Source organism: Lacerta agilis, chromosome 2 (assembly GCF_009819535.1).
Source record: "Lacerta agilis isolate rLacAgi1 chromosome 2, rLacAgi1.pri, whole genome shotgun sequence".
Classification (NCBI taxonomy): domain Eukaryota; kingdom Metazoa; phylum Chordata; class Lepidosauria; order Squamata; family Lacertidae; genus Lacerta; species Lacerta agilis.
This window is the reverse complement of record NC_046313.1, coordinates 102,481,443-102,762,769: the sequence shown is the minus strand read 5'-3', so window position 1 is coordinate 102,762,769 and position 281,327 is coordinate 102,481,443. Positions and strand designations below refer to the sequence as shown.

The following is a 281,327-nucleotide window of genomic DNA, read 5'->3' as shown; positions in this document are numbered from 1 at the left end:
TATATTGTTTAAGATATCCTATTCCAACTTGTGTTTACAAGTCCCAGAAATTAGCAGAGTTCTCATTCCCCTTTTAAACACACACGCAGCAGATAGCTTGCTCAGGTTTGTTAAAACCTCTGTAATAAATGTCCTGGTATTTCCCCCATTAATCCTTCTCAAAATGAGACATTACGCAGTCTTCTATAAAAGCATAAAAACGTTTACTCACGAGAAATCATCTGTTCACAATTGGATCCCAGACGGCAGACTTAAACTTAGTAAAAGTTACATTTACTCAGGAGACTGTTCCATAAGGGGAAACAGCTCCTTTGTCCTCTCTTGGCTGGAAGCCAAGAGAGCATCTTTGCAAAGCAGCTTCCTTGAGAGCATCATCCAAAAGGAGAAAGATGGAGCCTAGTCCCTGTAGTTTTGTGTTAACCTGCCCAGGTGAGACCATACCCATCTCCAGTTACATAGAGGAAGTCCATCCCAACCCAGGGGAAACAGCGAGTTCCAACTGGCTGGCCCAGAGTTCCCTTTCTATGTCCACTCTAGCAATGTTGTGTTTGACTGCTCCTGCGTTTTACATCCCACAAAAACTACCCCACAAGGAACACGATGTCCCCTGCCCCATCAGAGGTACTACCTGTGGCGTTTGCCCTTCCTAGGGAATACATATGAGCAGTTGTAAGTAAGGGGTTAAGTGGCTGACCCTAGGCAGACCAATAAACAGAGGGAGGAGGAGCTAGGGGCAGCTGAAGAGAGTCAGTTAGAGTTAGAGTGTGGGTTTGGGCAGTTGATTGAAGGAGTTGGGTGGTGGGTGGTTGTTGATTGTGAGGGTTGGTGGTGAGGTAGAGTGGTGAGCGTAGGATTAGGACAGGGTTGTAACCAATATCTTAAGTTGTTGAAGTTTTTAAATAAACACTTATTATTTTGTTTAAAATTGCACCCTGACTGTGACAGTGATTACCAGGGAGGGGATCCTGGTTGGTGGCAGCGAAGCGCCGTGGTGGCACAGGGATCAATAGTCCGTTAAACGACTGGGGACCCTGTGTGATCGCCACACTACCCCTCTCATGACACCCCATACACCCCACACCCCGCCGCCAGCCCCCCGCCAAAGTCTACTTTAGGGGGAGGTGGGGGTGGTGGAGAGGCTGTAGCGGAGAAGCTGCTGCTAGCCCGTCCCGCCCCTGTCCCGCCCAAGCCTGGCCAGCGCCCCCTCCATTTTGGCGCCCTAGGCAATTGCCTAGTTCGCCTTAATGGATGCGCCGGCCCTGGCTTTCAGTCCTATCTGAAGATGCTGGGGCGAGGCTTTTGGGGTGCCAGCATACAGGTATGCCCTGCCACTGAGCTATGGTGCTGAAAGGAAGAATGAAGAAGAACGCGTTTCTGTTCTGGCTTATTCAGATTCTCGCACGGTCTCTCGGTTCTGAGTTCGAAATGAGGGTCTCCATTAATCGGATTACATTTCCTTTCGGGAAACTCAGCGGCAGCTGCCCAACCGGAAGCCATATCTGTGTGGAGGCCCTGACCAAAAAAGGTGAGCTTGTAGGAAGCGGATGGGTGGAAGGGTTTTTTTTTTGTTTTTTTTTTGAGAGCTCAGTCATGAGGAAGGAACTGGCCACGCTCTCCGAAAACTGGGAAAGGGCAAGTACAGAGCCTGCATCTTTGCACACAGATATACACACACAGGAAGGCGGAGAGACCTGGGGAATTACGGCTCTCTTAGCTCAGCCTCTGCACCTTGGCCGTACATTAGCGGAAATGAAAACACAATTAAGGGGCAATCCACATCCAATTGGAGTCAATAGCAGAGTCCCCATTGATTTCGACCAACCTTAATGTATCAGCACTCAGAGAAAATGGAGAGATTACAAGCCAGCCAGCATGGCTTTATTAAGCACAAATCATTCATGCCAGAACCCCTACTTTCCTTCTTAAAGCTGGTTTAAAAAGACAAGGGGAACGCAGCTGGACTTTTCACTTAGACCCACGTGGGCATCCTGAAAAGGAAGGTGGAGCAACATGGGAAAGTGCCGTGGCTCAGAGGCAGAGAACCTCCTTTTGCAGGCAGGAGGGCCAAAGTCTAGTCCCTGGCATCTTCAGGAAAGAATCCCGCAGGCCCTCCAAGTGACCCTATCTTCCAGGGATAGTCTGGGATTTACAGAAGCCGTACCAGTTTCCGATTTGATCCTGGAATGTCCCACTTTTCCTTAGGACGTCCTTATATTCATTGAGACCAAGCAACGGGAGCTCACCCCGTTGCAGGGATTCGAACCACCGACCTTCTGATCGGCAAGCTCTAGGCTCTGTGGTTTAGACCACAGCGCCACCGGTCCCAGCTCCTGCCAACCTAGCAGTTCGAAAGCACAACAAAGTGCAAGTAGATAAATAGGTACCACTCCGGCGGGAAGGTAAACGGCGTTTCCGTGCGCTGTTCTGGTTTCGCCAGAAGCGGCTTAGTCATGCTGGCAGTATGCCGGCTCCCTCAGCCAATAAAGCGAGATGAGCGCCGCAACTCCAGAGTAGCCCACGACTGGACCTAATGGTCAGGGGTCCCTTTACCTTTATATTCATTGGAGAAAGGTTGGAGGGTATGGTAGGATGTCCCTATTTTCATTGGAGAAAGGTTGGAGAGTATGGAGGGTGTGCAACCCCCCCGAGCAAAGGAGATAAGTAACCATGCAACCTGTATAGGGAAGCTTTTTTATGTTAAATGATTTATTATGTTTTTATAAGTGTTGGAAGTCACCCAAAATGACTGGGGCAGCCCAGTCAGATGGGTGGGTTATTGCTGCTGCTGCTGCTGCTGTTATTATTGAATAGGAGACCCCTGTTTTCATCATAGAAATGTTGGAGGGTATGATCCTGCCTGAAACCCCAGAGAGCAGCTGCCGGTCCGTGGAGCCAATACTGAGCTAGATGGATCAGTACTATGACTCAGGATAAGGCAACTATCTAGGTTCCTGTGGACTAAACAGCAATGCAGTGGTGGCTATGAAACGGTTCAGCTTTCTGTGTGGGAAACGGGCACACTCACTCACTCACTCACTCACTCACTGTAGCCCATCGATTTAACTTAAATGAGTGTGCTGTTCTGCAGGGAGAAAGGCTGGTCCCAGAGCTGCTTAGTATCACCAGGAATGACTTGATTGATTGACACAGTGCAAGTATCAAAGCCTTTAAGCAGCGTCGAGTTGCACTGCAGACTCCAATGAAGCTGAATGTTGGAAGATTCGTGACAGATGAAAGAAAGAAAGAAAGAAAGAAAGAAAGAAAGAAAGAAAGAAAGAAAGGAAGGGCTGCTTCATGCAGCGCATAGTTAAACTATGGAACTCACCGCCACAGGAGGCAGGGACGGGCCACCAACTTAGATGGTTTTAAAAGAGGACAAAACCGCAGGAGAGGAGAGTGTCCTTGCAGGTTGCCCACAGCCATCAACTTTAGCCACTGTGAGAACAGGATGCGGGACTAGGTGGGCCTTTGGCCTGATCCGGCACCTCTCAGGTGGGTGCCTTTGCCATTCTAAGAGAACAATGGAGGTGTTCATGTTGAGTTCCAGACTCCAGCGCCTCTTTTTTGGAAAAATAGCATTGGGAGGGACTGTAAACATTTTAGAGAATACTGTATACTGGCTGACTGACTGAACCCAAAGGGTGCTCATCAATGGCTCCTCTTCATCCTGGAGAGAAGTGACTAGTGGGGTGCCACAGGGTTCTGTCTTGGGCCCAGTCTTATTCAACATCTTCATCAATGACTTGGATGATGGGCTTGAGGGCATCCTGATCAAGTTTGCAGATGACACCAAATTGGGAGGGGTGGCTAATACCCCAGAGGACAGGATCACACTTCAAAATGACCTTAACAGATTAGAGAACTGGGCCAAAGCAAACAAGATGAATTTTAACAGGGAGAAATGTAAAGTACTACACTTGGGCAAAAAAAATGAAAGGCACAAATACAGGATGGGTGACACCTGGCTTGAGAGCAATACATGTGAAAAGGATCTAGGAGTCTTGGTAGACCATAAACTTGACATGAGTCAACAGTGTGATGCAGCAGCTAAAAAAGCCAATGCAATTCTGGGCTGCATCAATAGGAGTATAGCATCTAGATCAAGGGAAGTAATAGTACCACTGTATTCCGCTCTGGTCAGACCTCACCTGGAATACTGTGTCCAGTTCTGGGCACCACAGTTCAAGAAGGATACTGACAAGCTGGAACGTGTCCAGAGGAGGGCAACCAATATGGTCAAAGGCCTGGAAACGATGCCTTATGAGGAACGGCTTAGGGAGCTGGGTATGTTTAGCCTGGAGAAGAGAAGGTTAAGGGGTGATATGATAGCCATGTTCAAATATATAAAAGGATGTCATATAGAGGAGGGTGAAAGGCTGTTTTCTGCTGCTCCTGAGAAGTGGACACGGGGCAATGGATTCAAACTACAAGAAAGAAGATTCCACCTAAACATTAGGAAGAACTTCCTGACAGTGAGAGCTGTTCGGCAGTGGAATTTGCTGCCAAGGAGTGTGGTGGAGTCTCCTTCTTTGGCGGTCTTTAAGCAGAGGCTTGACAGCCATCTGTCAGGGATGTTTTGATGGTGTTTCCTGCTTGGCAGGGGGTTGGACTGGATGGCCCTTGTGGTCTCTTCCAACTCTATGATTCTATGACTAAAGGAAAACTTGAGATGATTTCGGTCAACTGGTGATGTGGGTAGTGAACCAGCAAAAGGGAAATGTAAAAAGATTCATATTAATAGCAGCCCTTCTTTGAAAGATTTAAGATTTCCTGTTGTTTAAGAGACACAAAGTTCCCAGAAGAAGGAGGGGGGTGGGGAAGAATTAAAACGCTTAGGCACTTACATTAGTTTTACAGTTCTGTGTACTTTGTTGCGCATGCATTATTGACGGTGGTGGACTAAAATCATACGCTAATAAGACTGATGAGGCCTTATTGATTGATAAAGTGCACCACTTATGGCATTAAGCAAATCCCATAATACTAATCCAGAAGTCAATTAGCTCATAGAGAGTCTATAGGCAGGGACGCCGAAATGCTATTATGATGTTTGGGAGCTAGGATCTAGGGGGCATAACCCATAATAATGGGATCATAGGACTAAAGGAGTCTAGACATCCCCATGCTAAAGGGGGCCTGGTAAGTGGTCTGGATCCCACTTGGAACAGTCATAGCCTCCCCAAAAGAATTATGGGAGCCAGGGGTGCCAAATTGAATAATTTATTGGGGGGGGGGCCAATGGGACCTCTGCTCCTAGGAGTTGACTCCTATGATGGGAGCTGCAGTTTGCTGAGAGTGCTGAGGGTTCAGAGGAGGTCCCCATTCCCCACACACACACATGGCCCCCATTTCAGAGCCATTCTTCTTCACAGAGAACTCTGGGAAATGAAACTCTGTGAGGGGAATATTTGTCTCCTCACAACTCTCGGCACCCATAGCAAACTAAAGTTCTCAGGATCCTTTAAAGGGAAGCTGTGGCCATTTAAAGCGGCACAACAGTGTACAGCCGTACCTTGGAAGTCGAATGGATTCCGTTCTGGAAGCCCGTTTGACTTCCAAAACGTTTGAAAACCAAAGCGCGGCTTCTGATTGGCTGCAGGAAGCCCCAACGGACGTTCGGCTTCCAAAAATAGCTGGCAAACTGGAACAGTCACGTTTGCGACGGTCGGGAGCCAAAACGTTCGGGCACTAAGCTGTTCGACTTTCAAGGTACGTCTGTATTAACCGTATGGTGCGAACCCCACTTCCTCTCACACACAATTATTATTATTATTATTATTATTATTATTATTATTATTATTATTATTATTATTTGTACCCCGCCCATCTGGCTGGATTTCCCCAGCCACTCTGGGCGGCTTCCAACAAAAATCAGATACAAAATATCACACATTAAAACTTCCCTAAAAAGGGCTGCCTTCAGGTATTTTCTGAATGTCAGGTAGTTGTTTATCTCCTTGACCTGTGATGGGAGGGCGTTCCACAGGGCGGGCGCCACTACCGAGAAGGCCCTCTGCCTGGTTCCCTGTAGCTTTGCTTCTTGCAGTGAGGGAACCGCCAGAAGGCCCTCGGCGCTGGATCTCAGTGTCTGGGTAATTCATTTATGGTGGAGACGCTCCTTCAGGTATACAAGACTGAGGCCGTTTAGGGCTTTAAAGGTCAGCACCAACACTTTGAATTGTGCCCGGAAACGTACTGGAAAGAAAACTCCCTGCATTTAACTGAATGCAACCAACCACCCTCTGGGCTCTCCAACCTCTCGCACTGCCAACAAAAACAAACAAACAACCTATCCTTGCAACACTGACAACAAAAACTATGCACATGCACTAAGCGAAAGAATGAAAAATCACTACCCTCCTTCTTTGGTGTTTCACACCGAATGTAACTGACCTGTAGAAAGGACTCTATCTATCTATCTATCTATCTATCTATCTATAGCTGTATGGTGCGAATGTGGCCATAATGTTGGAGCCAATCAAAAATGGAGTACCAGATCTGTACCTGGATGAAGACCACAAGGAGCCGTCTATAAATTGCCCCAACAACTCTGAAGAGAGAACTGGCTATGAGAATATTTTATTTTATTTTGACATTTATTGACCACCCATTAACTGCGTTCTCAGAGGCCGTTCAATAAAACAAAGCAAAAAAGAACCAGTGAAATACGCAACGATAAAAAAAAGTTAGAACAATAACGCAAACACAAGTATCCATTAAAAAACAGACCAAAATCCAATGCAATCAGCAAGAAAATAACGATAATTCTAAAACAGCATTAAAAACCTAGCAAAAAGGGACTAAGATGCACTATAGCATGATTCAAGAACCTACAGCGTCTGGGCTAGATGCGGCCCTAGAAGACTCCCCATCTGGCCCTCGGTGCCTCCCCTCCCCGGTCTCTCCTGCTAATGCTGCTTGGCTTATATGTTATCTATGGAGAAAGGAGGAGAAACAGCACATTGCAGAAGCTGGTGCCCTATCCAGATTGGGACACTGGCGTGGGTGGTAGAGGAGATTTGATGCTTTGTGCCAGGGCCGTCTTAGGGAGATCGGCCGCCGTGGCGCGGTGATCCCTCCGGCGCCCCCGGCGTGCCGCCTCTCCGCCGCCTCCCGCACTTGCCGCCCCTTGGGAGCGGGAGTGGGCGAGCGGGGGGTGAGGGGCATGGCGCTGGAGCGGCGCGGGGCTTTGAGCGCCCTTCCAGTGCTCCCGGGATGGGAGGCGAGGGCAGCCAGCTCACAGCCCGCCCGGGAGCGGCATGGGTGGCAGCGGCTGTGCTGCCGGCGTGCAAGCGCCCGGCCGTCAGCCCGCCCGTGGGGGCAGGGGCAGGTTGGGGAGGGGGCCGCCCGGTATGCCGGCAGGCTTGCGGGGGCGCCCCTAGGGGGGCCGGCATCCTGGCACGCTGCGCCACTAGCCCCTATGGATGAGACGGCCCTGAGGGGGGCCTAGGTCAGCAATCTGCATTGCCCAAAATGGAAATGTATCTTTCCCCCTTTCTCTTCCTTCCTTCCCTCCTTCCTTCCTTCCTTCCTTTCTTCCTTCCTTCCTTCCTTCCTTCCTTCCTTCCTTCCTTCCTTCCTTTCTTTCTTTGTAACGGGTATTGCTAGGTTTTGTCGCCCCCATACCAACGTATTTGTAACCAGCTCCACTGAATATATTCAAACCCAGAGCAGGGGACAATAAAGTAAAGTATTAATAGGAATATGAGTATTCAGAAATTGTTACAAGAAAGCACTAGTTTAGTTACAAGTAGCTAAACTATGGGACTCGCTCCCACAGAGAGCAGTGACGGCCACCAACTTGAATGTCTTCTTTTTTAAAATAACTTTTTTATTGGGTCAGGGATCCTAAGAACAATAAACAATACAAATACACAGACCAGGTCTTCTCATGCGATTTGTGTAACACCAAAATATCATTAAATTCTGCAGTAATATCAGCGGCATATGGTTCGTTATTATTGGTCCATGTGCAACTTATTGGCTTGTGAATTGGTTTAAATAAAAACAGAAACAAAGGGGGAATGGAATAGAGCAGATTTAACAGATCCCATTCGATACTGTAGAGCCAAATCCTAATCGAGAGTCCTTGTGGTTGTTGTGTTTAGGTGAAGCATGACTAATAGTCGTTTTTCCTCTTATGTTACTATTGGAACAATATAAAGTGTTGGTATATTGATGGACGTGGGAGGGGAGTTCAAAGTGAAGATAATAAAATTACATGTTTAAATTTAAATTTAGATCAACCAGATTGAGCCAAATGCTGATGGGTGAGATTGTTTATTTTCTGGAATACTGGCATATGTTATTAAATCAAACCACACGGAGGTAAAGCCATCTTTCTTGATCTGTCCACATGTCAACTGTAGTTTATTTGTTAATCTGGGCTGTTTCCCAAACCGTTCTGTACCAATGGTCTACCATTGTGCCAGATAGGTCTGTCCAGTGTCTTGCATCCCATCGCTTGTAATAAATGGTTTCTTAATTTATTATATATGTCCAGATTGTTGTCTTGAAATAAAGCTAATTTTGGTTCAACTTCTAATTGTTGTTGTTGTTTGCTAGTTTCTTGGAATACCAAATTCCAGAAAGTCTGGATTACTGTACATTCCCACCACATATGGAGATACATACCCGGTGTGGGGGCAAGGCAGCCTCTCCAACAACATGGTGAGGTGCCAGGATGAATCAGTGCCAGCTTCTTAGAGGGTAGGTACCACCTGTATATGAGTTTTGGAGTTTAATTCTCTCTTGCTCACTGAACTAGACTTATATGGGGCTTTTGTCCTGGTTCAAGTTCATAGCCAAAATAACATTCCCACTAATCTAGTTACAGGTAGGTAGCCGTGTTGGTCTGAAGAGGTGTGCATGCACACACGAAAGCTCATACCAAAAACAAACTTAGTTGGTCTCTAAGGTGCTACTGGAAGGAATTTCTTTTATTTTATTCCCACTGATGTTTAATAGGGTCAGGTGAATCAACCAATGCCCCAAGTAGAATTTTATAGATTGTGGATGTTATACCTGGGTCTTGTCCTTCTGTGGATACTACAAGTCTTTCAAATGGGGCTAGCGGTAACTGGGTTAGCCAAAATAGTGCGGATTTAGTGGAGCAGCAGCCAAGGGGGTTGTAGGTTTCCTAGTTTAGCCCATATTCCTTGGCCTTGATAATGGGGTATTTCTGTTATAAAAGTCACGAAACCAGTATAAACCTTTTGCCTTCCATCCGGCCACACCAGATTGCCATGAACTGTTGTGAAATAGCGTATATCAGAGACCAGGGTGAGGATTGCTGCTCTGATGAGGAATGGTGGGAGCCTCCCCCTCCCCCTACTCCTGGCCAGGATCCTAAAACTCCCCAGTAGCAGTGGAGCAGTATAGATTTGGAACAGTGGTTTGCAGAGGGGCATAGTTCTGAAGACAAAAGTTGGGACAAACTGGGCGTGGGGTGAACAACAAAGTGAAGAAGAACTGGAAGAGAGAGAGAGCTAACAGACTCTCTCTCACTGGAAAGTGTCCAGCCTATCAGTCCAAGGTCGCGTATAGCAGATAAGGTGGCTACACAAAAGCCACAGTGGTTGCGAGATCAGGTTGCAAGATGAGGAAGTGACTAGAGGGGAAGTGTGTGGAACCTTAATTGGGAACACTGTCATTCCTAGAATGGAAGCTTTCTTATTTTGCTGTGATCATTAAAGGTAAAGGTACCCCTGACTGTTAAAACATACAATTGCTAGAGTGGACATGAAGGTGTCTCAGTCCTCCAGCTGTAACTTCCTGTTTACCTGGACTGAGGCAACTTCCTCTATGTAACTGGAGATGGGTGTGGTTTCACCTGGGCAGGTTTACACAAAACTCTTGGGACCAGATGCCATCTCTCTCTTTTGGATCGCCTTTTGAACAAGCTACATCTTAGGACAAGATGCTCTGGACAAAGAGGCTTTCCTCCCTTATGGAGTTAGCTTCTACATGTAAATACATTTATCCAAGCTAGCCTGCCTTTCTGAGCCTGTATTGTCACTCAGGATGACTGTAAGTGAACTCTTTTATATCTCATAAACAGTACTGTGTTGTGTCTATATTTTTAAGAGGGAAGAAGGAGAATATACCAGGAATATATATTTCTTATAGAGGCTTTAGCAAGCCTATACAACCATCTCTGCTGTGCTTTAGAAAGGGAATGGAACTCTGCTAAGTTTGGAGCTTGTTAACACAAGCTGGGATGAGATCTATAAAGTAATATATCATCATCCACATTCCTAAACATTCCCACAACTCTGGGGTTGTGGCACTCATCTTGCTTTACTGGCCGAGGGAGCCAGCGTTTGTCCACAGACAGCTTCTGGGTCATGTGGCCAGCATGACAAAGCCGCTTCTGGCGAACCAGAGCAGCGCACGGAAACGCCGTTTACCTTCCTGCTGGAGCTGTACCTATTTATCTACTTGCGCTTTGACGTGCTTCTGAAATGCTAGGTTGGCAGGAGAAGGGACCGAGCAACAGGAGCTCACAACGTCGCAGGGATTCGAACTGCCAACCTTCTGGTCGGCAAGCCCTAGGCTCAGTGGTTTAGGCCACAGCACCACCTGCGTTACAGACTCTTTAAATGGAAAGTGACTCTTTTCACTTTGTCCAGCTTATCTATGGCCAATGGTGGTGGGAGGAAGCCGAGCCCCCAAAGCCTGTCATAGTGAGTGGAAGGTGTCAGTGGGGACAACACTGGAGTTAGGATTCCTGCTTTCTCTTTCCAGGCATTAAACATGGTTTTCGTGAATCGGTTTTGAACTTTTAGGCCGATTCTAAACTTCTAAATTTCTAAGACGGGGTATGCTGAGGTTGGTATTCCCTTGATTAGTTCTGTTTCCAGTTGGACCCACTGGAAGTCATTTAAAATAAAAGGGGTCGTATGTCTTACTTGGTTAGAAATGAAATATAACTCCAGGTCAGGGAAACCCCTACCTCCTTCCATTGTGAGGAGCTTGGTGGCTGACTGTTGGTGGGGGAACAGAAAACCAGGGGCAATGATGAACTTGTAAAAGGGTAAAAGAATATTGGGGAAATGATCCATTAAAAGTCCTCTCCCAAAAACCCCAGAGTCCTTTCTGTTGGGTATAATTCAGACTGGAAATCCCAGGTGTCAAAAAAGGTTATATAGGTATGCAACAATTGCAGCCCGTGTTTGGTTAGCCCAAAAATGGAAAACGAGCGAGGTCCCAACCAAAGAAGAACGACAACATAAGTTGACAGAATATGTGCAGCTTGCAGACTTAACATATAGAAAAAGAGAGCAAGAAGAACATACATTTAGAGAAGATTGGAAAACGTTTATTGAGCATATGGGAAATAATGGTTTGCAGCTGAAAACGCTGACAGCATTAAGATAAATTCAACAGTGTAAACAAGTTTTGATGGATGCAGTAATGGAATACTGAATGGAACAGTTTTTGTAAAATATGCAGATTTTAAGACATGTCAAATATGCAGATTTTAAGATATGTAAAAAGAACCATGGAAAGAGAAGAAGGGAAGTCATTGGTATCGTAAGAGGAGAAATGAGTATTTTAAATGGTAAAACAGAAAATTTAATAAAAATGATATGCAGAGAAAACCAGGGAGAATGGAACGGAGAACCACTAGAATTTGTGGACATCTAATGAAGCTGCATGTTTGAGGACCCAGGGCAGATAAACTATGGAACTCACTCCTGCAGGAGGCAATGACGCCACCAACTTTAAAAGGCAGCTTTAAAAGAGAACTGGAAAAATTCCTGGCGGTAAAGGCTACCAGCGGCTACTAGCCACAACAGCTATGCTGTAACTCAGGGGTAGGCAACCTAAGGCCCATGGGCCACAAGCGGCCCACCAGGGTCATTTAACCGGCCCATGAGCCGCCCCCAACCAAGCCGCCCACATCGGTGAGTCCCCGTGCGCTGTGCTAAACCGGCACAGCATGGGGACCCGCTTCCATGTCGCCGGAAATTGCGTCTGTGCATGCTCAGACGTTGAAAATCGCGTCTGCGTCTACCAAAAGAGAAAGTAGATTTTTTTTAAATGCGACTACAGCAGCGAGAACCCTGATAGCCCAGCACTGGAAAGGTAGTATCATACCAACCAAGAAAGAATGGCAGAGCAAATTGGCTGAATATCTAGAGATGGCAAAATTGACTAACTGGATAAGGCAAAAATCAAAAAATGTGATTCAAAACCAATGGAAATGTTTTAATGAATATTTAAGTAAACAAGGATCAAATGAAAGGTTTTGGTTGTGTTTGGAGTAGAATAATTTAAAGCTGAATTACAGTAACATTAAAAAATACATGGTGTCAAAGGAAAGAATGCCAGAAAAATTCAGTTGGAAATAGGTAGTGTTACGCAGTGGTGGAAGTCAACCAATTGTAATGTAATTTTTCCTTTAAAAAAATGTATCTTTCCCCCCCACTTTTTTTTTCTTTTTCTTTTTTCTTCCACTCCGTTATTTTCTTTTCTTCTTCTTCTTTTTTCTCTCTTCTTTTCCTTTTAGTGGCTATTTCGTTTGTTTTTTATGTAAGTATGTACTCTTACGTAAATTTACAAACTTTTGTATACATTTTATGTAATAAAACTAAAAGGAAAAGGAAAAAGGGGGGAAGGAAAAAAATTGCGTCTGCGCAGACATGGATGCCAGAAATCACAGCTGCGTGAGCTGGAGTGAACCGGTCCAGGCGAGGTAAACCTTGCCGACCCCTGTTCCAACTCAACAATCGGAGGCGGCATTGCTTCTTCTGAATGCCACTAGTCGTCCTTGCTGGTTCTCCACAGGCATCTAGAGAACCGGATGCTTCACAAGATGGGTCATTGGCCTGATCCGGAAGGCTCTTCTCTTGCACTCTTTAAACCAAAGGAACGAAACATGCTGACTACAGCAGTATGGCCTTTGGTGTTTTCGTATCCGGGAACTACCAAACGTGCGTTTAGGAACCTATTTTTAATTCCGTTATACCATATGTTGTTAATGCTGCCGCCGCCGTGTCACCCGACTTACATCAGGCCACAACCTAGTAGTGGATCCTGACCCGCCAGCTGAAAACCAGCAGAGCCAGCAGACATATTCTCAAGATCATGAATTCTCCCTTAATATGCAGGTGCCACCTTTTAGCTAAACTGGGTTAATGAGGGTTAAAGGCTGGATTACCGCCGCATGCTTCCAATGCGCACATTTATGGGAGGGCATTGGGTTTTTTTTGGTTTTTTAAATATTATAATCCTCTCTTTAATGTTTTATCCAAAATTAATTAACCCTGGGCACTTTCATAATCATTATGGTGAATTAGAACGATCCCTCTGCCCTTTAGATGCTCTTTGGAAGGAAAGCAAAAGCCCACCCTTTTGCCACTCTTTAACAAGGGAGGGGTTAAAATACAGCAAGACTTTTGGGGTTCAAAGCAGGAGAGCAAGAGTCCTTTTGCAGAGCCCAGACGGAGAGGATGTGGAAGGGCCGGACATTGGCATTTTGCCCATGTCCTTTAGAGATGAGGATGGAAATGTACAAGCGGTTTTCTGCCTGGCCAGAGCAATAGATCTGTTGACCTGGTGGAAGAAGAATGGGGAGATTGTACGCTGCAGAATATCAAAAGCCAGTGATGTGGAAAGAGACATTTTCGCCAACTGCCCTGCCACACATGAAGCAGCAACTGTTAGTGGCTTCAGATGTCTTACAAAGATGTTTTGCTCAGGCTTCCTTTGACCCATAAGACCAGACTCTGCTGTATGTGTCTGAAAACCCTAATGCCTGTTTTGTATGCTTTCCTAAAGGTAAAGGTAAAGGGACCCCTGACCATTAGATCCAGTCGTGTCCGACTCTGGGGTTGCGGCACTCATCTCGCATTACTGGCCAAGGGAGCCGGTGTACAGCTTCCAGGTCATGTGGCCAGCATGACAAAGCCGTTTCTGGTTTACCTTCTCGCCAGAGCGGTACCTATTTATCTACTTGTACTTTGACGTGCTTTCAAACTGCTAGGTGGGCAGGAGCAGGGACCGAGCAATGGGAGCTCACCCCGTCGCAGGGATTCGAACCGCCTACCTTCTGATCGGAAGCCCTAGGCTCTGTGGTTTAACCCATAGCGCCACCCGCGTCCAGAAGCAGAGGAAGCCTCCTTGCCACCTAGGGCAGCAAACGGAGGCGCCCCCTGGGGGCGGAGCATTGCTGGAAACATGGTTTGTTAAATGCAGGTTTTCTGTGTCCTTTTGGATGCTCATTGTCTGAGATTTAGAGCTGTTGGAATATGGCCCTGGAGGTAATAATTACAGGCTACAGGTTCAAGAAGGAGCCTGCTATTATATTGCTGCATCCTGGCCAGTTTCTCAGTAGGTGGGGGGTTTTCCAGCTCCATTAAGGTTCGTTGTCTTTGGGGGGGGGGGAGCACTGGAGGAGCAGGAACATATTATAATAATGCTTGTTTAATTTACAAAGACACAAGCAGAGCCATGGACAGAGGCAAACAAGCCACTCCAACAATGCCAAAGATCTCCCAGAGATTGGACTTGGGCAAATACGCCATAATTCAGCTAACTCAGGCTTCCCCAAACTCGGCCCTCCAGATGTTTTGGGACTACAATTCCCATCATCCCTGACCACTGGTCCTGTTAGCTAGGGATGATGGGAGTTGTAGTCCCAAAACATCTGGAGGGCCAGGTTTGGGGATGCCTGAGCTAACTGCAAGGCAAGAAGCATCCACCCTCCCCCCCTGTCTCTGGTCAGAGTCACACCACACACTTAAAACGCATCCAACACACATGCAAATCACTTAACTTCACTCCCCAAAAGAATTCTGGTTTTCCCCTCACAGAGCTACAAATTCCCAGCACCTTTAGCCAACTACAGTTCCCACGATTCTTTGGGAGGAAGTCACCTGCTTTAAATGTATGGTGTGGATCTTCTTAGCTCAAAAATTGATCTCTCTCTCCAAACGTGTGCCAAAGTTTTGAAGTTGTTTTGCAACGTTTTGCAGCAAAAACCCAGCCTTTTGCAGCTCCCCACAAACCGAGTAATTGATACATCAAATATGGGGTTCGTACTTAACATTAACCATGAACACCAACATTTGGACTCCCCTCCAAAGCTGTTGTTTTGCAGCAAAAAAACCCCTTGTTTTGCAGCACCCCACAAACTGAGCTCCTCAAATCTAGGGCCATTGCTATCACTCTGAAACCCAAAGACGTCCTATTCACTCCAAAACAGTGCTGATGTGTGGCAACAGTTTTTCAGCATTTAGAAGCAAAAAAACTTGTTTTGATGAATTGAAAGAGCCACAAAAAGATTCCATTGAGCACATGGATTGATAATATGGACAGATTAGCTACATATGAATGAATTGCATGTCAACGCAAAATAATAATGGATAAATACGAAGAAATCTGGAACGAATATTTAAGCAATAAGGCGGATAGTGGTGGGAAGTAGGGGGAGGAGAGAGAGGTGGGAAAATATTGTTTAAAAAGGTGTATCAGTGTATTCAAATCTGAATTGTCAAATTGTGTTATTATTGTTGTATGGTTTTTGTTGTATGTGTCTTTTGCGGTTGATGTTTGTATCAAAAAAATGATTAAATAATGGGTTTAAAAAACAAAAAAACAAACAGTTTTTCAGCATTTTGCAGCATCCCTGCGCACCCACCTGCCCAATCTCCTCAGCTGGAGGAGAGTCACTCTTCTGAATATTTCAGAGTGGCTCCAGATTGTCAGTATTTTGCAGGGTGACTTTTAAATGCATACTTTAGGTTTGCACATTTAAAGTGGATTAAAGCGTTCTGCCACCACACAAACAAATCAGAAGGAATGCTGGAAGACGAAGACGAAGAAAAAGAAGAAATGCTCAACAAACATTTGGTATAATTTGACCTCCACATGAAATTTAGGAATCAGAATCGAATGCTCAGTTAATAGTAGTCGATCTGGAGAAAGTGATTGCAAAAACACAGAGATATTTTTCAGCAATCAAAAGAACATTTCCTAACCACAATCTCCCATTGATGAAGCATCAATCCAGCTATCCTGGACTTATCTGTTGTACAAAGGACTGATTGGTCAGTAGCCTAAACAATGTTACTCAGATTACTGGAAGTAGGAAGCTAAAGAATTTGTGATGAAATTACAAAGAAGAAGAAGAAGAAGAAGAAGAAGAAGAAGAAGAAGAAGAAGAAGAAGAAGAAGGATGTTTTTGTTGATACTTACCAAAAGATATACAAAAGTTGATACTGTACCTAATACAAAGTACCATTTTATAATATCCTGGAATAAAAGAAATTCTTTTAAAATCTATTTTTAAAAGGAACAAGAGCGAGGAGGAGGAGGAGGACGAGGAGGAGGAGGAGGAGAAGGAGAAGAAGAAGAAGAAGAAGAAGAAGAAGAAGAAGAAGAAGAAGAAGGGGCGCCAAGTTTGTGAGGGTTCCCAGGAAGAGGCGGAGGCTGGACGCAGTGCCTCCCAGCATCAGCTCACTGCCCTCGCCCACTGCGCCGAAGCAGCACCATGCCTGGTGCCTCTGCCTGCCTTGGCCACCGCAGCACGGGCGCCAGGGAAGAGGAGGAGGCTGGGCGCGGCGCCCTCGCCCGTTGCTCTGAAGCAGCGCTGCGCCTGGAGCCTTTGCCTCTTCCCCGCGATCAGCAACTCTGGGAAACGCCCCCCCCCCCGCCAGAGGGATCTTTGAACCACGGCGCCGGATAGGCTTAAGACGGCCCTGAGAAGAAGAAGAAGAATTGAAAAATATTTGACAGAGATCCAGTGTCGCGCAGTTATTAAGAGTGTCGGGCTCCGACCTGGCAGACCAGGGTTTAAATCCTTTCCTCTGCCATGAGGTTCTCTGGGTGCCCACACCACAGGGTTGCTGTGAGCATTAAATGAGGAGGGGCGGGGAGAACAATTTACGCCATCTTGAGCTACATGGAGAAGAAAAAAACGGGATAAAAATGCAAGAAATAACACCGATGGTATCCTTTAATTTTGTTGTTGTTGTTGTTGTTGTTGTTGTTGTTGTTGTTGTTGTTGTTGTTGTTGTTAAGGCCCTATTGATTCGTGCCATTGCTGCAGGGGTGGTCTTGATGCCTCGCAAGCCCCTCCCCCCCGGCAGCTCTTTGCAACCTGTGGTGCCCTCGGCACATCTTCATCTTCGTGCCACAAAGCCTGCGCAGCGACTCATAACTATGCAGCTTACGCCAGCATGGAGAGACTGGCCAGACACGGCACACTTGGCTGCCCAAGCAGAGGCAAGCACCCCTCTGGGGCCCTGGCCGCCCGCTGCCCTGAACATGTCTTTTAAAGCTTCCTCGGGGAATAGGAAGGCTTCGTGAAGCCAGGCCAGGCAGGTGGAGGCGGTGGAGGGATGAGGAGGCCGGCGAGGAACTGCTACGCGCTGAATGGCAGCTCAGGGAGGAAGCGGGTCCGGGAAGTCTAACCGCAGCCCACTGCACAGTGCGAAGCAGGAGAGCACTAAGTGGGAAGCCGTGTTCATTGCTGCAGGAGCGGCGTCCCCCCGCGGAGGCTTACCGGCAGCCAGACATCCCCTATTCATTATTCATACAATAGCAGGGACAGGCAGGAGTGAGGCAGAGGGGTGGGCAACCGACAAGCAGACAAAACAATCCCCGGGTTGGAGCCTCCTAATCGCGGGTTTCTGAAAGGCTAATCTGGAGCCGGAGAAACATACACAGTGTCAAGAGAAATGAGCACACAAGGCGAAGGCAGAAGAACATCCACTTGGCAAGCAGGAAGTCTCGGAGTTCAGTCGCCAGGCCTCCGGTGGCCACTGTGAGAACAGGATGCTGGGTGAGATGGGCCATTGGCCCCATCCAGCAGGCTCTCCTTACGTTCCTTTGCTCAGGTGGGACTGAAACCCTGGAGAAACTGCTGCCAGCCCGTGTAGACTACCTTGAATTACGGGGATTTGGGAAGGGCAATAGCTCAGTGGTAGAGCACCTCCCCAGCAAGTGGAAGGTCGCAGGTTCGAATCCCGGCACCTCCAGGTCAGGCTGGGAGAGACTCCTGCCTGAAATCTGGGAGAGGCGCTGCCATTCAGAGTAGACAATACTGAGCTAGAAGGAGCAATGATCCAACTCAGTACAAGGCAGCTTCCTGTGTACCTATATTGCTATGGTCACAGGCCAGTGTACACAATAGCTTCCTATATTCCTGTGTTCTTCTGACTACTATGGGGCCATGGCTGGATTCTGGCCCCCTTTCTCCCCAGGATAGCCAACCAGAGGAAACGGGGAGTGGCAAATTTGGTCTCAGGCATAGCTGTCAACTTTCCCTTTTTTGTGGGAAATTCCTTTATTCCCATTGCAAAAAATGGGAAAGTTGACAGCTATGGCCGTTTCCCAATGCAAAAAATAAAAATAAAAATAAAAAATAGGAAGGTTGACAGCTCTGGCAGGTCCTGTGTAAAGTAGGGTTGGAAATTGCATATCAATTTCAGATCAAAGTACACACAGAGACATGTGAATACGCCTTTCAGGAAGACAGCAAAATCGAGTAGCCCAGTAAACGGATGTGCATCAACTCTTTCCAAACAATGCTATATGAGATTCTTTCTTCACATCATTGTATGCGTTCTTCCCCCAGAGGCATTGGGTTGGCCACTGTGAGAACAGGATGGTGAATTATTTGGCCCATTGGCCTGATCCAGCTGCCTGTTTTTATTTTTTGATGCTCTCAGAAGTGCCACTGAGTTCAAGGGAGCTTACTCTTAGGGAAGCTTTTGATGTTTGATGGATTACTGTATTTTAGTATTTTGTTGGAAGCCGCCCAGAGTGGCTAGGGAAGCCCAGCCAGATGGGTGGGGTATAAACAAACAAACAAACAAACAAACAAACAAACAAACAAACAAATTATTATTATTATTATTATTATTATTATTATTATTATTATTAACGTATATCGCATTGCAGCCTCAGGCACACCAACCTAGGTGTATAGACACTTACCTGAGAGTGAGCCCTGTTGAACTCAGAGGCACTTACTTCTGAGTAAAAACAAGAGCCCTGTGGCATGTTGAGATCCAAAAAAAATAAAAATGTATTTATCATGGCACAAACTTGTGTGGTGTAAAATCCATCTTAAGGTGCCACGGAACTCTCCTTTCCCCCGCTGCAGAAGTCTTACACTGCTACACCTCTGGAAATAGTAACTTTTGGGTTACTATTGCATAGGACTGCACTGCAAATTCCACCTTGTTGTGTATTGAAATTCTCACCCTAGGCCACTACGGGTGTGTGTATATAGTTCATTCTGCTGCAGTTTTCACTCAGGTCCGCACATGCAAATGAGGGATTGAAAAGTGACGTTCAGGGATTGGGTAACTACAGAAAGTTGTTACTGTTGCTTTGTAGCTGAGTTCTATATAAGCAGGCTGCTGAGCCCTTCAGCTCACTTCTGTTCCAGCCTGAGAATAAACAAGAGCTGCTTGGAAATCACTGTGTCGTCTGCTGTGTCCACCCACTACCTAACACACCTCATAAAAGGAAGTTCATATATAACAATAACAAACAAACATACGGCATTCAGAGAAAATAGCATGCGGCCATTGTAATCAATATGCAGATTATCAACCAAAGAATCAACACCAGATTCTGAATGCTCATACGATGGAGGTAGAAGATCTCTCTGTCTATGCACACACACACATAATCTAGGAAATACCTTTTTTTGTCTCACTTCATAAAATCTGCATTCTTTGAAGCTGCTAATTATACATAAAGAGGACCATTTCTCTCTCTGTTTCAAGGAGAACTAGGTCTAGTAGTACTTGTCTCTTGCTGTGTGGCACTGACTGAAGGGGAATTCATTAAAAACAATTTGTATTTATAGCAACAACTGAAAAAACACAGATCGGCTTGAACACCATGTGGCCGTATGAGAGTGGGGAGGAATTGGGGTGGGTGGGAAGAGACTACAATTTTACAACATTTCCATATCATATGAGTTAAAGAGGTATTCATTTGAGAGCCACACAATGCAACCATCGACTAGCCTCCACTCCATTGGGGGTGTCATTGTCTCAAAGGGATGCAAAGCTCCCTCAACAAAATCAGTTGTGCAGCCTGATCTTATGCGCATCAATGGCTACTGGCCAGAATAGCTCTGTTCTACCATTGCTGTTTTGGAGGGACACAGGTGGCGCTGTGGGTTAAACCACAGAGCCTAGGGCTTGCTGATCAGAAGGTCGGCAGTTCGAATCTCTGTGACGGGGTGAGCTCCTGTTGCTCAGTCCCTGCTCCTGCCCACCTAGCAGTTCGAAAGCACATCAAAGTGCAAGTAGATAAATAGGTACCGCTCCGGCGGGAAGGTAAACGCCATTTCCGTGCACTGCTCTGGTTCGCCAGAAGCGGCTTAGTCATGCTGGCCACATGACCCAGAAGCTGTACGCCGGCTCCCTCAGCCAGTAACGCGAGATGAGCTCCGCAACCCCAGAGTCGGACACGACTGGACCTAATGGTCAGGGGTCCCTTTACCTTTTACCTTTACCATTGCTGTTAGAGGCAATGTGCCTCTGAATGCCAGTTTCTGGGAATCACAGGTGGGCAGAGTGCTACTATGCTCTGATCCTGCTTGCAGACTTCCCCCAGGCATCTGGTTGGCCATTGTGAGAACAGGATGCCATTGGCCTAATCCAACAGTGTTCTTCTTACCTCCTTCTGTTTATTTAGACTCCAGTGGGACTTATTCCAAAACAACGGTTGTGCTCAGCTTTGCAGTCCTGTGCAGAATTACTTTGCAGAAAGCCTGTTGAAAAGAATGGGACTTATTTCTGAGAAGAAGAAGAAGAAGAAATGTGGGACTTATTTCTGAGGAAAACAACAACCACCTGCATAGGAGCTTGCCAGCCTTCCCCAACCATGCTGGCTGTGGGGAAAATAGTCTGAAACTTCTGGAGGGCACCCGGTTGAGGAGTGCTGCATTGTGCTGTAGATCTATCTAACAGATCTCCAAAGCTTCCCTGCACCCCGGATTCATCTGTGTTGCGTCTCTTTCCCAGGTCCCTTTCAACACACCTGGAGACAGTTCTAAGGAATGTACCCAGAGAGCCAGTGTGGTGTAGTGGTTAAGAGCGGTAGACTCGTAATCTGGGGAACCGGGTTCGTGTCTCCGCTCCTCCACATGCAGCTGCTGGGTGACCTTGGGCTAGTCACATTTCTTTGAAGTCTCTCAGCCCCACTCACCTCACAGAGTGTTTGTTGTGGGGGAGGAAGGGAAAGGAGAATGTTAGCCGCTTTGAGACTCCTTCGGGTAGTGAAAAGCGGGATATCAAATCCAAACTCCTCCTCCTCCACCCACAACTTTGCATGTTGTTCTATATTATTGCAGGCTTCCTGTGACATCCCCGGCGCCCAAAGGCATTTCAGATTGCACAAGGCACTGTCTGCAAACATTAGTCAGTGCATTCTGCAATTACATGCGCAGCCATTGATGGCTTGACTCAGGCTGATGAGTCTGAGCCAATTGTGAACAGAGCGCGGGAAGATCTTCCTCATTCAAGACCTCCTCCGGATAATGTAATGCCTCGCGCTCTTCTTTCCCCACAAACCATTTTGTTCTCAATATATGGTGTTGGGTTACCCAATGCCATCCCTGCCTGCCAGTCAATAGGGCTAGGCGAAGGGGGGGGAATCTGGTCTGACACCCCCCTGCAGCTGCCTGCTGCAATATTCTAGCAAATTTGCTGCAAGTGATGTCTTTGAGCACAAGCTGTGTGGCTCAGTGGTAATTAGGGATGGACGGATCTACCGATTTCGCTGTCTCTCCTTTTCTCGTTCTTCCAATCTTACACTCTGTCCTCTACATTTCTGCAGCATTTTGAGATTTGTTCGCTTTTTGATCCTCATGAAAATCCATCAGTACATTACTCCTAACACCTGCGGTGAAATTTTTCGTGGGGGAACAGTTAGGGCAGGGGTCGGCAACCTAAGGCCCATGGGCCACAAGCGGCCCACGGGGGTCGTTTTGCCACCCCTGAGCTGCCCCCAAACCGAGCCGCCTGCTCGGTGAGTCCCTGTGCGCGGCACTAAACCAGTGCGGCACAGCACGGGGACTCGCTTCCGCAGTGCCAGAAATTGCGTCTGCGCAGACATCAGAAATCGCAGACAAGCACGCGAGCATGTGATCCAGCCCACGGAGGGATCTCTGCTGAAATGAACTGGCCCAGGCAAGGTAAAACTTGCCGACCCCTGAGTTAGGGTCAGAGGCACCAGCTTGCAAGGGGATATTGCAGGGTGGGGTGGGGGGACATAGCACACGTGAGGTCATGACGTCCTGACATTACATGCATGAGCATTGTGCCTCCCTCCCTAAGCTGGGCAGAAGCTTCCTGGGCTTTGGGAAGGAGGTGTCAGGAGAACATTCAGGGGACTAGCCTGTTCCCCCCCCACCCCAGTCCACTGACCACACGCCACTGCTTCCAATATTTAATTTCTTTTCTTGATTAATGTATATATTGTCCTTCTTGAAAGTAGCTCAAGGCAGTGTACCTGGGTGGGTACTAGACTCTCACAACCCTGTGAAGTAGGTTGTGCTGAGAGCTTGCAATTGGTCCAAAGTCAACTAATCGTCTTTGAGGCCAAATGGGAATCTGAATACAGTTCTCCTAAAAGGCAGAGACACCACCTTGCCGACAAAGGTCCATATATTTAAAGCTACGGTTTTCCCAGTCGTGATGTATGGAAGTGAGAGCTGGACCATCAAGAAGGCTGATCGCCGAAGAATTGATGCTTTTGAAATTATGGTGCTGGGGGAAAGACTCTTGAGAGTCCCATGGACTGCAAGAAGATCAAACCTATCCATTCTGAAGGAAATCAGCCCTGAGTGCTCAATGGAAGGACAGGTCCTGAAGCTGAGGCTCTAATACTTTGGCCACCTCATGAGAAGAGAAGGCTCCCTGGAAAAGACCCTGATGTTGGGAAAGATGGAGGGCACAAGGAGAAGGGGACGGCAGAGGACAAGATGGTTGGACAGTGTTCTCGAAGCGACTGGCATGAGTCTGACCAAACTGCGGGAGGCAGTGGAAGACAGGAGTGCCTGGTGTGCTCTGGTCCATGGGGTCACAAAGAGTCGGACACGACTAAACAACTAAACAACAACATATCCTGAAGATACATCAGGTATCTTCAGCATTTTCAGGCCAAGGATCCACTTTCAACCCAAGCATGCATTTGAGGACCCATGTCTTAATCTTTTACTGTTTATCTCCATGGCGGAAGTGCTCCGGTGCAACAACCCACTTGGATCAGGTCCACGACCCACTCATGGGTCCCAACCCAGCAGTTGAAGACTTGTGCACTGCACCATATTAGTGCTCTCTGTTGAAGTTCATCTGAAAGTGCCACCCCAGTAAAATTTCCTCCACCTTGGAGGAAATCTCTTGGCACTCGTGCAAGACTCATTCTGTTTCCCTTGCTACTGGTGAGCGAGATGACCAGTGGTGTGTTCTCGCGTATCAAAAAATAAATGACACCTCTGCTTACAACATTCTTACCTGACAATTACTGAGACAGAGCAGATGATATTGCTTTGTCCCCCTTGTGATTCTGGAGAGATTTAACCTCTGCGAGCTTATTTACGTTCGTTGCATTGTGTCGCTAATTTTCTAATTCCTGTTGGAACTTGTAAAGTGTTGCAAGCTGCCCTGAGTAACGTTTCTACAGTGAAAGGTTGGGGGGGTATAAATCCTTGGTTTAGGAAATGAATAACGAGAGGCAAGCGTTCCTTTTCATTGAAGCTAGCAGGGATTCATTTCTGAACACAAAACACATGTACACACACAAAGATGCTCGGTACGGATTGACGCCATTGATCCACCTAGTCTGGTCCTGTCTTTTCTGTGACAGACAGCTCTCAAGGCTTGTAGGGCAGAGGGTGGTCTTTTAAAGCTGCGCTGCCTGAGAATGTGGATATGTTTTTTGTTTTTTTTATAAAGCTGGAGATTCCAAGGATTGGTCCTGGGAACTTCAAAATATGAGGCAAGAGCCTCAGAAACACCTCCCACCCAGAAAATTCTGTTACTGTAAAAGTGCAAAAATGTTAAATATTATTTATTTCCGTATTATATTTACTTTATTTCTTAGGTGGTGGATGTGGCGGAATAATGCCTGCTGATGATTCAGGTTCATCATGGGCTAACCTATCACTCCCATTTTAGGTAGGTGTTCCCTGGGAGGCGGAGCTAGGGCATTCTAAAAGGAGGGGGAACAACCGTTGAAAGGCAGTTGGGGGTTTTGCAGTTGGGGGTGGAGGGTTAGAGAGAGAAAATGAGAGGTTAGGCTTTGGGGAATGGGAGGAAAGGTCATTACCATTGCTAAAGGGATGCAGGAAATATTATAACTAAGCTGAATTACATGAGAAGAAGATTTGTACCAGTAATAACCCGAGACATCCATGTTTTCAAGTTACCTAATAAAGTTAAATGTGCTTAAACGTTTGTTGACTGTGGCAGTGTATCAGTACCTTAAGACAGTGTTTTTCAACCACTGTTCTGCGGCACACTAGTGTGCCGCGAGATGTTGCCTGGTGTGCCGTGGGAAAAATTGAAAAATTCAAGAGAATTACTTTATATATAGTCAATATAGGCACAGAGTTATTTTTTTAACATTTTCTAATGGTGGTGTGCCTCGTGATTTTTTTCATGAAACAAGTGTGCCTTTGCCCAAAAAAGGTTGAAAAACACTGCCTTAAGAGGTGTGACTAAGAGGAGAGAACAAAGCTTTCCTGTGGAAGAGGAAACTGTTTGCTTATTCCCTTGTCATACAGAGGGCTAGACAGTGAAGCCAAATGTGCCACGTAGTTGCCTAAAGGGAAGGCAAACTGCAGTAGTTGGGGACCCTGGTAGGGAGATCCCATAGGTGGCAAGAGGTTTTCAAACGTAGAGCCCTGAGGTACCCCAGAGACAACTCCCATATGAACACTGAAGGATTCATCCTAGTTGTCAGTGAAACCTAGGGAGAGTCACTGTTGGGGAAGTATTGAAGGGGAGGGAACAGGATCCATCACAGTGGATATTCATACTAAAAAGTATGAATATGTGGCTTTAAATTAATTATTGTTATAATGCGATATTTGCCAAAAAATGAATATGGAAGATATGGATGTATTCATGTAAGTATACTGAATGTGTATTGTATGTGTATGTAAGTTTTTTTCTTTTTTTTCTTTTGTATTTGTATTGTAGGTCGGTATGTTTGTATGCATGTTGGTTTGTACGTGTATTTTCGTATAATAAAAAAAAATTAAAAAAAATTTTTTTAAAGGACCACCAGCATGACCTTAAAACCAGGATGCAGAGACCAGTGGGACTCTCTAGATGTTGGTGGGCTACAGTTCCCATCCTCCTCCATGCTGGCTGGTCAAGGGCCTTTGAAGGACTCCCCATCCCTGCCTTAAAAGAAACCCTGTTTCCCACGCTAGGAAACACGACTCTACACCTTTCTGGGTTCTTTTTTTCTTTTCTCTTTACTGAAGGAGCAAAGCGGCATCCGTCCTTTTATTATTCTGCTCACACCTTCGTTGGGTGTGCGAAAGCGTTACTGGAGCAAGTTTTAAAAGGTAACCCAACGATCTGACCCCCGTGAAGCTGCCTTCGAGTGAGTCAGGCAGGCCACTGATTCATGGAGCCGAGTGCGTCTCCTCTGAGCTGCAGCAACGGTTCCCCAAGGTCTCAGGCAGTTACGAAAGAGGGAGAGGAAAATCCCACCGTCCACGTTCCCCCATCGTATCACGCCCTCCTCCACCCCCAGCCATCTTTTATTGTCTAAACCGAAAAGCTCCAGACATTTGAAGGGAAGAGTCTGTAGCCCCTTGGACATTTCGATCGTGTTTTTCTGCGTCTTTCCCAGCTCAATATATGTTAACATTGTAATCCGTCCTGGGATTTTGGGGTGAAGGGCAGGTAAACAACAACAACAACAACAACAACAACGAATCGTTTTCTTTTCTTTTCTTGAGATAGGGGTGACCAGAATGGTACAGATCTTTCCAAATGCAAACTCATGTTTAGGGAAGTTTTTAAACTGTGATATTTTAAATGGAATATTTGATGGAAGCCACCCAGAGTGGCTGGGGAGACCCAGCCAGATGGGCGGGGTACAAATAAATTATTATTATTATTATTATTATTATTATTATTATTATTATTATTATTATTATTATTAATGTAAAACTGGTCCCATCACCTCCTGGCAAATAGAAGGGGAAGAAATGGAGGCAGTGAGAGATTTCACTTTCTTGGGTTCCATGACCACTGCAGATGGTGACAGCAGTCACAAAATTAGAAGACGCCTGCTTCTTGGGAGAAAAGCAATGACAAACCTAGACAGCATCTTAAAAAGCAAAGACATCACCTTGCCGACAAAGGTCCGTATAGTTAAAGCTATGGTTTTCCCAGTAGTAATGTACGGAAGTGAGAGCTGGACCATAAAGAAGGCCGATCGCCGAAGAATTGATGCTTTTGAATTATGGTGCTGGAGGAGACTCTTGAGAGTCCCATGGACTGCAATAAGATCAAACTTATCCATCCTTAAAGAAATCAGCCCGGAGTGCTCACTAGAAGGACAGATCCTGAAGTTGAGGCTCCAGTACTTTGGCCACCTCATGAGAAGAGAAGACTCCCTAGAAAAGACCCTGATGTTGTGAAAGATGGAGGGCACAAGGAGAAGGGGACGACAGAGGATGAGATGGTTGGACAGTGTTCTCGAAGCTACTAACATGAGTTTGGCCAAACTGCGAGAGGCAGTGAAGGATAGGCGTGCCTGGCGTGCTCTGGTCCATGGGGTCACGAAGAGTCGGACACGACTGAACGACTGAACAACAACAACAATGTAAAACGTGCCACAATATGGGTAGCTGCCTACTCAGTTATAGTATCATAGAATTGTAGAGTTGGAAGGAACAACTCAACTTCAATGCAGGAATATTTTGCCCAACTAGGGGCTTGAACCCACGACCCTGAGATTAAGAGTTTCAACTGAGCTATCCCAGGTTCTTTCCTAAGCCTGGAATTTGCCTTGTTCATGTTTACCGAGTAGGTGGTCATGGTCAGTCACTGCCAAGTCTCTCTCTCTCTCTCTCTCTCTCTCTCTCTCTCTCTCTCACACACACACACACACACAGAGAGAGAGAGAGAGAGAGAGATACATCTGCCTCAATATGCCTAACTTTACACTTACTTGCACTGATTTTTATTCAGTATTTTGTTGCCTCTAGAACCTTCCTACTGCTGTGACTGTATTCATTTTACTGCTGCTGTCAATTTTATCGCCTTGTTTTATTATGGTTCGTTGGCGGGTGCTCGTTCTAAATTACTTTCTAAGTCACTTTTGGCTCCCGAATGAAAAACAACAGCAGGATAACAAATAACAAGCATAGACAAATGGAGGGTCTGGCTCCCCGACCATTGAGTTCACTCACGAGCATTTGGGGAGGGACCTCATCACAAACAATTGTGAGGAAAACCAAAGGTACATATTGTCTCCCCGATCACTGCTGCCTACATCCATACTGACATTTGCAGCAAATGCTAAAAGGTTGGTGAGGCTGGCCTTCTTTTTCCAAAAGCCATGCTGATCCCTCATCAGCAAGGCTTGTTTATCTATAATTCTAGCTTAGGCAATGCCTTTCACCAGTTTACCCGGGGAAAGGCATTAAGTTGACAGGATTGTAATTTTCTAGCTTTGCCCTTGCCACGCTGTTAAAAATTGATGGTATGTAGGCTACCTTCCAATTGTCTGTTAAGGAGGCTGATTACAGCGGCAAGTTGCAGGCTGTTGTTGGAAGATCAATAATTTCACGTTTTAGCTCCTACAGAACTCTGGAGGGCTCTTCACTGCACATACACACCCGTACAACTCAGACGCTATATAATCAAGGCTACGTTAAAAATCGCCAGGGTGGACTTCGTGCTGAAACCTATTCCAAGGCCCTCTATGCCTCTGACTGATAAACAATTCGCCACGCTCTCACGTATGCAGCCTTGCTCCATTTCCGTTCTCTCCTGTCTTCCTTTATGTCTGAAATCTTCCGCAACACCAACCGGACGACTGTTCAAAACGATATTCAGAACTTTCCTGCAACCTGAAATGTAGCCACTGTTTCCCTTTCTTTGTGGCGAGGAAGCAACTTCTAGGGTACGATTGGCCACACACATGAAATAAGCCCCAGCAAGGGGCAGGGTGGCCAAATGCTCCTTAACATCGGGCAAACTCCTGCTGCGGTTATTTATTACAGCAAGGGCTGCGGTGTGGCAACAAAGATCAGCAGAACAAAAGGGAAAACGGCGCAGAATGAAGTACAAAGGGTCAGAAAGGTTTAGGCTGAAATTGTCTTCATCAGGAACAGAAAAGGTATCTGACTCACTGCCAAGGGAGACTGCCAGGGAAGCACCAGGGGTCAGTGCTGGTGGGCACCTACCCCGGGCAACACCCCAGAAGGCGCCTGACCTGGCTGTTCCTCCTTGCTGGTGTTACTACCTGTCCCACTGTCCTCCTAATTTTGTGGTGGAGAACCTCAAGGCCAGGGGCCACATGCAGCCCTCAGTGGTGGACCTTAGGCTCTCAAATTCCTTTGCAACACTTAAATTTGGTGCCCCCTGCCAGTGTGGTGTAGTGGTTAAGAGCGGTAGACTCGTAATCTGGTGAACCGGGTTCGCATCTCCGCTCCTCCACATGCAGCTGCTGGGTGACCTTGGGCTAGTCACACTTCTCTGAAGTCTCTCAGCCCCACTCACCTCACAGAGTGTTTGTTGTGGGGGAGGAAGGGAAAGGAGAATGTTAGCTGCTTCGAGACTCCTTCGGGTAGTGATAAAGCGGGATATCAAATCCAAGCTCCTCCTCCTCCTCCTCTTCTTCTTCTTCTTCTTCTCACACTCCATTCCACAGCATTGTTTCGGCACCCCTTGCAGCGCGGTGCCCGGCGCAACCGCACTGGTCACACTACCCTAAAACCACCTCTGTGGCCCTCCAGACTTCTCTTTCTGGCCCTTGACATCTTCACAGGCCATCCCCCTCTCCCTCGGCCATATTGCTCACTAACCCTGCCTCGCATCGTGAGTATTTTTGCCTGGCTGGTTGCGAACTTGAAGTCTGGTAGTGCCTCTTGCTTGTCTGGGTGAAGGACAGAAAGGGATGGTAGAAACTAGTCCAGTGTACAAAGGTAAAATGTGCAGCCACTGCTCCGCCCACTGTGGCCCCGCCCACCACTAGCATATGGCCCCTGGGAAGCTTGTGTGGGAGGGAATGTGGCCCCTGGGCTGAGAAAGGTCCCTATCCCTGGTTTACGCAAGTGGTAAAAGGAGGAGCAAAACCCGCTTCTAGCCTTGCCCTCTCCTTCTGGTCAGACAGGAGGAAATATGCCCACTCAGGTATAGTGTGGGGGTACTGAAAACTGTCAGAGAAGAGGCAGCACAACCGAGGCAACCCTATTCCCAGTCTCCACCAGCTTAACTTCTGAAACGTGGGGAAATCAGAGAATGGCCTCCAAGGACTTAATAATCAGGTAGATTCATGCAGGAGAAGTCAGCTCTTGAGAGATCTACCTGGGTCATCCCTACCTAAGGCCTAAGTGTGTTGAATATGCCCTGACTAATGGTCATTAGTTCATATTGTCAGGGTGACCACACACCAGTCCCCATTCATCATTCCAACCTGTTTTAGGAAGATGGGAATGTGAGGCAATGGTGGGCTGTAGCTCAGTGGTTGAGCACATACTTTGATCCCAGGTTCAATCCCTAGCGGTTCTAGGTAAAGCTGGGGAAACTTATCTTGTCAGAAACCCTTGAAAGCCACTGCCAATCAGTGTCAACAGTAGTTAGATGGACCAATAGTCTGAAATTGTTGTAAAGCCTACACATGGCTGTTGATTTTCTTCTAACCATGGTTCCCTTTGTCTGCTTTTATAAAGCAATCTCCCAAGTCTTTACAAACAGTTGTTGGTTTTTGTCTAACCATGGTTCCCTGTGCCTGCTTGCTTTTATAAAGCCATCTCCCATGTCCCTACACACAGCTGTTGGTTTCTTCTAACCATGGTTCCCTGTGTCTGTTTTTAGGAGGCAATGGAAGATGTCCTGTTCAATCCTTTTCTTAATGCCAGTGTTTCGTGAGATACCCACAAACTCTCACAGACACTCTCACAGACAGCAAGGGCTTTCACACAACTACCTGAGAATCTCCACATGTTGACTTGTGAAACAGATTTTTGGAATTGGGCAAAAAGATACATAAGGCAGACTTCCTCTTCAGAAGCAGGAATTCCAGGCTGGAACACGGCTCCAGCCCAAAACAGTCTATGCAGCAACATAGTCACATAAAACTTTAGAATTGAAATGTTGTCATGACTTATTTGCACAAATCTAAGCATTGCTATTATTGCGAGGTAACAATATTCACTTATTGTGCCTAAATGGAATCAATAAAAAGTCAAATGATATAAATGGAGAGTAAACTAAATATGTTTTGACAGTCTAGCTGTAGCTTTAAAATCCAGTAAATCACATTTCCATTCTTCATATTTTTCAGTGCAAGGTCAATATTTCTCCAGTGTGATTTACTCAAACTTCAGGTCTGCCATGAATTCACTGTATTATCTTATGACAACCAGCATCCCTCAGTTTCTGCCCAAACACCACCAAATACAGTTTAGTGATAGTACTGGCCTACCTTACAAGTTTGTTGTAACAAATACTGAAATACAGTCGTACCTTGGATTACGTACTTAATTGGTTCCGGGTCGATGTACGTAACCCGAAACGTACGTAACCCAAAAAACACGCTTTGTGCATGCGCAAAGCATGCAGAAGCCTTCTGCGCATGCGCAGACCCCGCAGATCGCTTCTGCGCATGCGCGGATCATGCACGCGGCGGGTTACACTTCCGGGTTACGGGAGTTCGTAACCCGAAAAGTACACAACCCGAAGCGTACGTAACCCGAGGTACGACTGTAATGTAAGTGAAGCATACTCTGCATACACGCCATACATTTGTAGCACATTTGAAGCACATGGCTTCCTCCAAAGACTTCTAAGAACTGTAGCTTATTAAGGGTGCTGGGAATTATAGTTCCGTGAGGGGTAAACTAAAGTTCCCAGAATTCTTGGGAGGGGAAGTATGTGCTTCAGATGTATGGTGTCTATGCAGCATACGTTTCACTTACATTATTTCACTATTCATTAGAACAAACCTGTAAGGTAGGGCCAGTTTTAAAACTCAAAAATGCTATAAGGTTTTACAAAAACAATGGTATTTTATAATATTATAACTGTCTAACAAGAAGAAGAAGAAGAAGAAAAGCAACTTTGTGCCACACATTTCAATTACAGAGCTGCGTTCAAAAGAGAACATTATATTGGGATCAAACCATGATATTGTCCATGACTACCAGTGGGAGTCCTAGACATGGAAGTGCCTGAATTCGTATCTTTTATGGGATGGAACTGCAATAGTACAGAACGAGAGGAGAGGAAAGCTGTGGAGCATAGGGAGAAACCACAGACGCTGAGGAAGAGGAGGACCCACCTTCCCCAAAAAAATCCTGTCACGTGTCTGTGTGTGGCACGTGGGATATAATAATGGGGTTATAAAACTCTGCCCTGTGAGGAGAAAGCGGGCAGAGAGAGAACTTTTTTTCTCCCTCCTTCTTATCATTAGAACTGGCAGTCAATTCAGGACAGACCCAAAACAACAACAACGACAACATTTATCCACACAACACAAAATGAACTGATGGAACTCACTGCCACAAGATGTGACTATGGCGTCTGGGCTCAAATTGCTCTGAAATTGGGCGGTACGTCTCTGGATACCAGGTAGCCGGCTGGAGCAACTGCAGGGGAGGACCGTGTCTCACACCGTAAACTCATGGGAACATTTGCCTGGCAACAAGCCACTGAGTGGATGGGCTCTTCTTCCATTGTTGGGCCTGAGGTAGGCCTGACTGAGATTAGAGAGCGGTTTCCATGTTGGAATTGTCAGAGTTGCGGAGAACTGCTATGTATGTGTTTGTTTGTTTGTTTGCTTGTTTGCTTGTGTGTGTGTGTGCGTGCGTGCAGGATGCACAAAGCTGTCAGAGGGGCCTTCTCTCCCACAGGTGCTCTGTCTCCTGACCCCAGCGGGGTAATTAACCCAGGCATTAATAAAAGCTGACAACAACCGCTAAGCCAGTTGCCTAGCTACGCACTCTGCCACAGGGCCTGGGCACACAGGCAGGCCTCACAACAGGCTCCTCCCAGCTGCACCTCTGCTGCTTCCCTTCCGGCACCTTCTTGGGTCCCGCAGCACTCCACGCGCAGGGCAACGCTCTGTGGGAAACGCATGGCGAAGTCACCGCAGCTCCTAAAGACAGGGCGCGAAACGCCACCAAAGGTTTCAGCCAGACGCTGCCGGAGGGAAGCTCTCGCAGCAAATCTCCAGGCAGCTGCCCGTTTTCCATTTGGGCGCTGCTGGAAGGAAGCTCAGAGAGCGGTGCCCTGGCCCTCCTCCTCTTTCCCCTTCTCTGCAGCGCCATCCTGGCCGTTGACAGTTCCTTACCCTTGAAGCCCCAAGAGACAGAAGTGATCAGGGCTGAGCCCTGGGAAACATCCGCTCCCGGAATCTATTTAGAGACCGGAGGAATCAGCACTTTGCCAGGAAACAAATAAATGCAATCAAAGAGCTTCTCCGTTACTTCTGCCACCTTGGTTAGCTCACCCATTAATATTAATCAGGCTGCTGTCCCACTTTTCTGCGTGCAAAGTGCTTTACAGTCCTCGGCGCATTTTATCCTCGTAAGAGCCGTCCTGGGAGGCAGGCAGGAATGACAATGCTTTGCATTTAACCTAGCACTTCAAATCTGGAGGGTTTTTTTTAAACAAACAATTTTTATTCCTGTCTTTTGTATGCGTTCTAACCCAAAATAGTCCATGCCACCACAACATAGACTTAGAATCAAGATATTGTCCCTACTTATATACACAAAGCTAGCAGTAATAAGTTACTAGGTGACACCTGGCCTGCATGCTATGCAAGGGGCTTGTGATTAATTGCATTTTACACTGAGAAGCTTTTTTGCTTTTTTTACCTTTAAAGGTGATTTAAAAAAATACTAATTTAAATTACTAACTAATAAGGGACAGGGGGATATATCCAACTCATCAAATGATTTTTTGAGGTTGCTTTCAAATAAAAATAGCAACAATGATGTTGTGTTGGATGGCCTTCTAACAACCATACATGGTGGGCAAACGCGATTAGTATTATCCCCATATTACAGACTCAGGGATTTAAGACTGAAAGACCAGTTTAGCGAGCTCCCGGCTGAGGTGACCTTTGAGTGAGGGGTCTCCTGGCTCAAGTCTCATGCGCTTTACCACTTTTCAGATGAAACCTCGACCCAGTGGGGAAACTAGTGAGTCATACCTGCATATCCAAACATCCCAAAGGAAATATGCATTTTGAAAGCGACCATGCTAGTCTTGTTACAAGCACAGGCAAGGAAGGGTTTTGTGGCACATTAAAAAAAAAAACAACCCTAGTTGTTGCAGCACGCACGTTCTTGCGTGAGAGTTCACCGCTTCAAATGCCTGGAGTGCTATCCTCAAATGATAGACGCACACAAATAAATCCACAAATACATTCCACAGTGATAATACGCTTCATGTATCTAGCAAAGTGGACTCTAGTCCACGAAAGTTTATGCCGTCCAAAATCTATTTCAGGCGCAACGAAACTCCTTTGAATTTAATCTCCATTCAATGTGCCTGGTCTGCTGCTATCGGTCATTACCCACCTATCCCAGGTTGGCATTGGCCCCTCGTTCGCCATCCACAGTCTCCATTGTGCTTGCGACCTGCCCTGAAGTGCTAGCCATTTGTCTCCGTGTGACACTTCGATGTGGGTTGCAGCCATCTCTGAGTGAATGCTTGCTGAGCTCTGCTCAGCAGCCTCCTAGTCAGTGCCTAGAAGCATGCTTGCAGCTGCCTGGAGGGCTAAGATGTACGATAGCCACGGTTTCCTAAACACAGGCAGGATCAAGGGGGGAACTCTTGGCCACAGTGACTCAAGGGAGGAGTGTGTGCGTGCCAAAGCGTACGTGCAGTTTTGAAGGGGTGTGTGGGAAAGCGGTTGGCACGAGGGAGAACGTGGTTGTGGACAGAAGAGGCACAGGAGTCAAGGGTGAGATGAAGACCATCTGGTTCAACTCCTGCCCTAAGATATCAGGGGTGGCACTCATCAGTGGCCTTGGGACTCCACCTCCCTTCAGCCCCAGTCAACATGGCCAATGGTCAGGGATGATGGGAGTCCAAATAACATTGGGACGGCTACCTCTGCTGACCCCCATGCAGACACAAACTCCCTCTTTTCCAGATTTGACGGCTCTGCTGCAAGGCAAAGGGCCCTGGCGCCAGACTTGTCTACACTACCTTCAGGGAATCATAGAATTGCAAAGTTAGAAGGGGCCGCGAGGGTCATCTAGTCCAACCCCCTGCAATGATGTGATGAATAATGGCAGCTACAGAGAGAGCCAGTGCGGTGTAATGGTTAGAGCGTCAGAACTAGGACCTGGCAGACCAGGGTTCAAATCCCCGCTCAGCCATGCATGGGACTCCCTGAGCGACCTTGGGCCAGTCACAGTCTCACCGACCCGACCTGCCTCGCAGGGTTGTTGCGAGGGGGGAAATGGGGAGGGAGCAAACCACGTACGCCAACATTGATCTCCTTGGAGGAAAGGCGGGATATGGACACAATAAATAAATAACTGATAGTAAAAGACCGCTGCAACAAATTGCTCGAGCCAAGGGCTTTTTTAAAAAGAAGAAGAAGAAGAAGAAGAAGAAGAAGAAGAAGAAGAAGAAGAAGAAGAAGAAGAAGAAGAAGAAAATATTTCTCTCTGGGGTCATGGGGAGTAATAACTCATTTGGCAAGCACCCTCCAAGTATGCAGGGAGGGAGGGAGAGAGAAGGTGAGGCACGTCCAGACATGATGGTAGGGTAGAGCAGGGTTGTGAGTGATGGAGGGAGCAGAAGAGCACATCAGAACCAACTAGGCCTTAATGTCGCCCCATTGCTGCCCTCCCTACAGATGCAGGCCTTCTTCTTACCCCTCTGCTCTCCCCTCTCCCTCTGCTCTGGAAATGCCAAGTGAAACAGGACTAGTGTGAGAGCCCCTGATTAAGCTGTCTCCCTGGCCTAGCTCTGGGGACAGGCGTAAATCAAGCGGGCTGGCACCAGGCATAAATCCAAGCCTTGCTACAAAGCACCCGCTCTGTAAATCGCTGCCCTGCCCACAGGGGATGGCCCTGGCGCTTGGCCACCTGGGCAGCAACGCCGCCTGGTGCCCTGAGCTTCCCAGAAGACCAGAAATCCTCCCCCCCCTCCATCAAGCAACACACAAACACACTTGCCCTCCCCTCCTGCTCTCTCCCTCTGCCCCCTGCCTAGAGTCCATTGCCCAACCTTCTCCATCAATTACCCCAGGACGACCTGTTCCCGATTGCCACAGCGCTGAGTGCCAGTAGAGGAAGGTGTTGGGGAGGGGAGGGGGGGGAACAATAGGCAAGAATCGGGGAAGAGCTTATGCCTCCATAACCACGCCACCACCAGTACTACTGCTGCCACCCCCGGCTCCCCCCCCCCACACGGTAGGCCAAAAAGCAACTGAATCCTTACCTGGGGCGCTGTCCGCGGTAGCCGATTTTCCAGGCGAGGGCGAAGGAGGAGCCCGAAGAGGCGGCTCTCTGGTAGAGAGGTGGGCAGAGTCCCCTTGGTGATGGAGAGCGAGCCAGCCGAGGAGAAGCTAGATCCCAGTCAGCGAGGGGTTCCCAGCGGCGGCTGAGCCATCCCAGAGGCTGAGAGAGCCGGCGGCAGCGGCGGAGAGACCGACGCACGGGCGGGCGGATGCGGGAGGTTGTGGAGAGAGGGACAGCCCTCTTGGTGATGGAGGGATCCCAGCTGGGAGGAAGCAATCTCGCCTGGCAGCGCGGGCGTGTTGGTGGTGTTGCGGGAGGGGGGGGGGTGAGTAGGCAGCAGGACGGCGGTCTTGGTAGATCCCAGCGCTGGATCCTAACAGATCCAAGACATGAGGAGGAAATGCTGGGAGGGGTGGTGGTGGTGATGGTAGTAGTGGCGGTAGTGGCTGGGATCTCCCCGAGCAGCAGCTGGAGAACGGGAGCAGCGACCGCGCAAAGCCGAGAGCGGGAGGGGGAGGGTGCCCGGTGCCGGGAAAGGAAAGCAAAGGAATGGGAGGGGAGGGGAGGGGCCGCTCTGTCCGTCTCAGCCCGCCTCCCCCGCCCGCTTGGGCGGCTGTCGCTGCTTTCTCCGGAGGAGGATGGATAAAAGGATGATGATGATGGAAGCTGGGAGGGGCCTGTGAGAGAGAATGAGTGTGTGTGTGTGTGTGTGTGTGTGTGTGTGTGTGTGTGTGTTCGCGCGCGCGCCTCTATCCCTAAATCAATGGGCAAAGGAAGTAGGGTTTTTATATCTCGGGGGAGAGGTGGAGGGGGCGGGGGAGGAACACAGGCAGCGGAGATCTGTCCGGCCAGGACTTTGGGGCAGATGTCCAGGACCACGCGCAGAGGAATGATCAGGAGGACGCTCCCCCACCCACTCCAAAAAAATGCACGAGTGGGGCTGCCTTACCCGCATTTGGGGGAAAGTGAAGTAGCGCGCGGCTACAGAGGGGGCGGTCCCGATCGAGTGCGGAGTCAACATCTCTCTCACACGCGCGACACCGTTAATTCCACAGCCTCGAATTGCACCCGTGGACGCTGCCCACGGACACGGCCCACGGGTGGCCAGGGAAGTGTCAAAGCGGCAGCGGCAGCGGAGCGCGCAGCCTGCAGGCGGCGGGAGCTGTCCAGGGTGCTGAACTACCAAAGGGCGGCCCAGGCGTGCGAGGGAGGGAGAGTCGGGAAGCGCGAAGGGTTGTGGCTGAAAGGGCCTCTTGCCTGCGTGGTGGGTCGGTTGGTTGGCTGGCTGGGTGGCTCATGGGTGGCGTGAAAGGCGACCGAAGAAGCGCGGAGCCGCGCCTCGCGCCTCACCGCGATACCAGGGGTCGTGTGAGCGCTTTCACGCGGGAGGCAAAGCACGGATCTGGCGTGGAGACTCGAGTTATCTCCGAAGGGCGATTTCAAGGGAGACACGTTTCCCATGTTGTGAGACTGCGCGCAGGAAGGCAAATGTAAACAGAAAGGAGTCTTTGTGGGGAGGGAGGTACGTTCACTCACACACACATACACACACACACACACCACTATGTGAAGCTGAGAACACCCTGGAAACTGGAACTCGAGTCTCGACACTTGTGAATGCGGATCAAGGAGGAACACCAGTAAATGCAGAAGAGCTCCTGCTTTAAAATGGAGCGCTCGTTCTATTTAGTGCAGGGCCTTTACTGTCAAATGGCAGAATAGCGGAGAGTTTGCGAGCGCTCTTCTTTCAGCACCACTTCTGCAAAGGTTATTTGCGCTTTTTCTGAAATGGTGCCCACTTTGGGGGATTCCTGCACTAGGAAAGACCATCCATTCTCTTCCTCCAACCTTTCTTTCTCTCGGGTTAATAATTTTTATTTTAAATGGGGCTGTACTGCTTCCAGGTGGTTGGGGTGTGTGTGTGTGTGTGTTTTAAATCTCTGGGGATGGTGGCTTTTTCTTTATTTCAGCAAACTCTGTATACTGCTGAATCACAGCCGCCTCTTAGCAGAGCACAGGAGAATGTGTTAAAAATTAAATTAAATTATAAAATTATAAAATCAGAGTTCAATTAAAAAGCCTGCCGGAATTTTAAAAACAAAGTCTTTGGCAAGTGCCAGAAGTTCAATAGGGAGAAGATATTTTTGACATCAGCTGGAGCAAATAAAATTGCATATGAGCCATGCATCTGAGTTGTGGGGGGCCACTAACACTGACTCCCCCAAAGTGATTGAGCATAGATAGAAGGGATAGGCAGTCCCTGAGATATTCTGAACCCTATTATTATTATTATTAATTTATTTATTAAATTTGTATACCACCTTTCACTCTAATATCACAACATAAAAATACAAAACAGAGTAAATAATAATAATAATAATAATAATAATAATAATAACAATAACTCCCCTCCCATAAGCACATTTAAAAGGCTATAGAATGCTTAATTAGCCAAAGGCCTGGTTAAAGAGAAAGGTATGGAATGAAGGTGCTAAAGATATGGAATGAAGGTGCCAGGCGAACCTCCCTGGGGAGAGCATTCCACAAATGGGGACCCACCACAGAAAAGGCTTGATCTTGTATTGCCACCACCTGGACCTCTGATGGAGGAGGTCCTCAGACGACGTTTGCAGGGTCCAGGTCGGTTCATATAGGGAGAGGCGGTCCTTGAGGTATTGCAGTCCTGAGCTTTTTAAGGCTTTATAGGTCCAAACCAGCACTTTGAATTGGGCCAGTGCAGTCGGGCCAGGATCAGTGCAATCTTCCCAAACCATCTTGCCCCAGCGAGCAACCTGGCCGCCGAATTCTGCACCAGCTGAAGTTTCCGAACCGCCTTCAGAGGCAGCCCCACAGATAACATGTTGCGGTAATCTAACCTTCGAAGTTAGAAACTTGAACCTGGCGCAGTAGCGTGTGAGCAGTCAGTGCAAGCTTTTGAGCACTGAAGTTATGTGCTGGCAGTAGTCTGTCCCCGTCAACAGTCGAACCGCAGCATATTGCACTAGCTGGAGCCTCTGAGCCAGGGACAAGGGGAACCCTGCATAGAGCACATTGCACTGAGGTTACCAGTGTATCCAGTCTATCCCTGTCCAAGAACAGCCACAGCTGGCATACCAAGCCATAGCTTGTAAAAGACAAAGGTACACCCTCAAACTCTGATGGTTTTACGCTGTTTTGGATTGCCACGTTCAATGGAGTCTGGTGTTATTTTGTCCTCATGTCCGTGTATGACAAAAAGAGGTGCTATGCAATGAATTTTTTAAAATGCACCACTACTGATGTACCTCTGCTCAAAATTGTGGGTGTAAATGGATGCCTGGGTCAAGCTGTGTGTGTGTGTTCAGGCAGACTTTGTGTGATGGTATGTGGAGGTGTTGTGTTGCGAGCACATCAATGTGTGTGACTGGATGTATGCCAGCACCAATTTCATTTTATCTATTTCTCTCTCTCTCTCTCTCTCTCTCTCTCACACACACACACACACACACACACACACACACACACACACACACAGTCACCACCCTTCAGAACAATGTCATATCGGTGTGTGCTTACAGAATTAAAAGGACAGTTGCACAAAGAAAATTGAATAGGTGAGAATTTTCACAGCCAAAGAGCAACAGCCACCGTCTACCATCCACCTGAATTTAACAGTGATGTATCTGCCTGTGGAAGTGTGTGCCAGTTATTCGCGGCTGCGCATGCCCTTCCATGCTCATGCCTTGGAGGAATGTCTCAGAGAATGCATAGCATCACCTTATTCTGTCAACATGGGTCTGGGGTGTTGGTGTCTCAAGGTTGCGTGACAATGCGACTCCGCACCTGCCTGTTGTGCAAGCTGCTGGCTTTGTTTCTTGCTGAGTTGTGACCTGTGGTTCTGCACGCGTTTGTGAAGTGCGGGTAAAGCTACCCTTAGCCTGTGTGAAACTCGCTGGCAAGTTCTCCTCCATGCACAATTAGCGGCACCCTATTTCGAGTGCAGACGCATTGACAAAAATCGGAGGTCCTGGGAAACAGTACGCAACAAACACACACGTGGATGTAAATAATCTTCCTTCCCCCCCCCAATCCCTTACTTCTCACACTTTGCCTTTCCCAAAGATGCCCTGGCAGAACCTGCATGACGCAACCTATAAGCTTTGGGGCCTGCTTTGGGGGCTGCTAGTCCGGGGGTCAGCAACCCGCGGCTCCGGAGCCGCATGTGGCTCTCTGACAGGTTTCCCGCAGCTCTGGCATGCCCCCTTGGACCGGCCCGCGCGCCAGTCGCTGCCAGCAACCCTGCGGGACGCTTTCCGGGCAGCTTTCCTGCACTTGAGGCGAGCCGCACTGACGGGAGAAAGGGGTCGCCGACCTTTTCATCTCTCTTCTCCCACCTCCGGCGCGGCGGCGAAGTTTGTTTTGGCCTGGCGGGATGAGCCTTCCTCCCTCCTTCGTGCCCTGAGGGCGGGGGCTCCCTTCGCCAACCTCCCTGGGCGCAGTCACCCGCTTTCACCCCATGGAGAACCCGGCGGGCGGCAGCACCATCCCAGCTGTAGCGCCCGCGGAGCAACAGCCCCAGCTGCCCCCTGCAGCGGGAGTGAATGGCAGGGATTCGTCGGAGCAGCCCAGCGGCGGCGCCGAGGCGCTTTCTGCGCCGCCGCCGGCAGGCTCCGAGGTGTTGCCAGAGAGCAACGGGCCGGTGCTTCGCCAGCGCTCGCTGCGGGCGGTGTACGTGCTCAACGGCGGCCCCAAGGCCGGTGCGCTGCAGTGCCTGGCGCGATTCCCCCCCTCCTCAAACCTGTTTTTTGCTTTTTGCCTTGCTCTCCCATCCCCCCTTTCTTTTTCTTCCTCCCCTCCTTTTTTAATCCAAGGGGGGAAATCCCATTTTTAAAACAAACAAACAAACACCCCCCACAGCTGCTGCAGCCACTCTATCTGAATTTTTATTATTACCCTTTTCTCCCTCTATCCCCCCTTTTTCTTTTCTCTTTCCCCATTTGTTCAAAAAAAGGAATAAGAAAAAGATTTCCCCCCTTTATTTTTATTTTTTAAACTACTGCATATTTTAATAGATATTCTCCCCACCCCACCCCACCCCCAATTTATATTTTTCCACCCCACTTTTCCATTCCCACCCCCATCTGTTTTCTACCCCGTCTCTTCCTTTCTCTCTTTCCCTTTGTGTCCCTCCCTCTCCCTTTCTAAACTAAATTCCCCCCCCTTTCTTTCTTTCTTAGTTCGCTTGCCAACCTATCTTAGAGGGGGAAGCCCTCTCTCCCACCCACCACACCCCCCAAAAACAACTTTGAGCTGAACCCCCAAAAACGAGGGTAGATCACTGCTGAAAGTAGATCACAGTTTCTTGGGAGTTGGCCACCCCTGGTATAAGACATGTAACTAGAATAAAAATTTTAAAAAAACCAAGCAAATAATTGTAATAACTACTGTAATAAAGCACTGCTATAATTATATATAATTTCCCTAAAATTTTGGTTTCATTCGCCTTTCCGTGCTGAAATGTCACAACCTGAACGACCATGGCTTGCCCCCCCCCTGGGTACGCCCCTAAGTCAATGCAAAAAAGTAAGAACTTATTCTTGTTGTTTTTACTAATTATACTTTGCATTGGCTCCTATACGTTATTTATTATTATTGCATTAAGGTAAGAAACAATATATGCAGCGTTATAATTGTTTTAAATGTCGCAATGGTTTTGCGGCTCCCAGGGTTTTTTTTCCCCTTTGGAAACGGGTCCAAGTGGCTCTTTTTGTCTTAAAGGTTGCAGACCCCTGTGCTAGTCCTTCCCTACTTCCCACAACAATGCAAAGAGTGCCATAACCCCATTCATCTTTCCCATCTGCCTGTCCTTCCTCTAGGATTCCCCTCCCTCCACCCTCAAAGGATTAGGCAGATTATGGGATTATCTGCTCTTGGCAGCCCTGGGCACTGCAGAACAGAGACCCAATATGACTCATTAGCCACCCCTCTGCCCCAATTTGCATGAGACCCGGAAGGATGATGTCACATCTCAAAAGAAGGCCTTGGGAACCTCAGGCTGAATGTGGCCCTCAGGCCCTTGCCTGGCCCTCGGAAGCCTCCCCAGGGCCACACCGCTCGCTGGCTCTGCTTCACACAAGGAGGACTTTCCCTGGTTGGAATGTGTCCTTGAACCCCGCTAATGCCTGTTGCCTTATCTAGAAGAGGGAAGTGTGTCAAAATATAAAGACAACATTTATTGCTCCGCCCACTTTTGCCTCTGACGCTGTTCACACCTGTCATGTGACCCTCAGAAGGTTCCCTTGAAGCAAATGTTGCCTTTGGGCTGAATAGGTGGCTGGTGTTAGTTTGCACTTCAGTTTTAAAACGAGTAGCTGAGTTTGGAGCTGATGTAGCACAGTGGTTGGGACGCTGGACTAGCGAGACCCAGATCCAAATTTCCACTTGGCTGCGAAGATCACCAGGTGACCTGGGGCCAATCACCAATTTTCAGCCTAAAGGCTGCAATCCTAAATATTACAAGAGGACTGTTCTTGGGGGCCTCAGGTGCTGTACTGGACTACAACTCCCAGCATTCCTAAGCATGGGTTAAGATGGGTGGGAATGATGGGAGTCAGAGTCCAACAGATAGGATTGTGGATGCAGGCAACTGACCCCATGAATCAGGAAGTTCAAATTCCATCTTCACTGCATAAACTGAGTGAGCCCGCTTATTGGAGAGCAAGTGGGACTGGCTTTTTCCAAGCAAACATATGCCTTATAGTGCCATGAGGCAAGTACCGGTACACATTCCCTCAACCTCAGCTCCTCATCTGCAGCTCGGAGGGAGTGATGCTGACACCTTCCTTGAAGGATGAAAGGGTTAAAGCAAGATAATGGGTGTGAAGTGCTTTGGACACTTTGATAACACTATATTATATAAACAAACAAACAAACAAACAAAAAATCCTTCCAGTAACACCTTAGAGACCAACTAAGTTTGTTCTCGGTATGAGCTTTCGTGTGCATGCACACTCATACCAAGAACAAACTTAGTTGGTCTCTAAGGCAAGTGTTTTTCAACCACTGTTCCGCGGCACACTAGTGTGCCACGAGATGTTGCCTGGTGTGCCGTGGGAAAAATTGAAAAGTAATTATAAAATACTTTCTTTGTGTTTATTTGATTCCTATTCCTATTATATATACGGTAGTCAATATAGGCACAGAGTTAATTTTTTTTAACATTTTCTAATGGTGGTGTGCCTCGTGATTTTTTTCATGAAACAAGTGTGCCTTTGCCCAAAAAAGGTTGAAAAACACTGCTCTAAGGTGCTACTGGAAGGATTTATTTATTTTTTATTTTGTTTTGACTATGGCAGACCAACACGGCTACCTACCTGTAACTGGAACTATATCATATATTTATTTAGTGCGTTGATTTGCCCCCTTTTCCTCTATGGAGCTCCAAGTGGTGAACCTGAGCCTCCCCCCCCCATTTCATCCTCACAACAACCCTGTGAGGTAGGTTAGGCTAAAAGACCGTGATTGGCCCAAGGTCACCCAGCTGCATGTTTGAGTGGGGATTCAAACCCTGCTCTCCCCTGTTATAGCCCGGCGCTCTAACCACTACACCCCACTGGCTCTGTCTGTGCAAGAGTAACAGCAGCCCCCCAGGCATGGGGTGGGTGGGAAGCACCATTTGGAATGGTTGTTGGATCTGCCCTCTACCCCTGGCAACCCCGGTGTCTGCAGCAGGAAGCAGATTTTGCTGTTGCTGCAAGCGGGTCTCCGATTTCAGTGCATTGGCAGAAATTAACGAGAGTCGACAAGATCCCTATCTGTCGCCTCTTGGATCTAAGGACTTTGAGGGGAGCAAAAGGTTTGCTGTTGCAGCCATTCCCTCCTAAGGTCCCCCATCTCCAGCGAGAAAGGTCAAAAGAGCAGCACCTGTTCGTTCCTCTCCAGAGCTGCCCTGGAGGTTGCAGGAGGCTTTGGGCAAGGCAGGGTTAAGGCGCCAGCCTCCCTCCCGCTCCCCACTGAGCCCTGATTCAGCATCTAGAGCTCATGGAGTGCTTTGATCAACAAACAGCCAGTGCTTCTGATCCCACACAGCAGGCAGGGACAAGGAAGCAGATGGAGGGACGCAGATGCGCAGCCCTTGGAACCGGCTGAGGCACAGGCCCTGCCGGAGCCGCAGGAGCATCCGCTGCTGCAGAACCTCCCCCTCCCCTGGCATCCTGGCCCTTGCCCTGCGATAGCTACGGGGCTTCATGCAAGTCTGCCCTGAACACGGCACACTCAGAAAGTTCCAGCCAAACAGCCAGAAACCTCACCGAATCCTGAAAAGTTTAAAAAACCATGCTGGATAGGAAACAGCGTCTCATCCAAGAGTGGGAGAATTTTTCGAACTGGAGGGCCACTTTCCTTTCTTGACAACCTTCCGAGGGCCACATGCCAGGGGTGGGCAAAAGTGGGAGGCGGGTATTCACCCTGAAGTTGGTGCAGTAAGTGCCACACTTTTTGACAACAATGAAAAAGAGGTGCCAGTACCGGGTACCCTTGAGTGGGTGGGACACGGGTGGCGCTGTGGTCTAAACCACTGAGCCTCTTGGCCTTGCTGATCAGAGGGTCGGAGGTTCGAATCCCTGCGATGGGGTGAGCTCCCGTTGCTCTGTCCCAGCTCCTGCCAACCTAGCAGTTTGAAAGCACGCCAGTGCAAGTAGATAAACAGGTATCGCTGCGGCAGGAAGGTAAACGGCGTTTCCGTGCGCTGCTCTGTTTTCTGTCACGGTGTCCCGTTGAGCCAGAAGCGGTTTAGTCATGCTGGCCACATGAACCTGGAAAGCTGTCTGTGGACAAATGCTGGCTCCCTAGGCCTAAAGTGAGATGAGCGCTGCAACCCCAGAGTCGAGTCTGACTGGACCTAACCATCCAGGGGTTCTTTACCTACCCTTGAAAAAAAGCACTACACCCACACACAGGATGGGACTCTCAATGGCGCCCCTCTGGAGGCTTCACCCAGGGCAAAAAACCTGGCTAGCCACCCCCCACCCTACATAGCTACGGCTCTGCTATGAGAAACAGGATGCTGGAGAAAACAGGCCTCTGGCCTGATCCAGCACAGCTCTTTTTCTATCCTCATTATGACACCACACAGGTGGCTGAACAGATGCTCAGAAGCTGAATCTGAGTACAACAGGGTCATAGCTCAGTGCTAGAGCGGCTGCAGATGGTCTCGGGTTCAATCCCCTGTGGCATCTCCAGTTAGCACTGAGAGAGACCACTACCTGAAACCCCAGAGAGCTGCTGCCAGTCAGTGTAGACCAGGGGTCAGCAACCTTTTTCAGCCGTGGGCCGGTCCACCATCCCTCAGACCATGTGGTGGGCCGGACTATATTTTGAAAAAAATAAATGAATGAATGAATTCCTATGCCCCACAAATAACCCATAGATGCATTTTTAATAAAAGCACACATTCTGCTCCTGTAAAAACACCAGGCAGGCAGGCCCCACAAATAACCCAGAGATGCATTTTAAATAAAAGGACACATTCTACTCATGTAAAAACATGCTGATTCCCGGACAGTCTGCGGGCCGGATTGAGAAGGCGATTGGGCCGCATCCAGCCCCCGGGCCTTAAATTGCCTATCCCTGGTGTAGACAATACTGAGCTAGATGGACCAACGGCCTCAGTATCAGGCTGCTTCTTGCATTCCTATGTAACAGGCGCTTGCCGATTCCCCTGTTGCTAATCCTTTAATGATGATTTTATCTTGCTCCTGGTTTCATTGTATTTGCAGTTGTTTTATTGGACTTTAATTGTTTTACTGCAGAGCTGCTTTGGGGTTTGCAAGTTGCTTTTCAGGGCTGAAGAGAAGCAGCATATAAATGCCTTCATAAATTTTAGAAACAAACAAAATTTCTCAGCTTCGCAGCCTGATAACTTGGGACGTATAGTTTCCGCTGCGGTCAATGGGGTTTAATTCTAGGCTGCATTCCTGCGCTAGAGTCCATCCCATGGAGTCCACCCCACTTGCTCAGAGTCCACCCCATTGCAAAGGGTAAGACTTTTGTCCTGAGTAAATGTGCCATAATTATTTGTAATTATTCATTAAATTGCCCTTGGTTAAACCCTAGTGCAGGGGGTGGGGTTGACAGCACGGGACACAAATATCAATACGTCACACAAGAGCTGTCCAACATAAACACAGTTATACAAATACAACAACAATAATGATAATGAGAGAGCCGTAATAAAATACAAGTTCCCATAACAGCAATAACCATAAAAAGAGGAGAAAATCAGCAGCAGAGTATCTCGAACACAAACACCGCACAAATATGGAGTCTTTTTACAGGTAATTTTTGGCCAGCTACAAAAAAGGACAGACACTTCCAGCTCTCACCTGAGAGTTTTCTCCTCCTCCTCCCACTCTCTCACCCTGAGAGATTTTCCCCTCAGGGTCCTTCCACTATCTACCTGCCACTTAACATGTGGGTACAGTCCTTGGACTCCCAATAGTACCCCAGAAAAGGGGATACCAGAGGGTTAATGTCTTCTTTTTTTGTCAAGCAGGGGTGTCCAAACTTTTTTCAAAGGGGGCCAGGTTTGATGATGTGCACATGCGTGAGCATGCCTGCCTTAAAGTGACTCCCAGATCTCTGTCACTGGGCAGCCTGCTTGTGCCAGTATTTGCTCCCTGCAAAGGATCAGGTGGTATACATGCATAGGGTTGCAGCCATGTAGCCCTAGCCCACATGTGTTTACCTGGAAGGGTCAATTTAGGGTAGAATTTCAATGACACGTAGAACTGCAGCCTTAACATTTGTTTATTTTATTTTCATAAAATGTATACACCGATTGGTTGTTAAATACCTCAAAGCGGTTTACAAAAAAAAAACATTGGTTTTGGTTGGCATCCGTCTTGTCTCAGGAGACAATGGAGGACTGCACCTTTGCAGGGTCAGGTCAAGCTTTTGGAAGCTTGCAGAGCCTTCTGTGACTGTAGAGACCGAAGTAGAAGGGACATGTTTTGTTGCAGCTGGGGCAGACGAAGGCGTTCAGTTGTGCTGCTGCAGATTCACCGTGGCATTATTTCTCCTCTGGTCACTGCTATGGAAACACAAGCTTGACTGCTTGATAAAACAATAAAACGATCATTAAGAACTTCCAGCAACAAAAAAGCATCAAAAATTAAACTAAAAACAGATTAAAAAGTGCATTAACCTTCTAAATAGATGGGTAGGCTCATCTAAATAAAAATGCTTTTAGCAGGTGCCGAGGAGAGTACAGTGGTCCCTTGGTTCTCAAACTTAATCTGTTCCAGAAGTCCGTTCCAAAACCAAAGCATTCCAAAACCAAGGCGTTCTTTCCCATAGAAAGTAATGCAAAACGAACTAATCTGTTCTAGACTTTTAAAAGCAACCCCTCAAACAGCAATTTAACATGAATTTTACTATCTAACGAGACCATTGGTCCATAAAATGAAAGCAATAATCAATGTGCTGTCCTATTAAATAAATAAGACAGTATTGTAGATGATAAAAAATTAATTTAATTTTTTTCTTCCCTGCACTGATGATAGTCATTGTTTGGATTGGGGGGGCTTTTATCCATTTCCGCAGTCACACAATCAATCAATCAATCAATCAGTAGCTGAACTGGGTTCCACACAGTCACAAAAACAAATTAACCGAAAAATCCTCAAGACCAAAAAAGGCAAAATAAATAGCAAAAACAAAAGCACTAAACTTAGATCCGTTCCAGAAGTCCATTTGACTTCCAAAATGTTCGAAAACCAAGGCACAGCTTCTGATTGGTGCAGGCACCCCAGAAACAATAGCCGACGGCGGCACTGGACGTTTGGCTTCCCAGGGGCAGAGCAAGGGAGTTGGGGGTGGGCCTGACAGTCAGGGCGGTGCCCCATCCTCCGCAATCGGTGCCGCTGGTGTGCGTGGGGTGTGGCAACATTTAAGGCTGCAGTGTGCGAATAGCAGCACAGCGTCTGTGCTGCTGTTCGCGCGCTGCAGCCTTAAAACTTGCCGTGCCACCGCACGGAAGGGGTGCCAGCCGCTCGCGCCCGCCATCTTGGCTGGACTGTGCATGTCCGCACATGTGCAGCCCCCTGGGATGCTGTGCACGTGCCATGACATCAGGGCGCGCGCGCGCTAGAGAGTGGCGCCCCGGCCCCAGGGGGGAGCCCCTGCGTTTGCCGCCCCGGGTGGCAAAGCGGCTCCCTATGCCCCTGTGGCTTCCACTTACTTACTTCCAGGTTTTCGGAGTTTGAGAACCAAGGCATTTGAGGACCAAGGTACCACTGCACAGTGAAGGAGCCTGCCTAACATGAATAGGCAGGGAGTTCCAAAGTGTAGGTTCAGCCACACTAACAGATTGAGTTCTTGCAAAAGCAGAGCCGTGCTGCAGTGCTAGTGCCACAGATTGAAGCAGGTAGGGCATCCGTCCTCACAGCCAGGGCCATCTTAACCATTGAGCCTACTGGCACAATGCGACAGGGCGCAATGTCCTGGAGGGCGCCTCTGCCCTCCAGCCCCACTGGCAGTGCCCGCCGGCAGCGCCCTCCGGAGCGTGGGAGCAGGAGCTGGCCGCGCCCTCCGGCTGGCCGGCAGAGCACGGGAGCGCGAGCCGGCTGGCCGCACCGCGCCCTCCGGCTGCCCGGCGGAGCGTGTGAGTGCGAGCCAGCCAGCCGCGCCACGCCCTCCAGCTGCCCGGCGGAGCGGGAGCTGGCCGGCCGCACCGCGCCCTCCGGCAGAGCACGGGAGTGCGAGCCGGCCAGCCGCACCACACCTTCCAGCTGCCCAGCGGAGAGCGAGCTGCCCGGCCACGCCACGCCATCCGGTTGCCCGGCGGAGGGCGGGGGCACGAGCTGGTCAGCCGTGCCGCACCCTCCGGCTGCCCGGCGGAGCGCAGGAGCGCGAGTTCGCTGGCCATGCCAGGGCGCCTGATATGCTTAAGACGGCCCTGCTCACAGCTAAACTAGTCCCAAGTTGTTAAGGGTTTTAAATACTGATAGTAACACCCTGAGCTTGGCTCCATAGCAATCAGCAACCAATGCAGATCTCTGAGCGCAGGTGCTATATGCTGACGGAGTCTCAGTTCTGTCAGCAATAACCTTCCACGCAGGGCTGTGATAGGAACAATATTATAACACAGGTTGCATGTTAAAAAATGAGATGTAAATTATGAAGAAAGGGCCTTTCCCCAGTCTCTCCTTGTTGGCAGATTCTCTGCATTCTGCTATTTCTACATAAGAATATAATCTATTTTCCTACAGAGGAGAGCAGATTTTTTTTTGCCCGGTGCACAGAAAGAATTCATTATTTCCTTCCAGCTGAAATGTTTGGTGACATTCCATTATAGGTGTGCATGCATAAACAAAATAATTTCCAGGTACTGTACTGTAAAATATTTTGATTTCCTGTGGAGGAGGGGGTGAGGGGGTGAGGAAAGACGTCAGCTCTTTCCTTCTGGCTTGTTTCATTTGTTTGTTCCACTAGGTCACCTCAGATCTGAAATAAGGAAACAATAAGCTTGACAACCCTCAGACCTGCATGATGAGATTTGGACCAGCAAAACCTGGTCCAAATTACCGGTAAATTCGGAACAAGGTAATCGAAATGGATATCGATGCTAAAGAGTGTTCTGCAAATCCAATCTCTGTTTCAGCCAGAGGAGGAATAAATCCGAAAAACCACCCGGAGGAGGCAGATCTATCACAAAGGAAGTTCGAAAGGAAAGTCGCCAGAGTAAGAAGCAGATTTGACACCGTCCCACACAAGATGCAAGCACCCTACCCGGTTCGCGGTCTCTCGGCCTCAGCCTTCCATCTGTTCGAGGGTAACCGTTGGGAACTAACACAGGGAGGCTTTCTGTGAACTAATGTGTGTATTAAAAGTCAGATTTCCCCAAAGAGTAGCTGCGTGTTAGGATGGAATTGTAGTTCAGCAACCGAGTGCAGGATTTGCACGCAAACTATCCCCCGGGGGGCGGGGGGTGGGCAGGGGGTGAACTTACAGTCTGTCGCTGTTTTCGGGTGGGGTTTGATCACATATCAGCAAATTCAGATTGGGCAATTGAAGGCCCCATCTGCACTACACATTTAAAGCATAATCGTGCCACTTTAAACAATCATGGCTCCAGGGCTGGATTTACATATAAACTGGGGGGGGGGGGATTAAAGGGGGGAAAACCTGGATGTACATTTCCAAGATATAAGATAAAAAACAAATAAAACAAAACCTACATACAGCAACAGTGTTTTGTGTTGTGTAGGCTCCTATTTGTTATGTGCAAATGGCTTTAGATACCTATTAGGTCCATAAATTACCCTATAGCATATATTCAACACGCACAAAAAAACAGCAATAATGTGTTGTTGACAAAGGACAGCTGGATGTATAAAGGGCCCCAATTACCTTCAGTAGTTTTAGGGCCTCATCAAACCTAAATCCTGCTCTGCATGGCTCCCTTCCCACCAAAGAATCCTGGTAATTGTGGTTTGTTATGGTTTGTTATGTTAGTGAGTGCTCACTACAAGGACAGATCCTGAAGTTGAGGCTCCAGTACTTTGGCCACCTCATGAGAAGAGAAAACTAAGATCATGGCCACTGGCCATCACCTCCTGGCAAATAGAAGGGGAAGAAATGGAGGCAGTGAGAGATTTTACTTTCTTGGGCTCCATGATCACTGCAGATGATGACAGCAGTCATGAAATTAAAAGACACCTGCTTCTTGGGAGGAAAGCAATGACAAACCGAGACAGCATCTTAAAAAGCAAAGACATCACCTTGCCGACAAAGGTCCGTATAGTTAAAGCTATGGTTTTCCCAGTAGTAATGTACGGAAGTGAGAGCTGGACCATAAAGAAGGCCGATCGCCGAAGAATTGATGCTTTTGAATTATGGTGCTGGAGGAGACTCTTGAGAGTCCCATGGACCGCAAGAAGATCAAACCTATCCATTCTCAAAGAAATCAGCCCTGAGTGCTCACTAGAAGGACAGATCCTGAAGCTGAGGCTCCAATACTTTGGCCACCTCATGAGAAGAGAAGACTCCCTGGAAAAGACCCTGATGTTGGGAAAGATGGAGGGCACAAGGAGAAGGGGACGACAGAGGATGAGATGGTTGGACAGTGTTCTCGAAGCTACTAACATGAGTTTGGCCAAACTGCGGTAGGCAGTGGAAGACAGGAGTGCCTGGCATGCTCTGGTCCATGGGGTCACGAAGAGTCGGACATGACTGAACGACTGAACAACAACAGCAAGTGCTTGAGAAAGGCATGCTCGGTGCACAACAAACGGCAAGTTTCAGCAGCATGCGCTTCAGAGCAACAAGCGGTGTGGAAACAAAATAGAAAAATCTTTCCAGTAGCACCTTAGAGACCAACTGAGTTTGTTCTTGGTATGAGCTTTCGTGTGCATGCACACTTCTTCAGACCAACACGGCTACCCACCTGTAAGTGGTGTGGGACAGCGAAAACGCACTGGGATGGCTTCACATGTGCAGCACGCCAAAAAGACCACTATGTCCAGCACCAAATGCACATTATCACGCATCATGCTGTGTGTGCAGACCTTTGTTCTCTGCGTGCAGATCCTTATATAGCACTCTCTCTCTCTCTCTCTCTATATATATATATATATGTATGTATGTATGTATGTATGTATGTATGTATTCTGGCACTATTCCCACTCCATGAGGAGGTACCAACAGGCTTGGGGGTGAAGAGCCCCAATTCATAGCTGCTGCTGGTGGTGGGAAATCAGGCTTCAACACCTTTGTGTTTCTGCTAGCAAATCGTCCAAGCCTGGAGAATGTGACCGTTTCTGCCGGGCTCAGCACGTTAGACCGCAGCAGCACGAAACCCCATCCGATGAGAAACTCTGCGAGTGGCGTCCCTGCTCCTGTCTCCCAGTCACAAGGGCACCAAGGAAGATGCTCCCCCAGGGCCTCCTTAAAGGAACAGAGGCATGGTGATTAGGCACGTGGATCTGCTGGGGACACATCTTTCCCACCCGCAAACACACATGTGCACGCATGCGAGGCAGGCCCGGGGCGCTCTTCAGAGAAAGGCTCCGGCCTGTCAAGTCGGGCTGTTTGGGTCGAGATGATGGGACACAATGCTACAGGGGGCAGAGAGATGGGCTCGGTGAAGCGGAAGCAGACAGGCGAGACATGCACACAAAGAGAGGGAAGGAGGGAGGGAGATCTGTAGAGATCTGTTGTTGGCGCTGGAGAGGCAATGGAGTGTGCCTCCAAGGGTGAGTTCAAATTGCTGTGTTAGCAGCACTGAAGTGACCTCCCCGGGGCTTAAGCCTGGGTAGTGTGTATGGAGATCCTGGGCTGCCCAGACAACAAGACACACACACACACCCCTCTCAGCCTGTGGTACAAAAGAAAGCAGAGCAAAAAGCTTGGCACGTGCTTGTCTAAAGGAGTTGCTGGAAGGAGACGTACAAAGTGCCATCCAAGTATCTTAGGGACTCAACCCCCGATTTCTGTAGGGTTTACTCCTTAGCCTTTTCTTCTCCCAAAGATATCCAGGAGGGCTGCAAGGGTTTAGGACAGGGGTTAAAAAAATGAAAAGGGACCACTGACTTTAGGTCTAGTCGTGTCCGACTCTGGGGTTGCGGCTCTCATCTCGCATTACTGGCTGAGGGAGCCGGCGTACAGCTTCCGGGCCATGTGGCCAGCATGACAAAGCCGCTTCTGTCAAACCAGAGCAGCGCACGGAAACACCGTTTACCTTCCCGCCGGAGCGGTACCTATTTATCTACTTGCACTTTTGACGTGCTTTCGAACTGCTAGGTGGGCAGGAGCTGGGACTGAGCAACGGGAGCTCACCCCATTGCGGGGATTCGAACCACCGACCTTCTGATCAGCAAGCCCTAGGCTCTGTGGTTTAACCCACAGCGCCACCCGCGTCCCTAGGACAGGGGTAGGCAACCTAATAATAATATTATAATAATTTATTATTTATACCCCACCCACGGGGGTCATTTAACTGGCCCACAAGCCACCCCCCCCCAACCGAGCCACCTGCTCAGCGAGTCTCCCCCCGCTGTGCTAAACTGGTGTAGTGCGGTGCGGGGACTCGCTTCTGTGGCACCGAAAATCGCATCTGCGCAGACGCCGGAAATCGTACACACGCAATCTGGCCCACGGAAGGATCTCCGCTGGAGTGAGCCAGCCCAGGTGAGGTAAACCTTGACGACCCCTGGTTTAGGATCAGAGTTTTCATGCTATGATACCACTTTAAACAGTCATGGCTTCTCAGACAATATTGGGAACAGATCGCCAAAGAATTGATGCTTTTGAATTATGGTGCTAGAGGAGACTCTTGAGAGTCCCATGGACTGCAAGAAGATCAAACCTATCCATTCTGAAGGAAATCAGCCCTGAGCACTCACTGGAAGGACAGATTTTGAAGTTGAGTCTCCAATACTTTGGCCACCTCATGAGAAGAGAAGACTCCCTAGAAAAGACCCTGATGTTGGGAAAGATGGAGGGCACAAGGAGAAGGGGACAACAGAGGATGAGATGGTTGGACAGTGTTCTCGAAGCTACTAACATGAGTTTGGCCAAACTGCGGGAGGCAGTGGAAGACAGGAGTGCCTGGCGTGCTCTGGTCCATGGGGTCATGAAGAGTCGGACACGACTGAACGACTGAACAACAACAACAAGTTTGTTAAGGGTGCCCCTATTTCCTTCTGAATTCCTAGAGCGGGTTAACAGTCAAAATCCCTCTTCCTGGGGAGATCTGGGAATTGTAGCTCAGTGAGGGGAATAAGAATCTCCTGAGAAACCCTCAGCACCCTTAAGAAATTACATTTCCCAGTGTATTCTTTAGGGGAAGCCATTAATGTTTAAAGTGATATGATACTGCTTTAAATCTATAGTGCTTTCCAGAACAGTTCTGGCTAGGGTTGATGGGAATCGTAGTCCAAAATATCTAGAGAGGAGCAGGTTGGCAAAGGTTGCCTTATGGCAAACAGGTGACTTGTGGAACGACCGAGGTAGTTGGGAATATATATGATAGGAAAATATCCGGGGGCTGCATATTTAAATTGCTGATGGAAATCATTGATAAAGATGTGGTGGGGGCACTTGCAAGCTTTCCTCTATGCCAGGGCAAACGCTGATCCCTGTACATTTGATTCCTACAAACACACACACACTCAAAATAAAAGAAATCATTCCAGAGTTTTCCTCCCCTGACATTCTCAGTCTGATTTGTTTCTTAGATGAGCGGATATTTCATGCTCCTGCATTTTGGAAATATTGGCTGAACAGAAATGAATAATCACAAATCTGTCTTGTGGAAAAGTTAAGACCAATATCGGTTGGTTTAAACATCCATACACGTCTCCTGTAATTCCACCCCTGTTCCACCCAGCGCTGATCTCTTAGGGAGCAATCCCGCATTGTAAACCTGCCATCTGAGATACTATATAGGATTTGGTGGAAGCCCTACAACTTCCTGTGAGAAATCAGCTTTGGTATGTTGCCATCATGTGGGTGAGCCCACCAGGCAGGACTTCCAGGGAAAAGAGAAGAAGAAGAAGAAGAAGAAGAAGAAGAAGAAGAAGAAGAAGAAGAAGAAGAAGAAGGAGGAGGAGGAGGAGGAGGAGGAGGAGGAGGAGGAGGAGGAGGAGGAGGAGTTTGGATTTGATATCCCGCTTTATCACTACCCGAAGGAGTCTCAAAGCGGCTAACATTCTCCTTTCCCTTCCTCCCCCACAACAAACACTCTGTGAGGTGAGTGGGCTGAGAGACTTCAGAGAAGTGTGACTAGCCCAAGGTCACCCAGCAGCTGCATGTGGAGGAGTGGGGAAGCGAACCCCGTTCACCAGATTACGAGTCTACCGCTCTTAACCACTACACCACACTGGCTCTCAGGACCAGTGCCTGGTGTGACCCTCTCCAGGAAAGACCATAGTTGGCACTTTGACCGCAGCTGGCCGGCTCATGGTGTCCAGGGGCTCAATTTCAGCACGTATGACTTGACTCTTTGCCACCAGCCTTTTCAACGCCGTGATAGCTGAAGGAAAAGTATCTGTATATACTGAAAATAAATGGAGCCGGTCATTTCTCTGGCTTTATGATGGGCCGTTTGATTCCCAGAGTTGGCAGCATCACAGAGCTGCCCTTCCCTCTGCCATAATACATGAAACATTGTCCACCCGTCGCCTCAGAGGCCTTGTGAAGAGATGTCTTGTTGTTGTTTTTGCCCAGGCTTTCCTTGACCCATCAGAGTAGGCCCTGTGTTCTGCTTTCATAATCCAGTTCCATGGCTTGTTTTATGCCGCACCTCCATTTTCAGTGGTACCGTTTTATTGTGTTTATGCTGTATTTTTGAGGTCTTTCAACACGAAGCAGTTTAGGTTAGCTTTCGGTTAATTAATCAGTCCTTTAAAACCCAACTGTCCTTGACTCTTCTTATCGCCCAGGTTCAGTCCCGCCATTGCGTTAGGCCTCAACTTGCCATGCTGCCTTCCCCTCTTAGGCCTGAGCCAGCCATTTGCCCAGGTGAAGCCTCCCTCAAGAGAAATTCAAGGACGAGGTCCTGTGCTTTTGTCACTTTCCCGGAGGAAAGTGAAACACCAGCCAGCCAGCCAGCCAGCCAGCTTGCTTTGCTCCAGGGTCCCTGAAGTGCTGCTCCTAAGCAGTTCTGTTTCTTCAAAGCACTCTCTCTCTCTCTCTCTCCATCTCTTCTTCCTCCACAGGCACATCCATTCCTCGCGAGGACATTTCTGTCTCCTTCGGTTTCCTGCTAGCCCTGCGCACCATCTGCTCCTGACTCCTACAGCTTTCCCTCCACCTGGACTCTGCTCCTCCAGGTCTAACCGCAGAGAAGCCTCCACCAAGATTAATGGTTGCTCTGGAAACGGCAGTGTTATATTTGTCCTAATGTGAGGAGTGGCGTGTGTGTGTGTGAGCGCGTGCGTATGCTCCACACCCTTGGTGACCACAAACACCCCAATTAATAAACCAGAAAGGGAGGTGTGGTGGCCTCGTCCCGCTTCACACCCGTTGTGGTGATCACTTCCGCGCGTCAGCAACACTGACCCCACTGCGATATTACAATGTGCCTCTGCGGAGGCAAGACAATTCTATCCCAAATGTTGAGCAGCTGCACACCAGCCACTTTATCCCCTGCCTTGCTCCTGCGGATGATGTGGCACTTAACCTGCTCCATACATTTCAAAGGCTGTCTTTGGGAGATGGGCAATTTCCACCCCTCCTGGGGCTGAAGACTCCCCACATTAAAATTAATGAGCCTCTCCTTTTCATCTCAGCCCATCCAGAGCTTCCTGCTCCAGCATCTTGAGCTAATGGCAGGAGTCGTTAAAGCCTAAGTACCTTATTCACCGGTTGAATTTGTCTTTCTGGTTCTTTTGTCATTCTGGGCTTATTCTCCGTGCAGAGAAACAGAACCTGGATTAATGATGAATTACCTGGTCCTCTGGAATTCGGGAAGTGGATACACACACACACACACACACACCTGGCAGTTTTGATGTTACAGATATGAGAAATGCACCTTTCATAGAACTGTAGGGTTGGAAGGGGCCAGAGGATCATCTAGTCCAACCCCCCCCCCTGCAATGCATTGTTACGTTTCGAACTTCCCATCATCGGCTAGGTCCTAGGAAATGAGTGCTAGGAACTTACCCTTATTCCAAACAGGATGCTGAGGATCCTGGGATACTTGGGTTCCTGCCGTTTTGTAACACCGCCTTGTAGGAAAACCTCCTCCTCTCCAAGCAGCCCACCCACCTGGCCTCTCTGCTTATAAGCCAGTTTTCAACAACCTCCAGATGCTTTTGGACTACAATTCCCATCAACCCCAGGCAGCCGTGCCAATCTATTCCTTATTTGTTTTATGCCTTGCATTTATAGCACACCTTTTCTTCCAAGGAGCGCACATGGTTCTCCCCAGTGCTTTTCTCCCTAGAAAAATAGGTGCCGATACTCAACATGAAGTCATTATGGTAAATGTCACACTTTTTAACACACACACACACACACACACACACACACATCCTTCCAGTAGCACCTTAGAGACCAACCATGAGCTTTTGTGTGCATGCACACTTCTTCAGATACACTGAAACAGAAGTCACCAGAACCTTATATATAGTGAGAGTGGGGATATATATATAAGGGTCACTATATATGTAAGGGTCTCATGACTTCTGTTTCAGTGCATCTGAAGAAGTGTGCATGCACACGAAAGCTCATACCAAGGACAAACTTAGTTGGTCTCTAAGGTGCTACTGGAAGGATTTTTTTATTTTTTATTTTGTTTTGCCTATGGCAGACCAACACGGCTACCTACCTGTAACTGACACTTTTTAACAACAATGAAAAGAGGTGCTAATACTATTGTAAGAATTTGGGGTCTTTTATTTATATATATATAATATATATTATTAACAGTACCACTTGCTGTTGAGTACCTCCTGGAGGGAAAAGCACTGGTTTTCCCACTCCTCAATGAATCCCCACAGCAACCCTGTGAAGGGAGAATAATCTGAGGGGCAGTCACTGTCCCAAGCTTCCCCGGCGAGCATCATGGCTAGGTGGGGATTTGAACCCTGGTCTCCCATGAGAATGAATTGCGGGGGGTTGGACTAGATGGCCCTTGGGGTCCCCTACAACTCTACGATTCTATGAGATTCACCATCCCAAACACCCAGAGGGCAGTGTGGGAGAAGGCTGAAGCAACCTTAACAGAAGCAGGTGTCGACAAGAACAAACTTGCCCTGAAATGAAACCAAAGAAACGAGGCAGCAAAGGAAAAAAAGATTCAGTCCTCCATGGAGAGACTCGGAAGCAGGCATTTCTCTTCTCATTTGTTTTATTGCTGTGGCAGCCCTCTGGGGCGCCTCGGTTGGTTCTCCTGGAATCCAGGCGGACATGTCCCGGTGTCACCGCACCGCTTCCGAAAGCAGCACACGGAAGCCTCCGGAGTAGAAGACCCAGCTAAATGCTCAGGCTCAATTATTAATTGGGCGATTAGCATTCCCCCTTTATGCTCCACTTGCTCCTTAACTGAAAACCTGCCCTTCCCATCGGATCGCGCAACCAACTTCTCGTCCTGGGCGGCACTCATTTGTTAAGAAGGCGGCTGCCCCCTTGGCTTGGCACAAGAGACTCTCTTATCGATTACTGACCGAGTAGCAGGAAGGGCTATAGCCGTGGGGCGTTGCAGGCAGAAGATGCCAGGATCAATCCCTGCCAGCTCTGAGGACGGCTGGGAGAGATCCCTGCCTGCAATTCTGAAGAGCCAAAGCCAGTCAGGGTGAACAGTACTGAGCGAGACCAGTGACTTGGCTCGATATAAGACAGCTTCCTACAGGTTCCAGATCACCTCGAGGAGGAAGCTGGTGGGTTTTGTTTGCTTGTCTAGACGATAAGTGATGGGAAATATTTCATTTCCTGAGTCGAGGGGTGCCCAGCTGCTGTCAAAGGCACAAGAAGCGGGCTTGTAAACAAAGAGAGAGGTCCTATTAGCTGCACAGATGCTCTAGGAACACATTGGGATGCCTTGATCTCACACAAGTGCTCTGAGGGTCACTAGGTGGGACACGGGTGGAGCTGTGGTCTAAACCACAGAGCCTAGGGCTTGCTGATCAGAAGGTCGGCAGTTCGAATCCCCACGACGGGGTGAGCTCCCGTTGCTCGGTCCCTGCTCCTGCCAACCTAGCAGTTCGAAAGCATGTCAAAGTGCAAGTAGATAAATAGGTACTGCTCCAGCGGGAAGGTAAACGGCGTTTCCATGCGCTGCTCTGGTTCGTCAGAAGTGACTTAGTCATGCTGGCCACATGACCCGGAAGCTGTCTGCAGACAAACGCCGGCTCCCTCGGCCTATAGAGTGAGATGAGCGCCGCAATCCCAGAGTCGTCTGCCATTCTCCAAGTCTCAGCCTCCATCTGCAATATGGAGATAGCATTATTGACCTGTCTTACAGGGTCATTGTAAAGGATTACTATTGTAAGGACCGCATGGCAGGGTTTGGACTAGATGACACCTTTTGGTCCCTTCCAACTCTACAATTCGATGACTGCAGAAGAAGAAGAAGAAGAGTTTGGATTTGATATCCCGCTTTATCACTACCCAAAGGAGTCTCAAAGCGGCTAACATTCTCCTTTCATCTTCCTCCCCCACAACAAACACTCTGTGAGGTGAGTGGGGCTGAGAGACTTCAGAGAAGTGTGACTAGCCCAAGGTCACCCAGCAGCTTCATGTGGAGGAGCGGAGACACGAACCCGGTTCACCAGATTATGAGTCTACCGCTCTTAACCACTACACCACACTGGCTCTCAAGGTGCAACTACACATATGTCCGATGGTGCCAATGACATACAAACCATTAGTTTGCAGAGAAGTTTCCAACAATGGGGAGTGAGTTCGAATCCTTATGGATCGGTTGCAATGACCAAGTTCCCCGGGGAAACTCAGCCGTGCATCCAGTCCCTGCAGAAACCTGCTTTGCCACCTTGGTGCTTCGCAGAGCATAGGACCGGGAAAGCCCCCTGCACTATGGTTCCCAAGCGCCTGAAAACCAGCTGGCACTTGGGTAAAGCTGTGCAAGGGACTTGGATGAGCAGGTGGGACAGCCCGCCTGCCAGCTCAGGCGATGGACAGGCAGACCTGCCAGAGTTGGATAAGGATCAGTGGGGCAGGGGCGGGCATCGGCCGAAAAAGGTCCCCCCCCCCTTCCCTCCTGGGGGAAGCCCAGGGTCCAGTGTGCCTGCTGAGTGAGCTGCCATTTCTCAGCCTGACCTAATTCATAGGGCTGTTGCAATGTTAAAAGTGCAGGATGATAAACACCACCCTGAGCCCCTTTGGAGGAAAGTAGGGCTAAAAATAAATGCAGGAGTCATAGTGTCCATTGAAGAACTAAATTACAGGATATCAGGGGGAGAGAAGAACGTATCCTAGGTACCATTTCATTATGCATCACTGAGGAGGCATTAGCCTTTGCAAACTGCGAGCATAAAGACGGTTATTCGAGTGCTCTAAAAATACATGAGAAATATGACAGGTGGACCATTCGACACATTTAACATGGTTGTTGTGTTTTCTCCAAGTAACAGAGTGATTATAAACTGGCCCCTTAGTCATTAGTGTTATTCCTTTGTGTTCCGTCAACCTTGCAACTAATTTCTGGAAGAGGGGGAAGCTGGTAAAATGTGGGCTGGATGAGGTAACTGTTAGGTGGATTTGTAGATAGCTGGTTGACTGACAGAACCCAAAGTGTGCTCATTAATGGTCAAAAAAATTGACGAGTGGGGTGTCGCAGGGCTCAGTCCTGGGCCCGTTGTTGTTCAACACCTTGATTTTGGATGAAGTAATTGAGGGGATAAAGACATCACCTTGCCGACAAAGGTCCGTATAGTTAAAGCTATGGTTTTCCCAGTAGTAATGTACGGAAGTGAGAACTGGACCATCAAGAAGGCTGGTCGCCGAAGAATTGATGCTTTTGAATTATGGTGCTGGAGGAGACTCTTGAGAGTCCCATGGACTGCAAGAAGATCAAACCTATCCATTCTCAAGGAAATCGGCCCTGAGTGCTCACTAGAAGGACAGATCCTGAAGTTGAGGCTCCAGTACTTTGGCCACCTCATGAGAAGAGAAGACTCCCTAGAAAAGACCCTGATGTTGGGAAAGATGGGGGGCATGAGGAGAAGGGGACAACAGAGGATGAGATGGTTGGACAGTGTTCTCGAAGCTACTAACATGAGTTTGGCCAAACTGCGGGAGGCAGTGAAGGATAGGCGTGCCTGGCGTGCTCTGGTCCATGGGGTCACGAAGAGTCGGACATGACTGAACGACTGAACAACAACAACAACAATTGAGGGGATGCCCATCAAATTTGCAGCTGACACCAAACTGGGAGGGGTAGCTAATGCCGCAGAAGACAGAATCAGAATTCAAAATGACCTGAATAGATTGCAGAACTGGGCCCAAACTTACAAAATGAATTTTAGTAGGGACATACGTAAGATTCTACACTTAGACAGGTGTGCAAATGTAAGATGGGGGACGCCTAGCTTGCCAGTAGAACAGGTGAACAGAGGTGGATTTAGGGGAGAATAATAATAATAATAATAATAATAATAATAATAATAATGGAGTGTGCCTGGTTGTGGTGCCACAACTATGATGCAGAATGGAAGGAGAGAGACCCCCCCCCCAATTTTGGCATAACACAAGGCCCTGCTGAAATTTGAGACCCCAAGATCCACCACTGATGTGAAAAAAACTAGGGGTCTTGGTGGACCACAAGCTTAACATGAGTCAACAGTGTGATGCAGCAGCAAAAAAACAAAAACAAAACCTAATGCTATTCTAGGCTACATCAACAGAAGTATAGTGTCCAGACCAGGGGAAGTAATAGTACTGCTCTATTCTGCCTTGGTCAGACCATGCTTGGAATACTGTGTCCAATTCTGGGCACCACAATTTAAGAAGGATGTTGAAAAGCTGGAACGTGAGCAGAGGAGGGTGACCAAGACAATCAAGGTCTGGAAACCAGGCCTTGAGAGGAACAATTTGGGTATGTTAAGCCTGGAAAAGAGGAGACTGAGAGGAGATGCGATAGCCATCTTCAAATATCTGAAAGGGCTATCACATGGAAGAAAGGAGATTCTGAGTAAACATCAGGAAGAACTTTCCGACAGTAAGAGGTCTTTGACAGGAGGTTGTGGCTATCATATCTTCTCTCAATCTTAGAAGACATCGGAAGGCAGCCCTGTTTAGGGAAGTTTTTAATGTTTTATGTTTTATTGTGCTTTTAATTTTCTGTTGGGAACCACCGAGAGTGGCTGCGGAAACCCAGCCAGATGGGCATGGTATAAATACATCATCATCATCATCATCATCATCATCATTATTATTTTCTCCAGGCTAACCATACCCAGCTCCTTCAACCGTTCCCAATAAGGCTTGGCTTCCAGAGACCTTGATCATCTTGGTCGCCCTCCTCTGCACACGTTCCAGCTTGTCAACGTCCCTCTGAAAGGTCACTGCCAGACATTGCAGATAGGACTGATCTCGACAGAGCAGTAGACTGATTTCGTATAAGGCACCTTTCTATGTTCCTGTGAAGAACACCTGAGAAACCTCAATCACCCTTGCCAAAGTCACGCCAGGCCCCCCTGGCCTCCTCGGGTTGGCAAACGGGTCATCCTCTCGCAAATGACCAGCAGCAGTCACCAAATCAGCACTCTCCTGGGATCACAACATCCTGACTTTGCTTTTAAAAGACAGGAGCTAATGCCGTTCTTTAGCTTCTTGCCAAATAGAAGAGAAGCGGCAACCCAGGCAGCCCCAAAGGAACAGACGCAGCCAGGGCCAGAGGCATTATATAAACAGCAGCTAGAAAGCAAGAAACACTTTCTATCAACAGTGATTAACTTGGCCATTAAATACATGGCAAGCTCTTCCTTGGCTGGCTGGAAAGAGCTGCTGTTATATGGCTTCTGTATGACATTATTATTATTATTATTATTATTATTATTATTATTATTATTATTATTATTATTATTATTATTATCAGCCAAGCTGAAATTTCTCAGAAGGCATCCTCCGCCCTAGAAGAATTTCTGAGATGGGTGGTGGTGGTTGGTTTTAACTCAACAAAATCTGGAAAAAGAAGGCTGCTTTGCATCATTTTCTATGAGTCTTCTCCACCGTTAATTCTCTCTCTCTCTCTCTCTCTCTCTCTCTCTCTCTCTCTCTCTCTATCTCTCTCTCCTTCTCTTTTTGAAGCAGATGCTGTTCTCCACCGCCAACACATGGCTGTGGAATGGCATTGGGTCCTGGGCATTGTGGAGGATGCAAAAGGGTTGCCAAGCTGCCAGCACAGTTGCAGCTGTTGCCTCTTGTAGCAACAGCAGCAGCAGCATCCAAAGAAAGAGGAGGGAAAGAAGGAAGGAAGGAAGGAAGGAAGGAAGGAAGGAAGGAAGGAAGGAGAGATGTGCTCTTCCTGCTGCCAATTGTGACTCCCAGTCCTTGAGAAACTGTCGGATAATTTTCAACCAAAATCTACTCTCCTATAATTTTTAATTGCCTTAGATCTATTCCTACCCTCTGGGGAAGCCGAGAACAAGTTTTTGTATTGGAGCCTTATTTGCCCCTACGGGTTCCCATTGTTGCGCCCGGTGAGAGAACATGGAAGTAAAAAAACCTGAGGCTTCTGGCTTCAGAGAGAGAAAGATTTAATTTCTGCATGCAGAGGTACTTGGGTGTTTAGATAGCAGCCAAGCAAGTACAAAACTAGCCAATTTTCAGACAGTTCTTATAGACAGTTCTCTGGCTCTCTTCCCACCCCAGAAAACTTCCTCTTGTCCATATAAGGAACATTTCCTGTTGTACATATAAGGCAAATGACATTTAGCCAGAGTTGGTTCATGCGCACTCCAGCAAGGCCATCCTATCTCTTGACCTAGACAACAGTTCCTCTCAATGAAGGACAGCTACAGTACTCTCTGCGTAAGGTCTACTGTTCTTATCTCCAGACACTTAGTAAGGCAAAGCTTGCCAGAGAGAAGTACAATGCAGATCAAAGTTCACAGCTTTACAGAGCAGTTTCATACAGAAAAGCTTAACAGGGGCACTTTTATACTTAATACATTCACTGGACTAACAATACATTCAGGTAAATATATAGGTTAGCTAATTAACCCCTTCCATTCCCTCCTGTTCTCTTGGACCGCTGGAATTCTTTCTCCAGCGCGTCCCTGGGAAATGACTGATATTCTCTAGCAAGGGCAATGAGCTGAAGAATCCATGACACAACTTTATAAATCACCATATGCATGCATTGCTTTAAGCAGAGAATACAGAGGCTTAGAAGCAAAATAACAATGGGGGACACAATATCAACAGATACAACTAAAGATCTTTTACATCGAATATTCCTAACACTAATTACAGAAACTGTTCAACTGGTCACATTATCTGGTAACTGGTCAACACAAATTAAGGCAATATGATCACTCAGTCCTCCCATTCAGTGTTCTTTTCCTTCCCTTTCTTCTATTGGCATGCGCTTTGGCAGCAGGTTTGTTGCTTCTTGGCCTTTGTTGCTTCCCTGGATCTTCAGCTTCAAGGGATGTTTCAGCACACTGCGGCTCCTCTACATGAAGAGGCGGACACCAGCCACTTTCACCACTGGCAGTGTTGTCATAAAGACTGTGTAGGATCTTTGCCACTTAGGTTTCAGAGTCTCTGCATAGGGATAAAACTAGCATAGCAAAGCTACATGGCATTAGGGCACCTGCTAAAAGAATAGAAGATAGTTACAGAGATTATATCTGCCCTTGGAGGGTGGTGTCTTGGGCCCCTCCAGCCTTTCTTTTGCCTCACAGATTAACCTCACAGGTATCGATATTGATCACACCTCAGTCCTCCTACCTGTTGGAGGTAAGCTAGAATAACCCAATCAAATAAGGACAGCCTCCCATACACTCACAAGATATTACTGACCATGCCGGATCACTATCTCCTCGAAATACAATATTCTTCCGCAATAATTATCCCATAGCTCTTTGGTCTACTTCTTTGGCCCAGAATAATAATTTAGTTCATTTTTCCAATCCATGCAAACACTCTAAACTTAGAATACACACAAATATAAACAAATACACAATACAATCATACACACTATCATCATTAGCATCACCACAATTTCAGACCAATTTAACATAAAACTCTGCTAATGTCAGGGAACAGAAAGATACAATTTTTCCCCAAATAAGATCCATTTCTTCAACATCACCTTCCAGACACACTACTAGAGCCATTGCAATTCTCACTATCTGGACATTCTTCAGAACATTCTCCTTTTAAGAAACTTTTACATAGCAACTAATCTTCTCCAATATCACATTGTACAAGTGATCTAGGGTATTTGGGTATAGCTATTTTCTCCTTACTGTCTTCTCTTTCCTAATATTCCATTTCTCCATCCCAATTATATTACCAGTTCCAACAGCCATATCAAAAACTAACTTTCCCTCCTCTTCTGTTTCCTGCATCCAAGCACCAGCCATTGATCCTCAGTACCTAATTTTCTACTTACCACCTCACCAAGCCTATCAGGACCTAGTGTCCAAGAATAACGTACAACCACCAACCTATTTTTTTGACCCTCAGGAGGACTTAGGGTGGAAACAGGGCAGTAGGGAACAAATTCTAACAGAGTTGGGTTGTCAGACAGAACAGAACTTGGCCTATTTATCTCTCTTCAGAGCCATCGGTAAGTCACTCTCATCATCTCACACGTGGCAGCCAGCTTAGCAAAATTGCTAACTCCTCACAACGGTGTTTCATTAGGACAATGGAGTTGAACCCTTGATGTGCTCATTCAAATAGTGACAATTTTCAGGCTTCTTTTAGGTAACAACGAATTATGGACAGGGCAATAGGAAAAACTCCTGTCTTTTTTAAAACAATCTTTGAAGGGCTTACTATATATATACCACCTCTGAATCAGAGCCATCTTCAGGCCTCTCTCATTGTCTCATGCTTCCATGGCAACAACCTGGCGGTCCTCTCCATGGTTTGGACAATGGATTCACCCCCCTAGATGTGCTCTGCAACCTTGGCATGGAGGGTGGTGTATTGCCTTCAATATTGTTTCCTGCTGGGCAGGGGGTTTGACTAGATGACCCTTAGGGGTCCCTTCCAACTCTATGATTCTATGATATGTATATCTTCACTTTATCATCAATTTTTCTTCCAATCATTCCAAAATTTCTGTCCCCTTTTCCTCCTGAGGTTCAAACTTCCTCCAAATCCTAACTTACACTGTCAGGGCTACACTGTCAGTTGCTAACCATGAGCCCCTTCCCATTCTACTTCAACATTCTCTTCTCCTTCATTACACATCCCACAAACCTACATCTACATTCCCAAGAACATTCTGCCAAGAAACCATTTCTTCTGTTTCAAAACCTTCCCTGAAAAACTTAAAACCTGGGATATAAAATAAAACTTTTCCCTCTAATCACCTTCTGTTGGAAACAATCAAACTGCTCAGAAGACATAATTTTCTTCCCCCCCCTTTGTGGGTGGCAAATTCCCTTCCTTTGCAAGATTCACTGCTGCAAAGAGAAAAATCCTTGCTGTTTAAACTAAGGCTTCTCTCCATTTCTGTCCCCACTCTCATTGCTTTACCAAAGGTCAATTAAGAAACAAAATAAGACTGTACCAGCTTTAAAAACAAACTAACAAACATTCCTTATTGCAAGAGCAGCCCTCCTTTCAATGCTTCAGACACACTTTTACATTCACCTTAACATTGCAGAGAAATACTTTTACAGCCCATTCTATTAAAGACACATACCTTGGCACACAAACAATTTCCAAAACACACTCACCAAACCCTGGGGTTCAAACGGATTCCTTGAAGGGACAACAAAACAAAACAACAAATACAAATTGTGCAGCCACATATACAAGGAAAAAAACAGACTTCCCAGACTTCGTTGGCAATGCAGCAAGAAATGAAACAATTTTAGGAACACAGAGTTTGGGAACACACAGATTAGGGCTGCTTTCTGCCCCACCTTTCCAAAATAAATGCAAGCCTCAAACAGGGACCAACACACACACACAGGCACTACAGATACAGACAAACTCACAAAAATCACACTGCACAATCACTGCAAACACAGAACTCATACAACACACACACATATACTGAAGGAAAAATCATAAAATTATTACAAGTCATAAATTTTTACACAGCAACAAAAATTCCAATTCCCCATCTCAGCAAGCTCAGGTTCGACCTGGGACACTCCTTCCACCTAACCAGACTTTTTTCATGCACACACTCTCCGCTTCGCTAGGGACACTGAGTTCCTGCGTCTCATTCACTCAATACATCCATTGGAGTGTCCCCACACACCATTCCCATACACAGAGTAAAATCACAGAAAAATTCTTAACCCCCTTCTCTCTCCTCAGAGAGGGCACCCCCCTTCTTTTCCCCACAGCCAACGGCACTCTTTTGCTCTCTGCTGGCTCCTTCCTGGCGGCCCTCTATGGCTCACGGCCAGGCTCCTGGCGGCCCTCTATGGCTCACGGCCAGGCTCCGGTGGCAAATCCACTTGCACACTACCGGATTTTAGCGGCGGCCCTCTACGGCACACGGCCGCTGCAGGATCGATCGCATCCTGCGCTTCCCCTTCCCTGGGAAGCTGCTCCCCCTGTGGAGCTTACCTGTCCTCTGCAGATCTTACTTCCCTTCCCCCCTGCGGCCGCTTTCTCTTTCTCCCGTCGCCACGGTGCAGTTTGGCTCTCCCCCTGGGGTGAGCCAGTCCCTTCCCACAAACAGGCAGGAAGCGCGCTTGGGGCCAGCAAACGCCAGACCAGGAGAGCCTTTTCTGCTATGCAGCGACGCCTCGGACTCCCTGTTTTCTCAATCCCGGGGAACAGCGAAGGGTTCCCGGCCAACGCACCACGTTATGGAGCCTTATTTGCCCCTACGGGTTCCCATTGTTGCGCCCGGTGAGAGAACATGGAAGTAAAAAAACCTGAGGCTTCTGGCTTCAGAGAGAGAAAGATTTAATTTCTGCATGCAGAGGTACTTGGGTGTTTAGATAGCAGCCAAGCAAGTACAAAACTAGCCAATTTTCAGACAGTTCTTATAGACAGTTCTCTGGCTCTCTTCCCACCCCAGAAAACTTCCTCTTGTCCATATAAGGAACATTTCCTGTTGTACATATAAGGCAAATGACATTTAGCCAGAGTTGGTTCATGCGCACTCCAGCAAGGCCATCCTATCTCTTGACCTAGACAACAGTTCCTCTCAATGAAGGACAGCTACAGTACTCTCTGCGTAAGGTCTACTGTTCTTATCTCCAGACACTTAGTAAGGCAAAGCTTGCCAGAGAGAAGTACAATGCAGATCAAAGTTCACAGCTTTACAGAGCAGTTTCATACAGAAAAGCTTAACAGGGGCACTTTTATACTTAATACATTCACTGGACTAACAATACATTCAGGTAAATATATAGGTTAGCTAATTAACCCCTTCCAGTATGACCCTCTGCTTACCCTAAAAAGTGCTATATAATTGCAAAATAATGCTGGTTGGGTGTGATTGAGGAAAAGAAAACAACGCTCCCAGGAATCTGGGACAATAGGACGGACTGCAGCCTGTCTGAATCTTCCTTTGAATATCACAGCTCGGAAGAAAGTCAATCCACTTCGCTGACTATCTAGGCCAAGCAAGGAACAAGCAAGTGACGTCTTCGCTGTTTTCACCCTTAAGCAATTTAGCTCTAGGTACTGCAGCATCAAAAAAAATAAAAAATAAAAAATGGTTCTTTCTAGCCAAAATGCCTTTCTCCAATACTTCCTTACATTTATAACCCATCTTTCAGCCCATCAAAAGATCCTTTTTCAAACCATCAGATGATAAGACCTACAAGTGCATTCATAGGGCATTCATAATGCTGTATTCTTGCAATTAATTTTGTCCATCAAAATAAGGTGGGGAGGTTGTTTTATGGGAACACCCACCCCCCCCCCCACAAAAACAAACCATGGTACATCAGTGTTTTGCTTATGACTCTCGGCACAGGCAAAGGTGATTGGTGGCTTATCTCCTCTGTCCACATGGGCCACTGTAAAAAAAATGCAACAGTTTGGCACTGGTTTGGAGGGGATCCCAAATTTTGTGGTTTGTAGTTAAGGTTAAGGGACGCAGGTGGCGCTGTGGTCTAAACCACAGAGCCTAGGGCTTGTCGATCAGAAGGTCGGCGGTTCGAATCCCCGCCACAGGGTGAGCTCCCGTTGCTCGGTCCCAGCTCCTGCCCACCTACCAGTTTGAAAGCACGTCAAAGTGCAAGTAGATAAATGCAATGAGAAACCTAGACAGCATCTTAAAAAGCAAAGACATCACCTTGCCGACAAAGGTCCGTATAGTTAAAGCTATGGTTTTCCCAGTAGTAATGTACGGAAGTGAGAGCTGGACCATAAAGAAGGCTGATCGCCGAAGAATTGATGCTTTTGAATTATGGTGCTGGAGGAGACTCTTGAGAGTCCCATGGACTGCAAGAAGATCAAACCTATCCATTCTCAAAGAAATCAGCCCTGAGTGCTCACTAGAAGGACAGATCCTGAAGTTGAGGCTCCAGTACTTTGGCCACCTCATGAGAAGAGAAGACTCCCTAGAAAAGACACTGATGTTGGGAAAGATGGAGGGCACAAGGAGAAGGGGACGACAGAGGATGAGATGGTTGGACAGTGTTCTCGAAGCGACTAGCATGAGTTTGGCCAAACTGCGGGAGGCACTGGAGGATAGGCGTGCCTGGCGTGCTCTGGTCCATGGGGTTACGAAGAGTCGGACACGACTGAACGACTGAACAACAACAAGATAAATAGGTACCGCTCCGGCAGGAAGGTAAACGGTTCCCGGCAGGAAAGTTTCCGTGCGCTGCTCTGGTTCGCCAGAAGCGGCTTTGTCATGCTGGCCACATGACCTGGAAGCTGTCTGTGGACAAACACCGGCTCCCTCGGCCTATAGAGCGAGATTAGCGCCGCAACCCCAGAGTCGTCCATGACTGGACCTAATGGCCAGGGGTACCTTTACCTTTACCTAATTTGATGTAGCAATTGCTCAGTTTCCGGGGTGCTGCAAAACACCGGGTTTTCACTGCAAAATGCTGCAAAAAAAAAAAAAAACCCTGCAAAACTTCAGCACATTTTTGGAGAGGATCCCAAAATTCTGGGTTCATAGTTTTGCTGTCCACATGACCATCACACACATTGGGCTCACAGCAGGAGAAAGGGCCTCAAACCAGGTTAATCAGTAGAAAAGGCTACATCAATAGTAGCCTGAAGGCAGCCCTTGTTTAGGGAAGTTTTTGATCTGTGACATTTTAATGTATTTTAATATTTGTTGGAAGCTGCCCAGAGTGGCTTGGGGGACCTAGCCAGATGGGCGGGGTACTAATAATAATAATAATAATAATAATAATAATAATAATAATAATGGCAAATATTTGTTTAGCTAAAATGGACCGCTTTTTAAAATTGGTGTATAATTAGAGGAAGCCAAATTTCCAGCTTCTGACTTGGACCGGCAAGGTGCAGTGGTCAGAATGTCAGACTAGGATTGATGGGATCCAGATTCGAATCCCTACTCCGTCCTCCTTGAGCCAGCCGTTTTCTCTCAGCCCAGCCGACCTCACAGGGTTATTGTGAGGATGCAGAGAATCATGTATCGCACCTTCTTTTGGCAAGATGTCATTGTGTTAGAGAAGACCAAGGTCTTCCGCATTTAGTGGTAAAGTCCATTTAAGCTTTTCCGCGATGAGCCTGCCTGCTACCATCCAAAGATTAAAAAGGCACAACATTCCCCTTTTTAATCAGAGTTTGGCTCACTTACACAGAGGAGGTTGTGAGGAGAAAGTGTTATGGGTTTATTAAAAAGATGTTAATTACCGTTCTTACATTAATAGCTGGCTAATGGGAGAAAAGCAATCTCCCTTCTGTCTATGAGTGACAAAGTAAGTAGCTACAGCACACAGGAAAGAAAGCGTTAGGTTTGCTCATCTCATTCAAAGACCCAAAGCACAAAGAGAATATGCTTATTTTAGTCAAACATTTTGGATAGAAGGGAGCTCACAGTCCAACAGAAGCAAGGATCATGTAATAGACATGCTAATTATACAGCACATTAACAACTTAATTGCATAATAAGTATACATTTGCTTTTCGATTTTGCATAGATGTATGCAATCCAACATGTGTATATAGCTCCAAATGATTTGGTATGGCTGGCACCCTTGCTTCTCCCTCTCATTGATTTAAAAAAGATATATACATATGTAAACTCACCCTAAGCATTTTTTAAAGGAAGTATTGTAGCCTCTCCCCCCCCCCCCCCCCAGGTTTAAACTGCATTGGCACAATTAAGGAAACCTGTGTTCCTTTTAATGGCAATTTGAACTCCCGGCAATTAGCAGGTGATAATGTTTTGCTCCACGACCTGAAAAGCTTCCAGTCCTGGTTTCTGCATAACAAATCTCTCTTTAAAGGGCTTGGAGCAGGTCAGCTGGTTGACTGAGTGGGGGGGGGGCAGGAACTGGAAGCGACTGGCATGAGTTTGGCCAAACTGTGGGAGACAGTGGAGGATAGGGGTGCCTGGCGTGCTCTGGTCCATGGGGTCAAGAAGAGTCGGACACGACTGAAAGACTGAACAACAACAACATCTCCTTGGTGGGATGTTTTAAATTTGCATTCCATCTGATTCCCTGTTGTTTTGTTTTTTACTGACTGGCGGTGGGGGAGGTAATACCACCTACCCTGAGGCTAGGACAGGTTTAGGGTTGCCAACTACATTTTTTGATGGAGACAATGTGCATTTCATGCCCAGAGGATGACAGATGCCCTGGGTACCAAAAGCTTATTTTTAACAAGTTGAAGGCGCTAGGTATGTTTAGCATGGGAGAAGAGATGATTAAGTGGTGATGTGAGAGCTGTCTTCAAATATTTGGAGAGCTGTCACATGGGCCTGTCATTTTAGCCTTAAAAAAAAATGTTCTGTCCTTCTTCTTCTTTGGCGATTACTCATAGCTGAGCAAGATTGTCTTCCATGAACACAGCCTTAGCGGTGTCTCTGTAAGTGACTGTGTGGAGGCCAATTCTTCCTGGTGTTTAGTCGGAGATGGACTATTCTTTGCTAGAGGTTATTAACCAGAAGGTGGATTGGTAACTATCAATGATGCTGCAGCGGCGCATTTCCTGCATTGGTAGGGGGTTGTACTAGATGATCTTGGGATGGGCTGCAGCTCTGCAGCAGAGCATCTGCAGTGCATGCAGAGTGTCCCAAGTTCAAGTTTTATCCCTGGCATCTACAGGTAGACCTGGGAGTGACAATTTTCTGAAAATAGGGAAGCGGGTGGCGCTGTGGTCTAAACCACTGAGCCTCTTGGGTTTGCCGGTTGGAAGGTCGGCAGTTCAAATCCCCGCGACGGGGTGAGCTCCCGTTGCTCTGTCCCAGCTCCTGCCAACCTAGCAGTTCAAAAGCATGCCAGTGTGAGTAGATAAATAGGTACCACTGCAGCGGAAAGGTAAATGGCGTTTCTGTGCGCTCTGGTTTCCATCACGGTGTCTCATTGCACCAGAAGCGATTTAGTCATACTGGCCACATGACCCGGAAAGCTGTCTGTGAACAAACGCCGGCTCCCTCGGCCTGAAAGTGAGATGAGCGCCGCAACCCCATAGTTGTCTTTGACTGGACCATCCAGGGGTCCTTTACCTTTTTTTACCTTGTCTGACAGCTGCTGCCAGTCAGTGTAGACAGTACTGAGCTAGATGAACAAAGGGCCTGATTCAGTATAAGGCAGTTTATTGCATTCCTATGAGGTCCCTTCCAACTCCCCAAATATATAGCAACTCCCAGATAGGCAGGAATTAAAACGCCTCCATCTTTTTTCAGCATTTGGATGAAGTTGTGCCTATTACAATGAAACTTTATTGGCCAACCGAGCATATCCAATTAACTAATGGATGGATTAAAGCTGCCTGTTCTGTACTGCTCTAGTAGCACAACCCCATTCATGAATATCATCTCTTGATGCCCCCTTCTTTCCTTTGTCAGGGTGAAACCCAGCTTGCATATTTTTCAACCTTTCAAGACAAAAAAAAAATTCTTTCCAGTAGCACCTTAGAGACCAACTGAGTTTGTTCCTGGTATGAGCTTTCGTGTGCATGCACACTTCTTCAGATACACTGAAACAGAAGTCACCAGACCCTTAAATATAGTGGGGGAGTGGGGAGGGGTATTACTCAGAAGGGTGGTGGGAATGGGTGGTTGGCCGATAGGTGTGGGAAACCTGTTGACGACTGTTAACGACTGCAATTGGTCTTACAGGAAAAAGCAAGGGGTGAGATGGCTAAAAATAGCTTTGTCGTGTATAATGAGATAAGAATCCAATGTCTTTGTTCAGACCAGGTCTCTCTGTGGTTTTAAGTTTGGTAATGAGTTGCAATTCAGCAACTTCTCTTTCCAGTCTATTTCTGTAATTCCTTTGTAATAAGACTGAACCTGTAACTGAACCTTTCAAGAGTTTGCTAAGGAATCAGAGGCCATTCCTTCTAGCAAAGCTCTTCCATCCCCCCTGCTGACAGTTATGAAGAATTACCACTGTTATTGTATATCTACATTATCTATCGTTCTTAAGTAGGACTGCCAACTTTTGTAACCCAGCTCCAATGCTTTTATCACCTGCACAACCAGCAGATACTCGGCAAGTGGAGTTGGTCCTAGCATGCAGTGGCTGGGGAAAGAAAGAAAGAAGGAAAGAAAAAGCTTCAGTTGCTGGATTTCTGCTGGCTATTTTGCAATGCCCCTTCATGGATCACTGCCTTGTCGTGGCGAAGGGGCTTGAATTACTCAGGGAAGCTATGAGCTATGCCGTGCAGGGCCACCCAAGATGGACAGGTCATAGTGGAGAGTTTGGACCAAATGTGATCCACCTGGAGGAGGAACTGGCAACCCACTCCAGTATCCCTGCCAAGAAAACTCCATGGACAAAGACAACAGGCATATAAAAGATATGACGCTGGAAGATGAGCCCCTCAGGTCGGAAGGCGTCCAACATGCTACTGGGGAAGAGCGGAGGACAAGTACAAGTAGATCCAAAGCTGATGAAGCGGCTGGGCCAAAGCCGAAAGGACACTCAGTTGCGGATATGCCTGGAAGCGAAAGGAAAGTCCAATGCTGTAAAGAAAAGTATTGCATAGGAACCTGGAATGTAAGAACCATGAACCTTGGTAAGCTGGATGTGGTCAAAAATGAGATGGCAAGAATAAACATTGACATCCTAGGCATCAGTGAACTAAAATGGACGGGAATGGGCGAATTCAGTTCAGATGACTATCATATCTACTACTGCGGGCAGGAATCCCGTAAAAGAAATGGAGTGGCCCTCATAGTCAACAAAAGAGTGGCGAAAGCTGTACTGGGATGCAATTTCAAAAATGATAGATTGATCTCGATACGAATCCAAGGCAGTCCTTTTAACATCACAGTAATCCAAGTTTATGCACCAACTTCCAGTGCTGAAGAAACTGAAATTGACCAATTCTATGAAGACTTACAACACCTTATAGAAATGACACCAAAGAAGGATGTTCTTCTCATTATAGGGGATTGGAATGCTAAAGTAGGGAGTCAAGAGATAAAAGGAACAACTGGCAAGTTTGGCCTTGGAGTTCAAAATGAAGCAGGGCAAAGGCTAATAGAGTTCTGTCAGGAGAACAAGCTGGTCATCACAAACACTCTTTTCCAACAACACAAGAGACGACTCTACACATGGACATCACCAGATGGGCGACATCGAAATCAGATTGATTATATTCTCTGCAGCCAAAGATGGAGAAGCTCTATACACTCAGCAAAAACAAGACCTGGAGCTGACTGTGGCTCTGATCATCAGCTTCTTATAGCAAAATTCCAGCTTAAACTGAAGAAAGTAGGAAAAACCACTGGGCCAGTAAGATACAATCTAAATCAAATTCCTTATGAATACACAGTTGAAGTGAAAAACAGGTTTAAGGACTTAGATTTGGTGGATAGAGTGCCTGAAGAACTGTGGATGGATGCTCGTAACATTATACAGGAGGCAGCAACGAAAACCATCCCAATGAAAAAGAAATGCAAGAAAGCAAAGTGGCTGTCCAATGAGGCCTTAAAAATAGCGGGGGAGAGAAGGCAAGCAAAATGCGAGGGAGATAGTGAAAGATACAGGAAATTGAATGCAGATTTCCAAAGAATAGCAAGGAGAGACAAGAGGGCCTTTTTAAACGAGCAATGCAAAGAAATAGAGGAAAATAACAGAATGGGAAAAACCAGAGATCTGTTCAAGAAAATCGGAGATATGAAAGGAACATTTCGTACAAAGATTACCACAATTAAGGACAAAAGTGGAAAGGACCTAACAGAAGCAGAAGACATCAAGAAGAGGTGGCAAGAATACACAGAGGAACTATACCAGAAAGATATAGATGTCTCATACACCCCAGGTAGTGTGGTTGCTGACCTTGAGCCAGACATCCTGGAGAGTGAAGTCAAATGGGCCTTAGAAAGCCTCGCTAACAACAAGGCCAGTGGAAGTGATGATATTCCAGCTGAACTATTTAAAATCCTAAAAGATGATGCTGTTAAGGTGCTACACTCAATATGCCAACAAGTTTGGAAAACTCAGCAGTGGCCAGAGGATTGGAGAAGATCAGTTTACATCCCAATCCCAAAGAAGGGCAGTGCCAAAGAATGCTCTAACTACCGCACAATTGCACTCATTTCACACGCTAGCAAGGTTATGCTTAAAATTCTACAAGGCAGGCTTAAGCAGTACGTGGACCGAGAACTCCCAGAAGTGCAAGCTGGATTTCGAAGGGGCAGAGGAACCAGAGACCAAATTGCAAACATGCGCTGGATTATGGAGAAAGCTAGAGAGTTCCAGAAAAACATCTACTTCTGCTTCATTGACTACGCAAAAGCATTTGACTGTGTCGACCACAGCAAACTATGGAAAGTTCTTAAAGAAATGGGAGTGCCTGATCACCTCATCCGTCTCCTGAGAAATCTGTATGTGGGACAAGAAGCTACAGTTAGAACTGGATATGGAATAACTGATTGGTTCAAAATTGGGAAAGGAGTACGACAAGGCTGTATATTGTCTCCCGGCTTATTTAACTTATATGCAGAATTCATCATGCGAAAGGCTGGGCTGGATGAATCCCAAACCGGAATTAAGATTGCCGGAAAAAATATCAACAACCTCAGATATGCTGATGATACAACCTTGATGGCAGAAAGTGAGGAGGAATTGAAGAACCTTTTAATGAGGGTAAAAGAGGAGAGCGCAAAATATGGTCTGAAGCTCAACATCAAAAAAACTAAGATCATGGCCACTGGTCCCATCACCTCCTGGCAAATAGAAGGGGAAGAAATGGAGGCAGTAAGAGATTTCACTTTCTTGGGTTCCATGATCACTGCAGATGGTGACAGCAGTCACGAAATTAGAAGACGCCTGCTTCTTGGGAGAAAAGCAATGACAAACCTAGACAGCATCTTAAAAAGCAAAGACATCACCTTGCCAACAAAGGTCCGTATAGTTAAAGCTATGGTTTTCCCAGTAGTAATGTACGGAAGTGAGAGCTGGACCATCAAGAAGGCTGATCGCCGAAGAATTGATGCTTTTGAATTATGGTGCTGGAGGAGACTCTTGAGAGTCCCATGGACTGCAAGAAGATCAAACCTATCCATTCTCAAGGAAATCGGCCCTGAGTGCTCACTAGAAGGACAGATCCTGAAGTTGAGGCTCCAGTACTTTGGCCACCTCATGAGAAGAGAAGACTCCCTGGAAAAGACCCTGATGTTGGGAAAGATGGAGGGCACAAGGAGAAGGGGACGACAAAGGATGAGATGGTTGGACAGTATTCTCGAAGCTACTAACATGAGTTTGGCCAAACTGCGGGAGGCAGTGAAGGATAGGCGTGCCTGGCGTGCTCTGGTCCATGGGGTCACGAAGAGTCGGACACGACTGAACGACTGAACAACAACAACAACATTTTGCAATGGGCACTTTATGCATTGACAGATTAAACCATAACCTCATCCTTCTCCCACCCGTCAACATTTCTCTCTGTTGTGCCTCATTATACAGCCAGCCAGTCCAGCCAGCCTGCACTTTTGGCTGCTGCGATAGTTAGAAGAGAAGAAATACTTGTTTTCTGGCACTTGAGACTCCAGAGTCCAGACATACACTTGTCTAGTTTCCACTTTTTCCCCTTTTGACTCTGTTTTGGGGTACTTGCTTTGAGATGTGATGGTTAAGTACCAGGACTTCAATGAACAAATCCCAGTACAGTATACTGGTTCCCCCATCAGGGTTCACAATGAACATTTTTGGTGATAGTTACAGGTAGGTAGCAGTGTTGGTCTGCCAGTCGAAACAGAATAATTTTTTTTAAAAAAATCCCTTTCAGTAGCACCTTAGAGACCAACTTGGTAAGTTAGTTCTTGGTATGAGCTTTCATGTGCATGAAGTGTGCATGCACACAAAAGCTCATACTAAGAACTAACTTAGTTTGTTTCTAAGGTGCTACTGGAAGGAAATTATTATTATTATTATTATTATTATTATTATTATTATTATTATTATGTTTCAATTTTTGGTGCTGATCTCCTTGCTTCACTCAGCCAAGAGGGCCTCAGGCTAACGTAGCGTCTCTTAATAAACCTTCTCTGACCCTCTCCCTAAGGAAGGTACTTCAGAATTATTGTTTTTTAATGGTTTTTATGCCAGGGTCAAATATGTTTCAAGCCACGTCACCATTGCTCCGAAATATCTGGTTAATCAGATCGAAGGCGACACAACCTGAAGTTGCTTAGAGAGACACTTGAGATCATCTTGGGCCACGCTCAGACCCAAACTCTTCTTCTTCTTCTTTTGAATAACAAAGTGGGAGTGGCAGGGAGGAAGAACAGAAGTCAAATGAATGGATGTTTCTAGGAGAGGGCGTTCCACTAGGAGGATATACCTGGTGTGGGGAGTGGGGGGCCTTTTACGGATGTATTTTTAGTGGTAGGCTTATCTGATATTCTTCTAGTCCATAGGTTGGGGGGGGGCGTCATTACCAAGTTCCGCATTCCCCCGTCATTGAAATGGTTTCTTCCACCTCTAGCTTCACGATCGCTCTTCTCTCGGGACGCGAAGTCCCTTTGCACCCGTTTTTCTTCCGCCTTCATGAGGACTAGCAGCGCGCAAGTTCAGCCTCCTTTTAAAGGTTCCTTCCACCCACCGCTCCCCCTTAAGTCGTTGGAGGCGTTGATGCTGCCGTGTTCCCCTTCCTTCCTTCCTCCCCCCCCCCCACTTGTAGGATTTTGTTTGGGGCTGGCACTGGGAACGGGGGGAATTGGGCAACTCAAGGAGCCAGTCCGCTTCACCGACCGCCTGTTGCAGAAATGCTGGAGCGAAGAGACGCCGCGAGTGCCGACGTCCAAAGTGAAAATTTTGCAAAGGCTGCAGGAGGTCCTGAGCGGAAAAATATTGAGGTACAGCGGTTTTGGGGGTCGTGGGCAAGCCTTCTATCTGTGAAGTGGTTTGAAGATCTCGCCAAAGGGGCCCCGCAGCAGCCGCCGCCTTAAACTATCTGCTATGGCCTGGGTGGCTTTCATGAGGTTAAAATGGGCAGAAATTAAGACATTCTTAACCCACCGACAGAACATCTGTTCTGCAGGTCTCAGGTTCAATCCCCGGCATCTCCAGGCAGGGTTAGATTCTACCAATGGTCTCACTCGGTATAAAACAGCTTGGGAAGGCAGATTCCTGTCCCCCACAGCAGCATCCACACAATCCCACCCAATGGGTGGAATTTCACCCATTGTGGGATTGGGTCAGATGGACTCAAGATTTCAGGCACAAATCTGCCACCCCTGAAATTTCCCCTTTTTTCTTGTCTCCAGAGAGTTTTGTGGCAGCTTTAAAAGACCAGCTGATTTATTATGACACAAGCTTGTGTGTGATATTCTAAAAGGTACATCTTTTTCCTTGCCAATTGCATGCAGAAGTGGAGCCACGATATTCCCACCTCTCTTCCCCCTTTTCTTCCTAATGTCTCAACAACAAAAACTGATCTGTAAAAATGTTATACGGAAAAATACGAGATAGACATTGCACTACCTTTGTAAATCAAGAAAATCTTTAATAAATTTTTTTTTAAAGCCCACATCCTAGCTATGGTAACTATTGTGGAATAATCAATCTGGAACAGAGGTGCGTAATTGCATGTGTTTTACCTAGTTGGTTTATTACATCTTTATTGTTAATATTAGTGGAGTTGGGGGTGCCCAGCCATGAATGATATCTTCAGAAATCCAAAAATGAGGAACCATAGAATTGTAGAGTTGGATGGGACCCCAAGGGTCATCTAGTCCAACCCGCTGCAATGCCTCTTAACGTAAGTACACAGGAAGCTGCCTTGAAATTGAATCAGAGCATTGGTTCTTCTAGAGCAGGATTGCCTACACTCTCAGACAGTGAAATCTCTCTCAGCCCTAACTGGAAATGCCGGGTATTTGAACCTGAGACCTTCTACCTGCCAAGCACTTGCCCTACTGCTCAGCTAAGGCCCTTCCTATTTTGGATGGCCACTACCCCAGTTGTTACACATCTTCTAAAATCTTCTAAAATATTGGGCTGGGTGGTGGCGAAAGGAGAGGAAGCGGCATGAATCTGGAATATCCAAGATTATATATATCCCAGTTTGAGAGTGCAGAATATCATTCTCTTTCTGCAGATCAACTCTGATGAATCTCAGCCCCCAAGTGGCAGAAGTAAAATGCACTCAGCTGCTGAGCAGCACCCCAAGGTAAGACAGGAGAGGAAGATTGTGCGGGGTCAAGGTTTTTGTGCACTGATAGGATTGGGGCTCATCTATGCTGTCATTCCATGCAGACAGTAAGCTTCCTGGTCTGTTGGTGGTGGTCCTCTAAATCCCTGTCTTTCCCATGCTTTCCCCACTCTCCAGATTTTTCTCATTACCCTAACCTTTTTGGCATATCCTTGATATGAGAAAATCCGGGTTGAAAGGGTAGGGGGGAATATGGGAAGGCAGGGATTTGGAAGAGAACATCATGTGGGCAGCAGAAAATTGATGGGTGTCCAAGAAGCTTACTGGCCACATTAAAGGACAACATGGAGGAGCCCTTAAAGGTGAAGGTAAAGGGACCCCTGACCATTAGGTCCAGTCGTGGATGACTCTGGGGTTGCGGTGCTCATCTCGTGTTACTGGCCAAGGGAGCTGGCGTACAGCTTCTGGGTCATGTGGCCAGCATGACTAAACCGCTTCTGGTGAACCAGAGCAGCGCACGGAAACGCCGTTTACCTTTCCGCCAGAGCGGTACCTATTTATCTACTTGCACTCTGATGTGCTTTTGAACTGCTAGGTTGGCAGGAGCTGGGGCTGAATAACGGGAGCTCACCCCATCGCGGGGATTCAAACCGCCGATGGTTTCCTCAGGATCCCCAGCCACTCTGGGCAGCTTTCAACCAGATATTAAAAACAATACAGCATCAAACATTAAAAACTTCCCTAAACAGGGCCGCCTTCGGTTGTCTTTTAAAAGTAAAATAGTTGCTTATTGCCTTGACATCTGCTGGGAGGGAGTTCCACAGGGCAGGAGCCACTACCGAGAAGGCCCTCTGCCTGGTTCACTGTAACCTCACAGCAAGGAAACCGCCAGAAGGCCCTCGGAGCTGGACCTCAGTGTCCGGACTGAGCGATGGGGGTGGAGACGCTCCTTCAGGTATACAGGACCGAGGCCGTTTAGGGCTTTCAAGGTCAGCACCAACACTTTGAATTGTGCTCGGAAACATACTGGGAGCCAATGTAGGTCTTTCAGGACCGGTGTTATATGGTCTCGGCGGCCGCTCCCAGTCACCAGTCTAGCTGCCGCATTCTGGATTAAATGCAGTTTCCGAGTCACCTTCAAAGTTTGCCCCACGTAGAGCGCATTGCAGTAGCCCAAGCGGGAGATAACCAGAGCATGCACCACTCTGGGAAGACAGTCTGTGGGCAGGTAGGGTCTCAGCCTGCGTACCAGACGGAGCTGGTAGACAGCCGCCCTGGACACAGAATTAACCTGCATGCCTGGTCCTTCAGGGGCACAGTTACCCCATTCAGGATCAGGGAGTCCTCCATACCAGCCCGCCCCCTGTCCCCCACCTGTACACCTGACCTAAGCCCACCTGGGTGTGGGAGAGAGATCTGGACTGCAGGTATTCTTCCTCTCCTGCCGCTTGCCCTTTTGAGTCTTAAAAACACAGTGCTGGCTCTTTTTCCTCTGCTTTAGGAGCCTACAATCTTTGAAGAGGTATCTGTGGTTCTCATGGAAGAAAAGGAGTTCACCTTGGACCCCTACCTCCTTGCCCTCAGCGGGAATAACATCCAGCAGTATTGCACCATGCTGTCCTGGCTGGGTAAGTCTTGCATCTTCCATTACAATTTATGTAGCATTTCTCCCACCTGCTTCCCAGCCATGCAGTTTGGTTTCACAACAATCCTGTGAGGTAGGTTAATTGGAGCGGTCGTGGTTTTCCCCAGGGCTCGATTTAGGTTTGATGAGGCCCTAAGCTACTGAAGGTAATGGGGCCCTTTATATGTCCAGCTGTCCTTTGTCAACTACAAATTGTCGCTGTTTTTTGTGTGTTGAATATATGCTATATGGTAATTTAGGTATCTAAAGCCATTTGCACATGCAGAATGTAGGCACGCTATATCTAGAAATGAGCAAACCAGTGATCTTTTAGGGAGCAGGCTAGCAGGCAGGGTCCATCACTTACATCATAGGAGCCTACACAACACAAAACACTGTTACTGTATGTCGGTTTTATTTTATTTGTTTTTTATTTTATATTTTGGAAATGTACATCCAGTTTTCCCCTCCATAATTGTTTGGGGGGCCCCAAGATTGTGGGGCCCTAAGCTGTACCTTGTTTAGCTTATACGTAAATCTGGCATTGGTTTCCCCACAGCTACCCTGTAAACTTGATCATTAGCAAGATTGTTGATACAGCTATTATTATTATTATTATTATTATTATTATTATTATTATCCACCACTTCATGTTTCAATGAAGTCTCTAAGCTCTTTGCAACATTATAAAAATGTCACAAATACAATTTAAAACACCCACACTTAAAAGCGGCACAGAGCAATTGGATGAAAACCTCTTTTAAAGCATTGATATAAGCCAGGGGTTGGCTAGGTTTACCTTTCCTGGGCCATTTCACTCCAGTGGAGATCCCTCTGTGGGCTGGATCGCGCACGCAATTTCCGGTGTCTGCACAGACACGATTTCAGGCACCGCAGAAGCAAGTCGCCGCGCCACTTTAGTGCAGCGCGCAGGAACTCGCCGAGCTGACAGCTCAGTTTGGGGGCGGCTCGTGGGCCGGTTAAACGACCCCTGTGGCTGCTTGTGGCCCATGGGCCTTAGGTCGCCTACCCCTGATATAAGCTCAAAAGAGGTCTTCTAAAAAGACAGTATAAAGATTTGGACTCATTGGCAGGCTTTGACTAAACTTTCGCAACTATAGAAAAGTTAAAACCAGCAGGGCATAGAAATTGTTTAATAAATCAATACAGAAGTACGGGGGGGAGCTAAAGAGGGGGGAGGGGAGAAATATGGATATATAAATTGTTTAATTAAGATTTGTGTAAAATTTGTTGTCATAATTTGAAAATTCAATAAAAAATTATTTTAAAAATAAAATAAAAAGTGGTCTTCCCCAGGCACCACTTGAAAATTGGTGATTTTGCTGCCCATTGTAGCAAATGGCACGCCGGGTACCACTCTGGGAGGGGGTGACAAGATGGCCTCTGCCTCCCCCCAGCTGTAGAGCGGCCGAGGGGGAAATTTCAGACTGAAATTTCCAGGTGTCAGAAAAAGGTTGTTTACGTATGCCATTACTGCGGCCCATGTTTTGTTATCCTCTGCTTGCAGACTTATCATATAGAATAAGTGAACAAGAAGAACATACGTTTAGAGAAGATTGGAAGATGTTTATTGAATATATGGGAAATAACTGTGTACAGCTGAAAACTCTGGCAGCGTTAAGATAAATTCAACAGTGTAAATAAGTTACGGTGGATGTAATAATGGAATACTGAATGGTATTGTTTCTGTAAAATATGCAGGGATTTATGATATGCAAAATGAACCATGGAAAGAGCAGAAGGGAAGTCATTGATATCTTAAGGATGTAAAAATGAGTACTTTAAATTGTAAAACAGAGAATTTAATAAAAAAAATTATGTATATAAAAAAGGAGGCCACAAAAATAAGTGGTGCAAATTGACCCTAAGCATGTTGACTCAGAAGTAAGCCCTCTTGAGATTATGTAATCCTGCAATATTATATATTGAAACTAGGTCATTTCTGAGTTTGGGGGAAGCTGGGAGTTATAATTGACGTCTTTGAGGGCACCAGGTTGGGGGATGCTAGCCAGCAGCCGTTCTCCCGAGTTTCAGGCTCAGATATTTCTCATCACCTGCTACTCCTGGACTCCTTAGCTGAAGATTATAGGAACTGAACTTTTGACATTTCCAGTGAAAAGCATGTGGCCTGCTGCTAAGCTGTGTCTGCTGTAGCAGAGAGTGAGCTGAACCTCTCCTAATATATTTGTTCTCTTTCTTTTGCTCTCTGGCTGAACAGAATTGAAGAATCCCAAGCCTGAAATTTACTTCGAGATGGAGCAAGGCGTCACATTGCCCCTCTCGCTGGCCCACGTTGTCGAGGAGTTTGATATTCTGCCGTGTTTATGCCAAGGTGAGGAATGGTGTGTTCATCCCTGAACAAAGCGGCCGAGGAGGTCACCCACATTACAGATGAGGAGAGTGAGGCAGAAATGCAGAGGTGCTTAATTGTTCCACACTGAGAATCAATTCAAAGGGACAGAAAATATTTGGTGCGGTCCAGTCCTCCCAGAGCTGTACTACTGCGAGAGGTTCGCTTGTAATTTGTAATGATAGCGACCAGGGTGTGTCGCAAACATGTTGCAATTAAAACAGCTACAGTTTAAATCATAAAAGAAAATCACAAACAACCAAGGGCAAAGTAGCGAAACAATCAGGTTGTTGCGGGGATTGCAGGGTATATGAACATTCACCTTTATAAAAAGAACACCCTGCACACAGAAATATAGCAGGTCAAGGTGAAGGCATTTCCATTTGTGGTTTTTTTTTAAAACAGATAATTTTTTATTGATTTTAAATAAAACACATACATAGATATAACATAACACAAAATTTTCCCAACTAATCGACTTCCCTTCTTCCTTCTTATGTCTTCTTTACATCATTCTTATATTCTGCACAATTGATTCATTTCATCATCTTCTAAACTCATTTTTCTCTAACATTTTAACAAAATATTGTCTATCATTTTGATTTTATTCATTTTAACATAACTATTCTTTCACCCTATGAGATCTACGTCATTCTTGAAGGCATTTCCATTTGTGTGTGTTTGTTCAAGTGTGTGCAAAGTAGCCCTTAGGATTCTGTGCACATTTTATAATTCCGCAATTTTATTTTATTTTTTTAAAAAAATCTAAACAAGACTACTGTGTAGACACCCTCATTAATTTCAGTAGGTCTATGCTGAGTGGGACTATCAGGAATCCTTGAGCTATTATTGCCTTCTGGATGGAAAGGAGAGCAGTTGAAAGAGCTGGGTATGTTTAGCCAAAGATTTAAGGCAGGTGTGGTGGGGAACCTTTGACCCTCCAGATGTTGCTGAACTCCAACTCCCATCAGTCCTAGCAAGCATGGCAAGGGATGATGGGAGTCGTAGTCCAGCAACATCTAAGAGCAGCGTTTCCCAAACTTGGGTCTGCAGCTGTTTTTGGACTACAACACCCATCACCCCTAGCTAGCAGGAGCAGTGGTCAGGGACGATGGGAATTGTAGTCCAAAAACAGCTGGTGACCCAAGTTTGAGAAACGCTGATCTAGAGGACTGACCCCCGGACCTGATTTAAGGAGAGACAGAACTGTTTTCAGTGGCTCCAAAGGGTGGGTCTAGAACTAATAGGTGGAAATGGAAAGCAAGCAAATTTTGGCTCAACAGTGGGAGAAAATGGGAAGAGCTGTTCACCCGTGGAAGAGAGGCTGCCATGGGAGGTGATAATGGATCCTTCATCACTGGTGGAATTTAAGCGGAGACTGCCATAGTTGCAGATTCCTGCGCTGGGCAGAGGGCTGGACTACATTAGGGGTGGGGCGACCCTACAAATGTTGCTGAACTACAACTCCCTGTTGTGATATTATTACAAGCCGAGCTGCAAACGCCTCAGCAGCGAGGTTCACATGACTATGTGTCTGTTTTCATCCTGTGGGAAAGCCACTGGTCCTACCAGCATTCCCACACACTTGATGTTTTGTACTGTACTGTTGTATTTTGCTTTTGGTTCTGGCTCGAGAGATGCTGGACGCTATTGTGGACAGCTCTGAAATCATGAGCTGGCAAGCAGAGACATACTCGGCATTTAATCTGCAATAAAGTAGTTTTTAGCCTTCACGGCTTGTGTGTGTTGTTCTTCAAGCTGGGGAACAATCACATATTACTAATGTGCCCCTGGACTCGAGTAGCCAGGAGGGCACGCAAGCTTCGTCCCTACCTGGGGATCAGTCTCACCGCTTGCCCCCGCGGGACATTTCATAACACTCCCATCATCCCTGGCCATTGGCCAGGTTGGCTGAGACTCCTGGGAGCTGCGGTCTGACAACCTCTGGAGGGCCACAGCTTTCGTATCCCTGATCCAGCTCCCCCACTGTTATACCTTTAGTGTGTTAATAGGCAGACCTGCCTCCGGCATGCTTTCTGCCCAAGGCTGGATTCTTGCTCCGTTTTCAGAACTGGGTCATGCTGACTCATTCCTGTCTTTCCTTGTTATCCAAGCAGACAACAGGACACTGCAGGAGCCCGAATCCCTGCAGCAGGAGAGCGCTGCCGTGCCGCTGGTACGACTGCAGTATAATTTTGTGCCGGAATTGGAAGGCGGCGTCCTCCAGGGGAAACCTTCGGCCGGCAGGACCGTTTCGGAGATCCAGCAGGGGGCAGGCCTTCAGGCGAGGAGCGAGGAGCCCGTTTCCTCCGGGGGAAACCCTGGCATGCCTCCAGAGGCGCCGAGATATCACCCCTGCCGGGAAGGGCCGGTGGGACATTTTGATCCAACGCTCCCAAAGCAGGAAGGCTCCCGGCAGCCGGCTGCAATGCGCTTTGCCGCAGAGACCCTTTCGCAGGGATCTGAGCGGAGCGGTGCCCGAGATGTTGCTGGGCTCAACCTGCTTCTGAGAAAGGGAGGGCATCGCTGCGAAGGCAATGCTGAAGAACCCACCAACCACCCAAGCAAAGGAACTTCTTGCCTCTGCTTCAATGCCAGTGAAGGCATCGGCGAGTCTTTCCAGATTCGTGAGGGAGCTTGTGCCAGAGAGGGATCTTTCTCGGGTCCCAGAGAGGGAGGCAAACCCGCTCTGAAGCTAAACCCCACTGCCCCCAAGCTGGTCCCCCCTGAGCAGCCCCGCAAAGGCCGTGGCGGCAGACCCCCTGTCAGTTTTAGCGCAGCAAACCTCGCCGCACACCAGGAAATCTTCACAGATGAGCGGCAGGAACTCTCCAGCCCCCTTAACCTCCAGCGCCTTCCCAGCCCAGCAGGAGACAAGGTAGAAAAACCGTTCAAGTGTCCCGACTGCGGGAAGGGCTTCTTGCACCGGTCAAGCATTCCCAGGCACCGGAACCTGCATTGCCTGGGCGCCCTGCCCCAACAGAAGAGCCCCTGGGGGGAGAACCCCCTTCGTGGCCCCGGCCCTGGTGGGACGGGCTTGGCTGAAAAAAAGCAATGCAACGCTTGCAAGCGACTCTCCTTCCCACATCCGGGGGTACAGAAGCAGCGGCCAGCTGGCAAGGAACCCTTCCGCTGCCCCGACTGCGGCAAAACGTTCGCCGAGAAGTCTTCGATGGTCAGGCACCGGGCGCTGCACCAAAGCGAGAGGCCCTTCAGGTGTCTCTGCTGCGGCAAAAGCTACACCCAGAGGTGCCATTTGAAGAGGCACCAACAGAAGAAGCACGCGGCGATTCCCTGATATCGGAGGGCAGCTTTGGCCTCGGGTGTCAGAGGGCGAGAGCTGCAGCTGTATGTCTCACTGTTGTGGAGCCCATGTGAATTGTCCAGGGAACGCAGCTCTCTCTCTCTCTCTCTCTCTCTCTCTCTCTCTCTCTCTCTCTCTCTTCTTCAGTACCAGAGTGGAGGGCATGAATACTTTCATCAGAGTCCTCCAGCCTGAGATCAGGAGAAGGGGGCCCTCCTGGAGGTTCCTGGACTTCAACTCCCATCAGCCTCAGCCAGCATTGCCAGCAGCCGGGGATGATGGGAGCTGCAGTCCAACAAATGTCTGGAGGGCCATAGGTGCCTGCCTCTGATCATTGCTTCAATCTCCACTTAGTTCCTTTCTTTTTGTGTGGGGCGGGGGGCGGGGGGCGGGAGAAGCCAAGGAAGTTGCCTATCAACCTGCCGGAAACAGCATCCATTCACTTCGAGGCTGATCTGGGGCCCTCTAGACTTTGGGATCGTTTTTCTCTCCGAGGCAGGAAGCTTCTCATATTCAGAAGAAACAGGAAACCGTGGCTTGTTATAAGCCCACGGACAATTAAACTTCATTCTCTCACATGCAAAGACCCCTGAAGAGCACCTAATGCTCACTCTCTCTCATTCCCATCGCAACAAATAATGCCAGTTCTTGTGCTTTGGTCCCAAAGGGTCAGAGAAGCACTCTAGCAAGTGTCAGTTGTGCTTTCAGATCTGCAGAGGAGACCCGTCACCAAAGCCCACTGATGAATAAAACTCATGGGATAGTACTGCAGGGAGGACCTTAACCCTTCCATGGAGCTGTCACTCAAAGTTGGCTCTTGTCTTCCTTACTGAGTTTCAGGCATGGCCTGAAAACACCCCTCTTTAAGCCATACCGGTGCTGTTTGTTGGTTTTATTAGGATTTCTCCTGCAGGTTTTTTTTTATTAATGGTTTGTATTCTTTAAGAGCAGGGCTTCTTAGTTTGCATTTTACTGTTTTATCGTGCATGTTGCTATTTTAACTGGAGGGATGCGTAAAACCCCCTGGGTTCGTTCGTTCTTTCTTTTGATGAAGGGTAGTTAAAACATTGTAAACAAATAAATATTTTGAACACACAAGCCTGGCACAGATGTTTAAGCCTCTGTCAACTACTGCTCTGGCTGTAATGAGCGTAACTTATATTTAAAGAAAAGAAAAGAAAAGAAAAATAAAATGGTACTCTGCTGGAAGACAGAGTGGCTAGTCAAAATTCAAGCTGTTTTCTGGTGACCTGCTAAAGTCTGTGGATGTTAGAACCACAAAAAACCCTTAAAGGCAACTTTTGCCAGTGCTGGCTGGGGCAGATAGGAGTTGTAGTCAAAAACTCCAGGAGGGCACCGGGTTGGCAAAGGCTGCCTTAACTTTTAAGGGCTGTGTGAGCAATGAACCTATTACTGTAAAAGCCAGGCTCCACGCCCAGTGTGGCCAAACCAGTCATTACTTCCCTAAATCTGCCTCTGCCCGGAGCCCCTCAACCAGCAGGACCCCACTGCAGCAGCAACTGCCCACTTGAGAGAGCCAGTGTGGTGTAGTGGTTAAGAGCGGTGGTCTCGTAATCTGGTGAACCCGGTTCGCGTCTCCGCTCTTCCACATGCAGCTGCTGGGTGACCTTGGGCTAGTCACACTTCTCTGAAGTCTCTCAGCCCCACTCACCTCACAGAGTGTTTGTTGTGGGGGAGGAAGGGAAAGGAGAATGTTAGCCGCTTTGAGACTCCTTCGGGTAGTGATAAAGTGGGATATCAAATCCAAACTCCTCCTCTTCTTCTTCTTCTTCTTCTTCTTCTTCTTCTTCTTCTTCTTCTTCTTCTTCTTTTTACTAACTACTACTAGCGAAAATCCCTGCAACTGGTATTCAGAGGCACAGAGCCTCTGGTTACAACAGGCACCATGCTTAACATTTTATTTATTTATCGCATTTATAGCCCACCTTTCCTCCAAGGCGGTGTACTCGGTTCTCCTTGTTTTATCTTCTCAACAACCCTGTAAGGTAGGTGAGTCTGAGAGGTAGCGACTAGCCCAGGTGTCACCCAGTGAGCAAGGGATTTGAACCCTAGTCTCCCAGGTCGAAGTCCGACACTAACCCAGTGGTTCTCAAACTTTTCCCTCTTGGGGACCACCCTTTCAGAATAAACATTTGCTCACACCACACTGAATTTGTCCCTCCCAACTCTACAATTCTATTGTAAGAAATACATTGGAAAACCAAAAAGAAACAAGTCCTAGCAGCGCTTGATTTTATAACACAGAACACAACTACTTCATAATATAATCACGGGACATTCAGAAAGTATGAAACAATGCAGCTACCCAAGTTCATGAATCATTCCCAAAATATAATTATAAACGAGCCTCATACTTTAAGTATGTATACAAAACTCGGTGAGAGGTGTGAGCATGCTTTTGCCAGGTAACCTCATTTATATTGGGTCATAATCCTCACCTCATCAACACGAAGAAAACTCCCCCCCCCCACACCCCGAGTTTTCATATCTGCAAGAGTGGAAAATCCCCGTTGACAACAATATGTCATTGAGAACTGTAGAAAAATAGCTAACACTGGAAGAGAGGTGTGGGTCTTCTTTATGGTTGTATATCCAACAAATTCTTTTGATATACAGTACTAAGGTTCACTGGCGTAGGAAAGGTGGGGCGTAGAGGGCAGGGCGCCCCGGGCAGCGCGATCCCAGTAGGGTTCCATCTTGGCTGCCCCACCTACCCGTGCTGTGCAACCCACCCCAGAACATGCGCCACGCCCATGTGAGTGGCGCGCCCCGCCCCCAGAACGCGCACCAGCCCAGCCCCCACCTGCTTCCTGCCCCCCCCCCCCCAGTGCCGGAGCATGAAGCTCCACCGCTGCTAGGGTTGCCGTGTTTCACAAAGCAAAATTCGGGACACCCGCAACATTGTTGAGCTTTTTAAACCCAAATTGTGGAGCTTTTTTGGGTCAACCTGCCAAAAGTAGTGAATTTAAGCTTTAGGAGCTGTTTCCAATTATTTTCCCATCACGTTGACATACATCAGATTTGGCAACAATACCCCCCTGATGTGGTTTTTACACCCGGACTCCAGGACATGCCAGGAATTTTCCTGACATATGGACGCGGGTGGCGCTGTGGTTGAATCCCACAGGGTGAGCTCCCGTTCGAAAGCACATCAAGTGCAAGTAGATAAATAGGTACCGCTCCGGCGGGAAGGTAAACGGCATTTCCGTGTGCTGCTGTGGCTTCGCCAGAAGCGGCTTAGTCATGCTGGCCACATGACCCGGAAGCTGTCTGTGGATAAACGCTGGCGAGATGAGCGTGCAACCCCAGAGTCGTCAGCTACTGGACCCACGGGTCAGGAGTACCTTTACCTTTACCTTATCGCAAGCCTAGATATACTATACTAGGGGTCCCCAAACTAAGGCCCAGGGGCCAGATGCAGCCCAATCACTTTCTAAATCCGGCCCTCAGATGGTCCGGGAATCAGCGTGTTTTTATATGAGTAGAATGTGTGCTTTTATTTAAAACGCATCTCGTGGGTTATTTGTGGGGCCTTCCTGGTGTTTTTACATGAGTAGAATGTGTGCTTTTATTTAAAACGCATTCTGGGTTATTTGTGGGGCATAGGAATTCGTTCATATATTTTTTTTAAATATCATCCGGCCCCCCCCCCCACAAGGTCTGAGGGACAGTGGACCGGCCCCCTGCTGGAAAAGTTTGCTGATCCCTGTACTATACACTGCCCTGCAATGTTTACATGTTTCTTTTATTGCCTCTGAATGTTCCCGCCGCGCTCGCTATCCTCTCCTGCCAAGCCCTTTGAGAGCCTCTGCTCTAACCACTGCACCACACTGTCTCTCAGTCACGACCCATCCCCAAGCTGCATATATTCTCCAAGAATCCTTCCCAGTCAAAACACGAAGGCTGTGAGATGATTTTGTGTCTTTTTGTGTGTGTGGTTTTTTTTTTTGCCGGGAAGAGTGATTTTATTCCTTCCTTCTTTCCTTCCAACCCCAAAGCTCTTGCTCCGCTGCCACCAGAGGGCTCTGGCCAATTTAAAAGGCTCGGGAGCCCTGCTCTCTCCCTCTCTTTGTGTGTGTCTTTTTTTCTTCTCGCTTTTACGCGCAGCGTTTCTCGGGATGAGTTTCCTGTATCAGGCTCTCGCTGCATCCGGATCAGCGGGAGCGAGCCTCGCACCGGGAACTGGAACAGCAGCCGCCGCCGCTGCCGCTCGGACGAAGCGACGCCCGATCCCTTCCCCTGCCTTCCCCAACCCCCTTCGCCGGACCGAGGTGGGAACTCCCTCCGGCCAAAGCGGCTCCAGAGGGCTCCGCCCAGGCTCTCTTCTGCAGCCATTCAGCCAAACGCTCCACCCGCCCTACACCCTCCTGTGGTCCCGGGCGGAGGGATGGAGAAAGCCGTCCATGAGGATGATGGCCATTTGTCCGACGCCCCCGGGGTGGGGAAAAGGGGGGGGGCGGGTTCTGAAAGGAGGTGCAATTCACAAGAGAAGCGGGGGAAGGAGACAGGCTGCCGGGTAAAAAGCCCACGTCGTCCAGGATCCCAAGAGAGGAGCCGCGTTTCGGAGGAGAAAAAAAAATTCCCTCCCTTCGCTTCTCTTGGCTTTCTTAAACGTGCTGTTTCCAAAGTCTGCCTGGGAGGCTGTTTCTGGCTGGAGAAAAGGGGCTGGGTCTCTTATCCGAAGGATAATTATATACTGGATGGAACAGGGAAAAGGACCCTCTTGTTAGGCTATTGCAGCTTCCGACCTCCCTGGCGATTAGGGCTAACAGTGGGGGGGGGGGTTTGGCGTTCCGCAACATCTGGAGGGCCAGAGGTTCCCCATCACTTCTGCAGGAAAGCCCTCTGGGGAGTCTGGATGCCCCTCTGGGGAGTCTGGATGAGCGCGGGACCTTCCTTTCCCCCTCCCCTTGAGAAGCATTCCCCACCCCCACCCCCTAGGGTGGGATTTCACATGCTTTGGGGTGCGAAGGTTGCGTATGGCCTCATCTGCATTGTTACTTTCCTTAGGGCGTTTGGATCCCCACCCCTCAGCCAAAAAGCCTCCCCAAGTAGCTTGTGTGCCATCCGAGAAAACAAGGCAAAGCCCCTTCCTGCAGGCTTGCAGTTGAAAAGTCAGGGCACAAAAGGAAAAGGGGACCCGGAGGGAAGAGGAAAGATGCAAACTCCGACCGGCACCCGTTCTTAAAATTAAGCATTGCTTTTTCCACCTCCGCCATCAAAGGCAGTATGCAAGTTTTTCCTGGGTGGGATGCACAGAGTAGGGTGTGGTGACGCCCCAGAAGGGGTGGCGGACCGAGTCCTCAAGTGGGTTTAAGGCATGCGTACATGGAAAGCACATTTCCTCCCCCAAGAATCCCGAGAACTGCAGTTTACCCCTTGCAGAACTACGGCTCCCAGGCTTATTTCCTGGAGTTAGTTCAAATAGTTGGGTGTGTAGGCATCCTCAGGAGGCCTGGGCGTTAATTCAGCCAAGCAAGGAGGAGGTGTGTTGCACAATCTCATTTTAAAAATGTGTGCCTTTCAGGTTTCTGCGGGGAGGCTTAGGGGCCCGAAAGAGGGAGAAGCAACAGGCCGTGCACATTTTCAGATGTGTGCATAATCGTGAGGCCTAAAGATCGCTTAAAATCCAGGGTAGGCTTTTCTAAGAAATGCAACTCTTGATTCTGTTTGTTGTTTGCACAAAGAACCTTAGTAGACCAAAGTCCTCCTACCTGCATTGCGGGGGACGGGACACAGGAGAGTATTAATTTTGGCATCGGTGGGGTAACTTGAGCAGTCCCTCCAGGCTAGATTATTCCCCCCCTTGAAAGCCCTTGCAGTTGCATAAAGCCGAGTTAATTACGTCAGAAAAGTTAATTAGCAGGCTGAAAACAGGCTCCCTGATCAACACCTGCTTAATCAAAGGTTATTTTTCAATGCAGAATTGGGTATTTTTGTGCTTTGGCGTAAATTGGGGGTTGGCTTGAGTTGCCGAGCACTTGCGAAACCAGCCACTTTGCTCCACCCCCACCCCCACCCCCCAAAAAGGGATATGATTGACGGTTTGTGTGCATGTTTTTCCTGTTGCTTTCCTTTTTGCTTGAGCAATTGTCTTGGTAGGGTTAGGATCACAAGCTTGCGATTTCTGCTTTTGCCTTCTGCGTTTCCATTTATTCTGGGTATCGGTACTGCGAGAAAGCATCGCTTGCTTAAACAGCCTGCCCCGCGTGGTCACCTGAGAGTGCGATAGCTCGGTAAAAGTGCGGCTTTCTTTTAAATTGTTTGTTGTTGTTCAGTCGTTCAGTCGTGTCCGACTCTTCGCGACCCCATGGACCAGAGCACGCCAGGCACGCCTATCCTTCACTGCCTCTCGCAGTTTGGCCAAACTCATGTTAGTCGCTTCGAGAACACTGTCCAACCATCTCATCCTCTGTCGTCCCCTTCTCCTTGTTCCCTCCATCTTTCCCAACATCAGGGTCTTTTCCAGGGAGTCTTCCCTTCTCATGAGGTGGCCAAAGTACTGGAGCCTCAACTTCAGGATCTGTCCTTCTAGTGAGCACTCAGGGCTGATTTCTTTGAGAATGGATAGGTTTGATCTTCTTGCAGTCCATGGGACTCTCAAGAGTCTCCTCCAGCACCATAATTCAAAGGCATCAATTCTTCGACGATCAGCCTTCTTTATGGTCCAGCTCTCACTCCCATACCTTACTACTGGGAAGACCATAGCTTTAACTATACGGACCTTTGTCGGCAAGGTGATGTATTTGCTTTTTAAGATGCTGTCTAGGTTATTATTTCACAAAACCGAGAGACCGATTGATCGTAATAAAACCTTACAAAGTGGTTTACAAAAAGAGTAAGATTCGCAGTGTGGATTTTGCTTTGTGGGTGTGTCCGTCCCATGACTTTTACCTTTGGCCTGTGGCATCCAAAAGTAAAACCTCTTCCCAGTTGTGTGACAGAGATGCCTCTGCGGGAGAAAATATGGTTGTAATGACCCACATGGTCCAAGAATTATGCTGCAGGAATACAGGAGCTCGCCTTACAGCGAGTCAGACCATTGGGGGGGGGGTAGTATTCTGTTATTGTTTTTATTTTTATTTTATATGTTGTCATCTTTTTTGCGAACTGCACCGAGACGTCCGGGTATAGGGCGGTATATAAATTCGATCACCTTAAAAATTCTAGCAATTATATCCTACTTTTTCTAAACACAATCTATGCTGCTGCCGTTAATTCAGCTAATTTCCAGTTCAAATCTCTATCTTTTCGCATTTTTTCATATAGTCTCTGAATTTCTTCCAATCTTCTTGCACCCCTTCCTCCCTCTGGTCTCGGAGTTTTGCAGTCAGTTCAGCGAGTTCCATATATTCAATCAACTTCATCTGCCATTCTTCCACTGTCGGTAGATCTTCACTTTTCCAATACTTCGCTATTAAAATCTTAGCAGCTGTTGTGGCATACATAAAATCAATCAATAATATCACCTACACTGACTGGCAGTAGCTCTCCAGGATTTCAGACTGGTTTCTTGGTGCAGCAAGAGTAGCAAACTCCAAAAGAGGCATCCTGTTTTTCATCCTATTCTCCATAATGCAGGCTGGCTACCAACCAACAGGAGAGCCCTGCAGGATCGTTTCGCCCAGCGTACCATTTCAAACATTTCCCCGCAATATGACGCTGCCAGCTTCACTTGCAGCCTCTTCTTAAGGCTTTCCTTTCTTTTAACATTTCTTAGACAGTAGAAATGGTACCGGTAATTGATTTCAGAAGGCACTCTTCCGTTCTGCCACCACTTTCCATTCTTGGTAACATGGTTGTAGTAGTAGAGTCCTTTAAGTTCCTGGGCTCTATAATTTCTTACAACTTAAATTGGTCAAGCAACATCAATAGTATTATTAAAAAGGTCCACCAGAGGCTGTATTTCCTGCGTCAACTTAGGAAATTTAAATTGTCCCAGGAAGTGTTGATCCAATTCTACAGAGGAATCATTGAAACTATTCTCTGTAATTCTATAACAGCTTGGTACGGTACAGCCTCCAAGAGAGACAAGAAAAGGCTCCAACGAGGTGTAAGAATTGCAGAAAGGGTAATTGGTGTTAGCTTGCCTTCAATAGAGACAATTTATGCTACCCGAGTTAGGAAGAGAGCAGAGAGAATTGTAGCAGATCCTTTACATCCCGGTCATCATCTGCTTGATTTACTTCCATCTGGACGTCGCTACAGGACTTCATATACAAAATCGGCCAGGCACAAGAATAGTTTTTTCCCTTGTGCCATTAAATTGTTAAATTCGTAGTTGTGTAGCTGAAGGGGAGGTAAATTATGGGTGGGGTTTCTTTGCTTCTTTGTATTGTGAGAGGAACAGTGTCTGTATGTTTACATTGCAATGTAGCCGAAACAAATTCCAAAATGTACCAGTACTTGGCCAATAATAAATTATTCCTATTCCTAACACTGCTGATGCATGCCGGTTGATATCTCCATTGCACGGCTGCTCCCCAAAATATTGGGGTTTCCTTTCCTGGAACTTTTTGAACTCATGCTGTGTCTGCTGCACGACCAAACCTGCATCTACGCAAACCGGGGCTGATCTTGTGATTCTTGCCTCACATGCAAAAAGTCCCAGGTTCAATCTAGGTAGGTTTGGGAGTGTCCCTGGCCTGAGTCCTTGGGTAGCTGCTGCCAGCCATGTAGGCAGCGCTAGCTAGATGGAGCAATGGGCTGACTCGGTATAGGACAGCTTCCTATGTTCCGACGTTGCTTCCAATGGACTCTGTACACTGCAGAGCGCCATTCCAATGACCCCCCAGCCACCTGCCCCCTCCATCAGGCAAATTAAGCCCCGACATGGAGTGCCCGGGGGGGGGCGTGTCTCTTCCTACCCCAATCTGAAAGTCAGCCTACATTTGCATCTTTAAATATAAATTAGCACGTGTGTGTTTTATACCACGTTGTGTTAGAGGCTCAAAGTCTTCTAAATACCAAGATGTTCTCATGGGCGAGATCACAGACGTTGAGACTTTTATCGCTCATCTTGGTGGCCTCTCAACAGGCATAATCAGATGCCACATGATGACAGCAAGGAAGGTGCTGGACTACAAATCCCATCGCCCCCTGTCAGCATGGCCAGCGGTTGGGGATAATGGGAGTTGTAGTCCAGCAACATCTATTGTAGGGGTGGCTGATAAGGTTCCCCCCCCAGATGTTTCTCCCGTCATCCCTGACCATTGGCTGCTCCTTTCTTTTTTGAAATAATTTTTATTTGATTTTACAAATACAAGGTTATAAACATCCAAATATAAATCCATATACAGAGATTCCTCCGAATCTCGCGACTTCCCCCCCCCCACCCCTTCCATGGGGTCCCATTTTGAACATTTACAACTGCATATTCTTCCATACTCTCACTTTTATATCAATCCGTATTTGTTAGACTACAATTGAAATCAAAATCCTGCTTATTATTATTATTTATTTATTTATATCCCACCCATCTGGCTGTGTTTCCCCAGCCACTCTGGGCGGCTTCCAACAAAATATTAAAATACAATAGTCCTTCAGATATTAAAAGCTTCCCTAAACAGGGCTGCCTTCAGATGTCTTTTAAAAGTCTGGTAGTTGTTTCTTCCTTTGACATCTGGTGGGAGGGCGTTCCAGAGGGCGGGCGCCACCACCGAGAAGGCCCTCTGCCTGGTTCCCTGTAACTTCGCTTCTCGCAGTGAGGGAACCACCAGAAGGCCCTTGAAGGTGGACCTCAGTGTCCGGGCAGAACGATGGGGGTGGAGACGCTCCTTCAGGTTTGTTTCCATCTGCTTACTGTGGTCTCCTAAATAACTTATCATTTCCCCCCATTCTTTTACAATTTTTTGTCCTCTTGGTTTCTGAGTTTTCCAGTCAGTTTGGCCATTTCAGCATAGTCTATCAGCTTGGTTTGCCATTCCTCTCTGGTAGTGGGACCTTGCCTTCTTTCCATCTCTGGGCTAGTAACATCCGGGCGGCTGTTGTCCCATACATTAAAAAACCTTTTTGACCATTGGCTATTCTAGCTGGGGCTGAAAGTCTTAACATCCAGAGAGAACCATGTATGGTCCCTGATCTCTAGGATGGCACGTTGGTTAAAGCGTTTGACCCATGAACACACATCGCCATGAGCCAGGAATGGCGAGCCTGTGGCAGCCCAGATGTTGGCCTCCGCAACTCCCATCAGCCCCTAGCCAGCATGGCCAGTGGTTGGGGATGCCGGGAGCTGCAGTCTAGTAACATCTGGAAGCTACAGGACCACATCTGGAGGTTCCTCTGCCTCGGAGCAATGGGTTGCCTTGCAGAAAAACAGCACCGATTATCTTGAGCATCTAAAACAGTGTTTCCCAAACTTGGGCCTCCGACTGTTTTTCGGACTACAGTTTCCATCATCCCTGACCACTGGTCTTGCTAGCTAGGGGCGATGGGAGTTGTAGTCCAAAAACCCATGTTTGGGAAGCACTTATGTCAGGAAGTATAGTTGTGAATACCATGTGACATCTGGGCTCTCCTTGTTTATCCCAGCAGGTGATGGAACAATGAAGGACCCAAACGGGAAGACTCTTCAGGAGGAGGAAGAGGAGGAGGAGGAGGACTTTGGGCCCCAAGTCGAGCTGCACTTCACCATCTTGGAAGAATCGGAAGGCGGCATTTCTCAGGGGAAGCTCTGGCACTGCGAGATCGATGCTGAGCTGCAGCCCGCCGACTCCTGCCAGCCAGAGCTGGACGATGACTCCGTTTACTCTGACCTGTCGCGCTCCCCATCCCCAGAACTCCAGGAGGTCCTCCCGCACCCTGACCGGGGAGCCAGAGAGAGGCGTGCGGCGCCTTACCCTCCGCAAGGTCCCGAGCAGCAGGTGGAGCTCCATTTCACCATCCTGGAGGAGTCGGAAGGGGGCATCTCCGAGGGGAAGCTCTGCGCGAGTGAGGTCAGGCCGGACGAGCCCCTGCAGGCCGGCTACCCCGAACGCCCCTGGGATGGTCCCGTTCCCTGGAGCAGGAAGCTCAGCCCGCCGTTGGAGGCGGCGAAGCCTTCGTTCCTCCCGGCTGAAGGCCGGCTGGAAGGAGAAACCAAAGGCGAGGCCCCTGCGCAGGAGGCCTCCGACCAGCAGGTGGAGCTGCACTTCAGCATCTTCGACGACCCCGAGGAAGGCAGCCTCTCCCAGGGCGCTGAGGATTACCCGATGTGGGAGAGCCCGTTCAAGCCGGCCATGTACCCGGGGAACTACCCGAAGGAGGACTGGGATATGTCCATCGACAGCCTGGGGGACGTCTTTGAGGCGTCCTTCCAGCAGCAGTTCTACCCCGGCGGGCGGGTGTACCCGTGCAGCGAGTGCGGGCGGGTGTTCAACCGGAAGTCGACGCTGACGCGCCACTGGCGGACCCACACGGGGGAGAAGCCCTACTCGTGCCTCGACTGCGGGCGCAGCTTCAGCCTCAACCTGAACCTCCTCACCCACCAGATGACCCACACGGGGGAGAAGCCCTACAAGTGCCCCGACTGCGGGCAGAGCTTCACCCGCAGCACCAGCGTCACCCGGCACCAGAGGAGCCACCGGGAGGAGGACGGCCCCTACAAGGGCGACCTGTGGGAGGAGGCTTTCCCCTACGTGTTCCCGGGCCCTTTCCCCTACCCGATGCCCCCCATGGTGGAGGAGAGGCCCTACCCGTGCCCCGACTGCGGAGAGGCCTTCGCGCACAGCGGCAGCCTCAACCGCCACCTGCGCATGCACCGGGGGGAGCGGCCGTACCGGTGCGTCATGTGCGGCGAGGGCTTCTGCTCCATGTCGAAGCTCTGCCGCCACGAGAGGATCCACATGGTGGAGAAGCCCTACCACTGCGAGATCTGCGGGAAGAGCTTCGCCGTCAAGTCCACGCTGACCCGGCACCAGATGCTGCACCAGGCCGAGAGGCCCTACATGTGCCCCCACTGCGACAAGGGCTACGTCCAGCGGAGCCACCTCGCCAGGCACCACCACAAGGCGCACCCCGGGGTGCCCTTCAACCCCGTCAAAGCGAACAGTATGCCCGCCACCATCTTGGATTCCGACAACCACGTCACCTATTTCTGGGGCGACGAGGAAACGGACGGTCCCGCCGAGCCTTTCCCGACTCAGTTGATCTACTCGGGAGCAGACTCCTGAGAGCTAAGCCTCGCCTGAAGCTACAGGTGCATCTTCCACCCGCCACCCTTTGCCCGGGAGAGAAGCACTTTGGACAGGCCGGCCTCTTACGCTCGGTCTTTTTTGGGGGGGGTGTTCAGTCTTTTTCTGGGGGTCTTTTGGATCTTAAGAGCTTGAGGATTTAGCCCTCCGGAGTTGATTCCCAGTGCGGGGTTTCGTTACGGACTCGGTGCCAAGATTTCTTTCTCGCTGCTTTTTTCTCTCTTCTTCTTTTTTGAGTCTGGATGCTAGCGTAGCGCCTATGGAGAGGCTCGGCCCTGTTGCCAGCGTTCCTCCGCCTTCTCTGACCCACGGTCCCCGTCCCTCCTGGTCAGTGGCGCAGACATCAAAAGTTCCCCTGCCTGTTTGCGGCAGCTGGACCCCATCACTACGGCGGGCGATGGACAGACTGGCTTCACACGGACCGCTTCTCACGCTGCTTTGGAGGGGGAAAGGGGGATCGGCCTGCTCTGTAGCAAAATGTCTAGTGTTAGGGGAGGTGGGCAGGAGCTTGGGAGTTCACCTGAGTTTGTTTTTCATTTGTAGTAGGGGGGTTGTTATTTTTCCTGAACAGAAAACTATGCCTTGTTTTATCTCCTTAAGTTTCTGGTGAGAATGCTTGAAAAAATTAGTAAAATATGGAAATGGAGAGGACAACAACAGCAACAAAATACCCCAGAGCCAAAATTCATATGGCAGTGGTTTCCTTGTCTTTTTTTTTTTTTTTTTTTGGTGAGGGGGCAGGGGTGCTGGAGGTTTCGGATACTGCAGAACCAAGGCTTCCCTCAATTCATCCTCAAATCCTTGAGAGCCAGTGTGGTGTAGTAGTTAAGAGCGGTAGACTCGTAATCTGGGGAACCGGGTTCGCGTCTCCGCTCCTCCACATGCAGCTGCTGGGTGACCTTGGGCTAGTCACACTTCTCTGAAGTCTCTCAGCCCCACTCACCTCACAGAGTGTTTGTTGTGGGGGAGGAAGGGGAAGGAGAATGTTAGCCGCTTGGAGACTCCTTCGGGTAGTGAAAAGCAGGATATCAAATCCAAACTCTTCTTCAAATGTGCTCCCTTTCTTTTCCACCCCTCCCCCTACACAGCTGTAGCAGATTTTAGGAGACCATAAAGAAGGTGGCGCACACTCTTGCCTTGAGATCTGCCTCCTCCATAGGCAGAGTGGAAGACTCCTAGGGATCATAGTATCGGGCCCTTCATGCCCGTGTTTACATTTTTAAGGATGCAGACTGGGAGAGAGAGAGAGAGTAGGAAAAGAAAGAGTAATATTTTCTGTTTTGAAATCTAGAACATTTCCTTTTTTTCTGCACAGTACCAAAGCCAAAATTGGTGGCTGAATTCCATCAGTACTGTGGGGAGGTACCGGTGCAAAAGTTCTTGCAAAATCATCAGCATGGTTGTATCTATATCACAATAGCAGCCTCACAACTGGCATTTCGGGGAATTCTGGGAAACAGGGGGAAAAAATCAGTATAAGGTTTAAATCGGTGGTAAAAGTCAGAGCAGGTTTGACAGGTTCGACCTGCCACCTTGATTCAAAAAATGCGCCCAGTTGTATCCTAACATGGACAGAAATCTGCCTCATGGTTTCAGGAACGATCCTGCAGAATGTGGTTGCAATCAGGTCACCCCTGGAAGGTCCAGTCGGCTGTCTTGATTCAAAATGGCATCCGATTGTATCCCGGCAGAGACAAAAACTTGCTCCTTCACAGGAATCCTCATTCAGTGTTTTGTTACAGTATCTTCACAGGCGTCCAAATGCACAACAAATTAGCAGCTTTCCAAAATACATAGTAGATTTAATTTATGACCCGTTTCCTTCTATGGTAAACCTCGTGGCGATGTGTGGAGGGTTTCTGTGCCAGGGCTGCTCAGACCCCTGGCCTGATCGGCTTCAAGAAGGTTGCCACCTGTGCCTTCAGACCATATTGCCAAGGGCACTTAACCTATGAGTCTTACTGCTAGGAGGAAACTCACGCGTGGGTTTTCACCATCAGACAAAAAATACAGTGGTACCTCGGTTCTCGAACGTAATCCATTCCGGAAGACCGTTCGACTTCCTTTTTTAAAAAAATAAGAATTTATTGGATTTTCGAAATAAAAATACACAAAATACAAACACTACACAAAATACACACAAACAAAACAATTAATTCCTCATCCTAACCTTCTTTGTCATCCTAAAATTGGGACTTCCTCACATCCTCTCTTTTGCGTTCATTTTTAATCTTCTTTAGTAACTTTGTAACATTGTAAAATCTACTTTTACATCTAATCTTAATCTTAATCTTACAATTATAATCAATATATCTTAAAACTTAAATCTTATTCTTATCAACATATCTCCCATCTAAAATCTTATTTTTATCAAATAAAACATCAAATTACACGACTTCCAAAACATTTGAGAACCGAGGCGCAAAGGGCAATGTGCAGAAAACTGGGGAAGAAATAACATATGCACGCAGCAGAAGCTGTTCAACTTCCGAGGCACGTTAAAAAATAGAAGCATTTACTTTCGGGTTTTCGGTGTTTTGAAAACTGAAACATTCAGCTTCCAAGACGCTGGAAAACCGAGGTACCACTGTACCTGCTAGCTTTGGATACAGACTTGAAGGGAAAACCTCCAGGTTTTTTTTCCCCATCAGAATTGGCACAGGCAGGGGAAAAGCCTGCCTGCCTGTGAGGTGTTGGCGCTCTTGTTGCTCCTGTATGCTGAGATCGTTGGTGCATCTATCATTTTATGGGGAACGGTGGGCCCTCCGGATGTTGTCGAACTACAACTCCCATCAGCCTCAGCGAGCACGGCCATTGGCCAGGGATGATGGGAGCTGTGGTTCAGCCATAACTGGGAAGGCCAGCAGTTCCCCACACCTGGTCTGCAGCCAAGTGCAGAGAAGCTGTGGCCTTGCAGATGTTGGGCTCCCAGCTTCCATCAGTCGGGATGGCTGAGGGTCTGTGAGTGCCTTGTCCTTGCTGTGTAAAGCAGAGGGTAGGTCACTGAACCAGCACTTTTCCTTTCCCATGGGAGAATGACGTAGCCTTGGGGGGGATTTCTCAGCTAAGCAGAAAATGAGAACTGATCATATGCTGGAATCCTAGAATTACGGAGTGTGAAGGGACCACCCCCTGGTTTTCTAGTCCAGCTTCCTGCAGTGCAGGATTATTATTATTATTATTATTATTGCCCAATGTGGGGCTCGAACCCATGACCCTGAGATTAACAGCCTCATGCTCTTAACAACTCAGCCATCCCAGCTTCCAAGAGGTGGCTTCTACCGATGAACGCTTGAGGAAGGATTTGAGCTGTACAAATGCAACATTTGCGAGTGAAACATGCAGGCAGATAAACTGAGACACACACACACACACACACACACACACACACACACATATAGTTTTTCAAATTACAAGTTTACAGTCACATGTCCAACTTGCAACATAAAAACAAGATTCCAAGGAATTTCTTAGACTTCCCTGCTCTCCTATGTGTGTCCTATTGTTAAATCATTTCCTCCTGCGCCTCTTATGATAATCCAAAATCTTTTACATCTCCATTGTGTCCAAAATTCACCATTAAACTACAAGTGATATTCCAATCCTCCTAACGATTTTAACTGTTTACAATGGTTTTTAAGATACATTTCCCCCATTCCTTATTAAAATTATGGTCTTCCTGATCTCTGATTCTTCCGGTCATTTTGGCCATTTCGGCGTATTCCATCGACTTGATCTGCCATTCTTCTCTGGTAGAGACTTTATCTCCTTTCCATCTCTTGAGATGGAAGCTGAGATTTCGACATGACAACACAATATATTACACCAGCAACCTTGTACCTGGGACTAAGAAAAAAATTCTTAGTCATTTCCATGAATACTAATGTTTCTGTATTCTAAGAACACAAGAAGAGCTGGCTGGATTAGGCCAATGGCCCATCTACCTGTAGGCCAGCACCCTGTTCTCATAGTTGCCTCCCAGATGCCTTTGGGAAACCACCAAGCAAGACCTGAGCACAAGACTCCTCTCCTATCCTGTGGTTTCCAGAAATTAATATTCAGAAGCTCTACCTCCTCTGACCATGGAGGTGCAGAGCATAGCCTTCGGGTTCGCCTTATCCATTCTTTATCTGTTAAGTTCCTCTGCATATTTATTCTAGGAGAGCAGAAGATAAAATTGTGGTGGTCAGGGATGATGGGAGTTGTAGTCCAACCAGGCTTGAGAGCAGTACATGTGAAAAGGATCTAGGAGTCTTGGTAGACCACAAACTTGACATGAGTCAACAGTGTGATGCAGCAGCTAAAAAAGCCAATGCAATTCTGGGCTGCATCAATAGGAGTATAGCATCTAGATCAAGGGAAGTAATAGTACCACTATATTCTGCTCTGGTCAGACCTCACCTGGAATACTGTGTCCAGTTCTGGGCACCACAGTTCAAGAAGGATACTGACAAGCTGGAACGTGTCCAGAGGAGGGCAACCAAAATGGTCAAAGGCCTGGAAACGATGCCTTATGAGGAACGGCTTAGAGAGCTGGGTATGTTTAGCCTGGAGAAGAGAAGGTTAAGGGGTGATATGATAGCCATGTTCAAATATATAAAAGGATGTCATATAGAGGAGGGAGAAAGGTTGTTTTCTGCTGCTCCAGAGAAGTGGACACGGAGCAATGGATTCAAACTACAAGAAAGAAGATTCCACCTAAACATTAGGAAGAACTTCCTGACAGTGAGAGCTGTTCGGCAGTGGAATTTACTGCCAAGGAGTGTGGTGGAGTCTCCTTCTTTGGAGGTCTTTAAGTGGAGGCTTGACAGCCATTTGTCAGGAATGCTTTGATGGTGTTTCCTGCTTGGCAGGGAGTTGGACTGGATGGCCCTTGTGGTCTCTTCCAACTCCATGATTCTATGAATATGGGGAAGGACACAGGTTCCCCATCCCTGGTCCGGACTGACGGGCAGCAGCTCCAAGGTTTCAGACAGCGAATCTTCCCTGCCATTTCTGCCTGGGTCGGATCTGGGGCCTTCTGCAAGCCTAGCTTGTGCTTTACTGTTTTCCTTCTGCCCAAGAGGGATATCCCTTGTGGGGGGAGATGGGAGACATGGCCATAAAAAGGGCATTAAATTTGCAGTGTAGACCTGCCCCAGACAAACAGAACCACAGTGGCATAAAACTCAGAGGTGCAATTTCACCGAGAAACAAGCAGTTGCCTGGTACCTGGTAGCAGAACGGCAACGAGATAAAGGGATTTTATGATGAAAGAACTCTCAGATAACACTGGGACTGGCTAATTATAACAGTGCCTACCTGGGAGGTGCCACAGCTGAGCTCCAGCAAGTTCTGGCTGAAAGAAAGCCCTGATAATAATCCTGGTTTGCTGTAGGTCTGTTATATTCTGGATTCTTGCTCCCAGGAACTTGTTATTGCGTGCCTGTAAATGTGTCAAATGCCACTCTGTGCTGACCTTTGCACAAAGGACTTGGGTCCACCTTTGGCATGCTTCCCTAGCAGTGCCTTTCTGCCACAAAGCGCTGCCTTGCCCGGGCACAGAGCCCGGCAGCGGCCAGCTGCAAGAAGAACCAGCAGCTGCGCTTTCGGTTCTGAAGGGATTCCTCGAGCGAGAGAAACGAAACCTAAGCATCCTGCGCTTCCTGGAGGGGAGAGATGGCTGACGCTCCTGCTTCGAAACCGGCCTTCAAGCCCAAACCCCGGAGGCCTGTCTGTGCCCTGTGCCAGGGGCCCTACAGAACTGCCGTGGCCGTCGCAGGACAGAAATTGTGCCGTTTCTGTTTTTCTCGCATGAAGAGGGAGGCCGCAGCCAGCGGGCCTTCCCCGAAGGCTGACGGGGAGGAGAAAGGAGAGCAGGAGAGAGGAACTGGGGAAGAGGAGGAATTTCAGAGTCTATGTGAGGAGCACCAAGAAGACCTGACATGGTTCTGCACGAAGGACAAGGCTCTCCTATGCGAGACCTGCAAGGCCTCAGAGGTTCACGCCTCTCACTCCGTGGTGCCTGTTGAAGATGCTGCCCAGGAATACCAGGTGGGTTCCCCCCCTTCCTTCCTACAGTCCCATTGCGTTCCTTTTCTTCCCTTCCCAGCCTGCCCTTCTGCAGTTGTAAATATCCGAGGCAGCAAATGCAAGATTAAAACTGAATGGAACGTCCAACTAAAACGAGAAAACCCCTCAGGAAATTCATAGAAGTTAGGGAATAAAGCTGCATTTTCCTTTCGGCTGTGCCGGCGTCTCTGGAGATGGTGTTCCAAGAACAGGGTGCCACCACAGGAAAGGCCCTGTCTCTAGTTGAACACCTGCCTAATAGTGCCTCGTCCGCTGGAAGCCTCTGAAACAGACCTTGAGGGGAAGGGGTGTAGCTCCGTGGCAGAGCATCTGCTTGGTTCCAGGTTTAATATAGGGCGTCTCCAGGTAGGGCTGGCAGACAGCCCTGTGTGAAAGCCTGGAGAGCTGCTGCTAGTTGGTTTAGTAGTAGTAGTAGTAGTAGTAGTAGTAATAATAATAATAATAATAATAATAATAATAATAATAATAATTTTTTATTTATACCCCGCCCTTCCCTGCCAAACCGGGCTCAGGGTGGCTAACACCAATAAAATCACAACAAAAACATAAAACAATTCATTAAAATACAGATTAAAATACAATTTAAAATTAAATCTAAACTGCAGCCTCATTTTTAAGTAGCCCACCAATCACACCAAAACTACGAAACATCAGGGTTAAACTGAAACCAACCCAAAGGCTAGGTGGAAAAGCTCCGTCTTGCAGGCCCTGCGGAAAGATGCCAAATCCCGCAGGGCCCTGGTCTCTTGTGCCAGACTGTTCCACCAAGTCGGAGCCAGTACTGAGAAGGCCCTGGCCCTAGTTGAAGCCAACCTAGCATCCATGTGGCTCGGGACCTCCAACAAATTATTATTTGAGGACCTTAAGGTCCTACCCGGGACATACCAGGAGAGGCGGTCCCTTAGGTATGAGGGTCCTAAGCCGCATAGGGCTTTAAAGGTCAAAACCAGCACCTTAAACCTGACCCTGTACTCCACCGGGAGCCAGTGCAGCTGGTAAAGCACTGGATGAATGTGGTCCTGCGGCAAAGACCCCGTGAGGAGCCTCGCCGCGGCATTCTGCACCCGCTGGAGTTTCTGGGTCAGCTTCAGGGGCAGCCCCGCGTAGAGCGAGTTACAATAATCAAGTCTGGAGGTGACCATCGCATGGATCACTGTGGCCAGATCAGGGCAGTGCGGACCAATGGTCTGACTCGTTTAATAGTGAGTGAGGTTATTAAATTCAGTTCTGGAGAATGCCAGCAGCTCAGGTCACCTTTAATGTATTCTTCACTGTTATAAGGTGCATTTGAGGGGAAAGGGTAGTATGTTGTGGTGGCAAAAATAACAGTGTTATCGCTCATACACACACACTCTCTCTCTCTCTCTCATAAGTCAGCCCAATTGAGTTCAGTGGGACTGACTCTCAGGTGCGTACATTTGGGTTTGTCACCTAAGAAGTAACACAAAGCAGCAAGTAGCTCTGGAGCAGTTCAGTTGCTCAGCTTGATGGGTGGAAATCTGCAAGTCACTTTGCCAATGCCAAACCAATGGGCTGAGTAGTTTGGTACCAACTGAGGCTGCATACACCAGACATTTAAGGTGCATGGGTTCCCCCAAAGAACCCTGGTGTGTTCAGGGTGCTGGGAGTTGTAGCCCTGTGGGGCAAAATACAGTTCCCATGCTTTTTGTGTAGGGGGTGTGTGCTTTTAAATGTATGGTGTGTACGCAGCCTTTGCCGAGCCACGAATTAAGCTGCCAGGGTTCTCTGGAAGCGGCGAACTGAGCTGAAAGTACTGAATAGAATTGGCTTGGGGGAAACCAAGGCGGAATGAACAAACCTGATTTGCTCGTAATCCTCTTCCCATTTTCCTGCCAGGGGAAGCTGCAGCGTGCCGTATCTTTGCTCACTCGACAACTGGAAGAGTCTTTGGAGCAGAAATACAAGGAAGGGAAGAAAACAGCTGCGTGGAAGGCAGGTGCCAAGTTTGCAAGACTCCAAAGATTTCGTCCTGCTGTAGGGCGCAGGTGGCACTGCCTGAAATCCTCCTCCTCCTCAGTCTCCATATCAATCTTTCCAGAACTGCTCGTGGAGCAGGAGGAGGAGGGTGGGGACAACACAAAAATTACTCGGCTCTGTCCTTGGTTGTAGTGCCACATACTTTTGGGCTCCCTGCCAGCCTCAATGAGCATCAGCCACCAAGGGGTACAGGCACACACCGGTTCCCTGAGGGCTTTTCTGAAAACAGACCCTTTGGAGGCAGCAGGCAGGGTGTTGTTAGAGCAATGCCAGATTACCAGATAGGCAGAGCAGACACCGGCCTAGGGGCCCCACAACAGTGGATCAAAATTATATTGCTTAATAAAATGGGTAAAATAAAAAAAATGTTAGCAGATAATTTGCGAGGGGGCCCCCGAGATTTCGAACACCTAGGGGGCCTCCACCAGGTTTAATTTGGCACTGCGTTAGAGAATGAGACAACTGCTTCAGTGTTGGCAGCCCTGTCCATAGGTAAAGGTCCCCTGGATGGTTAAGTCCAGTCAAAGGCGACTATGGGGTTGCGGCGCTCATCTCGCTTTTCAGGCCGAGGGAGCCGGCGTTTGTCCACAGGCAGCTTTCTGGGGCATGTGGCCAGCACGATTAAGCCGCATCTGGCGCAACGGAACACCAAAACCAGAGCAGCGCACGGAAACGCCGTTTACCACCACGCTGGAGCAGTACCTGTTTATCTACTTGCACTGGCGTGCTTTCAAACTGCTTAGGTTGGCAGGAGCAGGGACCAAGCAATGAATGGGAGCTCACCGCATCGCTGGGATTCGAACCGCTGACCTTCCAATCGGCAAGCCCAAGAGGCTCAGTGGTTTAGACCATAGCACCACCCGCGTCCCTGTCCACTGAGGGGCTGATAGGGCTGACTAGTGGATGCAGAAGAACCCACACAGCCCAGGCAGTTCTCCTTTGCAACTGGCCATCATAATCCTATCAGGGGCTATTAGCCACAATGGCTATGCTCTACCTCCAAGATACCAGTTGCTGGAAACCTCTCTTGTGCTCAGGTCCTGTATACAGGCTTCCCTCAGGCATCTGGTTGGCCACCGTGAGAGCAGGATGCTGGTCTAGGTGGGCTGTTGGCCTGATCCAGCAGCAGGCTCCTCTTATGTATATAATATTTATGGTTTTCAGTTTTATGCATTTCAGTAATTTTTCAATCATTCTAACATTTCAAAACTTGACTTCCTTCCGCCTCTTTCTGCAGTTCCTTAAATTTATTCTTAACATCTTCTGCATATGCAAATTAACTTAATTTGCTCATTTATTTATCTACTTTAAATATATACTCTTATAAAACTGCAGGTTATTACAGTGATCCTGCCAGTGTTATTATCTGTTTTCAGTTTGTTTGTAGATGTTCCATAAACTATTTCCATTCTTTTATAAATAGTTTGTTCTCTTGATTTTTTTATTTTATTTTTCCGGTAAGTTTCGTCATTTCTGCATATTCCGTAAGTTTTTGTACCCATTCTTCTTCTTCTTCTTCTTCTTCTTCTTCTTCTTCTTCTTCTTCTTCTTCTTCTTCTTCTTCTTCACTCTTCTGACGTTCTTAACCCTGGAGTCAAGAGCTGGAAGCGCTGCTGAATCTCTCTGTCTTCATCTTTCCTTTCCTGATGAAGGACAAGGTGCATAGTCAGAAGGAGCGGGTGGAGAACGAGTTTGCAAAGCTGTACAACTTCCTGGTTGAGGAAGAGGAGGAACTCTTGCAGAGGCTGAAGGCAGAGGAGAGGCAGACCCTGAAGAGGCTGCATATGAATTTAACCCAACTCTCAAAGCAAAACTCCTCGCTGAAGCAGCTGGTTAAGGAGATCAAGTCGAAGAGCCAGAAGGCACCTGCTGAACTTTTGAAGGTGAGATGAGGCATAGAGTCAGACTCGTAGAGTTGGCAGGGACCGCGAGGGTCATCTAGCCCAGTCCCCTGTATTGCAGGAATCTTTAGCCCAATGCGGGGCTCAAACCCACGACCCTGAGATTGAGAGTCTCATGATCTACCAATTGAGCTATGGAGGATATCTGGAAGTCAGCCCCACTGAAACCAATAGGGTTTGTGAGTAAATGTTGGGTTTCCTGCTTGTGTGAGTTCAACTAACTTTTAATTGTTGCCTCTTTTTTTCAGTTTGAAATGTATGTAACACACACACACACACACACACACACAACTTTTCAAGTTTATACATTTCACTAGTTTTATACATTTCACTAATTTTACACTCACGTTGACATTTCAAAACTTGACTTCCTTCCCCCTCTTTCTGCAGTTTCTTACATTTGTTTTTAATATCTTCTGCATATCCAGATTAACTTAATTTGCTCATTTATTCATCTTCTTTAAAAAAATATATACTCTTATAAACCTGCAGGCTGCTATAAGAATCCTGCCAGTGTTTTTATCTGTTTATGATTTATCTGTAAATATTCAATAAACAATTTCCATTCTTTTATTTAAAAAAAAAAGTTATATTGATTTCTTATTCTTCCGGTAAGTTTCGCCATTTCTGCATACGTATTCCATAAGCTTTTATATCCATTCTTCCTTTACTGGGACTTCTGCTTCTTTCCATTTTTGGGCAAGTAATGTTCTTGCTGCTGCAGTAGCATACATGAATAAGTTTTGATATATTTTAGGTAGTTCTGTCCCTATAATTCCCAAAAGAAAAGCTTCTGTTTTTTATTTTTACAAAGGTTATTTTAAACTTAATTGCTGCCTCTTATGGGGAAGGACTACACAACTCAGTGGCAGAGCACTTGCGTAGTAGTAGTAGTAGTAGTAGTAGTAGTAGTAGTAGTAATAGTGGTATAATAATATATGTATTCCCCATCCATCTGGCTGGGTTGCCCCAGCCACTCTGGGCAGCTTCCAGCAGAATATAAAAACACAACTAAACATCAAACATCGAAAACTTCGCAGTAGAGGATGTTTGAAGACTCAGGGGTTTATCCACACTTCCCTTTGCAGCGCTGCTTTCTCCTTGGAAATCCGATCTTTAGCGCTGAATCGGAACAAACAGCAATAGATTGCCATTTGTTCCTATTTAGCGCTAAAGAGCTAAATAGAAAGACCCCCTTCTGGGTTAAAGCAGCAGGGCAACTGGAAAACCGCTTGGATCCGTGCCTAGAAAGAGTGGGATAAGCACAAAACCACTCAGATCCTGGGACAAAGCAAAGTGTGAACAAGCCCTGAGTTCTGGATTCAAACTATTGGAGATCCCTGTAGGGAAACTCGCAACGTACCGCCCTTATCAGGAAGAACATGCACCGCGCCTACTGGGGTACCGCCCTTATCAGGAAGAACATGCACCGCGCCTACTGGGCGCGGTGAACACCGAGCGAGTTCTCATCAGATCCCCAATGCATCATCTGGAGAGTGGAGATGTTTTGTATAGTACATATTTATTTCCGTGTTAGGCATGATCATTTCTCTTGCTTAGTTTTAAGCTGTTAAATTAGATTGGCTTGTTTGTATTGGTTTACACAAACGTGAATAGCACAATTTGTGGGAAAGCGGCATGCAGATAAACAGATGACGTTGATGACTAGGGGACAAATAACAAACTGGTTCCTTTGGGCTTGTTGAATTCATCTTTAGCCAGGCCCATGGAGGAGACCGTGAAAACAAAGTGCATAGGCTATTTCAAAACTAGCAAGGCAGCAACACTGCATGTGGCTGATTTGAGAAAATAGAGGAGGTATACTTTTTAAAGCATTCAACCATTTTTTTTACAAAAAGAAAATAACCACTAATTTCTCTTTTCATTTTCCGGTGGTCCAGGATGTGGAGAATGTGTTAGCAAGGTAAGCTTGTCAGTTTGCTTTCCAGCAGAAATGCCACACAGTACAGTAATCATGCCACAAAGTCTTGCTTCTAGGTGTAGAATCTGAGCCCTTTCCTCCAACAGATTTACTTAAAGCACTTCTTTTTACTCCACTCTTTAGCTTTGAGAGCGGCTTACAATCATCCGCATTTGGACAGTCTCTGCCCTTAAGCTTACAATTTAAAAGACACGACACACAAGGAAAAAGGGATGGGGAGGGAAGAGGGGGCTGGAAACAGCAAAAGCTTAGGCACCAGTTCTTAAAGTTACATTTCTTATCATAAGCAGCGGGGATAGGAAACAGGTGATATTTGAGGGAGCCAAAAGCAGAAGGTCATTGAGCAGAGGCAATGCTTCTGTTCTCTCCCTCTGCTTTGCAGTCTGATGGCTTCCTAATTCTCAGCTCCCACCCGCTCCCCAGTAATTGTTTGGGGCAGGGCTGACATTGCGGATGCAGAAATCAGAAGGGACCTTTGTAGGGATTAGGGTCACCCTGTCAGCTCCTTGCCCACTCTCCCCCCCCCCCTCACTCCCATGAGTTTCTCAGCTTCGTCACCAAATACACCAGGTGTAGATAACCTGTGACCCTTCCGATGACTCCTATCAGTCCCAGCCATCATGCTCAATGATCAGGCACAGGGGCGTAGCAAGGGGGGGCAGGGGGGCGCTCCGACCCCGGGTTCCAGGGGAGGGGGGTGAAACTTTGGCCGGCCCCCCACCCCACCCCGCCGGGTGGGCCCCGAATGAGGGCATGCCGCCTTTTCCCCCTTCCAGCGGCTTTTTTTCTGCGCGAGGGGCGGGCCAGCGACCAGGGGGCGTCAAGCTTGTCACTGGCATGACGCCCCCTCCTCGCTGGCCCGCCCCTCGCGCAGAAAAAAAGCCGCTGGAAGGGGGAAAAGGGGAGGCAAAGCACACACCCCCAGCGGCTTTTTTCCGCGGGGGGTGGGCCAGCGAGGAGGGGGTGTTTTTATTAAAGTTTTTCGCAATACAGTTAAAATATAGGAAACTAATGTAAATTAAAAAACCAGAAATGAAAACAGCTACAAAGGGGGGGGGAGGGAGAAAGAGAAAGAAGCAGTAAGAAAGGAAAAGGAGGGAAAGGAAAATGTGGTGTTTTGAATTTACTTTAGACCAGGGATGGGGAACCTGTCACCCTCCAGATATTGCTGGACTCCAGCTCCCATCATGGCCAACCATCAGTTATGGGAGTCATAGTCCAACAATGTCTGGAGCCCACAGCAGAGGCGGTTTTAGGGTAGCATGGCCAGACTGGGTGTGGGCGTCACAACAATGGTGTCGATAGTGAAGGAAGGGGTGAAGTTTAGTGTCACACAGGGCGCCACTGAAATGGGAAAGCCCCGAGTCCACCGCTGCCCACGAGTTCCTCCTAATTACTTTAGAACACTCTCTGCGCCACCTCCCCATTAACCTCATAGTCAGGAAATGCATATATAAATGAAATGGATTATTATCCTTTTGTGTAGGGCGGAAAACGTGACCCTGTTCGAGCCGCAAGTCGTTCCTACTGAACTGAAGAACGTTTACAACATTCCTTGCCTTGACATTATTCAGATCTTAACAAAATTCAAAGGTACGCTCACACCAGTGCTTGGATTTTCACTCAACATACATTCCCATTTGCTTTCGTGAAAGGATGGGGGAATCGATGGGCCTCCAGATGGACTACAACTTCCATCATCCCTGATGGCATTGGGGGCGGGGGGAAGGGGGGCAGCTGTAGTGTAGACAAAACTGAACTAGATGGGCTAAATCAGATTCCCCCCCCCAACCTGGTGCCATGCAGATGCCCAGCATAGCCAATGACCAGGGATAAATGGTATGGCACAGGACGTTAGCCAGTGCAGTGTAGTGTCCAGAGTGTCCAACTAGGTCCTGGGAGACCAGGGTTCTTGTCCGCAGACAGCTTCCAGGTCATGTGGGCAGCATGACTAAGCCGCTTCTGGCAAACCAGAGCAGCACACGGAAACACCGTTTACCTTCCCGCCGGAGCGGTACCTATTTATCTACTTGCACTTTGATGTGCTTTCGAACTGCAGGAGCAGGGACTGAGCAATGGGAGCTCACCCCATCGCGGGGATTCAAACTGCCGACCTTCTGATCAGCAATCCCTAGGCTCTGTGGTTTTACCCACAGCACCACCCGCATCCCTAAATAAATATATAGAGGAAGCAAGTCTAAACAGCAGATGGAGGGCACCAGGTTTGGGGCTGGACTAGAGGACCCCCTAGGATAGTTTCCAGCAGTTCTCGTTACGGGTTTTGTGCCTGTCCCCTGTCCACTACCCCTTTTCCTATCTCTATCTCTCTCTCTCTGACCATCCTCTAGTGGACGTGTCTCTGGATCCAGCCACAGCGCATCCAAGTCTTCTGCTCTCCAGAGACAGGAAACGTGTGGAATACAGAGGATCCTGGCAGCTGCGGCCTCCAGATGACGACAACAACACAGAGAGATTTGACACTTATGTCCTCGTTCTGGGCTCCGAGGCGTTCACCTCCGGGAGGCACTACTGGGAGGTCGAAGTGGGAGACAGCCCAGAATGGGACCTGGGGGTTTGTAGGGAAACGGTGAGCAGGAAAGGGCAGCGAATCATTTTCTCCCCCATAAGTGGGTACTGGAGGCTGTGGCTTCGGAAGGGAGGCCAGTACAAGGCCTTGATTTCCTGCCCTACGCTGCTCCCCGTGAACACAAGGCCAAAGCGGGTGGGAGTTTTCCTGGACTATTCCGAAGGGGAGGTTTCCTTTTACAATGTGACTGAGAGGACCCACATCTACACATACATCGGGACCTTCTGTGGCCCCCTGCGGCCCTTCTTCAGCCCCAGCCGCCAACAGAATGAGGCAAATGGGGCCCACCCCTTGCTGATCCGTCCTGGCCCAAAAGGCAACACTACCAGAAGTAAGGAGGAGCAAAAAACGGCTACCTCTGCACTAAACTAGAGCTTCTCCCAACCCGTGTCATTCATGTTGATTCAAACAGTAAAAGGTAGCCATTGTCCTGCTTGCCAGCTGCCCCCCCCCCAACATCCCCTCCTGTCTTCACCTCTATCCTGATTGACAGGTAGGCTGCCCCACTGTTGCATGGTCTTGCAGCCCCCCTAATTATCGTCCCTCGCTTTTGATATGGGAAACAAAATAAAAAAAAATAAAAAAAATCCTTCCAGTAGCACCTTAAGAGACCAACTAAGTTTGTTCTTGGTGTGAGCTTTCGTGTATCTGAAGAAGTGTGCATGCACACAAAAGCTCATACCAAGAACAAACTTTAGTTGGTCTCTAAGGTGCCACTGGAAGGAATTTTTTTATTTTTTATTTTGTTTCGACTACGGCAGACCAACACGGCTACCTACCTGTAATTGGAATTTTGATAGGGGAAACAGCCACTCTAGACTCCGAACTCAGCAGCAGTGTTTCGAAAGCCGAAACAGCCCCCATCTCTGTTCCCGCTTTCCATTCAAGTGGCAAGATTTAGGAGAAGTCTTTTTGTCCCCTCTCTCCTCCAGACAACTTGCACGCTTAGGAGAAAAATCTGTAGCAAATTTGTCTTGAAAATCCATTTGGGAAGACCCAACAAATTCTAAATATAAGCAACCCCCACTTTGAGGTTTCAGTGTGATAAGAATGAACAGTTCCCTAAAGACCTGAAGGACCCTGCCCTGCTTCTCTCCACCTGGCTTGGAGCGGGGCCTGACAGGCTCCATAAAGGGCTGCTCAGATTTTGTTTTCTAAATTGCTTTTTTAAAATCTATGTCATTTTAAATTGTGATTGATATTAATACTGTATTCTTAGTTTTAGTTTCTGATTTATGTGTAAATTGTTTTCCATTTGGAAATACTTTTTGATGTGTTTTATTTATTGCTTATGACTTTTGTTATGTTGGTAATTATGTAAATCTTGTCATGTTGTGAGATGCCTTGAGCATTGTTTTAACTATGGAAAGGCAGCATACAAATAAATTGATGATCATAGAATCATAGAGCTGGAAGAGACCACAAGGGCCATCCAGTCCAACCCCCTGCCAAGCAGGAAACACCATCAAAGCATTCCTGACAGATGGCTGTCAAGCCTCTGCTTAAAGACCTCCAAAGAAGGAGACTCCACCACACTCCTTGGCAGCAAATTCCACTGCCGAACAGCTCTCACTGTCAGGAAGTTCTTCCTAATGTTTAGGTGGAATCTTCTTTCTTGTAGTTTGAATCCATTGCTCCATATCCGCTTCTCTGGAGCAGCAGAAAACAACCTTTCTCCCTCCTCTATATGACATCCTTTGATATATTTGAACATGGCTATCATATCACCCCTTAACCTTCTCTTCTCCAGGCTAAACATACCCAGCTCCCTAAGCCGTTCCTCATAAGGCATCGTTTCCAGGCCTTTGACCATTTTGGTTGCCCTCCTCTGGACACGTTCCAGCTTGTCAGTATCCTTCTTGAACTGTGGTGCCCAGAATTGGACACAGTATTCCAGGTGAGGTCTGACCAGAGCAGAATACAGTGGTACTATTACTTCCCTTGATCTAGATGTTATACTCCTATTGATGCAGCCCAGAATTGCATTGGCCTTTTTAGCTGCTGCATCACACTGTTGACTCATGACTCATGATGATGAAGATCTGAGAGTATAGGGCAGTATACACATTTAATTAATAATAATAGTAATCATAATAATAAAATAATAATAAAGACTTGATCCTACCATATTCTCTGTATAATAATAATAAAACCCTTATCATGAATCTTCTTGGTAAAGTTGCTTTATAAACTCTTAAAATTTTAGTGTTGGAAGGGGACCACAAGGGCCATCTAGCTCAACCCCCTGCAATGGAGGAATCTTTTGCCCAACGTGGGGCTTGAACCCACGACCCTGAGACTGAAAGTCTCATGCATCTTCATTCCGACTTACTTAATAAGGACAAGCAATTGAATCATGAGTAAATGCCTGGTATTTCCTGCCACAGAAGACCAGCACTGTTTTCAACATTTGACCCATTTCATTTATTTTCTCAAAATCCCCCGAGCTCTACTGGATCAAGCCAAAGGCCAGCATTCGTCCCGCCCCGCCCCGTCCCTTAACTCAAGTCCGTGACTTCTTCCCCATCGCCCCTGCATGAGTCCTCTGGTGGATAGTGAGGTTCGAGGACCGACTGAAGCGCTTTCCGCACTGGGGGCAGGGATAGGGCTTCTCCCGCGTGTGGCCCCTCTGGTGAATGGTGAGGGTGGTGCTGCGGGTGAAGCTCTTGCCGCAGTCGGTGCACCGGTACGGCTTCTCCCCGGTGTGGGTCCTCTGGTGCGCGATCAGGTTGGAGTAATCGCTGAAGCGCTTGGCGCAGTAAGTGCAGCTGTAGGGCTTCTCGCCCGTGTGCAGGCGGTGGTGGGTGATCAGGACGCCAAACTGCCGGAAGGTCTTTCCGCATTCGGGGCACGGGAAGCATTTCTCTTTCCTCTTCTGGGTGGCTGCCTTCGCACGGCTTCCCTTGGGCCATGCAGGCTGACCCGCGCCCGTTGCGAGATTAGTTCCTTGCCACCTTCCTGTCGCAAAGGCGGCTTGGCCTGCACCCACCCGCTCAAAACTCTGGGGAGCGCCGCATTCGGAGCGCGGCAGTCTTGTGGCGGGGAGTTCCGCCGGCTCGTGACCGTTCTGCTGCGGGTTCTCTTCCTTAATTTCACCTGCTGGAATGAAGAGTGCACAAGGAGCCAGGGGATGAGCAAGCAGGAGGAAAACGAGCTTGGAATAACCATCGAATGGTACCCAACAATGCGTCCTCTTAATTGTTGCTGGACTCAAACTCCCATCATCCCTGTTTATTGGCCATGATGCTTGGGACTGATGGGAGTTGGGAGTCCTCAAACCCCACCCCAGTGAAACAAGTGGGGTCTGGGGCTCCTACCTGCAGGGATGCCCGCTTCCTCCTCCTCCTCTTCCTTGATCGTCCTGGCGATGGCAGCAGTTGTGAGGGGCGAGTCCACCGGCAACTCCTCTGAATGCGCTGCAGCTCTCTTGCAGGCTGTCAACTCCTGAAACACCAAGAACAGGGATGGGAAACTTCAGACTGGCCTGGGGGGGAGGAGCGCAACTTTATCTGGCCCTGGGCGCTGCCCCGCACTGACCCTGCTTTAAGAACATAAGAACTCTGTTGAATTAGTCTCACAGCCCATTTAGTCCAGAATCTTATTCCTACAGTGGCTGCCCACATGCCTGCGGAAAACCAGCAAGCAGGATTCGAACACAAGAGCCCTCTCCCTTCCTGTAAAGGTACCCCTGACCATTAGGTCCAGTCGCGGACGACTCTGGGGTTGTGGCGCTCATCTCGCTTTACTGGCCGAGGGAGCCGGCGTACAGCTTCTGGGTCATGTGGCCAGCATGACTAAGCCGCTTCTGGCGAACCAGAGCAGTGCACGGAAACGCCGTTTACCTTCCCACCAGAGTGGTACCTATTTATCTACTTGCACTTTGACATGCTTTCGAACTGCTAGGTGGGCAGGACTCCCTTCCTGTGGTCTCCAGCAATTCAGAAGCTTTGCTGCCTCCGAGCAAAGAGGCAGAGAATAGCCATCAGGGTTAGTAGCCATCAATAGCCCTCTCCTCCATGGTTTTGTCCAATCCTCTGTTTAAAGCCATCCAAGTGGGGGCCATCACTGCCTCCTGGGGCAGTGAGTTCCACAGTTTAAGTACGCGATGCATGAAGAAGTATTTTCTTTTATCCATCCCTGAATCCTTGCAACATTCATTGGATGTCCACAAGTTCTAGTGATACTCCATTCCATTCCCCGTGGTTTTCAGTTTCCCCACCAGCAGTCAGGGCCTTCTCGGTAGTGGCGCCTGCCCTGTGGAATGCCCTCCCATCTGATGTCAAGGAAATAAACAACTAGCTGACTTTTAGAAGACACCTGAAGGCAGCCCTGCATAGGTATGTTCTAAATGTTTGATGTTTTACTGTGTATTAATTTGTTGGAAGCTGCCTGGAATGGCTGGGGCAAGTCAGCCAGATGGGTAGCATATTAATAATAATAATAATAATAATAATAATAATAATAATAATAATAATAATAATAATTATTATTATTATTATTAATGTTGATGATGCATTCTGTGTTCACTGAGAACACTTGCTTCTCAATGGTTTTGTGAACTTCTTCCAACCTTGGGGTTCCCCTAAGCCTGCAGATACACCCCCTCTTGTGTGGATGATACTTTTTTTCCTATACAGTGGTAACTTGGTTCTCAAACTTAATCTGTTCCGGAAGTCCTTTCCAAAACCAAAGCATTCCAAAACCAAGGCGTGCTTTCCCATAGAAAGTAATGCAAAATGGATTAATCCGTTCCAGACTTTTTAAAACAACCCCCTAAAACAGCAGTTTAACATGGATTTTACTATCTAACAAAGCCGTTGATCCATAAAATGAAAGCGATAAACAATGTACTGCAGTCAATCAATCAATCAATCAATCAGTAGCTGAACTGGGTTCCGCACAGTCACAAAAAAATAAGAGCCACAAGAACAAAAATGCAAAATAAATAGCAAAAATAGACAGACGTCAGCGTAACACTCGAAACGGAAGTGTGACACTCAAATCGGAAGCGTAAAACTCAAAACAGAGCATGTTTGGCTTCCGAAAAAAAGTTCACAAACTGGAACACTTACTTCCGGGTTTGCAGTGTTTGGGTTCCAAGTTGCTTGAGTACCAAGGCATTTGAGAACCAAGGTACCCCTGTATAAGGATCCACATTCACCTCTGAACTTTGGAAACAGAGAGAACGGTTAAGCAACATTTAATAGGGAAGGGTCTTAGCTCAGTGGTAGAACATCTGGTTTGTATGCTAAAGGTCACTAGGTTCAATCCATCTTCATGCGGGGCTGGGGAGTTGCTGCCAGTCAGTGTTGACAAGACTAAGCGAGATGGACCAAGGGGTCCGACTTCCCAAGTTCCTAATGCTTGCTGCTCTCCGAAAACCAGATACCTGGATCACGCCCGCTGCAGATTTTTCGCTTCTGTCTTCCTGGGGAGGGTGGATCGGCACGGACTGAAATGAGGGCGTCGTTCTGTAGCCTGCTTGAGCAAGAAAATTGGAGAGATTTTGGAAGTAAATTGAGGCTAAGGTTTAAAATGAAAATAGTAAAATTGGAAATTAGGGTAATAAAAATAGATGATGTTAAAAAGAAGGTTAATTTCGAGGATTTTTAAAGCTTAATAATGAAGTTGGAAAACTGCTGAAGATGTAATATAATGAAATTCAACAAAGAGGGATTTGAGGAAGCCATGTAAACATGTGAGGAAGGTCAGGAAAGTTAAATTTTTATTTGTGTCATAAATTGTGATATATATTAACTCTGTTAATGTAAGTATGTTGTAATCCTTTTTTTTTATTGGTTGAAATTGGGGAAAAAAAATTTAAAGGAGAGAATCTGGTCCATAGGAGAGGAAATAAATCTTAATCATTCTTGGGCTCTGACTCTATAGACATGGGGCAGGCATTTTATTCAGCACAGAGGCCTAGGAAGAGGAAGCGACATGGTTAGTCAAGTAAAGACAAGCCTTTCCTTGGAATATTCCATTGGGAATTCTGTTTGCTTGCAATTCATTAGCTCCCTTGAATGTCAATGGGTGGGAATGAAATTTGGTACACATATTCGGGACACCATTTTACATTTCAGGTTCAAATGTCAACTTCCCCGCTTGCCTGCCTCCAAAGTGGGGTGGGGGGGAGGAGAAAGCAAAATTCTGCGCAATGCCTCCCACAGATTATGTAAACATACACACAACAACGGAATAGGAATTGGGGTAAGCGTCCAGAACGAAGATATGGAACACCCGCCCTTCTATTTCCAGTGGGGAAAGGGGAGAGAAAGATCTAACCCAGTGTTTTTCAACCACTGTTCCGCGGCACACTAGTGTGCCGCGAGGTCTTACCTGGTGTGCCGTGGGAAAAATTGAAAAATTCAAGAGAATTACTTTATATATAGTCAATATAGGCACAGAGTTAAATTTTTTAACATTTTCTAATGGTGGTGTGCCTCATGATTTTTTTCATGAAACAAGTGTGCCTTTGCCCAAAAAGGTTGAAAAACACTGATCTAACCTACATATTTCCCCCTTGAAGACAGAAAGAGAAGTTGGCATGGGCAGTCAGAATATCACTACAGTCATACCTCGTGTTGCGTTCGCTGCAGGTTGCGTTCGGCGTGGGTTATGACCGTGCCGAACCCGGAAGTACTGGAGCGGGTTACTTCTGGGTTTGGCAGTTCGCGCATGCGCAGACGTATCAAATGACGTCACGCACATGCGCAGAAGCGCCAAATCGCGCAACGAGCATGCGCAGACACGGCGCTCAGGATGCGGACTGCTCGTGTTGCGAACGGGGCTCCAGAACGGATCCCGTTCGCAACCAGAGGTACCACTGTGTTTTAAAAGCACATATCCTTTTGCACCTCTAGTACATACGCCTGTCTCCTCTGCATTTCCATTGTTTTGTCCCTTCAGAGGATGCGGAATTTAAGATGAGCAAAAATCAGGGACTCAGCGGCTACCATTTCAAAGGTGTGAAGGCAAAGGAGCATCACAGATCAAAAGGGGAAATATATTATTTATAGCGAGATCAACCTCTTCATCCATCAATGTTCTTTCGTGTCATCTATTGCCTCAGAGACAGCCATTGTCACATACCTATGTCTCCATCTACTTCCACGCAGAGAGTCTCTGGAGGAGGGAAAGAATAAGGCTGTAATTGATGGGGTTGTAAATGATGGCTATAATTTATGAGACAAAACAATCCTTGTGGTCTGCTGATCTGGGCGACTAAGATTGGATCTTTCCGTAGGAGGAGTCAAGAATGGAACCAAGGGCTTGGATCTGAATTGCTTAACTACTTCCCAATAAAGTATTTCTCCAGTATACATATAACAAGCAGCAGCACAATCCCACGTGTGTTTATTCAGAAGTCTGTCTGCCTGGTTCACACACAATACTAAACCATATTAAACCATGGTTATATGAACCATGGCTTAGCAATATGTATGAACCCAGTTCTAACTATGGTTTGTTTACTGTCAACAAACCAGTCTGAAACAAAGGTTTGCTGTTAGTAAAGACAAAGCAAAAGTTTGTAATTTGTAAAGCTTGGCGTTATGTGTAAATCAAGTTCTGTCCCTTAACCATGGTTTGATTCACCACACCAGCTGCTGGCGCTCACCAAACCGCAAAGGAACAAGGGGAAAGCAGCTGGAAACAAACCTAACTTTGGAGAAACAAGTGATGGTTTGTTTGATAATCTGTGGGACCAGCTGTGGTTAAATTTGTGGCTTAGCATGGTGGGCAAACCGTATCAGCTCATAACACAGACACTCCCAGCAGAGCTTTTCAGAAAATAACCCTCAAGCTGCCCAGCAAACTAGGTTTTTTGTTTTTTTAAAAAAACATTTGGAATATCAGAGATGAGGAGAGTTGTAGTCCAACAACATCTAAAGAGCACCATGTTGGCAGATTCAAAAAGCCATAAACATCAACCTCACCCACACAGCTACAGGTATCACACAAATAACACAAGTCCCATGAGGCAGTGCCGCAGCAAGACTCCTGTTTACCTTTGAACCGCAGCAGCGCCTCCTGCAGGACGGCCCGTTTCCTGGAGAAGTTGCTGAGTCTCTGCTTTAGCTCTGCTACAGCGAGGTCTGTCTTCAACATGCCATCTTCCATGCTGAAGGGTGAGGAAGAAGAGAGATGATCCCAAAACCCAACATCCATTTCTCTGCTTGTTACAAACCCAGCAGAGATGCAGAGGGAAGGGGCCAATATCTACCTGCTTCTTGTTCTTCCAACACCCTAAAAGGAAAGATAAAAAGAGGTTTATGAACACATGAGACAGGGAAGCATACCTACCAGAATGCGTCAGCTGGACTGGTGACTGGGAGTGGCTGCTGAGACCATATAACACCAGTCCTGAAAGACCTACACTGGCTCCCAGTACGTTTCTGAGCACAATTCAAAGTGTTGGAGCTGACCTTTAAAGCCCTAAATGGCCTCTGCCCATTATACCTGAAGGAGCATCTCTACCACCATCGTTCAGCCTGAGGTCCAGTGCCGAGGGCCTTCTGGCGGTTCCCTCACTGCGAGAAGTGAAGTTACAGGGAACCAGGCAGAGGGCCTTCTTGGTAGTGGCGCCCGCCCTGTGGAATGCCCTCCCACCAGATGGCAAGGAAACAAACAACTATCTGACTTTTAGAAGACATCTGAAGGCAGCCCTGTTTAGGGAAATTTTTAATGTTTGATCACTTTAATAATAATAATAATAATAATAATAATAATAATAATAATAATAATAATCTGTTGGGAGCTGCCCAGAGTGGCTGGGGTATAAAAATAAATTATTATTATTACTATTATTACTATTATTATTATTATTATTACTACTACTACTACTAGTAGTAGTAATAGTAATAATAATTAATTTTTATACCCCAGCCACTCTGGGTAGCTCCCAACTACTACTACTACTACTACTAGTAGTACGATGATTATTATTATTACTGCAAAGCCACAAATATGGACCGTTGCGAAAAATGGCAATCACTGGGCCATCGTTAAAAGTACAACAATTCCACTAAAAGTAGGAACCAGCTTCCGAATTGAATGAGACACTCAAGCTCCATTCAGATGTTATAAAATATAAATGCAATTATTATTATTTAAATCACCGACATGTTTCAACCAGGAAAAAGCACCTGGTTGGAGAGCTTTAGCCCAAGGTTCCCCATCCCTGTTGCAGAACTTACAGGCGACACTTGGCCGGGCTCCCTGTACGGTTCCTGCTGCAGAGGATCCTCACTGAGCGTTTTGGGGGCTCCCTGGGCGATGTCTCTCTTGAGCTCTTCCAAATGGCTCCACAAATGTCTTTCCTGCTCCTCCAAAAACCCACGCAGCTCCTTCCATTGCTGGGTCAGCTGCTGTCCTTCCACTTCCGCCTGCTTCTGCAGTGACAGGATCAAGCAAAACCAATCGAGCGTGTGGCAAAGAGGAGTTCCTGGAAGATACTTTGTGACAATGTTTTGGTTTCTAGATATCAAGGAGAATGTGACATTCTGGAAGAAGAAGGGAACTGCATGAGCTTGGGAGAAGAAAAATTTGGACTGGGAAAATGCTGGGGGGGAGGCCTGGTGGGAGACTGAGATAGGAGTGGTGAGGAGGGGGGTGGGGTAAAGGGATTTGAGATTTAAGAGGAGGCTAACCATGGTACTCCGACGTCAGAGAGTTAAAAGGATCTGGAGAATGGAAGAAATATTTAGGTTATCATGAAAATGTGTTGATTATAATATTTTTGATGATTGGAATTAGAAGTAATAAGAGCAACATCTTAACTAAGTTAAGAGAAGGAAGGATATAAGAAGTTAAGATATGGAAGATGATTTTGTATTTGATAAGAATAAGTTTTATGATATAAGATTTGTAGACTACAATTGTAAGATTATGATTAGATGTAAAGATTTAGATTTTACAATGTTATAAAGTTACTAAAGAAGATTTGAAATGAACGCACAAGAGAGGGCGAGAGGAGGTCCCAAGTAAGATTTGGAAGAAGTGAAGGATTTTGTTTTTGTGTGTGTTGGGTGTATTGTGTTGTCAATGGGACGTGGGTATTTGTAATTGGCTTAATTTGGAAAATCCAATAAACTTTTATTAAATAAATAAAAAAAAGAAACGCCAAGGTAGCATTCCCCAACAAAGCTCTCAGGCCTTTTAACAGCTGCCTGGCAAGCAAGAATTCAGCAGGCGAGGCTCCTCCTAACACACAGTTAGCCTGCGGGGAAGCTCCACAGGCTAAATTTCTACCTGCGACACGCAACAGCCAGCACAGAGATGGGGAACCGGGAGCTGTTCAGGTGGAACAGGAAAGATCTAACTGGATGCAGCCGGTATGGCCAATGGTCAGAGATGGTGTGGGGAGCTGTGATGGACTGGCTGGATACAGAGGAGCGGTGGGAGGCAACCCGCTGGGGAACCCCCAGGGGAAGAAGACTAAGAGCCAGGGGAGTGGTGACAATGAGGGCGAAGAGGGAGCAAACCAAGAGGTGGTGGTGTCAGAAGCTGAAGGGGCAACAGGATTCAGTGAGCAGGAAGAGGCTGTGGCAGAGAGCAGTTCAGAATCAGAAGGTGAAGCCCTTGCAACTCATTCAGGAAAGGTCTACTGGGAAGAGTTGCTGGTGGGCCTGCGCTGTTTTGGTTTCTTTGAATAAAGGGTTGACTCCACTGATACTAGGTAAAGGTACCCCTGACTGTTAGGTCCAGTTGCAGACAACTCTGGGCTTGCACGCTCATCTCGCTCTATAGGCCGAGGGAGCCGGTGTTTGTCTGCAGACAGCTTCCAGGTCATGTGGCCAGCATGACTAAGCCACTTCTGGCAAACCAGAGCAGCGCACAGATACACCGTTTACCTTCCCGCCAGAGCGGTACCTATTTATCTACTTGCACTTTGATGTGCTTTCGAACTGCTGGGTGGGCAGGAGCTGGGACCGAAGAACGGGAGCTCACTCCGTCACGGGGATTCGAACCGCCGACCTTCTGATCAGCAAGCCCTAGGCTCTGTGGTTTAACCCACAGCGCCACCTGCGTCCCTGATACTACTGTTCATTTATTGCTGACCCACTCCCGTCTCCAGTGCTTGACGACGAACAGCCAGAGAGCCCCAGGGTCCCTGTCTCTGAGTTAGGACAAAGACAGGTCCATACGCCCTCTCAGAGCCACAGAGGTCATTGGGAGACCTTGAGCCAGTCTCCATCTCTCAGCCTAACCTACCTCACAAGATTGTTGTGAGGGCGGCAAGAGATGGCAGGGAATCACACACTTCCCGGAGTTCCTTGAAAGAACAGTGGGGTTTGTGTGTGTGTGCGTATATAGAATTCAACAAGGGTGTCCAGTTGGAAAAGCGGTTGTGGCTTCTGCACTTTTAACTGCTGTGCAGAAGAGGAAATTTACGTTTACTGGAATCCCCACTTCTGCATATTATTATTAAAGGTGCAGGAGACCTGCACTCTTTTGCTTCTGGCTACTCTACTTGCAAATCTCATTTAAAATACCTACCAGCAGCTCCTCTCTCTGCTTCTCTTTAATGGTGCTGGCTTCTATCTCTAGCTTCAGACCAGACTGGTCCACCACCATCTTTCCCTGAAAGACAGATGTGGTCATTTTTGTGAACAGCTGCACAAAGCGCTGCCAACTCTCAACACCACGCCGTGCTCTCATGTCTTTAGCAAATCTCTGCTGATTCCGAACGTTCAGGGTGTTGTTAGCAGCAGAGGAGCAGGCTAGGCGATTTTATTTCTCTGGTCACGAAGCAACCCTAGCTATAAGACGTTTCATAGATCATCTGCAGGAGCCTGATGAGAGGTCCCCATGTCAATGAGAAGTTGTTCCTTCGATGTAAAGTTAAAGGGACCCCTGACAGTTAAGTCCAGTCGTGAGCGACTCTGGGGTTGCAGCGCTCATCTCATTTTACAGGCCAAGGGGGCCAGCATTTGTCCACTTCCGCAGACAGTTTTTCCAGGTCATGTGGCCAGCATGACTAAGCCTCTTCTGGCGAAACCAGAGCAGCGCACGGAAACGCCGTTCACCTTCCCGCTGGAGCGGTACCTATTTATCTACTTGCGCTGGTGTGCTTTCAAACTGCTAGGTTGGCGGGAGCTGGGACCGAGCAACGGGAGCTCACCCCGTCACGGGGCCTCGAACCGCCGACTTTCCGATCGGCAAGTCCAAGCAGCACAGTGGTTTAAACCACGGCGCCACCCGGGTCCCTTCCTTCAATGTAGTAGGCCCAATTCTATGGAACTCCCTCCCAGTAGAAGCCAGGCAGGCACCTTCCCTGCAAAGTTTCAGGTGTCAAGTCAAAACAGTTTTATTTCAGGAGGCCTTTGCACCATGAATTGTATTCTAATTCTCTGGTGCTTTAAATTTTGCACATTGCATGTTTTGTTTATTTATTTTGTAAGCTGCTTTGACAGGCACGTGAAAAGCAGGGCATAATTTTTAAAATAAATTCCAACAGTTTGTGGTGATCCTTGGACCTGATTACCACTGCTCACTGGGGGGACCAGGGGACCACCATTCTGGCTGCAACACTATAAACCAGAGATTAAGAACCAGTAGTCCTCCAGATATTAGAATCATAGAATCATAGAATCATAGAGTTGGAAGAGACCACAAGGGCCATCCAGTCCAACCCCCTGCCAAGCAGGAAACACCATCAAAGCATTCCTGACAGATGGCTGTCAAGCCTCCGCTTAAAGACCTCCAAAGAAGGAGACTCCACCACACTCCTTGGCAGCAAATTCCACTGCCGAACAGCTCTTACTGTCAGGAAGTTCTTCCTAATGTTTAGGTGGAATCTTCTTTCTTGTAGTTTGAATCCATTGCCCCGTGTCCGCTTCTCTGGAGCAGCAGAAAACAACCTTTCTCCCTCCTCTATATGACATCCTTTTATATATTTGAACATGGCTATCATATCACCCCTTAACCTTCTCTTCTCCAGGCTAAACATATTGTCGGACTCCAACTCCCATCAGCCCCAATGAGCATAGCCAAGGGTCAGTGATGCTGGAAGCTGGAATCCAATAACACCTGGAGAGCTGCAGATCAGCTCCCTTGCTAGGCACACTTATCTGAAAGGAACCCCTATTGAAAGCAAAACAATTTACATCTGATCAGACATGTAAGGCTAGCATTAGCCAAGGCTTGTTTGGATCATGCTGCAGCTTACAGCTCAGAGGCATATTAATAAGCAACAGGCAGGGGAAGCCCAGGATGTTGTAAAGAAGGAGTCCCCCATGGCAGGTAAAAGCATCATTCACCCAAAGGTCCTCCGGGCATTTGCTTATGTATAGACTTTATTTATTTATTTATTTATTTTTAAAAACCCAACTCATTATCACCATATTGCTGCTGGCTTAAAATGTTGCCCTGGCAGGATGAGTGCAAGAGCTAGCTCAACTGGTCCAGGAATCTGCACTCACAGGGGCCAAGCCTCTTGGAAGCCAGCAAACAGACCTGGGGAGAACAGCAGCAGTTCTCCCCGCTTGAAATCCCCAGTATACTGCCTCTGACAGCGGAGACAGAGCAAAGCCATTGTTCTGTGTTTTATGGCTCAGAACGCTTCATTGCCAAGCGACCCGGACACCCCCCCCCCAAAAAAGAGAAACAAATACTGTTATAGACATCTAGATGCGTGCTTTTCCCGTTTCTTTTTAAGGACAGCTGGAAACTTTTAAGATCCTGGCGAATGCAGCCGCCTCCCAGCTTCATTTAAACACGGACAGGTCTAAAGGATGGAGCAAGAGGCAGACCTCAACCACCCCCAACACCCCGCCCCACAGGACCACCGAGGTTTCTTCAACCCCGCCACGCAGCTTCCACCCACCCCATCCCGGAGTATCTTTCCTGCTCACAGACATTCCCCCAAACACCCCCGCCGCCGTTCCCACGATCGAGGCCGAACCAGGCGCAATGCTGAAAGGCGATCCTCCGTCCACGGAAGCAGCTTCTTCCAGGGGGGGTCTCCCTCCCTCCAAAGGCCCGGCAGCAGCAGCAGCAGCAGCAAGCGGCAGCGTGGGGCCTCGGTGGGCGCTCCGGAGGCGCCCCGCCAGGCTGCCCAAAAGGGGGTTGGGCTGCAGCAGGCGATGCAACGGGAGCAGCTCCCGGCAGAGCGGGCAGCGCAGGCTCCTCTCCAGCTGCCCCCAGCAGCGGCTCACGCAGGCCCGGCACAGGTTGTGGCCGCAGCCGGACACCATCACCGGGTCCCGGAAAAGGTCCAGGCACACGGGGCAGGAGAGATCGCCCCGAAGGCCTCCCAGATCTGCCATGGCCGCAGTTTTGGAAAGCACAAAAGGATCCCTGGGAAACAGGGTGGGATTGGGGGAGGTGGGCGGGCCCTTCTGTTAGCCCCGCCCTTTCGGGTGGAGGTGCTTAAGGGGGCGTGGCAGGGGGCGCAGCTGAGTTTTCATTGTTTCCTCCCAACTTCCGAACTTGGAGATCGCTTTTGCGCGTTGGAACGTGAGAAGAACGCGGCTGGATCAGGCCAATGGCTCAGCCAAGGCCAGTTAGTGCCGGATTACGTATAAACTAAACAAGCTTTAGGGCCCCACTCTCTTGGGGGTCCCCCAAAAAAATTTAAAGGAAAAAAAAACCCTGGATGTACACTTCCAAAATATAAGATAAAAAACAACTAAAATAAAACCTGCAATTGCATTGTACAGGTTATAAATTTCATATTAATAAAGCTATTTATAGTTATTACTAGTTTGCATCATTTATTTACACCTAATATTTCATGTTATAGCAAGTTTCCAGAGACTAGATTACTGTATGAGTCTTTGTAAATTGTGTTTCTAAATGAACTTATGTTATTGCCAAATGCCAATGTGTTTGCATTATTAAGTTCGTTATGAATTAAAAAAATCATTTTAAGTTAGAGCTTAATAATTATTTCACTATTAATATACTTCTTAATTGTATTTCAGTTCAACAATTACTTTGATAAAATACATATTTTGTCATGTGCAAATGGCTTTAGATACCTATTAAAGGTAAAGGGACCCCTGACCACTAGGTCCAGTCGCGGACGACTTGGGTTGTGGCGCTCATCTCGCTTTACTGGCCAAGGGAGCCAGTGTACAGCTTCTGGGTCATGTGGCCAGCATGACTAAGCCGCTTCTGGCGAACCAGAGCAGCGCACGGAAACGCTGTTTACCTTCCCACCAGAGCGGTACCTATTTATCTACTTGCACTTTGATGTGCTTTCAAACTGCTAGGTGGGCAGGAGCAGGGACCGAGCAATGGGAGCTCACCCCGCCGCGGGGATTCGAACTGCCGACCTTCTGATCAGCAAGCCTTAGGCTCAGTGGTTTAGCCCACAGCGCCACTCGCGTCCCATTAGGTCCAGAAATTACCTTATACCATATATTCAACACAAAAAAGTGACAGTTTGTTGTTGACAAAGGACAGCTGGACATATAAAGGGCCCCATTACCTTCAGTAGCTTGGGGCCTCATCAAACCTAAATCTGGCCCTGGCCAGCATCCTGATCTCGCAGTGGCCAACCAGTGGGAAACCAGTGAGCGGAGCAGGAGCGCAAGGGCGCCCTCCCCTCCTGTGTTTTCCAGCAACTGGAATTCAGAAGCATTACTTCCTCTCAATGCCAGAGGCAGAGCGTAGCCTTCATGACTATTAACCATGAATGCCTTTCGCTCCATGAATTCCCTTTTAAAGCCATACAAGTTGGGGGGCCGTCGCTGCCTCCTGGGTGCCCGACTTCCACAATTTGGGAGGGAAAGGGATGCTTTGGCAGATCGTAACAATGCTTAACAGGGACGCGGGTGGCACTGTGGTCAAAACCACAGAGCCTAGGGCTTGCCGATCAGAAGGTTGGCGGTTTGAATCCCCGTGACGGGGTGAGCTCCTGTTGCTCGGTCCCTGCTCCTGCCAACCTAGCAGTTCGAAAGCACATCAAAGTACAAGTAGATAAATAGGTATTGCCCTGGCGGGAAGGTAAACGGCGTTTCCGTGTGCTGCTCTGGTTCGCCAGAAGCGGCTTAGTCATGCTGGCCACATGACCTGGAAGCTGTACACCGGCTCCCTTGGCCAGTAAAGCGAGATGAGCGCCGCAACCCCAGAGTCGTTCGCGACTGGACCTAACGGTCAGGGGTCCCTTTACCTTTTACCTAACAAAACAAGCAGCAAACACGCAACCTCTGAATAAGGGTTGCAAGTGAAGAAGCAATAGGAGAGAGGGCTGCTGTAGAATAAAAAACCGATTGGTCCTTAATTTAAAGGCACTATTAGACAATTCCTGTGAACTGGACAAGGAAAGCGCCAAGAAAAATGTATACTGCCATCTATTGGCAAAGGTGGTTATTTACACTTACTATTACAATACAATTGGAGCAAAACCAACCAAGAATCTTGTGGTGCTTTAAAGATAAACAAAGTTAAAGCTTCCATTGGCTATTTATTTATTTACTACGTTTATATCCCTCCCCCAAGGAGATCAAGGCAGTGCACATGACCTCTCCATTTTATCTTCACAACAACGGTGTGGGGTAGGGTTAGAGACTGAGAGATTGGCTGGCCCAAGGTCATGGCTGAGCAGGGCTCTGAACCTCCTCGGCCTCCCATTTTATCAGATGGAATAGAGAAGAATTTCCTGATTACACCGTAATTGTAGCCCAGCAGTTTCACACTGGAGCTATTGTAACAACAACAAAAAAACATTTTTATATATTTGCCCCTGATGGGACTCAAGGCTGTTCACAGATTAATCTCATAATCCTGGGTGACTGCAAAATATAGAAGAAGTATCTGAAGAAGTGTGCATGCACACGAAAGCTCATACTAAGAACAAACTTAGTTGGTCTCTAAGGTGCTACTGGAAGGAATTTTTTTATTTTATTTTGCAAAATAAAGAGGAGGGATTTGGCAGCCTGACTGATCTGCTTCCACTGAAAAGCCGCACGTGGAGAGAACTAATTTGCAGGAAATGTTTGGATATGGAGGTTTTTCACTCCTTGCAGGGAGTTCAGCTCCTGAGGGCCATGTTGTTGTTGTTGTTTCGTTCTATTATTCCTGCATTAACTGCCCTGCTGGAAATAAACCTGCCTCATTCCTGGGTTAAGTACTCCTTCTCATAATGGCTATGCATTCATTGGCCTGCCTGAAGACCCCAGATCTTCAGGCTGTAGAGATTACTTAAATAACAAAAGAGAACTTCTGAAAGGCATGACAACCTAAGCAGGAAATGCGGATGGTCTTCCTCCTTATTGCTCTGTGCTCTTCATAAAATAATTCAGGGTCACAGCAAGAAGCACCCATTAGTGAGTTTTTAAAACTTCCCTTTTGCAACCTGAGGCTCTGGATTAATTTTGATACTGTATTTAAGTATAAAGAGCCAGGGAGAAAGTGTGGAAATTTTAGGCTCCAGTTCTCCCCATTTGCCCAAGCTTTCTTTCTCCTGTTGGCTTTGGGTCCTATTACCTAGTAAATATGCACCTTCGTTTTGCCTCCATCATGCATTTTGGGGGTGTTTAAAAATATATATATATACCGGTATCTTGCTAGAGGTTTTCCACCCCCTCCCTCAGGAAAGTAGAAAAAATATCTTAATATCATCTAGTTACAGGTAGGTAGCCGTGTTGGTCTGCCATAGTCAAAACAAAATAAAATATCATCCAGTTCACTACTGTATTTTGTTCCCTCCTCTGCCAGCTAGAGGATCCAGGGAAACCCTTGCCAACCAGAGCTCCCTGGGAAGAGGGATTGTTAAACTGCTCTGGGAATTGTAGGTCTGTGAAGGGCTCCTAACAATTCTCAGCACCCTTCACATGCTACAGTTCCCTGGGGAAAGTTATGACTCTTTAATGTGACATTGTAACATGGGCAGTGCTGTGGGTTAAACCACAGGGCCTAGGGCTTGCTGATCAGAAGGTTGGCAGTTTGAATCCCCGCGACGGGGTGAGCTCCCATTGCTCGGTCCCTACCAACCTAGCAGTTTGAAAGCATGTCAAAGTGCAAGTAAATAGGTACCACTCCAGCGGGAAGGTAAACAGCGTTTCCGTGCGCTGCTCTGGTTCACCAGAAGCGGCTTAGTCATGCTGGCCACATGACCCGGAAGCTGTACGCCGGCTCCTTCGGCCAGTAAAGCGAGATGAGCGCCGCAACCCCAGAGTCAGACACGACTGGACCTAACGGTCAGGGGTCCTTTTACCTTTACTGCTCTAAATGTAGAGTGCAGGTGGGCCCTTAGTGGCAGAGCATATGCTACGATTGCCACATAGTTGGGATTTGGCTGTTGGGAATCACTGAAAAAAGGCTGAACAACTCTGGCCAACAAAACTTTTGTCTGGAAAAGTTCAACATTTGTGCCTGGATTTTTCACTTTCTGAAATATTGCAACACTAGCACATGCTCAAACAGACAGGATGTCTTTGATCTTTCACGCCACTGCTGTCCACAGCAGTTTTTTTTATTCTGCTTTAGATATTACAGTCGTACCTCGTAAGTCTAACGGAATCTGTTCCAGAAGTCCGTTCGACTCCCAAGGCGTGGCTTCCGATTGGCTGCAGGAGCTTCCTGCAGCCAATCGGGAGCCGCAGAAGCCCTGCCGGACTTTCGGCTTCCAAAGAACATTCGCAAACCGGAACACTCACTTCCGGGTTTGCGGCATTTGGGAGCCAAAACATTTGACTGCTAAGGCATTCATCGACCAAGGTAAGACTGTATATTTTCCATGTCACGGTTATAACATTGTACAGTCAGCTAGAAAACCTCAGGGGTTGAGTGGTAAAAAAAATTGTAGGAAATAAATAAGTAAAAGCAGACCTGTGAGGGGTATGGCCTGGGAAGAATTCTGAGGGCCAGATAGGGGGACCCAGAGGGTCGCATTCAGCCTTGGAATCTGAGGCTCCCCAGCCCCACTATATATCTCTTAGTACCGACGAGATATGACTCTTGATAATGGCCAGAATATGAACTCGCTGAGGTGACCAAGCTGCTTGCTCTCAAGACAGAATGTCAACAAAGAAAGGGCAGGTATCTGGTTCAATCTCTGGTTCAATCCAGGAAAAATTCCTGCCTGAAACTCTTGAAAATACTAAGACAGACAGGTTAATGGTCTGACTTAGCACAAAGTAGCTCCCTACGTTCCCATGGCCAAACAGTATAAACCAGTGGTGTATTTTTGTGTGACAGAGGCAAAGACACTGATCTGTATGTAACAGGTTTTTATTCAGGCGGAAATTGCGTTTCCCAACATCCACACATGTTAAAAGGCCATTAAGGGAGAGCCCATCAGGACTGAATTTCTTGTCGGAAGGGCAGAAGGTATATGGTCTCAACAAGCTTTGCTCCGTGGCAGACAATGGACTACAACTCCCCATCAGCCCCAGCCAGCATGGCCAATGGTCAGGGGTGATGGAAGTTAGGAGTCCACAAACATCTGGAGGACCAAAGGCCTTGCTCTAACGCAGGACGTATGAAGTAGGAGAACAAAAATGCACAGGATAAATTCCCAACTTGGGGGCAGGGCGAGGGTTTTTGTTTTGTTTTTCAGATACCCTCTTCCCACTTTGGAGGTTATATTGTGCATTTTCCATGCACAGGCACAAAGGGGTGGCTGGTGCAGAAGTGGAGGGGGTTCTTATCAGGAAAATGACACTTAAAAACCTGGACCAAAAGATTTTCAAGAACCAACAACCAGACAACAGCTGGGTCAGGCAAGTTATGTCACATACAGACAAAGGAGGACATAGGCCGGATGATAAGCATTAACAAACAGTCTTACTTTATGGAGGAGCAAAAAACAAAACAAATGTCTTTCAGATCAGAATAGTGGTCACAGTGCAGGTGGGAGTGGGGATGGCATTTCTCGGCCCAGAATCCGTTCTCAACGGCTGCATGACGCAAGAGACAAGGTCAGGCCAAAAAAGCCCACCAATGGCAGAGCGGGGATCTGTATACCCCTTTCCAGCAGACCTGCCAAAGTAAGCTTGATATTTTGGAGACATCAGAAGGGATGAAAGCACACATAGGGGAGCCATTGGAGATAAAGCCATTCTTTCCTCCCTCCCTGCCTGCCAAGGGGCCTGGCCCCTATCGGCTTCCCCTGTCCTTTCACCATATAGAGGGTTGTGGGGGGAGAGATAGATAATTATTGTGGCTCAACCCTCCCCCCCGCCCGGCAGCTTGGTTCCTGGTGCAACTGGGAGAGATGCAAGAAGGGACAAAGCTAGCATAGTTCTGAGTCAGGATGTGGCTGTCACAAGTTTGCTTGGGAGCACGATCAACACAGCAGCCAAAGTTACGGCGCACAAGTGTGCCGATTGCAGCTTCGGCTTAGGTTGGTCTGTTGCGCCAAACATGTGCCCTCGGAGCTGACCTCTCCGGTGGAAGTGAGAGGGCTGCCCCTCAAACCGAACAGCCCAGTTCCACAGCTTCCGACTGGTGCTTGTACCTCCTGTGCACACTGAGCAAGTTCTTGCGCAGGAATACCTGCCCGCAGTCGGCGCAGGCGTACGGCTCCTTCCCGCTGTGCATTTGCTGGTGCACAGCAAGGCTGTGGCTGAACCAGAAGCGCTTCCCGCACAGAGGGCAAAGTTGGGGCCTCTCCCACCTGTGGGTTCTCCTGTGCCTGTTGAGGTTGGAGCTCACATTGCAGCGAAAGTCGCACTCGGGGCATTTGAACGGCTTCTCCCCCGTGTGGATTCGCGTGTGGACGTTCAGGGTATGTTCAGCAAGGAAACCTTTCCCGCAGTGGGTGCACAGAAAGCGCCTGCACTCGTGTCTCGCCAGATAGGCTTGGCTCGCGAAGAACTTGTGACAGCAGCTGCACTCATATTTCAGCTCTGCTTCTTCTGATTTCCACTCACTGGGAACACCCTTGCCCCGAGGAGCTGGGCTTTGGGGTCCTGCTGCCATCGCGGCCTGTGGCTCAGCAGAGCCTCTTTCCTTCTTGCAGCTCTGCGGACATGTATTTCCTGCTTCTCCCAACAATGTCAGCTGCACTTTGGGCTGCCGATGTTGATTCTGGAGTTCATTTGCAGCTTGGGCTCTTTCGCAGCTCTGCGGAGGGCTTCTTTCAGGCATTGGTGGCAACGGCTGCAGGTCTTCTTGTCCACCAATGGCAACAGCATCATCTTTCCCTGCCATGCAACTCCCAGTTTTCGAGTTGCCTTTGGATTCCCTTTCCAGCACTTCCTTTGGCCCCCTCGTCAATGCAGCAGTGGCCAACATCTCTAGTGCAGCACTTTCGACGGTCCCTGGTTTGGATTTTGTGGAGAACATTGTCTGGGATGGCAGGCAGAAGCTCCCTTCTCCTGGTTCACAGCCCTTTGGGGAACCTCTGAGCAAACTGGAGGAAGCAGCTGTGTGTAGGTTCCTTTGAGGGCCGCTGCAAGTTTCCACTTGCTTACAGGCCCCTGGGGAGCTGGGTTTCCATGTTGGCATCATCTCCATGTTCTGAAGAGACACATTCTGGAGTTCATCTATAGGTTGGGCTCTTTCGCAGCTCTGCAAAGGGCTTCTTTCAGGCACCGGTGGCAATTCCTCCAGGTCTTCTTGTCCTCTTTCGCAGCTCTGCAAAGGGCTTCTTTCGGGCACCGGTGGCAACTCCTCCAGGTCTTCTTGTCCTCTTTCGCAACTCTGTAAAGGGCTTCTTTCAGGCACCGGTGGCAATTCCTCCAGGTCTTCTTGTCCACTTTCGCAACTCTGCAAAGGGCTTCTTTCGGGCACCGGTGGCAATTCCTCCAGGTCTTCTTGTCCACTTTCGCAACTCTGTAAAGGGCTTCTTTCGGGCACCGGTGGCAACTCCTCCAGGTCTTCTTGTCCTCTTTCGCAACTCTGTAAAGGGCTTCTTTCGGGCACCGGTGGCAATTCCTCCAGGTCTTCTTGTCCTCTTTCGCAACTCTGTAAAGGGCTTCTTTCGGGCACCGGTGGCAACTCCTCCAGGTCTTCTTGTCCTCTTTCGCAACTCTGTAAAGGGCTTCTTTCGGGCACCGGTGGCAATTCCTCCAGGTCTTCTTGTCCTCTTTCGCAACTCTGTAAAGGGCTTCTTTCGGGCACCGGTGGCAACTCCTCCAGGTCTTCTTGCCCACCGATGGCAATGGCATCGCATTTTCCTGCCGTGCAACTCTCAGAGTCTGAGTTGCCTTTGGGGGAAGCAGCTTTGTGTAGGTTCCTTTTAGGGCCACTGCAGGTTTTAACCTTCTTGCAGGCCTGCAGGAGGCTGGTTTTCCTTCTTGGCATCATCTCTGGCCCTTCCTGCTGAGAGAAGCAGGATCTAGCCTGCTTACCTACTAGCTGCGTCTTTTGCTTACATCTCCTCCTTAATATCATGGCCTGTGATCTCAATTGCCACCTGAAGCAGGCTTTTTCCTGCTTGTTACTCTGGAGACGGGCCCTTTTGCAACAGTGTCTTTGATGAACCTGCTGACCTTTGCTGTGGTCGTCTTGCATAACACGGTCTTTCCCCGATAGCTTTCTCTCAGACTCCACTGGCTGGCTGACAGAGACGTTCCCTTCTCTGCAGTTCTGTAAGGAGTTTCGTTGGGATTGTTCAGATAACTCCACTTGCACCTGAACATGGGTTCCTCCCTGCTCAGAAACTTCCAGAATTTCCACCTCAGAAGCTTCTGCTATGGCCACCAGAGAGTGTGTGTTTTCTTCTTCAGTGTCCTGTAAAACGTTTCTTTCTACGGTGTTCGATGCTGTCAGTGGTTCAATGTTTACGGGTAGCTCTTCCCGATTCTTCTCCTCAGGGTGGACGCCATTTGCAGAATTCAAAATGACACGTTTTCCCTCAGCCCCAAGGAGCTTTCTATGGCATTTCTTGTTCTGCTGGGTTTTCTCATGTCTCTTCAGGTGCCACATCTCAACGAACCCTCTCCCACACACACATCTGAAGGGCTTTTCAGCCAAGTGGGTCTTTTGATGCCTGGTGAGGTTGTATTTGCAATCAAAGCGTTTCCCACATTTAAAGCATAGCCACGGTGTTTTCCTTCTGTGAGGATTCCCACGCTTCAGGGAGCGGGGATTGCCTGTGGTCGTTTTTTGGTCAGCGTTTGAGCGTTCGGAGAGCTTTTTCCTCACATGGCCTCTCTGGTGGGAAGCAAGGTAGTTCTTCTGATAGAAGCTTTTCCCACACTCCAAACATTGGAAAGTCTTCTTGTTTCTCCTGTGGATTCTCTCATGGTTGACGAGCAAACGTTTTGTTCTTTTGTGCTCCCCGCAGTACTGGCATTTGTAGACTTTGCCCTCCGTGTAGGTTTTTAGGTGCTTGGAAAAGCTTAAGCTACGAGCCACGCTGCGAGTGACAATGCAGTCCCTCGGATCCGTATGGGGCTTCAGTTCTGTGTGGATTCTTTCAGGCACGGAGCGGCTCCTCTTCAACCTGGGCCTTCCTACAGGTTTTTTGTGGGTTGCCTTGTGTTGGAGAAGGCTGTCCTTTCGAGAGAAACCTCTTCTGTGGAGTTTCTCGTGGTTGGTGAGCGGACCACTTCCACTCAAGCATTTCCCACAGTACTGGCATTTATAGACCCGTTCCCTGCCTGGAGTTCTTGGGCGTTGGGAAAGGTTAAAAACATTTGTGACTTCCCCCCCGTCCGTCAGGACTGCAGAGGGATTTTCTGCTGTGTGGATGATTCCGGAAGCAGAGGGGGTATACTTGGCGCTCATTCTCACGGGGCGCTCACAGGCTGCCTTCCTCTGGTGGGTCGCAACATGGTGGAGAAAACTGTATTTATGAAGGAAGCTTTTCTGACACTGGGAACACTTGTAAGGCATCTCTTCCCTGTGGATTCTCTCGTGATCGACGAGCAAACTTTTGGTCCGCGTACATCTCCCACAAAACTGGCACTTGTAGAGATTTGGGGGGGTCCCCTGCTGTCTATCCGCGCCAAGGCCCGATAAGAAAGTTCCCTCAGAGACAGAGGCTGCGGGAGGTTTCTTCTCAGGAGCATCAGGGGAAATGGCTGCCCTCGCTTCGTCCTCTCCCTTGGGAGGTCTGCCATCCTTCTCCCTCACGTGGCTTTTCCGGTGTCTGTTAAGGTGCTCTTTTCGGGTGAAGGCTTTCTCACATTCGGGGCATCTATAGGGCCGCTCTGCTGTATGGCTATTCAGGTGCGCTGTCAGGGTGCCCTTCTGCTGGAAGTGCTTCCCACACTCGGGGCATTCAAAAGGCCTTTCTCGGAGGTAGGCCTTTGGGTGTTTCCTTGAGCTGGGGTGTTTATAACCCCTTTTTTCCGCATGGCCTCTCTGGTGACTGGCAAGGGCCTTTTTGGCTGTGAACCTTTCCCCACAGAAAGAGCATTTATAGGGCCCCTCGCCAGAATGAGTTTTCTGGTGACTGAGGAGGGATGCTTTTGTCTTGAAGGCCTGGCCGCAGTCCGGGCAGGGCCTATTCTTGCTGGCTTCCATTTGCTTCACGCTCTGGGGCCCATTCCCCTTGAAGATGTCCAGTACGCTCCTACGAAGGATCGTCAGCTTGTGACCTCCACGTGGCCGCTTCTCTTCTTCATCTTCACTTTCCTGCTCATCCTCTGCAGGCGACAGAAGGGAGGAGGAGATACAAAAGTGGGATCGTTATGAGAACAGAGAAAAAGCCATCCACGCCAACAGCTGTTGCCACATCTCATGGCAGTCCATTTCATAAATTATGCACTGCGTGAAATAATTTTGTGTGTTTCGATGACAACCAATTCCATTCCTTTACCCACAGGCAGGCAGCCTGAAAAATCTCTAAAACTGCTCCTTTATTCCATCCAATCAAGAGTTCTTTCCTCCCTCCATTTCTGAATTATTCTTCCTGGCCTTTAAAATGCTTCTTCCCTTCTTTCTATGTAATTTTCAGAAAAGGCAATCTTTTATTTGGTAAAAATATTTTTTTATTATTTTGCTTTCTTTTGGGGGGGGGAGGGGAAGGGGAAGAAGTCCCCCCCGGCAGGTGTCTGAGAACAAACTCTCCTTCCTTGGAGGTTTTTAAGCAGAGGTCGGGTGGCCATCTGCCATGGATGCTTTAGCTGAGATTCCTGCATTGCAGGGGGTCAGACTGGATGACCCTTGTGGGCCCCCTTCCAAATCGACAGTTCCTAGATTCTATGACGTTCTGTAGGAGCCGTCTAAACACAGGGCTTCTCTAGACAATCCTGACCTGAGCTTTCTGATGTACTGGAGTATTTCACCGGGCGTCTGTACAGATCCCACCACATCCCTGCCTTCGGCCATCGCTTCAGCGTCGGTTTCACTGGGCCTTCGTTTGCACTCTCCTCAGAGCTCTGGAGATCTGGTACCCAAGCATCTTCCCCTCGATCCAGCCGGCTGAGCAGTTCGGAGCCTTGGGCAGGGAATGCGCCTGAGGGGGACACAGAGGAAGACAGAGTATGAGAGGGGGGGGGGAGAGCAGGGGGAAGAAGAAGAGTTTGGATTTGATATCCCGCTTTATCACTACCCGAAGGAGTCTCCAAGCGGCTAACATTCTCCTTTCCCTTCCTCCCCCACAACAAACACTCTGTGAGGTGAGTGGGGCTGAGAGACTTCAAAGAAGTGTGACTAGCCCAAGGTCACCAAGCAGCTGCATGTGGAGGAGCGGAGACGCGAACCAGATTACGAGTATTTGTTAAAGAGTCCTTACCGAAGGAGGCCATAGAGGTACAGTTCTCCTGCATGGCGTTCCTGCACAAGGCTCTCTGGCGACGGCCCGCAAGCAGACACGGCCCTTCACTGGAGTGCACGGTCACCTCTTCCAAGGCTTCAGGTACCTGGAAGGGAAAAAAGAAAGATCCTCACTCAGAGTCTGCAGTGATAAAAGTGTAATATATGCCTATATATATGATTCTTATATGCGCTAATACATAAATGATTATTAATAACCTACTGTGTTCTGTATAAACTCATTTCACATATCAATATATTTATCCAAACAGAGTGTGTGTCAGTAAGCAAGCCATTCATATGTTGCTCGTGCTGTCTCGTCTTCAATCCATTGATTATTAAAGGGGAGCATGTTTTTGTTCTTCCAGTTTATCAGTTACCAGTCTTTGGGTTGTAGTTAGGGCGCACAGAATCCCTTTTCGTTGTTCAGTTGTCTACTTTCATATAATAGGTATATAATTCAAAATAATATTTTCCTCTGAAGTGTTTAAAATATTCTGTGCTGTCAAATTTATACAGTTCAACACTTTCTCCCAAAACTTAGTGAGAGCAGAACATCTGTTTCAAAGAGGCATTATTGAGAGCCAGTGTGGTGTAGTGGTTAAGAGCGGTCGGCTCGTAATCTGTCCAACCATCTCATCCTCTGTCGCCCCCTTCTCCTTGTGCCCTCCATCTTTCCCATCTTTCCCTAATATTCTCATTACTTCCCCATTATTCTTTTTTGACTGACAAAAGCAGCTCCCTCCCTAACTTTTCAACTTTGCTTTAAAGCAGGGAGAGATGCAGAGGCCAGACTGGATTCTACCCCATTCTCTGCCAAAAAGTTAGGATTCATCTTATGGTATACAAATTTTCCTATATTTTGTTGTTGTCGCTTTAAGCAGGGCAGAGAGGTGAGGTGAACTTTCGCAGGAAGGAAACCTAAATTATGCAAAGCATAATTATGCAAATTATGCAAAGTATAAATTATGCAAAGCAATGAAAATCTTAAATCATTTGGCTTCATTTATTTCAGAATTTTCTCTTTAGCTCCCCCCCCTTTCTCCTGCACAATTTGGTGCTGTTTTTTGGAGACTAGAGACGTGCAAAATCAACTAAGCGTGCAATGGTAAAATTAACATTTTTGCTCTGATTGTCTTTACCTCTGGCCCCACCCATCATTGGCATGCGGCCCCTGGAAAATTGCATCTGGAAAAGGATTCCCACCCCTGCCCTGGGCACATGCCAACTTCACATCCTTGGCCTTTCTCTGTGTGGGTTTGAATGCTGAAGTGGCGAAGAGCCAGCTGGCAGGCATGAGGCTATCCTCCATCCAGGCAAGGAAGAAGGATTATCAGGAGCTCAAAGACATATTCCAGGCAGGCAAAAACACCCAAGGAGAGTCCAGAGCACAGGTAGTGAAAAGTGGGGCTGGGGAGATGTAGCACACAGGAAGAGTCCCAAGAGGAAGATGGAGAGGCTGGGCGGCCATGGGTGGTTCCCCCATGACTGGCCTAAGGTCTCACAGGCCTTTGGCTGAATGTGCCTATGGGGCAGGAACAGAAGAAGGCACAAAGACCGGTCTCAGTTTAGGGGAAAAGATAGTGAAGCACAGAACATGTAACCAGCCTTCAGAGTGGTAATGGGGAGTTAGCCCAGCCTACTTTTCAGGGTTGCTGTGAATATGAAATGGCCTCGGTCCAGTATACCTGAAGGAGCGTCTCCACCCCCATCGTCAAAACAAAATAGAAAATTCTTTCCAGTAGCACCTTAGAGACCAACTGAGTTTGTTCTTGGTATGAGCTTTCGTGTGCATGCACACTTCTTCAGATACCAAGCTCATACCAAGAACAAACTTAGTTGGTCTCTAAGGTGCTACTGGAAGGAATTTTTTTATTTTGTTTCGACTATGGCAGACCAACACGGCTATCCACCTCCATCGTTCTGCCCAGACACCGAGATCCAGCTCCGAGGGCCTTCTGGTGGTTCCCTCGCTTAGAGAAGCCAAATTACAGGGAACCAGGCAGAGGGCCTTCTCGGTAGTGGCGCCCGCCCTGTGGAACGCCCTCCCGTCAGATGTCAAGGAGATAAACAACTACCAGACTTTTAGAAGACAATTGAAGGCGGCCCTGTTTAGGGAAGTTTTTAATGCTTGATGCTGTATTGTTTTTAATATTTAGTTGAAAGCCGCCCAGAGCGGCTGGGGAAACCCATCCAGATGGACGGAGTATAAATATATTATTATTATTATTATTATTATTATTATTATTATTATTATTATTATTATTCAGAATGCAACCGTAGCCAAACCAAGAACTCATTAGGTGGCCATAGGGCAGGCAAACCATTGTTTTCTCAGCATCAGTCCCTCATCTTCAGAATATGGCGAATCATGCTGGCCCATCTTACAAGGAACATGGCATGAAGCATTTTAGTACCTCAGATACATTACAGTGCTGCTCTTCCCCTTAACACCTGAATCCATTTTGCCCCCTTACCCCCCCCCCGCTGCCACCACACTTGCCCCCAGGGTAAGCTTCCCATCTCCCCCCATCTTTCACCCGCCCCACCAGAAACCCTCAAATCTCCCCTACTTGAGCCATCTTCGCCACAGCCATTTCTCTTCCTCTGCCAGGAGTTTAGGATGATCCCGAACCAAGCGAGAGCTGGATGAGTCAAAAAAATATTCTTTTCTTCTCTGCAGCCTGTGGAGAAGCAAGAAGGGAAGTTTAAGAAAGGCTTTCCTCCCTTGATGTTTGCAAGCCCGCGAGCCAGATTTCTATCCCTCCTCCAAACACCATACCCTAAAATCTTGCTGGTTCAGGGTGCCGGTTATAGCCAAGTGATGTCCTTTGAAGGTGCTTTTCTGCACCTCAAGACCCAACTAAAAAGCATCAGTTATAAAGGCACACTAGCTACATAATCCAAATGCTCCCCCCCCTTCAAACTCACCCGACTTTCACCCATAAGGACGGCCTCCTAAACTGAACTAATTGATCTGGGCAGAGTTAGAATCATAGAATTGTAAGGTTTGAGTAAACACTTACAATTAAGGGGGAAAGTGTACAAATTACGGAGCAATAATTGGGAAACCTACAAAAAAATGCAAGATGCAATTCGGAATGGTATGGTATAAAAAGGATAAGAATGTATTTAGTTGAAAGATTTTTAAATTAAGGTAAACAAAATAAGCAGAAGGAGCAAATATTTCAAGAACCAGAAGAGGAGGTTGGGAGGGGGGAGTCAAGGGGGTGGGGGGGAGACTTGGATTTACGATTTTGTGTGTGTGTTTATGATGATTGTGCCGAATGTAAAATTGTAAAACCTAATAAAAATTATTTTAAAAAAAGAATCATAGAACCATGGAGTTGGAAGGGACCCCAAGGGTTCAACCTCCTGCAATGGCAGGAATCTCAACTGAAGCGTCCACGACTGATGGCCATCTAACCGCTGCTTAGGGAAGTTGGAGAGTCTCCTCTTTTTCTTTCTCTTTCTCTCTTTCTCTCTTTCTGTCCTTCCCTCCCTCCTCTCTCTTTCAGTTTCCTTTTGCTTCCCATTATGGCCCCCGCCGCCATCTATCCAGGAGGTCACAGCCCTTGGTTCTTCCCTTCCTGGTTTGCTTACCTGGAGCCTCCAAACTCAGCTCAGGGACTCCCTGGCTCCAAGAGAAGTGGATCCACTTTCCAAGCCAGATGGAGATCTCCCCCAGATTCCCAACGATGCTGTGGGAGAGCTGCAGTTGCCTTCATCCATGCCGGGTTTTTTTTTCCCCAGGAGGGCGAAGTCCCGGAAGCAACAGCGTCCGGCCCTACAGTCCCAGGATGGCGGGGAAAGGAGGAGACAAAAATCCTTCCCGCGCCCTCAAATGGCCAACTGAGGTTGCCACCTTCCCCTTCCGAGAACTGCTCCTGTGCTCTCTCTGCTGCTGCGTGCGGCAGGCTGAAGCACACCGGGTGCAGTTCCCCCCAGGACCACGGCGCCCCTACAGACAACTTTTTTCATTCCTTCGTTTTCTCCCCATTCCCCTTTTCAACCCAGAGTGCCTCCCCATTTCCCAAAGCACCTGAGAACAACAATGGAACAAAAGAAAGCCCCCACCCCCCACCCTCCAAAAAAAGAAAGAAAGGGATATTGGGGTTGCAGGGAAGTGTTGTTGCCTGTCTAGTAATCCCCTCTGGCGCCTGGAAGTTGATAACAAAGACCAGTTTTTCTCTCTCCGGAGGCAGGAAGAGCTTTTATCAGAGGAGTGTGCCTCTAGGCACCTGCAGAGTGCAATGTTTTCTGATACTCACGCCCATCCCAAAAGAGATAAAGGTCCCATTGGCACTGTATTTAAAGCAGTACCGTCCCACTTAAAAAAAAAAAGAGCTCCCTCCCCTCGAAAAGTCATAAGAGCTGTAGTTTGAGGATACTGAGAGTTGTTAGGAAACCTCAATTATATTACTATGTGTGGAGGAGTTCCCTTTAAATGTGGTTTGGAAGCAGATGGCATGAAGATAGGCGTGGGGTTTTGGGGGGTGCCATTGAGAGTGTTTCCATTCTTCTCTACTGTTATTTTACAATTAAAAAAAGGTAAAGGACCCCCAGCAGTTAAGTCCGGTTGCAGATGACACTGGGGTTGCGGCACTCATCTCGCTTTACAGGCCGAGGGAGCTGGCGTTTGTCCGCAGACGGTTTTTCCGGGTCATGATGTGGCCAGCATGACTAAAACGCTTCTGGCGAAACCAGAGCAGCGCACGAACCACTAACTTCTGATAGGCCAAGCCCAAGAGGCTCAGTGGTTTAGACCAGTGTTCCCCAACCTTGGGCCTCCAGCTGTTTTTGGACTACAGCTCCCATCATCCCTAGCTAGCAAGGCCAGTGGTCAGGGATGATGGGAGTTGTAGGCCAAAAAAAAGCTGGAGGCCCAAGGTTGGGGAACACTGGTTTAGACCACAGTGCCAGCCACTTTACAGTTACTTTACTTTAATCCTAGGCACACTTACTCGAGAACACACTCTGTTCAATAATCCTGAGAAGCCTTACTTCTGAGTAAATATTGTAGTCGGCAAATGTGCAGTTGTATACAGCAGTGGGCCTAGATTTTGGGGTCCCTGAAATTCGGACTGTCCTAGGGGCCCCTTTGCAACCAGCTACAAGGTTTGTGCAACATTTAAGCTCCCGACTCTCAAACTTTGGGATCGTTGAAATATATACAACAAAAAAAGCAATCGGTTTGAGTCACGCGACTCAAATGGGGTCTCCTAGACCAAAAGAAATTAAGCAATATGGACTAAGGTCGCTTCTGGGGCCCCTCTGGGATTCGGGGCCCTGTAGCTTAAGCTTCGTTTTATAATAGATCCGCCCCTGGTCCTTTACTTACTTGGGAGTAATTTCCATTGGACTCTGTTGAGCTTGCTACTGAGTTGACACTTACAGGACTGCATTGCAAGCTGAATATTTTCAGACCACTTCAGCAAGCATGTGAAGGTGCAAATGAGGACAACCACTTTCACGTGACCCATTTTTACTCCGAAATGAAGTATGTCCCATTTCTCTTGAAAGGCCTGACTGCATTACCCCTCAAAGGGGAAATGAATTTTAAATTGTTGTTTCTGCTGCTGCAGGTGTTGTTAATCTGTATACCACCCGCCATCCATAGATCTCAGGGCAGAACAGCTCGATAACAGAGGTTGCCAGATTTATTGAGAGAGCAATGAGATTGAGAGCTGATATCTGAACGACAACAGTGTAGTCATCCGGATTCCCAGCATAGGATTTTATTATCATTATTATTATCATTTTACTATTTATGTTAAGTTCCAAGGAGCTATTACCTTGAGTTTTAATAGGTTATAAGGTTTTATTGGTAACCATATTTGTTGTATTTTTGTTGGTGTTTGTCTTTTAGATGCTATGGCCAGTCGGCTACGCAAATAAAGTTTGAATTGAATTGATCTCAGGGCAGTTCACAACATACAAATACAAGATATAAACACAAAAGATGTAATAAAAACAAGAACAAAGAAACCCACAAACCAGTAACTCCACGCTTCCACCCCCTCCCACAAACACATTTTAAAGGACATTGGATGTTAAATCAGCCAAAGTCCTGGTTAAGAGGAATGGTTTTGGGGTTTTTTTTTCCTGACACCTAAAGGTGTATAATGAAAGACACCGGACAAACCCCTGGGGAGAGCATTCCACAAATGGGGAGGCACATCTTGCCAACCACTATGGGTGAGGCAGAACCAAGCATTCTGCGATGCAATTGGTTTGTTGTTTTTATTTACAGTATTTATTTACTTGATTTGAGGGGCAGCTTCCCCCTCCCAACACCCATGCACCTTTTGGACCTCTCATAAAGGTAAAGGGACTCCTGACCATTAGGTCCAGTCACAGATGACTCTGGGGTTGCAGCACTCATCTCGCTTTATTGGTCGAGGGAGCCAGCGTACAGCTTCCGGGTCATGTGGCCAGCATGACTAAGCCGCTTCTGGCGAACCAGAGCAGCGCACGGAAACGCCGTTTACCTTCCCGCCAGAGCGGTACCTATTTATCTACTTGCACTTTGATGTGCTTTCAAACTGCTAAGTGGGCGGGAGCAGAGACCGAGCAACGGGAGCTCACCTTGTCGAGGGGATTTGAACTGCTGACCTTCTGATCGAGGGGATTTGAACTGCTGACCTTCTGATCGACAAGCCATAGGCTCTGTGGTTTAACCCACAGCGCCACCCACGCCTCTCATGGAGGCACACAAAGAAGGGCCTCGGAGGATGATCTCAGGGTCTGAATAAGTTTATATTTCCCCCAATCTGATTGGGTTGCCTCAGCCATTTGGGGCAGCTTCCAACATAAATAAAAACATAACAAAACATTAAACATTTTAAAACTTCCTTCAGATGGCTTGGGGGACAGATAACTCCATACTCTCCAACATTTCTCCAGTGAAAATAGGGACATCCTAAGGGAAAGGGGGACATTTTTGGGGGGGGGGGAGTAAAGTCAGAAACTGGGACAGTTTCTTTAAATCACAGGACTGTCCCTGGGAAATAGGGGCACTTGGAGGGTCTGGTTCCTGTGAGCAACCTGGCAAAATTCTGCACCAACTGCAGTTTCTGAACCATCTTCAGAGGCAATCCTATGTATAACACATTGCAGTAATCTCACCTAGAGGTTACCAAAGCATAGACGGCAGTAGTTATCCCTGGGCCACCAGCCCAAGCTGATGGTATAAACTCCTTAATAAAATTTCCTAGTAAAGCTGTGCAGACCTTAGTAAATCTGCCTGCTGGTTCACAGGAGACAACCTGCTGGTTTACTAAGAGATAACCACCACAACTACCCAGAGGGATGAAGTTCCAAAATCCCCATTAGGGCATTTTGCCCGGACACTGAGGTCCAGCTCCGAGGGCCTTCTGGTTCCCTTGCTGCGAGAAGTGAGGTTACAGGGAACCAGGCAGAGGGCCTTCTCGGTAGTGGCACCCACCCTGTGGAACGCCCTCTCAGAGATACAGTACACAACTATCAGACGTTTAGAAGGCATCTGAAGGCAGCCCTGTTTAGGGAAGTTTTTAATGACTGATATTTTAATGTATTTTTAATCTTTGTTGGAAGCCGCCCAGAGTGGCTGGGGAAACCCAGCCAGATGACCGGTGTATGTATGTACCTATGTATGTATGTATGTATAAATAAATATTATTATTAAGCTTTTCCCCTCCCAGTCTTTGACTAGGCAGACAAATCACTTTCCTTCTTCTGCCACCCAGCAGCCATGTCTTTTGACTCCACCCACCCCGAAATAAAATCCAGAAAACAGATATCAGTAACAAAAGCTTTTATGAAGAAAAAAACTGTAAATAATTCATCCTCAAAGTTTTAGGCTCCAGGAGTGTCTGTGATAAGTAAGTAGCAGCTGCTCCTATTAAAAAAAACAAAAAACCACACACAATATATCCAGGTGAAAAACAATAGTAAATTAGGATTCCTGCAAAAGATGGGACTTTGTAGAGCAATTATCCTGAACGATCTTGGGCTTTCCAGTCATTGTAAATGGTAGAAATCTATAGGTTTTAATTTTGTACCATATTTCAGCACTTAATTCTATTACGGTCACTGGTGTTTTCCCAGTTTTTCTGAGTTCACACCTTATGGTACAACCAGGAGCAGGGGGAGAGATGTACCAAGAGCCTCCCTGGCACGGTCCTGTTGAATAGCACACCTTTCTATGGAAGATGTCTGCACGCATATATTTTCCCTGCCAGTCCCATGCTAAGACAATAACCTGAGATATAGCTGATGGAGAAAGGAAAGAGCACTAAAACAGCAGCAACAGCAGCATGGCAAGGTGGCGATTAAACTTTGATTTCTATGGTGTGTGTAACATGCAGTGTGCATCAGAATACAGTCATACCTTGGGTTGTGATCACTCTGGGTTATGTTTTTTCGGGTTGCACTCCACACCCAACCCGGAAGTACTGGAACAGGTTACTTCCGGGTTTCGGTGCATGCGCAGAAGCACTAAATCACGACCCGCGCGTGCACAGACGCGGTGCTGTGGGTTGCGAACGCTGCGGGATGCGACCGCTGCGGGTTGCGAATGTGCCTCCCGCACGGATCACGTTCGCAACCTGAGCGTCCACTGTACAAGACAAAATTCAGTGTGCCTAAGAATACTCGGAATATTTTGTCTTTTCACAAGATTCATAAATTACCAAACAGTTCAGTTGCTATGCCTCTCCCTTTAAAAAACATCCTAGTGAAAACCTTCATATTCCAGAAGATGAAAGAGGGACTTTGAATTATTACTTTTATTCATTTCTTGCAGGCACGTCCAACAGGTAGATCGTTATCTACAGGTAGATCACTGGACGTCTGTGGTAGATCACTGGTACTTCACTGGCTCCCCCTAAAGAAGCTCAACAACCTTGGCCCCCCTAAAAAAAGCTCAACATTGTTGCCCTGCACCACCAAAAAACGGGGCTTTCCTCCTAACAACTTTGACCTGAACCCCAAAAAACAGGGCTTTCCTTCCTAAAAAAAGATTAACAACTTTGACCTGAACCCCCAAAAAGGGGGTAGATCACTGCCAGTTTTTAACTCTGTGAGTAGATCACAGTCTCTTGGGAGTTGGCCACCCCTGATTTTATTGCATTTATATACCACTTCCCATACCCCAAGGTGACACACATGGTTCCCTTGCTCCTCTGTTAATCCCCACAATAACCCTGTGAGGAAGGTTAGGCTGAGAAGCAGCGACTGGCCCAGGGTCACCCAGTGAGCTTTGTGGCCAAATGGGGGGGGGACTTGAACCCTGGTCCGTCAGGTCTAACCCAGGGTTCCCCAAACTTGGGTCTCCAGATGTTTTGGGACTACAACTCCCATCATCCTTAGCTAGCGCAGGACCTGTGGTTAGGGATGATGGGAACTGTAGTCCAAAACCATCTGGAGACCCAAGTTTGGGGGAACCCTGCTCTAACCATTATGCTGCACTGGTTCAGACCAGGGTGTTAGAATTCAGACCAGTTCAACATCAAACTAAGCCGTGCCCAACTGAACAATATTCTGCAGCTCTCTTTTTTTTTGACTAGGGAGTGGATGTTTTAAAATTAATAACCACGCAGTTGTTTCTCCCCACACCTTTTCTTTTCGGAGAGCAGACTGGCCTCTTGGTTATCACTTTCCTCCTCCATCAAGCAGTAACCGTGTTTCCCCAGTCAGGTTCAGTAATTCAAAACAACCGAAATATCTATGTATCACCAGCAGCATGAAAGGTTCGTTCCCTGAGCAAAGGTGCTTTGAAACTGCACAAGTAAAGTTGATTGTGAGGTAGATTATGACCATTCCTTATATAGTATAGAGATTCTGGGTTCCCTGAAGACACAGGCACCAACTATTGTAGGTAAAAGAGACCCACAGCAGCAGACCATATTAAGGACTGTCCTATTTCATTACGTCTTGGGGAAACATATTAAGTAGGCTTGCCATAAGTCAGGAAAATCCCTGATATGTCCTGGTTTCCGGGTGCAAAAACGGCGCCGGGGGGGGGGGGGATTTTGCCGAATCGGCAAAATGTCAGGGAAAACCACGGATTTGTAGCAACGCGGTGGAAAAAGCAGCGGAAACAGTTCCAAAAGCTTAAAATCACTATTTTGTGGGGGAAGGGGTCCCCCCAAAGAAGTTCAACAATTTTGGGGTCTGCCTTAAAAAATGCTGAACAACTTTGCGGGTGACAGGAAAGTAAAATCCTTTTTTTAAAAAAATATGGCAACCCTGTGTTAAGAAACCCGATCTAGCTGGTCTGCAGAGGGGCTCTAGGAGGAGCTCGTTTTCAAATGGGTCTTCCCATGTTTTTTAAGGGCCCACGGTGTCGGGTAATCTTTGTCACACTCTGTACACTTATAAGGCCTCTCTCCTGTGTGAAGCCTTAGGTGATACCGAAGATTTTGGACTGTTGTGACCCTCTTGCCACAATAAACACAGCAGTAGGGCCTCTCTGTGTGGGTTTTCCGGTGCCTGTCAATGGAGGACCTTGTTCTGAAGCATTTCCCACATTCGTGGCATTGATAGGGCTTGAAATCTGTATGCCTGAGCTGGTGTCTCGCTAGCATTTGGGGCTCCCGGAAGCTCTTCTCACAGGTTTGACATTGATAAGGTCTCACCAAGGTGTGGGTTACCTGATGTCTAGTGAGGGAATACTGATTTCTGTAGGACTTCCCACAGTTAAGGCATGTATGGCTTTCTTTGCCTGTGACAACTCCCTCACGACTCAAGTGTGTTGAATCGACCCCAACTGGATCCTGACCATCTAACCCATTAGCAGGGTGTTCTTCTAAGTGGGTGCTCTGCTCTTCAGCCAGCAATGAACCGTCCACAAAGGTCCTCACACTCCCAGAACTCTCAGGAGGACTTTCTCCTCTAGGGGCTCCCTGAATCAGTCCAGAATAGGCCGAATTGCCAGTCCGCAAGCTGAAACGTCCTTCTGTGTCGCTCGTTGGGTTGCGAGCAAGCATGGAGCCATCCCTGGAAAGGGTTTGGTCACCAGTAACAGGTTCTTCTCGTCCAGTAACGTCTGAGCTGCCCATCGGCCCAGAGCATTCAGGTGAATTTCCTTCAACGTAGACTCCCTGGTGCTTAGAGTTTATTGAATTCTCACACCATGGGTTGACACTTTCAGCGGCATGTCTAGCTTGGTATTCGGGAAGCACTGAGCCATCTCCGAATGTTTTCTTATACTCTTCTAACCCTTTGGCAGAATTTCCCTCCAAGCGGCTGTCCCAGGCAACGCCACCCACACTCCCAAAGCTCTCCTTCTCCTTGTAGATGTCCTCATGCCCAGAGATCATGGAACCATCAGGTGAGCCATTGGAATTTACTTCTGTCTTGCCAGCTTCCTCTTTGGCTACACCATGACCTTCCACACCACCGGTCACTTTGCCTGGACTTCCATTAGCATGCATGTCCTGGTGCCTACGGAGGGAATATTTTGTCCCGAAGGCTTTCTGGCAGATAGAACACTGGTAGGACCTTGTTTTCAAGTGGATGAGCCTGTGTCTACCGAGAGAATTACCGGTTGGGAAGGTTTTCAGGCAGAAAGCGCACTTGTGGATCTGCCCTTGCGGGTGTATCTCCCGATGGCGAGCGAGGGCGTCTCTGTAGGCGAAGGCTTTCCCACAAATGGTGCACTGGTAGCGCTTTTCTCCCATGTGCAGCTGCCGGTGTCTGTTGTGGGAGGTCCAGGTTCGGAATGCTTTCCCGCAGAACGAGCATATATGCAGACTGGGTTGCTCATCCTCATGGGTTTCCTGATGATGAGCGAGAGTGTATCTGTACGCAAAGGCTTTCCCACAAATGGGACATTTGAAAGGCTTGACTTTTACGCTGGGCGGCAAGCGCCCACGGAGCACACTTTTAGCGCCGAACCCTTTCGCACAGCAAGAGGATTTCTGCAGGCCGCTTTCTCCTTTGACACAGGCCTTCCGATCGTCGGGGAAGGACCATTTGCAGGCAAAACCTTCCCCACGGCTGGGACATTTGGCGGGTCTGCATCCCGAGTGGATTCTCTGATGTCTCCTGAGGTTGTAGAGGGTTGTGTAGACTCTCTCGCAACGTGAGCATCTATAGGATCCTTTCTTCCGGGGCGTTTCCAGCAGCGCTCTTGCCTCAAGGTCTTCCTGGCGTCCCCTTCTCTGACGGTTAGCAAAATGTCGGCTGTCTCTGAAGATTTTCCCAGAGTCGGGGCGTTTATAGAGATTTCCTTCCATTTCAATTTTGGGCTGCGCAGGCAGCGTCGAGTCGGCACAGAGGGGCTTACCGCAGTCAAAGCATGTGTCGGATTCAAAATCGACTTGGGTTTTCTGATTTCTAGCGAGTCGGGTTTCTTCCCTGAACGCACCTGGCTGCCCACGCTTCTGCTCTCTTGCATGCACCCTCCAGTGATTAGCAAAGCATCTCCCATCCTTGAAACATCGCCCACACACGGGGCATTCGTGGCTATATTCTCCTGCATCACTTTCCCTCTTTGTGGGGCGGGGCGGCCTCTTTCCAAAGCGCATTTCACGGGGAAGGTATTTATGAGGGTTCCCCTTTCCATGCATTCTCCAATGACCGGCGTCGTCACCCAAACCTTCCTTGCACTTTCCCCGTTTGATTAGAGGAGATTCCTCTCCGACACGTGACCTGTAGCCACGGCGCCGGTAGAAGCTTCCTTCGGTGTGGATCGCCGCTCGATGCCGAGCGAGACCTTTCTCTTTCCTAAAGCCTTTCCCGCAGTCAGGGCACTTAAAGAGAGTCGCTCCCCGAGAGTGGGCCTTCGTCACGTGTCGAACAAGCCATCTCTCTGCCCCGTAGCTTTTCCCACAGTCAGGGCACCAATAGGTTGGTTCACTGGTGTGTGTCGCCCGATGCTCATTGAAAGAGGCTTTCGTAAAGAATTCCTCCCCACACTCAGGGCATTCGTAGGGTTCCCTTCTCAAACGATGCTTTTTCCTATGTGCTTGTGTGTGGGCAATGAGCCGCGATTTCTCAATGAACCCTTTGCCACAGGTGGCACATATATAGGGTCTTGTACTGCTGTGGATTTTTAGGTGTCTTGTGAGAGTTGACTTCCTGCCATATTTTTTCCCACACTTGAAGCATGCGTTCTGGCTCCCTTCTGCATCTATGCCTTGCTGGATGTTCTCGTTACCAACAAGGTCTCCATCTATTTCATCAGCAGGGTTGCTACTGGCTGTGTGTCGCTGCAGGTGATTGTTCCTACTCTCCCAGGTTTCTTCCTCCATGGAACCAGCACTGGGTTTCCCCAACAGAGATGCCCGTGGTTTGGTGACTCTGGGACCTCCTTCCCTCTTCACGTTTTCATCTTCTTCCTCGTTCGTCGGCTCATCATCTGCAAAGGGAAAGAAAAGAAAAATCCCTGAGAAGGCTACCAAAAGGAAGAAGAAGAAGAAGAAGAAGAAGAAGAGGAGGAGGAGGAGGAGGAGTTTGGATTTGATATCCCGCTTTTCACTACCCGAAGGAGTCTCAAAGCGGCTAACATTCTCCTTTCCCTTCCTCCCCCACAACAAACACTCTGTGAGGTGAGTGGGGCTGAGAGACTCCAAAGAAGTGTGACTAGCCCAAGGTCACCCAGCAGCTGCATGTGGAGGAGCGGAGACGCGAACCCGGTTCCCCAGATTACAAGTCTACCACTCTTAACCACTACACCACACTGACAGAACATCCTCCCTATGAAAAATGAAATGAAAAGTGTTTATTATTATTATTATTATTATTATTATTATTATTATTCAGGCCATCTGACTGGGTTGCACCAGCCACTCTGGCTGGCTTCCGACAAATTAAAGACATTAAGCACAGTAAAACATCAAACACTAAAAACTTCCCTATACAGGGCTGCCTCCAGATGTCTTCTAAAACTCAGTTGCTTATTTCCTTGACATCTGATGGAAGGGCGTTCCACAAGGAGGGTGCCACCACCGAGAAGGCCCTCTGCCTGGTTCCCTGTAACTTTGCTTCTCACAGTGAGGGAACTGCCAGAAGGCCCTCGGAGCTGGACCTCAGTGTCAGGGGTGAACGATGGGGGCGGAGATGTTCATTCAGGTATACAGGGATGAAGCCGTTTAGGGCTGAGGACCCAACTGAACTGCATAAAATTCTATGTGGCATGGAAAGAGTAGTGGTTTCTTGGCGAACACGGTGAACTTGAATGCTGACGGGGAAACACATTTGGCACAAAAATTATGTAATTCACGAGCAGAAGAGGTGGGGATGACCGCTAGCATGGAGGCCTTTACAGGTACAAATTAGGAGGAGGATAAGGTGAGCAAAGGCTATTTGGCATGATGTCTAAACAGAACCACCATGTTCAAATGCAGTATATGCCAGAATTCCAGTTTCTGCAGCTGGGGGAAGGGTCTGTGGCCTTCATGTCCTTCTTGAGGAGCTCCTGGTGCCCTTCAGAGGTTGCTGGGCTACAAATTCCATCACTGACACGCTGGCCGAGGCTGATGGGAGCTGTAGTCCATTGACACCTGGAACACGATAACTTAGCCACCTCTGATTTGGGGCTTGGAAGGTGATTTTAGGCTTAAGCTTGAAGATGCCAAGTACAATCCTTACCTGCACTAGATGAATCTGAACTATGGATGCTCACAGGACACCGGTAGGAATTGTACCAAGTTGCTGCCTTTGGCCCTTGTTCCGGCGATTGTTTCATCATCTCTTTATCTGCATCACGGCAGTAGCTCTGGAAATCTGGGGCCCAAGTGTTCTGCCCTTGTTCCAGAAAGGCAAACAGTCCAGAGGCTTGGAGAGGAGAAAGAGAGAGAGAGAGAGAGAGAGAGAGAGAGAGAGAGAGAGAGAGAGAGAGAGAAGCAGATGAGTTGTGGATTCATTTCCCGCTTACTTTTTCTTGAAAGTGAAAAAGAAAGCCTGGAAGCAGACTCCCCAGCCAGCAAGAGTTCTCTGGGGGGAGGTTGCTGTTCAACCAATCACTCTGCAGTAAAGTTTTAAAAACAGAAAACTTGCGAAAACTACAGGTGACAAGCAAAATCTAATTCAGGGGTCGGCAACGTGCGGCCCATGAGCTGGATGCGGCCCACGAAGACCGTTTTACCACCCATGAGCCGCCCCCGAACCGAGCCGCCCACATGGCAAGTCCCCCACACGCTGCATTAAACCGGTGCAGCACAGCATGGGGATTCGCCGAGGGACGCCGGAAATTGTGTCTGCGCACGCACAGATACTGGAAATCACGTCTGCGCATGTCCAGACGCCGAAAATCACTTCTGTGCAGACGCAGTTTTTCACACCGCGGACATGCACATATGCAATTTCCGGCGTTGTGCTGCGCCAGTCTGGCCCACAGACGATCTCCGTGGGAGCGATCCGGCCCATGGCCGGTAAACCTTGCCAACCCCGGATCTAACTGGAAGCATCCCATCCTGTGAAAAGAGAGAAGGGGCAATGCCTCTTTTTAGATTATGCTTGTTAAGACACATGCATGGAATTTGATAATCTAAATAACAAAGTATGTTTCCCCCCCTTTTGGAGTATTGTATTCTTATGTGGAAATGTTTAAATAGATCATTCATCTAAGGCTGTACTCCTAAGGCAATAAGCCTTACTGAACACAGAGGAGGGCATTGCCTCTGAGTAAATATGAAAGGGAATGCACTGCACATGTGATTGGTTTTCCTATAGCCGATTGACTAGATTTAAAAGGTTAGAAATATTTGAACGGATTAAAAAGGCAGCCCTGATTAACTAGGCAGATCTCATTCTTCTAGTTAATTTTTAGGAAAAACTAGTATTGGATAAATGTATATGTTGCCTTCTAATATATAAAAAAACTATCAAGGCGGCTTACATTAATAAAACAATTGAAATGTTTGAAGAGACATTTCCCCCCTCTTCTCCTTTGAAGCGGTGAAGTTTCCCAACCCATACGTAATACATTTCACTCCCAAATATGAAAGATATTATTAGCCAGTTTAAGGCTGCGCAGCTACTTTGCAGTAAGTCCCATTGAACTCAAGGGGACTTACTTCCAACTAAACGTGCACGGGCTTGCCTGCACATCCATGATGCTGAAGTGCCCGGCGAGTCCTTAGTTCTGCCTCTTTCACATGCAACCTCCATGGCTTTCATAGGAAACTTTTACCCAACAATTAAACAAAGTCCAGCTCAGTTTAAGTCTGCAGTGCTTTAAAAAAAAAAAACACCCAAAAAACACCTTACAACTGCAAAGAACAGGAGGGAAATGTGATCTCACCCATGAAGATGGTGCTGTAACTCTCCTGAATGGTTTCTCTGTAGACGCTTCCCTGGTCAGCATCCAGGAGATCCTGCTGGATCTGAAACAAACAGAAAACCCTCACTTTCAAATAAGACTGCAAGAAGAGCCCTGCTGGGTCAGGACGAAGGCCCGGTATCTTGCTCTCGCAGTGGCCAGCAACACATGCCTCTGGGAAGCCCACGGGCAGGACCTGAGTGCGAAAGCTGCACTCTCCCCCACTTGTGGTTCCCAGAAACTGGCATTCAAAGGCATACTTTGGACAGTGGCGACAGCAAATAGCTGCAGTAGCCAATGATAGCCTTAAGTAGGTGCAAGAGGGATTCCGGCATGAACTATAGCCAGGAGGAACCAAGCAAGGGGTCTTGGGGCCCAGAGTAGTATGTACATATAAAAATTACCAGAGCTCTCTGAGAAAAGGGTTTGATTGTTAAGCCACTTTAACTCTGGGAGAGGAACAGCGGTTCCCTAACCAATTCCAGCACCCTTAACAAACTACGGCTCCCAGGATTCTTTGGGAGAATATTTAAAGCAGGGGTCCCCAAACTAAGGCCCGGGGGCCGGATGTGGCCCAATCGCCTTCTAAATGCGGCCCACGGACGGTCCGGGAATCAGCGTGTTTTTAAATGAGTAGAATGTGTCCTTTTATTTAAAATGCATCTCTGGGTTATTTGTGGAGCATAGGAATTCATTCATATTTTTTTTCAAAATATAGTCTGGCTCACCACATGGTCTGAGGGATGGTGGACCGGTGAACGGCTGAAAAAGGTTGCTGACCCCTGGGCTAACTCAAACATCACCCCCCATGAGCTTCAGAGTGGGATCTGAACTCTGGTCTCCAGGATCCTAGTCTAGCACTCGAACCATGACACCAATCTGGCTCTCAACACCTGGCCATTGAGTTACTTGAAGGAAAAGTGGGACACAAAAACTGGGTAACTGCTGGATGTTTTATTTTTCAAAAAGGGGGCAGCAAGTTTGGTGTAGTGGTTAGGAGCGGCAGACTCGTAATCTGGGGAACCGGGTTCGTGTCTGCACTCCTCCACATGCAGCTGCTGGGTGACCTTGGGCTAGTCACACTTCTCTGAAGTCTCTCAGCCCCACTCACCTCACAGAGTGTTTGTTGTGGGGGAGGAAGGGAAAGGAGAATGTTAGCCGCTTTGAGACTCCTTCGGGTAGTGAAAAGCGGGATATCAAATCCAAACTCTTCTTCTTCTTCAATTACACCCCCCACCCCACCCCACCCCACCCCATTAGCCTAGGTGCAACCTGAAGCATGCAGAACACCTAGTAATCTTCATCCAATTACGACCACTATCTCCTGGTATACTCTGTGTTAAGGTCATGACTAGATCCTAGTCTTGTGGTTACAACATCATTCAAGCAAGTGCACCCCCTTTGCTTAACATCCAGGCCCGTTAGGAGTTCTGGAGAGCCTAAAAGCTGGCTGAATATTGTGCAACATCCTAGCAAAATTCTGTATTCTCTTAACCTGCACGGAGTCACTGTTACGTTCTCTCGCTTTCTTATTATTTTATTATCTCTCCCCACCCCCACCCCGCCCCCGCCTAATCTGCTTGAGGCAGGAACGAACCTGCATTTTGCTTGTATACTTCATGCAAAACACATGCAGAAAAATAGGAATTCGGTTTTGTTCGTTTTTTTAAATTAAAAACCAACAAACCTCACCCACACAGTTAACAAGGAGCGCCGTGGAACAGTTCTCCTAGTTCCCACACCACAACTAAGTACAAGCAAGACTTTTTTATTATTATTTCGAACTAAGGTTCTCTGCCTGGACTATCACAGGAGTGCCTCTGAGTACGTGCAAAGTCCCGCCGGAGGAGAGCCACGCCGCAGCGCAGCCCCACAAGAGTTCCCACATTAGAAATCAAGGCGTCTACTGAAGCTTACCTAGGGCAAGAAGCGAACGCAACAAAATCCTTTTTAAAAAACAAAAAAAAAAACCACGTAGAGAAAAGATAAATCAATTGGACCGGGGACACATATACACCGGATATTAAGGGGTCTGTTTTTTTCAGGTAGCCGCCCCTCTCCTACAATGGATCAACCAGTGGTGGAACCCCCGCTATCTCTCTATCTCTCTCTTTTCCCCCCTCTTTTTTTTTTTTTTTTGGCAATGAATGACTTATCCCATAAAAGTTGGCAGCATCCTGGGAGAATGAGGAAGGCAGCGGCTCGCTCAGGGAAGTCTTGGTTTGTCCTTTGCAAAACCGCTTTTCATTTATTTATTTGATTTATGTGCCGCACCTTCCTGGGAGGATCTCAGGGCTCTTCAGGTAAGAGCAGAAATGAATCGTTAAAACCAAAACAACAAAACAATAACCACTGCTCGCTACTACCTTCCTACCCCGTTGCTGTCCGTTGCTGCCCGCGGCCCGATCCGAAGATCCCCCTCTGCATTAGGTAGAAAGCCCTCCCTTTCGCAGCCACCCCGGCATATATCTCCCGGATTCATTTTACCTGGGAACTGCAGGCGACAGGTGAGTCCTTTTCCTGCACCTTTAACTTCTGCTGGCTCCCATCGCAGTAGGTAAGGGGCCAAGAGAGCAAATCTTCCTCTCTTTAGAAAGAAGAACGAAATCCAGCTGGAACCAGGAGAAAGAGCAGCAGCCTGGCCGCAATGGGGGTCAGAGGCGTCTATACTTCTTAAAAAGCTCTGCCCCACAACTGTGCGGAGGCCGGCAGTAGAAGCGGCAGCCCCACCCTCAGGGGTAAACAGAGACCTCTGGTGGCAAAAGAAGGCGAGACCACCACTTGCATTCAAGTCCAATGTAGGAAATAAGTCGGAAGGGACCCCAAGGGTCATCCAGTCCAACCCCCTGCAATGCAGGAATCTCCACTAGATTCCACCATGACAGATGGCCATCCAACCTCTGCTTAAAAGCCTCTAATGCAGTGTTTTTCAACCACTGTTCCGCGGCACACTAGTGTGCCGCGAGATGTTGCCTGGTGTGCCGTGGGAAAAATTGAAAAATTACTTTATATATAGTCAATATAGGCACAGAGTTAAATTTTTTAACATTTTTTAACATTTTCTAATGGTGGTGTGCCTCGTGATTTTTTTCATGAAACAAGTGTGCCTTTGCCCAAAAAAGGTTGAAAAACACTGCTCTAATGAAGGAGAGTCCACAAACCTCCCAAGGGAGACTGTTCCCCTGTCAAACAGCTCTCAAAAAGTTATTCCTAGTGTTTAGTTGGAATCTCCTTTTTTTGTTTTTTGTTTTTTTAATTGGACGAGAATTTTTACATTCATTGTATAATCTCCGTCAAGTATTGAATTTCCTGTACAGTTTTTTCCTTTTTCCCTTCCCACCCCCTCCCCACCCATGGTCCATTGCAACGGTTCAAACAGTAGACCTCAGCCACGGGCACAGAGTCATTAATTTCCACCGAATGTCTTTTTTCCCGGTTGTTATTATCCATTGAAAATAGAGCTTCCATCTGGTCTTGACCATCGTAGCCTTGACCTTCCATGATGTTTCCTGTGTCGTGACTGCAATGATATCCGATTGGATAAAATCAAAAAGATAATTAGACCAGACCTCTTCTGTCCATTTTTTCCTATCCTTCCACCCCAGCGCTATTGTTGCCTTTCCTGCTAGAATCATGGCTTTGAATGTAAACTGGTCCCCTTTCTCTATGGCTATATTTCCTAGTAATCCCATTGTCATAAGGTTAAAGTCTATAGATAACTTCACTTTAAAAACTTCATTAATGATCTTAAGAATTTTATTCCAGAATCTCCTTGCCTCTGGGCAATTAGTCAGAATCTCCTTTCTTGTAACTTGAAGCCTTTGGTTTGAGTCCTACCCTCCGGAGCAGGAGAAAGCAAGCATGCTCCACCTGACAGCCCCTGAGATATTTGAAGATGACTATCACAACTCCTCTTTTCCAGGCCAAACGTACCCAGCTCCCTCAACCACTCCTTATCAGGCTGTGTTTCCAGACCCCTGAAAACATGCAAATGCAGGTGTCATGTGTGACAGTTCATCACTGATGAGCACTTTCAATCAATGGCTGCACATGCCGTTGGAAGTCATCGTATTATAGGTCTCTGCTGTATTTTCCCACTACATGCACACAGAGCTTCCGTAGAGGTGGAAGAGGTAGCCAACTAGCCTTGTGGCACCTGGAAGATGACCCAATTTGCTGCGGGTAGCGCTGTGGGTTAAACCACAGAGCCTAGGGCTTGCCGATCAGAAGGTCGGCGGTTCGAATCCCCGCGACAGGGTGAGCTCCCGTTGTTCAGTCCCTGCTCCTGCCAACCTAGCAGTTCAAAAGCACATCAAGTGCAAGTAGATACAGGTGAAACTCAAAAAATTAGAATATCGTGGAAAGGTTAATTTCTTTCAGTAAGTCAACTTAAAAGGTGAAACTAATATATGAGATAGACTCATGACATGCAAAGTGAGATGTGTCCAGCCCTTATTTGTTATAATTGTGATGATTATGGCGTACAGCTGATGAGAACCACAAATTAACAATTTCAACTTTGGGGTTTTCATCAGCTGTACGCCATAATCATCACAATTATAACAAACAAAGGCTTGACATATCTCGCTTTGCATGTCATGAGTCTATCTCATATATTAAACTCCAGTAGCTAATGTAAACAATTGCTTACATAAATGGACTTTTCCACGATATTCTAATTTTTCGAGTTTCACCTGTAAATGGGTACCGCTCCAGGCGGGAAGGTAAACGGCGTCTCTATACGCTGCTCTGGTTCGCCAGAAGCAGCTTTGTCATGCTGACCACATAACCCGGAAGCTGTACGCCAGCTCCCTTGGCCAAAAAAGCGAGATGAGCGCCGCAACCCCAGAGTTGTCTGCGACTGGACCTAATGTTCAGGGGTCCCTTTACCTTTAAGTTTGCATTGGCTAGAGTTTGCCTCCTTGAATCTCAGATGCAGGGATCAGATGAGCTTCATTGTGCATCTGATGAAGTGTACTTGAATCCACAAATAATAGAACCCGTTAATTGGTTCTTATGATAAACCGTTGGTCCAGTTTGCTTTTTTTAAAAAAAAATTTTAAACCCAAACTTCCTGGTGACACAGACAAGTCCGTCATGACTTGCTAGGGCAGCATAACGTTAAGAGAGATGGCAACTCTGATTGTTTGCATTTATATCCTACCTTTTCCCTCCAAGCTGGTGTACGTTGTTCTCCCCCTACTTCGTTTTATCCTCACAACAACCCTGTGAGGTGGGTGAGGCTGAGAGTGAGTGACTGGCCCAGGGTGCAACCAGAGAGCATCATGGCTGAGTGGGGGATTTGAACCCTGATCTTGCAAGTGGCCAGATGCAAAGGTTGACAAGACAGCACAGCTTCCATGTAGATATAGCAGCCTCTGTCGCTTGTCATGCAGAGCAGAGAAAAGCTGCAGAGGTCAAAAGTCCCTCTTCTCCGCAGTTGTTTACAGTATCTCTGCTTTCCTTTGCACCCAATTACCCCCCCCCCTTTCATGGTCAGGGTATTATTATTATTATTATTTAAATAATTTAGTCAGCATAATCTGGCTAAAACAGAATTGACCCAGAACAGCAATTGTTGTTGTTTTTTTCTCTTGGGTTTTCAAACTTCCTACCCTCCAGGAACCTTTCGCTCTATTGATTTGTCTGCTGAGGACCCTTCCTGCTTGCCTAAAAAAGCAGGCTCCAAAATGGAAATGAGCAACATAACCCCAAACCGGTGCATAACAAAGGAGAAATGCCCAGCATTCACAGACAATGCAGGGATCTCTTGGCAGAGACAATAAGCTGTCATGCCTCCACTATTTGGATTAACTTTGGTTGATGGAACAGGATAGGAACATGAGAAGCTGCCTTCGAACTTCAGTATTGTGAGTCCAAAATGGAATCTGGGAGTTTCTGCCTGCAGACCAAATGCTCTCTCTCTGAGCTATATCCCTTCCCCAAGCATGCAAGCTTGCTTTAGAAATAAATAAACTGATACTTATTCAAAGATATACAAAAAATACATAACCATTACAAAGTATCATTTTTATAATACAGGTGAAACTCGAAAAATTAGAACATTAGAAAATTAGAATATCGTGGAATATTTATGTAAGCAATTGTTTTCATTAGCTACTGGAGTTTAATATATGAAATAGACTCATGACATGCAAAGTGAGATATGTCAAGCCTTTATTTGTTATAATTGTGATGATTATGGCGCATACAGCTGATGAGAACCCCAAAGTTGAAATTGATAATTTGGTGTTCTCATCAGCTGTACGCCATAATCCTCACAATTATAACAAATAAAGGCTTGACATATCTCACTTTGCATGTCATGAGTCTATCTCATATATTAGTTTCACCTTTTAAGTTATATTACTGAAAGTAATGAACCTTTCCACGATATTCTAATTTTTCGAGTTTCACCTGTATACGGAGATAAAACAGCTAAAGGTAAAGGTAAAGGGACCCCTGACAATTAAGTCCAGTCGCAGACGACTCTGGGGTTGCAGCACTCATCTCACTTTAAAGGTCAAGGGAGCCGGCGTTTGTTCGCTCCGCAGAGTTTTCCTGGGTCATGTGGCCAACATGACAAAGCCGCTTCTGGCGAAACCAGAGCAGCACACAGAAACACCGTTACCTTCCCGCTGGAGCGGTACCTATTTATCTACTTGCACTGGGATGCGGGTTACAGGTGGGTAGCCGTGTTGGTCTGCCATAGTCAAAACAAAATCGAAAATTCTTTCTAGTAGCACCTTAGAGACCAACTGAGTTTGTTCCTGGTATGAGCTTTCGTGTGCATGCACACTTCTTCAGATGCGGGTGGCACTGTTTTATACTGAGATAAAACAGCTACATAGTCTAAAAGAGAACAAAGTCAGAAGGAAGGAAAGGAAAGGAGAAACCTGAAGAAAAAGTGAGAGAAAAGGGAAAGAAAGAAAAAAAACAAAGATAAAGAAGGTAAAATAAAAGGAATTCTGACCCTCTGTCCTGCAGCTATATGATAGTCGTTCCTTAAGGTCCAACCATATTATTATTATTATTATTATTATTATTATTATTATTATTACTTCTTCTTCTGTAAACCAGTATTTTTTCAATCTTAAAATCCAGAAATTACAAGATCATTCTTGCTTGTATTCCCACTCTGGGAATCGTAGCTCTGCAAGCAGAATCAACAACGTGTCATGCTCCAGACTAGAATTCTAGAGCAGGAAGGGACCCCAGGGGACATCTAGCCCAACCCCCTGAAATGCAGGAACGTTTTTGCCCTACGTGGGCTTTGAACCTGCAACCTTGAGATCAAGAGTCCCATGCTCTTACCGACCAATATACACGCAAGAGGTAAATGCACCTCCAGTTTTCAGTGTGAGCAGAAAGCAGCCAGGAGGTGGCTTTTGAAATGTGTTCCGTTAAGAGATTTACGGTATATACCACCTTTCCGGCAGAGCTTTTCTGCAGCTGCTGAGATTCTTTGTGCGCCTGCCTCTCTGTGCATCCTCTCTCTGGGGAGCATCACAGGCAGAGGGAGAGAAGAAGCCCAGGCATGCGCAGAGACCCCTTGACATTGCTGCAAGAGGCAGAAGGAACACAAATCCAAATATGGACTGACCGTTAATATTTTATTTTTTTAAAAGTTATTGGAGAAGCAGGCAACAGTCCTATGCAGACAGCAAGGCAAGCACAGGGCAAATGCAGCACTGCTCTGCCAACATCAGTCTTGATTTCTCCAGCCCTGCTTGCCTTCCTGTCAGTTCCCTCCTCCTGAGTCTGTTTCTCCCTTGAAGAACTCAGCAGGGAGGAGGATGGGGACACAAGTCATTGGCTCTGCTGGACACTGGCTCTGGCGCCACCTACTGTTCAGCTCCAGCCCTCACAGGCACTAGTATCCACAATTAGTGTGTATATGGGTATGTGTGTGTGTTTGGTCTCCTCCTATCACCCACTCTGCAGAGGCACCAGTTCCCAGCAGCTTGCAAACCTACCAAGCCACTCCTCCCAATTATTATTATTATTTTAAATGCCATCATGCAGTCCAAATGAAAATAGTTTTTTCCGCTTAAACTGTCCCCATGTACCTCCAAGAACAGGAGTCACAGAATCATAGAAGGGACCCTCTATTCCAGGCATGTCCAACCAGTAGATCCTGATCTACCGGTAGATCCCCGGCTGATCCTGGTAGGTCACAGGACCCTTATCAATTGTGGGATTAAATAAAGTTTATCAAAAGTTAACAAATGAAAGCTGAAGAACTCTGGGCAAGCCTACCCCCCCAAAATATTATTATTATTATTATTATTATTATTATTATTATTATTATTGAGAGCCAGTGTGGTGTAGTGGTTAAGAGTGGTAGACTTGTAATCTTGGGAACCGGGTTCGTGTCTCCGCTCCTCCACATGCAGCTGCTGGGTGACCTTGGGCTAGCTAGTCACACTTCTCTGAAGTCTCTCAGCCTCACTCACCTCACAGAGTGTTTGTTGTGGGGGAGGAAGGGAAAGGAGGATGTTAGCCGCTTTGAGACTCCTTCGGGTAGTGAAAAGCGGGATATCAAATCCAAACTCTTCTTCTTCTTCTTCTTCTTCTTCTTCTTCTTCTTCTTCTTCTTCTTCTAGAACTCTGGGCAATCTACCCACCCCAGGCACGCTCCTCCTCCCTCCAATGACAATGGGTAGATCACGGCCAGTTTTTTTATATACTGTGAGTAGATCCCAGTCTCTTGGGAGTTGGATGTGCCTGCCTATTCCAACCCTCTGCAATGCAGAAATATGCAGCTGTCCCATACGGGGATCGAACCTCCAACCTTGGTGTTATCAGCGCCACGCTCTAACCATTCAGGCTACCATAAGTGCATGTACAGGCAGAGGGCCTTCTTAGTGGTGGCACCCACCCTGTGGAACCCTCTGAAGGCAGCCCTGTAAAGGGAAGTTTTCAATGTCTGATGTTTCATTATTCTTTTATACATGTTGGAAGCCGCCCAGAGTGGCTGGGGCAACGCAATCAGATGGCTGGGGTACAAATAATAAAATAATCATTTTTATTAATATTATTATTATTATTATTATTATTATTATTATTATTATTATTATTATTATTACAGCAGCTGCTGGACCAGCCATCCAGATCAAGCATCTTCAGTCTGGTCCCCTTAGCACAGGCATCCCCAAACACGGCCCTCCAGATGTTTTGGGACTACAACTCCCATCATCCCTAGCTAACAGGACCAGTGGTCAGGGATGATGGGAATCTTAGTCCCAAAACATCTGGAGGGCTGAGTTTGGGGGCGCCTGCCTTAGCAAGAACTGGATTCATTTCTGGTCTCTGCACAGCCTTCATTTAGTGGGCTCCCGTATCTTTGGCGTGGACTGTCCGGTGTCGAATCAGATGGCCGTTTTGAGTGAAGCTTTTCCCACAGTCAGGGCATGCAAACGGCTTCTCCCCTGTATGGATCCTTTTGTGGGCCAAAAGGGCGGAGCTGCGGTTGAAGCTCTTGCCACATTCGGTACACGGGTAAGGCTTATGCCCGGTGTGGATTATCCGGTGCTTCAGAAGAGTGGAGTGCTGGCTGAAGCCTTTCCCACATTCTGAACACCGGTAGGGCTTTTCGTTTGCATGAACTCTCCGGTGCGTCTTGAGGGTTGAATTCTGGCCAAAGCCCTTCCCACAGTCAGGACACTTAAAGGGCTTCTCATCCGTATGGACCCGGCGGTGAGCAAAGAGGGCCGAGCTCGAGCTGAAGCTTTTCCCGCACGAGGCACACCTGTGCGGCTTCTCCCCGGTGTGCGTCCTCCGGTGAGCAAGGAGGAAGCAATTAAACCGGAACCCTTTGCCGCAGTCGGGGCACTCGTAGGGCCTGGCGCTTGAGTGAGTACGCTGGTGCCGGGCGAGGGCCGCGCAGCCTCTGAAACCTCTCCCGCACACGGAGCACGTCAGGGATCTCCCCTCCCGGTGGACCTTCTGGTGTTTGGCAACGTCCGAGGCGAAGCGGAAGCGCTTCCCGCACTCGGGGCAGCTGTGGAGCCTCTCGCCCGTGTGGATTTTCTGGTGCCGGAAAAGGTTGGAGCTCTGGCTGAAGCTCTTGCCGCACTGGCGGCACTCGTAAGGCCTCTCCCCGGTGTGGATGCGCTGGTGGGTAACGAGGGTGGAAAACCGACGGAAGCTTTTCTCGCAGGCCGGGCACTCGTGGGGTTTCTTCTCCAGCAGGGCTTGGAGTCCTCCGGTTTCCTGGCGGCTTGGATGGCCTTGGAATCCCGCCGTGTTATTCCCAAACCTGCACTCAGTCGCGATCGGCTCTTCCCTTTTGACATTCTTCAGAACGACCCTGTGGCATTCGCTTGGCGCAGTCACGTCCAGCTCCCTTTGTGCCTGGTCCTTCTGCTGAAAGACCCTGATCTCGTCCTCGCTTTGCATGCCGTTCCCTACTGGGACAAAAGGCAAATGTTACAAAAGTTTCTGTTGGTGGGACCGAGAGGTTAGGTTCACTGTGATTTCTTGGGTAGGTCCTCAAACTGAACAGAGTGAAAGATTGTGAATGTAGAGACCCCCATGTATGACCTAAACAGTGCCTAGTTTATTTTTCGGCTGCTATTTTGTTAATGATGTTTTATAGGTTATAAATGCTACAATGATTTGTTAACCATACTGTATACAGTGGTCCTACTTGTTGAACCAATCGGCTCCCAAACACTGCAAACCCGGAAGTAAGTGTTCCGCTTTGCAAACGTTTTTTGGAAGCCGAACATCCGACGCAGCTTCCATGGCTTCCGATTGAGCACAGGAAGCTCCTGCAGCCAATCGGAAGCTGTGCCTTGGTTTCCGAATGGTTTTGGGAGTCGAACAGGCTACTAGAAAGGATTAAGTTCGAGAACCAAGGTATCACTGTAATATGACTTTTGCTTCAATTGTGATGTTTAACTCACTTTTTCAGTTGTTGGTTTGTTAACAGTGTTTTATAGGCTGTAACCTCAGATACGCTGATGACACAACCTTGATGGCAGAAAGTGAGGAGAAATTAAAGAACCTTTTAATGAGGGTGAAAGAGGAGAGCGCAAAATATGGTCTGAATCTCAACATCAAAAAAACTAAGATCGTGGCCACTGGTCCCATCACCTCCTGGCAAATAGAAGGGGAAGAAATGGAGGCAGTGAGAGATCTCACTTTCTTGGGCTCCATGATCACTGCAGATGGTGACAGCAGTCACGAAATTAGAAGACGCCTGCTTCTTGGGAGGAAAGCAATGACAAACCTAGACAGCATCTTAAAAAGCAAAGACATCACCTTGCCGACAAAGCTATGGTTAAAGCTATGGTTTTCCCAGTAGTAATGTATGGAAGTGAGAGCTGGACCATAAAGAAGGCTGATCGCCGAAGAATTGATGCTTTTGAATTATGGTGCTGGAGGAGACTTGAGAGTCCCATGGACTCCAGTACTTTGGCCACCTCATGAGAAGAGAAGACTCCCTGGAAAAGACCCTGATGTTGGGAAAGATGGAGGGCACAAGGAGAAGGGGACGACAGAGGATGAGATGGTTGGACAGTGTTCTTGAAGCGACTAGCATGAGTTTGGCCAAACTGTGGGAGGCAGTGAAGGATAGGCGTGCCTGGCGTGCTCTGGTCCATGGGGTCACGAAGAGTTGGACACGACTGAACGACTGAACAACAACAATGGTTTGTCAATTATTCTACATGATTTCTGCTGCATTTGTAATCATATAATAATAGAAGTGTAGTTGGAAGGGAGCCCAAGGATCGTCTTGATGATGTTTCATTGTGATGTTTCATTGTGCTATATCGTGTTATTTATTGTTTGTTAAGATGCTTTGGTGTTCATTTGAATGAAAAGTGGCATGGAAATATAATCAATCAAATCAATCAATCAATCGACTTGTTGATGGTGAATTGAGGGGGCAAGCTTCTTGGATTGGGGGGGGGGGAGAGGGACCAACAGTCTCCTAGCTGTAGGAAACATAGTATAGCTCCCCAACCCAGTGCCCTCTGAGGGTTTTGAACTACAATTTCGATCAGTCCCAGCCAGCACTGATGGGACTTGTACATGGGCACAGTCAAAGGGGTGTGGGAAGGGGGCAGCTACCCACCCACCCCCAAATCAAGTAAATAAATAAATAAATAAAAATACTTAACTAACTGAGGTTCTGCCTCCCCTAACATGAAGTCTGCTCCCCACCCCCAACAAAAACCCCATCTTCGCCCATGGACTCGTAGTCCAGAACTTCTAGCAGGCAACACATTGGTGAAGGCTGATATGGCTGGATCTGATTTTGCGGCTCGCAGCATAGGGAGAGCGACGGTTTGGGGAGGTTCCAACAATCAAAAATCAGTGTTGACAAAAGATTAAAACAACTTATTCAGAAAGGCAAGGTACTGAGCAATTTTGAACCTATGCAAATGCCCTTTTTTGGAGAGACGGCGGGAGCAGGAGGAGGAGCAGACTGAGCTACTGCTGGACAGAAGCAAAAGGTAATTTCCAGAGTGGGAGAAATATATAACTAAGTCCAATTCACCTTCCTTGTGTTCCTCTAGGCCTCTGATCAACGGTCCCTTCCTGGGTTCCTCGGAAGTCCACTGTTCGATGCTATGGTGTTCAGGTACCTGATCCAAGACCAGAGGACCCTGGGGGGAAAAAGGGTTTCATGCTTTCTGAAAGATACAGTCAGAGAAGTAAAAGCAGAAGCTTCGTGGGCTGTGCACACAGCATTTTCTTATCCATCAGATGCGCAATTTGGAATCTAGTAACTGGTACACAAATGTATATCTTGGACTTCCCAAGTTTTTTTTTATTCCTTCCATACATCGGGGCACTATGTGGGTTTCAACATGGCGCTGCGGCTGGAGTTTTGGAACGAAGATGGAAGAGACCCAGATTCAAACTCATGGCCCTTCAGATGTTGACAAACTCCAGTTCCCATCAGCCTCAGCTAGCCTGGTCTATGGTCAAGGACAGTGGGAGTTGTAGTTCAGCAGCTTCCCCGCTCCAGATCTTGAGCATGCGCTAGCAGTCTTTAATTTGAACCCGTGCCAAATGAGCCATGCACACCGCTGTTTGTGCACATGGATAATCTAGCAGCTTGTGTTTTACTGCCTAACTGAAAACAATCCTTTTGCCAAGAATTACCAGTGGGGCAGCTGCGGCTGCACTTAGGACCGTCTTTTGGGCTTCTGGTTCGCCACCAGGAGACCTAGTGGATCACTGGGCTTGATGGGCCATTGGCCAAATCCAGCAGGCTCTTCTTAACGTTCTTACAATCAAGGTTCTAGCCCCTCATTACACTAAAGGAAGAATGTGGCTATACGGTGACAGCTGAGAAGCACGATCGCTTCTTTGGCTTCCTTCCAGAAACATGGCCATTTTGTGTCCTGGATACCTCCGCACCTACATACCTGAGTTCCTTCGGCTGCAAGTAAACCTTCTCTGACAGTCTCCACTGGCTGATCGTCTTGAGGAGGCGTTGCTCTGGACTGAAACATAGATATTATCCTGAAGCCTGTCAAGATGTGAAGCACAACATGGGGAACATCAGGCAAATGCCGTCTTGAGTTAGTTAGTTTGCTACATCTATATACAGTGGTACCTCTAGTTACGGACTCGATCCGTTCCGGGGTGCGAAAAGTCCGCAACTAGAGCGGCGCTTCTGTGCACGCACACATGCGGCACGATAAGAGCGCTTCTGCGCATGTACGAACTGCGCAGAACGCTTCTGCGCCCACATGCGCGGCGAAACCCGGAAGTATACACTTCTGGGTTTGCCGCGTTCGCAAGCCGAAAAGACGCAACATGAACCTAACGCAACACGAAGTATGACTGTACAGTCATACCTCGGGTTACGGCCGCTTCAGGTTGCACGATTTTGGGTTGCGCACCATGCCGGACCCAGAAGTACCGGAATGGGTTACTTCCGGGTTCGGCGCTTTGCGCATGCACAAAAGTGCTAAAACGTGACCCTCACGTGCGCAGAAGCACCGAATCATGACCTGCGTGTGCACAGAAGCAGCGCTGTGTGTTGCAAACGCTGCGGGTTGCGAACATGCCTCCCGGACGGATTATGTTCGCAACCCGAGCGTCCACTGTAATGACTTTCCCCTCCACTTTAATCATAGGACTTAAGGCAGTGTACATGGGACTCCTTAGCTGCCTCCCATCCCAGGCACTGACCTACTTGGCTTCGGCAAGGTGGCTGCATCATGTGCTCAATAAACCATCATTTCCTGCTACCTGCCCTGTGCTGCAAAAACCAGGTGGCAGTGATGGTAAAGCTCTGGGGCAGCCACAATGTGTGGCTGATGGACCTGCCTGTCTTGGAGCCCCAGGTGTGTCTATTGCTCCTCTTTTTGACCAGTCTTGCTTTAGTGTCCCTCTCCAGCACGCACCCCGAGACGTACCTGTGTCACCCTCCAGCTCCATCCGTAAAGTCTCTGGGGTAGGGAGAAACAAAGCAAGGAAGAGAATATTTTGTAATCCTGAGAATTTGCAGGGATGTATCACTAGAAGGACAGATCCTGAAGTTGAGGCTCCAGTACTTTGGCCACCTCATGAGAAGAGAAGACTCCCTAGAAAAGACCCTGATGTTGGGAAAGATGGAGGGCACAAGGAGAAGGGGACGACAGAGGATGAGATGGTTGGACAGTGTTCTCGAAGCTACTAACATGAGTTTGGCCAAACTGCAGGAGGCAGTGGAGGATAGGCGTGCCTGGCATGCTCTGGTCCATGGGGTCATGAAGAGTCGGACACGACTGAACCACTGAACAACAACAAATCAGTGGTCCACCCGGCCCAAAATATTTGGGTATGTAACTGTCTGACCCTCGAAAAAGCCTCTTGTCAAATAGGCCACCTTATTCCCAATTTACAGATGGGAAAACTGAGGCTGCGAGAGTGCAGAGAATGGGTGCGGCTCGCCAGTGAACTGACGGGGTAGCTTTAGGAAGCCACTATCACTCAGCGGCAGCCTCCTTCTGGGTTACGGAGACAACGCCAAATTTCCTCGTAATAGCACCATGAGGTGGAAAGGTAACCTGGAGCTCATCTAGCCCAACCCCCTGCCTGGTGCAGGGGGCAACTACAGCAGGGGTAAGGAACATTTTTGGCCCAGTGAGTCAGACCTTTATCTCCCTGCACTCCTGTGAGCCCACTTTTGCCACTGGGTGACCAATAGGTGGGAGGTCCTATGCACCTGTTAAAGTCGACCTGTAAAGGTGGAGATCTCCCACCAGGGCCTGAAAAGCCAGACACCTCCCACAGCACATCACCAGTCGGGCAGCACTGGGAGGGGGGGGCTACAGAACCATAGAGAAGTGCCCATCTTTGGGCAAGAAGGTTGGCCCTGTAAGTTCCGGCATCAAACAAGAACATGGCAAAATTGGTTCCTATGGCACTGCTTGTTACTTACTTTCCACGTCCTTTGATGGATCTATTCACCCATATATCTAATAATGAAATCGACCTGAACCTAAAAGAATTTCGCTACATAACCTCTTCGACGTTCAAAAAACTGAGGGAAGCAGGGCGGGGAAAGGAGCGGGACCTTTGGCCACCTTTGAACTGCAACATCTCTTCCTGCAAGATGTCCCTTTTCTCAGAGAAACAGTTGACTCTCTGTTCGAGCTCCTCCAAGTCAAGTTCCGCTCTTGGTGACGCACCATCTTCCATACTGGGAGAAGGAAGAAGAGGAAGAGAAGGCGAGGCATAATCTCACTCCCCCAGACAACCCTGCAGTCCCTAGTTTTCGTCGCAGGATCTATCCCGGCCAAGCCACAAAGGGAAAGAGACTCACCTGTTCCCTGTGCTTCTGAAGCAGCCCTAGTGGGGAAGACAAAAAAGTGGGGTGTCAGTGGCAGGTCGTGGGGCTCTTATGGCTTCTTGGGCCTTGTGACCCTCCTGCATCCATCCACACTATCAATTTAAATCATAGAATCATAGAGTTGGAAGAGACCACAAGGGTCATCCAGTCCAACCCCCTGCCAAGCAGGAAACACCATCAAAGCATTCCTGACAGATGGCTGTCAAGCCTCCGCTTAAAGACCTCCAAAGAAAGAGACTCCACCACACTCCTTGGCAGCAAATTCCACTGTCAAACAGCTCTTACTGTCAGGAAGTTCTTCCTAAGGTTTAGGTGGAATCTTCTTTCTTGTAGTATGAATCCATTGCCCCGTGTCCGCTTCTCTGGAGCAGCAGAAAACAACCTTTCTCCCTCCTCTATATGACATCCTTTTATATATTTGAACATGGCTATCATATCACCCCTTAACCTTCTCTTCTCCAGGCTAAACATACCCAGCTCCCTAAGCTGTTCCTCATAAGGCATCGTTTCCAGGCCTTTGACCATTTTGGTTGCCCTCCTCTGGACACGTTCCAGCTTGTCAGTATCCTTCTTGAACTGTGGTGCCCAGAATTGGACACAGTATTCCAGGTGAGGTCTGACCAGAGCAGAATACAGTGGTACTATTACTTCCCTTGATCTAGATGCTATGCTCCTATTGATGCAGTCCAGAATTGCATTGGCTTTTTTAGCTGCTGCTTCACACTGTTGACTCATGTCAAGTTGATGGTCTACCAAGACTCCTAGATCCTTTTCACATGTACTGCTCTCAAGCCAGGTGTCACCCATCCTGTATTTGTGCCTTTCATTTTTTTTTTTTGCCCAAGTGTAGTACTTTACATTTCTCCCTGTTAAAATTGTTTGCTTTGGCCCACTTCTCTAATCTGTTAAGGTCATTTTGAAGTGTGATCCTGTCCCCTGGGGTATTAGCCACCCCTCCCAATTTGGTGTCATCTGCAAACTTGATCAGGATGCCCTCAAGCCCATCATCCAAGTCATTGATAAAGATGTTGAATAAGACTGGGCCCAAGACAGAACCCTGTGGCACCCCACTAGTCACTTCTCTCCAGGATGAAGAGGAGTTCTGGGAACTGTAGCGCCAGGAGGGAAATAGGGGTCGCCTAACAACTCTCAGCACCCTTAAGAAAACACAGTTCCCATGATTCTTTGAAGGAAGCAATAACTGTTCAAAGTGGTATTATGCTTCTATAAATGTATGGTGCAGATAGGGGCTGTGTGATCCTAGCATCCGAGGGTCATGCCCGAATGGGACCTCCACCCCTACCCTCTTCCCTCAGCCCATGATCACCCTTCTTTTGGCCTTTAAGCTCTCATTACCATAATTATTGAGAATCAGCATCATCGGATTTCTTACCCACCCTTCACCATAGGGTCCCAGGACAGATTATATCAATAAAAATGCAGTATTAAATGCAGTTAAAATTAAAATGTACAGACAGATTAGGATGGCTCCTAAAATGACTCATCCCAGGCATTGGAGGCCCAGGGTAAAGAAGTGTGTCTTCAATGTATGATGAAAGCTATATAATGAAGGTGGGTGGAGTTTCAAAGTTTAGGGGACACCACTAAAAAGACCCTCTCCTGAGCCGCCATCCACCTGAACCTCAAAGGATGGTGGAAGTATACCCTCTGACACTTTCGAGTCTCAAAACCAGGACACAATGTCTTCCCGCCTATGCTCTCGTGTGAGTCACAACTCATGGAACTCAAAATATGTGCGTTTTGGGGGGCATGCTAGTGCAGCACCCCATGTTTTTCGGGGGGGGGAGTGCTTTTCCCCCGGGCGCGAAATCAAACAAGATCACAGAACCCAAAATGGCCATCATGCTCTCACATGAGGAAACAGGATGCTCTGTTTTCCACCGGTACTCTTGCAGGTATGGTGGAAGCGCCAAGAGTATTCTGTTGATCTTCGCACCCAAGAGAGCTGGTAGGAAAGGTTTCAGATATTTGAGGCCTAAGCTGTCATGGCCTTAAAACACTCAAATTTGGGAGAACCACCCCACTCACGCTTTCAAAAAGGGCCTCCCTAGGCAGAGCAGAATCAAAAGAAACTCTTGCCAAGATTCAACAGCCCAGTCTCACCTGCCGGAGACGATATGGCTCCTCCTTCTCCGCTCCCTTTCCGCCGAGCAAATCCTCAAGCAGGGTAATCTCCAAGCAGAGCTTGGAGAGGCCCTCCTCCCTTTTCTGTGCAATCTTCCTGCCCAGCATCTCCAGCCAACTCAGCAGAAGCCGCTCCTGCTCCTTCAGAAACTCACGGAGCTGCTTCCATTCCTGGATGATTTTCTGCTTCTCCGCTTCGATCCGTTTCTACAATCCAAAGAAGGGAACAAAGCGGGGACACTGAGAAAGGAAAAAAAAAACATCACTCAGCATCCAGCAGCTGTGGAAAAGGTGAATTCCACAGTAGGGGTCATTAGAAGAAGAGTTTGGATTTGATATCCCGCTTTATCACTACCCAAAGGAGTCTCAAAGCGGCTAACATTCTCCTTTCCCTTCCTCCCCACAACAAACACTCTGTGAGGTGAGTGTGGCTGAGAGACTTCAGAGAAGTGTGACTAGCCCAAAGTCACCCAGCAGCTGCATGTGGAGGAGCGGAGACACGAACCTGGTTCACCAAATTATGAGTCTACCACTCTTAACCACTACACCACACTTAAAGGAATTGAAACTAAAGCTTCTCCGTATCATGATGCAGATCTGTTTTGCCCCCTCAGTTGGAATACCGTGTCCAGTTCTGGTTGGCTCACCTCAAAAAATGATATTGTAGAGGTGAGGTTCAGAAAATAGCCCCCCCCCCAAATGATCAGGGGGGATAGACACTTTTATTAAAAAACCAGAAGCCTTTCCATTGGGAATTATAGGGGATGAAATCCCCCCAAAAAAGACATTAGTTTCTTTCTGTATGCCATGACAGCAGCAAGAATTTTAATTGCCAAATATTGGAAGAATCAAGAGATGCCTACAGTAGAAGAATGGCAAATGAAAATGATGGACTATATGGAGCTTGCCGAACTGACAGCAAGACTACACGACCAAGAGGAGGAGACGGTGCAGGAAGATTGGAAGAAATTTAGATGCTCTCTGAAAAAAATATTGTTCTATTTAAATTTTTATATACCTTAGGGAAGTCGTATTAGGTTCTCGGTAATACGTTTGAAATGAATTTTATAAGATAGATAATAGAAAGAAATAATAAGGTGTGGTTGTTAAATAAGAGATTGCCAAAAGAAAGACGTTGAAATTCAGAAGGAGAAGACCGGGGTAAGTCACCAGTAAGATGTTAAGAGAAAAAATGTTATGGAAGATATAAAATTTTGTGTGTTTGTGCTTGTAATGTTTTGGTGTTTGTGTTTGTTATGCCTTGTTTATATTCCTGTTGAAAAAACGAATAAAAGATATTATTTTTAAAAAAGATCAGGGAGGATAGAGTGACTCTCCTATGAAGAATGGCTGTCAAAAGTTTGGGACTTTTTAGTTTGGAGAAAAAGCAAGGCGTGATGGAAGCTTATAGAGCTATGGAGGGCATATAGAGAAAAGGGATAGAGAAAAGGTATTTCCTCTTCTCTTCTAATGCTAGAACTCGAAGAGAGAAAAGGTCAACCAGCGGGGTCAGAAAATTATGCAGAGTGTAGAGAATTAGGATAGGAAGACATGTGTGTGTCTCTCTTCCTCTCATACTAGAACTCTGGGAAAGCCAATGAAGGTGAATGTTGGAAGATTCAGGGAAAACAAAGGGAGTTTGCCACACAGCACACCAATTAAACTACGGGATTTGCAACCAGGTGTAGTGACGGCCATCAACTTAAATAAATGAGTTTTAGTTGGGATAGGCAAATTCCTGGAGGATGATCCTACCAGTGGCCACTAGCCATGATAGCTACAAATGATCTTCAGCACTGGAAGTAGCATGTCCCTGAGAGCCAGTAGCTGGAATCACAAGCAGGGAGAGGGATGTTGCAATTGGGTCCTGCTTCAGGCCACTGTGAAAACACAATGCTGGGCAAGATGGGCCTCAGGTCTTATGCAGCAGGTTCTTCCCATGCCTAGGATGGATGGGATCTGCAAGCTTTGCCCAGACTCCTCCCAGGCCATGTTTTGATTGGCCAACCAACCCAGGCCCAACCAATGAGGAAATTCCACAAGCCCCACCCTCTCCAGTGAAAACCAGCTTGGGGGTGGCAAAGGAGAGCTGTGGCGGCCTGGGGCTGATTGGGGGTGGGGGTCATAGTGCAATGACTTCTGGAGTTGGCAAGGGGGTGGGCTCTCAAGGGTATAGTGCCCTGAAGGAAATGAAAGAAGTCTCTGCCACAAGGAGCTTACAATTGGAAGTTTAAAAATGGGGTGAAAAGGCACCTTTTATTTTATATATCGATGATGATGATGATGATGATGATGATGATGTGAACCACCCTGAGAACTTTGGATGAAGGGCGGTATACAAATTGAGCTGCAAGAATGCTGCTTGCTCAAGGTTGGAATGACGACAGAGTAGACCGGCAGACTAAACTATTGGCTTATGCAGAGATGGCAAAAATGACTGGGAAAACCAGAAAACAGGAGGATCAAAACTTCAACAAAGAATGGGATAAAGTTATACTATATTTGACACACCACTGTAAAACACTTCAACACTTTGGCAGGTCTTAAATAACTCTTGTAATGTTGCATAAGACTTTGGATACAACGGAGGACTGAAAACTACGGGATTCATAGTATGCAGTTGAAAAGTTAACCAAAGAACCCACGGAAGGAAGGGGGGCAAGTCTTGAGATTCGGAAGCATCTTGTGTAATTTTTCTTATTTGTGATTTTGGATGTGAGTGAATTTGTAAAATCAAATAAAAATCATTTTTAAAAAAAGAAGAAGGGCGGTACACAAATTGGACAAATAAAATAAATAAAAATGAATATTCTAACAAGAAGAGGCTGGGTGGGGGGAAAGGGGAACGCAGGTGGCTCTGGAGACTTGCCAGCAGCTCCTTGATTTTCTTCTCATCCGCTTTCGCCACTGCCCTCTGCTGCATTAGAGAAGCCAGGGGCTCCTGCAGTTCCACCTGAAGGAGAGATCAGAAGCATGGGTGTTGCTGGCGCATTTTGTCACTGGAGCTTCTGGCTCCCACATGCAAACTCATTCACATCCACTGAGGCCACACTCACAAGTCCTTAGTGGGATTTAGCTACTGGTTCCACCCATGCTCAGAGAAAAGGGAGCCGGGTGAACACCATAGCTTCCTTCCCAGCCAGTAAAACAACACAGAGAAGGCTGCAATTGGAGGGGGGGGAGGATGCTCTCGCCAGATATTTCCATCCAATCGTATTCTTGTGTGGCTTCATTTTATTACTGTGTCTCTTTCTCATTCTGATATATTTGCATCCCTGATTGGAGGCCATTTGGCAAGGCTGCTACGTACAAATAAGCAGTAACATAACATACAAATCCCAGGTTCTGCTCACACACAACTTGGGGCAGCAGAAGAGGGAATCTCCACTGTGTCTTTTATGAAAATTAATCTGTGGTTGATGATGACCAGGAAGGAGAACGAGTTTAAAAGCTGGGAAGAAGTTCAAAAAGTCTGAGAAACCCAGAGCGAAACCGTCAGCTCAGTTTGAGAGGAGGTTGCCCCATTCACTCAAGGAGAATGGGGAACCACTGGCACTCCAGTTGTTGTTGAACCCCAGTGCCCATCAGCCCCAGCCAGCACAGCCAATGGCAAGGGATGATGGGAGTTGTAGTTCAGGAACATCAGAAGTAACCCCCTGGCTCTGGAACAGGGTTTCCCAAACTGGGCTCTCCAGCTGTTTTTGGACCACAACTCCCATCATCCCTAGCTAGCAGGACCACTGGTCGAGGGATGATGGGAACTGTAGTCCAAAACCAGCTGGAGAGCCCAGTTTGGGAAACCCTGCTCAAGAACTTGGGGGAGCGTCCTTTTGGGGTCCTTTCCTCGCCCCTCCCTTCACTTCCAGCTGCATGCCCATAAATCTCTCGCTCCCTATCGCCGTTATTTCCCCAAACTCCCCCGGGAGATCAACGCACTCTGACGGTGCCGGCCAGGATCCCGGCTGCGGCGGCGGCCATGGCTGCTGCTCGGGCGACACGCGAAAGCGCTCGGGGCAAAAGAGCGACACTGGGCTCCGCCTGCCAGCTGCTCCCGCGGCGCTCCACGTCGAGGGAAAGCGGAGAAGGAGGGAAGCAGCCCAACGAGAAGCGGGTTAGGAGGCAGGCAGCGAGCGGAGCCACCAGGATGCCTGGGTCCCCCTCATCAGCTGCCGGCCGAGCAGCGCGACGCCTCCCCGGTCGCGGCGCCGACGTCGCATCCTTTGGCGAGGGAAACAGGAAGAGGCTGGCCGGAGCCAAAGCTGGGGAAGGTGGAGCTGCCACCGGCAGAAGGCATCAGGGATGGCGGAGTGGGGGGGGGGCTGTTTAAAAAAAAGCAAGCAAGTCAGGGATGGGTAGGATCCTGCCTGGAGGAGGGCGAAGGCGCGATCGCTGCAGCCGCACTGTACGATGTGTTCCTCTCGGAAAGGCATATTCATACGTGTAAGCCAAACAAGCTATAGCTTAGGGCCCCACTCTCTTGGGGGCACCCCCCAAAATTAAAGGATAAAAAACTGGATGTACATTTCCAAAATATGAGATGAAAAACGAAGAAAATATAACCTACATACAGCAACAGTGTTTTGTGTTGTGTAGGCTCCTAGGATGTAAGTGATGGGCCCCGCCTGCTAGCCTGCTCCCTAAAATAATACTGGTTTGCTCATTTCTATATATAGGGTGCCTACATTCTGCATGGACTGGTTGCATGGCAACATGGGCAAATGGCTTTAGATACCTGTTAGGTCCATAAGTTGTTGTTGTTCAGTTGTTCAGTCGTGTCTGACTCTTCGTGACCCCATGGACCAGAGCACGCCAGGCACCCCGGTCCATAAGTTACCATATAGCATATGTTCAACACGAAAAACAACGACAATTTGTTGTTGACAAAGGACAGCTGGACATATAAAGGGCCCCATTACCTTCAGTAGCTTAGGGCCTCATCAAACCTAAATCCGGCCCTGTTCACAACCACCACCAACCACAAAAAGCTATCACTAGTCTAGGCTGCATCAACAAAAGCCTAGTGTCCAGATCGAGGAAAGTGACAGTACCTCTCTATTATGCCTTGGTCAGAGCAGCTCTGGAATACCTTGCCCTCCAATTCTGGGCTCCACAATTTAAGAAGGATGTTGACAAGCTGGAGTGTGCCCAGAGGAGGGCAGCGAATAAGATCAAGGGTCTGGAAACCAAGCCTTGTGATGAACGGTTGAAGGAGCTGTGTATGTTTAGCTTGGGAACATGGGCGTACCCAGGGGGGCAGGGGGCAGCTGCCCCCCCCCAGAAGCAAAAAATTTTTTTTTAATTAAATGGTTATCGGCAGCCTAAAAGGGGAAAAAAGCTCTCCTCCTTAAAAAGCTCAACTACTGGTCTTTCTCCCCCTCCCAAAATCTCAATAACAATTGAGCAATTGAGTTCTTGCACAGACACTATGTATGTATGTATGTGTGTGTGTGTTGCGCCGGCTGATCGTTGCAAGGGAGCTTTGGAAACTGAGTTCCCTTGCATGGTGAGTAGTTCCTTTGCGAGGGCTGGGGATCCTGGGAAAACGAGTTTTTCAGCCATTTGGTGCTTTCTGTTGGGGGGGGGAGTTTTTCTGCTTTTTGAAGCTGTTTTTGTTTGCTGTTTACATAATGTAGTCAGTAATCAAATAATTCAGGATTTAGTGTGCTCTTGCTAAAGTTTCTACTGCTTAGAAAATTAATTAAAAGGAATAAATTTTTTTTAAAAGAATCATGGTGCATTTTATGTTATCAAAGAGGGTAATTGAGCCATTGGTGCTTCAGCTTGTCCCAGGTTCCTTTTGTGGGGCAGGTTCCAGCCTCCATTGGGGGTGGCATTGATTTCTAGGTAGTCCCTAAAAAAAGCTCAACAACTAAAAATGAACCAAACCCCTTAAAAATGGGGCATTCCTCATCCCCCAAAAAAGGTCAACAACTTTGAGCTGAACCCCCAAAAACAGGGGTAGATCACCACCAGATTTTAATTCTGAAAGTAGATCACAGTCTCTTGGGAGTTGGCCACCCCTGGTATAAGACATGTAACTAGAATAATTTTTTAAAAAATAATAATCATGCAAATAATTGTAATAACTACCGTAATAAAGCACTGCTATAATTTTCCTAAAATTTTGGTTTCATTCGCCTTTCCGTGCTGAAATGTCACAACCTGAACGACCATGGCTTGCCCCCCCCCCCAGTTTTGATTCTGGGTACACCCCTGCTTGGGAAAGAGATACAATAGCCATCTTCAGATGGACGATGGAGCAAGCTTGTGGACGATGGAGCAAGCTTGTTTTCTGCTGCTCTGGAGGCTAGGACCCGAACCAAATGGGGGCAGCTGCCCCCCTTCAAATCAAGTAAGGTAAAGGTAAAGGGACCCCTGACCATTAGGTCCAGTCGTGTCCGACTCTGAGGTTGCGGCGCTCATCTCGCGTTACTGGTCGAGGGAGCCGGCGTACAGCTTCCGGGTCATGTGGCCAGCATGACCATGTATGTATGTATAGACTAATCCATTCTACAGCGTTCTCAAAATGTATGTGGTTCTGCATTTTCTTGCTTTTGGTTACACCAATAACAATAAACTCCATCTTCAAAGAAAACAACTATTAAGAGGTCTGCTTTCCCTTACTTTAATTAAAATCAGTCAGGGTTATTGTTAGGACCACTTCCCCATGCCCTTAGACCTGTAATATCAGATACTCCAGTATCCGACTCCTAATATTTCTCCCAGTTATACCTGGTTAACATACAAGCTGTGGTTAATGATGGATTACCGTTTTCCCTCTCTTCCGGTAAGCGTATATCTTTTTACATAGTTGAATTTGCTCTTCTCCTAGCTAGTGATTTTCCACTTTGTACTCCAGCAGGGCCCAGAAGGCATGACTGTCATTTTTTGAAATCATCACTGTCACCCTGGGGCCATCCGATGTACTGCAAGTTCCCTCCCAGAAACCGTCTTCACTAAGAGTCAGTCGGCGAGAATTTCCACATTCGACAGACACCTCATCTACGCCGGGCAGCTTGAGCTTAAACGTCACATCGCGGTTGGCCGGCAAGACCCCGGCAACAGGTGACACCAGCTCAAAGGCATCCTCCCAGTTCGTATAACTCTGTGGGAAAACCGGCCACAACACACTCTTGTTCGGGCAGGAGAGGAGGTAGCTGAGGGCACAGTGACTGTTGCCCGGATCGGATGCTTTCTTTGCCCAGATGTGAAGAGCAAAGGTCCCTGCGTGAGGGAGCTGTACCTTCAACTCAACATGGGCATCTTGGCGAGTCGTCCAGATGTGACGCCTCCGCAAGTCCTCCGACGTGCTGCTGGCATCCGAGTCCAGGGTGGCAAAGAGATCCAGGTCTCTACTTCTTGTGAAGGTGACAACGCAGCGTCCGTCATCGGTGTGGACAATCGGACTTGCAGGCGAGGCTCCCAGGATCCCCTTCTCCTCCGACTGCCAGCTGGGCCCCACAGGCTGGATGAGCGGTTTGGGCAGGCAGAAGTTTTTGTCCACAGATCGGCACACCAGGGAGTATTCCACCACGTGGCTGAAGTTCTCCTCCTTGCTCCTGGAAGGTTTGGCGAAGATGTCCAAGCTGTGAGTCCCCACCTCCTGAGGATACACTTCCAGGGTCATCCCGTTCCTCTGCAGGTTCATGAAGCAGTGTTCGTTTGCCCCGTTGAGCTTGCAAAGAAACAGGGTCGGAGAACGACTCTCAATGAAAACAGTTGCCTTGCCGTTTTCTGCGAAAGAAAAGCAAAGGTTTTTGATGTCAACATGTTTTTGTATGCAACAGGAATTCAGTAAAAAAGTTGGAAGGGTCAAAAAGTAATGATTTTTCTGTACTTGTTAATATTTTTATTTTAAATCCCCATGAATGGATTTTCCCCTATGCATTTCCAGCCACCTTGCCGTGAGAAATAGGGTTACACCTGTATATAAGAGTAGACCCATTGAAATTAATGATGGTTGATAGATTGGTAGATGAGAAACAGGTAATCTGTTCTTTCTTCACTGATTCCTCCTTGAGCTTTTGTTTCTCCCCTCAGGCTTTACTTCCTGTTTCATCTTGATTGTTAGTTTGGATTAACCACACGGCTCCATGAAGGCCATAGAATGGCTTTGTTTGCCAGGAGTAATATAATGCACTCTTGAGAGTCCCATGGACTGCAAGACTCTTGAGAGTCCCATGGACTGCAAGAAGATCAAACCTATCCATTCTCAAAGAAATCAGCCCTGAGTACTCACTAGAAGGACAGATCCTGAAGTTGAGGCTCCAGTACTTTGGCCACCTCATGAGAAGAGAAGAATCCCTGGAAAAGACCCTGATGTTGGGAAGGATGGAGGGCACAAGGAGAAGGGGACGACAGAGGATGAGATGGTTGGACAGTGCTCTCGAAGCGACTGGCATGAGTTTGGCCAAACTGCGGGAGGCAGTGAAGGATAGGCGTGCCTGGCGTGCTCTGGTCCATGGGGTCACGAAGAGTCGGACACGACTGAACGACTGAACAATATAATGCACAGGGATAATCAAAACAGATCAAGGACAATCCAGCTGCCTCACAATCGTCTGTACCTAACAATTCCGACAAAGATGACAGATTTCCTGAGCCACCTTCACATATAGTAAGACCCACTGAGTTCTGGTTCTGCTCGATTAGGGGTGAGGAACCTGTGTGGCCCTCTTGCTGTTGTGGGACTCCAACTAGCATGGCCAATTGTCAGGGATGATGGGGGGTTGTAGTCTAGCAACCTCAGGTTCCCCATCCCTGTTTTACACCGCAGTAGCGTCTTGAGTTTTGAAAAAGACATGAGACTCATTGTCAGCGTAAGTGTGACAGCCAAAAGCAACAAGACAGGTGCTTCATATTGACTTTACCTGTTTCGACGACTGACGTTGCCGTGGATGAGCCTGTCAGTCCTACTGAATAAAAGGCAGACTTATACCACACATTGCGTTCAAACTGCTGCAGTGATAATGTCCGTTTCAGAAGCTGCCAGCTGTGGTCTTCTGGGAAGTGATCATTAATAAACAGAGCAGGATGGGTAAGGAAGTAAAACTCATTGTACCTGCAGAAGGAAGAAGCACAATGGTGCAGTCCTTCGTGAAATCTCAGCACCAGGGTCAAACAGAGAAAGCTATCTAAATATGAGCGTGGAATACTTCAGGTTCAGATGTCAAGTGAAACCAAAGCTTAGCATGTTGGGAATGAAACATAGCAAGCCTTGTTCCAACTCCCTCCCCAACAGCCATACATGTGAACAGTTTGGAAACCAGATCCTTGTTTAGATTAACCACAGCCTGTTTTCTCACTCAAATCTGACAAAGTGTGCTTAATGACAACAGTGCTTTATTTGACAAGGCATGTCCGTAGTTAACAGTAGCCACAGTTTAGGAACTGGATGACCAACTCATCCAGCCTTCCCCAATCTGATTCCCTCCAGGTTTGGCTGAACTCTATGACCCATCAACCACAGCCAATGTGGCCCAATGTCAGGGACCGTGCTGAGGAGGGCTGCACTGAGGAGGAATGGTGGCAGCCTCACCCCGCCCCTTGCTTCTGCTCGGGATCCTGAATCTTCCCAGGAGCAGTGGAGCAGTATAGATTTGGAACAGTGGTTTGCAGAGGGACATAGTTCAGAAGACCGAAGTTGGGAAGACCTGGGTGGTGAACAGCTAGGTGGAGAAGAACTGGGGGAGAGAGTTACAGGTGGGTAGCCGTGTTGGTCTGCCATAGTCGAAACAAAATAGGAAATTCTTTCCAGTAGCACCTTAGAGACCAACTGAGTTTATCACCCATTCCCACCACCCTTCTGAGTAATACCCCTCCCCACTCCCTCACTATATTTAAGGATCTGGTGACTTCTGTTTCAGTGTATCTGAAGAAGTGTGCATGCACACGAAAGCTCATACCAAGAACAAACTCAGTTGGTCTCTAAGGTGCTACTGGAAAGAATTTTCTATTTTGCTTCGACTATGGCAGACCAACACGGCTAACCACCTGTAACTGGGGGAGAGAGAGTGAACAGACTCCATTTCGCTGGAAAGCGTCCATCCACTCAACCCAAGGTTCAAGGAGAGCAGATAAGGTGGCAGTGCAGAAAGCACAGTGGTTGCGAGATCAGGTTGTAAGATGCGGAAGTGAAGTGGGTGACTAGGGAGGAAGTGGGTGGAACCCTTAATTGGGAACACCTTCATTCCTAGAGATAGATTATTTGTTCTCTCACTACGATCATTAAAAATCCCTAATTGGTAAGAGACTCTTTTCGCTTTGTTTTGCTTATCTACTGCCAAAGGGGGGGAGGAAGCCGAGTCCCTGAAGCCTGACACCCAATAGTTAGTGATGATGGGAATGGTAGTCTAAAACCATTGGAGGGCACCTGGTAGAGAATGACCCAGCTCCAGGATCCCCAAATCCTACACATGTTGTAGTATAAGCATAATACTCTAAAGGTAAAGGGACCCCTGACCATTAGGTCCAGTTGTGGACGACTCAGTAATAACAACAACAACAACAACAACAACAACAACAACAACAATTTATTTGTACCCCACCCATCTGGCTGGGTCTCCCCAGCCACTCTGGGCGGCTTCCAACAAATATTAAAATACATTAAAATATGGGTCGCGCTGCTTATCTCACTTTATTGGCCAAGGGACAGCTTCCAGGTCATGTGGCCAGCATGACTAAGCCGCTTCTGGCGAACCAGAGCAGCACACGGAAACACCATTTACGTTCCCGCAGGAGTGGTACCTATTAATCTACTTGCACTTTGATGTGCTTTCGAACTGCTAGGTTGGCAGGAGCAGGGACCGAGCAATGGGAGCTCACCCCGTTGCGGGGATTCGAACCGCCGACCTTCTGATCGGCAAGCCCTAGGTGTCCCTTAATTGTCCCATCACTACCACAACACTCCATACTGATGCCCTGGGGCTATCAAATCACAAATTCTTACTTGTGGTCCAAGCAAACGAAACAAAGATCTGAAAGCAAAGGAAGTTCACTGTACCCTCGTTGTGTCCCACACTCTGACTGGGCTTTCTGTTGCCTAACAACATACTGTACCTGAAAGTGAACTTGCTACAAGAGTCATCCACACAGCCGCTGCCCCACGTGTTGTCTAAAAGATGCCACCTTCCATCAAGATAAACAGCATTCCAGACATGATTAGTCTTCCCCTCAAATACTTTTCCTGGTTTGTAATTGAACCCTTTGGCAAAGCCGGACAACTGCTTGCATTGTATCCCTGCAAGACTGAGGTTGGAAAGAAAAGGATTCAGGAACACCATTGTGAACAAGGCACTGTGGGTGCAATCAATGCTTTTTTTGGATTAGAATGGGCCTCCTTCATTTTGCTTTGTGTTCAGGGAGAAGCCAAACAACACCCTAAATTTCAGTCTTTTTTGCTATATTGTCCAGTCTTGCCCCTTAAGGATGGGCAATTTGGGATTTTGATGGAGGAAACAGACGTATGCTAAATGCCACCTGTGGACTACTACTTCACTCTGAAGAAATGCCAGGCTGCCTCATTTAGCTGCATATTACAGGTTTAGGGAATCTTTGGTCCTACAGATGTTGCTGAACTACAACTCCCATCATTCCTGGCGTTTGGCCAAGCTTGCTAAGGCTGATGGGAATTGTAGCTGAACAACATCTGGAAGGCCCAAGATTCCCCGGTCCTGCATGGCAGTTTTGTGTGTTGCACTGGTACAAAAAATTGTTGTTAGAAGCCGAATTGGGTAGCCTGAGAATCTCAGCTTGCATGTTGAAGAGAGAGAGACAGAGAGAAACTGGAATCTAGCACAAGCTATCAAGGCAGCACAAAAGGGCTTTAAAAGGTACAAGAAGTGTTTGATGAAGGAAGCATTATGGGGAGGGGCCAACTAGGCGGATTTCCAGTGACTGTATGGGGACCTAAGTTTGTCTCCATAATGATTTGTTGAGAGTCGCCTGTATAGAGCAGGTGTGGCGGACCGTCACCTGTGGCTCTCCAGCTCTCTGGAGCCCAATAGGAATTACCTGCACATTTCTTCAAAGAGGCTAGCATATCCCCCACAAGCACTTTTCCCCGACTGAAGAGCATCAGTTGCCTCAGAAGGCACCCTGTTATGGTATCCTTCCACATCGTATTCTGGAGGAATAAAGACATTTATGCACAGTCACCTCAAAGCCTGCAATGCACAACGAATAAAGGACTGCAGCAACTTCACTCACATCAGAAACTTTTGGCAGAAGATCCGAGTAACTAATCAGTTCAATCAGGGGCATTTATTTTGTTCACAAAACAACAGTTAATCACCTTGAAAGGCTCTGCTTTAATCCAATGCTATATAAAGGAGCTTTCCTGTAACACCACTAGAAGAGTTGTTCCATTGTCTGGAGGGATCACTTCCTGCTTCGCAGGCAGAAAGGTCACACCCTCACCTACCTATATGGTGGCACGTCCACATCCAAATGGCTCGGACTTTCTCCAGGTCACTGTGGGCTTTTTGGAGCAAGACATTCACCAGTTTTTTCACGTTGTTCCTGACATTCACCTGTTTCACAAAAGGTAAATACTGTAGAAGTTAACATGGAGGAGCGGTACCCAGTTCCTTTCTGCTGTCTAAAGAAAATTTAAGGTGCCTGCCATCCTAAAGGGTAAAGTGACCCCTGACCGTTAGGTCCAGTCGCGGACGATCTGGGGTTGCGGCCACAGCTTCCAGGTCATGACAAAGCCACTTCTGGTGAACCAGAGCAGCACACGGGAATGCCGTTTACCTTTCCGTCGGAACGGTACCTGTTTATCTACTTGCACTTTGAGGTGCTTTCGAACTGCTAGGTTGGCAGAAGCAGGGACCAAGCAATGGGAGCTCACCCCGTCGCAGGGATGCAAACCACTGACCTTCTGATCAGCAAGCCCTCGGCTCTGTGGTTTAAACCACAGCGCCACCTGCATCCCTGCCTGCCATCCTACACGCACTAAAAAGAGTGTCAGTCTTACTGAACTCAATGGCGCTTACTTCTGCGTAAAACTGCTCAGGAATACAAAGTTACTGGTAGCTGAGTAAGTGTATGCATCCTAGTTGATCAGTCTATTTATTGATTAAATTTTATCCCCGGGTAAAATTGTTCTGAAGGATGAAGCATGCTTAACCTTTCTTTTTCCCAGGGTACACAGGCATGCTATTTCCACAATCTTCAGCTGTTATCCAAATCCCCTTTTTTGTCAGGCTTGGGGTGGATTTTGAATCATAATGTTTCCCACTGTGAACTTCCATGTGGACAGAAGAAGTTGCCTCCTATAAGGAGAGGACACTTGAAGGTACTATCATAGAATCATAGAACTACAGAGTTGGAATGGATCCTCAGGGTCCAATTCCAAATCCATATTAAAAAAAACCCAACAACTCTCAGCATCCTAGAAGATTCTTTACAAGACTATTATTCCGTGTGGACTATATCACCGTAAGAGACAGTATACCGTTGATGCATGGTCATCCAGTTCCTTAAACTGCGTCAAGTCCATTGGTATTGACTTCAGGCTGGATTTATCCCATGGGTAATCTAGGAACAAACATGGAAAAGTCATTCTAGAACCAGCGCAAGTCCAGCAGAAAAAGGCAAGAGGAAGAAGGAAGAAGAAGAAGAAGAAGAGGAGGAGGAGGAGGAGGAGGAGGAGGAGGAGGAGGAGTTTGGATTTGATATCCCACTTTATCACTACCCGAAGGAGTCTAAAAGCGGCTAACATTCTCCTTTCCCTTCCTCCCCACAACAAATACTCTGTGAGGTGAGTGGGGCTGAGAGACTTCAAAGAGGTGTGACTAGCCCAAGGTCACCCAGCAGCTGCATGTGGAGGAGCGGAGATGCGAACCCGGTTCACCAGATTACAGGATACCGCTCTTGACCACTACACCACACTGGCTCTGGAGAAATGGAGGAGGACCTACAATGGGATTGAAATGGCCGAATTGCAGCAAATTAAAAAGGCCACAGATATCGGGCATTTTCTACTCCCCAAGTAAAACCCAGAGTGGAGGTACTGCACCTACACATTTACCAATGTTTCTCTGCTTACATGACCACGGAGAAAGAGAACCAGTGAGACAGTGCTGGAGCAGATTTGATCTGCCGCATCACAAGACAATTTTAGACGATTCTGTTTCTTGGACCATAGCTGACAAATATTGTGAAGGGAATAGTGAGCTTTGCACCTCCCACTGGAACAGTTGGTACCTCCTTAGGGAAGTCCTCTTTACACTGAAGCCTCTGGTTTTGCACATGGGCTCGTTCAGATGATGGACAAAGTGTACCGGCCGACCCACCCACATGCTGCTGCTGCTTCTTCTTCTTCTTCTTCTTCTTCTTATTATTATTATTATTATTATTATTATTACCACACCCATCTCATTCCATTTACAGAAGCTAAACACAGGTGATGGGACAGAGTCCTCCACCACACCTGAGGAGAGCAGGCTGTGGGACGTTACATCACTGTAGCAGTCAAGTACAACATTTCCTGTTTGCCCAGAGTGGACACACAGGGGGATGTTACTCCAGCCAGGAGGACTTCCTGCCATACTTGTCTGGAGCATCCTCTCCCTGCGTGTGACCAGCTAGATGGGCTTGACCCTGGCAGACCCTTTAAAGGGGCTAGTCACGCAGCCATCTTCTCTTGACTCTCTTGTTGCTCTCTTTTTGCCATTTCTTCTCTTGATGCTGTTCTCTTGCTGCTTTTGCTGTCTGCTGGCTCTCAGCCAGCAGCACATGGGCTCAATCCCCATATGGGATGAACTCACACTCTCTTCTGTAACTACAGGCTAAAGCCTGCCTTCAGAAACATACTGTGAACTGAAAGTAAGTAAACTTCTTATCATTACTTTTAAAGAAAACGGTTGTGTCCTTATTGTTTTAAGAGGGAATAAAGAGGAATTCACCAGGAACAACTCGATCTGGGCGAGCCAGACTGGATTGCTTAACTCAAGAGATTCAAACGAATATACCAACTAGCTTCCTGCAATATACAGAGGAATGTGCTCTGCTACTAGTTCACTGGGACACGGGTGGTGCTGTGGTCTAAACCACAGAGACTAGGGCTTGTCAATCAGAAGGCCGGCAGTTCCAATCCCCATGACGGGGTGAGCTCCCATTGTTCGGTCCCTGCTCCTTTCAACCTAGCAGTTTGAAAGCACGTCAAAGTGCAAGTAGATAAATAGGTACCGCTCCGGCGGGAAGTTAAATGGCGTTTGCGTGCGCTGCTCTGGTTCGCCAGAAGCGGCTTAGTCATGCTGGCCACATGACCTGAAAACTGTACGCCGGCTCCCTCGGCCATTAAAGCAAGATGAGCGCCACAACCCCAGAGTCGTCCGTGACTGGACCTAACAGTCAGGGGTCCCTTTACCTTTTCTAGTTCACTAGCGTGAGTGAGGAAGGATAATATTTAATCAATATATCCCCTTCTACTATCCACAACATTCCCACACAGGCCAACGCAGAAGGTTCAAGGCAGGCTGTGTAGCCCTCTGATCCGTCACTGCCTGCCCCCCCCCTTCCCCTGATGAGCATCTGGTGCCTGACGAGCCCCCCTCCCACTCTGCCTAAATATAGGGCTAGTCCTGGAGGCAAGGGTGCAGTGTAGCAATTATTTACCATGCAAGCCTTGTTCCCAGAATATCTCATGACGTTTGCATGGTGGTTGCTCACATGGGTACATACATTCTCTACCATGATACACGGGAGGTGTGAGGATCTTTGGCCTCCAGGTGCTGCTGAACTACAACTCCCATCATCCTTTGCCACTGGCCATGCTTGCAGGGCCGGATGGGAGTTGTCATCCAACAACATCTGGAGGGCCAAAGGTTCCCTATGGTTGAGATACGGGATCCAGGCCCGTCGTCATATATAACAAATAATTTTCATTTACCATACAGATCTTGTCTCTGAGACAGCGTTGATCCTTGTTCTCTGTCATCCTGAAAACCTATGAAATGGGTATTGTTGGGGTGAGACAATATCGTTATGAGTTGTGGGGAGCTAGATCCCCCTAAATGCGCTATGCTTTATTAAAAGTTAGAATGAATCAAGGAAGTCTTGATTAAACTTTGCCAAACATGGAACCCACCTGGATTTAGTTAGGCTAGTAAGCGAAGCCAACTCTGCAGAGCTTGCTGATGGGCCATTAGCAGGGGACAAAGGCCAGCGATGGCCCAACTAGGAAACCATTATAGTGCAAGAGTGTCAGGCCAAGGGGACTGAGTGTTAGTGGGCAGAGGCAAAGGCAAGGTTAGGGTTACAGCTTTGAATGACGTAGGCTGGGAGGAGGTTCACAGCGAGAAGGAGAAGGAGGGGCAGAAGTCCAAGTGAGCTGGGAACGACAGGCTGAAACAGAGAGAGACAGAGGATGGGTTTTTGCTGTCCTTTGAATCCAATCCTGATAGGATGTGAATGCTCCATAATCCCTCCAGCGAGGTGCAAGTTGTCTATTGTTGTTGTTCAGTCGTTCAGTCGTGTCCGACTCTTCGTGACCCCATGGACCAGAATACGCCAGGCACGCCTATCCTTCACTGCCTCTCGCAGTTTGGCCAAACTCATGTTAGTAGCTTCAAGAACACTGTCCAACCATCTCATCCTCTGTCGTCCCCTTCTCCTTGTGCCCTCCATCTTTCCCAACATCAGGGTCTTTTCCAGGGAGTCTTCTCTTCTCATGAGGTGGCCAAAGTACTGGAGCCTCAACTTCAGGATCTGTCCTTCTAGTGAGCACTCGGGGCTGATTTCTTTGAGAATGGATAGGTTTGATCTTCTTGCAGTCCATGGGACTCTCAAGAGTCTCCTCCAGCACCATAATTCAAAGTTGTCTATACATGCAAATAAACCTTATATCATAAAGACACCAGTCTCTGTTGGGGCTCGTTGTCCCCAAAGGGAACACAGACGCTGGTGAGCATGCCTGCAACCCCTAAAATATTGCACCACTCATGGAGATTGGGGTGGCAGGTGTCAATATGTACATTAAAAACATATATTGCAACTCCCATAATCTCTGGCCATGGGCCATGCTTGCTGGGGCTGCTGGAAACTCAACAACTGCACTGAAAGCAACGCTTTCTCTCATCCTGGTGGTGGTCTTTAGACTTCTGGTCTTCTTTTCTTTTCTTTTTTTAAAAAAATATTTTTTATTAAGATTTTCTTGCTTTGCAAAAGTACGTGCATTGTCGCTTTTTTCAAGTTGTGAATTCTTTTCCACAGATCAGTTACACTTGATATGAGACATCAGTGTTGTATTCAGTATAATTAGGAACACGGGTGGCGCTGTGGTCTAAACCACTGAGCCTTCTTGGGCTTGCTGATCGGAACATCAGCAGTTTGAATCCCCGCGATGGGGTGAGCTCCCGTTGCTCTGTCCTAGCTTCTGCCCACCTAGCAGTTCGAAAGCACGCCAGTGCAAGTAGATAAATAGGTACCGCTGTGGCGGGAAGGTAAACGGCGTTTCTGTGCGCTCTGGGACTCGTCATGGTCCTCCGTGCGCCAGTAGCAGTTTAGCCATGCTGGCCACATGACCCGGAAAGCTGTCTGTGGACAAACGCCGGCTCCCTCAGCCTGAAAGCGAGATGAGCACTGCAACCCTATAGTCTCCTTTGACTGGACTTAACCGTCCAGGGGTCCTTTACCTTTTTTAATCTTTATTCAGTATAAGGTCAGGGAAGAAGTGGGGGCAGAGCAGAGGTGGTGTGGTGAAGACTGTTGGTCTTCTATGGCTATAATAATAATAATAATAATAATAATAATAATAATAATAATAATAATACAGTGGTACCTCGGGTTTTTGTTCTGGAGGTCCGTTCTTAACCTGAAGCGTACTTAACCTGAAGCACCACTTTAGCTAATGGGACCTCCTACTGCCACTGCGTCACCAGAGCACGATTTCTGTTCTTAAGCGGAGTTCTTAACCTGAAGCGTACTTAACCTGAAGCGTACTTAACCCGAGGTACCTCTGTAATACTTTAATAATTATTTATTATTTATACCCCACCCAACAGAAAATATTGAAACACGGTAAAACATCAAACATTAAAAACTTCCCTAAACTTTAGATATAAAAAGAGAAATTGGGCAGTTGGGGGGAAGCAACTGACTGAGCTACATCATGTCGTAGACTGAGCCTCCATCCCTGTGCTGAATTCTGCCTTTAGGGCTGTAGCTCAGTGGCAGGGCATCTGTTTTGAAAGCAGAAGGTCCCCGACATCTCCGGTTAGGACTGGGAATGCCTCCCACCTGAAACCCTGGACAGCTGTTGCCAGACAGTGTCAACAGCACTGAGCTAGATGAACCGATGACCTGATCCAGTATAAGGCAGCCTCCTATGCTGTTCTCGTTTGCCCACGGTGCTGTAGTCCAAAATTGTGCCTTGGGCTCATCTACAACCGCCGTGCCTATCCCGAATGTATGACCATACGGAGGAGGCCTTACCTTCATTGTCCTGCCTCGTCCGGTGGGGAAATATCTGAAGTCCAGGAACATACACACAGAGAGAACGAGTTACTGAAGAATCCATAGGAACACAACGTCATAGGACTAGGGGGTGGGGGTAGTCTGGATGTCATATTCGGGTCCTCTCCATGCCTGTGGTTTTATATCTTTAAGGTGACATTCTAAAGAAAGGGAGGCGGCTAGCAAGTCTGTTGGTCAAGCTCATGGCTGTGAAGCATTTCTGAGCATGTCTCAAAAGCTACAGAATGTACTGGCTGCAGATGCTCAGGGGACCAGCCTCCCCCCCCCCCGGCTGGAGGTGATGTCATCAGTAAGAGAACAATAGACTTGGGCCAGTCTCATCTGGAGCAGAGAAAATACAGAGGCTGGATTTGCCCCCTGGGACAGTTCCAAAGCTGTAGCTTTAGGGATTCCCCCTAAAAACCCAATGGGAGAACAAGACCTGTCGGAGTGTTGATGAGGTGAGCTCTTCCATCTTATACTCAATCTACATATAGGTAACTAAATCCATGGGGTGTATGGGGAGGGGCAGTATCTCAGGTGGGGGACAGGTCATGTTTCTTCTGGGGTAGTCCACCCACCTTTGGTCACCACCCCGCACTCAGCTCTCACCTGTGACCCCCTACATCTGCTTAAAAACCTTCAAGGAAGGAGAGTCCACCACATTCTGAGTCCATTCCACTGTTGAACTGCTCTTACTGACAGAAGTTCTTCCTGATGTTTGGTTGAAATCTCCTTTATTGTAACTTAAAGACGTTGGTTTGTGTCCTACCCTATAGAGCAGGAGAGAATGTTTGCTTCATCCTCCATGTGACAGCCTTTTAGTTTTTTGTCAGTCTCTTCTTTTGCAGGCTAAACAGCTCCCTCAACTACTCCTCATAAGGCTTGGTTTCCCAGACCCTCGATCACCTTGGTCACCCTTCTCTGCACACGTTCCAGTGTGTCAATATCCTTCTTAAATTGTGGCACCCAGAACTGGACTGAGAACTCCACGTGGGACTATTAATTCCATTGATCTAGACACTATACTTCTTTTGATGTAGCCTAGAATAGCATTCTCCTGCCAACCTAGCAGTTCGGTAGCACATCAAAGTGCAAGTAGATACCGGTGAATAGGTACGGCTCTGGCAGGAAGCTAAACGGCATTTCCGTGCACTGCTCTGGTTCGCCAGAAGCAGCTTAGTCATGCTGGCCACATGACCTGGAAGCTGTCTGCGGACAAACGCCGGCTCCCTCGGCCTATAGAGCAAGATGAGCACCGCAAGCCCAGAGTCGTCCGCGACTGGACCTAATGGTCAGGGGTACCTTTACCTTTACCTTTTAGAATAGCATTAGGGTTTTTGTGGTTTTTTTGTCGCTGCATCACACTGTTGACTCATGTTAAGCTTGTGGTCTACTAAGACTCCTAGATCCTTTTCACATGGCAATTCAAGTTTCCCCCATCTTATATTTGTGCATCTGGCTCTTCCTGCCTAAGTGTAGACCCTTATGTTTGTCCCTACAAAAATTCACCTTGTTATTTTGGGCCCAGGTCTCCAATCTGTTAGGGTCATCTTGAATCCTCATATAGTCTTCTGCGGCATTGACTACCCATCCCAGTTTGGTGTCATCTGCAGATCTGATAAGCACCCCCTCAATACAAGCTGCTGTTAATAGATGTGTTGCTATTTCCCTGTCTTCAAGTAAGGCAATATCTTGTTAATGTGGCCAAACTTATTTATTATTTATTTAGAGCATTTGTATTTATGTCATTTATTTATACCCTGGCCTTTTTCCCTGACTGGACTCAAGCCACTTGTACCCTGCTCTTCAATAAAAAAAGGCTCCCAGAACAGATTCTATACAATTAAAACAAGACAGTCTCTACCCATAGGCTTACAATCTTTAAAAAAACCCAACAAAAACCACCCAAGGGAAAATTGACAGTGAGGGAATATAAAAATCAAAACCTGGGTGCCAATATGTAAACAGTTGTTCCAATAATGACCACTGAAATGTAGGTGGGTTCCCACAAGGCACGACACAGTGATAACAGCAAGAGCTTTTACTGAATTAACAGAACTGGATAACAGGGACAAAGCAACTGCTTATTTACATTCCTGAAAGCCTGGGCCACACCCACTCCCAACGTGATTGGCTGTCTAAACTTACAAGCTGCAAATCACAACTCAGAGTTCAAGGGCCAATGGCAGAGGCCCAAATCCTGAAATGTTCTGTGATTGGACATCATGTATCGAATCAGAACACAGGAGCTCAGAATCCTTAGTCCAGACTCAAGCTCAGGCAAACAACAGACCACTGAATACATTACAACCATCTGCCACAGTTCAGGGGCAGGAGGTTCTCTGAAAGAACTGGACTTCCAGCAAAGCTGATGAAATGAGCCCTGCTTTCTATCTCCCCCACTGAGGCAGCCCCAAAATGACAGTTGAGGGAGGAGGCGGCCTTGTGGAGCTGCTCTGCCACATCAGAGTCGATGGAGCGATCTGTGGTTCACAACTGTCCCACCGAGTCTGCCTCCTAGCTAGTGACTTTCCACTTTGTACTCCAACAGGGACCAGAAGGTATTACTGCCACTTTTTGACATTCTCACTGTCACTATGGAGCCACCTGAGGTGCTGCAGGTCCCCTCCCAGAAACCGTCTTCGCTCAGCCTCAGTGGGCGAGACTTTCCGCATTCGACAGACACCTCATCTACGCCAGGCAGCTTGAGCTTAAACGTCACATCGCGGTTGGCCGGCAGGACCCCGGCGAGAGGTGCTACCAGCTCAAAGGCATCCTCCCAGTTCGTATAGCTTTGTGGGAAAACCGGCCACGTCACCTTCTTATTCGGGCAGGAGATGAGGTAGCTGAGGGCGCAGTGACTGCTGCCCGGATCGGATGCTTTCTTTGCCCAGATGTGAAGAGCAAAGGCCCCTGCGTGAGGGAGCTGTACCTTCAACTCAACCTTAGTGCCCCAGCAAGTTGTCCAGATGTGACGCCTCCGCAGGTCCTCCGGCGTGCGGCTGGTATCTGAGTCCAGGGTGGCAAAGAAGTCCAGGTCACTCCTCCGAGTGAAAGTGACAACGCAGCGGCCGTCGTCCGTGTGTATGATGGGGCTATCTGGGGAAGCCTCCAGGATCCCCTTCTCCTCCGACAACCAGCTGGGCCCCACAGGCTGGATGAGCGCTTTGGGCAAGCGGAAGCTCTTGTCCACAGATTGGCACACCAGGGAGTATTTTATCACCTGGCTGTAGTTCTCCTCCTTGCTCTTGGAAGGTTTGGCGAAGATGTCCAAGCTATGAGTCCCCACCTCCTGAGGATACACTTCCAGGGTCATCCCGTTCCTCTGCAGGTTCATGAAGCAGTGTTCGTTTGCCCCGTTGAGCTTGCAAAGGAAGAGGGTTGGAGAACGACTCTCAATGGAGACCACTGCCTTGCCGTTTTCTGCGAAAGAAAAGTGAAGAGTTTCCAATTGTTGTTAATACTTATATAAAAGAGAAATGCTCATGAGGAGACTTTCTTGATGGATTTCCTTCTACCTTGCACTGTTATTATTTATACTTAACAGCAAAGGTAAAGCTACCCCTGACCATTAGGTCCAGTCACGGATGACTTTGGGGTTGCGGCGCTCATCTTGCTTTATTGGCAGAGGGAGCCGGCATACAGCTTCCGGGTCATGTGGCCAGCATGACTAAGCCGCTTCTGGCGAACCAGAGCAGCGCACAGAAATGCCATTTACCTTCCCACCGGAGCGGTACCTATTTATTTACTTGCACTTTGATGTGCTTTCGAACAGCTAGGTTGGCAGGAGCAGGGACCGAGCAAAGGGAGCTCACCCCGTCACGGGGATTCGAACCGCCAACATTCTGAACGGGAAGTCCTAGGCTCTGTGGTTTAACCCACTTAACAGTAGACCCATTGAAACTGATTAATGCCACTAAGAGCTCTTAACTTCATGCAGAGTTCTGCCCACTGCAGTGGGACCAGGACCGGTGCCAGGGTTTCTTGCGCCCTAGGCAGACCACCTTCTGGTGCCCCCCGCCGCCCGCCTCCCGCCAAAGCCTGCTTTAGTGGGAGGTGGGGGTGGTGGAGAGGCAAGCAGCAGTTTCTCCACTGTAGCAGAGAAGCTGCTTGTGATGGCCTGGGAGTCAGACTCTGATGCTGAACCTGAGGGATCCCAGCCTGCACAGGATTCCCCGCCTCCAGAACCAGCTGAGCCGGGGCCAGGGCTTGAGCCTGAAGGATCCCCACCTGTGCTGGATCCCCAGGTGCAGGCATCAGCAGAATCTGCTCTGGCTCCTGATGGGAGGGAGGACTCATTGCCTGCAGGTGCTCCACTCCCAGCCTCTTCAGAAGAAGCGGAGGCATCCCCTGGGTCTAGTAACCCACCAGCCTCTCCTGAGCTACAGAGGCTCAGGGCAGAGAGGCGAAGGGAGTTAAGTGTCTGCAGGAGGAGTGCTCGCCTCCAGGCCCGGAGGAGAGGCGAGTCTCCGGAGGATCGGGACCGCCCTAAGCATAGGGCCAGATAAAAGCCAGCCAGACCCAGCCCAAGTTGCGTGAGCAACTTAGTTGCAAGCGTGTGCTCAACCTGCAACCTTGTGCCTGAACCCGCCTTGGACCTTGACCTGCTCCCTGCCTTGCTCCCCGCCGGATTGACCTCCTTTGGACCCCTAGACCCAGGACTGGACTTGGACCTCGCTTCATGGACAAACCCTTGGGGCCAGCACAGTTTGCTCACGCCACACCCGCACTCCCCCTTCGCTGGGGTGCGTTCGGGAGGAACTAGTAGCCATGGCAGACCAGGCGGCTGCGCTAGTGGCATTGGCCCAGGAGAACCAGGCCTTGACCCACACCGTGCAGCAGCTAAGCAATGCGGTTACAGCGCTTCAGCAGCGTTTGGATGCCCTACCGGCTCCTGGGGCCGCCGCCCCAGCTCCTGGCAAGTACCCAGTGGCCCTGCCAGAGAAATTTGATGGGTGCCCAGCCAGCTTTCCCATGTTTCTCGCCCAGGCCAAGCTGTATATTCAGGGGCGAGCTCGGGATTTCCCTGACGACCGCACCAAGGTGCACTTCCTGATCAGCTTGCTGAAGGACCAGGCGGCCAAGTGGGCGTTGCCGCTGCTCCGGCAAGACTCCCCCTTGCTGACAGACTATACGGGGTTTTGCAATCATCTGGAAACCACGTTCGCCAACCCTCAGAAGGGGAGTCAAGCCAATCGGGCAATTCGGCGGTTGAAACAGGGCAAGTCCACAGTGGCCACCTACGCCACGGAATTTCGGCTGCTGGCGCAGGACTTGACCTGGAACGACTCTGCCCTGCGGGACCAGTATCTCGAGGGACTTTCAGACGAGATACTGGATCAGCTGGCCACATTGGATCGCCCTGCCACACTGGATGCCCTCATCCAACGGAGTCTGCAGATAGACGATCGGTTGGAGGACCGTCGCCAGGCCCGGGGCCGCCGGCACTCCGGGCTCCCGGCGCCGGTGCTTCCCTGCAGTTCCGTGGCCAGAGCTGAGTCATTGGAGGAGCCGATGCAGCTCGGGGCAGCGCGGCCTCGCCTCTCCCCCTCGGAAAAGACTCGGCGTCGGGAGGGGAACCTGTGTCTCTACTGCGGTGGGAGTGGACACTACGCCCGAACCTGCCCTGAGAAACGCCAGCCGCAGGGAAAACTGCCAACCCCAGTAGCCGATGGCCCAGGCTACCTGGGGACCCAAGCATCACATGATGGGCCCTCACCAGTGGAATTGCAACACCTCATGATACCGGTGCGTCTATACCCCCCCGGTGGGCCCTGGATTCTCACCCACGCTCTGGTGGATTCGGGGGCAACCCGCTCCTATATGGACTCTGCCTTCGCCACTCAGCATCAGGTGCCGCTTCAGAACAAGCCGGAACCAGTACAGGTGGAGGCAATTGACGGACGGCTCCTACGCTCGGGCGCTGTTACTCGGGAGACCCAGCCCTTGGTCCTGTGCTACCAGCAGCACCGGGAGGTGCGAACCCTGGACATTGCCACCATGCCCCGGTTTCCCCTGGTGCTTGGGATGGACTGGCTGGAGTCACACAATGTTCAGATCGACTGGGTCAATCGGACTGTACGCTTCCCAGACCCGGGTTCCCGTGCTCAGTCCGAGTTAGTAGCAGCTGCCCCCATGGGGCAGGCTGTGTCAACGCTCCCTGCCGTGTACCAGGACTATTTAGACGTGTTCGAGGAACAGGGAGCAGACAAGCTGCCGCCTCATCGGTCCTTCGACTGCGGCATAGACCTACAGCCTGGGGCGCCCCTGCCTGTGAGCCGCCTATATTCTCTTTCGGAGCCAGAGCGTGAAGCTTTGCAGGACTTCCTTCGCAAGAACCTGGAACGTGGGTTCATTAGACCCTCTACCTCACCCACTGCCGCTCCTGTACTCTTCGTTAAGAAGAAGTGTGGGGAGCTTCGCCTCTGCCATGACTACCGGGCCCTGAATAAGATCACCATCCCAGACCGGTACCCCTTGCCCCTTATTGCAGAATTGCTGGAGCGGGTGCAGGGGGCGCAGATGTTCACCAAACTGGACCTCCGAGGGGCCTACAACTTGATTCGGATCCGTGCCGGGGACGAGTGGAAGACTGCATTCGGGACCCGGTATGGGCAGTTTGAATACCTGGTTATGCCGTTCGGATTATGCAACGCGCCCGCCGTGTTTCAACGGTACATCAACCACGTGTTCCAGGACTTGCTAGACAAATACGTGGTGGTGTACCTAGATGATATTCTGATTTATTCCCGTGACCCAGCCCATCACGAGAGTCATGTTCGGTCCGTGTTGCAGCGCTTGCGGGAGCACCGCCTGTACGCCAAGCTCAGCAAGTGCGAGTTCCACCAGCGGTCAGTGGACTTCCTTGGACACCGACTCTCCCCTGACGGGGTGCAGATGGACCCTGGGAAGGTGGCTGCGGTTCGAGAGTGGGCAGCGCCCCGGAACCGCAAGGACTTACAGCGGTTCCTAGGGTTCGCCAACTATTACCGGACCTTCATTGCAGATTATGCTCATCGCACCACCCCATTAACCCGACTGCTGCGCCCCAAGACGCCCTTCTCCTGGGATGAGGAGGCTGAAGTGGCATTTCAGGGGTTGAAAGCCTGTTTCCAGAGGGCGCCGATTTTACAGCATCCTGATCCCTCTCGTCCCTTCGTGGTGGAGACTGATGCCTCCAGTACGGCTCTCGGTGCCATCCTGTCTCAGCAACACGGACCCGATGCGCCACTGTTACCCTGCGCTTACTACTCCCGGCAGCTCCTTCCGGCGGAGCGTAACTATACCGTGTGGGAGCGGGAACTACTGGCCATCAAGGTGGCCTTTGAGGTCTGGCGCCATCATCTTGAGGGGGCACGACACCCGGTGGAAGTGAGAACGGACCACCGGAATCTGGAGTACCTCCAGACCACCCGCAAGTTGAACCAAAGGCAGATCCGGTGGGCGCTGTTTTTCTCCCGGTTCCAGTTCCGGATCCGCTACATCCCTAGCTCCCAAAACCGGAAAGCGGATGCCCTGTCCCGGAAACCTGAGGACGTCGTAGACACTGTACAGCAGGCAGTACCGACGACTATCTTACCACCAGCCGCATTCCTGGCCACTCAGGAGGCCAAGCCGCTGCAGGCTCGGGTGCGAGAACAGCAACGGGTCGACGCTTGGGCACAGGAACGGCTCCGGGAACTGTCTGACGGGTCATGCCCTCGATATCCGGGGCTGGCCCTGCACCAGGGCCTACTGCTGCACCAGGGTCGTCTATACATCCCACCAGGACCATTGCGGGCTGAGGTTCTCCAGATGTCCCACGATGCCCCAGCGGCAGGGCACTTTGGGCGGTACCGGACCACCCATCTGGTAAGCCGGGAGTTCTGGTGGCCCCGCCTGAAGGCTGATGTGGCACGCTATGTTGCTGGTTGCGACGTCTGCCGGCGGGCCAAGGGTCCTACCGGGCGACCCCCCGGTCTGCTCCAGCCATTACCAGTCCCACCGCGTCCCTGGCACACGGTCTCGCTGGACTTTGTGGTGGACTTGCCCCCATCTCGTCACTGTACCTGCCTCCTGGTTTTCACGGACCATTTCACTAAGATGGTGCACTGTGCCCCCTGCCCGTCCATACCCACAGCTAAGGAAACGGCGCAGCTGTACTTGCAGCACATCTTCCGCCTGCATGGCCTGCCCGAGCGTGTGGTTTCTGACCGCGGCGTCCAGTTCACATCCCACTTCTGGCGAGCCCTGCACCAGACCCTTGGGACGGAGGTCTGTCTATCTTCGGCCCACCACCCGCAGACCGATGGCCAGACGGAACGGGCAAATGCGGTGTTGGAGCAGTACCTCCGGTGCTACTGCAGCTTTCAGCAGGATGACTGGGTCGATCACTTGCCATTGGCGGAGTTCGCCTACAACAATGCAGTGAACGCCTCCACCCAGCAGACCCCGTTCCAGGCCTCCTACGGCTACCATCCACGTTTGTTCCCGGACGTGCTGCCAGCTTCCGCGGTCCCCGCAGTGACAGACTGGCTTCAGGAGCTTCAGTCCCAGCAACAATTATTGATGGAGCAACTGCGCCAAGCCAAGGACGCATACAAGGCCCAGGCTGACCGACATCGTCAGGAGGGGCCAGAACTCCGTGTTGGCGATCGGGTGTGGCTCTCCACCCGTCACCTGCATCCTTCTCGGCCCTCACGAAAGCTGGATGCACGATTTGCCGGCCCATTCACCATCACTGCGCAGGTGTCGCCGGTGGCGTTTCGCCTCCAGTTACCTCCATCGCTCAAGGTTCACCCAGTATTCCACCGGTCCCTACTTAGTCCAGTCGCCCCACCCGACGAGTTCCACCCAGACAATCCACGACCGCAGCCAGTTTTGGTTGAGGGGGAGCCTGAGTACGAGGTGGAGCGCATTCTCGACTCACGATACCGCAGGGGGAAGCTCCAATACCTCATCGACTGGAAGGGGTATGGGCCTGAGGATCGTTCATGGGAACCAGCGGGAAACGTCCACGCACCTGCCTGCCTCCGTGATTTCCATGCAGCTTACCCCAGCAAGCCTGGTCCGGCCCCTCGGTTGAGGGGGAGGCCTGGGAGGGGGGATGGTGTGATGGCCTGGGAGTCAGACTCTGATGCTGAACCTGAGGGATCCCAGCCTGCACAGGATTCCCCGCCTCCAGAACCAGCTGAGCCGGGGCCAGGGCTTGAGCCTGAAGGATCCCCACCTGTGCTGGATCCCCAGGTGCAGGCATCAGCAGAGTCTGCTCTGGCTCCTGATGGGAGGGAGGACTCATTGCCTGCAGGTGCTCCACTCCCAGCCTCTTCAGAAGAAGCGGAGGCATCCCCTGGGTCTAGTAACCCACCAGCCTCTCCTGAGCTACAGAGGCTCAGGGCAGAGAGGCGAAGGGAGTTAAGTGTCTGCAGGAGGAGTGCTCGCCTCCAGGCCCGGAGGAGAGGCGAGTCTCCGGAGGATCGGGACCGCCCTAAGCATAGGGCCAGATAAAAGCCAGCCAGACCCAGCCCAAGTTGCGTGAGCAACTTAGTTGCAAGCGTGTGCTCAACCTGCAACCTTGTGCCTGAACCCGCCTTGGACCTTGACCTGCTCCCTGCCTTGCTCCCCGCCGGATTGACCTCCTTTGGACCCCTAGACCCAGGACTGGACTTGGACCTCGCTTCATGGACAAACCCTTGGGGCCAGCACACTGCTGCTCGCCCGCCCCGCCTGCCTGCCCCTGCCAAAGCCTGCTTTAGCGGGAGCCGGGGGTGGTGTAGGGGGCAAGCAGCACCTCTCCGCTACAGCAGAGAAGCTGCTGCTAGCCCCCCCCCGCTCCCCCGCCCAAGCCTGGCCAGTGCCCCCTCCATTTTGGCGCCCTAGGCAATTGCCTAGTTCGCCTTAATGGACGCGCCGGCCCTGAGTGGGACCACGCTTTCCTCTCGGCACATGCCCTCCAAATCTGCTCTAGAAGGTTCTCCAACCCTCTAAAGCAGACCTGGAGGGTGTGAGGAGAGCTGCAGGGGAGAGGAGGGGAAGTGAGAGTTTGTTGTGCTGGTTTATGTTTATTTATTCCGTCAGTAGGTTTTACCAGAGTACAGTGGTGCCCCGCTAGACGAAAATAATTCGTCCTGCGAAAATTTTCGTCTAGCGGGTTTTTCGTCTAGCGAAGCGGCAATGACAGCCGTGCTCCGCTAAACAACAAAAAAAAGACGAAAATATTTCGTCTTGCGAAGCAGCCCCATAGACTTTTTCGTCTTGCAGGGCGGCTTCCGCTAGACGAATGCCGTTCGTCTAGCGAGTTTTTCGTCTAGCAAGGCATTCGTCTAGCGGGGCACCACTGTATTCATTTATGCACTCTGCTGAAATGATATATACAATATGAAATGCACAGGGATTGTCCAGGTCGACCAGGCACAATCCAGCTGCCTCACAATTGTTGTGTGAGGAACTTGCGTGGCCCTCCAGCTGTTGTAAGACTCCAGCTCCCATCGGCCCCTGTTAGCACGAGCAATCGTCAGGGATGATGGGAGTTGTAGTCCAGCGACCTCTGGAGGTTCCCCGATCCACAGGTTCCCTCATCCCTGTTTCAGAATAATGCAGTAGCGACCCATGTTATGGGGCAGTTCGGCTTTGAAAAAAAAGTGAGACGGATTGTCAGTGTAAGTGTGACAGCCAAAAGCAACAAGACAGATGCTTCATATTGACTTTACCTGTTTTGATGACTGACGTTGCCGTGGATGAGCCTGTCAGTCCTACTGAATAAAAGGCAGACCTATACCGCACATTGCGTTCAAACTGCTGCAGTGATAATGTCTGTTTCAGAAGCTGCCAGCTGTGGTCTTCTGGGAAGTGATCATTAATAAACAGAGCAGGATGGGTAAGGAAGTAAAACTCATTGTACCTGCAGAGGGAAGAAGCACAATGGTGCACTCTTTCGTGAAATCTCAGCACCAGGGTCAAACAGAGAAAGATGAGTGTGGAATACTTCTAGGCCTTGTTCAGATGTCAAGTGAAACCATAGCTTAGCATGTTGGGAATGAAACATAGTAAGCCTCGTTCCAACTCCCTCCCCCACAGCCACACATGTGAACAGTCTGGAAACCAGATCCTTGTTTAGATTAACCACAGTCTGTTTTCTCACCCAAATCTGACAAAGTGTGCATGCACACGAAAGCTCATACCAATAACAAACTTAGTTTGCCTCCAAGGTGCTACTGGAAGGAATTTTTTAATTTTGTTTCAACTACGGCAGACCAACAAAGCTACTTACCTGTAATGGGAAAGTTACCTAAAGCTTAGTGTGGAACAATATCGGCCTAGTTCATGTGTATAGCCAGGATTTAAGTTAGGGTGTCAGAACTGAGCTATGTGCGATGCAACTGGTCAGCTACTTAAGTATTTTGATTTATTTACTTGAATGGGGGGGCAGCTGCTCCCCCTGCCTCCCAGTGTGACAGCCAGTGTGGTGTAGTGGTTAAGAGCGGTAGACTCGTAATCTGGGGAACCGGGTTCACGTCCCCGCTCCTCCACATGCAACTGCTGGGTGACCTTGGGCTAGTCACACTTCTCTGAAGTCTCTCAGCCCCACTCACCTCACAGAGTGTTTGTTGTGGGGGAGGAAGGGAAAGGAGAATGTTAGCCGCTTTGAGACTCCTTCGGGTAGTGATAAAACGGGATATCAAATCCAAACTCTTCCTCTTCTTCTTCTCCGCCCCCCCCCCCCCGGCACAGTTCAAATGTCAGGTTTAGCGTGTCGAAAATGAGCCACAGCCAGCCTCACATTCACACTCTCCTCTGCAGTGCTGTGAAGAAACTGGATCCTGGTTCAGATTAATCACAGTTTGTATCTCCCAAATCCGTGCTTAATGTTAACAGTGGTTTGTTTGACAAGCCATGGCTTATCCAGCTAGTTTGTTTAAACCTACTTTCGTTAACACTGGCCACAGCTGAGGCTCTGCACCCTGTGCTAAACCAGCCTTCCCCAATCTGATTCCCTCCAGATGTTGCTGAACTCTATGTCCCATCAACCCCAGCTAGCATGGCCACTGATGAAGGATGATGGGAATTGTAGTCCAAAACAGCTGCAGGGCACTGGGTTGACGAAGGCTGTTGTGTTGCAACAACCTAGCTTCCATCATCCCCAGGATAAGCATAATACTCTAGAACCACTCAAGGGGTGGAGTTTCCATAATTTCCCCCATCACCATCACCTATGGCTTGGTTCTCGTTGCAAATGCTTACAACGACCAGCCCTGTGGCCATCAAATCGCAAACAGACAAAATAAAAAACCTTCTAAAACCAGCAGAAGTAAACTTTACCTTCACCGAGTCCCACACTATCTTTAGGCTTTCTTTTGCCTAACAGCATACCTGAAAAAAAAAATTCCCCAGTAGTGATGTATGGAAGTGAGAGCTGGACCATAAAGAAGGCTGATTGCCAAAGAATTGATGCTTTTGAATTATGGTGCTTAAGGAGACTCTTGAGAGTCCCATGGACTGCAAGATGATCAAACCTATCCATTCTGAAGGAAATCAGCTCCAATACTTTGGCCACCTCATGAGAAGAGAAGACTCCCTGGAAAAGACCCTGATGTTGGGAAAGATGGAGGGCACAAGGAGAAGGGGACGACAGAGGATGAGATGGTTGGACAGTGTTCTCGAAGCTACCAACATGAGTCTGGCAAAACTGCGGGAGGCAGTGGAAGACAGGAGTGCCTGGCATGCTCTGGTCCATGGGGTCACGAAGAGTCGGACACGAATAAACGACTAAACAACAACAACAAATACCTGAAAGTGAAGTTTTCGTCACCATCCATGTAGCCACTTCCCCATGTACTGTCCAAAAGGTGCCACCTTCCATCAAGATGGACAGCATTCCAAGCATGATCACTCTCTCCCTTAAAGACTTGTCCTGGTTTGTACCCAAAGCCTTTGGAGTACCCAGACAACTTCTTGCACTGTATCCCTGCAATACTGAGGGGGGAAAGAAAGGTATTCAGGAACGCCATTGTGGTTGCTTTCACTGCTCTTTTGGGCTGGAATTGTCATGCATCATTTTTGTTCTGTTTTCAGAACAAGAAGCCAAAAAACATTATTTTCAAGCCCACTGCATTTTGTGCATTGACATAGAAGCCATTGTTAGAAGCAAAATCTGGCAGCCTGAGAATCTCAGCTTACTTTCTGAAGACAGACAGACAGACAGACAGACAGAGAAATTTAGCTTAAGTTTTAAGGTAGCACAGAGGGGCTTTAAAACATGCAGGCAGAGCTTGGTGAAGGATGCTTGTTAGGGAGGGTGTGAAGTGTAGGTGGGTTCCCACGAGGCAAGACACAGTGATAACAGCAAGAACCTTTATTGAATTAACAGAACTGGACAACAGGGGCAAAGCAACTGCTTGGATACATTTCTGAAGGCCTGGGCCACTCCCACTCCCAACGTGATTGGCTGTCTAAACTTCCAAGCTGCGAATCATGACTCAGAGTTTAAGGGCCAATGGCAGAGGCCCAAATCCTGAAATGTTCTGTGATTGGATATCATGTATTGAACCAGAACACAGAGGCTCAGAATCTTTAGTCCAGACCAGGGGTCAGTAAACTTTTTCAGCTGTAGGCCGGTCCACCATCCTTCAGACCATGTGGTGGGCCAGACTGTATTTTGAAAAAAAATAATGAACGAATTCCTATGCCCCACAAATAACCCAGAGAGAGATGCATCTTAAATAAAAGCACACGTTCTACTCATGTAAAAACACCAGGCAGGCCCCACAAATAACCCAGAGATGCATTTTAAATAAAAGGACACATTCTACTCATGTAAAAACACGCTGATTCCCGGACCGTCCGTGGGCCGGATAGAAAAGGCGATTGGGCCGCATCCGGCTCACGGGCCTTAGGTTGCCTACCCCTGGTCCAGACTCAAGCTGAGGCAAATACAGACCACTGAATACATAGCAGGGCATGTACAAGATTTCCAGCAGACCTGTGTTTTGGTCCTTCTTTCCATAATGGTGCATTAGAATATAAAATGCAAACTAAGAGAATATGAGCTGAATACTACTGAAAACAAGATAATCATTAATTGATTTTAATGTATCTACCTCAATTACAATGCAAGCCTATACTGTATATCAGAATTTGCTTCAGGAGCATTCATAGTTTGGTGCTGGGGTAGGGAACCCATGGCTCCCCATATCTCCCATCATCCTTGCGAAGTAACAACTGTTTGTCATGGAGGCTGGGGCCAATAGAAATTACCTGCACATTTCTTCAAAGAGTCCAGCATATCCAGCGCAAATGCCCTTTCCTGACTGAAGGACATCCGCTGCCTCACAAGACACCTTGTCAAGGTTATGGTAGCCTTCCACATCATATTCTGGAGAAAAAAAGACAGTTGTGAAATACCACTCCAAAGCAGGAAATGCACAGTGAATAAGGGACTGCAACAGTTTCACTTGGGTTGCAAACTTTGAGCAGAAGATCAGAGTGATTGATCAATTAAATGAAAATATTGTTACATGGGACATGGGTGGCGCTGTGGTCTAAACCACTGAGCCTCTTGGGCTTCCCAATCGGAACATCGGCGGTTCAAATCCCCGCGATGGGGTGAGCTCTGTCCCAGCTCCTGCCAACCTAGCAGTTCGAAAGCACACCAGTGCAAGTAGATAAATAGGTACCACTGCGACGAGAAGGTAAATGGCGTTTCTGTGCACTCTGGTTTCCGTCCTAGTGTCCCATTGCACCAGAAGCGGTTTAGTCCTGCTGGCCATATGACCTGGAAAGCTTCCATGGCCTGAAAGCAAGATGAGCGCCGCAACCCCATAGTCTCCTCGCTCTGACTGAACTTAACCGTCCAGGGGTCCTTTCTCTTTCCCTTTTTACCTACAGGTGAAACTCGAAAAATTAGAATATCATGGAAAGGTTCATTTCTTTCAGTAATTCAACTTAAAAGGTGAAACTAATATATGAGATAGACTCATGACATGCAAAGCGAGATATGTCAAGCCTTTATTTGTTATAATTGTGATGATTATGGCGTACAGCTGATGAGAACCCCAAATTAACAATCTCAACTTTGGGGTTTTCATCAGCTGTACGCCATAATCATCACAATTATAACAAATAAAGGCTTGACATATCTCGCTTTGCATGTCATGAATATGTTTCATATATTAAACTCCAGTAGCTAATGAAAACAATTGCTTACTTAAATGGACTTTTCCATGATATTCTAATTTTCTGAGTTTCACCTGTATTGTTACATGTCACCCTACCTTTAATGCACATTCAAAGCACATTCTTTCCCTCAAATAATTCTGGACACTGTCGAATACGCCTCACAGAGTTACAATTGCCAGCAACACTCGACACACCACAGTGCCCAGACTTCCTTGAGGAAAAGAATGTGTTTTGAATGTACCTCAGCTGACTCTGCAGTCAGTTCAAAAGAAAAGGGACAACCAGCACCACAAGAGACTTCCTGCTCCTCTCACAGCATGCCAGCAGGACTGGTGGTCAGGAATGATGGGAGTTGTAGTCCAACAATATGGCCGCAGGTTCCCCACCCTGTTTCAGAGTTTTCTCCCTCCTGTGGGGCATCCACACATCTACCAGCTGCATGGCAGGCAGGACTTCGAAAGGAAAATCTCTCCCAGTATAGATGGAGATGCAGGGCTAGGGGAAAGATTTACCTGTGGAATGCCTTCCGTTTGTGATGTTGTCAGAAGTAAAGGGGCACAAGCATATAAAAAGTTGTCACCATCACCTACCTATGTGGTGGCAAATCCACACCCAAATGGCTCGGACTTTCTCCAGGTCACTGTGGGCTTTTTGGAGCAAGACACTCACAAGGTTCGCCACACTATTTCTGACGTTTACCTGTTTCACAAATGGGAATAGATTCAGTAGCTTTTAATATGGAAAAGGGGTACCCAGTTCCATTTTTCTATCTAAGGCAACCACCTGTTTAAATAAAGCCTAGGGTGCAATCCTACACGCACTTACAAGGGTGTCAGTATTTTCTCCGTTCGTTTTTTTGGGGTTTTTTTACATTTCAAAGTCATCCTATTTAATTTGCACTTTCCAAAATGATACACACAAACTGAAACATAGCAATCGTTCAGAATCTGCACTGCTCTGGGTGTTGCAGTGCAGTTCTCCAAACAGGAATGTCTGCAAAAATGTATGTACATGTAATAAATACGCATGCACTCAGGTAATACAGGTGAAACTCGAAATATTAGAATATCGTGGAAAAGTTCATTTATGTAAGCAATTGTTTTCATTAGCTACTGGAGTTTAATGTATGATATAGACTCATGACATGCAAAGCGAGATATGTCGAGCCTATGTCGAGCCTTTATTTGTCATCAGCTGTACGCCATAATCATCACAATTATAACAAATAAAGGCTTGACATATCTCGCTTTGCATGTCATGAGTCTATCTCATATATTAGTTTCACATTTTAAGTTGAATTACTGAAAGAAATGAACCTTTCCACAATATTCTAATTTTTCGAGTTTCACCTGTATGTGCATAAGAACACATTGTATTAGGGGAAATGCTTTGCAAAAATCTGTACATTAGGAGAAATTTGCATTAGAATGCTGTTGCATTTTCCGAGCGTGTGTCAGTCTTTATGAACACATTGGTGCTTACTTCTGAGTAAAACTGCACAGAACTGCACATTAAAAATTGTTCTGAAGGGAGAAGCATGCACAACCTTTTCCAGGCCACACAGCCATGCCATTCTCACAATCTTTGGCTGAAATTCAAATCCCCTTTGTGCCAGGCAATGGGTGGTGGTCTTGGTTTTGGCAGAAGTGCTGACTTCTACTGGTGGAGAGAGATGCCAGCCTCCGTCCACCAGTACAGAGCAACCTGTTCCACCTGTGGGTGAGCGAAACCACAGCCAGCAGGGCATTCTGGGAGCCAGGGCTGTATTACCCATAGGCGCTAGGGGTGTGGGGCACCCGGGCGCCGGGCTTTCAGGGGCGCCAGGCCAAGAGTCCGGGGCCTGAGAGTTGAGTCTGGGGAAGAGCCCACCCATTGGTCGGAGCGCCGCAGCGGGCTCTTTTGCTGCGGGGGCTCTGTGCCACAAGTTTGGGGGTGACTGAGCCAGTGAGACGCTGAGGCAGCCAGCCAGCCAGCTCCGCCCTTCTGTGCTCCTGGGACTGGGCAACCGGGGGGGGGGCCTACATAAATAGGCGCTCTGTTGTGTCTGCCCACCATGTGGAAAACAGGAGCAGGGTCTTGCGACTCGTGATGTTTCCCATTGGGAACGGAGGGTTTCCTCCTATCAGGAGAGCACACTTGAAGGCACCCTCAAATTCCAAATCCACATGGAAAAGGATCTCTGCATCCCAGGAAATTCCATACAGGACTGTTATCCCACCCTTTTAAAAGAGATTGCGTACCTTTGATGCATAGGCATCCAGTTCCTTAAACTGCGTCAAGTCGACTGGTATTGTTTTCAGACAGGATTTATCCCATGGGTAATCTAGGAACAAACATGGAAAAGTGATTCTATAAACAGAGGAAGTCCAGTGGAAAAACAGAAGGGGGCGAAAAGGAGAAGGACCTAAAATGTGATTACTAGGGTTGGACTACAGTGAACCGGAAAGGGCAAATAAACAGGGAGCCACTGGCCATGCGTGTTAGGGCTGATGGGAATTGTAGTCTAACAACACCTGGTGAGCTAAAGACTCCCCACACAAAATACAGTGGTACCTCGTGTTAGTAGGTGTTCCGGGTTGTGAACTTTGCCCCGGGATACGAATGCAATCCGCTTCCGGGGCCGCGGGAGGCCTATGTAGGGAATGCGCGCCTCAGCTTAAGAACGCTTTGGGTTAAGAACGGACTTCTGGAACGAATGAAGTTCGTAACCTGAGGTACCACTGTGTACAGGATCCAGGCCTGTATAACGAACAACTTATAAAAGGCAAAAGATTTATGTGATCTGAAGAGAAACCATTCTTACAGGAAGAGAAAAATGTTACCAGAAGAATTAGAAACCAGGAAGAGGAGGTCTTTAATAAAGAATGGGGGAAATTTATAATTTATTTGAAAAGCTATTGTAAACAATTACATATGGAAGAAGAAGAGTTTGGATTTGATATCCTGCTTTTCACTACCCGAAGGAGTCTCAAAGCAGCTAACATTCTCCTTTCCCTTCCTCCCCCACAACAAACACTCTGTGAGATGAGTGGGGCTGAGAGATTTCAAAGAAGTGTGACTAGCCCAAGGTCACCCAGCAGCTGCATGTGGAGGAGCGGAGACGCGAACCCAGTTCACCAGATTACGAGCCTACCGCTCTTAACCACTACACCACACTGGCTCTCTATATTGGTAGGATTGACAGAAAACTTGTGTAAAAATTCAAAATATGGATTGAGAGAGGATTTATAAAAATAGAGTTATGAAAGAGATACAGAGGGGGAAATTAAGATCCCCAAGGTGTGGGGGGGAGGAAGTCAAAATGGATTATATGTTTATGTATTTAATTCATTTGTTTATGGAAAATGGAAAATGGAAAAATAAAAATTATATATCTAAATAAAAACAACAACTTATATTTACCATACAGATCTAGTCCCTTAGACAGCCTTGATCCCTGTTCTCCATCATCCTGAAACCCTGCAAAACGGTTATTGCTGGGATGAGACAGTATGTACATTAAAACGTATTTTGCAACACTCATCATTCCTGGTCCTTAGCCATGCTGGCTGGGAAACAATGGGAGCCCAACAACATGCATACAGTCACAGATACCTTGATATATTGCTCTTATGTTAGTGTAATTTCCATAAGGGTAAAGGTACCCCTGACCATTAGGTCCAGTTGCGGACGACTCTGGGGTTGAGCGCTCATCTCGCTCAGTAGGCTGAGGGAGCCAGCGTTTGTGTGCAGACAGCTTCCAAGTCATGTGGCCAGCATGACTGGGGAAACCAGAGCAGTACATGGAAATGCCGTTTACCTTCCCGCCGGAGTGGTACCTATTTATCTACTTGCACTTTGATGTGCTTTCGAACTGCTAGGTGGGCAGGAGCTGGGACCAAACAACGGGAGCTCACCCCGTCATGGGGATTCGAACCGCCAACCTTCTGATTGGCAAGCCCTAGGCTCTGTGCAATGCTGCAGAAGCTGCTGCCACCCAGAGGCTGCTAGGCTACAAACCCAACCAACATGGGGGAAGGCAATCTTCCAGCATCAGTTTGGATGCTCATGAGTTCCAGTGTTAAGGGAGATGGAGGAAAAACACTGCACCCTTGATCCACCCCCTTGATTCAGTAAAATCACTGTTCTGAATTCTGCCTTTAGGGAGTGGGCCATAGCTCACTGCTGGAGCATCTGCTCTGCAAGCAGAAAGTCCCTGGTTCAAACTCAAACATCTCCTGAAAGTGCTATGAATGTCTCTCGCCTGAAATGCCGGGAGGCTGTTTGCTGGTCAGTATAAACAATACTGGTCTAGATGAACCAATGATCTGACTCAGGACTCATTCACATTTCCACTTGTGCCATGGTTATAAAAAATGGGTCTGAGTGGTTCCCCACTTTTCCATTGCTTTCTAGGCACGGCTCCGGGCAGTTTTCTGTTTGCCCCACAACTTTCCCAAGGAAAACCTGCTCTTTACTGCTGAATCAAAACAAACATCAATCTGCAGAAAAGCCTGTTGATGTTTGCTCCAATGAAATGGTAAAAAATGTGGTTCCCATTGAGAGTGGCAGGGGACAAACAGAAGTGTGAACGAATCCTCAATATCAAATAGCTATTTTATTTTATTTTATTTTGACAAAGTAATAATCATAAATAAATAAGAATAAAAATGTGCACCCCAACACTGAGACCATTCCATTGTAACTATCCAACCTCCCAAAATTTCAACCCCTCTTGCGATGGTTTGACCCCTTTCCGTTTTAACTGTACAAATTCTACAAACACCTTCCATATCTCCTTGAAATCGTTTCTCCTGCATAATCCCTGTCTTACCTTAATGGCACATGTTATTTTATCATTAATAGCTTTATCCCACACCTCTTTATACTATTCTTCCATTTTATATTCTGCTTGCCCCTTCCATCTCCTAGCTACCATAATTCAGGAAGCTGTCAATAAATATGTGAGCAAGTTCTTCATAGACTGCGAACTTTCTGTTGTTGTTGTTGTTCAGTCGTTCAGTCGTGTCCGACTCTTCGTGACCCCATGGACCAGAGCACGCCAGGCACCCCTATCCTCCACTGCCTCCCGCAGTTTGGCCAAACCCATGCCAGTCGCCTCGAGAACACCATCCAACCATCTCATCCTCTGTCGTCCCCTTCTCCTTGTGCCCTCCATCTTTCCCAACATCAGGGTCTTTTCCAGGGAGTCTTCTCTTCTCATGAGGTGGCCAAAGTACTGGAGCCTCAACCTCCTACCCCATTGTAAATTGATAATAATGCTAACTGTGGACTTTCAATCAGCTTTAACCCAGTGATTTCTATTATCTCCTTAAACACCCTTTACCAGAAACATTGTCCATATTTACACCCGCACCACATGTGAACCTAAGTCCCATTTGGAGCCCTTACCTTCATTGTCCTTCCCTGTCCACTCAGGAAATACTTGGATTCCTGCAACACCAGGAACACACATGCACACAAAGAATGAGTTACACACACATATATATTCATAGGAACACAAGGTGGAATAATACATTATAGGATTGGGGGTTATTTTGCAATTTAATCTTTAATGATTTTTAAATATTAAGTCCCTTCACCACATAAAGAACAACAAAAACAGATCCCATCAGATACAAAGAAAATGTTACATATAAAATAAAATTCTTCCATATGTTGAGACTTCCATTGTCCTCAATATGGGTCCTTCGTTTCCTTGTTGACTGCATATTTCTATACTCTTTATCTTAACATAAATTATCCATGATCTTTGTAGCATACTACATTGCAGAAGTTAATCAAAGCATGTCGAAGATTTCATATGAGTACAATGCTTTTTTAAATATAATCTGAACAAATCCCATTCTTTTTTAAACTGTTGGTTTGTCTGGTTCCTAATTTTTCCTGTCATCTTTGCCAATTGTACATATTCAAGTACTTTCACCTGCCACTCCATTTTAGTTGGTGTTTTATCTCTCTTCCACCATTTAGCTATTAAGATTCTTGCGGCAGCAGTTGCATACATGAATATATTTCTCAGCAATTTCAGAATATGGGGTGGGGGGTTATTTTTGATGTCCATCTTTGGGTCCTCTGCCTGCCTGTGGTTTTATATCTTTAAAATGAGATTCTAATGACAGGGAGGCTGTGAACAAGTCTCTTGGTTAAGCTCATAGCTCTAGCCAAACCTGTTTAGCATTCCTGTGCATGTCTAAAAAGTACAGGTCACTTCTTGCTTCCAGAAGGTTACAGAATATGCTGTTGGAGATTCATTCCCCATGTGCAGTCATGGGTTTGTGTCTATCACATGACTGGGTATGTGTTTTGATTACACAGGAATGGGATATGACATAGACAGGATGTTTTGTCTTACTGTGTTCCCTGAAGTGGGACTATTGTCCTTTGTTCTTTCTCTTTGCTGTGTGATGTTAGACAGAGAGGGAGCCATGTTGCAGAGCTCCGTGTGTTATATGTAAATAAAGTAGATTAGCCAACATGCTGAGTTGCTGAGGTCTGTTACGCAACTGTGCAAACCTCTGCGGATGCCTAAGAGTGTGCTGATGTCTCCTGGCATCAGTTGCTGTGATGTTCGGGCTGAAGAAGCTTAAGAAGATCTCGAACGATCATCCAGGAGGGAGGGAACATGCCAGTCGGGCATGTGTCTCTGCCAGGGTCCTACTTGTGAGTAGGCCGTTTCCTGACATATGCAACACTTACGATTATGTCATCCTCAGTGTTCTTGATCTGCCACATTCACTACAGCATCCTTTAATTCACATTAAAGCAGCTCGGGTAGGAGGAAGCTGGAACATTTCCCATAAAAAAAATACTCTGTTTTCTTACGCATTGTAACATAGAAGCGGACCTACCTTTTCTGAAGGAGAACTTCTTTTTGCTCCGCGATGTGCTGTGCCTAGGATGTATTTCTACAGTGATTTGATCTGGCAAAAAACAAACAACCAGAACTTGCAAACAGAGGTATCAAGTCAACTACACAGTAAAAACATACAAAATTGGCAGGGAAAATGAAATGCCCCTCCTGCTGCTTTTAAGGGGAGTGGGTGGGAAACCTGCTTCGTACGGGTTGAAATGGTTCGCTCTTTCTCATGGGTTTTGAAATAACCGAATATTCATTTTTAAGCGGTAGCATGTTAACGCTCTGGGTTTGGAATGAGGAAGCCCTTGTGCAGGCTCCATATCACATATCAAAGGTGACATAAGCAAAATAAATCCAGATTGCAGAAAAGTACCACTGAAGAAGGGATGCAGGTGGCGCTGTGGGTTAAACCACAGAGACTAGGGCTTGCCGATCAGAAGGTCAGCGGTTCGAATCCCTGCGACGGGGTGAGCTCCCGTTGCTCGGTCCCTGCTCCTGTCAACCTAGCAGTTTGAAAGCATGTCAAAGTGCAAGTAGATAAATAGGTACCGCTCCGGTGGGAAGGTAAATGGTGTTTCCGTGCGCTGCTCTGGTTCACCAGAAGCGGCTTAGTCATGCTGGCCCCATGACCCGGAAGCTGTACGCCGGCTCCCTCGGCCAGTAAAGTGAGATGAGCGTCACAACCCCAGAGTCGTCTACGACTGGACCTAATGGTCCTTTACCTTTACCACTGAAGAAGCAACTATCAGGAAATGATGGTGCCAGAGAATACTGAAAAATCAGAAGCTGAAAATACCCAATGCACACCCTTTAAAAAAGTCTTGTTGTTGTTGTTACTACAAATGGGCTTTTCTTTCAAACCAAGCTCCTTATCAAGATTCCCTTAGCAAGATCATTCTTACAGCAATTGTAGTTAATGTTATCAACATTCACCGGCTCACATACTTTGTTTAGGCTCATAGGTAACAACCGGCAGATGATCCTCATTGTGCGTTTCAGCTGCCTGGCCTGTTTAAAGAACAAAGAGAGCATTTCAGAGACCGGGAAAAAAAAGATTTTTTAAAAAGCCTATGTTGTTGCATAACTTATTTTGTAAAATCTACACACTGCTTCATTACCGCATTTACGCAAAGCCAATGCGCCGTCAAATCTAATGCGCAACTCCGTTTTCAAAACCTTGAAACCAAAAAAGGATTTGCTGGCGAATGTAAATACGCCATCAAATCTAATGGGCACCCTAATTTTCACAACGTAGTTTGGCCAAAGGAAAGGTGCGCATTACATTCGAGTAAATACGGTATAAAATGTTATGAAAACTTCCCGCGGGGGCAGACTGACCCCCAAGGCAGACGAAGCCTCCGTGCCCTCTGGCTTCAGGAGTCCAGGGGCACAATGTAATATGCGGTTGTTCCCAGGTTGAAAACAACACACACAAGCCTTTTAGGCTAAAACCTACTTTATTGTAGATAAAGAGCAGAATGTCTCTGCGTAGCCAGCTCGTTATTTCAGAGTTGTCTATTAAAGTGTCTGCGTCTCCTGAGGAGTAGTTTGATGGTGACAAGCAAAGAACATTAAGTTTTAGGTTGTTCTCTGAAGGTCTCCACTCAGGGTAATAATAATAATAATAATAATAATAATAATAATAATAATAATAATACAGTAATTTATTTATACCCCACCCATTTGACTCGGTTTCCCCAGCCACTCTGGGCGGTTCCCAACAGAATATTAAAAACACGACAAAACATCAAACATTAAAAACTTCCCTAAACGGGGCTGCCTTTAGTCAGATAGTTGTTTGTTTCCTTGACATCTGAGGGGTGGGTGTTCCACAGGGAGGGCGGCACTACCGAGAAGGCCCTCTGCCTGGTTCCCTGTAACCTCACTTCTCTCAGGGAGGGAACCGGCAGAAGGCCCTTGGAGCTGGACCTCAGTGTCCGGGTTGAACAGTTGGGGGTGGAGAGGCTCCTTCAGGTTTAGCCTACTGAACACACATAGAGTTGCTTCTACTTGAATCCTTAAAGGTGCTTCAAGCGAGGCCTCCCCATAAGATCTCAACAAGTGAGAGGGGCCCCATTATTTATTTATTTAGTACACGCATGTGCCAAATGTACGTCTTTCATTCCTCCCAGAACTCGAGGCAGCGTACATAGGGAATTCCCAGGAAGCCTCCCGTCCAGCCCTGACTGGACCCAAACATGCTTGGCTTCAGCAAAGGTGGCTGCATCATCGGTCTTCCCACCCTGCCCTGGCATCTGAGGGAAAGGCTCTCTGTAGAGACACCCATGTCAGCAGACATCACCCTCCCTGCTGTTTCCCAATGTTATAATAAGGGAATTTCCCGCAAAAAAAGGGAAAAGGTTGACAGCTATGGTGACATGCAAAGCTACAACATTGTGTCACGCTAGACAATTTGCCCCCCAAAAGAAGGCCTTACAGTTGATGGTTAAACAGCAAACCACTCTCACCTGTGATTCTGGGATTCTCGTTTATTTCTTGACACGTTCCTTCTTCGGCTCGAGCTGTTGGAAATATGACTTGCCATGATCAATATTATCCCTGAAGCATGCAACCAAGCCCATGTCCATATGTTAGCTGAGAGTACCTCACAAGCCGCAGCACTAACGTCTATGGAGGTCATTTTGGGAGAGATCATTTCATATGTTTATCTCTCTAAGTCCAGGATAGGGAACCTGCAGCCCTCCAGATGTTGCGCTGCAACTCCTATCATCTCTCACCATTGGCCATGCTAGCCAGAATTGATGAGTATTGCACACCCAACAGCATCTGGAGGGTCACAGGTTCCCCACCCCTGCTCTTTGCTTACCAAAAATTGTCTGCAAACACCCCCACTGGATATGGAGGCTGCACGACCTTCTGTTATTCTATTATTACTCCCACCAGTGCATATGGGACCCTTCCTGGTAAGGGTGTGAGCCCAATCATAGTCCATATACTTCTTTCACTGCCTCCCATTTTCCTCCGAGGGAAATTGAGAAAACCACATGCAAGTCAGCCTGCTCACTGCTTATAGTTTAGTTTAGTTCGTTAATTAAAACTATGTGTTTGCATGCAAGGTCTTCCCACAGTATATTCCTGGGGATCCTGCCATCTTCCATTGTGTGGACATGGTAAATGTAAAGGTAAAGGACCCCTGGATGGTTAAGTCCAGTCAAAGGCGACTATGGGGTTGTGGTGCTCATCTCGTTTTCAGGCCAAGGAAGCCGGTGTTTGCCTGCAGACAGCTTTCCGGGTCATGTGGCCAGCACGACTAAACCACTTCTGGCGCAATGGAACACTGTGACGGAAACCAGAGTGCACGGAAACGCCATTTACCTTCCCGCTGCAATGGTACCTATTTATCTACTTGCACTGGCATGCTTTTGAAATGCTAGGTTGGCAGAAGCTGGTACAGAGCAACGGGAGCTTACCCCGTCATGGGGATTCGAACCGCCGACCTTCCGATTGGCAAGCCCAAGAGGCTCAGTGGTTTAGACCACAGCGCAACCCGCGTCCCTGGTTGTGGACATGACCAAGTGAGCGTAGACGTTGCTGAGACAGAAGTGCGAACATGCTGGCAATGTGGGTTTGGGAGAGCACGTCTTTCTTGGAGACTCTGTCCTGCCATGTGACATTCCTGACACAATGCACGAGGAGAAAAACTCTCCAGCAAGATCTAGCACATTAGACAAGCACAGACATAACAAGGAACTAACTGTGGCTCCGCGGGACAAAACTGGCCAAATAAATTGACAGCAGTGCCCCTGTGGAAAGCTTTACCATTCCGGGAACACGTTTCTCTCACCGGCTAATCTGCGCTGTCTGTTTGATTGCTGCACCGTCCCATCTTCTACTTGATCTGTTGAAAAAAATACAATTCACCATCACTGCTCTGGCTTGTGTTGTGCCTGTCTTTCTCACATGTGTGCAGGGGGGCAGGGGCAGAGGGCTTTGGGAAAAGGGAAAAGGGAAGCTTTTATTGGGGAAATGACACCTGAATTTGGGAATAACTCACGGCTGAACCCCAAAAGGTGGCATGCCCCTAGGGGCCTACCCACTCTGCCACCTCCGCCACCGGTGGAGAAGCTGTAGTGGCAGCAGCTTCTGGCAAGATCTCACTGGAACCTGCTGCTGCCATGCAACCCAGGCAAGGGAGGTTTTGGTGGAGGTCTTCAGCTGCAGGGCAGTAGGACCAGATAGACTGAGATCACTCCCTCACTCTTCAGATATAATTGAGTGACAACTGGCTCAAACAGAGCCTGAGGCCTCAGAGGTGTGTGTTCAACTTTTACCTCATGCTGGCCACATGACCCGGAAGCTGTACGCCGGCTCCCTCGGCCAGTAAAGCGAGATGAGCGCCGCAACTCCAGAGTCATCTGCGACTGTACCTAATGGTTAGGGGTCCCTTTACCCTTTACCTTACTGTACAATATTCCACCCTCCCAGCTCCAACCATTGGATAGAATATTTTTGTATCTGATTTTTGTTGGAAGCTGCCCAGAGTGGCTGGGGAAATCCAGCCAGATGGGCGGGGTACAAATAAGAAATATTATTATTAAATATTATTATTATAGAACCTTCTACAGTGGTACCTCAGTTTTCGAACGTCTCCGTTGACGAACATTCCAGTTTACAAATGCCGTAAACCCTGACGTAAATGCTTCGGTTTCCAAACATGCCTCGGAAGTCGAACATGCCACGTGGCTTCCCCTGGGTGCAAGATCCTGAGGTCTAGCTGTCGACTGCTGAGGTTTTGGTTTTTGAACGTTTCAGAACGCGAACGGTCTTCTGGAACGGATTACGTTCGAAAACCGAGGTACCACTGTACAAGTTAGACCGCAGGCTGTTACACCGAGTGTTAACTCCTAGAGTCTATGAACATCTTACATCAAACTTGGTTAACAATCAGAGAATAGAAATGAAGGCACAAGGATGCAATCCCAGCAGCATTGTTTACACTTATCCAAAGTATGACAAGAAATAAATGGAATAGGATTTTGGTGTCCACTCACCAAGGGAGTCAGGCTGCCCTTTATCCTCTTCACTCGTTGCAAAGCCTACAGAGATATCATTATTACAAAAAGAAACATAGAAAACATGCCTGATGGTGAATAGATCTCTTCTTCAGGTCTACCTTCTCCGTCTGTCCTAATTCCCTCCCAGCGGAGGTTTGGCAATGATGTTTTCTAGATTGGAGTGAAAGAAGGGCAACAATTCCAGAACAAAGGACTGGCATAGAAGCAGCACGAGTCCCTTGCTTTGGATCCTTGGGTATTTGTGCATAATTTGGCAGCGGTTTGACGAGGAGTAATTCTGAAGCAAAAGGTGTGTGGCAAGTCTGGAAACCAACACACAACCTAAGCACAAATTGTGTGTGTGTGTGTGTGTGTGTGTGTGTGTGTGTGTAGACATACAGATAGACATTTAAGCCTATAATAAATATATATTATCTTGCTAAATGATAAGGTTGTAAGAACATCACCACTGTTGTCATTGGCCGTTTTCCAAAGCAGAGACAGGGTGAGGTTGCTCTGAGAAAACAATGTGGGAATTTCAGTTCTCTGGTGATGGGCAGAAGGGAAGGAAAAGGAATTGGGGAAAGGCAGGTGGAGCAGACTGGGTATAAAGGGGGCATTTGGAGGGAATTTTATTTATAGAAAATATATATATATACCACTGTTCATAAAAATTATCAGAGTGGTTTACAACAGTTACACATAAAACCATGCAATGAAGACCATATGAAATGTTAAAACCAGTCGCCAGCTATTTTGAATTTTACGCACAGGTGAGTGGGCTCATAGAACTAAAGGCGAAATTCTTGAATTAAATCTCCTTCATTTCCTCTTGGCTGCACTTTAGACGACAGCTTCCTCAGAGCAGGACCTGTTTTGCTGTGCAACTCTACACGTTCAGAAGCAATTCTCACTGAGTTCACTGGGGTATGGAGTGAGATGTGTAAGACCTACTCCCATGCATGTGGCTGAAGTTACACTTCCTACTTACACAAGTAGCAGAGATAGAAGGGCAGCAGCGGGAAGCAGAAGATTGCCAGCAGTATCTGCTGAGTGCGAGATAAACCATCATGAAAGGCCATTCTTCCCTTGGATGTTCAGCTGAAAGAAATAGCAGCGAAATCTATTTCTTTATCAAAATATTTACAAATTGACAGTTGACCTCCTGGCATTGCTTACCTCATGATATTAGGCTGGAGGAATACAGATATTAGACAGGTAGAATACAGACTGACAGACAGACATGGTTGTTCTCTTCAAATGACACCTGAAGGGCTTCCATGCAGATTCCATGCCAAAATTATGTAATGAGTGGAAATGGCAAGGAAACAGGTTTCAGCTAAGCACCAGGAGAAGTGTCCTAATGGTAATAGGTGTTTGACAGTGGAACAGATGGACTTGGGAAGTGCTGAGCCCTCCATCTAAGCAGAAACTGGACTGCAATTTGCCAGGGATGCTGTAGTTGCATCCTGCCTTCCAGATCTTGCATTGAGCTGGTTTATAGGTATGCCTGCTACTCACAGAGGTATTGCCCCATGCCTGGTTTCCCCCATTTCGCTTCAGCCTGCTTGTGATGTATTCAGTGGCCTATGCTTGCCTGAGCTTGAGTCTGGACTAAGGATTCTGAGCTCATGTGTTCTGATTCAATACATGTTGTCCAATCACAGAACGTTTCAGGATTTGCGCCTCTGCCATTGGCCCTTGAACTCTAGAGTCGTGATTCGCAGTTTGGAAGTTTAGACAGCCAATCACGTTGGGAGTGGGAGTGGCGCAGGCTTTCAGAAATGTATATAAGCAGTTGTTTTGCCTCTGTTTCCCAGTTATGTAGTTCAATAAAGGTTCTTGCTGTTATCACTGTGTCTTGCCTCGTAGGAACCCACCTACACTACACTGCTGGCCAGGGCTCACATGCAAACACAATGCCCTGCAAGCTGATCATTACCACGACAGATAGCACAAAACCTTTTTCCTAGTGTGTGCAAGTTTTCTTCCTCTGGGGAGACTGGGTCACTTTGGTGATCCCCTCCCTATGCAAAGCAGATATGACTTGCAATTCCCACCCTGTTTGGTCTGCAGCTGGCCAGCCTCAAGCCAGAAAGAAGAAGAAGAGTTTGGATTTGATAGCCCGCTTTATCACTACCCGAAGGAGTCTCAAAGCGGCTAACATTCTCCTTTCCCTCCCTCCCTCACAACAAACACTCTGTGAGGTGAGTGAGGCTGAGAGACTTCAGAGAAGTGTGACTAGCCCAAGGTCACCCAGCAGCTGCATAGGTGGAGGAGCGGGGAATCGAACCCGGTTCACCAGATTACGAGTCCACCGCTCTTAACCACTACACCACACTGGCTCTCACTCCCCTGATTCTGCTGTGCTTCCTAGGAAAGGCAGATCTGGGCAGCTATAGGACTGCACTGAGTGAGCCCTGTCAGGCAGCAAGATTGGCACCCGGAACACACGGGGGGATGAGCCTGATAACAGAGTTTCCCCCATCATATCAGGAGACACACAGAACCAAAACTTATTGTTTCTTTTTCTTATAAAGGTAATGCATTATTATTATTATTATTATTATTATTATTATTATATTTGTGTACTACCTTTCATCCATAGATCATAGAATCATAGAATCATAGAGTTGGAAGAGACCACAAGGGCCATCCAGTCCAACCCCCTGCCAAGCAGGAAACACCATCAAAGCATTCCTGACAGATGGCTGTCAAGCCTCTGCTTAAAGACCTCCAAAGAAGGAGACTCCACCACACTCCTTGGCAGCAAATTCCACTGCCCAACAGCTCTTACTGTCAGGAAGTTCTTCCTAATGTTTAGTTGGAATCTTCTTTCTTGTAGTTTGAATCCATTGCTCCGTGTCCGCTTCTCTGGAGCAGCAGAAAACAACCTTTCTCCCTCCTCTACGTGACATCCTTTGATATATTTGAACATGGCTATCATATCACCCCTTAACCTTCTCTTCTCCAGGCTAAACATACCCAGCTCCCTAAGCCGTTCCTCATAAGGCATCGTTTCCAGGTCTTTGGCCATTTTGGTTGCCCTTTCCTGGACACGTTCCAGCTTGTCAGTATCCTTCTTGAACTGTGGTGCCCAGAACTGGACACAGTGTTCCAGGTGAGGTCTGACCAGAGCAGAATATAGTGGTACTATTGCTAGATCTCAGGGCAGTTCAAAACATAAAAATACAGTACAAAAAAATCACAAAATACATGATAAAAATAAGGGAAAAAAGAACCCACAAACACATTTAAAGGGGGTATAAGGTGTTAATCAGCCAAAGGCCTGGTTGAAGAGGAATGTTTTTGCCTGGCGCCTAAAGGTGTATGATGAAGGTCCCACCCAAGCGTTCCACATAACGGGGCCACTGCAGAAAAGGCCTGTTCTCGTGTTGCCACTCTTTGGCCCTCTCGTGGGGGAGGCACACAAAGAAGGGCCTGCGGTGTTTATTTCAGGGTCCGGGTAGGTCCATATGGGAAGAGATCCTTCACATCTCTGCTTTAGGAATGAGGTACAAAGAGTTCTAGCAAATGGAACAATAATTCTCGAGTATTGTGGTTATAGGTTTTTAATTTTTTTTAAGCCACTGTCCTGAAAATGCAGTGGGGCCTATTGTAGCTTTGCAAATCAGCCTACAGGTGAGGTGTGTGTGGGGGGGAACTTTGATCTTTCAAATTTCAGTGGCACTCTGTGCAAGGTCAAAATCCAGCAGCTCCCTGCCTCACCTTCTGCTCTGCTCAATTCACTACATCATAATTGCGACACCCTGCAGCGCCCCCCTTGGCTTGATGCCCAGTGTGGCAGAACTGGCTGTGCTGCCCTAAATCGGTCTCTGCCACAAGTTACTAGTCCTCAACATTTCATTTGCTCACACTGACCTCCCTTAGGTACCCATGTCCTTGTCTCTCTCTCTCTCTCTCTCTCTCTCTCTCATCTATCTATCATCATCTATCTATTCGGTGCTTTTTTTCCTTAAAAATGTTTAGTACTCTCATTTTCCTACTCATATTGAAATACTGCCCCATTTACACAATGTTTAGGGGTATGCATCCCCCCGTGTCCCTCCAGAAAAACGTGTGCGCTCTCTCTCTCTCTCTCTCTCTCATCTATATCTATCTATCTATCTGTCTGTCTGTCTGTCTGTATTTCTTTCAGTAGAAGCAGAAAGTACTGTAACAGGAAAAAAGATAACCTATGTGATATATTAATTCAGCTTTTAAATCCATTGTATTTTCAGACATAGTCAGGTTTATTAAGGTCAATGAATGGGGTCTGCCAAAACGGCCCGAGAGCATAAACTCATCACTGCCCTTACCTGCTTTTCTTGCCATTTCCATCCATCCCTCACCGTTCCTTTGTATAAAACTGGAGAGAAACCCTCTGGAGAATTCACTGAACTGTTATTCTGTGACCTGAAAAGTTCCCTCCAGGGGCTGTGCCTGGAATGAGCTTGCTAACTCTCCTAGGATTCCGGTCTGCCATGCTTACCTGTTCCTGGTAAATAGACAGACACTCCATGGACCAGTCAGTTGCTTCATTTCACAAACCCTGCTTTTGTAAGAGGCCCAAACAAATCAAGATGCTCTGGTTACCTTTTTGGCATAGAGATGCTGAGCGGGGACGTCCCGATAATGATTCTTCTCCCTTGGAGAAGAAGTATTCCTGCAGGAAAGACTGTTTGTTTCTCGGTGCACCTTGGAGAAACAGGTAAGTTGTTTCATTTCCTTGTTGGAGAAAGGCTGAACTTTGTCTCTCTCTAACAATGCAAATGCAAGCAATCATATTATTTATAGAGGTTGCTTAGGGAAAAGATATTTATACAGCCAAGGTGTGTCACCATCACGACGGCATAGCAGTGTGAATTTGGAGAGTAACGGGGAACTCTGCATTTGTGTAATCAAGGAATAAAGTCCCAAAGGGGAGGAGTGAGGGAGGAACGTGGCTTGAACTCAGTCAGGAGGATAGATCACCCAGATGTGGCCTGCGTAGCGTCCTACCCAGTGCTTTGGGGGGGGATGTGGGGGGGGTGTACGCATACCCCTAAACATTTTGTGAATCTAAGTTTGGCCTCGTTGAGGGGCAGTATTTCAATATGAGTAGGAAAATGAGAGTACCCCTAAATATTTTTAAAGAAAAGAAGCACTGGCCATACCCATGCACTTTCTTTCTGTATTGTCACCCCATAATTTTTCACTGCTTAGAACAGTGGTTCCCAGAGTGGGCACAGGCTGTGGGATTAACCAGAGGGTGCTAGGAGGCAAGAGAACAGCAGGGGCACTGGGGGTATACCGGTATCTTTCAGAATTTGAAAAGCTGGTATCACTTGATGAAGCTCATCGATTTTACTGAATTAATTGAACTAAATAGTTTTAACTGGATTTGGAATAAATGTGCAATTGATTGTTGCTGTTTTGAATTTTATTGTGTTATTATCTTCCTTAGTCGGTTGTACAAACCACTATTCTGAATACTGTTGTACCTCGGTTCCTGAATGCCTTGGGAGTCGAATGTTCTTTTGGAAGCCAAACATCTGGTGGGACTTCCATGGCTTCCGATTGGCTGCAGGAGCTTCTTGAGGCCAATTGGAAGCCGTGCCTTGGTTTCCGAATGTTTTGGAAGTCAAATCTGGAACAGATTCCATTCAATTTCCGAGGTACAACTGCAGAGTGGTACCTCGAGTTGCGGACACGATCCGTTCTGGGGTGACATTCGCACCCCGAAAAGTCTGCAACACGAGGTACGACTGTATAATGGAACCTCAGTTGTCAAACAGAATCCTTTCCGGAAGACCATTCGACTTCCGCAAGATTTGATAACTGAGGATCAATTGCCGGTTAGCAAATTCTTTTTAAAAAACGGACTTCCGTTCGACTTCTGAGGTGCGTTCAAAAACAGAAGCATTCGCTTCCGGGTTGTCGGAGTTCGGGCTCTGAAGTGTTCAGCTTCCGAAGTATTTAACAACCGAGGTTCCTCTGTAATGCTTTTTATAGAGTAGGACTGTAGGAGGCACTGGAGATGAATCTATGGAACCAAGCAAGCAGCAGCACCAGGAAGTTTAGGAACCACTGGCTTAGAAGTCCAGAGTATGGTACAGGCAATCCTCGTTTTGCATAACGGTTTAGTTCCGGACCTCTGTGCAGGTCAGCAGACCACATGTACCGTATTTTCCGGCGTATAAGACGACTGGGCATATAAGACGACCCCCAACTTTTCCAGTTAAAATATAGAGTTTGAGATATACTCGGCCGCAGATTCTCCACCCGGCATATAAAACGACCCCAGACTTTTGAGAAGATTTTCCTGGATTAGAAAGTAGTCTTATACGCCAGAATATACAGTAAGCCTTTTCCACTCCTTTTTGTGAAGTCTTTATGACATTTTAGGGCTATTTCTGGGTTTGGTGCCCTGCATGTGAGTAATGTGAGGAACAAAATCAGATGAGTTTACAACAATAAAACTTATCAGAGTTTAGCATGTTATGCTTGTCACAAATACACACACACACACACACACACACACACACACACACAAATGAAAAGAAAAAAGCCATATATTTTAACTTTATTCTCTTCTTTGAGGTTCTTAGCGTTAAGAAATGTGATGAGATGCTGCCTGAAATGTGTTTTACATGCACTATTTCTTTTCATCAACATAACTCCACAATGTGCAACTTACCTAGCATAAATGTGTTGTCATGTGTGTCATTTAAACCTATTTTTAGGACTGCCATAATTACTTCCCTAGCTTTACCTTACTAGATTGCCAAAAACACAAGCTGGCCCTAGCGCTTCTGCTTTATTAGGGTTGCCAACCTACTAAAACTATGTTTAAAAACACAACACACATTTAAACGTGACATTCTCGCTTTTGGCTTGAGAAACTTTATTTGAAAGGCCATCACTCATGGTTACAATTGTTGTTATTATTTTAATAATATTTGTATCGAGATTTTGTAATTGCAAATACTGTCAAGCCTCTGCTTAAAGACCTCCAAAGAAGGAGACTCCACCACACTCCTTGGCAGCAAATTCCATTACATTCAAGCTGCTTCAGGTGTCAATTTCTGCTTCAGCAGCTGCCACTCATCCTCATCAGGGAAGTGATTCTTCCTAAACAGAGCAGGACTGGTGAGGAAGTAAAACTCCTTATATCTGCAAAAGGAGAAATAGTGCCTTATTTGAAAACATTTCCTAAATCAGCATCACGGTCAAAAAGGCAAAGCTTATCTAAGGATGAGGCTGGAATAATTCTAGGACCTGTTCAGAAGTCAAGCAAAATCATAGTTTTAGGATGTTGAGAATGAGCCCTAGTGAGCACCAGCTTAACACACGCCCTACCCTTTTTTGCGGGGGGTTTTTGTCGTAAAGCCGTGCTTCCTCCGACCGTGCTTCGCAAGACGAAATTTCCGCTATACGACAGCACTAGCGGAACGAATTAATTTCGTCTTGTGAGGCACCACTGTATAGGGCTTTAAAGGTTAAATCCAGCCCCTTAAACCTAACCCAGTACTCCACCAGGAGCCAGCACAGCTGGTATAGCACTAGGTGAATGTGATCCAGGGGCAGGGACCCCGTAAGGAGTCTCACCGCGGCATTCTGCACCCACTGGAGTTTCTGGGTCAGTCTCAAGGGCAGCCCCACATAGAGTGAAGTATTGACCTCTGGTGCGGTGAGATTTCAGCAAACAGTACCAATGGGAGAATTTTGAAATATGGATTAAAGATATGTCTTGCTCATTTTCCTGTTTATAAATCTAATCCCTGAGCAGTCTTTTAACTCCAGGGAATACAAAAATATCTGTTGATAGGGTGTGTTTTTTTAGGCTAGCAGGTCTTGTACTAACTTGGCCCAACCACCCTTCTTCCATTGTCCCTACACCCTTGTTCCCCCCGCAGCTGTAAAAACTTGGAAGCTAGCTTCTAACCACAGCTTGTTGTCTCACCTAAATCTGACAAACAGTGTTTAATGTTAACTATCGTTTGTTTGACAAGCCATCTTCAAACCATGGCTTATCAATTCCCTCCAGGTGTTGCTGAACGTCACCTAGCATGGTGGGTTTACTATCAAATTCCAAATCCATGTGGGGAAAATCCCATCTAGCACGTAGTCCAAAAGAGCTGGAGGACACTGGTTTAAGGAGGGCTGCTGTGTTGCAATGACCTACCCTACAGGATTTCCTAGTCCTACACGGGTGGCACCGTGGTCTAAACCACCGAGCCTCTTGGGCTTGCCGATCAGAAGGTCGGTGGTTCGAATCCCTGCGACAGGGTGAGTTCCTGTTGCACTGTCCCAGCTCCTGCCAACCTAGCAGTTCAAAAGCACACCAGTGCAAGTAGATAAATAGGTACTGCTGTGACGGGAAGGTAAACAGCGTTTCCATGCACTCTTGTTTCCCTCACCGTGTCCCATTGTGCCAGAAGTGGTTTAATCATGCTGGCCACATGACCCAGAAAACTGTCTGTGGGCAAACGCCAGCTCCCTCGGCCTGAAAGCAAGATGAACGCCGCAACCCCATAGTCGCCTTTGCCTGGACTTAACCGTAAAGGGGTCCTTTACATTATTATTTTTTACACATATGTAGCCTAGGATAATCATTATATTCCAGAACCATTCAAAAAGATAAATAGATCGTTGGTGTTTACTTAATTTTGCTGCCTCCAAGATACTTCAATGCCAATGGCTTAATTCTTATTATCATCAGCCCCCTGGCCATCAAATAAAACATTCTAAAACATGATGGATGAAAAAAACCAACCTCTGAAAGCAAAGGAAGCAAACTATACTTGTGTCCCACACTCTGACTGGGCCTTCTGTCGTCTAACAACATACCTGAAAGTGAACTTGGTATAAGAGTCATCCACATAACCACTTGCCCATGTGCAGTCCAAAAGATGCCACTTTCCATCAAGATTAACAGCATTCCAGGCATGGCGGCTCTTCCCTTTAAAGTCGTCGCTTTCACAGCTGCCTGCCAAATATTTGCATTGTATCCCTGCAATTCTGAGGGATAAAGAAATACATTCAGGAACCCCATAGTTGTCATAGTTTGAAAGCGTCATGCACCGCGGTGGTCAACAAAAGAGGTTTAAAGACTCTCTCAAGGCATATCTAAAAAAAATGTAGTATAAACACCGACAGCTGGGAAACACTGGCCTGCGAGGGCTCCAGTTGGAGAACAGCCTTTACCAAAGGCGTCGTGGGCTTTGAAGACACTCGAACTCAGGACGCAAGGGAGAAACGTGCTAAGAGGAAGGCACGCTTGGCAAACCCTCACCATGATCAACTAACTCCTGCCCGCAAACCAATGTCCCCACTGTGGAAGGACGTGTGGATTCAGAATTGGCCTCCACAGTCACTTACGGACTCATTGTTAAAACTGTGTTTATGGAAGACAATCTTACTCATCTACAAGTGATCGCAGGTGAAGAAGAAGAAGAAGAAGAGGAAGAAGTCAAGGGATTTTGGTTGCTTTCACTACTTTTTTGACTGAAATTATTATTATTATTATTATTATTATTATTATTATTATTATTTAGTATATTAGTATTTATTAGTATTTATAAGTATTTATTAGTATTTATTAGTATTAGTATTATCATCCCACTAAGTCATGTGTGGAAGAGACCCATTAAAATAAAGTTTGTCATTCTCCATTAAATTCAATGAATCTACTCCAACTTGATACAACCGTACATATGCATTTTTACTTCAACAGCATTCACAGTATAAAATAGTGGGGTGTTCTCTAGATCAGGCTTCCTCAATCTTGTCGCTCCAGATGTTTTTGGCCTACAACTCCCATGATCCCTAGCTAGCATGACCAGTGGTCAGGGATGATGGGAATTGTAGTCTCAAAACACCTGGTGGGCTGAGATTGAGGAAGCCTGCTCTAGAACTCCCATCATCCTTGCCAAGTAACAATTGCTTCCCATGATGGCTGTGGGCAATAGGATTTACCTGCACATTTCTTCAAAGAGTCGAGCATATCCACCACAAATAGCCTTTCCTGACTGAAGGACGTCGGCTGGCTTATAAAACGCCTTATCTCTGTTACGGTAGCCTTCCACATCATATTCTGGAGAGACAAAGACACTTGTGAAATGTCGCCCCCGCCGAGTCTGCAATGCACAGAGAATTAGGGGCTGCAACAACCTCACACAAAGGGCTATTCCACACTTCTGCTTGTCTTATCCCATGCCTAGGAAGCATGGATCTGAATGGCTTTCTGTTTCCCCCGCTACTTTCCCTGGGAAAGCCCACTCTTTAAATCAGAGCAAACATCATTCAGTAGAAAACCCAATAGGCGTTTGCTCTGATTCAGCAGTAATAGGTTTCCCCGGGGGAAAGCAACAGGACAAGTGAAAGTCTAGATGCATCTTCCTTTGTTGGCCACCAGAGCCCAATGTGTGACTGGATATCTGCTAGAGATATCTGTTAGAGATCTGGATTCATGCGGGCAGGACTGAGTTTGATCAGTGCCGGATTTACGTATAAGCGAAACAAGCTACAGTGGTACCTCGGGTTACAGACGCTTCAGGTTACAGACGCTTCAAGTTACAGACTCCACTAACCCAGAAATAAAACCTTGGGTTAAGAACTTTGCTTCAGGATGAGAACAGAAATCACGCGGCGGCAGCGGGAGGCCCCATTAGCTAAAGTGGTACCTCAGGTTAAGAACAGTTTCAGGTTAAGAACGGACCTCCTGAACAAATTAAATTCATAACCAGTGGTACCACTGTATAGTATAGCACCCCACTCTCGGGGGGGGGGCGCAAAAAAATTAAAGGAAAAACCACAACTGGATGTATATTTCCAAAATATAAGATAAAAAGCAAATAAAATAAAACCTACATACAGCAACAGTGTTTTGTGTTGTGTAGGCTCCTAAGATGTAAGTGATGGGCCCCGCCTGCTAGCCTGCTCCCTAAAATATCACTGGTTTGTTCATTTCTATATATAGGGTGCCTACATTCTGCTATTTATAATTATTAGTAGTTTGCATCATATATTTACACCTATTATTATTTCCTGTTATAGCAAGTTTCTAGAGACTAGGTTATGAGTCTTTGTAAATTGTGTTTCTAAAGGAACTTTTGTTATCGCCAAACGCCAATGTGTTTGCATTACTGTATTAAGTTTGTTATGGAAAAAAAATCATTTTAAGTTAGAGCTGAATAATTATTTCACTATTAATATACTTCTTCTTAATTGTATTTCACTATTAATATGTTGTTGTTCAGTCGTTCAGTCGTGTCCGACTCTTCGTGACCCCATGGACCAGAGCACGCCAGGCACGCCTATCCTCCACTGCCTCTCGCAGTTTGGCCAAACTCATGTTAGTAGCTTCGAGAACACTGTCTAGCCATCTCATCCTCTGTCGTCCCCTTCTCCTTGTGCCCTCCATCTTTCCCAACATCAGGGTCTTTTCCAGGGAGTCTTCTCTTCTCATGAGGTGGCCAAAGTACTGGAGCCTCAACTTCAGGATCTGTCCTTCTAGTGAGCAGTCAGGGCCGATTTCCTTGAGAATGGATAGGTTTGATCTTCTTGCAGTCCATGGGACTCTCAAGAGTCTCCTCCAGCACCATAATTCAAAAGCATCAATTCTTCGGCGATCTGCCTTCTTGCCTTCACTATTAATATACTTCTTCTTAATTGTATTTCACTATTAATATACTTCTTAATTGTATTTCAGTTCAACAATTACTTTGATAAAATACATATTTTGTTATGTGCAAATGGCTTTAGATACCTATTAGGTCCATAAATTGCCATGTAGCATATATTCAACACAAAAAACAGTGACAATTTGTTGTTGACAAAGGACAGCAGGACATACAGTATAAAGGACCCCATTACCTTCAGTAGCTTAGGGCCTCATCAAACCTAAATCCGGCCCTGCCTGTGATATAGGCTTATCTTTAAATTCTGGGAGCTGATTAGAGACAAGGGGACTCCAACATGCAAAATATGGCACCGCCCCCCCCCCCCCACCTACCAATATGATGGCAAATCCACATCCAAATGGCTCTCACTTTCTCCAGGTCACTGTGGGCTTTTTCGAGCAAGACACTCACCAAGTTTTCCATGCTATCCTTGACATTCACCTGTTTCACAAAGGGGAAATAGATTCAGGAGCAGTAAACATGAATAAGCAGTATCCAGTTCCTTTTTTTCTATATAGGCCTGACACTTGTTTAAAGAAAATGTGGGGTCTTGCTGAACTCAGTGGAGCTTCTGAGTAAAACTGCTCAGTGTTGCACAGTTGGTCCAATTAAATGTATGTGTTTTAGCTGATTGATTGATCAATTAATTTCTTAAATTTGAAAACTTGCCCCTGAAGGATGCTTAAGCTTTCCTTTTTCTTGGGTGCATGGGTTTGTACACATGTAAACAGGTGCCCTATTGTGTTAGAACGTGTGCAAGACAGGAGCATGGTCTTGTGTGACTCAGAAGGTTTCCCAACAGAAGAAGTTGCCTCCTATCAGGAGAGGACACTTGAAGGTAGAGTAGAACCTTGGTTCTCGAATGGCTCAGTTGACAAACAAATTGGAACCCAAACACCGCAAACCCAGAAGTAAATGCTTTGGTTTGCAAACCTTTTTTGGAAGCTGAATGTCCGATGTGGTTGTTGGCTATTGTTTCTGGGGCGCCTGCGCCAATTGGAAGCCGCGCCTTAGTTTTCGAACGTTTCGGAAGTCGAACGGACCTCCGGAACGGATTACGTTCGAGAACCAACATACCACTGTACTATCAAATTCCAAATCCACATGGGGGGAAGAAAAACCCTCAGCATTCTAGCAGATTCCTTAAAAAGGTAATGGTAAAGGAACCCCTGACCATTAGGTCCAGTCATGTCCGACTCTGGGGTTGCGGCGCTCATCTCGCGTTACTGCCAAGGGAGCTGGCATACAGCTTCCGGGTCATGTGGCCAGCATGACTAAGTCGCTTCTGGCGAACCAGAGCAGTGCACGGAAACACCATTTACCTTCCACTGGAGCAGTACCTATTTATCTACTTGCACTTTGACGTGCTTTCAAACTGCTAGGTTGGCAGTTGCTGGGACCGAGCAACGGGAGCTCACCCCGTCGCAGGGATTCGAACCGCCAACCTTCTGATCAGCAAGCCCTAGGCTCTGTGGTTCAACCCACAGCGCCACCCGCCGATTCCTTACAAGAGTATAATTCCACACTGTATATATCACAATAAGAGACAGCATACCTTCAATGCATGGGCATCCAGTTCCTTAAACTGCATCAAGTCCATCGGTAACGATTTCTCATCAGATTGTTTCTGGGACAGAGTTGATCCTTGTTCTCCTTTCATCTTGAAAGGCCACAAAATGGTTATTCTTGGGATGAGACAATATGTACGTTAAAACATATATTGCAACTCCCGTCGTCCCTGACCATTAGCCATGCTGGCTGAGACTGATGGGAGGACAACACCATCTGTATGGCCACAGATTGCCCGTCCCCGATATTTTATTTTTATGCCGGTGTGACTGCCATAGCTGCCCTTATAGCAGTGGTGGGGAACCTGGGGCCCTCCTGAGGTTGCTGGACTCCTATTAGGCCCTTCAAACTTGGCAAAGGGATGATGGGAGTTGCAGTCCAATAACCTCTGGAGGGTGACAGGTTCCCCATCCTCGTCTTAGTGATTGGTCAGAATTGTAATTAGTCAGGGGTGCTCAGGTGACTCTGCTGGAGATTCCAAGCCTCCTTTAAAGAACTGCAGTCGTACCTTGGAAGCCGAACGCCTTGGCACTCGTACATTTTGGCTCCCGAACGCCGCAAACATGGAAGTGAGTGTTCAGGTTTGCAAACGTCCTTTGGAAGCCAAACATCCGGAGTGGCTTCCGTTTGGCTGCAGGAGCTTCCTGCAGCCAATCGGAAGCCACATCTTGGTTTCTGGATGTTTTGGAAGTTGAACAGACTTCCGGAACAGATTCCAAGGTACGATTCCTTTCTGACACAAACGACTAACCCATTTGAGTCTGTAAAGCAGGCAGGAGAGAAGGACCGGCAGGTTGGAATATTCAAGCGAGGGGCTGAGAGTTCGTCCTCCTAGTTTGTACGTATTTGCTGTTTTAAAAGAGTGACCTTAACATGCACCAATCGGATGGCAACTCTGGCTTTGATTTTAAAGGTACCAGGAAATGTTAGAGAGAAACAATAGCTTTTTATTTCCCCCATGGGAATTTCCTTCCAATGTAGGGATTTAAGGAAGAGTGTCACATGATCAGAGAGATGGAAGTCCTGACATCTATCCCACTTTTTGCATTTGGTTCCTGGTTGGAAACCACAGGAAGGGCTGTGTCCACGCTATGAACTTAGGACTTGCCTGCACCACAGCAGAATTTGCAGTCTAGAGTTGATCTGCATCACCCTGTCTCCCCATGAACTGCCTACCCAAGTGTTCTCTGGACCTTTTACCCTTTAAACTCAGGGTTTTTCAGTCCTCAGAAAGTCCTAAATAGGCATGATCAAAAAACCCCTTTGCATATAGTACAATAAACATGTATTAGGGCTGAGCCCCAGAATGAATTTCCCCCATCATATTTGGGGGACAGACAAAGCCATAACAAAAGATTATTATTTATTTTTCTTACAAAGGAACAGCACAATTCTATGTGTCTTTGCTTTAGGAGAGACCTCTAGGAATTCCTGGTTACAAAGCTAAACTTAGCCACTGTCCTGAAAATACTGCAGGGCCTACTGTAGCTTTGCAAATAAGCCCACAAGTTACTAGCCCTCAACATTTCACTTGTTCGTCTTGACCTCATTAAGTAGAGAAGTGTACTGTCATTCTGTGACAGGGAAGTTTCCTCCAAGGCAACTGCCCTAGAATGCCAGCCTGCAAAATTTGCCAGTTACCATTAAGTAGGTATCTCATTCGTGAAGTTAGTTGTTTCATCTCACAAATGCTGTTTTTGTAAGGGACCCAAACAAAGTGGGATGCTCTGCTTACCTTTTGGCGTAGATGCTCAGTGAGGACGTCCAGGTGATGGTTGTTCAACTTTGAAGATTGGGTATTGCTGCAGGAGTGTCTGTTTCTCTCGAGGTAAATGATTTCTTAAGCTATTACATAATCTGTAGAGGGTGGAGGAAATGCTTTTGCTTTCAGTTTAAAGAGTGAGGGGGAATTCTGGGTTTCTGGGAATTCAAGCAAAGAACGAAACGTCAAAAACAGAGGTATGCCGGTTGAGTATGACTTGATCTCAGTCCAAACAGATCAACCATATGTGGCCAGTTTACAAGCCGCACCCCCCCCCCCCCGCGCCTACTCCTGGTGCCCTTTCTCCCCATATTGGTGCTCCAGAACTTTTCACTGCTTAGAAATACAGTGGTACCTCGGGTTACATACGCTTCAGGTTACATACGCTTCAGGTTACATACGCTTCAGGTTAAGAACTCCGCTAACCCAGAAATAATGCTTCAGGTTAAGAACTTTGCTTCAGGATAAGAACAGAAATCGTGCTCTGGCGGCGCAGCGGCAGCGGGAGGCCCCATTAGCTAAAGTGGTGCTTCAGGTTAAGAACAGTTTCAGGTTAAGAACGGACCTCCGGAACGAATTAAGTACTTAACCAGAGGTACCACTGTATAGGGCACAATATTGGATTGCTATTGGATCGGCTAGTCTAGGCAGCCCCTAGTACAGTCATACCTCAGGTTGTGATCACTGTGGGTTACGTTTTTTCGGGTTGCACTCGTACCGAACCCAGAAGTACTGGAACAGGTTACTTCCGGGTTTTGGCACTTGCGCATGCGCAGAAGTACCGAATCACGACCCGCGCATGCGCAGAAGTGGTGCTGCAGGTTGTGAACGCTGCGGGTTGTGAACGTGCCTCCCGCATGGATCACGTTCGCAACCCAAGCGTCCACTGTATACAAGCAGTGCCATATTTACATATAAGCTAAACAAGCTATAGCTTAGGGCCCCACTCTCTTGGGGGCCCCAAAAAATCTAAAGGGGGAAAAAACCTGGATGTACATTTTCAAAATATGAGATAAAAAACAAATAAAATGAAACCTACATACAGCAACGTTTATTAGGTCCATAAATTACCACGTAGCATATGTTCAACACAAAAAAACAGCCACAATTTCTTGTTCTTCAAATAAATATACAAAACCGTGTAAATAACTGGAGGAATGGCATAAATATGAAAACTAAACTGACAATGTCGTAATGCAAAGGACGTTTATAAATATTCCATCAAAGGCAAACCTATATATGCTCTGAATCATCAAAGTGCTGATATAAAGTGCTACTACAACGTGCAAAAATACAAAGTGCCATAAATGTTCAATATAATGATGAAGATGGTATAGAAAATGTCTATCAGACACGAAAGTCCAATCTCACAATGTTGGGGAAGGTGCTTCAGAATCCCTCCAACATGTGGGTGTGTTCTCCCGACGGGTGGCTAGCTTCCAACTTCCCGTTTCACCGACGGTTTCCTCAAGGTCTGGACTTTTCTTTGGTAACAACAATACAAACCATCAACTTCACTACAGATATAAATTCAATATCCAATAAAATTCAATTATACAATGAAAAGTTCATGTACTCACCATCACATCAGAACAATTTCTTGTTGACAAAAGGACAGCTGGGCATATAAATGGCCCCATTACCGTCAGTAGCTTCGGGCCTCATCAGACCTAAATCTGGCCCTGTATACAAGCTAGGACTGCCCTGAGTTACAAGGACAGGGAGAATAGTGCCTTCATGTCTGTGCTTGTCGATTTCCCAGAGGCATCTGGTTGGGCCACCATGGAAATCACAATGCTAGCCGTGACGGGTTTCTGCTCTCTGATCCAGTCCGATTCTGGATGGAGGCGAAGAGACAGATGTGGGGCAATGGAAGACCGGAAAAGAGAGAATTGTAACTGTAACTGGTGAACCTGCCTCCCTTACACTTTTTGTATGTGCACCAAAAATGGCAAGTTTGCATACCTCCTCCTCCTCCTCCTCAGGGTTTATTTCTAAACTGTTTTGACTGCAAGGTTCAGCCCTGGGATGTGTAAACATAGGAACTGCCTTGCTGCATCAGACTAGCTCAGCATTTTCTATCCAACAGTCCCTAGCAGTCCGCCTCTCGGCTTTTGTGAGGAAGGGCTCAGAGGTCTGGCATCTGTCCCACACTTTGCCTTTTGTGCCTGGTGTTTAGAGGTACCATCCGTGGAGCTTCCACTTACGGCAGCTCTCGTGCTCGTCATAGTAAACAAGCGAGTGCCTGAGCATGTGCAGAGTGCCACCCTCCCTCGGCAGTGAAATATATATAATACCTTTAAATAACTATCTGACATTGAGAAAATACCTGAAGGCAGCCCTGTTTAGGGAAGTTTTTAACCTGTGGTATTTTAATGTATTTTAATATCTGTTGGAGGCCGCCCAGAGTGGCTGGGGTACAAATAATTTATTATTATTATTATTATTATTATTATTATTATTATTATTATCTGGGCCCTGTGAGCCCCACATAGCTATCCTGTCCAAGCATGTCTCATGAACACAGTAGAGCAGCCTTAATGGATCAAGACAGATGACGCAAAGCGACATCTGCATCTCTTTCGCAGAAGCTGCATCGCCCTTCTTGCACACATTTAGATAAGGGAGACTTTGGCATTATGATAAGAGTGATGGAAAGCACCCAGGAAGCCAAAACAAAAATGAAAGCATAACATGTTTTGGCAAAACAGCACTGGAATGTGCAGAAGTTCTCGGGGGAACCACAGTGACAGCAGATGTCCCAGTACTCCTCCTCCTCCTCCTCCTCCTCCTCCTCCTCCTCCTCTCCCAGATAGATTATAGGGTAATCGCATGAAAAAGTCAACTGACAGACTCATTTTTCATACATAGTGTATATTTTTAAATCTAATACCCCAAAGTTTCATTATCTGGCTACAGCTTTTCAAAATGGCATTTTACACTCGAGTAAAACAATCAGAACTGCGATGTGTGAAATGACTTGGAATTGCTCTATCCTCCCCCCTCCCCTTAAAATTCAGCTAAAGCCCTCCCCAAGAAAACAGAGAATAGTTTAATGACCTTTAACTGTATTCATAGTTCAGCTTTCTCGTTTGGTGAGATGACAAATGGAATATTCTGTTAGGAACAAAATCAGATGAGCTTAGAACAATAAAACATGTTAACTATGTGTAACTATTAGTAGTTACATTTTTTTTTTAGGTTATTCAACCTTGGTATGGTTTGTGGTGCTCCATAAACCCATGGACTGCAAGAAGATCAAACCTATCCATTCTGAAGGAAATCAGGCCTGAGTGCTCAATGGAAGGACAGATCCTGAAGCTGAGGCTCCAATACTTTGGCCACCTCATGAGAAGAGAAGACTCCCTGGAAAAAACCCTGATGTTGGGAAAGATTGAAGGCACAAGGAGAAGGGGACGAGAGAGGATGAGATGGTTGGACAGTGTTCTCGAAGCTAGCAACATGAGTCTGACCAAACTGCGGGAGGCAGTGGAAGACAGGAGTGTCTGGCGTGCTCTGGTCCATGGGGTCACGAAGAGTCGGACACGACTAAACAACTAAACAACAACAATGGTTTAGAAAAGTGCAGAATTTATATTTCTCTACTAGGCCCCACAGCGCCACCTACACCCAAATGTAAGGTGGATGGCTATGGCTTGTCCCAAACAGCCTCACAGGCTGAATGGGAAACGCTGGAGTGTCCTTGATCTAGAGATACAAAAATTCACCTCTGAAGGTTGCCAGGATTTTGTAAAATCCTGCTACATGTTACTTATCAATTTGGATGGTTCTGTTTGAGTTTGGACCGTTTCCTTGTGGGCTCTTTGGTGGGGGGTGGATGGAGTCCAACTTAGGTTCGTAGGCAGATGAGGTTTCTGGGAAGTGTCAGAGCTTCTGGGAACTTAGTGTCTCGTGTATTAACTGCCAGCTGCCTGGGGATTTACAGCTCCTTATCTTGAGCCTGGTACCAGAGGCTCAAGGACACCTGCCCATTGTTAACTAGGAACATCTTGCAGCTGGGCCTGTCATGGCTTCCTGTCCTCTGATTAGTTTTGGAAGATCCCAGTTTTCTTGCCTTCACAATGGTGGGAGAATGGACGTGGGCTATCCTTGTGCAGCAGAAGGGGTATATCACAAATTTTACCCTATAGGTAGGTTTTACCCTTTCTCTCCTGCTTCTGGGGTTGCCTGCTTTTCAGAACTGAATTGTTAAACCAAACACTTGGGGGTTGCAAGAAATAGTGTACTAACCTTAGCTAGTTTGACACTTTATTATTTTCTGTGTATATTTGTGCTGTGAGTCAAACTTTCCTGAAATTCTGATTTGACTTATCTTTAAAGAAAAATACACCTTTGCATTGGAGTTACAGGAGCTTTAGTGCTGCACTTTAACCATCTTAAACAAAATGTGCTACCATAAACAATGGTATGATAGTTCAGTCAGTAGAGCATGAGACTCTTAACCTGAGGGCTGTGGGTTCAAGCCCCACGTTGGGCAAAAGATTCCTGCATTGGAGGGGGTTGGACTAGATGATCCTTGTGGTCCCTTCCAACTCTAGAGTTGTATTATTCTTGAAAAAAATTTTTTTCATATGTGGTGGACCTGTAAAAGGGTGAAAGAGTATTGGGAAATGTTTTACAATGAATTGAAAAAAATGTTTAAAAGTACTTAAAAAACAACAACCAGAGTCCTTTTCGTTGGGGATAATTCAAATGGAAATTCCCAGGTGTCAAAAAAGGTTATTTGTGTATGCCACTACTGTGGCCCATAGGGACACGGGTGGCACTGTGGGTTAAACCACTGGGCCTAAGGCTTGCTGATCAGAAGGTTGGTGGTTCGAATCCCTGTGACGGGGTGAGCTCCCACTGCTCGGTCCCTGCTCCTGCCAACCTAGCAGTTAGAAAGCACGTCAAAGTGCAAGTAGATAAATAGGTACCACTCTGGTGGGAAGGTAAATGGCGTTTCCGTTCGCTGCTCTGGTTTGCCAGAAACGGCTTAGCCATGCTGGCCACATGACCCGGAAGCTGTCTGCAGACAAACGTTGGCCAGTAAAGCGAGATGAGCGCCGCAACCCCAGAGACGTCCGCAACTGGACCTAATGGTCAGGGGTCCCTTTACCTTTTACTGTGGCCCATATGGCATGTGCAGAAGCGGTTCTCCGGTTGCGAATTCCTCGGGATGCGGCTGGACCTCCAGAACAGATCCCGTTCACAACCAGAGGTACCACTGTAGCAGTGTTATAGTAAGGTCTCTGCGCTTAAGTTCGCCGTTAAAACATTTCTTAACCATCACAAATAATACTGCTTTCTCTCAAAGTTGACACCTTTCACCAAAACTGATAAGTTACGTGTTGTAGGGAAACATTTCCCCTCTTTTCTGAATCCACACTCACACTTTTAAACCACTTACTTCAGCAAACTTTGTCAAATTCTTTTTGAAGAATAACAGGGGGGGGGGGCTTGGATGTTACCTGGTTTTCAAAATCGTGATAGATCACCAGCTAAATCTTGCAATGTACCGATATATCACAATGTCTGAAATCAGGATGGAGCTGTGTAGATGCACTAGCTGGCTTCATGGTTTCCCCCTCATGGTGATTTTTGCACAGAGCGCACACACATACTTTAAGGCTGGGCAATATATCAATACATTTGGGGGGGGGAACAAGTTCAAAGTCTACATCGTGGTAACAGTGTCATAATATTAATCATGGTGATACATCACAATGTGTGCAAGTGCTATGTAAAAAACCGTGATGTGGGAAAAACGGTGAAGCCAGTCATTGCTTCTCTCTTGGTTCCTTCTGTCCCTGTTGCTCTGTGCTTTAATATAACAGTTGTAACAATGTGTTAAAGCTAAGTAAAAATGTATCTGTTTTAGACCCCTAAGGAGCAGCAGTTTTCAGGACATGACCCCTGAGAGCCAGTGTGGTGTAGTGGTTAAGAGCGGCAGACTCATAATCTGGGGAACCGGGTTCGCGTCTCCGCTCCTCCACATGCAGCTGCTTGGTGACCTTGGGCTAGTCACACTTCTCTGAAGTCTCTCAGCCCCACTCACCTCACAGAGTGTTTGTTGTGGGGGAGGAAGGGAAAGGAGAATGTTAGCCGCTTGGAGACTCCTTCGGGTAGTGAAAAGCGGGATATCAAATCCAAACTCTTCTTCTTTTTCTTCTTCACCTCTACATAGATAACCCCTAGATATGCCTCTGCACATAAGATGTGATCATGCTGTAGGTACAGCCGTACCTCGGAAGTCGAAAGGAATCCGTTCCGGAAGTCCATTTGACTTCCAAAACATTCGGAAAGCAAGGCACAGCTTCCTATTGGTTGCAGTAAGCTCCTGCAGCCAATCGGAAGCTGCGGAAGCCACATCGGACATTCGGCTTCCAAATAAGGTTCGCAAACCAGAACACTCACTTGCGTTTGTTTGGGAGCCAAAACGTTCAACTTGCAAGGCGTTCAGGATCCAAAGTATGACTGTGATTTTGTTGGATTGCCACATATTAAACAACTGAATCGAGCAAGAGGAACGAAACACAAGGACACGTTTGCAGGAGAGCAGTGAAACTTTATTGCATTTTACAAACACACTGGGAAATCAAAGGCAAACCTCAAAGGTTTGCACCAATTTATGGATTGTACTCTTTTTATTTACTGTTTGCTATATTAAAAAAAATCTGCTACTACTTTATGTGAATGGGCCACATTAGGGTGTCTCAAGAATATGGTGGATAAAATGCTAATGATTTGTGTTGCTGTGCTGTAAAGGATATAAGTTCTGAAAGTCTGGAAATCAAATGATTTTTTGGGGGGGGAGTTCCACACACTTTTATATGAACAAGTTTATGGCTAAACATTAATTGTACCCTTTCATTATCTGCTTTTCAAAATCAATCTAGGGGTTCCCACTTTACTCATTTTTTGATATGGCCTTTAAAAAGAAATCCTGGAACGTCCCCCCGATTTCTTTGTTATACTGTAAATTTGTAAATAGCTACTGCAATCGATTTTAGCATATATTTCAAAGCTCATTGAAACAAGGATCATGTTATATTTATTTTTTTCACTTTTTGAAACTTTGTGTATGTAAACAATGAATCAAGCCAAAACCCTGTGCATCAAAACCATGGTCAGTTTAGCAGTGATGCCAAGTGACTATCCTCGAAGGATATCAAATTACACGGTAGGTGGATTACGTTCGAGCTGCTGCAGGTGCAGATGTCTGCTTCAGAAGCTGCACGTTTAGGATCAACTGGGAAGTGCTAATAATCAGAACAAGACGGGCGAGGAAGTACCTGAAAAAGAAAGGTCAATAGTGCAGTATTTAGCAACACTTTCTAAATCAGCAATAGGGGCAAACAAATGAAGGTATCTAAGTTACAGGTAGGTAGCCGTGTTGGTCTGCCATAGTCAAGACAAAATAAAATAAAAAAATTCCTTCCAGTAGCACCTTAGAGACCAACTAAGTTTGTTCTTGGTATGAGCTTTCGTGTGCATGCACACTTCTTCAGATATGTGAACAAGTGTATCTGAAGAAGTTACAGGTGGGTAGCCGTGTTGGTCTGCCATAGTCGAAACAAAATAAAAAATTCTTTCCAGTAGCACCTTAGAGACCAACTGAGTTTGTTCTTGGTATGAGCTTTCGTGTGCATGCACACTTCTTCAGATACACTGAAACAGAAGTGACTTCTGTTGATACACTTCTTCAGATACACTGAAACAGAAGTGACTTCTGTTGATACACTTCTTCAGATACACTGAAACAGAAGTGACTTCTGGTGACTTCTGTTTCAGTGTATCTGAAGAAGTGTGCATGCACACGAAAGCTCATACCAAGAACAAACTTAGTTGGTCTCTAAGGTGCTACTGAAAGGTATCTAAGGTTGAGCATGGAATACTTGCAGACCCAGTTCAGGTGTCAAGTGAAACCATGGTTTAGCATGCTGGGATTGAGCCAAAGCAAGCCATGGGCTCACACATTCCCCACCTCCCCCCTCTACACAAGCTGTGAAGAGTTTGGAAACTACATCCTGGTTAGGCTTAACCACAGCTTGTTGCCTCACCCAAATCTGATGAACTGTGCTTACTGTTAACCACGGTTGATTGGTTTGATAAGCCATCTTTAAACCATGGCTTATCCAGCTAGCTTGTTTAAACTCTTAATCTCAGGGTCGTGGGTTTGAGCCTCGCACGGGCCAAAAAATAATAATCCTGCATTGCTGGGGGTTAGGCTAGATGACGCTTGGGGTCCCTTCCAACTCTATAATAATTATACTCTATAACTTTATAACGTTAACCACAGTTGAGAGTCTGGGATGATGTGCTAAACCAGCCTTTGCCAATCTGATTTCCCCCAGATGTTGCTGAATTCATATGTCCCATCAACTACATGATAGGGATGATGGGAGATAATAATAATAATAATAATAATAATAATAATAATAATATACTTGTACCCCGCCCATGCGGCCAGGTTTACCCAGCCACCCTGGGTGGCTTACAACAGGAGAATAAAATACAATAAAACATCAGTCATTAAAAAACTTCCCTAAACAGGGCTGCCTTCAGATGTCTTCTAAACATCAGATAGTTGTTTATTCCTTTGACATCTGATGGGAGGGCGTTCCACAGGGCGGGAGCCACTACCGAGAAGGCCCTCTGCCTGGTTCCCTGTAGCCTCACTTCTCACAATGAGACAACCGCCAGAAGGCCCTCAGCGCTGGATCTCAGTGTCCGGGCTGAACGATGGGGGTGGAGACGCTCCTTCAGGTATACTGGACCGAGGCCGTTTAGGGCTTTAAAGGTCAGCACCAACACTTTGAATTGTGCTCGGAAACATACTGGGAGCCAATGTAGGTCTTTCAAGACCGGTGTTATGTGGTCTCGGTGGCCGCTCCCAGTCACCAGTCTAGCTGCCACATTCTGGATAAGTTGTAGTCCAGGAGCTCTGAAAGGGCCTCTGGTTCTCCATCCCTGTTATATACACTGAAGTAACAGCTTGTGCTATGTGGCATTTCCGCTTTGAAATAGATTGATTGTGAATGTAACTGTGATAGTCAAAGGGAACACAACAGATGCTTCTAATTGACTTTACCCATTTTCAGTGGTTGATGTTCTGATGAATGCGATGGTCAGTCCTGGTGTATTTAAGTCAAGATCATGCTGTTGTGCAAATTCCTCCAGTGTCACCGTCTGTCTCAGAAGCTGCCACTTGGGGTCATCAGGGAAGTGCTCCTTAATAAACAGAGCGGGGTGGGTAAGGAAGTAAAACTCATCGTACCTGCAAAAGGAGAAGGTGCAACAGTGCAGTAGTTCGTAAAGGTAAAGGGACTCCTGTCCATTAGGTCCAGTCGCGGACGACTCTGGGGTTGCGCCGCTCATCTCGCTTTATTGGCCGAGGGAGCTGGTGTACAGCTTCCAGGTCATGTGGCCAGCATGACTAAGCCGCTTCTGGCGAACCAGAGCAGCGCACAGAAACGCCGTTTACCTTCCCACCGGAGCAGTACCTATTTATCTACTTGCACTTTGTGCTTTCGAACTGCTAAGTTGGCAGGAGCAGGGACCGAGCAACAGAAGCTCACCCTGTCGCAGGGATTCGAACAGCCAACCTTCTGACCAGCAAGCCCTAGGCCTCCCGTTTCCCTCGCAGTATTTCATAATAATGCCTAAATCGGCACCAGGGCCAAACAGGCAAACAGAGTGGTAATCCAGAGCAGCTGGAGGGCATCTGGTTGAGGAAGGTGCCGTGTTGCAATAATCCAGCCTCCAGAATCCCCAGATTTTACACATGTAGCCCAGAATAAGCATAACACTCCAGAACTGTTCAAAGAGGATAAATAGATGGTAAGTGGACTTTACTTAATTTCCCTGCCATCATGACATTCCATGCCCATGGCTTAATAATAATGATAACAACAACATATAATAATAATAATAATAATAATAATAATAATAATAATAATAATACCCCACCCATCTGGCCAGGCCTCCCCAGCCACTCGGCTTTCAACACAACATTAAAAACAGAATAAAACTTCAAACTTTAAAAACTTCCCTAAACAGGGCTGCCTTCAGATGTCTTCTAAAAGTCAGATAGTTGTTGTATTTCCTTGACATCTGATGGGAGGGTGTTCCACAGGGCGGGCGCCACTACCGAGAAGGCCCTCTGCCTGGTTCCCTGTAACCTCACTTCTCGCAGTGAAGGAACCACCAGAAGTCCCTCGGCGCTGGACCTCAGTGTCTGGGCTGAACGATGGGGGTGGAGACACTCCTTCAGGTATACTGGGCCAAGGCTGTTTAGGGCTTTAGAGGTCAGCACCAACACTTTGAATTGTGCTTGGAAATGGACTGGGAGCCAATGTAGGTCTTTCAAGACCGGTGTTATGTGGTCTCGGCGGCTGCTCCCAGCCACCAGTCTAGCTGCTGCATTCTTATTTCACTTGCTTACATTAATCAGCCCCGTGGCCATCAAATCGCAAGTGGTCCAAGCAAAACAAAACCACCTGAAAGCAAATGAAGTTAACCGTGAAAGCCAGTGTGGTGTAGTGGTTAAGAGCGGTGGACTCGTAATCTGGTGAACCGGGTTCGCTTCCCCGCTCCTCCACATGCAGCTGCTGGGTGACCTTGGGCTAGTCACACTTCTTTGAAGTCTCTCAGCCCCACTCACCTCACAGAGTGTTTGTTGTGGGGGAGGAAGGGAAAGGAGAATGTTAGCCGCTTGGAGACTCCTTCGGGTAGTGATAAAGCGGGGTATCAAATCCAAACTCTTCTTCTTCTACTATACCCTCAGTGAGTCCCACGCACTGCCTGGTCTTTCTACTGCCTAACAACGTACCTGAAAGTGAACTTGCCAACAGCAGCATCCACAGTTCCACTTCCCCAGGTGCAGTCTAAGAGATGCCACCTTCCATCAACGCGAACAGCATTCCAGGCATGGCTGCTCTTCCCCTTTATTTTGGAGATGCCTCGCAAATACTCGCACTGTATCCCTGCAATACTGAGAGGGGAAGGAAGGTATTCAGGAACACTGTTGCTACCAAGAGGACAAGTGGTTGCTTTCACTGCTTTGATAGGCTGGAGTGGCCGCTCTTCATTTTGCTGGGTCAGAGAGAACGGCAATCAGGTTCCCCACAGATTGTCATTTGCTCCAATTTGGCAGGAAAACACAAGTTTTCCTGGGACGAAACAACAACAATAACATTTGGACACGGACCTGGAAAGCCAGGACCTGTGCCTATAAAGCACAGAGCAAAAGTAAGTGTGAATGAGGAACTAAGTCACATAGGGAAGAGACCCATTAAATTCAAGTAATTTTTAAGTCTATTGATCCCAATGGATCTACTCAATTCAATGCAACCCTATATATGCAACTTTGCTTCAGGATCATCCACAGTGCGGGCATTCCCCCACTTACGTGGTAGGTTACGTTCTGGAACCCCATGCGCATAAGCAAAAATTGTGTAAGGGTAAAGGTAAAGTACCCCTGACAGTTAAGTCCTGTCGCAGACGACTCTTGGGTTGCGGTGCTCATCTCGCTTTACAGGCCGAGAGAGCTGGTGTTCATCCGCTCCGCTCCGCAACGTAACACCGAAACCAGAGCAGCACACAGAAACGCCGTTCGCCTTCCTGCCAGAGTGGTACCTATTTATCTACTTGCACTTTGACATGCTTTCAAACTGCCAGGTTTAGACCACAGCGCCACCCGCGTCCCTTTGTAAGTAGGGAGCACACACTTAAAAATGTTCAGCTAGAGTTGAAGCTCTGGAGCTGGATGGAGGACCCGTGGAAAAGCAGCAGCAGCTGCCACGCTGTGACGTGTGTCAGCTGCTAGGTGGGGAGGCTGAGCAGCCTAAACAAAGCCCCACTGTCCCTCCGTTCTCTTTGGGGCTTCCTCCACCCCTACTGAAGTCCTCTTTGGGTTCTGGGGAGGGTCTATTTGTGAGCCATGAGGACTCTCCAGCTCTCTCCTGCCATTTCCTGCTTAGAATCTATTTGTTTACTTATTTCCGAGCGCTGTCACGTGCGAGTTGATCGCGCCTATGTGTGGAGATAGCTGCCTAGGGCAAGGGGTGGGGAACCTGTGGCTCTCCAGATCTCCTATCGCTACAGCCAAGTAACAACCACTTGCCATGATGGCTGGAGCCAATAGAAGTTACCTGCACATTTCTTGAAAGAGTCGAGCATATCCACCGCAAATAGCCTTTCCTGACTGAAGAACATCAGCTGGCTTAAAAGACACCTTGCCCAGGTTATAGCAGCCTTCCACGTCATATTCTGTAGAAATAAAGACAATGAGCACCCATTCTGATTTGCTTGTGGGGTGGCAACACTTCCCCACATTTCCCAGCGTGTTTCTCAATCTCTTTCCTTGTTGCAAAAATCTGAATGGGTGGGGTGGGGTGGCTTGCCTCGCAAGAGCTCCGAATGAACTTTTAATTGCATGACATGAATTTGCCCGTATGTGATTGAATCGCACCTCAAAAGAGAAAGTCTGGAAAGCACTCGCAAATCTGCCAGAGAGGTGCTTTGTGTAGATCCAGGGTCTTGTTGCCAAATAAAAATGCACACTGGTGCAAGGATTAGGAGTCTGGAGACAGGGGCCTGAATGAACACCTCCTTCCCCCACCCCCTGTGCTGTCAACCTTTATTTTATTTTGAGAAAGTAATAATCATAAATGAATAAGGGAAAAAATGTGCACCCCCACCACCGAGACCATTCCATTGTAACTATCCAACCTCCCAAAATTTCAACACCTCTTGCGATGGTTTGACCCCTTCCCGTTTTAACAGTACAAATTCTACAAACACCCTCCATATCTCCTCAAAATCATTTCTCCTGCATATTCCCCATCTTACCTTAATGGCACGTGTTAATTTATCATTAACAGCTGTATCCCACACCTCTCCATACCATTCTTCCATTTTATATTCTGCTTGCCCCTTCCATTTCCTAGCTATAACTATTTGTGAAGCTGCCAATAAATTTGTGAGCGAGTCCTTCATACCCTGCGAACCTTCCACCCCTTCGTAAATCGATAACAATGCTACCTCTGGACTTTCAGTCAGCTTTAACCCAGTGGTTTCTGTTATCAGTGAACACCTCCTGATCCCTTCTGAGTTTCCCAATCAAGCTCTGTGAGAGCCAAACACCAAATCACTGATCGACACGGGTTACAATCCAGAGTCCATTGTGCAAATGTGGAACTGACATGACTAGCTATGAAATAGTTAGAAAGCCCGAGTCAGCTGCAAATAACCCATGCTCAGAGTAGACCCATTGAATTTAATGTCTGTGAGTTACTTACATCCATTGATTTCAGCCGGTCTACTCTGAATATAACTTGGTTTGATATGACCTAATGTATCCATCTTCCTCGGCTGGCAATCACTGGACCGGATGTCTGCTAAAGAACTCTGCTACTACAGAGCTGGATTCATGGGCGCAGGGCAGTGACAAAGGCTAATCTTTTAATACCGGAAGTTGTCAGAGGCAAGGGGGCTCAAGTATGCCAAAAGGTGGCACCCCCACCTACCTATATGATGGCAAATCCACATCCAAATGGCTCGGACCTTCTCCAGGTCCCCGTGTGCTTTTTTGAGCAAGACACTCACCAGGTTTTCCACGCTATTCCTGACATTCACCTGTTTCACAGAAGGTAAATAGATTTGGAAGCAGTTAATATGGAGGAGGGGGGTACCAGCAAGGGCGTAGCAAGGTAAATTGTTACCCAGGGGCAAAAAAAAATTGTCACACACACACACACCCCACATTGAAATTATTAAAATAAGATGCTAGCCGGGCAGAGCCACAGAGGAGAGGGGCGGGCCAGCAAGGAGGGGCGTCATGCCAGCCACAAGTGTGACGTCTGGCCCGCCCCTCACCTACGCACCGCAACTCCGCTTGGCCAGCACTGAAAAAAGACCTTGACAAAAGAGGAAAGGAAAGCAGCAGCAGCAGCTCTTGCTCGGCTGGTGGCTGCTTCCTTTGCTTTTTTAATGGCTTTTTTTTCGCCGCTGGGCTCCCTGGGTGGAGCCGCGGCATGGAGGCAAGGGGTGGGACAGCGAGGAGGGGTGGTGACGCCCCTCCTCGCTGGCCCGCCCCTCGCCTCCATGCCATGGCTCCACCCATCCAGGGAGCTCAGTGGCAAAAAAAGCACTGAAAGGGGGGGGGAAGAGAGCTGCGCCTGCTTTGCTCTCCTTTCCCTCCCCCTTTCAGTGCTTTTTTTGCCACTGGCTGTGCTCCCTGGGCGGGTAGAGCCGTGGCATGGAGGTGAGGAGTGAGCCAGGGAGTGTCACCCTCCCACAGGGCAGTACCGGGGGCAGACCGCCCCCTACGCCCCCCTCGCTCCACCCCTGGGTACCAGTTGCTTTCTTCTACCTAAGTCTACTTGTTTAAAGAAATTTTAGGGTGCAATCCTACATGTCTCTTGCTGAATTCACTGGGGCTTTGTAAAAACGCTCAGGGTTGCACAGTTAATCGATTAAGTGTATGTGTTTTACTTGACTGAGCAGTCAAACAATTTATTATATTTGCCAAAAATGTACCCTTGGGGGGGGCGGAGTTGTTCTGAAGGGAGAAGCATGATTAACCGTTCCTTTTTCCAGGGCTCACAGGCATGTTATTTCCACAATCCTCAGCTGAAACCCAAATCCTCTTTGCCAATGTCCCCGCACAAGTGCAGAGTTCCCCCATTGCACCTTTGGGTGGGTGGAAGTAGCGGGGGGGGGCAGGGAGGGTGAGGGACCAAGGCAACCCTGGATCCTGAGCCGGCCCTACTGTTGTCACTTGACAGCACTGGGGGGGAATCCAGGGCTGATTACTGCACCAGTATATTAATTTTATGCCAGTTTAATTCTGTCGAGTCCCCCCAGAGATTCCTGGGAGTTGTGGTTTGGCAAGGGCACTAAGGATTTTCTGTTAATGACTGCTAGCCTTGTTCAAAGAAGTACAGTACTCGAAGTTTCCTGAGGAGAGGAAATAACTACCAAATCAATTTCAGTCTGTAGTATAAATACGATCGAAAGTGACTTTGTGAAAGAGAGAAGAGTCAGACAAACCATTTCATACCGTATTGCCTACGGTTGCTAGCTCTCCTCTGAATTGACTTTTGAGCTGTCTCCTAAATTTTAAAAGCAAAGCAGTAAGCAAAGCGATGCTGCAAAATAGCTAAATATGGATGTATATACATGCATTTAATTCACACAGAGAGAGAGAGAGAGAAAGAGAATCCTGTTGTTTGTTAAGGGTTCTAGGATTTGTAGCTCTGTGAGGGGAAAGCTACAGCAGTGTTTTTCAACCTTTTTTGGGCAAAGGCACACTTGTTTCATGAAAAAGATCACGAGGCACACCACCATTAGAAAATGTTAAAAAAAATAACTCTGTGCCTATATTGACTATATATAAAGTAATTTTTCAATTTTTCCCACGGCACACCAGGCAACATCTCGCGGCACACTAGTGTGCCGCGGAACAGTGGTTGAAAAACACTGAGCTACAGTTCCCATCGTCCTTTTGGGGAGTTGGTGTTCTTTAAATGCATGGGGTGTGCAGCCCATCTGAATAGGTGCCCCACTGTGTTAATTTTCTGAAAAACAGAAGCAGGGTCTCCTGATGTTCCCAGTTCGGACCTTCCATCTGAACAGAAGTAATTGCCTCCTATCAGGGGAGGACATTTGAAAGCCCACTCAAATTCCAAAGGCACCTAAAAACCCCAGCATCGTAGCAAATTCCTTGCTGCATATACCGCAATAAGAGACAGCATACCTTCTGTGCATAGGCATCCAGTTCCTTAAACTTTGCCAAGTCTATTTGTATTGATTTCTTATTGGATTTATCCCATGGATAATCTAGGAACAAACATGGAAAAGTCATTCTAGAAACAGTGGGATAAGCGAGGGGGCGCAAAGGAAGAAATATATTTAGAGATGTGAAGGCCCCAAAAAAAACCCGGAAAAATTCGGGGGGGACACCCCCCCCCCCGTTTTTCCCCTGAAGCCTTTTTTTTTTGGTCCCCCCCCTCCTGGAAAAATAGGAAAAATAGGAAAAATATGGAATGTTTTATTTTAACATGATGAATAAAATATTTTAAGATAAGGGGTTCAAATATTTTATAAATCATTTCTAAAAAAATATGTATGGTATATCAGATTCTTCTAATTTCTGTGAGGACAAGAAAGTCCTAGGTTACAAACTGAACTCTCCAATGCAAGAACAAGATACAGTACATTTCTTCCTTTAGGAGGTGCTGTTGTCACCAGACAAGAAAAAGGTTTCAGTTTTGTTTTTGCATGTGTGTGGTATGCATTGGTTCTGTTCCTCTTCACTAGGCCTCAAAGCACTGGAAGAAAATATAGAGCAACAAAAAGGGCCTGAAAGTATATACTTAATTACAACTCAGAAAATGATTCTGATTAAATTTCATGCCCATTCATTGAAACTTAGTCCCGCTTCCTTCTTCAGTTCTTTTTATGAGAATGTTTTTTTTAAATACTGTGGAGAGGAAATATGAATAATTCTTACTTCTGTATTCTTAAAAATTGTTTTGTGGAGTTTTTGTTGTTGTTCCACATAAACTAGTAAACAGCCAAGGAGATTGTTGCTCCATTTGTTACAAATGCAAATAAATATTATTTTAAAAGTAAATTCTGTTTGTAATACCGGGTAATTGTTTGGATACACTGTATTTTTAATATGCTAGTTGTGATAATTTTATGCCCACTAAAATTGTCCATAGTTACAGTTTATGTTTCTAAAGTAACAGAATGACTTTCAATCTGGAAAGGAAAAGGAAGTGCTAATGTAGCATTTTTTTTCAATTTTTCCGAAAATTTTCGTTTTTTTCTGAAAAAAACGGGTTTTTTCCAAGCTTCAAAATTTCCAGAAATTTTACATCTCTACCTATAATGTGATTTAAAGGGTTGGAATACAGGGAAGCAAAAGGGAACAGAGATGGGGAGCCTTTTCTGCTTCTCCCCAAGTGAAATACCGCAGAGGGGAGTAGAGGCGCTTCAGCTGTGACCAGCGTTGCTCTGCTTAAAAGGACACAGAGAGAAGGAAGGAGAGGGAGAATGCCGAACCAGGTAGGATTTTGATCTGATCTTGCAATACCGTTTTGAGCGCGGTACACAAGGTGTATAGCATGGTTTGCACTTCCCGGTGGAATAGCTGGTACCTCCTTAGAGACGCCCTCTTCGCACCAAACATCTGGCTTTGATCGGAATGCCTGGCATCCCTTAACCCCGGCTGCAAATTTCACTGCATCCCTCTGCAATATGCATTCAACAGAACGCCAACCGCAAGCTCATTTCAGGAACTATAATGGTAGCATAACAATAACACAAACGGGGCTGCTCGAGGTGAGGGAGAAAATGTACCCACATATTGAAGCCCCGTTCCACTTACAGAAACCCGAACACAGGTGATGGGACAGATTTTCTCCAGCACGCCTGAGTAGAACAGGCTTACTTTGAGGGTGAAGGGCAGACTGCATAGCATGCGATGATCTGTTCTCTGACACCTCACTGCTCCCAGTGTGGTGAGAGCCAGTGTGGTGTAGTGGTTAAGAGCGGTAGACTTGTAATATGGTGAACTGGGTTTGCGTCTCCGCTCCTCCACATGCAGCTGCTGGGTGACCTTGGGCTAGTCACACTTCTCTGAAGTCTCTCAGCCCCACTCACCTCACAGAGTGCTTGTTGTGTGGGAGGAAGGGAAAGGAGAATGTTAGCCGCTTTGAGACTCCTTCGGGTAGTGATAAAGCGGGATATCAAATCCAAACTCTCCTCCTCCTCCTCAACCCCCTGGAGCATCTGAGCCACCTCACTTGGCCTAACGGTAGCTCCAGTCTTGGATGAAAAAAATATAGTGCTGCCTGGGCTCCCCCCCCCAGCTAGAACTCACTGGAACTGAGTTCCGCCACCTCTCAGGTAGGTGCCACTGCCATTGTAAAAGAACAAGGGAAGCGTTCGTGGTGAGTTCTGGCACCTCTTTTTCTAGAAAAATAACACTGAGTGCAGTTAATTTTTACCATTCAAGCCTTATTCCCAGGATATCTCAAGAGGTGGGTGCAGAGGTGTAACTAGGGGGGAGGGCGCCACTGGGTGCCACACTGCAGGGGGCAGCACTTCCCGTGGGGCCTGCAACGTGCCCGAGCCACGCATCTCTCCTGGGAGTGACATGGTGGCTTGGGCCCCCGAATGGCTAGCTACACCACTGGGTGGTTGAGTGAGGGGCTCGTAAAATGATTTCCTAAGATACGCAGCACTGCTAAGTACTAAGAGAAGTACTATTAATATATGCAGCAGGTGTAGGGGATCTTTGGCCCTCCAGATGCTGGGGAACTACAACTCCCATCACCCCTGGCCACGCTTGCTGGGACTAACAGGTGTTGTCATCCCACAACATCCGGAGGGCCAAAGGTTCCCTACAGATGACATAGAGGATCCAGATCAATAGCCACACATAAGCATAAGAAAGAACTTCTATTTACCATACAGATCTTCTTCCCGAGGCAGTGTTGATGCTTGTGCTCCTCCCATCTTGAAAGCCTACAAAATGTTTGTGTTGGGATGAGACGAGGTGTGCATTAAAGCATAGATTGCAACTCCCATCGTCCCTGACCATTGGTCATGCTGGCTGGGACTGATAGGAAACACCTCTGCTCTGCACAGCCCAGATAACACATTCCCCAATAATTTTGTTTCTTTTTCTTATAAAAGAGCAACGCAATCACGTCTGTTCTTTTGGAGAGACCTCCAGGGGTATAAAAAGGACCTCGCAGCTCAGTTGAGCTCAGGGAGAATTCTTGCATATTGTGTTTAAAGCCACTGCCCGGTGCCTACTGTAACTTGGCAAATTAGCCCGCAAAAGTTACTAGCCCACAACATTTACACTTGCTCACACTGGCCTCACGAAACAGAGGGGTGTGCTAAATTGTTACTCTGACCTGCAAAGTTCATGGAATGAGATCTTGCCTGATAACTCTCCTAGAACTCCAGCCTGGAAAACTTAACCAGTTACTAATTAGACACTTCCTACATGCAGTCGGTTGTTTCTTTTTTTAAAAAAAATATTTTTTTTATTTTCACTTTATCGCAAAAGAAAATTGCCTAAATAAACAGATAAATATCCATCACCTCCTAACAACAACAACAAAGACAGACTAACAAATACACAAATACACATCTACAACAATATATTCAATAATATTAACAAAATAAATCTTATTTCCATACAACTGACTTCCCATCTGCTCCTTATTTCTTTATCTCTTCAATTGTTCTTTGCCATATTATAACAAATTTTATTTTAAATATTATGTTTTCCCATCATAGTTTTCCATCTAACATAAAGTTCTTGCTGAAGTTATTCAAATGCTGCTACAGATTTTAAACTACCATTACTATTTTGCAAATAAATTTTAAGGTCTTTGAAATAAATACTGTACTTCCTTTGTTTTATTCTTTATTCTTTCTGATAGATTGTCCAGTTCCGCATATTTTTCTGAGTCCACTCTACTCTAGAAGGGATTTTATCACTTTTCCAATTTGTCGCTATAAGTATTCTTGCCGCGACCGTAGCATAGAATGCCACCCAGTCTGTTGTTTCAACCCTCTTTCTAAGAAACGCAAGCAAATTAAGATGCCTTGGTTACCTTTTTTTTTTGGTGCAGATGCTCAGCGGAGACGTCCAGGAGATTATTTTGGAGGAAAAGTTCTGCTGCCGTAGAGACTATTTCTCTCGAGGCGCTCCTTGGAGGAACAGTTAAGTGCTTCGAGCCAGGAATGAAATGTCCGAGTGGAGGGGTGAGGGAAGAGCATGGCTTGATCTGGGTTTATCAAACCCTTGCTTGGAGACCTTGGTGTTAGGATAAGAATAGCAGGAACAGCATCCATGAAGTCAAAACAAAAGGGAAAAGCATCACATGTTTTAGCAAACCAGCGCTGGAGTGTGTCAAAGTTCCCTGCGTGGGGAAGCGCAGATTCAGAAGGTGTCCCCATTGCTCATTTCCTCTCCCCTCCTGTGGTTTCCAGCAACTGGTATTCAAAAGTATTTCTGCCTCCAGCTGTGAAGGCAGAGCATAGACATCAATGTTACTAGCCATTGATAGCCCACTCCTCCAAGGACATATCTAATGCTCTTTTAAAGCCATCCAAGTTTCGAGGCCTTCGCTGCCTCTTGTGGGAACAGGTTCCATAGTTTAACCATGTACTCCATGAAAAAGTACCGCATTTTCCGCTCCATACCGCATTTTTCGCTCCTTGTTTTTAGAGGAGGAAACAATAAAAAAAATATTTTTTCTGGTTTTCCTCCTCTAAAAGCCTTGGTTTTTTGAGGATCAGCTAAAAGTTTTGCAGCTTTTTTTGCAAAGGGGGAAAAGCAAAGAGGAAAAGCCCCATTTTCATGGGGTTCAACTCACATTTCTGCAGCTTCTGGAGGAAAGGGAGCCTTTTCTACAGTTTCCAGACAGATAATCTAACCAGCCAGTCACATGTTGCTGGGGAAACAAACAACCTCCCTCTGCAGCACATTCAACAATGGAGGCCTGGGTAAGAGGGCAGGGCTGAAAGGGAGCCGGGACTCTTATCTCTCTCCCGATCTCTTGCTGATCAGCTGCTGAGCGGGGTCCTTTCAACACCCCCTTTTCTCTTTGTAAAATAAAAGGCGTGATCCTCTTTTGGCCCCTGGGCAATTCAGCTCCAGGGATCACCATTCGCTCCATAAGACGCACAGATATTTCCCCTTACTTTTCTGGAGGAAAAAAGTGTGTCTTATGGAGCGAAAAATACGGTACTTTCTTCTATCTTTCTTGAGTCTAGTGTTATAAGCGGCGGGAATATCTGAAGCCCGAGATGGCCCTCTCACTCCCTAATGGTAGAGCCGGCCTTGGCGTTAAATGTACGGCGCATCTAATTTTTACCATGCAAGCCTTGTTCCCAGAACATCTCAAGAGGTGTGGACGGGCTCTCATGCAAACCTGCGTTCTCTACTACTATGATATACTACTGCCATCATTCCTCGCAACTGGCCATGCTTGCTGAGGCCGTTGGCAGTTGTAGTCCAACAGCATCTGGAGGGCGCAACGTTCCCCACACCTCATATGTAGCCATAACAAAGAAGTTATATTTACCGTACGGATATTTTTTCTTAAGCGCCATTGATCTTCCTCCTCCTCCTGGAAAGCCTGCAAAATTGCTACCTTTGGGATGAGACAAGATGCACATTAAAGCATATATCGCAACTTCCGCCGTCCCACAGAGTCCTCATCCCGGCTGTGGAGCTGTGTTTGCCCAGGTGAGGTAGAGCACTGGCTTGGGAGAGAGAGCTGGTGCTTCATTGAGTTTCAAAGTCTTTCTGGGACATTGTATTTTAAAGGCTGGCCAGGTTAAACTTGCACAAACGTCAGTTTGGGTTTTCTGCAGATTGACATTTGCTCTGATTGAGCACCAAAGAGCAGGCTTTTGGGGGAATGTTCAGGGGGGTGGAGAAGAGTGCTCACAGAGCTATAAAGCACAGACCATACCTGGAAGGAGCAGAGGAAATGTAAATGTGGATAAGTCCTCAATGTTACACTGAGAATCACAGGGTTGCTGATCTCACCTCCTTCCTCCTTCCCTTAGAATCATAGAATCATAGAGTTGGAAGAGACCACAAGGGCAATCCAGTCCAACCCCCTGCCAAGCAGGAAACACATGATCCTCCATAATGCCATACATCCTCCATGATGCCATACATAACGGGAGCACACTTTGTTTGAGTTGCAAGACCAAACATGTGCTTATCGCATCTCCACCTTAGCCAGACAAATCTAGAATCTTTCCTATCACATATGTATTTCTGCCCAGACACTGAGGTCCAGTGCCGAGGGCCTTCTGGTGGTTCCCTCACTACGAGAAGCCAAGTTACAGGGAACCAGGCAGAGGGCCTTCTCGGTAGTGGCACCCACCTTGTGGAACGCCCTCCCACAAGATGTCAAAGAGAAAAACCAGACCTTTAGAAGACATCTGAAGGCAGCCCTGTTTAGGGAGGCTTTTAATTTTTAATAGATTATTGCATGTTCTGTTGGAAGCCACCCAGAGTGGCTGGGGAATATAAATAATATATATTTATTTAATAATAATAATAATAATAATAATAATAATAATAATAATTAGGTCTCTTATTTTCCTGATTGTAGCCAGGGCCAAGTGCTTTCCTCCAAAAGGGATTCTGCTTCAGTTCAGCTTCTGCCAACATTCACCTCCAAATGCTAACAGTAGGGAGATTTCTTACGCCAATGTGTTTGCATTACTGTATTAAGTTTGTTATGGAAAAAAAATCATTTTAAGTTAGAGCTGAATAATTATTTCACTATTAATATACTTCTTCTTAATTGTATTTCACTATTAATATGTTGTTGTTCAGTCGTTCAGTCGTGTCCGACTCTTCGTGACCCCATGGACCAGAGCATGCCAGGCACCCCTATCCTCCACTGCCCCCCGCAGTTTGGCCAAACTCATGCCAGTCACTTCGAGAACACTGTCCAACCATCTCATCCTCTGTCATCCCCTTCTCCTTGTGCCCTCCATCTTTCCCAACATCAGGGTCTTTTCCAGGGAGTCTTCTCTTCTCATGAGGTGGCCAAAGTACTGGAGCCTCAACTTCAGGATCTGTCCTTCTAGTGAGCACTCAGGGCTGATTTCTTTGAGAATGGATAGGTTTGATCTTCTTGCAGTCCATGGGACTCTCAAGAGTCTCCTCCAGCACCATAATTCAAAAGCATCAATTCTACGGCGATCAGCCTTCTTGATGGTCCAGCTCTCACTTCCGTACATTACTACTGGGAAAACCATAGCTTTAACTATACGGACCTTTGTCGGCAAGGTGATGTCTTTGCTTTTTAAGATGCTGTCTACGTTTGTCATTGCTTTTCTCCCAAGAAGCAGGCGTCTTCTAATTTCGTGACTGCTGTCACCATCTGCAGTGATCATGGAACCCAAGAAAGTGAAATCTCTCACTGCCTCCATTTCTTCCCCTTCTATTTGCCAGGTGATGGGACCAGTGGCCATGATCTTAGTTTTTTTGATGTTGAGCTTCAGACCATATTTTGCGCTCTCTTCTTTCACCCTCATTAAAAGGTTCTTTAATTCTTCCTCACTTTCTGCCATCAAGGTAGTATCATCAGCATATCTGAGATTGTTGATATTTTTTCCAGCAATCTTAATTCCGGCTCGGGATTCATCCAGTCCAGCCTTTCGCATGATGAATTCTGCATATAAGTTAAATAAGCAGGGAGACAATATACAGCCTTGTCGTACTCCTTTCCCAATTTTGAACCAATCAGTTGTTCCATATCCAGTTCTAACTGTAGCTTCTTGTCCCACATAGAGATTTCTCAGGAGACAAATGAGGTGATCCGGCACTCCCATTTCTTTAAGAACTTTCCATAGTTTGCTGTGGTCGACACAGTCAAATGCTTTTGCATAGTCAATGAAGCAGAAGTAGATGTTTTTCTGGAACTCTCTTGCTTTCTCCCTAATCCAGCGCATGTTTGCAATTTGGTCTCTGGTTCCTCTGCCCCTTCGAAATCCAGCTTGCACTTCTGGGAGTTCTCGGTCCACATACTGCCTAAGCCTGCCTTGTAGAATTTTAAGCATAACCTTGCTAGCGTGTGAGATGAGTGCAATTTTGCGGTAGTTGGAGCATTCTTTGGCACTGCCCTTCTTTGGGATTGGGATGTAGACTGATCTTCTCCAATCCTCTGGCCACTGCTGAGTTTTCCAAACTTGCTGGCATATTGAGTGTAGCACCTTAACAGCATCCTCTTTTAAAAATTTAAATAGTTCAGCTGGAATATCATCACTTCCACTGGCCTTGTTGTTAGCGAGGCTTTCTAAGGCCCATTTGACTTCACTCTCCAGGATGTCTGGCTCAAGGTTTAGTTGTTTAGTCGTGTCCAACTCTTTGTGTCCCCATTGACCAGAGCATGACAAGCACTCCTGTCTTCCACTGCCTCCTGCAGTTTGGTCAGACTCATGTTAGTAGCTTCGAGAACACTGTCCAACCATCTCATCCTCTGTCGTCCCCTTCTCCTTGTGCCCTCCATCTTTCCCAACATCAGGGTGTTTTCCAGGGAGCCTTCTCTTCTCATGAGGTGGCCAAAGTACTGGAGCCTCAGCTTCAGGATCTGTCCTTCCAGTGAGCACTGTTCTTCTTTTTAAACAAAACAACACCCAAACACCTATTTTTCTTCCTATTGGCCACAAGATGGCAATGGAAGGTGGCCTGAAATCTAACGAGTGCATCTATAATTTCCCATATTAGGCAAAAAAAAACCCAACAACAACCCAGAAATAATTGTGGGTGCAGGTGTGAGTGTAGAATAACTGTGAAATGAGTTGAAAAGCTTCACTTTTCCTCACACCGCTGCTGGTCTTTAGACTGCTGGTCTCCTATTGCTACTTTAGGTACAAAAAAGGATGTTGCAGAGGGGAAGGCATTTGCCTGAGCATCATTTTGTAGTTTAAGACTCTGACACTGCCCTGAATTCTGCCTTTAGGGAAAGGTTTGTAGCTTAGTGGCAGAGCGGAAGATCCCTGGTTTGGTCCCAAACAGAGAGGACAGTTATAACAGGTGATAATCAAAAGGTGAAAAACACAACTATAAAGTAGGCATGCAGACTGAGTAGTTGCACGTAAGTTAAAATAACAAAGTCCAAGTAGAGACTCTCAATTTTATCAGTATTCGTTCCAGATCTGCTAGGCTCGTGCCTTGAAAATGATGGTTTTGCTAGTCTATGCCATGAAGAAATGCCAAATCGCCTTTGAATTTAATCATGTGTAAGGTGCCTTACTTTCAAACATTTTATTTTGTATGAATTCCCATGAATTCCATTTTCTACACAACATCAGTATAAGTTCTACACCGTACACTCAGATATCATTTAATGGTCCTATTAAGTTTTGTACATTAATAAGACAAGAGATTTGTTATAGTTACAGTCAGAACTTAGTCTGCTTTAAAAAACAACAACTGTGTAAGCGTCAACCCCTTTTCCACTGGGTTGTTACTGGGTTGTTTACCCTCCAGGGACTGTGCCTGAAATCACCTCCTGCCTACAATCCCAGTCTTCCAATTTTACTAGTTACTAGTAATTAGACAGTTCCCAACCCCACACAGTTCTAGAGTTTCCCCAAACCCTGTTTCTAAGAAACGCAAGCAAATTAAGATGCCCTGGTTACCTTTTTGTTGTAGATGTCCAAGTGATTATTTTTCTGCTTTGGAGGAAAAAGTATTGCCGCAGGACGAACAATTAAGCGCTTCCAGCCGGGAACGAAGTGCCAACGTGAGGGTGAAGGTGAGGGCAGGGCATGGTTTGATCTGAGGTTGCCACCGCCAACCCCCTCCTTGAGACCTTGGCATTAGGATAAGAGGAGTAGCAGGAATAGAACCCGCAAAGTGAAAACCAACAGAAATCATAAGATGTTTTCAGCTGGAGTGTGTCCAAGCTCCCTGCGTGGGGGACCACAGATACGGCAGGTGTCTCGGTTGCTCATTTCCTCTCCTCCGTAAAAACAGCATCTTGTTCTCACAGTGGCCCGTGGGAGAGCAGCAAGCAGGATCAGAGCACAAGAGGCCTCTCCCCTCCTGTGATTTCCAGCAGCTCGTATTCAGAAGCCTTGCTGCCTCCTTGGCTTGTAGCCATGGATAGCTCTCTCCTCCATGAATTTGCCTAAGCCTCTATTAATACCTGTTGTCTTTGTCCATGGAGTTTTTTTTTGGCAGGGGTACTGGAGTGGCTTGCCAGATTGAGGGCACAAGGAGAAGGGGACGACAGAGGATGAGATGGTTACGACAGTGTTCTTGAAGCGACTGGCATGAGTTTGGCAGTGAAAGATAGGCGTGCCTGGTGTGCTCTGGTCCATGGGGTCACGAAGAGTCGGACACGACTGAACGACTGAACAACAACAACTATTAATACCATCCAAATTGGAGGTCATCACAATAGGTTAGGTTAGGTTATTATTTGGGAAAATATAAACACCTTTGATCTCTTAAAAAAAAAAAAGCTCCTGAAGGTAAGAAATATATACACACACACACACACACACACACACTACATATATATATATATATATATATATATATATATATATATATATATATATATCAAAGGTAAGCAAAATTAGCCAAATACAGAAGCCATTTAAAAAATGTGAGGAGGGGTGGATATACCCCTGCTGACTTCATCATCATCATCATCATCATCATGATTGATTATTTATACCCTGCCCATCCGGCTGGGTTTCCCCAGCCACTCTGGGTGGCCCCCAGTAGAATATTAAAAACACAATAAAACATCAAACATTAAAAACTTCCTTAAACAGGGCTGCCTTCAGTTGTCTTCTAAAGGTCAGATAGTTGTTTATTTCCTTGACATCTCATGGGAGGGTGTTCCACAGGGCGGGCGCCACTACCGAGCAGGCCCTGTGCCTGGTTCCCTATAACTTCTCACAGTGAGGAACTGCCAGAAGGCCCTTGAAGCTGGACCTCAGGGTCCGGGCTGAATGATGGGGGTAGAGACGCTCCTTCAGGTATACCAGGGGTTGGCAACCTAAGGCCCATGGGGGTGAAGATGCTCTTTCAGGTACTGGGCTGAGGCCGTTTAGGGCTTTAAAGGTCCGCACCAACACTTTGAATTGTGCTCGGAAATGTGCTGGGAGCCAATGTAGTTCACGGAAAATGACATGTTTTCTTCATGCAACAGAAAGCGGTTTGGGAGGGGGTGGGAGGCAGAACATTTCACTCTCATACAAAAAGGCTCGTAATAACTTCAGGAAAACATACTGCTACGAAATGTGTGTCTGGACCTGTTACGCATGTCGATCACGCACACATATTTCTATGCACACTCCCAGGAGTTTTAGGATCTTTTACTGGCGTTAAACACGTGTCTGTTATGAATTCATGCTTATCCTTAATGTTATGTCTCAATAAGTTCACACACAGGAGGAAGACAGAAAAACTGATTTATTGCATGAAATGAAAATGAGAGGGCGATACTTTCAGACAGCAAGATTTACAAGAGGGCAGCAAATCGTACAGTACAAACACACCTTGATTTTAAAGGGTAAAATGACCCCTATCAAAAGACTAGAGTGTTTCCTCTGTCACCTATTCGTTGACCTGTGACCCAGCGAAGCACAGGGCTTTTCTTCAAGAGCATCGGGAATTTATCTGGGGGTTTCCAATTTACTTAATTTTGAAAATAAATGCAGCTGCTGCACATGTCACCGTCTGTTTGAGAAGCAGCCACTTGGGGTCATCCGGGAAGTGATCCTCAACAAAAAGAGCAGGATGGGTAAGGAAGTAGAAGTCGTTGCATCTGCAAAAGGACAAGGTGAAGCGTTAGAATGTTTACAGGCCCAGTTCAGATGGCAAGTGAAACCACAGTTTAGCATGCTGAGAATGAACTAAAGTGAGCCTCAGGCTCACAGTTTTCCTCCCTCTCTTGGCTATGAAAGGTTTGGAAACTAACCCCTGGTTTCAAGCACCTACAACTTCTCTTCTCACCCAAATCGGATGGACTGACAGGTTCAAATCATGGCGTATCAAGCTAGCTTGTTTAAACAAACCATAGTCAACATTAGCCACAGTTTGGGTGACACTCTAAACTAGCCTTCTGATTCCCCTCCAGATGATACTGAACTCTGTGTCCCATCAATCCCAGCTAGCATGTCCAATGGTCAGGGGTGATGGCAGGGCCAGATTTAGGTTTGATGAGGCCCTAAGCTACTGAAGGTAATGGGGCCCTTTATATGTCCAGCTGTCCTTTGTCAACCACAAATTGTCGCTGTTTTTTGAGTTGAACGTATGCTATATGGTAATTTTTGGACCTAATAGGTATCTAAAGCCATTTTCACATAACAAAATATGTATTTTGTTGTAGTGTGGGGATAGTGATTCAGCAAGTGATTTCAGCTCTCTGACATAGCAGGCAGGAGACAGCTACTTCATGTAACACTCTTTATTCAGGCAAACAAGACTGGGGAACAGAGGAGAGGGAAGCTACATTTATAGGGACAAAAGACTGGCTAAAAAGGATACATTTTGGAGGGAACAATCTCAAGTAATCACAAAGCTGCCTTTTGGTGGGAACCAATAAGACTGAGTATCCAAATGCAGCAACTTGAATGAACCAATAGTAGCTGTTCCTTCTGGAATAGGAAGGCAGTTACTTTCCCCTAATGTGAATACAGACAATAGTAATACAGATATGATAACCCTTGAATCAATACACAACATATTTTATCAAAGTAATTGTTGAACATGCAACCAGTCCATGCAGAATGTAGGCACCCTATATATAGAAATGAGCAAACCAGTGATATTTTAGGGAGCAGGCTAGCAGGCGGGGCCCGTTACTTACATCATAGGAGCCTACACAACACAAACCAAAACACTGTTGCTGTACGCAGGTTTTATTTTATTTGTTTTTTAACTTATATCTTGGAACTGTACATCCAGTTTTTGTTTCCTTTAAATTTTTTGGAGGCCCCCAAGAGAGCTATAGCTTGTTTAACTCATACATAAATCTGGCACTGTCCGATGGGAGTTGAAAACAGCTGCAGGGCACTAGGTTGTGGAAGTCTGCTGCGTTGCAATGAATGACCCACCTCCAGGATCCCCAAATCTTGCACACATAGCCCAGCATAGAGGAAAGATGGTGGTGGAGTTTCCTTGTTTCCCCCACCACTGTGACACTCCATCCCAATGGCTTAATTCAGGGGTAGGCAACCTAAGGCCCGTGGGCCAGATGTGGCCCAAACGTCTTTTCAATCCAGCCCGCGGACAGTCCAGGAATCAGCGTGTTTTTACATGAGTAGAATGTGTCCTTCTATTTAAAATGCATCTCTGGGTTACTTGTGGGGCCTGCCTGGTGTTTATATACTGTATGAGTAGAATGTGTGCTTTTATTTAAAATGCATCTCTGGGTTATTTGTGGGGCATAGGAATTCGTTCATTTCCCCCCCTTAAAATACAGTCCGGCCCACCACATGGTCTGAGGGACGGTGGACCGGCCCATGGCTGAAAAAGGTTGCTGACCCCTGGCTTAATTCTTATTCCACCAGCTTATAATGGTCAGCCCTGTGGCCATCTAATCACAAACCCCAAGAAATGGTCCAAGCCAAACAAAAAACCCAAGAAAACAAAGGAAGTCTACCAGGTTATATCATTGTGCCTCACACTATGATTGGCTTTCTATTTCCTTGCAACGTACCTGCCGAGGTCCCTGCATCTTCCCCATGTGCAGTCCAGAAGGTGCCACTTTCCATCAAGATGAACAGCATTCCAGGCGTGCTTCTTCATCCTCTTGGATCTGCCAACCAAATACTCACACTGTATCCCTGCAATACTGAGTGGGAAAAGAAAGGTATTCAGGAACACCATTGTTGCCAAGGTTGCTTTCACAGCTTTTGTTGTAGCGTGGGGTTAGTGATTTCGGTAAGTGATTTCAGCTCTCTGACATAGGAAGCAGGAGACAGTTGCTTCATGTAACAATTCTTTATTCAGGCAACAAGACTAACTAACTGAGGAGAGGGAAGCTACATTTATAGGGAAGGGGAACTTGCTCAAAAGGGATACAATTTGGAGGGAACAATTTCAAGCAATCACAATGCGGCCTTTTGATGGAAACCAATAAGACTGAGGATCCAAATACAGCAGCTTAAATGACCCAATAGTCAGGGGAGTAGCAAGGGGGCGGGGGGACCCGGGCAGTGCCCTGCTGGGGGTGACACTTCGGGCGGTGGCCCCGCCCCCTAGGCTTAAAAAAATATTTTTTTTAGGCTATGTTCGGCACTGCCGGGGTGGAGCCACAGGGGCGGCCAGCAAGGATGGGTGTCACCTCCCTCACTGGCCGCCCCTGTGGCTCCATCCCGGCAGCGCAGAAAATAGTCCCCCCCTTCCAGCAGCTTTTTTTGCCATGGCATGGAGGCAAGGGGCGGACCAGCGAGGAGGGGTGCCATCCCCTCCTCGCTGGCTCGCTCCTTGCCTCTATGCCGAGCTCCGCCGCTGGCTGGCTTGCAGAGCTGGGGCATGGAGAGGGGCGGACCAGCGAGGAGGGGTGACACCCCTCCTCGCTGGCCCGTCCCTCTCCCTGCCCCGACTTGCGCTCCACCAAGGGAGCCCAGGCAGCGGCTTAGGGTGTCTCTACGGGCTTAGGGTGCCTCTGCCCGGCCCCCCTTCGTGCAGAGACTCCCGAATCCGCCGCCCACCCCCACGGGTGCCTCTTGGCTTCCCACCCCGGGCAGCCAAGGGGCTAGAAACGCCCCTGCAAATAGTAGCTGTTCATTCTGGAACAGAAAGGCAGTTACTTTACCCTAATGCAAATACAGACAATAGTAATACAGATATAAAAACCTTTGAATCAATACACAACAGCTTTTATTTTGTTTTGTTTTGTTTTGTTGGACTGGAATGGCCATCCTTCATTTTGTTCCACATCAGAGATTTGGAGAGTGGGATTTTTATGGAGAAAACAGAATTATGTTAAAGTTCCGCCCGGGACCACTACATACTTTCCTTTGCAGAAAAGCCGTGGCTCGGTAAGTGCTAACAAGGCCCAATTGTGGCTGCAGCCTGTCTCGTTCATTTGCATATCACAGGTATGGGGGAATCTTTGGCTCTCTGGACATTGCCATTGGTCAAGCTTGCTAGGGCTGATGGGACTAAGCAACATCTGGAAGGCCCAATATCCTCACTCCTGCTATAAAGGCATGATAGTTTGTGTGTTGCACTGGTGCAGAACTGGTGTGCACTGGTGTATAAATTCATGTTATAAGCAGAATCAGGCACACTGAAGATCTCGGCTTATATTTTGAAAAGAGGGAGAGAGGAATCGAGCTGATGCTTTTAAGGCAGCACGAAGGGGTTTTAAAATTTACACACTGTGTTTGGTGGGGAGGGGCCAAGCAGGATTTCCAGTGATTGGGGGGGGGTATGCTGTCTTCTAGTCCAGGAATATGCAGCTGCCCCATAGGGTAGGGTTGTTGAGCTTTTTGGAGGCAAGGTTGTTCAGCTTTTTGGGGAAAATCTCCAAATAATCAACACTTCCAATATGGGCTGCCATGCAACCGGGTTTCCGCAGACATTTTAAACCCACTTCCCAAAAATTCACCTGGATGCCATTTTCGATGGATGAATCCTGGCAATGTTAGGGAAATTCAAAACGTATGGCAGCCCTACCATACAGCGATCAAACCTGCAACCTTGGCATTTTCAGCACCGTGCTCGTCTAACCAACTGGGCTATCAAGTGATAGATCAAAATTTGCTTCAGGAGCATTCATAGTTTGGTGCTGGGGTTGGGAACCTGTGGCTCTCCAGATCTCCCCTCGTCCCTGCCAAGTAGCAGCTGTTTGCCATGATGGCTGAGGCCAAAAGAGTTACCTGCACATCTTTGCAAAGAGTAGAGCATATCCAGCACAAATAGTCTTTCCTGACCGAAGGACATCGGCTGGCTTTAAAGACAGCTCTCTGTTATGGCAGCCTTCCGCATCATATTCTGGAGAAATAAAGACATTTGTGTAATGTCACCCCAAAGTTTGCAATGCACAATGAAAAAAGGGCTGCAACAGTCACACTTGGTGTGGGTGTGGCAGGGACAACAGGTTTTTAAAAACAGCTGAAGAAGAGTTTGGATCTGATATCCCGCTTTTCACTACCCAAAGGAGTGTCAAAGCGGCTAACATTCTCCTTTCCCTTCCTTCCCCACAACAAACACTCTGTGAGGTGAGTGGGGCTGAGAGACTTCAGAGAAGTGTGACTAGCCCAAGGTCAACCAGCAGCTGCATGTGGAGGAGCGTAGACACAAACCCGGTTCCCCAGATTACGAGTCTACCGCTCTTAACCACTATACCACACTGGCTGAAGCAACGTAGGGGAGTTATTTATTAAGTAGTGGGTGGACACAGCAGACGACACAGTGATTCTCCAAGCAGCTCTCTTTATTCTCAGGCTGGAACAGAACTGAACTGAAGGGCTCAGCCAGCCTGCTTATATAGCACTCAGTAACATGCCACAGTAACAACTCTCTCTAGCTACCCAATCCGTGAACGGCACTCTCGATCCTTCATTTGCATGTGGACCTGAGTGAGAACTGCAGTCGCGGTGGGCAGAGCGAAACTATATACACAACACCCCTAGTGGCTTAGGGTGAGAACTTCAATATATAACACCATTGAAAAGCTATTTCATTGCATCTTCATCTATGTGCGCGCAATACCTTTAAAGCACATCTGAAGCACATTCTTTTCCCTCAAAGCATTCTGGGCACTATAGTTTACCCCTCACAGAGTTACAATTCCCAGCTTCCCTTAACAAACCACAGTGCCCATAATTCTCTGAGGGGAAAGAATGTGCTTTGAATGTGCTTTGAAGTCATGGTGTATACAAGAGAAGTTGCTGAATTGCAACTCATTACCAAACTTAAAACCATGGAGAGACCATTGGATTCTTATCTCATTATACATGACAAAGCTATCTTTAGCCATCTCACCCCTTGCTTTTTCCTGTAAGTCCAATTGCAGTCGTTAACAGTCGTCAACAGGTTTTTCCACACACATCAGCCAATCACCCTTCTGAGTAATACCCCTCCTCTCTCTCTCACTACATATAAGGGTCTGGTGACTTCTGTTTCAGTGTATCTGAAGAAGTGTGCAGGCACATGAAAGCTCATACCAAGAACAAACTTAGTTGGTCTCCAAGGTGCTACTGGAAGGATTTTTTTTATTTTTTATTTTGTTTTCACAAGCCTAACTGACTCTGCAGATGGTCCAAATAAAAGCAGCAGCAGCAGCCACCAACGCACAGCTTTGCTGCTTGTGTTGTAGAGCACTGATTTTTATCTACAGTTAGGTAAGGGATGGGGACCTGTGTGCAGTTGTCAGAGGCAAAAGAACGCCAGAATGCAAAAGGTGGCACCTCCCACCTACCTATATGATGGCAAATCCACACCCAAATGGCTCGGACTTTCTCCAGGTCACTGTGGGCTTTTTGGAGCAAAACGCTCACCAGGTTTTCCACAGTATCCTTGACATTCACCTGTTTCACAAAAGGTAAATAGATTTGGTAGCAGTTAATATGGAGGAGCGGTACCCAGTTCCTTCCTTCTATCTAAGGCTGCCACTTGTTTAAAGAAAATTTAGGGTGCAAATGTACATGCACTTACAAGATGCTCGGTGCTATTGAATTCAGTGGAGCTCCCTTCTGAGTCAAAATGCTCAGGATTGCACAGTCGATTAAGTGTATGTGTTTAGATACCTATTAGGTCCATAAATTACCATATAGCATATATTCAACACAAAAAAACAGTGACAGTTTGTTGTTGACAAAGGACAGCTGGACATATAAAGGGCCCCATTACCTTCAGTAGCTTAGGGCCTCATCAAACCTAAATCCGCCCTGAGCCTGGTCTGTGGTGTTTGCAGCCTTCGTGAATTGGCACTTTTTATGTTAACCATGCAAAAAATGGGAGCACCGTATTGTGACTTGCGTATGTTTGTTATTGGGACCTTCGATGTGGACAGAAGAAGTTTCCTCCTATCAGGAGTGGTTACTTGAAAGTACTCTCAAATTCCAAACGCACGTTAAAAACCTGAGCACCCTAGCAGATTCTTTGCAGGACTATTATTCCATACTGAATATATCACAATAAGAGAAAGCAAACCTTCTGTGCATAGGCATCCAGTTCCTTAAACTCTGTCAAGTCTATCGGCATTGATTTCTTATTGCATCCGACCCATGGGTATTCTAAGAACAAACGCGGAAAATTCAGTTGAGAAAGTCCTACAAGTCCAGCAGAAAAAGGGAAGAGGTGAGAGAAGGAGACAGTGAGACAGTGCTGGAGCAAACAGGATTTTGATCTGACCTCACAAGAGTACAATCGTACCTTAGATCCCAAACGCCTTGTGAGTCTAACATTTTGGCTCCTGAACACCGCAAACCAGGAAGTGAGTGTTCCGGTTTGTGAATGTTCTTTGGAACCCGGACGTCTGAGGCGACTTCTGTGACTTCCGATTGGCTGCAGGAGCTTCCTGCAGCCAATCGGAAGCCGTGCTTTTGTTTCCGAACGTTTTGGAAGCCGAACGGACTTCCGGAACGGATTCCATTTAAACTTCTGAGGTACCACTGTACTCCATTTCCTGGACACATGTAGACAGAACTTGTGACGGGAGTGGCATGGTTTTCATGTCCTCCTGAAATAGTTGCTACCTCTTTAGGGAAGCTCCATCCACACAGAGGTTTCTTGTTTTTAACCCCAGCAGCAAATGCCATTCCACCCACCTCCAATAACCATCATTCCACCATTCCACCCACCTCCAATAACCATCAGAACATAAACTGTAGGCTTATTTCGAGAACTATAATGGCAACGTAACAAGTGATGGAAACTGGGCTGATAGGTGAGGGGGAAACTGTCCCCATTCCCCTCACACTGGTGATGGGACAGAGTCCTGCGGCACTCCAGAGGAGAGCAGGCTCACTTAGATATACAGCAAGTGTGTGGGATCTATGGCCCTCCAGATACTACCGAACCACAAGTCTCTTAATCCTTAGCCATGGGCCGTGCTTGCTGAGGCTGCTGGGAATTGCCATCCAACAATATCTGGAGGGCCCAAAGTTCCCTACACTCGATATACAGGATCCAGGTCAATGGCCACATATAAACATAACAAAGGAGATTCAGGAATAATGCTCTGATGGCAACATCTGTTCAACAGTGGAACAGACTCCCTCAGAAAGTCCTCCTTCCTGGGAGGTTTTTAAGCAGAGGTTGGGTGGTCATCTGTCATGGATGGTTGTCATCTGTCACGGGGTTGGGCTAGATGCCCCTCAGGACCCCTCCCAATTCTATGATTCTGCGAAAGAACTGATATTTACCATACAGATCTTCTGGAGGCAGCTTTGATCCTTGTCCTCCCATCTTGGAAACCTACAGAATTGTTATTGTTGGGATGAGATAACAGATGTACATTAAAGCATATATTGGCCATGCTGACTGGGACTTGATGGGGGAACGGTCTCTATATAGCCACAGATTCCCCATCCCCAATATGTTGCTCTTACACCAGTGTGACATTCATAGCTGCCCTTAATTTCTTTATTTTATTTATTTCATTAAAAAAAATTAATTGATGCTTCAGGGAAACCTTGCAGCTCAGTTGGTTGTTAGAGCGTTGTGCTGATGACACCAAGGTCACAGGTTCAATCCCCATATGGGACAGCTGCATATTCTTGCATTGAAGAGGGTTGGACCAGATGGTCCTCAGGGCCTCTTCTAACTCTGCAATTCTGTGATTCTATACATTGGCTCACATCCAGCATCCACATTCATTGAGGGGAAAACAGCGCCTCTTGAAGCACATCCCATGTATGTATCTGCTGTATAGTTGGGAAAGTGGTTTGCCTGTCTGTCTGTGTGTTCTCTATGCATTCAGATGCATTCAGCCACTGTCTGGTGCAGGGTGGACAAAAAAAACAATGATTTTTTTTAGGGGGGGAATTGATTTTTTAAAATTTATATTGGATTTTATTTTATTTTTAATCAGATTTTTTTTTATTTAAATCAGATTTTAAAAATAAAATGCTTTTGGAGGAAAAATCCTTCTAAAGATAGTTTTCTATTTAAGTTACATTATATTCCAAAGGCTATTCATCAGGTTTTATTTTAAGTTTTTCATGTGTGCTAAAACTCAGTCTAAGTTTTTTTTTTTTTTTTTTTAAAAATCATTTAACCACATCAGTTAACAAACATGGATACATATGCTATAATATTATTGTTTTAGTTAAATAAATTGTTTAAATTGTTATTTAAGGAAATGATTATTTTTCTCCCTCCAATAAAGTACAGCAGAAAAGTTGCCCACATATAAACAATCATTTCATAATTACATGTCTTTGAATTTCTGATAGTATAACCAAATCAGTCATTTTTGATATAACTGCAAAAACTACTCTGAAAATTTATTATTCCAAAAATGAAACCTTCATCTGGTTGTAAATGTTAAGATTGTACCAGCAAGGATGAGTCTTTCTGTGAAATAATTATTTAAACCAAGTCTTACTTACTAATGATTTAAATCAAGTCTTACTGACTAGTGATTTAAATCGTGATTTAAATCAAATCCACCCAAATCAAGTGTAGCTTAGCAAAAAAAAAAAAGCCTGCAAGTTACTAGCCCTCAACATTTCACTTGCTCACACTGACCTCATGAAACAGAGAGGTGTGCTAAATTGTTGCTTTGTGGCCTGCAAAGTTACCTCCAGGGATTGTTCCGGGAACAAGCTCCTGCCTGCTAACTATCCTAAAATTCCAGCTTGCAAAACTGACCAGTTACCAATCATTAGACAGTTCCTGGACCCAGCTGGTTCTTTCTTTTCCCAAGCCCTCCGTCTAAGAAATGCAAACGAATTAAAGATGCTCTGGTTACCTTTTTGTAGTAGATGATCAGCGGAGACGTCCGGGTGATGATTTTTCTACTTCAGAGAAAAGGTATTGCCGCAGGACGAACAACTAAGTGCTTCCAGCCGGGAATGAAGTGCCAATGTGGAGAGATGAGGGAGGAGCGTGGCTTGAGACCTTGGCATTAGAGGATAAGCCTTAGCAGGAAATGCACCCATGAAGTCAAAACAAAGGGAAACTAGAAGATGTTTTAGCAGAGCAGCACTGGAGTGCGTCCAAGTTCCCTGCGTGGGGAACCACAGATACAGCAGGTGTCTCAAATGTTTAGGCAGAGCCTAGCCATCTTGGCTCAAGCCCCCAAAAGCCCTCTCCTCCTTTAATACGTCTAACCCTCTTTTAAAGTCATCCAGATTGTTAATTATTAATATTAATAAATTATATTAATATCTGAAATTGGAATCAGTAGGAATATAGGCTACAGTATTAGAAAGTTAAGAGAGGATATAAGAGGTTGCGATGTGGAATTTGATGTTATGTTTGATAAGAATAAGATCTAAGACATGTTGATTATAATTGTAAGATTAAGATTAGGTGTAAGAAAGAAGATTTTACAAGGTTACAAAGTTACTAAAGAAGATTAGAAATGAACGCAGAAGAGAGGACGTGAGGAAGTCCCAAATTTAGGATTGTAAAAAGGATAAGGATGGATAAATAAGTGTCTTGTTTGTGTGTATTTTGCATTGTTTTTAGTAGTGTTTGTATTTGTATTTTGTGTATGCTTATTGTTGTTAAAATCCAATAAATTCTTATTTTTAAAAAAAAGTCATCCAGATTGGTGGCTATCCCTGCCTCACTTGGGAACAATTTCCATAGTAAACTGTACGCTGCATAAAGAAGTAATTTCTTTTATGTGTCCTGAATCTTCCAAACAGAATCTTTGGTTACCTTTGAATCAATCTTCCAGCTTCATTGGTGTTCACAAGTTCCTAGTCGAAACAAAATATTTTTTTTAAAAAAAAATCCTCCCAGTAGCATCTTAGAAACCAACTAAGTTTGTTCTTGGTATGAGCATTTGTGTGCATGCACACTTCTTCAGGTGCACTGACACAAAAGCTCAAACCAAGAACAATCTTAGTTGGTCTCTAAGGTGCTACTGGAAGGATTTTGTTTGTCTGTTTCTTTGTTTCTACTACGGCAGACCAACATGGCTACCTACCTGTAACAAGTTCTAGTGTTATAAGAGGGGCAGAAAAACTCTCCTCTATCTGCTTTCTGCATGCCAGGCATAATATTATAAACTTTTCCCAGATAGATTGTTGTCATTCATAGTCTACTTTTCTGTGTCCCTGTTTTCTGTTTACATCACTAGAAGAGAAGACTCCCTAGAAAAGACCCTGATGTTGGGGAAGATGGAGGGCACAAGGAGAAGGGGGCAACAGAGGACGAGATGGTTGGACAGTGTTCTCGAAGTGACTAGCATGAGTTTGGCCAAACTGCGGGAGGCAGTGAAAGTGGCGTGCCTGGCGTGCTCTGGTCCATGGGGTAACGAAGAGTCAGACACGACTGAATGGCACTGGGGGGGGGGGGGAAATGAAAGGCACAAATACAGGATGGGTGACACCTGGCTTGAGAGCAGTACATGTGAAAAGGATCTAGGAGTCTTGGTAGAGCATAAACTTGACATGAGTCAACAGTGTGATGCAGCAGCTAAAAAAGCCAATGCAATTCTGGGCTGCATCAATAGGAGTATAGCGTCTAGATCAAGGGAAGTAATAGTACCACTATATTCTGCTCTGGTCAGACCTCACCTGGAATACTGTGTCCAGTTCTGGGCACCACAGTTCAAGAAGGATACTGACAAGCTGGAACGTGTCCAGAAGAGGGCAACCAAAATGGTCAAAGGCATGGAAACAATGCCTTATGAGGAACGGCTTAGGGAGCTGGGTATGTTTAGCCTGGAGAAGAGAAGGTTAAGGGGTGATATGATAGCCATGTTCAAATATATAAAAGGATGTCATATAGAGGAGGGTGAAAGGTTGTTTTCTGCTGCTCCAGAGAAGCGGACATGGAGCAATGGATTCAAACTACAAGAAAGAAGATTCCACCTAAACATTAGGAAGAACTTCCTGACAGTGAGAGCTGTTCGGCAGTGGAATTTGCTGCCAAGGAGTGTGGTGGAGTCTCCTTCTTTGGAGGTCTTTAAGCGGAGGCTTGACAGCCATCTGTCAGGAATGCTTTGATGGTGTTTCCTGCTTGGCAGGGGGTTGGACTGGATGGCCCTTGTGGTCTCTTCCAACTCTATGATTCTATGAACAACAACGTGTGTGTGCGCGCGTGTGCATGCGCAGGGCTGGATTTAGGTTTGATGAGGCCCTAAGCTAATGATGGTAATGGGACCCTTTATATGTCCAGCTGTCCTTTGTCAACAACAAATTGTCACTGTTTTCTGTGTCGAATATATGCTATATGGTAATTTATGGACCGAATAGGTATTTAAAGCCATTTGCACACAACAAATAGGAGCCTGCACAACACAAAACTCTGTTGCTGTGTGCAGGTTTTATTTTATTTGGTTTTTATGTTATATTTTGGAAATGTACATCCGGTTGTTTTTTCCCTTTAATTTTTTTTTTGGGGGGGCCAAGAGAGTGGGGCCCGAAGCTATAGCTTGTTTAGCTTATAGATAAACCCGGCACTGTGGGGGGGGGGGTAGAAAGGTGAGGCAGTGCACTGGTTTGGAGGAGAGGTGATGCTTCAGCAAGTTGCAGGGGCCTCCTGGGCCATTATATTGTAAAGGCTGCTTAGGCCAGCCGTGCCATTGGCACTGTCTCTCGGAGGATTTGTCTGTGCCCTTAAAAGGCCTTTCCTTGTTCTGCAACTGCTGTCTCCTGCAGTGTGGGAGTGATGGGAACTGACCTAGAAGTGAGCCTTCTGAATTGGAGAAGTCTAGCAAAGCCTTCTGGTCTGATAGGAGCTCTTGGGAGACAGGTGTTGGGAGGGTCGACTCTCGGCTGTTGCGTCTGCATGAGAATGCTTAGGTAGAGAGAGGAACCTACAAGCGTCCCAGTCTGCCCTTCTTGTGCTGACCTGTGTTGATCTTTTTTTCAGTGTTGGAATGACGCTCTCAGGGTTCCAGTTACAGGTAGGTAGCCGTGTTGGTCTGCCATAGTCAAAACAAGATAAAATAAAAAAATCCTTCCAGTAGCACATTAGAGACCAACTAAGTTTGTTCTTGGTATGAGCTTTCATGTTGCCTCACTTTCTCCTTCCCGTCCTCCTTCATGAAATGGCAAGCATGGCTTATTGCATCTCCATACGCTCCAATATTTATCCAATGAAAATAGGGATAATAATAATAATAATTTATTATTTATACCCCGCCCATCTGGCCGGGTCTCCCCAGCCACTCTGGGCGGCCTCCAACAATACCAAAATACAATACAGAATCACAAATTAAAAACTTCCCTAAACAGGGATGTCAATTAATAATAATAATAATAATAATAATAATAATACCCAGCCCATCTGACTGGTTGCCCCAGCCACTCTGGGCAGCTTCCAATACATATAAAAACACAATACAGTGGTACCTCTGGTTACGAACTTAATTCGTTCCGGAGGTCCGTTCATAACCTGAAACCGCTCTTAACCTGAGGTACCACTTTAGCTAATGGGGCCTCCTGCTGCCACCGCCGTGCCACCGCCGCACGATTTCTGTTCTCATCCTGGGGCAAAGTTCTTAACCCAAGGTACTACTTCTGGGTTAGCAGAGTCTGTAACCCGAAGTGTTTGTAACCTGAGGTACCACTGTAAAACATTAAAAAATAAAAAATAAAAATCCCAATACAGTGCTGCCTTCAGATGGCTTGGTGGGTCAGATAACTGCATACCCTCCAACATTTCTCTGATGAAAATAGGGACGTCCTAAGGAAAAGCGGTACATTCTGGGATCAAATCAGAAACTGGGACTGCTTCTGTAAATCTGGGACTGTCCCTGGAAAATAGGGACATTTGGAGCTTCTCCATCTCTCCCTTAGCCAGAAAGAATTGGGATCTTCCCTATCAGTCATGCATTTCCAATCACCTTTATTTTTCTAAACCTGTTGTGATTGTATCCAGCCTGCTCCCGCAACAGGGATTCTGTTTCTGTTCATATTCTGCAGGCATTCAACTCCGAATCCTCCCAGTATGGAACCTCTCAGCACCCTGAACAAAAAACAGTTCCGGGGATACTGTTGTGAGTTTCTGGGTTGGGCGGGGGACGGCACAGGCTGTATTTCTGAGTTCTTTCCAATTCCTGGATCCAGCAGGGATTCAAACTGGTGGAATAGCCAGGCAGGTTTCTTGGTAATGGTCCAAAGGTAACAAAGGAAGTGGCTCTGTGCCAGAGAACAAAGGAGTGGGCTCTCTCGTACCTCAACTATCTGTTAGCTTGAAAGACAGAGGTGAGTTGTGCATGCGAGCTAGAAGCTAGAGGCTCCAGGCTGGGCAGCTGAGAGACAGAGCAATGCTTGATTTCGACTGTGGCTATGGGAGAAGCAACACCCTCTTTGGGGTGGTAATGCTGTGAGCCCCTCCATCCTAGGCTCAGATTGCATATATGTGTAAATAAACCATGAATCATTAAGGCACCACACTCTTCACTGTCCCTCATTCCAAGGAAACCAAACCCTGGATAAGCACCTGGAACCCCTGGAATCCTGTGCCACTCAGAGATCGGGGTGCCGTGCAAAAGTACTTTGGGGGACACCATGGCTGTTTAAAGTGGTCTAACACTGCTTTAAATATATAGTCCGGGTGGTGCCCAGCTTTTACGCAGAGCAGATCCGTTGAAATTAATGAGCATGACTAAATTAGGTCTTGCCGATTTCAACAGGTCTACTCTGAGTAAAACTTAGTTGACTACTACAGATTATCTCCAGATATTATGGCTTGGAGCTAAGGCTCCACCCTTGAGCTTGTTCTTGTGGTCACTTTCATTTTCATTGATGGGTGTGTGGTTAACCTGTTGTTTTGAGTCTGCAAAAGTGCCTTACTGAAGAAGTTGACGAAGCCCGTTTAGCAAACTCGTATGGTGAACGCCCACTTAATCAGTTCAGCGTTCCAGTCATTAGGTTAATTAAACAAAACAGGATAATTGGGAAAGGGGGCTGTAGCTATGAATATTGGGGGTGGAAGACGGTGTATAACTCGATGGCAGAACAAATGATGCCGTGCTTTAAAATTAGAGGGTGTTCTACTAGGGTGTCAGAAATTACAGGGTGCCCTTTCTGGGAACTGTGATGGCAATTAAGGCATCTTCTGAGAGTCTGTACTAGAGGAGAGAAAACAATCCCCAGGCTGCAGCATTTCCTGTAAGATAATAGCGAGCCACCTGCCTGCTCCACAAGCATCACAAGGACGGCCTTGTCAGCTTCTCTTCCCCGTAACTCCATGATCCTGTCCTTCTTTCACAATATCCTGCCTTTCTCGATCTAGCTAGCATGAATGAAGGCAATGCCAATGGGCTGTAAAACGTTGCAAGGTCCACAGAATTTCCAGGTTTTGGAGGCCACCATTGATGGTGCCTCAGCCACAACTGGGCGGTCCTGAAAGGGGAGACACCAAAGGGAAGTAACCCCTTTGGGTTTCTCCTTTGCGATGTGACCGGGAAGAGGACACCTCTCATGGCTTGTAGATGGATTTGCTCCTGGGTGATAGACAGTGGTGAAAGAGAGAGAAAGTTAGAGTTGGAATGCTGAGGAGAGCCTAAACACGAGCACGTGTCCAGAACGATTGGTGGGTATTTTGTGATTGTGCTATTTTGTATTTCCTTGAGTGATTTATTGTATCTATTGTACTTTTATTGTACAGTGGTAGCTCGGTTTACGAACTTAATCCATTCCGGAAGTCCGTTCTTAAACCGAAACCGTTCTTAAACCGAGGCACGCTTTCCTTAATGAGGCCTCCCGTTGCCGGTGCCCTTCCACTGTTCGGCTTCCATTCTTAGACCGAGGTAAACTTCTCAAACTGGGACACTACTTCTGGTTTTGTGGAGTTCGTAAACTGAATAGTTCGTAAACAGGGCTGTTCTTAAACCGAGGTACCACTGTATGGTCAAACCTTAGTTCCCAAACGCCTCCATTTTGGAACGTTTCAGCTCCCGAACACCAAAAACCCGGAAGTAAGTGTTCCGGTTTCTGAACATTTTTCGGAAGCCGAACATCCGACGTGGCTTCCGCTTGAATGCATTAAGCTCCTGCAGCCAATCGGAAGCCGCACCTCGGTTGTTGAACATTTCGGAAGCTGAACGGGCTTCTGGAACGGATTATGTTTGACATCCGAGGTTTGACTGCATACTTATTTTCTGTTAGTATGCTCTTCACCACTTTGGAGGACTTTGGACCTAAAAGCAATATATAAATAAACCATAACCTCAATATGGTTATCATCTGAACAAACACAGGTGGCAGACACTATCTTTTTTCCCCCTTGATCTGCTTATCCTGAATTTTGTATTCTGCAGGGATGGTGCGACAAACCTCCACTTCAGACTCTCCCCTCGTTACTAAGTGAATTTTTAATCAGGTGTTCTGGGTCAAATTACAATGCACCCCACCTGTCCCTCTGAGGTCCGTCTGTTATTGCCCTTCCCTTTGATTAATAATCTGGGAATTTCTTAGTAACGGGAGTTTTCCTGTCCAGCGGCCGTGGCCGGTTATATCCTCTGCTCTGGGCTTCAGGGGTTAACCTCTCCTTTGCCTACAGTTCGGGGTCTCTCCTTATTAGATCCCCTCACTATATCAGTTGGCTAAGCCCTCTTAGCAACTCTGTGGCAATACCAGGGTTTCCGCCCGCTAGCCCCTCCTGAGGGAGCTCCAAGACACTAACTATCGCCTTTCAGGTTAGTTTTGTCCTTTCCCTGAGTTCCCCTCCTCAAGAGCCTATATAACTCGCTGGACCAAAAGAACGACGATACTTTCTTAGCTCAAAAACAAGAGATCTTTATTTCTTACAGAACATAACGGTTTCAGTAATGGTTCATAAGCTTAGTTTCTTAACAGTGTAAATTCTTCTTTTCAGCAACATATACACATCGTCAACAATCCTAACCTAACCTAACCTAAACCTAACCTGGCCCCACACCCTCCTTCTTCCAGTCACCACTCTCCTCACACTAAGGGCTGCTCCCTCCTTTTAAAGAGCGGAATGTCCCGCCTCCCAAGGGGTATCTGCCACTCAAACTGGGGAGCCCATTAACTCCTAAAACACCGAGGGTCTCTGAACAGCCCCTAACTTAGATCTGATTCATTACAGATGGGGCCTATGCAGGCCTGTAGTTGTTATTGGGCTCCAAATCCCCAGCCATAAGAGGAGCATAAGATCCCCATTTCTGCTGTGTGCCAAAATCATTCATTCAGCCAATAATGCTTCAGATCTCACGAGTTACACATGCTTTTGTGGAAAGAACAATCTCCACTGAATTCAGACTTTACCTGCATCTTCATTTCTGAGTGACTCTACCTGATCCTAATCACGTTCCTGCCCTTCTTCTTCTTCTTCTTCTTCTTATTATTATTATTATTATTACTGGATGAAAGGCATACATTTCTTTTACTAGGGCAGTTTCTCTTGGACTATGCACACTTTCCTGTTACACTGAATTCTTCGGCACCCAGAGCAACAGGTAAAGGTGGTTCACCCCATGGTTAATTTGGGGGTTGGGGGGTTAAATAATGTTCACGCTTAAGCCTGCTGGGAAGCTCTGCCATTCTTATCTGAAGCCGCTTTTGCGGATACCCCAAGAACCATCTACACATGCTCAGAGGCACACATTTTCCCTTCGCATCTTGCCGGACTGAACACTGGCATAGAAAGTTAAGTTGGAGAACATCGAGACGTGGGCTAGATTAAGCCCCAGATTCCACATCTGCTTGGCCTGCAGAATAATAATGATGATGATGATGATGATGATGATTTGTTTATTTGTTTGTTTGTTTATTTATACCCCGCCCACCTGGCTGGCTTCCAGCAAAATATTAAAATACAATAATTCATCAAATATTAAAAGCTTCCCTAAACAGGGCTGCCTTCAGATGTCTTCTAAAAGTCAGATAGTTGAATCCCAGGTCCAAATCCCAATAAACCTTGGAGGGCCGCTGCCAGTCAAAGTAAAAATAAAATAAAAATAAATAACTTAGTATCAGCCCTGAGTGCTCACTGAAAGGACCGATCCTGAAGCTGAGGCTCCAATACTTTGGCCACCTCATGAGAAGAGAAGACTACCTGGAAAAGACCCTGATGTTGGGAAAGATTGAGGGCACAAGAAGAAGGGGACGGCAGAGGACGAGATGGTTGGACAGTGTTCTCGAAGCGACTGGCATTAGTTTGGCCAAACTACGGGAGGCAGTGGGGGATAGGCGTGCCTGGCGTGCTCTGGTCCATGGGGTCACGAAGAGTTGGACACGACTAAACCACTAAACAACAACAACTTCGTACTGTATAAAACAATCTCTGGTCTATGCTGGTGGAAAGAGTTGTGTGTGGTTCTCTCTGGTGGGGAGAAATGGTTTTTCCCAACAGTGTGACCACTAGAGGTCTCTGGTTATTGACTATGGAAGGGGAAAGCGGGGAGACCACTCTCTATGTCCCTGTGTGTGTGTGTGTGTGTGTGTGTCTTTCCTTTTCCCTTAACCAGGATATCAAGAATTGAACTTCCTGGGTCAAAAAGTCCCCATCCCCCCCCCCTTCTATGTCCGCTTCGAGAAGTGGCTTCTGCTGGAAAGATCCCGAGGTGTGTGTGTGAGGAGACTAGGAGGGAACCCTCATTTGTTGCAAAACTAGGGTTTCTCTAAAATGTGGTGTAACTGAGGAGGGAGGGAGGGAACCCTCCTTTGTTGCAAAACTAGGGTTAATAATCTTAATAAAGCAGTTCTCACTTGGCAAGGTGTGCAGCCTGAACCTTTCAGAGGGAGAATCTATTGGCCAGGCTGTTGTCTCCATTCCAGGCGAATTCCCATACCCATGAAACATTGCACAAGGAAGGTTTTTTTTTATATAGCCCATTTCCTACCCCCTCGTCCACTCCCTGTCAGCTCGCCTTATTGCTGTGTGGGGCATCCGCTGTTGCTATACCTAAGGAACACAGTGCTATTTCCACAATAACAAACACTCTGCAAAGACCGGATTAGAAGGAACAAACTCTCCTCTGCAGTTTGATGGTGGCACAACAAATAACAGCACAAAACTGAAACTATTATCCTCTTTCGGCCCCGTTCCAAAAAGTTTTCCCCCACATGCAGCCATTTCTTCTCAATCCCTTTTGTTCCTGCTCAGGTGGCAGGCGGGGAGGGGGGCTTTTTCGGCCTGAGGGTGGCATTCCCCCACGGGCCATCTCCCCAGAGGCAGGAGCAGAGACAAGAGGGCTGCATTTCAGCCATGCAAACAGCAGCTTTCTACATATACACACCCCAATACATCTCTCCCTGCCCCCTCTACCCACATAAGAGCGAAACAGGGCCAATCCTACAGTAGGCAGAGAGAGGCAGCTGCCTCGGGCAGCAGCAGATATTGGAAGGCGAGAGCACCAGCTCTGGCATGTGCCGCACCCTGTGTCTGCCCCACTCGCAAGGTAGCCCTCAGGCCGAGGCGCTAGGTTGTCCCCAAGATTGGCGAGCGAGGGACTTCCCCTGCAGGCGAAGACAAGGCTCTGGCAGAATGAGCGGACGAGACCAAGAGTGGGTCCAACGGTCAAGAAGGCGGTTTCTGCACATGCTGTAAAGGGAAGGAGAGAGCACATGGGGCTCGCCAACCCGAGAAGGTAGCCCTTCTAGGAGAAGGAAAACTCTTATCCTAAACCTCCGCTGCCTTGTGGGACATCTTCAGAAGAAAAGGTTAAGGAGTAAACCCTAAACAAATCCAGAGTAGAGACACTGGATGGTGCCTTCCTTCCAGCAACTCCAGCCAGGGGTGGATGAAGGGGGGTGCGGTGGGGGCGGTCAGCCCCGGGTGTCACCACTGAGGGGGGTGACAAAACGCCGGGCGACACTCACCGCAGGGCCTGCAGCGCGCCCGAGCCACGCATCTCTCCTGGGAGTGACGTGGTGACTTGGGCGCTCACAGGCTCCGCGCTCCTCCAAACAGTCTGCCCGTTCCCCCCCCCCAGCTATAGGGCAGCTGAGTGGGAGGAGGCAGGCAGACTCCTTGGAGGCCCCACGGAGCGTCCTGCCCCGGCTGGTTGCACCCCTGGGTGCAGGGCACGCGCACAGCCCCAGGCACCCAATTGGCTTGCTCTGCCGCTGCCTGAAGCCAAGCTGTTGCCCAAACATATTGCTCTGGAGCACATCAGCGAGGCAGAGAGATTGGGATTCTTGTTGTCTGAGCAGCTCAGGACCTCCAGACACACTGCTCAGGCTTGCGCCTCCAGGCAGCCACTTTGGTGCTGCGAAGACAGCTGTTTTACCCCACCCCCACCCCCCACCCCGAGGTGCACTCCATTGCCTCTCGAGACAGATGGATGCCAGCAACTCCAAGCCACTTAAGCATCAAAGCAGCACTTTGCGCAGAGTAAGTCCCATTGAGCTCTATCGGGGCGGGGGAAAGACACGTGTAAGAGGGCACTGTAAGTGAATCGCTTTGCAGAAATTCTTCATCAACTTCCTACGCTCTTAATAAGCTCACCAACAAGACGCTGCCTGTTCAGGACTATAACACTGGTTATAAATATGAAAAAAAAACCACACGCGTCATGACTTGTTTATTACATTGCAATAATATTGCTATTAACTGAGTTTTTTATATTAAAAAAAACACTATAACCTGCACATCTTAGATGATATTAAATAAAGGAAAGGACCGGAGAGCAGAAGATCCTTTGCAGAAGAGGAGTAGGAAATAAAAGCCCTTATGAACGAGCTCCAATAACATCCACCAAATTACTCGAGACAGATTTTTTAGTTGGGAGAGCTGGGGGTTCAAGTTCGCTCTCAGTTCTGTTGTGGAATGTCAGGGGATCTGCTTGGCAGGCCAAGGTGGGTCTGGTGATCTGCCTCGAACCACTGCAGGAGCAAGTGAAGGCGATATCAAAAAACGGGGAAGTGTTTGGTGCTGCGAGGTGCAGCCGGCTCAGAGATCCCCCCCCAAAAAAATTATTGTCCGCCAAACAACACACAGGCGTAGTTAGAGTCACCGTCAGTACATTTGGTTAGGGTAAGGCCACAGGGGCAGGAAAGAGACGGGGTTCTCTCCGGCGTGAATCCGCTGGTGCCTCTTGTGGTGGGAGCTGCGGCTGAAGCTTTTCCCGCAGTACGTGCAGGTGTAGGGCTTCTCGCCCGTGTGGATGCGGTTGTGCTGCGTGAGGGTGGACTTGTCGGTGAAGCTCTTCCCGCACTCGGAGCAGGTGTAGGGCTTCTCGCCCGTGTGGATCCTCTTGTGCCGGATCAGGTTGGAGCTGACGTTGAAGCACTTCCCGCAATGGTTGCACTCGAAGGGCTTCTCCCCGGTGTGGATGCGCATGTGCTTGACCAGGTCCGAGGTCTGGTTGAAGCTCTGCCAGCACTCTGCGCACGTGTGGGGGATTTCGAAGGGGGAGTTCTGCTTCTTCGTG

At 47.3% G+C, this 281,327-nt stretch overlaps 11 protein-coding genes across 11 annotated transcripts in view; 3 read left to right on the top strand and 8 right to left on the bottom strand.

The window, feature by feature from the left end:
- Positions 1–77,639: 77,639 nt before the first annotated feature.
- LOC117042341 (zinc finger protein 2-like) lies at positions 77,640–91,894 on the top strand. Its single transcript, XM_033141891.1, has 7 exons — positions 77,640–77,729; positions 78,974–79,045; positions 80,529–80,655; positions 82,891–83,004; positions 85,140–86,271; positions 90,455–90,618; positions 91,875–91,894. The coding sequence occupies exons 1-7, from the start codon at positions 77,640–77,642 to the stop codon at positions 91,892–91,894; spliced, it is 1,719 nt and encodes a 572-aa protein (XP_032997782.1).
- Positions 90,600–98,575, top strand: LOC117042010 (zinc finger protein 436-like). The gene is made up of 2 exons (XM_033141446.1): positions 90,600–90,618; positions 96,878–98,575. Exon 2 carries the CDS (start codon positions 96,892–96,894, stop codon positions 98,494–98,496), a length of 1,605 nt encoding a protein of 534 aa, XP_032997337.1. The 5' UTR covers positions 90,600–90,618; positions 96,878–96,891; the 3' UTR covers positions 98,497–98,575.
- Positions 98,576–104,114: 5,539 nt separating this feature from the next.
- On the top strand, positions 104,115–113,575 carry LOC117042008 (E3 ubiquitin-protein ligase TRIM58-like). The gene is made up of 6 exons (XM_033141445.1): positions 104,115–104,550; positions 106,447–106,542; positions 108,240–108,470; positions 110,390–110,412; positions 111,917–112,023; positions 112,779–113,575. The coding sequence occupies exons 1-6, from the start codon at positions 104,176–104,178 to the stop codon at positions 113,387–113,389; spliced, it is 1,443 nt and encodes a 480-aa protein (XP_032997336.1). The 5' UTR covers positions 104,115–104,175; the 3' UTR covers positions 113,390–113,575.
- A 1,933-nt stretch (positions 113,576–115,508) lies between these two features.
- Positions 115,509–127,328, bottom strand: LOC117042340 (zinc finger protein 184-like). The gene is made up of 9 exons (XM_033141890.1): positions 127,006–127,328; positions 126,476–126,527; positions 124,517–124,740; positions 122,215–122,409; positions 121,027–121,237; positions 120,110–120,142; positions 118,407–118,498; positions 116,335–116,461; positions 115,509–116,116 (listed from the first exon to the last, which is right to left on the bottom strand). Exons 1-9 carry the CDS (start codon positions 127,285–127,287, stop codon positions 115,521–115,523), a joined length of 1,812 nt encoding a protein of 603 aa, XP_032997781.1. The 5' UTR covers positions 127,288–127,328; the 3' UTR covers positions 115,509–115,520.
- A 5,844-nt stretch (positions 127,329–133,172) lies between these two features.
- LOC117042339 lies at positions 133,173–142,588 on the bottom strand. Its single transcript, XM_033141888.1, has 5 exons — positions 142,223–142,588; positions 141,193–141,303; positions 138,600–138,726; positions 138,120–138,320; positions 133,173–137,508 (listed from the first exon to the last, which is right to left on the bottom strand). Exons 2-5 carry the CDS (start codon positions 141,199–141,201, stop codon positions 133,382–133,384), a joined length of 4,464 nt encoding a protein of 1,487 aa, XP_032997779.1. The 5' UTR covers positions 141,202–141,303; positions 142,223–142,588; the 3' UTR covers positions 133,173–133,381.
- Positions 142,589–148,890: 6,302 nt separating this feature from the next.
- LOC117042338 (zinc finger protein 850-like) lies at positions 148,891–177,254 on the bottom strand. The gene is made up of 13 exons (XM_033141887.1): positions 177,183–177,254; positions 176,755–177,036; positions 175,688–175,771; positions 172,798–173,025; positions 170,647–170,672; positions 170,408–170,523; positions 169,256–169,288; positions 168,257–168,360; positions 167,380–167,488; positions 164,199–165,280; positions 154,851–154,932; positions 153,197–153,382; positions 148,891–151,964 (listed from the first exon to the last, which is right to left on the bottom strand). Exons 1-13 carry the CDS (start codon positions 177,252–177,254, stop codon positions 148,891–148,893), a joined length of 5,478 nt encoding a protein of 1,825 aa, XP_032997778.1.
- A 2,251-nt stretch (positions 177,255–179,505) lies between these two features.
- On the bottom strand, positions 179,506–192,423 carry LOC117042337 (kyphoscoliosis peptidase-like). The gene is made up of 8 exons (XM_033141886.1): positions 192,384–192,423; positions 188,714–188,833; positions 186,275–186,357; positions 185,240–185,348; positions 184,831–184,942; positions 183,877–184,065; positions 181,689–181,879; positions 179,506–180,552 (listed from the first exon to the last, which is right to left on the bottom strand). Exons 1-8 carry the CDS (start codon positions 192,421–192,423, stop codon positions 179,651–179,653), a joined length of 1,746 nt encoding a protein of 581 aa, XP_032997777.1. The 3' UTR covers positions 179,506–179,650.
- Positions 192,424–193,467: 1,044 nt separating this feature from the next.
- Positions 193,468–213,262, bottom strand: LOC117042336 (kyphoscoliosis peptidase-like). The gene is made up of 8 exons (XM_033141885.1): positions 213,259–213,262; positions 211,825–211,866; positions 208,674–208,756; positions 207,024–207,132; positions 205,513–205,630; positions 204,046–204,231; positions 201,969–202,159; positions 193,468–194,703 (listed from the first exon to the last, which is right to left on the bottom strand). The coding sequence occupies exons 1-8, from the start codon at positions 213,260–213,262 to the stop codon at positions 193,802–193,804; spliced, it is 1,635 nt and encodes a 544-aa protein (XP_032997776.1). The 3' UTR covers positions 193,468–193,801.
- Positions 213,263–239,863: 26,601 nt separating this feature from the next.
- On the bottom strand, positions 239,864–251,838 carry LOC117042335 (kyphoscoliosis peptidase-like). The gene is made up of 7 exons (XM_033141884.1): positions 251,790–251,838; positions 249,068–249,150; positions 246,837–246,945; positions 245,460–245,577; positions 244,139–244,300; positions 242,399–242,584; positions 239,864–240,599 (listed from the first exon to the last, which is right to left on the bottom strand). Exons 1-7 carry the CDS (start codon positions 251,836–251,838, stop codon positions 240,497–240,499), a joined length of 810 nt encoding a protein of 269 aa, XP_032997775.1. The 3' UTR covers positions 239,864–240,496.
- An 8,692-nt stretch (positions 251,839–260,530) lies between these two features.
- Positions 260,531–267,637, bottom strand: LOC117042334 (kyphoscoliosis peptidase-like). Its single transcript, XM_033141883.1, has 6 exons — positions 267,625–267,637; positions 267,008–267,090; positions 266,274–266,382; positions 264,730–264,844; positions 262,560–262,694; positions 260,531–260,663 (listed from the first exon to the last, which is right to left on the bottom strand). Exons 1-6 carry the CDS (start codon positions 267,635–267,637, stop codon positions 260,531–260,533), a joined length of 588 nt encoding a protein of 195 aa, XP_032997774.1.
- A 13,226-nt stretch (positions 267,638–280,863) lies between these two features.
- The window catches only part of LOC117042007 (zinc finger protein 501-like), a 1,097-nt gene continuing 633 nt past the window's right edge, over positions 280,864–281,327 (bottom strand). The window contains exon 1 of the mRNA XM_033141444.1: positions 280,864–281,327. This exon is cut by the window's right edge and continues 633 nt beyond it. Within this exon, the coding sequence (XP_032997335.1) occupies positions 280,913–281,327 (415 nt within the window). The 3' untranslated portion in view covers positions 280,864–280,912.

Bases quoted from the DNA above. Each gene is read 5' to 3' on its own strand.
- LOC117042341 (XM_033141891.1), top strand. From the start codon at position 77,640: ATGCTGGAGCGAAGAGACGCCGCGAGTGCCGACGTCCAAAGTGAAAAT. The intron at 83,005-85,139 runs GTGAGGAATGGT...TTATCCAAGCAG, and splicing joins TCTGCCGTGTTTATGCCAAG to ACAACAGGACACTGCAGGAG. The intron at 90,619-91,874 runs GTGGGAACTCCC...TGTGCCTTTCAG, and splicing joins ACCCCCTTCGCCGGACCGAG to GTTTCTGCGGGGAGGCTTAG.
- LOC117042010 (XM_033141446.1), top strand. From the start codon at position 96,892: ATGAAGGACCCAAACGGGAAGACTCTTCAGGAGGAGGAAGAGGAGGAG.
- LOC117042008 (XM_033141445.1), top strand. From the start codon at position 104,176: ATGGCTGACGCTCCTGCTTCGAAACCGGCCTTCAAGCCCAAACCCCGG. The intron at 106,543-108,239 runs GCAGGTGCCAAG...TTCCTGATGAAG, and splicing joins AGAAAACAGCTGCGTGGAAG to GACAAGGTGCATAGTCAGAA. The intron at 110,413-111,916 runs GTAAGCTTGTCA...CCTTTTGTGTAG, and splicing joins GTGGAGAATGTGTTAGCAAG to GGCGGAAAACGTGACCCTGT.
- LOC117042340 (XM_033141890.1), bottom strand. From the start codon at position 127,287: ATGGCAGATCTGGGAGGCCTTCGGGGCGATCTCTCCTGCCCCGTGTGC. The intron at 121,238-122,214 runs GTAAGTTCTGCA...AGAAGCAGGTAG, and splicing joins AGCCCGGCCAAGTGTCGCCT to ATATTGGCCCCTTCCCTCTG. The intron at 116,462-118,406 runs GTATCTGGTTTT...TTGGTGTTTCAG, and splicing joins CTGCAGCGGGCGTGATCCAG to GAGTTGACAGCCTGCAAGAG.
- LOC117042339 (XM_033141888.1), bottom strand. The intron at 138,321-138,599 runs GTAAGGACTCTT...TGTCCCCCTCAG, and splicing joins TACCTCTATGGCCTCCTTCG to GCGCATTCCCTGCCCAAGGC. The intron at 137,509-138,119 runs GTCAGGATTGTC...TGTCGCCTGCAG, and splicing joins CAGTACATCAGAAAGCTCAG to AGGATGAGCAGGAAAGTGAA.
- LOC117042338 (XM_033141887.1), bottom strand. From the start codon at position 177,254: ATGAATATGCCTTTCCGAGAGGAACACATCGTACAGTGCGGCTGCAGC. The intron at 173,026-175,687 runs GCAAGTCTCCAG...TTTGGATTGTAG, and splicing joins AGAAAATCAAGGAGCTGCTG to AAACGGATCGAAGCGGAGAA. The intron at 168,361-169,255 runs GTACGTCTCGGG...ACATCTTGACAG, and splicing joins GGAGCTGGAGGGTGACACAG to GCTTCAGGATAATATCTATG.
- LOC117042337 (XM_033141886.1), bottom strand. From the start codon at position 192,423: ATGCCGTTTAGCTTCCTGCCAGAGCCGTACCTATTCACCG. The intron at 184,066-184,830 runs GTAATTCCTATT...TTCCAACCTCAG, and splicing joins CTCTTTGAAGAAATGTGCAG to TCTTGCAGGGATACAATGCA. The intron at 180,553-181,688 runs GTAAAGTCAATA...TTTCTTTCGCAG, and splicing joins AACGTCAGTCGTCGAAACAG to AAAACGGCAAGGCAACTGTT.
- LOC117042336 (XM_033141885.1), bottom strand. The intron at 207,133-208,673 runs GTACGCAATCTC...TTTGTGAAACAG, and splicing joins TGGATGCCTATGCATCAAAG to GTAAACGTCAGAAATAGTGT. The intron at 204,232-205,512 runs GTAATTTCTATT...TTCCCCCCTCAG, and splicing joins CTCTTTGAAGAAATGTGCAG to TATTGCAGGGATACAGTGCA.
- LOC117042335 (XM_033141884.1), bottom strand. From the start codon at position 251,838: ATGGGAGGAGCACAAGCATCAACACTGCCTCGGGAAGAAGATCTGTAT. The intron at 244,301-245,459 runs GTAACTTCTATT...TTCCCCTCTCAG, and splicing joins CTCTTTCAAGAAATGTGCAG to TATTGCAGGGATACAGTGCG. The intron at 240,600-242,398 runs GTAAAGTCAATT...TTTCTTTTTCAG, and splicing joins ACATCAACCACTGAAAATGG to GTACTTCCTCGCCCGTCTTG.
- LOC117042334 (XM_033141883.1), bottom strand. The intron at 266,383-267,007 runs GTTTGCTTTCTC...TTTGTGAAACAG, and splicing joins TGGATGCCTATGCACAGAAG to GTGAATGTCAAGGATACTGT. The intron at 262,695-264,729 runs GTAACTCTTTTG...TTTCCCACTCAG, and splicing joins CTCTTTGCAAAGATGTGCAG to TATTGCAGGGATACAGTGTG.